At 40.3% G+C, this 288,358-nt stretch overlaps 3 protein-coding genes and 1 pseudogene across 12 annotated transcripts; 2 read left to right on the top strand and 2 right to left on the bottom strand.

Annotated features, from left to right (window-relative positions):
* The first annotated feature begins 2,535 nt into the window (after nucleotides 1-2,535).
* LOC138430963 (cytochrome c pseudogene) lies at nucleotides 2,536-2,951 on the top strand (annotated as a pseudogene).
* Nucleotides 2,952-30,788: 27,837 nt separating this feature from the next.
* On the bottom strand, nucleotides 30,789-98,951 carry EHHADH (enoyl-CoA hydratase and 3-hydroxyacyl CoA dehydrogenase). Its single transcript, XM_069558648.1, has 7 exons — nucleotides 98,687-98,951; nucleotides 93,285-93,388; nucleotides 74,237-74,409; nucleotides 67,230-67,341; nucleotides 58,318-58,422; nucleotides 42,963-43,304; nucleotides 30,789-33,755 (listed from the first exon to the last, which is right to left on the bottom strand). Exons 1-7 carry the CDS (start codon nucleotides 98,758-98,760, stop codon nucleotides 32,494-32,496), a joined length of 2,172 nt encoding a protein of 723 aa, XP_069414749.1. The 5' UTR covers nucleotides 98,761-98,951; the 3' UTR covers nucleotides 30,789-32,493.
* Nucleotides 98,952-113,572: 14,621 nt separating this feature from the next.
* MAP3K13 (mitogen-activated protein kinase kinase kinase 13) lies at nucleotides 113,573-273,780 on the top strand. 7 transcript variants are annotated; one of them, XM_069558519.1, is made up of 16 exons: nucleotides 147,190-147,309; nucleotides 150,439-150,499; nucleotides 222,228-222,787; nucleotides 234,704-234,887; nucleotides 239,797-239,988; nucleotides 242,745-242,903; nucleotides 244,670-244,828; nucleotides 245,400-245,508; nucleotides 254,974-255,083; nucleotides 256,402-256,518; nucleotides 257,287-257,424; nucleotides 260,633-261,419; nucleotides 264,116-264,186; nucleotides 266,306-266,603; nucleotides 268,008-268,105; nucleotides 273,675-273,780. In XM_069558519.1, exons 3-16 carry the CDS (start codon nucleotides 222,313-222,315, stop codon nucleotides 273,679-273,681), a joined length of 2,904 nt encoding a protein of 967 aa, XP_069414620.1. In that variant the 5' UTR covers nucleotides 147,190-147,309; nucleotides 150,439-150,499; nucleotides 222,228-222,312; the 3' UTR covers nucleotides 273,682-273,780. The 7 variants fall into 7 exon arrangements, with proteins under 7 accessions (XP_069414628.1, XP_069414657.1, XP_069414620.1 ...); XM_069558527.1 differs by lacking the exons at nucleotides 147,190-147,309; nucleotides 150,439-150,499; nucleotides 273,675-273,780 and adding exons at nucleotides 113,573-113,663; nucleotides 116,159-116,287 and having other exon boundaries at nucleotides 268,008-269,331; XM_069558556.1 differs by lacking the exons at nucleotides 147,190-147,309; nucleotides 150,439-150,499; nucleotides 273,675-273,780 and adding exons at nucleotides 113,586-113,659; nucleotides 116,159-116,287 and having other exon boundaries at nucleotides 268,008-269,331.
* A 476-nt stretch (nucleotides 273,781-274,256) lies between these two features.
* TMEM41A (transmembrane protein 41A) lies at nucleotides 274,257-283,385 on the bottom strand. Of its 4 annotated transcripts, none has more exons than XM_069558673.1 (6): nucleotides 283,156-283,339; nucleotides 282,748-282,908; nucleotides 280,574-280,814; nucleotides 278,453-278,614; nucleotides 277,755-277,893; nucleotides 274,257-276,100 (listed from the first exon to the last, which is right to left on the bottom strand). In XM_069558673.1, the coding sequence occupies exons 2-6, from the start codon at nucleotides 282,762-282,764 to the stop codon at nucleotides 275,880-275,882; spliced, it is 780 nt and encodes a 259-aa protein (XP_069414774.1). In that variant the 5' UTR covers nucleotides 282,765-282,908; nucleotides 283,156-283,339; the 3' UTR covers nucleotides 274,257-275,879. The 4 variants fall into 4 exon arrangements, with proteins under 4 accessions (XP_069414774.1, XP_069414775.1, XP_069414773.1 ...); XM_069558674.1 differs by having other exon boundaries at nucleotides 280,661-280,814; XM_069558672.1 differs by lacking the exon at nucleotides 282,748-282,908 and having other exon boundaries at nucleotides 280,661-280,814; nucleotides 283,156-283,385.
* Between the last annotated feature and the right edge of the window lie 4,973 nt (nucleotides 283,386-288,358).

Raw genomic sequence — 288,358 nt, 5'->3', positions numbered from 1 at the left:
TCAAGTTTGATGGGTTTCTTTAAATTCCTAAGACTCTTTTTCCTTCTTGGTAAAATGGGACTCATAATACCTAACTTGAGTGTACTTTTGAGGAGGACTGACTTAAATAATGTATGTAGAGCATTTAGCATAGAACCAGAACATAGTAAAGAGTGTTAGCATGAGTCAGAGCACTAAATATAAACTAGAACAAACAAACTGGTTAAAGGATCTAGAAAAACAAACAAAAAAACCTTTATCTAAGTGGTGGAGAAGAAACAAATTTCTGTCCATAGAAGCATAAAGGACCTTATCAGAGAAAAGATGGGTATACAAAATTTTTTTAAAAAAACTTTCAAACAAAATATATTATTGAGAATAAACGTATATGATTGAGCTCCTAAGTGACATAGCTTTGGGAAGAGTCTTGCCAGGCCAGAAAGGGGAGGGGCTGAATTCCAAGATGGCCTGAAGTCTCACTCTGTGTTTATCTAAAAGCCCTTCCAGGATGTACCCAGGGCCTCTCCATCAGTTCAAAGGAACTTAAACCCTGCAAATGCGGTCCCCCTCCCTGTTCTGTCACCCTCTGTGGCTGGTTTGTCCAGAGCCCTGTGGTCCCTCCTCCTCCAGCCTGGGGTCCAGAGGAGCTTCCTGTGGTCACACTGGCACTGAGTTATTCCCCTGTCTTCACAGGAGCTGCTCACCTGGCTCAGCTCCAGCCAGTCCAGCCAGCCTGCCCCTGGCCAGGTTGATAAGAAGTCTGGGGGTCCCCAAGGAGAGAGGGGTCTGGGGCTGTTGAGGAGGTTAGGGGTCTGGAATTCTCAAGGAGGAGGAAAGGACAAACATCTTTTTTGTTTTTTTTCCTACTTTCCTTAGTCTTCATCACATAAAACTAAGACTATGGGAAGGAGAGAACTGATGATTACACAACAGCTCAGTTTAAACTCTGTGCTAAGGATTGTATAACAACAATGTATCCTGCTTGAGGACAGTTTCTCCTTCCTGAAAACCTTACTGACAGAAAACTAGTCAATCTAATCACACTAGGACCACAGCCTTCTCTAACTCAATGAAACCAAGCCATGCCCGCGGGGCCACCCAAGACGGGCGGGTCATGGTGGAGAGCTCTGACAGAATGTGGTCCACTGGAGAAGGGAATGGCAAGCCACTTCAGTATTCTTGCCTTGAGAACACCATGAACAGTACGAAAAGGCAAAATGATAGGCTACTGAAAGAGGAACTCCCCAGGTCAGTAGGTGCCCAACACGCTACTGGAGATCAGTGGAGAAATAACTCCAGAAAGAATGAAGGGATGGAGCCAAAGCAAAAACAATACCTAGCTGTGGATGTGACTGGCGATTGAAGCAAGGTCCGATGCTGTAAAGAGCAATATTGCATAGGAACCTGGAATGTCAGGTCCATGAGTCAAGGCAAATTGGAAGTGGTCAAACAAGAGATGGCAAGAGTGAATGTCGACATTCTAGGAATCAGCGAGCTAAAATGGACCGGAATGGGTGAATTTTACTCAGATGACCATTATATCTACTACTGCGGGCAGGAATCCCTCAGAAGAAATAGAGTAGCCATCATGGACAACAAAAAAGTCCAAAATGCAGTACTTGGATGCAATCTCAAAAATGGCAGAATGATCTCTGTTCGTCTCCAAGGCAAACCATTCAATATCACAGTAATCCAAGTCTATGCCCCAACCAGTAACGCTGAAGAAGCTGAAGTTGAACGGTTTTATGAAGACCTACAAAACCTTTTAGAACTAACACCCAAAAAAGATGTCCTTTTCATTATAGGGGACTGGAATGCAAAAGTAGGAAGTCAAGAAACACCTGGAGTAACAGGCAAATTTGGCCTTGAAATGCGGAATGAAGCAGGGCAAAGACTAATAGAGTTTTGCCAGGAAAATGCACTGGTCATAGCAAAGAACCTCTTCCAACAACACACGAGAAGACTCTACACATGGACATCACCAGATGGTCAACACCAATATCAGATTGCTTATATTCTATGCAGCCAAAGATGGAGAAGCTCCATACAGTCAACAAAAACAAGACCAGGAGCTGACTGTGGCTCAGATCATGAACTCCTTATTACCAAATTCAGACTTAAATTGAAGAAAGTAGGGAAAACAGCTAGACCATTCAGGTATGACCTAAATCAAATCCCTTATGATTATACAGTAGAAGTGAGAAATAGATTTAAGGGCCTAGATCTGATAGATAGAGTGCCTGATAAACTATGGGAATGAGGTTCGTGACATTGTACAGGAGACAGGGATCAAGACCATCCCAATGGAAAAGAAATGCAAAAAAGCAAAAGGGCTGTCTGGGGAGGCCTTACAAATAGCTGTGAAAAGAAGAGAGGCGAAAAGCAAAGGAGAAAAGGAAAGATATAAGCATCTGAATGCAGAGTTCCAGAGATTAGCAAGAAGAGATAAGAAAGCCTTCTTCAGCAAGCAATGCAAAGAAATAGAGGAAAAAGAAAGCGGGACGTTCGGCTTGTGAGCGGGAACTTGGTCACGCACAGAAAAAGAACGATTTTAAAATGGGTGATGTTGAGAAGGGCAAGAAGATTTTTGTTCAGAAGTGTGCCCAGTGCCATACTGTGGGAAAGGGAGGGAAGCACAAGACTGGGCCAAACCTCCATGGTCTGTTTGGGGGAAAGACAGGTCAGGCTGCTGGATTCTCTTACACAGATGCCAACAAAAACAAAGGTATCACCTGGGGAGAGGAGACGCTGATGGAGTACTTGGAGAATCCCAAGAAGTACATCCCTGGAACCAAGATGATCTTTCCTGGCATTAAGAAGAAGGGAGAGAGGGAGGACTTGATAGCTTATCTCAAAAAAGCTACCAATGAGTAATAGTTGGCCACTGCCTTATTTATTATGAAACAGAAGTGTCTCATGACTTTTTATGTGTACCATATTTAAATTGATCTCATACACTAGAATTCAGATCATGAATGGCTGATGGAATTCTGTTGGACAGTCCTGATTTAAATAAGATTGGTCTGTGGCTAAACAAATATGGTCAGCTTTTTTAATTTTGATAGTAATTCTGGTTCAGCAAGTACTATCACTTTTCCCATTCTAAAGAGATGATTGAACTTGAATAAGGAATATGAAACTTTTTAGGGAGATGGTGCATTCCTTCTCAAAACCTATAAGAGATTGGTTTTATATTTAGATTTCTATAACTGGTTATATTAATATATTTAAATACTGAAAAGGTCCCTTCACTGTCTCATAGAACAGAGGAGGATTCACACGTGTTTCAAGTTGTGTTCATTAGCCTGTTAAGGCAAGGATTGAAAATACACTGACAAAGTCCACTTTATCTGTTTCGTTTTATAAACTATGGCAATTTAATTAAAATTCTCTATCTAAAATTTAGCCTTCTACTTAATGAAGGGCATTTTAGTGTGGTTTATGTATAGCATCAAATAAAGAGTATTTAGCACCTCAGATTTTGTAGATGATCTTTAAGATCAGATGCTTTTTAAATTCCCTGTGACAAGATATGTTAACAAACTTTGCTTGTTAATTCTTCACAAAGTCAGACTAAGTTATAATTCAGGGTTGTCCTAAACAGGAATTCAGAAACACAACTGTAGAACTACTTGTATATGGTGATTGGCAATCGTGCTTTTGCCAACTCAGCAGGATTAGAGGGGCTATATCATTAGCTCAAATTTGTAAACTGTCTGATATAAGGCTTAAGAATTAAAAAACAAAGTCACAGAAAAAAAAAAAAGAAAGAAATAGAGGAAAAGAACAGAATGGGAAAAACTAGAGATCTCTTCAAGAAAATTAGAGATACCAAGGGAACATGTCATGCAAAGATGGGCTCGGTAAAGGACAGAAATAGTATGGACCTAACAGAAGCAGAAGATATTAAGAAGAGGTGGAAGAATACACAGAAGAACTGTACAAAAAAGATCTTCACGACCCAGATAATCATGATGGTGTGATCACTCATCTAGAGCCAGACATCCTGGAATGTGAAGTCAAGTGGGCCTTAGAAAGCATCACTACGAACAAAGCTAGTAGAGGTGATGGAATTCCAGTTGAGCTGTTTCAAATCCTGAAAGATGATGCTGTGAAAGTGCTGCACTCAACATGCCAGCAAATTTGGAAAACTCAGCAGTGGCCACAGGACTGGAAAAGGTCAGTTTTCATTCCAACCCCAAAGAAAAGCAATGCCAAAGAATGCTCAAACTACCGCACAATTGCACTCATCTCACATGCTAGTAAAATAATGCTCAAAATTCTCCAAGCCAGGCTTCAGCAATACGTGAACTGTGAACTTCCAGATGTTCAAGCTGGTTTTTGAAAAGGCAGAGGAACCAGAGATCAAATTGCCAACATCCACTGGATCATGGAAAAAGCAAGAGAGTTCCAGAAAAACATGTATTTCTGCTTGATTGACTATGCCAAAGTCTTTGACTGTGTGGATCATGATAAACTGTCAAAAATTCTGAAAGAGATGGGAATACCAGACTACCTAACCTGCCTCTTGAGAAATCTGTATGCAGGTCAGGAAGCAACAGTTAGAACTGGATATGGAACAACAGACTGGTTCCAAATAGGAAAAGAAGTACGTCAAGGCTGTATATTGTCACCCTGCTTATTTAACTCCTATGCAGAGTACATCATGAGAAATGCTGGACTGGAAGAAACACAAGCTGGAATCAAGATTGCCAGGAGAAATATCAATAACCTCAGATATGCAGATGACACCACCCTTATGGCAGAAAGTGAAGAGGAACTAAAAAGCCTCTTGATGAAAGTGAAAGAGGAGAGTGAAAAAGTTGGCTTAAAGCTCAACAGTCAGAAAACGAAGAATTCATGGCATCCAGTCCCATCATTTCATGGGAAGTAGACGGGGAAACAGTGGAAACAGTTAGACTTTATTTTTCTGGGCTCCAAAATCACTGCAGATGGTGACTGCAGCCATGAAATTAAAAGACGCTAAAAATAAATAAATAAATAAATAAAAGACGCTTACTCCTTGGAAGGAAAGTTATGACCAACCTAGATAGTATATTCAAAAGCAGAGACATTACTTTGCCGACTAAGGTCCGTCTAGTCAAGGCTATGGTTTTTCCAGTAGTCATGTATGGATGTGAGAGTTGAACTGTGAAGAAGGCTGAGCACCGAAGAATTGATGCTTTTGAACTGTGGTGTTGGAGAAGACTCTTCAGAGTCCTTTGGACTGCAAGGAGATCCAACCAGTCCATTCTGAAGGAGATCAGCCCTGGGATTTCTTTGGAAGAAATGATGCTAAAGCTGAAACTCCAGTATTTTGGCCACCTCATGCAAAGAGTTGACTCATTGGAAAAGACTCTGATGCTGGGAGGGATTGGGGGCAGGAGGCAGGAGGAGAAGGGGACGACAGAGGATGAGATGGCTGGATGCATCACCGACTCGATGGACGTGAGTCTGAGTGAACTCCGGGAGTTGGTGATGGACAGGGAGGCCTGGCATGCTTCAGTTCATGGCATTGCATTCGGACACAACTGAGCGACTGAACTGAACTGAACTGAACCCTGTTATCTTAAAACGTAAATTATGGGAGTGGGTCTAGTAGGATCTTTACAACCTTGAGACATTCTTTTGATTTATAACTGTAATAACTAATTAAAAAAATATGTAACTCCCTTGCTAATCCTAGCCAGCGGGGGCATTCTCTTTCCCACTTCGATGTCTATGTCAGAAGCTTTCTCTTGTCCCTTTTCATACTTTAATGAAACTCTGCTACACAAAAGCTCTTGAGTAATCAATCCTGGTCCCCAGTCCTGAAGCTAAACTTTGGAGATCACAAATCTGACATCGGTCACCGTAAGCTATCACTGCCCAATGGTCCCATGTTCTCTTGACCCTCTCAACCCACCTGCTTGAGTCTCATTGTCTCACTTTTCTCTCCCACTGCTGCTGCTGCTGCTGCTAAGTTGCTTCAGTCGTGTCCGACTCTGTGCGACCCCATAAACGGCAGCCCATGAGGCTCCCCCGTCCCTGGGATCCTCCAGGCAAGAACACTGGAGTGGGTTGCCATTTCCTTCTCCAATGCATGTCACTCCCATCACCCACCCCAACCAATACAACTTCTGTATCAGTCAGGGCTCTCCAGAGAAACAGAACCGATATTCAAAAGGGATTTTTAAATAAGGAATTAACTCACATGATTATGAAGACTGAGAAGTCCAGACCCAGAAGAACCCATGACATAGTTCCAGTGCAAGTTCACGCCTGAAAGACCCATTCCCCACTCCAAGACAGTAAGGTAGAGAGAGAGGGTTCTCATTCTATTCAGGCCTTCATGGATTTGATGAGGCCCACTCACACTGGAGAAGCAATCTGTTTTACTTGGTCTACCAGTTCAGTGTTAATCCCATCCAGAAACCCACTGACAGACACATCCAGAAATAATAAATCTGGGCACCCCATGGCCCAGTTAAGTTCATACATGATATTAACCATCACACCTTCTAAATGTGGTTCATACCTCTAAATCTTTATTCAAGGATTGTTCCCTTTGTCTGGACCACTTTTTTCCCCCCTTTTCTTCATCTGGATAATTACTTTATCCACTTATGACTCAGGTAACTCCTCCAGGAAGTCCTCCTTGACACATCCTAGCTGCACTGAAAGTCTCTCTTCCAAGCATCATAGCAGCCTGTGTGCTTCTCCCTGAGTAGGCTACAAATTCCTTGTGGCCCACAGGCAAAGCTCTTAGGTACATTGGTTCCTAATGCAGTTCCTGGCCCACAGTTGCCCTAAGAAAGGTCTATGCCACCTGCTGCTGTTTATGCAGCTGCCGTCCTGGTAAAGTGGCTCGTACTAATTTAGACAATGGCTTTCCTGACCACACGCTGGAATCTCTTAGGGAACTTGTAAAAATACCAGGTTCTGGGCCCAACCCAAGGCCAAATGAATGGGAATCTCTAGGGTGGGTCCAAGTTTCAGGATGTTTTCAAAGCACCCCAGATTGATTTGCCTGTGCAACCAGGATTGAGAACCATCTACTCAGGATACCATTCAGACCCCAACTAAGAGATGATCTTAATTCTGGTCTGACTAGGCAGATGGGGAAGGGAATCCCTGCTGATATGGTTGCCATACAGAGCTTAGGGGATTCAGGAAGCATCTCTGCTCCTTCTCAGTGTGTCTCCACCATACACACACACACACACACACACACACACACACACACACACACACACACACCCCACTCCTGCTCCTCACCACACCCACACCCCAATGAGGCTAAATGCTTGTTGCTCTCACTTTTGCATCTTCTTGGACGGTAGCTGTTGAAGCCTCTTCTCTGGGGACTCAGCAGTTCCCATGCACTTACATTGTTTGCCTTTACTCCTAGTTCAGAGGGACAGGGCACTTCACCGGCCATTACAGCGCCTTGACCCTCAGGTGATCCTTTTAGAGTCAAAGGGTTGCCAGAAACTAATGGGAGGACCCACATGGACCTGAAATATATACAATTTTAGAGCCCCTCTTTAAGAAAAAGAATACAAAATTACAAATCACAAAATTGCCAGGGCTCCTAAAGTTTTGGAAAGAACTAAATTTAAACTTCAGTAGAAGAAGGCAATGGCACCCCACTCCAGTACTCTTGCCTGGAGAATCCCATGGACGCAGGAGCCTGGTGGGCTGCAGTCCATGGGGTCACCAAGAGTCAGACACAACTGAGTGACTGAGCGACTTCCCTTTCACTTTTCACTTTCATGCATTGGAGAAGGAAATGGCAACCCACTCCAGTGTTCTTGCCTGGAGAATCTCAGGGACGGGGAAGCCTGGTGGGCTGCCGTCTATGTGGTTGCACAGAGTCGGACACGACTGAAGCGACTTAGCAGCAGTAGCAGCAGCAGCTTCAGAGGAGATCTACTTCTGAGAACCGTGGGGGGGGGGGGGGAGGGGTGTTAGTTGCTCAGTCGTGTCCGATTCTATGCGACTCCTGGAACTGTAGCTTGCCAGGTTCCTCTGTCCTTGGAATTCTCCAGGCAAGAATACTGGACTGGGTTGCCATTCCCTTCTCCAGGGATCTTCCCAACCCAGGGATCAAGCCCGGTCTCCCGCACTGCAGGCAGATTCTTTACCATCTGAGCCACCAGGGAAGCCCTCTGAGAACCATTACTACCATGTACTGTGTCAGTACATACTAGAGACTTTCCTATGGAGCTCTCCTTACAACAAACAAGCAAGAATGTGTTATCCTTATTTTACAAATCAGGAAGCTCTGGTTCAAAAAGGTTTGTTACTCATCTTGGGACACATACTTGGCTCTGAAATTCACTCCAGTCCTGGCTGGTTCCAGAACATAGACTGTTTCCACTACCTATGCAGATCTCAACATCTACAAAAACTGGGCACCCCCAGGGGCCAGGGATTATTATATAAAGCAGGGAAATCCATACCACACCAAGGAACGTATATAAACTGAAAAATGAATGTGACTAGCATATATATGGATGGTTTTCTACATGATGTAGATACTGTTGTCAACTTAAAAAAATGCACAACCTAAAATGTTGAGAATTATGTTTTATTCAGTAGACTTGCCGAGGACTTAAGGGCTTCCCCGGTGGCTCAGCTATAAAGAATCTGCCTGCAAGGCAGGAGATGCAGGAGACGCAGGAGATGCAGTTTAGATCCCTGGGTTAGGAAGATCCCCTGGAGGAGGGCATGGCAACCCACTCTAGTACTCTTGCCAGTAGAATCCCATGGACAGAGGAGCCTGGTGGGCTACAGTTCATGGAGTCACAAGGAGTCAGACATGACTGAAGTGACTGAGCATGCTGAAGGCTTAAGCCTGGAAGATAGCCTCTTAGAGTTATCTTAAGTTCCTGGTTTAAGTCCTCAGCAAGTCCACTGAATAAAACAGAATACTTAACTCTTAGGTTGGTGCATTTTTTGAGATATGGAGGGTAACATGCTTTGTCCACAGTGTTGCAGTGGATAAAATGAAGTCATTTAAAAGCACAAGTGTTACTTGATAGCTTTAATCATTGAGTCCTTTCTCAGTCAACATATACAAAAGGTATAACTTTTATATGAGCACTTGCAAAACTGTTTTAATGTTAAAAGGGGCCCTGTGCTGGAAAGGATGGGAGCCCAGTGGGTTACTGGTGCAATGGTACATCTGTTCCCCAAGCCTGTGGTGGCCCACCGGGCTCCAAATTCTCAGAATATTCTCTAAGGTGAGGGATTATAAAACAATCCATCTGGGTAAAAAAAGAAATAATATAGTAGAAATTTGATTTATATTTATTTTTACCCTCATCTTTTAAAATGTCACTGTATGTCTATGTTTCATAAACTACATATAATCAGAGTAGTATATGTGTGTGTTTATAACTAAGTATATATCTCATGGAATACTAGTTAAGAGCATAGACCGCCTGGTCAGATGGCCTAAGTTAAAATCTTAGGTTTGCCACTGTGTGCTCTTAGGCAAGGATTCTTTTTGTGCATCAGTTCCCTCATCTGTAAAATGAGCTAATAATACCTACCACACAGAGTTGTTGTGAAAACAAAATACTTGAAGAATATTTAGAAAAGTGCCCTGCAATAGTAAGGGCTGCAAGTTTTTTCCACGATAAAGACAAAGGTAATTATAATGCCTGGGCTTCCCTGGTGACTCGGTGGTAAAGAACCCGCCTGTCAGTTCAGGATATGTGGGTTGAATCCCTGGAGAGGGCAATGGCATCCCATTCCAGTGTTCTTGCCTGGAAAAGCCCATGGACAGAGGACCTGGGGGGCTACAGTCCATGCGGGTCCCAGAAGAGTCAGACACAACTTAGCAACCAAAGAGAAAAATTATCATGCCTATATTAAGTCATACTAAGAGTGCATTCTCTCACTCATTCTCTAGCTCTCTTCTTATTCTTTAAACCAGAGAAGATGTAATCTTAAAAGTTTGACAATTACTGTCCTATTTTGCTAACTCTTCTGGAGGCAGAGAAACAAATGACTCTGAGCATCAGACCAAGATTCCTCCCAAACTGCCACCTCCAGCTGAAGCCAGCCTCTGGCCTTGGGATCTGCCAAATTGCCTAACTCTTCAAGAGTTAAAATGGCAGGAATAGTGTGTGTTAGTCACTCAGTCGTGTCCAACTCTTTGTAGCCCTGTGGACTATAGCCCTCCAGGCTTCTCTGTCCATGGAATTTCCCAGGCAAGAACACTGGAGTGGGTTGACATTTCCTTCTCCAGGGGATCTTCCTGACCCTGGGATTGAACCCAGCTCTCCCGCAATGTAGGCAGACTCTTTACCATCTGAGCCACCAGGGAAGCCCAGAGTTAAAAGAGTTAAAAGCTCAAAAGTTAAAAGAGGGTCCTAATAGGCTGGGATCATTTCTCTTGTGTTGTCCTGTGACCGAGCCCTGTCCGGGAGTGGGAGACAGACTACCGCACAGAGGTTTCCTTCTGATAACTGGGGGATGGGAGACCAAGAAACAAGGCTCCACTTAGAGCGGCCTCCCACTCTCTCCAAGGAAGAAGAAAGACGTCTGTGTGCTGGGCTGCTCCCCTGCCAGCAGCCAAGCAGAACAGCTGCTGATCCCTGGCCCTGAGCTCCCACTTCCCCATCTCTGGGCTGGGGCCACTGGCAGAAGGAACAGCAGCTGCAGAGAAAAGAAAGAAGTGCATTGAGTTGTGCTCCTGCAGGCTGCTCTCCTTTCCTCTTTGGCTCTTTCCAGTGACAGTCTCATCGTCTGTATCCCCTTGTAGCCCCAGTGCCCTCAAGTCCAGAGGTCAGCCTCTGTCTCACCTGTCTCCCTGGATGCTGTCATCCCACATTCCAAAAGGGAAGACCCAGAAGACTCTTGCAAAGTTCCAACCCCACCCCCTCCAGGCTCCTCTCCTTTCCCCTCCCATCTGCCTCTTGTGTGCTCAAATAGATTTATATTACTTATGCAAATAAATGTAGATGATTAAACAAATGATTATGTAAATGATGTCTTTCCTTTTCTCGTCCCAATTCTGGTAACACTAGGATAAAGTAACAATAATGATTCAATCCTGCCACTTGCAATTACTTGGATAAAACTTGAGGGCATTATGCTAAGTGAACTAAGTAGGCACAGAAAGACAAATATTATATGATCTCACTTATATATGAAATCTAAAAAAATTGAACTCATTGAAACAGTAGATTGGTGGTCACCAGGGGCTGGCAAATAGATGGCGAAAAAGTGGAAACAGTATCAGATTTCATATTCTTAGGCTCCAAATGTGGACAGTGACTGAAGTCATGAAATTAAAAGATGCTTGTTCCTTGGAAGAAAAGCTATGACAAACCTAAACAGTGTATTAAAAAGCAGAGACATCACTTTGCTAACAAAGGCCCATCTAATCTAAACTATGGTTTTAGATCCATCTAATCTAAGCTACGAAGAAGGCAATGGCACCCCACTCCAGTACTCTTGCCTGGAAAATCCCACGGATGGAGGAGCCTGGTAGGCTGCAGTCCATGGGGTCACTAAGAGTCGGGCATGACTGAGCGACTTTACTTTCACTTTTCACTTTCATGCATTGGAGAAGGAAATGGCAACCCATTCCAGTGTTCTTGCCTGGAGAATCCCAGGGACGGGGAAGCCTGGTGGGCTGCTATCTCTGGGGTCACACAGAGTCGGACACGACTGAAGTGACTTAGCAGCAGCAGCAGCAATCTAAGCTATGGTGTTTCCAGTAGTCATGTATGGATGTGAGAGTTGGACTGTAAAGAAAGCTGAGCACCAAAGAACCCATGCTTTCAAACTGTGTTGTTGGAGGAGACTCTTAAGAGTCCCTTGGACAGCAAGGAGATCAAACCAGTCAATCCTAAAGGAAATCAGTCTTGAATATTCATTGAAAGGATTGATGCTGAAGCTGAAGGTCTAATACTTTGGCCATCTGATACAAAGAACCAACTTATTGGAAAAGACCTTGATGCTGGGAAAGACTGAGGTCTAGAGGTGAAGGGGATGACAGAGAATGAGATAGTTGGATGCATCACTGACTCAATGGACATGAGTCTGAACAAATTCCAGGAGATAATGAAGGACAGGGAAGCCTGGTGTGCTGCAGTCCACGGGGCTGCAAAGACTCAGACATGACTTAGCGACTGAACAACAATAACAGGGGCTGGGGAGAAGGAGGGCGATAAGTAAAGGTGGTCAAAGGGTATAAACTTAAAGTTATAAGATGAATACATTCTGGGCATCTAATGTACAGCATGGCAGCTAAAGTTAACAGTACTATTTTGTATTGCTGGGAGAGTATCTCTTGCTGCTGCTACTGCTAAGTCGCTTCAGTTGTGTCCGATTCTGTATGACCCCATAGACTGTAGCCCACCAGCCTCCCCCATCCCTGGGATTCTCCAGGCAAGAACACTGGAGTGAGTTGCCGTTTCCTTCTCCAATGCATGAAAGTGAAAAGTGAAAGTGAAGTTGTTCAGTCGTGTCCGACTCTTCATGACCTCATGGACTGCAGCCTACCAGGTTCCTCTGTCCATGGGATTTTCCAGGCAAGAGTACTGGAGTGGGTTGCCACTGCCTTCTCCGGAGTATCTATTAAATGGTCTCAATACACACACACACACACAATAACTATGTGAGGTGATAAACACTAACTAATCTTACAGTAGTCATCTCCCAATATATGTCTATATCAAGTCATAATGTATACCTTAAAGTTATACAATGTTGTATGCAGTTATATCTCAATAAATCTGCGAAGACAATAATAATTAAAAGATAGAAAATAGAATCAATTTGTAAAAGGAAAAGAAGCGGAAATTTAATCTAGAAAGAACAAACACAATGGCTATTTCACAATGAGATTCAATTTCCATAAAGGATAAAATAAAACAGGACTATGATCTCAAATATCCATTAAAATTTCAAATCTGTAGCAAATTATAGAATCTGACTCCCTGTATCCATTGGGCTTTCCCATTGAAATTAGCAGCTCTTAGCAAATGGTCAAAAGGGCTAATTGCTATATTTTACCAAAAGCTCATACTATTACACTGGTCCTAGGTGGCGCAAGTGGTATAGAACCTGCCTGCCAATGCAGGTGGAAAAGGCAGTGGCACCCCACCCCATTACTCTTGCCTGGAAAATCCCATGGACGGAGGAGCCTGGTAGGCTGTAGTCCATGGGGTCGCTAGGAGTCGCACATGACTGAGTGACTTCCCTTTCGCTTTTCACTTTCATGCATTGGAGAGGGAAATGGAAACCCACTCCAGTGTTCTTGCCTGGAGAATCCCAGGGACAGCAGAGCCTGGTGGGCTGCTGTCTCTGGGGTCACACAGGGTCGGACACGACTGAAGTGACTTAGCAACAGCAGCAGCCGCAGCCAGTGCAGGAGAGTAAAGAGATGAGGGTTCGATCCCCGAATCAGGAAGATCTAGAAGAGGACATGGCAACCCACTCCCATACTCTTGCCTGAAGAATCCCAAGGACAGAGGAGCTTGGCAAGCTACAGTCCATGGAGTCACAAAGAGCTGGACACAACTAAAGTGACTTAGCATGCATGCATAGCTTATATTATACACTGAAAAAAACACTGAATTTTTGTCTAATAGACAAAATATCTTCACAGAAAGAACCATAAGTACAACTGTTCAATTAACGAGTTTTAAAACTCAAAGAATGAATAAAGCTGTCTTTTCATGAACCATGTAATAATAAGCAACTGGGGTTTTTAACTGAAATACACACTTTTGTAAATTGAGCATGATCTACAAGAAAATTATATACATCTTACCTAACAAGTTTTTAAGTTTGAGAAAGTTTATTGGAAGCCAACTACATGACGATCAATGGAAATTTAATAATTTCAAATGCCGTTACAGCTGAAATTCTCTCTCCAATTTTCACCTACTCAGATTGTCTGTTATTTATAATACTGACCCACATCACATCCACACATAAACTCTAGAAGCCCACAGAACATTTTGTTGAAAGTTTTAAAAACAAATGTTATTACAGAACCACCATTAAACATATGAATGATATTCTGTTGCCTGGTTAAAAGTGTATCTCCAAATTGGAATTTTTAAGAAAACTTCTTAGCAGCACCATCTAGTGGGGAGTGCAGCAAAAAACTCAATATAACAAGTTCATGGAATGTTTTATTTAAAGTTTACTTCAAAAATGTTATTCCATTTTCTGACATAGAGTCTAAATTATGAGATATTTCTGAGAACCAGTTGAATAACTGAAAATACAGAAGTATAGAAAACCTTAGATTTTCTGCAATAATTCAAATTTCAAATTTTCATACATTCTATTAACAAATATTCTTGAATTTTATATTTCTTTTATGTAATGTTATTATCTTAAAGAGAATTTTTAAATTGTACACAAAATATTTTTTAGTTATTTGTAAGTATTTTTAATGCAAATCATAAATTGAGAAAAATTTTATTAGATCATGTGTTCTATAGTTTCAGGTGAGTAGACAAGGCAGAAGTTAGGTTACCTACAGAAATTTAGTTTTTATATCACCTTATGTTAAGCGGTGCTAATGTAGTTTTAAATAGACATAGGTGAGCAATCATTCTACAACTATCCTTTAGTATTTTTAAAATAGCCTGGGCTAATCTCCAGTATGCAGAACATGAGTTATGATAGTTTAGAATGGCTAACCTCAGACAAGGGTTACGTTAAGATTTTTACTTCTTCAGTAAATATAGTTGACCCTTGAACAACATACATTTCAACTGTACAATTCCACTTACATGCAGATTTTCATGATAAATATGTTGACAAATTTTTTTGAGATTTGCAACAATTTGAAATAATTCACAAATGAAGCCACATAACCTAGAAATATTGAACAATTTAAGAAAAAGGTGTATCAGGACTGTATAAAATATATGTAGATACTAGCCTATCCTAACATAGGCAGAAAGTGAGTGATATTTGATATAAAATTAATATGTGTTTTTTTGTCTTTTTTTTTAATGTTACATAACTTTGCTTTCAAAGAATTACATTACTATATAGGATGCCTCTCTGGTAACTGGGTAAACTGTATCACCCTGTGATCACAAGTTAGGGTGTTCTTTCGATGCAACAATGTTTCCAGTACTGTGTTATGAAGATGACTGTAATATACTGTGCCATAAAAATTTTGTGATAATTAATTCATTAGCTTATAGGCTGGCCACTCTGAAGTAATCATACTGTTGCTGCTTTGCTATTGATGTATGAAACTTTACACCTGCAAATAAATACAAATTTCTTTTTGGCATTCTCTTTTCATTTTTGATGTCTAGTATTAGTAATAAAAATAACATTTACCATGTTCTGTATCACATAAGACAATATTGATGTAGGTATAACATCTTGTAAACAGACAACATAAACTAACGGTATTAATAAATACAGTACAGCCTGTAAATGTATTTTCTCCCCCTTATAATTTTCTTTTTTGACTGAGTGGGATCTTTGCTGTGGTGCACAGACTTCTCTAGTTGTATTGTGAGGGTTTAGTTGCCTGATGGCATAGGGGATCTCTGTTCTCAGACCAGGGATCGAACCCACATCCCCTACGTTGGAAAGCAGATTCTTAACCATTGAACCACCATGATTTTCTTAATAACATTGTCTTTTCTCTAGCTCACTTTACTATAAGAAGTTCAGTTCAGTTCAGTCACTCAGTCGTGTCCGACTATTTGCGACCCCATGGACTGCAGCACGCCAGGCTTCCCTGTCTATCACCAACTCTCAGAGCTTACTCAAACTCATGTCCATCGAGTCGGTGATGCTATCTTCTTACTATAAGAAAGCAGAATATAATACATATAACATACTAAATACGTGTTAATTGACTGTTTATGTAACAGGTAGGGCCTCCTGGTAACTGTAGGCAATTAATTGCTAAATTTTGGAGGAGGCAAAAGTTATACATGGATTTTAGCTTCACACACAGTCAGCACCTTTAACCCCTACATTGTTCAAGGATCATCTAGTATATTGAGCATATCTTATGTACCAGGCACTGGTCTAGGTTTCAACTAGAGCAACAAACAGTTCAGTTCAGTCGCTCAGTCGTGTCCAACTCTTTGCGACCCCATGAACCACAGCACGCCAGGCCTTCCTGTCTATCACCAACTCCCAGAGTCTACCCAAACCCATGTCCATTGAGTCGGTGATGCCATCCAACCGTCTCATCCTCTGTCGTCCCTTCTCCTCCTGCCCTCAATCTTTCCCAGCATCAGGGTCTTTTTAAATGAGTCAGCTCGTTGCATGAGGTGGCCAAACTATTGGAGTTTCAGCTTCAACATCAGTCCTTCCAATGAACGAACACCCAGGACTGATCTGACTGGTTGGATCTCCTTGCAGTCCAAGGGACTCTCAATAGTCTTCTCCAACACCACAATTCAAAAGCATCAATTCTTCGGCACTCAGCTTTCTTTATAGTCCAACTTTCATATCCATACATGACCACTGGAAAAACCACAGCCTTAACTGGACGGACCTTTGTTGACAAAGTAATGTCTCTGCTTTTTAATATGCTGTCTAGTTTGGTCATAACTTTCCTTCCAAGAAGTAAGCGTCTTTTAATTTCATGACTGCAATCACCATCTGCAGTGATTTTGGAGCCCCCCAAAATAAAGTCTGACACTATTTCCACTGTTTCCCCATCTGTTTGCCATGAAGTGATGGGACCAGATGCCATGATCTTCGTTTTCTGAATGTTGAGCTTTAAACCAACTGTTTCACTCTCCTCTTTCACTTTCATCAAGAGGCTCTTTAGTTCTTCTTCACTTTCTGCCATAATGGTGGTGTCATCTGTACATCTGAGGTTATTGATATTTCTCCCGACAATCTTGATTCCAGCTTGTGCTTTCTCCATCCCAGCATTTCTCATGATATACTCTGCATATAAGTTAAACAAGCAGGGTGACAATATACAGCCTTGCCATACTCCTTTTCCTATTTGAAACCAGTCTGTTGTTCCAGGTCCAGTTTGCTTCCTGACCTGCATACAGGTTTCTCAAGAGGCAGGTCAGGCAGTCTGGTATTCCCACCTCCTTCAGAATTTTTCACTGTTTGATTATATTCTTTGCAGCCAAAGAAGGAGAAGCTCTATACAGTCAGCAAAAACAAGACCGGGAGCTGACTGTGGCTCAAATCATGAACTCCTTATTGCCAAATTCACACTTAAATTGAAGAAAGTGGGGAAAACCACTAGACCATTCAGGTATGACCTAAGTCAAATTCCTTAGGACTATACAGTGGAAGTGAGAAATAGATTTAAGGGACTAGATTGATAGACAGAATAACAAACAAAACCCCCAGAATACATACTTTCAAGAAACTTCCATCAGGGGAAGGATTATAGAAAAAAAGTAAATAAACAAATATATAATATGTCAGACAGTAATTATGCTATGGAAAAAATGCAAGATCAAGGAGATAGGGAGTAACAAGGAAGGGAATGATTGGTATTGTATGTGAGGTTGTCCATCTGACACCTTCTAACAAGGTGACCTTGAAACAGAGGCTAAAAAAGGGAGAAAGCAAGCTATGCAGATATCTGAGGGCCATGAGTTTCAGGTAGACAGAACAGGATGTGCAAAGGGTCTGGGGTGGGAGCTTGCTTGCTATATGCAGAGAACACCAAGGAGGTTGGCTGGGGCAGGATGATCCAAAACAGAAATAGGGGCTGAAGTCAAAGATGTAGCAGGACTTTATCATGCGGGCTCTTGTGGCATTGTAAAGAATCTTATTCTTATACTACATGATGTGGGAAACCATAGAGGATTTTGAATAGGAGGGTTGCTCTAGATGTTGTGTTGATAAGGCCACAGTAATAGGAGGGAAGTAGGGAGTCCCATTAGGATGCGAAGATAACTTGGACCCTGGTGACAGCAGAGGAGGTAGTAAGTAACAAGCTTCTGGATTCATTTGCAGGTAGAATCACCAAGATTTGCTGATGGGTTATATGCGGAAAGTGAGATAAAGAGAAGAGTCAAGTATAACACTAAGGTCTGTGTCCTGAGCAATTGGCAGGATAGAATGAGGTAAGCTGCAGGAAAAGCCTATATTTCGTTGGGGGGTTGGGGGAGGGGCATGCTGGCAGATATCAAGAGCTTGATGTTGAACATAAAAAGTGTTAGATATCCATTAGACATCTAAATGGAAATGTCAAATTGACAGTCAACCAAGGGAGAAGTCCAGGCTAAAGGTATGAATTTAGGAGTTTTCAATGTGTAGATGATATTTAAAGCCTGAAGCTAAATGAGATCACCAAGAGAGTAGGTATACATCAACCAAAGAAGAGATTTAAAGACTGCGCCATGGGGCTTTCCAATATTTGTTGGTGAGAAAGATAGAGAACCAGCAGGGGAATCTAAGAAGGAAACTAGTGAGGTGGAGGAAATCAAGAGAGGTGGTGTCCTGGGATCAGATGAAGCAAGCTTTTTAAGGAAGAGGGAATGATTGATGAATCAATAGGATAAAAATCAGGAACTCACCATTGGACTCAACACTAAAAGAGCCATTGGCGACCCTGACAAAGGCATTGTTGGTCGGGTGCTGGGAGTATAAGTCTGATTGAAATAGGTTCAAGAAAAAATGAGAGAGAAGCAACAGGAAACAATGAGAATGATCAGTCTAGATGTTTGGCATGAAGAAAAGAAGAGAAAAGCTAGTAGTGGGACAGGGAGATAGGATCAAGACTTTTTAAGAGAGCAGAAATTATTTTCAAACAAGATTTTTTTTTTTAAGATTGAAGACATTACTGCTTACTTGTATGCTAGTTGGAAAGAAGCCATAGAAAGAGGGGGGTTGATGAAGCAGAAGGAAGAGGAGAGGCTCACTGGAGTGGTGCATTTGAGTAGGTGCAAGGGGATGGTATCAGAGTGTAGTGGAGGAGCTGAGCATTGATACACACAGGTGGTTGGTTCACAGAAATAGGAGGGACAGCAGGATATAGGCGCACAGATGCAGGGAGGTGGGTGGGCAAGCTGTGTTGGTGGGTACTTGTGGTTGTTCTCCTCTGATTGCTTCTATTTTTTTTTTCTGTGCAAGGACATCAACAGAGAAGGGGGAGAGAAGGAGGTGATGAAATTCAGAACAAAAGAGGGTGTGAAATAGCCATCTAGAAGAGTGGGGAAGTGAATGGCCTGGGGAAGTGTCTTTTAACAGGATATCCTCCTTGAGGTTGGGGCTTTAATTTTTTAGTGACAACCTCCTTTGCAGAATTCCAGTAGTAATATCCAAACTTTATTATTTGGTGCATAACACATTAGATCCTATTATCATTTATCTGTTTTCTGAGAATCCTGCCTCTCTTTTTTTTTTCTAATTATACCTCACATGTTTCCAAAAGAGGGCTGAGACAATTTATATACAACAGGAAATTATTTAAAACTGCATAACCAAGGGCTTCAGGAGAAAAAAAGAAAAATACGTGTGGTCCATGTGTGAAATACGTGTGAATATGTGGGGTGGTCTAATTCTCAAGTGTGATGTTATCAAGTCCACAAGGTTATACACTAAACCCATATCCTCCAATCTGGCCTCTACCAACAAGAAAGGTAATATTTGGTCCTCATAATTACTTTTTGTTTTATTTCTCAATTATTCAGAAACTGGCTGGTGAAGGCAGTCATTGGAGGCTGCCTTGAATACTCCAAGAATTTAGGCCCAAGATGATGAAGGAATATTCAGAGCACATTTTTAGATTAGAAGAGATTTTGCTGATGGAAACTGTGGGTCCTGGGAGACTCAGGGAAGGATTTAGATAGTTGAAGAAGACGAGGCACCAAAGGAGGAGATATACAGAGCTCTGTTGGGATGGGAGTCCTGGTGATGAGGGATGGCCAGGAGTTCAGGGCTTCCTGACCACAGCAGGGACCAGCTGTTGTGGGGAGGGTGACCTGGAAGGTCTATACGGCAGAAGCTGTGTATTGGAAGCTGTGGTGCCTGGCCCAGGTCCTCCTTTTCAGCAGCAAGGCAGTACTCCCTAGGCTGCTGGGAGAAGCCAAGGGCTTGCGTTCCTCCAAGGATACTCATCCTGGCTGAAGGTATATGCCTTGTCCAAGGTCATGCATCCCTCCCTGGGGACAACTCACACCCCAAAAGTTGGAAGTGCAAAGGCCCAACCCCTTTGCCTCCATTCAGGACATCTCTGAAGGGCTTTCTGAGCCTCAGAGCTTCCCGAAGATCTGCTGAGGCTGCTGCCACATTTGCTTCATGGTTCAACTCCTCCTTCTGCTCAGTTTTGCTTTCTTCACTCCCTCAACAGGGCTCTCACTAGGAACCTTCTTACAGGGAAGTCTCTATTTCAAAGTCTCTTTCCTGGGAAACGTGTTCGACACCAATCACTAACAGAAGTGGTCTCAGGAAGCAAAATCTAAAATGGGATTCTAGAGCTGGATTACAAACCAGCCAACCAGCAACGGAAATGCCATCTGGTAGTAAATGGAGTATTGAAAACTAGCATGCTGTAACTGTGCAAATGTTAAAAGCTTGATCAGTGGACAAGTTGGGACAAAATATCCATAGAAGGTAACGGGGGTGCTATTTCAGACATTTGAGAGGTTACAGGAAGTTATAATTACATGGATTCAGATGGCTGTTGCTGAGGGCTCTTCCTGTACTGGAGAAATACAATAAAAGGTGTGAAGGTGATTAACTACCAATCTAAGACAAATTGTGAATGTCAGTGGACTTCCCTGGCAACATATAAGAGAGATATCTGCTGAAGTCACAGGATACAAAAGGCAGATGGTCAGGCCCAGGGCTTAATTATGAGGCAAATAGAGTTTCAGAGAAGGGTGACTTTTCATGGCAATTCTGCTTTGTCAAAGTTAAGGCCTTGATTGAGAAGAAGTGGGACCCTGTGAATGGCAAGGGGGACATCTGGGTCAGTGAATTGAAAATATCGAATTTTGAGTTCCCCTGAACACTTTGGGCCTGCAGAAGGGGCCCACTTCTCCTTCCTAAAGACCTGTGCTCCCCGCTTACTCAAAAACAATTCAGAGCCTTCTATTACGCAAGACGCAAACCTGCTCAGGAAATAACTCCCCTCCCAGGGATCAGAACAATAACATGAGTGAAGTTACAAAATAACCCATCCAGGGAGAAGCTAAGACCAACACAAGAAAGGGTTCGTATCCTCAAGGAGGTATAGGATCTAGCCAAGAGGCGTTGGCAGAAGCTGGAGAGCGTGTAGGAGTGACCCATGACGGAGCTGGATCAAGATGGGCAGAACATAAATTTTGGTAGAGTGAGTTTACTGATGTGGAAACCCTTTCCATGACATACAGAGACACAAATAGGCTCTGTGTCCAGGCAGGTTCTAGGATACACATTACTAACACATTGCTAGGCTGGCTCTCGGAGTCTTGGAGAAAGTGATCGCACACGGGTGGTGAAGCAGACATGCCAAAATGCCATGGCAGGTGGCAGAAGAAGGAACGAGAAAGACTCCAAGAAGTGGCCTGAGGTAAGAGTACATGGGCAATGGCAAGGTCTTGGAAGGTTTGTCAGGGCCCAGAAGGAAAAAATACTGGAAGATCAGAGACAGCAAAAACTGGGGAATCAAGGGATGCACAGATAGGAGTGGGCACAAAGGATGAAGAGCTGTGCATCACATGTTAGGGCCCTCCAGAAAATAGCTGCCACAGAAGATGAATCAAACAACCAAGGAGACAGAGTGATCGGGCTGGCTGACATCAACCAGTGTTGCCAGCCAAAATCTTGGCCTTCTCTGCCCGCTGAAGCCAAATGAAAAATACAGACAGAGTTTGGAGAAAATAGAAAGGCAGCTTTTATTCTCAGTCAGCGGAGAGGGGAACACAGTAGGCTCAAGCCTCAAGAACTGTGCCCCACCTCCATGAGGAGTCTAGGGGCTTATATAAGGCAATTGCTCACAGTCAGGAGTCAGTGATTAGGAACAAAGGTGATAGGATCTTGATTTCTTTCTCTTGCATTGTCTTCCTCAAAGGCAGTCATAAACTGTTGTCTGCTGCTGCTGCTAAGTCGCTTCTGTCATGTCCAACTCTGTGCAACCCCAGAGACATCACCCCACCAGGCTCCCTCGTCCCTGGGATTCTCCAGGCAAGAACACTGGAGCGGGTTGCCATTTCCTTCTCCAATGCATGAAGGTGAAAAGTGAAAGTGAAGTTGCTCAGTCGTGTCCATGGGGTTCCTAGCAACCCCATGGACCGCAGCCTACCGGGCTCCTCCATCCATGGGATTCTCCAGGTAAGAGTACTGGAGTTGGGTGCCATTGCCTTCTCTGAAACTGGTGTCAGTAACCCAATAACTGAGTCTGGCAGTTAGGTGGCTCTGCAGCTTTCTTTCCGATATGTAACTTTAAGGGGAAGGGTGTTGTTAGGGTAAGCACCAGATAGGAGATGTATTTAGCATAGAGTCAAAGGGAAAAATGTGGATTGTAATATAGTGGAGTGGTTTGCTATGCCCTCCTCCAGGGGATCTTCCTGACCCAGGGACTGAACCTAGGTCTCCTACATCTCTTGCATTGGCAGGCAGGTTCTTTACCACTCGCACCACCAGGGAAGCCCACTGCAGGGCTTCCTTTTCCAAGAACTTAGAGAGGGTCTGAACCGGTGACATAAGAGCCCATATAGCAAAAGAAACACAGATGTGTAGAGCGGACTTTTGACTCAGAGGGAGAGGGAGAGGGTGGGATGATTTGCAAGAATGGCGTTGAAACATGTATACTCTCATGTAAGAAACGAATTGCCAGTCTATGTCCGATGCAGGATACAGCATGCTTGGGGCTGGTGCACGGGGATGACCCAAAGAAGGGGAAGGAGGTGGGAGGGGCGTTCATGTTTGGGAATGCATGTACACCCATGGTGGATTCATGTCAATGTATGGCAAAACCAATACAGTATTGTAAAGTAAAATAAAGTAAAAATAAAAATTAAAAAAAAATTATTGCATCAGACCAAAGGACACACATTAAAACAAAGGTGGTACAGGGGTAGGGAGGCATATAACCATGGAGTCATTACTCTGATCACATGCTATACCACGCAGAAGCTACTAGCCTTCCTAATAGAATAATGGAATATCTGTTAGAAGAGATTACGGAGTTTCCAGCTTGGAGATTATATTTTCAAGCAGTTCACACCCTAAATCAAGAACTATGATTTCTTTCAAATAATCTTTTTAAGGGTGCTTTCTTTGAAGAATCTTTCGTGAGGGTTAATTTAATTAGATTAAATAATTTAGTTTAAATATTCTCTTATCCCAGCTCACATAATTTGCAATATTTCTCAATACACTGAAAGCAAACGTAAGAGGAAAGAGGTCATTGTCAACCTCTCTACATTTTGGGACATGCCTGCTTCCCTCGTGATACTCCGCTCCTGACATGTGGCTGTCTGAGACACAACCTGGTGAGGACAAGTGTCCATGTGCACATAGAATATTAATGAAAATTAATCTCTTATTTTTACAGAGATAAGGAGCAAGAGTAGTTCTAAGTATTTTCTATCCGCACCGCTATGAATCATCTCTCACACTGCTTTGGATAGGGGCACCCCAATTTAGAGCCCTCTGATCTAGTGAGCAGAAGGTCTGAGCGCTCCAGATCCAGGACCTCTCCTCTGGTCAGTGCTGAGAAATAGTGCTTTTTTTTTTTTTTTCCAGTCACAGTTTCAATTTCAGCACTTGTGATTGGTTTCTTCATATTTTCTATGTCTTCCTGGTTCAGTCTGGGGAGATCATATCAGTGCCTTTCTAAAAATTTGTCCATTTCATCCAGGTTTTCCATTTTCTTGGCATACAATTGCTCATAGTAGTCTCTTATGATCCTTTGTGTATTTCTGTAGAGCTTCTCCTTTTTGATTTCTAATTTTATTGATTTGAGTCCTTTCCCTTTTTTTTCTTGATGAGTCTGGCTAAAGATTTATCAATTTTGTTCATCTTTTCAAAGAACCAGCTTTTAGTTTCATTGATATTTTGCTATTATTTTCTTTCTTTCTATTTCATTTATTTCTGCTCTGATCTTTATTATTTTCTTCTACAAAGAAAAGAAATAATAGGTTTTTCTTGTTCTTTCTCTAGCTGATATTGCTTCTTGAATTACTCTTCTTTCCATCTTTCCTTCTGATAACACATACTTTGTGTTTTTTATCTCTATTTAGGTAGGAGTCAATTTGTGGCTCAAGTAGGCCTGTGAGACTGTTATCTACTAAATGTTGATGTTAATCCTTTCTACTATCCTTAAGGACCTTTATCCTCATGGTCTAGATTTAAATTATGTTCAGGTCCTTGGTCTATGTGAACTACAACAAATATGTGTGAAATATAACATGCAAGTTTATGAGCAACTCAACATCAAGTTGAAAAACACATCACACTGGCAAAAAAATTTTTTTATCTTAAAATAAGAAATCTTGTTTAATGAGTCTAGATTCCCAAAGCTACCTGTGTGTCAGAATAACCTATAGCACTGAGAAAACAAAAAAAGAATAAAGCAAAACTCACTCATTCTTGGACCCCACCTGCACTGGGACTTTTCAGGAGGCACTAGTGGTAAAAGAACTCTCCTGCCAATGCAGGAGACACAAGACATATGGGTTCGACCCCTGGGTTGGGAAGATCCCTGGAGAAGGAAATGGCAACCCACTCCAGTATTCATGCCTGGGAAATCCCATGGACAGAGGAGCCTGGCAGGCTACAGTCTATGGGGTTGCACTGAGTCGGACATGACTGAAACAGCTTAGCACAAACAACACAAAAGGGTCAGCTGTGAGGAATTAAAGAGCTACAATAGCAGTGACTTACCTGTGAGTTGATTTTTCTCTCACACAAATGACTGCTGGAGGGCAGAGCAGCAATTCTGCTTCATGAGGTCCTAGGGGACCAAGTTCTTTGTAGTCCTCCTTTCTGCAATCCCTAGGGACTTTCGTCCTTGTGATCCAGTATAATGGGCTGAACTCCAGCCTTCTCATCTGTGTTCTAGGCAGCAAGATGGAGGAAGGGAGAGAAACAAACAAACAACCCACATCCCCCCCAAAATAGGAAAAGGATGCCTATCATCTGATCCTTAAGGTAGGTTCCCTGCCGGGGTCCAGCCCCGGTGGATCCAGGGAATTCAAAGGTGGGGACGGCGTCGGCATCTTTGGAAAAATACATATTTAATTACAGATATAGAGAGAGATGAAACGGATAGTGTAGTAGGAGACAGCGTAGTGGAGAAAAGGAGGCTGAATCCAGATGGGAATTCAGCCAGAGAAACAGGAGCAAGAAAGAAGTGGCATGGAGGAATCAGTCTTTCCGGAAACTGATCCGATTTCTTTATTTTGGGGTTTGCTTATATACCTTTTGTTACATATAGGGATGAATACAGAGTCACGTGGGGGTCAGCAGTCCTGACCTTTATCAAAATCAGGTGCTTCACATAAAAAGGTCTTAGGGATTTTATGATCCTTTCTTTCTGATAACCGAAAACTTTTTTTTTCCAAGGGTGTTTTTTCTTAAACCAGGCACCACCCTCCAAATAAAGTTACATTCCTATAGGGTGAGGGTGTAGTGAGTTACAATCAAGAAAGGAATTTATTTAACCCAAGGTTAACATGATTAATCTTAAAGGTTAATATTTATTTCTCCTATATGCTTAAAGGTTAATGCTTATTTCTCCTATATGTTAGTTATATTCGTTATAAGGGTAGGGAACATGGAGATTTAGCAGCAAACATCAGCCCAACAAATGAAAATTCTTTCACCAATGCTCCCCTTAACATCTATTTAGTCTTAAGATATGATAAAGTTACATTCTTACATAGCAAGGACACAGTGATTTATAACAAAGTACAGTGATCTATTACAAAAGAGAAAATTCATTAACTCAAAAAGTCTAGTATTGCTAACATCAAAAACTACTATATTTCCTTTTCTATATTCCAAATACATTGATTAATATATTCCCAGGTGCCTAAGGATATGGAGGCCTGGCGGCAATCATTGACTCAACAAGAAGAAAAAGCCCTATGCTAATTAAGACTCCCAAAACTCTCTGTGCTATTTATGGTTGAGAGGTAGTAAACAATCATGTGGCAGGAGTATGGATAATCGTGTCACACAAGCTAGTCTGTCAGCAGAGAGGTTTGACCTGAGACATCCTTGTCCCACCCAGAGCAGGGAATTAGCAGCAATTATTGACACAACAAATGAAAAACCCTTCACCAATATAATTCCTAACCAACCCACTATACTAATAATTTCCAACTCCCCAAAAGAATTTGCCTTTAGTAAGTCTAAAACATCTCATGCCTCTCAGATTGGGAGGCTGTAAACAATCACATGTGGCCGGACGAACCTATACAGGTGGGCTAGATAACCTTCAGAGGAGTCCGTAAGCTGAAACACTCTTGTCACGCCCAAGAATTTTTATTGCCTTGGAGCTGCACGTTTACTCCTTCTGCAAGAGAAACGGTTATGGGGGAGAGCCCCCCGTAAAGTCAGAGGTGCAGGTGAGAGCATAAAACAGACTCTGGTTTGGGGGTTAGATGCTCGGGAGCAGGGGGTTTCCTGAGGCTTGATCACGCCTTTGTGTATGCCAAGCCTCTTTCCTCATGACCTTTGCCATGGGCGGAGTTCCTCACGCTGGCCCCCGGCAGTTCCCGAAAGCTACTATTGACACTGCCATTTACACCCCATCGTCTAAATCTTAGTCACATATTCACAACTGGATTCAAGAGAAGCTGACAATAATATTATTTATTGTGAGCACACAAATGCTTAGCTAGAAACTAGAGTGTGTAAAGTTTATTGCTACAGAAGAAGCATTGGGTGACAGCCAACAGTCCCTGCCAAAACTCACAAATCAAGGACTTTTAGGCCTTGGCAGTCTTCAGGAATCCAAGTGCACTTATGAATTGGTTGGAGAAACTTTTGCAGTACCCCATCCCAAGGCTCTTACGTTAAATCCAGGATTAGTGATTGCTTCTGTGCTCTCTTAGAGGAGGTAGAAGATATGCACAAGGTCGATCACATCAGCTCTGTGCATGTCATTTTATCAGATGCTTTCAGGCACTCACTCCCAGGCTAGTTTAAGTTTTGTGGAAGAGAACAAATATTACAACAGAAATACCCTCATTTTTTGGACAAGAATTAAAAGCCCTGTCATCTCTCTCACATTTCTCATTCTAAGGGTGCCAGGAAAAAAAGGAAAAAAAAAACACACACACAACAAGAGGAGCAGATAACATGTACAGTTAACCCTGGAGCAAGGTTGGGGTTGGGGCGTTGACCCTTGACCCAGTCTAGAATTTCAGCCACAATTTATAGTGTGTGCATGCTAGGTCTCTTCAGTCATGTCCAGCTCTTTGCAACTCTACGGACGGTAGCTTGCCAGGCTCCTCTGTCCATGGGATTTTCCAGGCAAGAATACTAAGAGTGGGTTGCCATGCTCTTCTCCAGGGGATCTTCCCGACCCAGGGATCAAACCCACATCTCATGTCTCCAGTATCGGCAGGCGGGTTCTTTACCACTAGTGACAAGTGGGCCCTCCATATACTCGATTCCTCAGCTATGGCGCCTCTGTGTCAGCAGATTCAATCAGCCACAGACGGTGTAGTACTGAAATGTTTACCACTGGAAAAAAAAATCCAGGTTTAACTGGACCTGCACAGTTCAAACTCGTGTTGTTCAAAGGTCATCTTTTCCTTAGTTTGGTCCATTGGAGACTATCTAAGTGGAGACAATCTAAATAGAGACTTTCCCTCTACTTTCGTCTCCTAACTTTTAGAAAGATACTTAAAGCAATAAACAGAAGAAACTGGTTTTGGCTTGAAACCTCTACACAGTGTGCCCTGGAAATAATACTGGGTGTTGTATAGCTTTGTAAGGTATGTTCTCATTAGATATCTACTTTATACATAGTATCAATAGTGTATGTGATTAAAGTTGTTTTTAAACATAGTCCAGAGAACTTGATTTGGATTAATCTCATCAATGGCTACCAAGAAAGTTCAGCTAATCTAATGAGTCTGCAATATTTCTGACTTTCTAAGTGTCTATTTTAAACACAAGTGTAAGACTCTAGAAATTTCAGGTTCCCAAGTGGCAGAGGAACCAGAGGTCAAATTGCCAACAATCGTTGGATCATGGAGAAAGCTGCGGGGGGCGGGGCGGGGGGGGGGTGGGAATTGCAGAAAAACATCTATTTCTGCTTCATTGACAACGCTAAAGCCTTTGCAAGGAGATCCAACCAGTCCATCCTACAGGATATCAGTCCTGGGTGTTTATTGGAAGGACTGATGTTGAAGCTGGAACTCCGATAGTTTAGCCACCTCATGCGACGAGCTGACTGAGCTGACTCATTTGAAAAGACCCTGATGGCGGGAAAGATTGAGGGCAGGAGGAGAAGGGGATGACAGAGGATGAGATGATTGGGTGGCATCACCCACTCAATGGACATGGGTTTGGGTGGGCTCCAGGAGTTGGTGATGGATAGGGAGGCCTGGCGTGCTGTGGTTCATGGGGTTGCAAAGAGTCAGACACGACTGAGCGACTGAACTGAACTGAACTGAAAGCCTTTAACTGTGTATGACAACTGCGTGGAAAATTCTTAAAGAGCTGGGAGTACCAGACGACCTTACCTGCCTCCTGAGGAGCTTTTATGCCGATCAGAAGCAAGTTAGAACAAGACATGGAACAACTGACTGGTTCAAAATTGAGAAAGGAGTACATCAAGGCTATATATTGTCACCCTGCAGAGTACATCATGCAAAATCAGTGCATCGTGTGAAATGCCAGACTGGATGAAGCACAAGCTGGAACCAAGATTGCCAGGAGAAATATCAATTACCTCAAACATGCAGATGATACCACCCTTACGGCAAAAAGCAAAGAGGAACTAAAGAGCCTCTTGATGAGAGTGAAAGAGGAGTGTGAAAAACCTGGCTTACAACTCAACATTCAAAATACTAAGATCATGGCATCTGGTCCCATTACTTCATGGCCAATAGATGGGGAAACAGTGGAAACAGTGACTGGCTTTATTTTTCGTGGGCTCTAAAATCACTACGGACTGTGACTGCAGCCATGAAATTAAAAGACACTTGCTCTTGGAAGAAAAACTATGACAATCTTAGACAGCATATTAACAAGCAGAGACATCACTTTGCCAGCAAAGGTCCATATAGTCAAAACTATGGTTTTTCCAGTAGTCATGTACAGATGTGAGAGCTGGACCATAAAGAAGGCTCAGCAGAAAGAATTGATGCTTTTGAACTGTGGCACTAGAGAAGACTCTTGAGAGTCCCTTGGATTGCAAGGAGATCAAACCAGTCAATCCTAAAAGAATCAACCCTGAATATTCATTGGAAGGACTGTTGCTGAAGCTCCAATACTTCGGCCACCTGATGCAAAGAGCCAACTCATTGGAAAAGACCCTGATGCTGGGAAAGATTGAGGGCAGGAGGAGAAGAGGGTGGCAGAGGATTAGATGGTTGGAAGGCATCACCAACTCAATGGACATGAATCTGAGCAAACTCCAGGGGACGGTGGAGGACAGAGAAGCCTGGTGTATTACAGGCTGTAGGGTCACAAAGAGTGGCAGAGACTGAACAACAGTGCTGTGGAGTATGATTTGTAGGCACATTTCTGTAACATCATTAATTAAGGGAGTTAGGACCTCTCACTCTCTTTCTTGCAAGCACACCTATTTCTGCTGGAAACGAATAAGCAGATAGAAATTATAGCTGCACAATGGCTTTTCTGATTTAAGGAATATCATTAGTCTTATCTTCAAAGCTGGAGTATTATGGCAAAGCTTCAAGGGTACTTGTAATATGTAGTTCTTGTCAGAGTCAATTACTATTAGAACACATTTTTAAAATGTCATTCAGAAGGTGATTTTTTTGAAAGATAGTTTACAAATTTTTTAATAACAACAAAATAAGCCTTTAAGCAAGTGCATTTTCAATAATTGGATAGTATATCCTGGAAAGGTTTCTTCATATTAACCACTGCTGTGTGTAGAACCCAATAGTTTGAATCAATTTTGCCTCCTTTGATACAAAATAAGGATAAATAAACTCATATTTTTCTTCCCATGATACATATAAAATGTTGGCCCTTAACATTTATTGAGTCACAGACACTTCAGAGAATATGATATAAGATAAGATATGGTACCTTTTCTAAGAAATACAGTCGGATACATACACACAAATATTAGCATAAAGTTTCAGGGATTATGGACTCATAAAAATCTATTTATAGACACTCTAGTGTCAAAACCCTGATCTAGAGGAGAATGTAGGAGGAAAAGAAGTTTTAAGAACTCAAAAAAAAAAAGAAAAAAGAGCTCAAAATTGAAATCTATGCAAGGTCTAAAGAAGAAAAAGTTATGTGTTTATTAATTTGAAACTAAGTTACTTTGCAGAGTTACTATTTTCAGGAATTTTTTCTATTTTTCTCTTTAATTATATAAACAACAATATATATCTCAAAAATTATTCTAAATTGAACTACAAATCAAAGCACATTAAAAGTTTTTTTTAATTTGTTTTTGGTTTACTTTTTACAATGAAAACTTGTACTATATTCATTCAAGATTTCTCTGTTAGAACTTTTGGTAATTTTGCTTGGGTTCCTTGGCAAAAACATTGTAAAAACCAATTCATTCACATCACCCTGAAGGACAATAACCTAAGCCTATTTGTTTCCTTATATGACAAAGGATTGCTGGATTAATGCCCCTCCAGATTCTTGATCTGCCAAGTGCTGTGCAAGATGTTCACGGGTGCACAGAGTATCTGTTGAATGAAGGGTCCACAAGACTTCCTAAGTAAGTAAACAAGTTGCTTACTTGTTTATTAACTTGATTAAGATATAATTCACATACCATACAGTTCATACATTTAGGGTATACAACTCAATGGTTTTAAGTAGATTTACAGAGTTATACAACCATCAAAACAACAATTTCAGAACATTTTCATTAACCCAGAAAGAAACTCTGTACCCATCAGCAGCCACACCCTGCTCCCTACCCTCAATCATTCAGCCTTTGGCAAACTGTAATCTGCTTTCTATCTCAATAGATTTGCCTATGTTTTCACTTAGCATAATATTTTCAAGACTCATCATATTGTAGTATTAGCACTTCTCTTCTTTTTATGACTAAATAATATCCTACTGTATGGCCAGTTTACATTTTATTTAGGCATTCATCAGTTGATGGACACTTGGATTGTTTCCAATTTGGGGCTGTTACGAATAGTTCTGCTCTAAACATTTGTGTACAAGTTATTGGGTTGACTAGCCCCTCAACTTTTAACCAAACAAGGCAAAAAGTAAAAAGAGAAGAATTCTTATAACAAAATTACACAAAATTTGTTTTTCAATAATTTTAGACTTGTCAGGATTCAACCATTTCATACTCAACATCACAAAGGCTTCCTATGACCAGGAAACTGGTATTATTAGTTTATCACAGAATTAGAGGAGGTTAGATCCCTGAGATTCCCACCTTACACTAAGTTAACAAGTTAACAATTGTAATTTGTTGTTGTTGTTCATCACTCAGTTATGTCCTGTTCTGCAACCTCAAGGACTGCAGCACTCCAAGCTTCCCTGTCCTTCACAATCTCCCAGAGTTCACTTTCCATTACTGCTGCTTGAATAGAAGGGTAAATAAAGACATCTAGTGGTCTTGAGGAAATTGTCATCAGACATTACTGAGCCTCTTACAAGCAGCAAGGACAACTGTACACACGGGCCTTGGACAGAAATGATAATATTGAGTGTGACTTTTTAAGCTCCTTTGACTCCCCATTCTGGTCTGAAGTATGTGGTTTCCTCACTAACTCCCAACTGTGTTTTGCTTAAGTTTCAACACCCTTCTGCCATTGAAACTTTGCCCCTGGCCTCCCCCTGGGCAGCTTTCCAAGTTCACACGTACAGACCCCTACTGCGGACCCTACCCTGCCAACTGTCTCCACTCTACCTCTGAGACTCTGAACTGAAGCCTTTATCACAGGCTTCCTTGCTGGATAAATGCCCCTCCAGGTTTTAGGTCTGTTAAGTGTTGTGTAAGATGCTTAGTGGTGAACAATGAGGATCTATTGATGGAGGGTCCATAATATTTCCTATCACTGCCACGTGTGTGAGGATGAAAGATTCAACATGAATTTATGCATTTATCAATTAATAATTGATGACATATTTCTCAAATGATCAAGGAACTGGGAACCTCAACTTATTCCTGAGCCTCTCTCCTTAGTTATTACAATGTTAACACAAGTTGATTCAGTGCAATTGAAATCATTTATCTGATACAGACAGATCGCTGGCATAAGAAGCACATTCCTGAAGATTTGACCCATTAGAATCATCAGACAGAAGATCCAAAGAGGGGTTTTAGCCAACTGATTATTCCTTTCATTTTGTATTTCAGAGCAATCTTACTTTGGATCTCTTTGGATTAGTTTCTATGAAATTCAGTGAGCGTTGCCTGATGCCAGCAGGTAAGGCAAAACCTGAAAGGCTGAATCACAGTTTACTTCTGGGGGGTCCTGCCAAGCTTTGCCACTGTTCCAGAGGAAGGTTTCCCTGGGAAGCCAGTTTTTTAAGATAGTCGCAAGGCTCCAGTTGGGGAATATCAGGATTCTGCCTGTGGTATTTCTGCAACTTCTCTAGTACCATGGGCAACCCAACTGTGGAAGCGTAGAACATGGGCCCACCCTTGTGCCTTGGCCATCCATACCCGTGTAAATAGATAACATCAATGTGCTCTGGGGTAGCTGCCATCCCTTCTTCCAAGATGCGAAATGCCTCATTGATGAGTGAATATAGGCAGCGCTCAAGGATCTCATCCCGGTTAATGATACGTGGTTTGATGTGATATGTTTCCCTGTACTGTGCCAGAAATTGGGAAAGCCAGGGATCAGGTTTGTGAATCCTTCCCAGAGGCTTATCATAAAGGTACCAACCCTTACCTGTCTTCTGACCAAACCGTCCTGACTCACACAGCATATCAGGAATTGGGCAATATCTCCGGCCACCTCGCTTCCGGGCAGAACTTCCTGGAGGCAATGTAGGTCCAGTAAGACCTTGCCCTTTGCGGGATTTCCAACCTATATCCAACCCAGCAAGATCAGACACTCTAAAAGGCCCCATTTTAAAACCAAACTCTTCCAGCACCTCATCTATCTCCTCTGGTTTACTGCCTTCTTCTAATAAGAAGTATGTCTGATCATAATAAGACCTCAGCATTCGATTCCCAACAAATCCAAAACAATTGCCTACAACTACTCCAATCTTCTTAATCTTTTTTGATAAATTCATAACCGTGGCAACGGTGGTGGGGGAAGAGAATCGGCTGGGAATAACCTCTAACAACTTCATGACATGAGCTGGTGAGAAGAAGTGGGTGCCAATGACCAAGTGAGGACGGTTACTGGAAGAAGCAATCTCATCAATGTCCAGGGCTGAAGTGTTGGTGCATAAAAATGCTTCTGGCTTGCATATAGCTGATAGTTCAGCAAAGACACGCTTCTTCAGGTTCATTTCCTCATATACTGCTTCAATGACTAAATCTACACCACTGAGCTCTTTCATAGATGTAGTTAACCTGGGTTTTGGTCCTGACCAAGGGTGGCCACTCTGCTGCATTTTGGATGCTTCCTTTTCCAAGATGGAGGTTATTATCTTGCTTGCAGTCTCTAGCTGCTTCTTGTCTGATTCTACGGCAATCACAGGGATCTGGGCCTTTGCAAAAGAAATGACAATGCCTCGGCCCATTGTTCCTAAGCCTGTAGATAAGAGTGAAAGAGAAGAAGAAAGAGTCAATGGTATTGGAAAATGGGAAATTATTCAGTGAATGGAAGGTTTCTGTGGAAACGTGGCATTCAAAGACAGCAACTCAAGGACTACAGGTAGATTGAATACTAGTTAATGTTAGGAACTGTATTAGGTGCTCCAGGGGGTATAACAATAAAAAGGATCCACACACACACACTATTCGAAATAGTAAACAAGTTCAGCAAGACTGTAGGGTGCAAGATCAATATATAAAAATCAATTGTATTTCTATAATAAACAATATGAAATTGAGAAAACAATTCCACTTTTAATAGCATTAAAAAGAACAAAATACTTCGGAATAAATTTGAGGAAGAACTTTAAGACTTGTGCATGAGAAACCAAAGAACATTACTGAAAGAAATGAAAGGAAACCTAAGTAAATTGAAAGATACCCCATGTTCGTGGATCAGGAGACAATATTGTTAAGATGGCAATACTACCCAAGTAAATCTGCAGATTCAGTGCAATAACTATCAAAAGTCCAACTGGTATTGTGCAGAAATTAACAAGCTGAATCTAAAAGTCATATAGAAGTATAAGAAATGAAGAATAGCCAAAACAGTATAGAAAAAAAAAAAGAACAAAGTTTTAAGAGTCATTCCTCCCAATTTCAAAACTTTTGACAAATCTACAGTATTCAAGACAGTGTGATAGTGGCATAAAGGACAGACATATAGATCAGTGAGATAGAACTGAGAGTCTGGAAATAAATTCATACATGTATGGAAAATCAATTTTTAACAAAGGTGCCAATATAATCCAAAGGGGAAAGAATAGACTTTTTCAACAAGCGGTGCTGGGACAACTGGATATTCACATGTAAAAGAATGATGTTGAACTTCTACTTCACACCATACATAAAAATTAACTTAAAATGATCAAACACCAAAGTAAGAGCTAAAACTATAAAACTCTTATGAGGAAATCTTCATGAGCTCGGATTAAGCAATGATTTCTTAGAAATGACATCAATAACACAAGCAATAAAAGAAAAAAAAACATAAATTGGACATCATTAAAATTAAAAACTTCTGTGTTTCAAAGGACACAAAAAAGAAAGTGAAAAAAACCCACAGGATGGGAAAGAATATTTTCAAATCAGATACCTGAATTTAAAATTAGGCAGAGGATATAATAAACATTTCTCCAAGGAAGATATACAAATGGCCAATAAGCATATAAAGAGATGCCTAACATCACCAGTTATTTTGGAAATATACATCAAAATCCCAGTGAACTACCACTTCATACCCACAAGGATAGCCATAATTAAAAAGACAGATAGTAACAAGTTCTGGTGAGAATATGGAGAAATTGATTCATTGATTCACTGATGGCAGATTGTAAAGTGGTGCTGTTGCTGTAGAAGACAAGGTGGAGGTTCCTCAAAATGTCTAACATGGAGTTGCCATATGAGTAGGCAAGTAGGTGATTATATACATAATTCAAGAGAAATGGAGACATACGTCCACACAAAACTTATAGACAAATGTTCATAGTAGCATTATTCAAAATAGCCAGAAAAAAGAAAGAAGCCAGGGACTCCCCTGGTGGTCCAGTGGCTAAGACTCCATGCTCCCAGTGCAGGGGCCTGGGTTTAAACCCTTCTCAGGTCCCATATGCTGCAATTAAGAGTTCATATCCTCACATACCTCAACAAAGTTAGAAGATCCTGTGTGCTGCAACTAAGACCAGGCGCAGCCAAATAAGTAAAATTAAATTAAAAAGAAGAAGCAAGCCAAATGTCCATCAACATGAGTAAACAAAAGGTAGCATCTCTTTCTGGGGCTACTCAGTCGGTTTCAGTGGTAAAGAATTCACCTGCAAAGGCAGGAGACACAGGTTGGACCCCTAGGTCAGGAAGATGCCCCAGGGAAGGGCATAACAACCCACTGCAGTATTCTTGCCTGGAGAATCCAACGGACAGAGGACCCTGGCGGGCTACAGTCCATAGGGTCCAAAAAAATCGGATATGACTGAGCATGCATGGACAATATATCTCTCCTTTGGAAAAATCACTCAGCTGTACAGTAAATGATACATCCTAGAGTGTGGATGGGCCTTAAAAAACATTATGCTAAGTTAAAGTTGGACACAAAAAGTTACATGTTATATGATTCCATTTGTATGAAATGTTCAAAATAGGGAAATCAATAGAGACAGAAAATTGATGAGTAGTTGCCAGGAGCTGGGAGGAAGGGCAATGAGGAATGACTGCTAATGGGTACAGGGTTTCTTTTTAGGGTGATGAAAAGGTTCTAAAATTGTTTGCGGCATACTTCCCTGGCAATCCAGTGGTTAAGACTGCACACTTCCGATGCAGGGGACATGGGTTCAATCCCTGGTCGGGGAAATAAGATCCCACAGGCCACGGGGCACAGCCAAAAAACTAAAAAAAAAATTTTTTTTAAGTCTAAAAAAGTAAAATAAAATTGTGGCAATGGTTGGACAACTTTACAAATATCTAAAAACAACTTAAGTGTGCTCCTTTTTTGGTGACGTTGTTACTATGTATTTTAAAAATGTTTTATGATAAGATACACATAACATAAAATTTAACATCATAACCATTTTTATGTGTACAGTTCAGCGGTATTAAGCACATTCACAAAGCTGTGTAACCAACACCATCTTGCACCATCTATCTCTAGAACTCTTCTCATCCTGTAGAACTGAAACTGTGCTCATTAAACCAGAACTCCCCATTTCTCTCCCTGGCAATCATCATTCTACACTCTATAATTGTGAGTACTCTAGATACCTCATATAAGTGGAATCAAATAGTATTTGTCCTTTTGTGACTAGCTCATTTCACTTAGCAGAAGAGCCTCAGGTTTATTCACGTAGTATGTGTTAGAATTCCCCACCTTTTAAGGCTGAATATTATCCCTTTGTATCCTTTGTATATGTACATATATATATATATATATATATATATATATATATATGTAGCACATTTTGTTTATCCATTCATCTGTCAATGGACATTTGGGTTGCCATTATGCCACTATTGAGAATAATTCTGCTATGTACATGAGTGGACAAATATCTGTTTGAGTTCTTGCCTTCAGTTCTTTTGGATATGCCCAGAAGTGGAATTGTTGGATTGTATGATAATTCTATTTTTAATTTTTGAAGAAACTGTTTTTCATAGCAGCTGTACCATTTTATGTTGAATTTTACTCTTTAAATGGGTCAATTTTATCACATAGGAGTTTCATCTCAAGAAAACTGTAATTAAAAATCTGTGTAGTACCAACCCTCAAGGCTTCCCTGATGGCTCAGATGTTAAAGAATCTGCCTGCAATGCAGGAGACCAGGGTTCAATCCCTGGGTTGAGAGGATCCTTTGGAGAAGGATATGGTCACCCATTCCAGTATTCTTGCCTAGAGAATTCCATGGACAGAGGAGCCTGGTGGCCTGCAGTCCATGGGGTCACAAAGAGATGGACACAACTGAGTGACTAACACTAACACAACCCTCAAGGATCTTATAATCTAGCGATGGGAAGAAGAAAAGTTCACAAGTATTCACCATGTAAGGTAAGGTATGTGATGAGAGAAGTTCTTTGGTGCTTTAAAGGAAAGATATTATTTTTGGTTAGGTGAGTCAAGAAAAGCTTCAAGATATGGAAGAAATATTTAAAGAAAGGTCATACTGAACCAGTATGAAATGATGAACCACCTGGCTGGGGAAGAGAAAAGGAAAGTGAGAAATATTTTAAAGAAAGGCAAGAAGAATGGAAAATATAGAAAAATTATTTGATGGCAAATATGCTGCCGTTTCTTCCCCATACCGTTTCATTTTCTTCTTGGGCACATAGGAGGCTGTACTTTCTAGACCTCCTATATCCCAGTAGGGCCTGTAACTAATTCTGGTTGAGGAAATGGGGGAAGGGTGATGTGGGATCACTACTGGCCCCTAAAATCTCCTATAAGATCCTTCATTACCACCTGGGTACAGAGGATGCAGAGATCAACTCTGAGGACTTGGAGGAGACCCTAGAGCAGGTATTGGCCTGCAGGTCACATCCAGCCCATGGCCTGCTTCTAACTGCCTGTGAGCTAAGAATGGTTTTATGCTTTAAATAGTTGAAAATTAAAGAGTAAGAATATTTTGTGACACCTGAAAATGATATCAAGTTCAAATTTCAGTGTCCATAAATAAAGTGTTACTGGAATCAATCACACCGATTTGTTTTTATATGGTCTGTGGCTATACTCGTTCTCAACAGCAGAGTTGAATAGTCGCAATAGAGAACATAAGGCCCCCAAAGCCAAAAACATTTACTGTCTAGCACTTTACAGAAAGTTTGCTGACCCTTGTCCAGGAGAATGGTAGAGCCACTAGTTGGAAAGAACCTGATTTTAGAATTATCTTGAGAGTGAGGAGGAAATACATCTTTATTGTGTTAAGCTGTTGAGACTGTTATCTGTTACAGCAGCAGCTTATCTGTTACCTGACCAACCTGCTGTGGATGAAACAGTTCAGGGAAAGCTATGTACATATTACTCTTCTGCACTTCACATTGACTAGCTTTAGGTCTTTTTTAAAAAATTGAAGTATAGTTGATTTACAATATAACATAGTGATTCAGATTTTTATAGATTATATTCCATTTAAAGTTATCATAAAATATTGGTCATATTATCTGTGCTATATAGTATATCCTTGTAACTTATTTATTACATATATAATAATTTATACCTCTTAATCCCTTGTGAGGATTGGTTTTGAATATATTATATTATCAATCATTAGAAATTATTGATTTAGTTCCTCTGGAATATATTTAATTTTTAAATCATATTAAATTATTTAATACATATATTGAATTATTTAAAACAGTTTTGCAAATTTACTAAACATCTGTGTTTCACTCAGTAACAAGAAGGCTGGATAGCTCTCACTGCTGTAGCAGCTTGTATCCTAAACTTTAGCCTGCATAAATGGGAGGTAGAGTTGATGGTTCAAAACCCTGGCCCTCTGGCTTTCAGTCCCAAGCTTCATATAAAATTCCTACCAATCCTGGTGGGCTGCCGTCTATGGGGTTGCACAGAGTTGGACACGACTGCAGCTTAGCAGCAGCAGCAGCAGAGAGTACAATCTCACAGGAACAATAAGGACTCATGAGAAGTTTACGTGAAAGAGCTTCGTACAGTACAGCGTGATACAGATGATGGCACTGAACACAGCAGAGAAGGAAAGCCACCTGTGAGGGCGGAGCACAGCTCCTCGCATTCCCCTCACAGAGCAGGGCTGCTGAAGGACCTTTGCAGCCCCAAATAGCTCATAGTCCTAACCACAGAGTGGGCCAGACTAATGCTTTCTAGAAGTGTCTTAGCTATAATTTTACTCACTTCCTTGTAAGCGTGAAAACTTCCATGTTAAATTACCTTATACTATTAATAGTAAAGCTTAAAAAAAAAACTTAAAGCTTATTGAGTGTTCATAAGGAACATATTAGAAATGCGTTAAAGCATTTTGCATGTATTAACTCTTAATCCTCACCACAACCCTATGCGTTAAGTCCTATCATTTAACCCACTTTACAAATGAGCAACCTGAAGATGTAAGTAACTTTCCTGAGGTCTGATACCTAGCAAGTAGGTGTGCTGGGGTCTCAACCCAGGTCATGTGAAGAGCCTGCATCCTTAACGTACAGAATATATGGCATGGACACAGGAGCCTGGTGGGCTGCAGTCCATGGGGACGCGAAGAGTCGGACACGACTGAGCAACTTCCCTTTCACTTTTCACTTTCATGCATTGGAGAAGGAAATGGCAACCCACTCCAGGGTTCTTGCCTGGAGAATCCCAGGGACGGGGGAGCCTGGTGGGCTGCCGTCTATGGAGTCACACAGAGTTGGACACGACTGAAGCAACTTAGCAGCAGCTTAGCAGCAAGTAGAAATAGAAGGATGGGAAGGATTTTTAAGAGCAGTCGGTTGAGTTATAGTCCTACCCCACGCCTTCAGCATGTGACTTGGAGTCACTGTACTCAGAGTCCTAGTTTCCAAATTCTTCAGGTTGGGAATGTGACTGCTTGAAGCTCTGATCTCATGAGTTTTGGTGAAGATCAAATCAGACAAAGCATGTAGCAGCTCTCTGCAGAAGTTGCTACTTCTACAAAGTAGAAGGCTATAAGGTGCTAGCCTTATCACTCCTATAAGAGAATCTGGAAACAGAACTTGGACCTTTTTTTCAATATATTTTTGTTTACTTATTTGTGGCTATGCTGGGTTTTCATTGCTTTGTGTGGGCTTTTCTCTAGTTGCAGTGAGTGAGAGCTGTTTTCTAGCTGTGGTGCACGGGCTTCTCACTGTGGTGGCTTCTCTTGCTGTGGAGCACAGGCTTTAGAGCATTGCTCAATAGTTGCAGTTCCTAGAATCTAGAGCACAGGCTCCGTAGTTGTGGTGCAGGGGCTTAGCTTCTCTCATGGGATTGTCCCAGACCAGGAAGCGAACCTACATTCCCTGCATTGGCAAGTGGATTCTTTACCACTGAACCACCAGGGAAGCCTGAACTTGGGCCCTTGAAATGCAGCTTTTAACCTAACGCAGAATTATCCTTGCTGCTCTTCTGATTAATAAACAATGTCTTGTTGCAGGGGCGGGGGGGGGGGAGGGGGAAGAAGTATCAGCTATTATTTTAGACCTTCATTTCTATAAACTGATATTTTTTCATTTAATCACTAAAAATATACACGAAACCTGTAACTGTTTCCTTCAAAGAGTTCTTCACTAACTTCTCACAACCTTGTGGTCTCAAAGTTCTCAAGAAAGTAGGGCTGAAAGACCAAGCTTTTCACTGTTGGTAATTATGTTTTCATAGGTCAATACTGTATGCATATTGAATTTAGTTTCCTAAATTTTCCTCACTAAACACACACAGACAGGGACCAGGAGTCCTGTTCCTGGACCAAGTCACTGCCTTTAACTACCCTGGAATTAAACATCGTCAAGAATCCCTTCTACTCAAAGCAAATAAAGGATGAGGGATGCTTTGACTGCTGGCTCTTCAGTGTCTAGTCCACAGCAGTCGTCTCCCCTTCCGACAGACCTGAGAGCTCAGGCGAGGTGAAAGAAAGTGGACTTGCAGGGGTGCCGACCCACTCTGAGAGCACAGGCTCACTGAGGCGCAAACCTGGGCTCATCAGGGCTGGGGTTTTCCTGGGGGCCCAATGAAAGGACGACGAGTCACGGCTTCTGAGGATGTAGGCAAGGGAGTAGCTGAAGTGATGATTGGAAATGAAAACTGAATAGAGAAGGAAGTAAAGATTAAAAGAGCTTATCACATAACAGATGCAGTTGGAATAACTGAGAAAGGGATGTGGAGAAACACAAGGTTGTAGTGAAAAAGTTCACATTTCAGTGGTGGAGAAATATTCAGGGTGAAGCCCGAAGTGTGGGTCACGGAAGTGAAGTGAGGAGAATGTCACTGGATCTGAGGAGGCGAAGGAACCCAGAAGCAACAGGGCTGGATGGATTCTCAACACAGGGGACGAGGACAACAAGGAAAGGACAGCAGGATTGGGGCCAAAGCGGATAACCGTGAACCAGGCACTGAAATGAGGGCCAAGGCAGGGGAGCGCGGACAGTGATAAGGAGGGATAGAGCAGGCAGGGAGACGGCAGAAAAACAGAGGAAGAGTGTCCAGAAAGGGGTCACGGTCTGAGAGGGGAAGTGGGAAGTGGCAGTGCAGTCCAGGGAGTGTGGGGAGAAGCAACAGCCTTCTTGAGAGGGCTTCAGGAGAAGCAAGTGCCAGGGGTAAGTCAGGTTTCAGGCAGGAGACAGAGGGACAGCCACTGTGAACCAGATGAGGCTGTGGGCGCATTCCAGAGGACATGGGGCACAGAGGGAGGCTGCATCACCAAGACCAAGGAGGGCAGAGCAGGAAGCGGAAAAACATGATGAAGGGGGAAATGACCAGCTCTCACTTTATTTTCATCCACATTGTCTTCTACATACTTTAAAAGCTTTTGCAAATATTTTTCAGAACAATGTGGTGTATACTTTAAAAAAAACCCTGAACTTTTAAACATTCCATGCCAGACACAAACCTGAAGTCTTTTTAAAAAGCTCACGATAAGTAAACAGGGAAATTCTCAAATGATGGTTGACAAACACGATACTGATAAAGAGTTTTTACTATTATTCTGCATTAATTTTTCTTGGCTTGAAGGAATACAGGAAAGAAGAAACAGGTACATACATAACTAGAAACAAATATCAGTGCTGCTGAAGGAATATAAAAAGGTACAATCAGTTCTTTGCCATACTATTTATCCAGCTCCTTAAAAAATCACAAGTGAACAGAGTCAGTGCTACAAGGAGCACAGCATGTTTGTGTTGAAGACGTACTAGTTTATTTCCAAATTTCATTGAGACAGCTTCAGACTAAGAAAATGTAGAGAAGGCTCTTTCATTCACACTGCACTGGTGCTAGAGAGCTTGGTGAAGATTAAGAAAGTTGGTGCTTTTAGTAAACTTTGGACCTCCTCTCCCAGAAGACTGTATACAGGCTAATACATACCATACTCCACTTACTGTTTCAGGGGATTTGGAATCCACCCAAGACCATTCTTGGGCCAAGACTAAGACTAAGTGAAGTTTAGGATAGTGGCCCAAATAAGCCATTCGGAGAGCTAGCTTCTGAGGAAAGAAGGCATTTTGTTTGAGAAATTTTCAAGGGGAAAATGTAAGGAAGCCCATGTTTCAGGTAAAGATGAATTTGGGGATAGTGGCTTTGAATCAGGAGAAGTGAATGGATGCAAGGACCAGAAAGACACAACCTTCATTCCCAATCCCTAGCTATAGGAGTGACAGGCCACACCTTGAAATGTGGTACACATCATAATCTTGCTGGGAAACCCAGGGATGAGGGACATGTAAGAGGCAGAAATGAGTTTAAAAATGCCGAGAGTCTGGAATCACACAGATGTAGCATTAGAGGACTTGGGTTTAATTAGTTCACTGTTGAGAAGGCCTAGTGTTTCTAAGCCTCACATGCAAAGATAGTTCATGGGCTGGGGTGAACATTAAGTTAACTAAAAAAGTGATATGTTCAGCAAAGAGCCTGGCATGTAGTGGCCCAAAGCAAATGGTAGTACTTGACAAATGCAGATTTGGGGAGTGACATTGCTCATGTTCTTACCGAGAACGCCAACAGAGGAGATGGGTCGTCCCGACGTTGTTTTCCAGGAAGCCCCAGAGGGAGTGGACCACTTATTTGCCATCCTCTCAGCAAAGAAAGCATATTGCAGGGCCTTGGCCTGCCCTGAGGTATTAAGGTACAGGCCCAGCTCCTTTTCCTTCTTGCTGCCCATGTCATATGGATATTGGACAGCAGCCTGGACTGCTCGGACACAGGCCTCCGGAGACAGCCACCCAGGGTACCGCTTCCGCACCTGCAGAAAGGCTTCACTGAAAATGGCGTCCATGTTGGGCAAGCTCGGGACTGGCATGTTGCAGATTCTACGGGATTCTGGAGATAGATCTAAAAGAAATAAGAAAGAAAATTTGGAACTGTTAACTTATATCAAAGGCTCGTGCGTATATAATAATAAATACTATTTAAGATAGTTTTCCATTAAATGATTAATTAATGTGTTTGTTTTTAAAAATCTTTTTAATTGGAGGAAAATTGCTTTACAATGTTGTGTTGGTTTCTACCATACAATATCTAGAACCAGTCATTACACATACATATATATAAATATATATACATATATACATATATATATATACATATATATATATACATATATATATATATATATCCCTCTTAGGCCTCCCTCCCCTCCCCTCTAAACTTCCCTCCTGGCCCCTATGCCCCTCAGCCATCACCAAGTGCCAGGCTGGGCTCCCTATGTCATATGGCAGCTTCCTGCTAGCTATCTCACACATGATAGTGTATATACGTCAACGCTACTTTCTCAATTCATCCCACCCACTCCTTGCCCTGTTGTGTCCACAGGTCCATTCTCTATGTCTGTGTCTCTATGCCCTTCTTGAAAACAGGTTCATCAGTACCATTTTTCTAGATTGCAGATATATGCATTAACATGGTATTTGCTTTTCTCTCTGTCTTACTTCACTCCTTATACTAGGCTCTAGGTTCATCCACCTCACTGCAACTGACTCAGTGGTCAAGATATTTAATGTAACACTAATAACAAAATCTCTGACATCTTTGCAACTTAGCCCCATAAGATAGAATTTAATAGATTCAAAGCAATTTCAAGTTACCTAATAGAGGCATAAAAGTTACATCTTCCTTTTACTTCAAGGCCACGATAATAGATAGATTAGTTATATTAATCTGCCAGTGAGCTTAAGAAAAATAGTTCTGAGTTAATAATATTTTAGGTTCAAAATAATTTTAATTCTATTCTTACCAGTAACAAAAACTTTAAAGTACCTAGAAAAGGAGACAGTATAATATTGCCACAAAGATAGACATACAAATCAATGGAAAAAACTGAGTTAAGAAATAAACCCTTACAATCATCACCAATTGATTTCCAACACGGGTGCCAAAACAATTTAATGAGGGAAAGGAGAGTTTTTTTTAAACGAACAAAGCTGAGGACAACCAAATATTCACATGAAATAAGTAAACAGGTCCTTACCTAGCACCACATATAAAAATTAACTCAAATATGGGCCATAAATCTAAATTGAAGAGTTAAAACTGTAAGACTTTCTTAAAAAAATAAGAAAAATCTTTATGACATTTGGTTAGGCAAAGTATTCTTAGCACAATCCACAAAAGAAAAAAATTCATTAAGTTGGACTTCATCAAAATTAAAGACTTTTGTACTTCAAAGAACATCATTAAGAAAATGAAATGATAAACCATAGACTAGGAGAAAATACTTGCATGGTAGGCAAAATAACATGCTCCCCAAACATCTACTTCCTAATCCCCAGAACCTGAGAATGTATTATCTTACATGGCAAAGAAACTCTACAGATATAATTAAGGTTAAAGACTTTGAGATGTGATGTTTACCCTGTATTATCCAGGTAGGCCCAATCTAATTTCATGAACCCTTAAAAGAGGAGAGCCTCTCCCAGCTGTAGTGAGAGAGGAAGAGTCAGAGAGATGCCACACAGAAAGTTCTTTTGATGACAATGTGGCTTTGAAGATGGAGGAAGGGGACCAAGAGCCACTCCTCTAGGCTAGGAATGGCCATCAGTTTACAACCAGCAAAAACATGGAGACCTTGGTCCCACAACACAAGTACTGAATTCTGCCCACAACTCAAGTGAGCAATAAACAGATTCTCCCCAAGAACTTTCAGAAAGAAGTGCAACTGTTGACAGTTGGGTTCAGTCCAGTGAGACCCCTACCAGACTTCAGACCTGTAGATAGATAAAATAATACATTTGCATTGTTTAAAGTGCTGAGCTTGTTGAGCTTGTTATATCAAGCAACAGACAATGAATACAACTTGCATATCAAATACTAATGAAGTATCTATATCCAGAGTATATAAAGATCTATAAGGCAAAGAACTCAGTTTTAAAAATGGGTGAAAACTTGAGTGGATATTTCACCAAAGAGCATATGTGTATATGTGTTAGTCACTCAGTCATGTCCAACCCTTTGTAGCCCATGGACTGTTGTCCACCAGCCTCCTCTGTCCATGGGATTTTCCAGGCAAGAATACTGGAGTGGGGTTGCCACTCCCTTCTCCAAGGGATCTTCCCAACCCAGGGACGGAACCCGGGTTCCCTGCACTGCAGGCAGATTCTTAATCATCTGAGCCACAATTGTTCGGTTATCCTGTGAATTAGCCAGTCTTCAGTTTATGGGCTCCCCTGCTGGTTCAGACAGTAAAAAATATGCCTGCAATGCAGGAGACCCAGGTATGATTCCTGGGTCAGGAAGATCCCTGGCAAAGGGAAAGCCTATCCACTCCAGTACTCTTACCTGGAGAATTCCATGGACAGAGGAGGCTGGCAGTATATAGTCCATGGAGTCGCAAAGAGTAGGACAGGACTGAGTGACCAATACTCTTACTTTTTTTCAAGCTCAGCAGAGAAAGAAGACCTTTCCAGGGCCTACAGCTGATTTAATTTCCTAGTGGCCCATAAGAGAGATGAGAACAGATAGTGGGGAGAGGGAAGTGGGGGGAGAGGATCGAGTGGATGAGGAAAGAGGTCAGAGCTGTCAGTTTTGTGGCACCTGACAACAGGTGGCTAGTACAGTCTTTGTGGGGACAGGGCTTAGATGGGTATCTTAGAGCTGGATCTGTCCTTGTAATGCTGCCACCAGCCCCACCATCACAGGCGCCGATTCTCAACATCATAGTGCACATCAGAGTTATTTTAGGACTTTTAAAGATGACCATGCTCCACTGTGAACTCAGTTAAGATTCTTTAAGGGTGGGGCCTGGACATGAGTATTTTTTAAAAATTTAATAGGTGATTTTGGGACTTCCCTGGTGGTCCAATGGCTAAGACTCCATGCTTAGAGGGGGCCCAGGTTTGATCCCTGGTCAAGGAACTAGATCCCACATGCTACAACTAAAGATCCCACATGCCACGACAAAGACCTGGTACAGTAAAAAAAAAAAAAAAAAAAAAATTCAATAGTTGCTTTTGAGGTATAGCCTTTTGGAGGTCCAAGAGCAAAGCATTTATCAGCCACCATATCAGAAGTCATCTGCAGCTCCTGGCTACTTTGACCTGGCAGAGATTGAAGAGAGAAGAGAAAGAAAAAAAAGGAAGAAGAAAATGCTTAATGGTGTGCAGTAATTTTAGCCAATTGGCACACTTCTAGTATCCCAGGGATACTCAGAACCTCTGAGACCGCAGACAGGCATTTGGGGATCCCCCACAGCACTTGTCCAGACCAAACTAAGCATATCTATCAGAGAGTGTTGGATCAGGGCATAACCGTTAGGAGGTTTTTCCCTGCTCAATTTCCTATCCTTTTTGTTCTGTGGCTGTAATTGAAGGATGCTATTATTTTACAACTTCATTTTATTCCCACAAAATTATTCAGAATTTCCCCTTTAGGTCTACAGGTATGGTGTTTTCAAAGTGCATTTCTTATATATATGCTAGTTCTAAAGTGTGAGGAAAGTGTGAGCAGGTCAGAACCAGCACTAGCTCCCCAGGAAAATGGGAAAGAGAGGAGCTAATTAATGATTCAAGTATGCTTATAATTGAATTCTTTCCCTGACCCATTCATATTTTTTTCTTAATTCTTTGAAGTTTTCTAAGGCAGAAGTTTTCATTTAGAAAATAAGTGAATCATATGCCTCAAGGAGGAAAAAGAGATGATTATTTTCCCTTTTTCCTTTCTAGTAAGCTGACAAGAAGAGATTTTCTCTCTCTAGGATAAAGAGACACAATGTACAGTGTGCAGTTTACAAAAATGGTTTCCGAAGACATACAGGACTCTCTCCAGCTTGGATAAATAGACTCTCTCTCATAGAAGCTCTGCAAAGAACAGACAGAACAACTGCACTTTTTCTGGGCTTGAGGGGGTCCCCAAAGAACTGCTGCTGCTGCTAAGTCGCTTCAGTCACGTCTGACTCTGTGCGACTCCGTAGACGGCAGCCCACCAGGCTCCGCTGTCCCTGGGATTCTCCAGGCAAGAACACTGGAGTGGGTTGCCTTTTCCTTCTCCAACACATGAAAGTGAAAAGTGAAAATGAAGTTTCTCAGTCGTGTCCGACTCCTAGCGACCCCATGGACTGCAGCCTACCAGGCTCCTCTGTCCATGGGATTTGTCAGGCAAGAGTACTGGAGTGGGGTGCCATCGCCTTCTCTGCCCCAAAGAACTGGGGTACATAAAAAAGAAGCCCGATTTAGATATGTGCTTAGGCTTCCTAGGTAAGGCAGTGTCACTGTGCTTTTGTGAAACATGTTTATGCAAATGTTCACAGAAAGTAAAAATAAATTACAAACAGCAAAAGATAAAATAGAAGAGAAAGACAGATGAAACCACGAAGATTTTTTTTAAGTCACAAAATCCAAATGAACAAACAGATCAAGGTCTTTGAGCAGAATAAGAATCGCTAAAAATGCCTATCACAGCCCAGGGCAGTGATAGTAATAGGACCAGGGTTTGCTGGAGGGACAAAACCAGATCAAGGTCTTTGAGCAGAATAAGAATCACTAAAAATGCCTATCACAAAAAAAAAAAAAATGCCTATCACAGCCCAGAGCAGTGACAGGAATAGGACCAGGGTTTGCTGGAGGGACAAAACCAGAGCACTGGGTTCCTGAGCTGAGGCTCCCACTTGGATGTCCCCTGTGCTCATCTTCAGCTAACAGCACACACTTTCAGCTTCATGCCAGAATCACACTCGTGGGAACAAGGGGTTCTTACTCCATTTGGGAACAAGCAGGCTGCTGGCCAAATGCAAATAAACCACATTTGACAGGACCCTCCCCTCCCGAGTTCAGCCAAAGCAATCTGGTTTGGCCAAGCAACTGAATTGCTCTGCTAAATCCATTGCACTGCAGTCATCAGGGAGGCTTCGTGTAACAAGAGTATTAAGATACATGAAGCTAATTAACTTCCACAGTCAACTCTCTAGGATGTGTGTTAAATTTATAGAGAAACTTGAAGCTACTGCCCAAATCATATTTTTAGATATATATGTTAACCTCTTACAAACTGGCTCCAAAACTGCAATTTTTTCTAAACTGATTCCAATTGCAACACTGACCACTGGAAATTTCCTTCCTTCTCAACTTGCCTATTGCATGTGGAAACTAAGTAAGTATTCTGTCTGTCTCTCTCTGCCGGGGGCCAGCGTGAGGAACTCCGCCCATGGCAAAGGTCATGAGGAAGGAGGCTTGGCATACGCAAAGGCGTGATCAAGCCTCAGGAAACCCCCTGCTCCCGAGCATCTAACCCCAAAACCAGAGTCTGTTTTATGCTCTCACCTGCACCTCTGACTTTACGGGGGGCTCTCCCCCATAACCGTTTCTCTCGCAGAAGGAGTAAACGTGCAGCTCCAAGGCAATAAAAATTCTTGGGCGTGACAAGAGTGTTTCAGCTTACGGACTCCTCTGAAGGTTATCTAGCCCACCTGTATAGGTTCGTCCGGCCACATGTGATTGTTTACAGCCTCCCAACCTGAGAGGCACGAGATGTTTTAGACTTACTAAAGGCAAAATCTTTTGGGGAGTTGGAAATTATTAGTATAGTGTGTTGGTTAGGAATTATATTGGTGAAGGGTTCTTCATTTGTTGTGTCAATAATTGCTGCTAATTCCCTGCTCTGGGTGAGACAAGGATGTTTCAGGTCAAACCTCTCTGCTGACAGACTAGCTTGTGTGACAGGATTATCCATACTGCTGCCACTAGGCACATGATTGTTTACTACCTCTCAACTGTAAACAGCACAGAGAGTTTTGGAGTATTTTGAGAGTCTTAATTAGCATAGGACTTTTTCTTCTTGTTGAGTCAATGATTGCCACCAGGCCTCTATATCCTTAGGCACCTGGGAATATATTAATCAATGTATTTGGAATATAGCAAAAGAAATATAGTAGTTTTTGATGTTAGCAATACTAGACTTTTTGAGTTAATGGATTTTCTCTTTTGTAATAGATCACTGTACTTTGTTATAAATCATTGTGTCCTTGCTACGTAAACTTTATGTATCTTTATCATATCTTAAGACTAAATAGATATTAAGGGGAGCATTGGTGAAAGGATTTTCATTTGTTGGGCTGATGTTTGCTGCTAAATCTCCATGTTCCCTACCCTTATAATGAATATAACTAGCATATAGGAAGAAATAAGTATTAACCTTTAAGCATATAGGAGAAATAAGTATTAACCTTTAAGACTAATCATGTTAACCTTGGGTTAAATAAATTCCTTTCTTGATTGTAACTCACTACACCCTCACCCTATAGGAATGTAACTTTATTTGGAGGGTGGTGCCTGGTTTAAGAAAAAACACCCTTGGAAGAAATAAGTTTTTTGGTTATCAGAAAGAAAGGATCATAAAATGTCAGCAGGTCTCACTCATGGCCAGAAGATGATGTAATATTCCTAAGACCTTTTTTTAATACATTTATGTGAAGCACCTGATTTTGACAAAGGTCAGGACTGCTGACTCCCACATGACTCTGTATTCATCCCTATGTGTAACAAAAGGTATATAAGCAAACCCCAAAATAAAGAAATCGGATCAGTTTCTGGAAAGACTGATTCCCCCATGTAGCTTCTTTCTTGCTCCCGTTTTTCTGGCTGAATTCCCATCTGGAGCATGGATGCTATTCCACGTAATCCAAGTTATTCAGCCTCTTTTTCTCCACTGATCTTCCTACTACACTATCCATTTCTAATCTCTCTCTATCTGTGATTAAATATGTATTTTTCCAAAGATGCTGACTCCGTCCCCACCTTCGAATCACCCTGGATCCACCGGGGCTGGACCCCGGCATCTCTCTTTTTTTTTTAGACTCATACTTTATTACTATAGCTTTAAAAAACTTTTTTTAATTGGAGGATAATTGCTTTACAATATTGTGTTGGTTTCTGCCATACATCAACATGAATCATATATAAATAAATGTTCTTAATCCTTTCTTTTTGTTCTTTCTGTAGGTCAACATTTCAGCAGTGCAAGTTGAGGGTAATGATGGGGGTGAGAATAGGTTGAATTAATGAAATATTTTTACAAATGGAGAAAGAACTCAAAAATTTTACATGTACTTTTAAAAATTGAGATTTAGTTCACATACAATGAAAGTCACCGTTTCAAAGTTTATAATTCAGGAGTTTCTAGTATAATCACAAGGTATGTTTTTCAACTATGCCTTTCAGACTGCTTTGCTAATATTTTTAAGTTAAAGAACATCACGAACCTCAAAACATCATGCTAAGTGAGAGAAACCAGACACAAAAGATCACATGCTATATGAAATTCTAAAAAACAAGACTATAGTAACAGAAAACAGGCCAGTGGTCATATGTGGCCAAGGGCAGGGCAAGGAATCTACTTAAAAGAGGCAGGAGCATACTTTTTAGAGTGACTGGACCATATCTTGATTGTAGCAGGGCAGCACAACTGTACATTACTACAAAAATTCATCGAATTGCTATGTTTAAACTGGGTGACTTTTACTATGTGTAAATTACACCTCAAGCTGGAAAAATCAAAACCAAAGCAAACATCATTTATGAAATTTTGGGGGGGAAACAAGTTATTTTCATTTTTGTGTATTTTCTTTACATTTTTGTCAGCATTCATAACACACTATGTAGCTCTAAGTATAAAATCGGGAAGATCCCCTGGAGGTGGGCATGGCAACCCACTCCAGTATTCTTGCCTGGAGAATCCCCATGGACAGAGGAGCCTGGTGGGCTACAGTCCATGAGGTCGCCAACAGTTGGACATGGCTGAGCGACAGCACAGCACATGTGTAATTTTGTATTTAGACACTTTTAGATCACAATTTCACATTTCTACCAAGTTTTGATTATTATAATTTAAGATACACAATTGTCCAAAGACCATAACCATTCCCCTACTGTTAACAGGTAAATTACCAAATTTTAAAGCAAATGATTTCTCCTCAATATTTGGATGCCACCAAGTGGACAAACTGTGTAATAATATTACTGAGATTGAGTAGGCCATTTTATACATTTAAAAAATAATACTTCAATGCTAAAATTTTTATTTAAAATTAATTTAAAATTTTTTATTAATTGTAAGATATAAATGATTATGATTTTATTCATTTTAAAATAAATGATTTTATTAATTATAAGATTACTGTATAAATGTACCAGACCATGATCCCCATCTATCTCTTGAAGTAACTTAACTCTCAAATCTGAATTTACAGAAGTCAAAGAAAAGAACTTCCTGTTGAAATCATGTCTTTAACAAACGAAAACCACAGGTGAGAAATGATAGACATGGTTCTATCTTAAACCTCAAACCAAAAACCATTTAGGGACCCTCCCCAAATGCAAACAGCCTTTCCTGTAGGCCAACTGACTTCTAACAAAACAATAAGTGCTCTCAGGAGGCACAACAAAACCAGATGAAACTGTGGTGAAGATTATCTGGAAAGAAGAGAAAGACAGCAGGAAACTCATTCCCCTTAGGGCAAAGCCTCGCTAACTCTCTTTAGAGTCACCCGTATTTTCTCCTCACAGTCCCTGGCCTCTCCAGTTTAAGCTTTCACTATTGAAATGAAACAGTAAGTGGTTAGAGCCACAAAAAGAAGGATTATTTCAGGGAAGTGTTTGGTCCCTGCCAGCGTGGACAAAAGAATGACTTTTTCAGAGAGGCCTTTGAATGACACTGAGCCATTACCTACCACCAACTGGGGAGATGAACACTCTGCTCTGCCTGTAGCCCAACATTCCTTCCAATTATTTTTTCTGACTCTCTTTAACCCTCTCCATCTTGCTGCCAACCTCCATAAATTGAAAAGGAACATTTTTTTAAAGAAAGAAAAAAAATCCATCTAGGAATGTCATAAGTCCATGACGTGAGAAACCAGTGAGAGGGAGAAAACCAGGCTCACTGAGTCAGAACCATGGCTTTATTGTGGCAGATTATACAGCCTGCCTTCTAATTGCTGAAGTGTTTGTTTGCATGGCTTTTCTTATTCTTTTTTTTTTTCTTTTTTAAATGTTTTGGCCATACCACAAGGCATGTGGGATCTTGGTTCCCCGACTCTCTCCGATGAGAACCTGCATTGCAAACAGTCTCAACCACTGGACCACCAAGGGAAGTCCTGCTTGGTTCTTCTTAAATTTCAATTGTACTTATTAATAGAACATATACTCATTCAATAAAAATTCAAAAGGTACAGAAGAATAAAAAGAGACATCTCCTCTGACTGCTTCTGCTGGCTAGCTAGCCCCATTCTCAGAGGCAACCATCAATCTTTTCTTGTGAATCCTTACAGAAGTATCCTATACATAAACAAACAGTTACAAACACACCTTCTCCCTATATAGACATTCAGTCCCCCCTTTTCTGTTATACAAATGTTGAACTACTGTATACATGATTCTTTTACTTTATTTTAATTGGAGGCTAATTACCTTACAATATTATAGTGGTTTTTGCCATACATTGACATGAATCAGCAATGGGTGTACATGTGTTCTCCATCCTGAACCCCCTCCCACCACCCTCTCCATCCCACCCCTCAGGGTCATCCCAGTGCACCAGCCCTGAGCACCCTGACTCATACATCGAACCTGGACTGGTGATCTGCTTCACATATGATAATATACAGGTTTCAATGCTATTCTCTCAAATCATCCCACCCTCGCCTTCTCCCACAGAGTCCAAAAGTCTGTTCTTTACATCTGTGTCTCTTTTGCTGTCTCACATACAGGGTCATCGTTACCATCTTTCTAAATTTCATGTATATGCATTAATATACTGTATTGGTGTTTTTCTTTCTGACTTACTTCGCTCTGTATAATAGACTCCAGTTTCATCCACCTCATTAGAACTGATTCAAATGCATTCTTTTTAATGGCTGAGTAATATTCCATTGTGTATATATACCACTGCTTTCTTATCCATTCATCTGCCGATGGACATCTAGGTTGCTCCCATGTCCTGGCTATTGTAAACAGTGCTACAGTGAACATTCAGGTACACGTGTCTCTTTCAATTCTGGTTTCCTCGGTGTGTATACGCAGCAGTGGGATTGCTGTGTCATATGGCAGTTCTATTTCCAGTTTTTTAAGGAATCTCCACACTGTTCTCCATAGTGGCTATACTAGTTTGCATTCCCACCAACAGTGTAAGAGGGTTCCTTTTCCTCCACACCCTCTCCAGCATTTATTGCTTGTAGACTTTTTGATAGCAGCCATTCTGACTGGGTGAGATGGTACCTCATTGTGGTTTTGATTTGCATTTCTCTGATAATGAGTAATGTTGAGTATCTTTTCATGTGTTTGTTAGCCATCTGTATATCTTCTTTGGAGAAATGTCTGTTTAGTTCTTTGGCCCAGTTTTTCATTGGGTCGCTTATTTTTCTGTAATTGAGCTGCAGGAGTTGCTTGTATATTTTTGAGATTAATTCTTTGTCAGTTGCCTCATTTGCTATTATTTTCTCCCATTCTGAAGGCTGTCTTTTCACCTTGCTTAGAGTTTCCTTTGTTCTGTAAAAGCTTTTAATTAGGTCCCATTTGTTTATTTTTGCTTTTATTTCCATTACTCTGGGAGGTGGGTCATAAAGGATCCTGCTATGATTACATCAGAGTGTTTTGCCTATGTTTTCCTCTAGGAGTTTTATAGTTTCTGGTCTTACATTTAGATCTTTAATCCATTTTTAGTTTATTTTTGTGTATGGTGTTAGAGAGCATTCTAGTTTCATTCTTTTACAAGTGGTTGACAGTTTTCCCAGCACCACTTAATAAAGAGAGTATCTTTTCTCCATAGTATATTCTTGCCTCCTTTGTCAAAGATAAGATGTCCATAGGTGCATGGTTTTTCTATTTCATTCCACTGATCTATGTTTCTGTCTTTGTGCCAGTATACATGATTCTTTTTTCATCTAACAATACAATATATACTGTGGCAATCAAACCATGTCAATACATAGAGCTTCTCATTCAGTTTATTTTTTATTTTTGTATACATAAGTTTAAGTTTAATCGCTCAGTCATGTCCAACTCTTTGAAACCCCATGGACTATAGCCGACCAGGCACCTCCATCCACGGGATTTTCCAGGTAAGAGTACTGGAGTGGATTGCATTTCCTTCTCCAGAGGATCTTCCCAACCCAGGGACTGAACCCAAGTTTCCCACATTGTAGGCAGAGGCTTTACCATCTGAGCCACCAGGGAAGTATATACATATCAGTTCAGTTCAGTTCAGTTGCTCAGTCTGACTCTTTGCAACCCCATAGACTGCAGCACACCAGGCCTCCTTGTCCATCATCAACTCCTGGAGTTCACTCAAACTCATGTCCATTGAGTCAGTGATGCCATCCAACCATCTCATCCTCTGTTGTCCCCTTTTCCTCCTGCCCCCAATCCCTCCCAGCATCAGAGTCTTTTCCAGTGAGTCAGTTCTTTGCATTAGGTGGCCAAAGTATTGGAGTTTCAGCTTCAACATCAGTCCTTCCAATGAACACCCAGGACTGATTTCATTTAGGATGGACTGGCTGGATCTCCTTGCAGTCCAAGGGACTCTCAAGAGTCTTCTCCAACACCACAGTTCAAAAGCATCAGTTCTTAGGTGCTCAACTGTCTTTATAGTCCAACTCTCACATCCATACATGACTACTGGAACAACCATAGCCTTGACTAGATGGATCTTTGTTGGCAAAGTAATGTCTCTGCTTTTTAACATGCTGTCTAGGTTGGTCATCGGAGAAGGCAATTGCAACCCACTCCAGTACTCTGGCCAGGAAAATCCCATGGACGGAGGAGCTTGGTAGGCTGCAGTGCATGGGGTCACTAAGAGTCGGGATACGACTGAGCAACTTCACTTTCTTTTTTCACTTTCATGCATTGGAGAGAAGGCAATGGCAACCCACTCTAGTGCTCTTGCCTGGAGAATCCCAGGGACGGGAGCCTGGTGGGCTGCCATCTATGGGGTCACACAGAGTTGGACACAACTGAAGGGACTTAGCAGCAGCTAGGTTGGTCATAATTTTTCTTTCAAGGAGTAAACGTCTTTTAATTTCATGGCTGCAATCACAATCTGCTGTGATTTAGAGCCCCCCAAAATAAAGTCTGCCACTGTTTCCAATGTTTCTCCATCTATTTGCCACAAAGTGATGGGACCAGATGCCATGACCTTAGTTTTCTGAATGTTGAGCTTTAAACCAACTTTTTCTACTCTCCTCTTTCACTTTCAAGAGGAGCCTCAACTAAGAGGCTCTATAGTTCCTCTTCACTTTCTGCCATAAGGGTCATGTCAATGGCAACCCATTCCAGTACTCTTGCCTGGAAAATCCCATGGACGGAGGAGCCTGGTAGGCTGCAGTCTGTGGGGTCCCTAAGAATCGGACACGACTGAAGCGACTTAGCAGCAGAATCTGCATATCTGAGATACTGATATTTCTCCCAACAATCTTGATTCCAGCTTGTGCTTCATCCAGCCCAGCGTTTCTCATGATGTACTCTGCATGAAGTTAAATAATCAGGGTGACAATATACGGCCTTGACATACTCCTTTCCCAATTCGGAACCAGTCTGTTGTTCTATGTCCAGTTCTAACTGTTGCTTCCTGACCTGCATATAGGTTTCTTAAGAGGCAGGTCAGGTAGTCTGGTATTCCCATCTCTTGGAGAATTTTTCATAGTTTATTTGATTCACACAGTCAAAGGCTTTGGCATAGTCAATAAAGCAGAAATAGATGTTTTTCTGGCACTCTCTTGCTTTTTTCATGATCCAGCAGATGTTGGCAATTTGATCTCTGGTTCCTCTGCCTTTTCTAAAACCAGCTTGAACATCTGGAAGTTCATGGTTCCCGTATTGGTGAAGCCTGATTTGGAGAATTTTGAGCATTACTTTACTAGCATGTGAGATGAGTGCAATTGTGTGTGGTAGTTTGAGCATTCTTTGGCATTGCCTTTCTTTGGGATTGGAATGAAAACTGACCTTTTCCAGTCCTGTGGCCACTGCTGAGTTTTCCAAATTTGCTGGCATATTGAGTGCAGCACTTTCACAGCATCATCTTTCAGGATTTGAAATAGCTCAACTGGAATTCCGTCACCTCCACTAGCTTTGTTTGTAGTGATGCTTCCTAAGGCCCACTTGACTTCACATTCTAGGATGTCTGGCTCTAGGTTGTGATCACACCATCGTGATTATCTGGGTCGTGAAGATCTTTTTTGAACAGTTCTTCTGTGTATTCTTGCCACCTCTTCTTAATATCTTCTGCTCTGTTAGGTCCATACCATTTCTGTCCTTTGTTGAGCCCATCTTTGCATGAAATGTTCCCTTGGTATCTCTAATTTTCTGAAGATATCTCTAGTCTTTCCCACTCTATTTTCCTCTATTTCTTTGCACCAATCACTGAGGAAGGCTTTCTTATCTCTCCTTGCTATTCTTTGGAACTCTGCATTCAAATGGGTATATCTTTCCTTTTCTCCTTTTTTTTTTTTGGCTTCTCTTCTTTTTACAGCTATTTGTAAGGCCTCCACAAACAGCCATTTTGCTTTTTTGCATTTCTTTTTCTTGGGGATGATCTTGCTTCCTGTCTCCTGTACAATGTCATGAATCTCTGTCCATAGTTCATCAGGCACTCTATCAGATGTAGTCCCTTATATCTATTTCTCACTTCCACTGTATAATCATCAGGGATTTGATTTAGATCATACATGAATGGTTTAGTTCATGTATGGAAAGTAGTTTTCCCTACTTTCTTCAATTTAAGTCTGAATTTGGCAATAAGGAGTTCATGATCTTGAGCCACAGTCAGCTCCCAGTCTTGTTTTTGCTGACTGGATAGAGCTTCTCCATCTTCGGCTGCAAAAAATATAATCAATCTGATTTTGGTGTTGACCATCTGGTGATGTCCATATGTAGAGTCTTCCCTTGTGTTGTTGGAAGAGGTTGTTTGCTATGACCAATGTATTCTCTTGGCAGAACTCTATTAGCCTTTGTCTGGCTTCATTTTGTACCCCAAGACCAAATTTGCCTGTTACTCCAGGTGTTTCTTGACTTCCTACTTTTGCATTCCAGTCCCCTATAATGAAAAGGACATCTTTTTGGGGTGTTAGTTCTAGAAGGTCTTGTAGGTCTTCATAGAACCATTCAACTTCAGCTTCTTCAGCATGACTGGTCGGGGCATAGACTTGGATTACTGTGATATTGAATGGTTTGCCTTGGAAACAAACAGAGATATTCTGTCGTTTTTGAGACTGCATCCAAGTACTACATTTCTGACTCTTTTGTTGACTATGTTGGCTACTCCATTTCTTCTAAGGGATTCTTGCCCACAGTAGTAGATATAATGGTCATCTGAGTTAAATTCACCCATTCCGGTCCATTTTAGCTCGCTGATTCCTAGAATGTTGACGTTCACTCTTGCCATCTCTTGTTTGACCACTTCCAATTTGCCTTGATTCATGGACCTGACATTCCAGGTTCCTATGCAATATTGCTCTTTACAGCATCGGACCTTGCTTCCATCACCAGTCACATCCACACCTGGGAGTTGTTTTTGCTTTGGCTCCATCTCTTCATTCTTTCTGGAGTTATTTCTCCACTATATATATATACATATATGTATCTATCTATCTATCTATCTATCTATATTATTATTATTATTATTTTTTTTTGGTATACAGGCTTAGTTGCCCTGCAGCAAGGCATATGGGATCTTCCTGGACCAGGGATCGAACCCATATCTCATGCATTGACAGGCAGATTCTTTACCACTGAATCACCAGGGAAGCCCTCTCATTCATTTTAAATCTATATCATATTCTGTTTGGACATGCCATAAAATATTTAAGGAGTACCATATTAAGATGGACATTTAACTTATTTCCAAACTTGTGCTAGTTTTATTATCTTCTTACCTGAAATTCTCTGGGCAAACTTGATGGATTCTTCAATTGGGTCTGAGTTCACAATTTTATCTATAATACCCAGCTTAAGTGCTTCATTTGCTGAAATATGTCTTCCTAAAAGAAAACAAAATAAAACAGAACAATATGAGATTAAAGCAAAAGCACCATTCTCTCTAGTAGGAAGTTCACTTGTCCTAGATATAAACATCTATTACAAAATAAATAAGCACTACACTGATTGTTATAGTGGAAAATTACTGCAGAGATAATCAGAAAACTTGGATTCAAGTTCCAACTCTGCCTATACTATTTGTGTGAGCTATACTAGAACCATAATTTCTTTGTTGGTAATTGACAATAATTATGCTTACCTGAGTTATTATGAGTACTAAGTGAAAATAAAACATTTTCCTTATATTCTCTAAATCTCTATAGAAGCACTTTATAAATTATAAATCTCTATATAATTATAAGAGGATTGAATCTTTATAATAATACAGTTAAAAAAATAATAAAGGTAGTAAGAAAAGAGCAGTTGTAGTACCACCTGTTCTTATACTAACATATACCAAGCATTGCCACTGATTATGAAGAGTCCTCAAACATAAATATAGTTGGATTGACAGTGGGAAAGCATTATTAAGTTGATATTATATAAGATATAATCAAAATGTCACAGGAAAATAGGATGGACCTTTGTGTTTTTTGGCTACCCAGCATCTCAACTTCTTCCTTAGTCTGTGAAATTGCTAATGTGTGAGCTTTGGAACCAAAAAGGAAGGTAAAAAGGAAGTAGAGATGATCAGACCATTGTTTCTTCAGACCTGGCACCAGGATGTGGCCCATAATCCCAAACGGGACAAATGGAGGGTTTAATCGATGGTTTTCAGCTGAAGTAGACAACAGCTCAAATCTCATTTTGCAGGTGGTGACACTGAGTGTCTGGTGGTGGTGATGGTGGTGCCAGGAGCACCTACTGTCCAGAGGTGGCACTGGCAGCCTCTGGTGTAATAATAGATTGGAAGCTCTAGGGGCTTATAGAAGTTTCATGAGGGTTAGCATCACTCTCAAGTTCTTCAACAGGCATAAATGTGTAATTTGATCTGCATACTCTGAAGTAGGAGGTTAAGGAAAATAAGCATTCCTCAGCACAAGGGCAGAAGGAGAGACAGTGGCACACAGCTCGCTTGCCAGCATCATCTGGGCTTCTAAATTGTTTGTGCCTGCTAACTTGCTCCAGTCGTATCCAACTCTTTGCGACCCCGTGGACTGTAGGCTGTAGGCCAGGTTCTTCTGTCCATGGGATTCTCCAGGCAAGAATACTGGACTGGGTTGCCATGTTCTTCTCCAGAGGATCTTCCCAACCCAGGAATCTAACCTGCATCTCTTGTGTCTCCTGCATTGGCAGGTGGGTTCCTTACCACTAGCGCCACCTTGGGCTTCTGAAGAGCAACCACCAAATCAGTCTTGCAGGCACAACTCCTCCACAGTCTTCGCTGCTCTTCCAGAGTGTTGGCGGATGCCATCTCCAAAGCAAAACCTTCACTCCTGGTTCTTAGTAGTGCTTCAGGGAGCAACCAATGGGTTTTCTTGATCAGATAGACAATTCAACGATTTTTGGCAGGGGTCACTCTGTAACAGCAATATTTGGGCAGTCTGCTGGAAATGCCTCTGAAGGCAGGCCTCCAGATCTCCTCCTGGGGTGAGGAGGACAGGGAGGAGTGGGTAAGTGGCTTCAAGGGTGAAGTCTCTCAGGTATAAAACCACTTAAGTGAGGGATGAGTGAATCAGACTCCCCACATTAAGGGGCCCAAAGGGACACAGAATGGAATATGAAAATGCGGCTACTAAAAGGATCTTTGGGGCAGCTGAACAGTGGAGACAAGAGATACCCACAGGATGGACTGAAAATTCCTTCAGCTATAATGATTTCTTCTGACCTGGATTTCACAAAAGTTGGGAGTACTGCTACTGTTTGTATGGAGTCAATGAGATTTCAGGTACTTTTATTCTGTTTCAAGGATCTGAAGAGACAGCTCTGTATATCCAACCCAAATGCTCATGCTGAGATTTGAACTTGTTCTTTCTTATGCTGCTCTGAGTGTAGACAATAACCACTGTTCGATCTAATGAGAGCCAAGCCTTGATCTACTACAAAGAGACTGGAGCAACTTGACGTTGAGACTTCTCCAAGCCAGGTAATCTCATTTTTTTTCCCAATTTCCTTTGTGGCTTCTTTTCGAACCTTCAGAAAAAAAATTCTACACAGAACCCTTGCCAGATGCCATTTTAAATTCCCCCTAAAATTATAGAGACTACTTAAAAACATAGGATGATTCTAATGTTAGTATTCTTCTCATTTATTGTGACCTTTTCTGTGCAAATCAAAATCCATCATGTTCTTACTGCTTTTACCTCTTCTCTTCATCATGTTAAAAATAGTGATATTTCTATAAGCAGCAGTGTTTTGAAAAAAGTGAATCCTAGATCACTTTTTTGCTTTTTGTCAAAGAAGCCAGGTTCCTTCCTGATTTCCTTCAAGATATCCTTGCCTTTCAGGCTTAATACTGAAAGCAGGAACACACAATTCCTCAGTATTCCTCCAAATGCTTTAATTTCTATCAATATAAACCTTAGAATTCACAGACTCATTTCACACTGTTATGAATTCCCACCATATTTTATGCTTCTCTGCTTCCTTTCTATTTTGCCCTTTGCAGAATGAACCCTCTCGTGTGCTTTGAATTTCTGTAGTATGTTGGGTTGACTGTAAGCATTCTCTTGTGAATTCTGCATTAGGGACTTAGAACAGTTCACATTCTTAAAATTGCAGTTACCCTACCATTGTAAATTAAAGCAATTTCTAATCTATTTTACTGAAGACAAGAAATTAGTTCTCCTAACTCCCCTTTCAAGCTCTACAGAATTTATAACACCTCCTTATTTAAAGGCAAAAAAAAAGCCATTTTAGACTTTAGTCTAAATTTCTTAGTAACTGTATCAATTACTGTATAAATTATACATTAGATTGCCAGGAGAAATATCAATAACCTCAGATATGCAGATGACACCACCCTTATGGCAGAAAGTGAAGAAAAACTAAAAAGCCTCTTGATGAAAGTGAAAGAGGAGAGTGAAGCTCAACGTTCAGAAAACTAAGATCACGGCATCTGGTCCCATCACTTCATGGGAAATAGATGGGGAAACAGTGGAGACAGTGTCAGACTTTATTTTTTGGGCTCCAAAATCACTGCAGATGGTGACTGCAGCCATGAAATTAAAAGACGCTTACTCCTTGGAAGGAAAGTTATGACCAACCTAGATAGCATATTCAAAAGCAGAGACATTACTTTGACAACAAAGGTCCATCTAGTCAAGGCTATGGTTTTTCCAGTAGTCATGTATGGATGTGAGAGCTGGACTGTGAAGAAAGCTGAGCGCCGAAGAATTGATGCTTTTGAACTGTGGTGTTGGAGAAGACTCTTGAGAGTCCCTTGGACTGCAAGGAGATCCAACCAGTCCATTCTGAAGGAGATCAGCCCTGGGTGTTCTTTGGAAGGAATGATGCTAAAGCTGAAACTCCAGTACTTTGGCCACCTCATGAGAAGAGTTGACTCATTAGAAAAGACTCTGATACTGGGAGGGATTGGGGGCAGGAGGAGAAGGGAATGATAGAGGATGAGATGGCTGGATGGCATCACTGACTCGATGGATATGAGTTTGAGTGAACTCCGGGTGTTGGTGATGGACAGGGAGGCCTGGTGTGCTGCAATTCATGGGGTTGCAAAGAGTCGGACATGACTGAGAGATTGAACTGAACTGAACTGAATGATATATTAGTAATAATATAGACTCACGTTATTTTCTAATTTGGACTGTGTGCACAGTTCTGTATTGTGGTTTCTGTGTCAAAGCACAAGTGTTCTGATTGGCAGTTCTCAAAATTTTTAGTCTTGAGACCCCTTTGTACTACTAAAAATTATGGAATACTCTAAAGAGCCTTTGTATATGTGGGTTATTTCTATCAACATTTACTATATTAGAAATTATAACTGAGAACTTTAGAAATGTGCCCTTTATTAAATCACTTTAAAATAATCATGATAGACCTATTACATATAAACATAAATAATTTTATGTACATAATCCTATTTTAAGAATTTAGTAAGAAGAGTGTCATTGTTTTACATTTTTAAAAATTTCTTTAATTTCTGGCTTAATAGAAGATAGCTGGTTTTCATTTCTGCTTCTTCATTCAATCCGTTTTGATACCACATGGCATAAAATAACCTCTTATTATTACAAAAACAGTGCTGACTTCAAGGACTGCCTCCCCTCCAGTCCCCTGTACCCCACACAATGGTCTTAGGTACACCTAGGAGTCTGTGGGTCACACTTTAACAACTCCTGATTTGGACCACATTTAAAGACCATGTAGCATCTTATATATGAATCCATACAATTAGAATTTATTTGTGGCTGGTGTGATTTTAGCTACTTTGAGGGTAACCTTTTGTTGTATTTTGTTTTTATCCTTTGGAAGCTTGCAGGATTCTATTTCCTGAAAGTTTAAAACCTTTATCAAAACACAAGGCATTGACATTTCATCAGATTTTTCAGGAAAATGGTGTGTCTGTTAAAATACAATCTCTGATTCTTTTATGTATCTGAAGAGTTTCTTCCCTTTTTCCCTTTGATTATTGCTTCTCCCATTTTTGCTTGTGCTCTGGAAGTGTTTATTATTCGTCGCAGAGACCTCTATTAGAGACCTTCCATGTCTGCTGCCTTCATTTACATTTCATGTATCTTTTAAAAAAATTCTTCTGAATTCTATAAGTGGGTCTCTATCCTCCATGTTGCTGATTCAGTAGTCTGTTCTATTGCATCCTTTTTTCAATGCTTCAAAAATTATTTTGGCTAACATATTGATTTTAAACAGGTTTTTTATTTAATAAATAATATATTTTCTTTTCTAATTCAGAATATTGTGAGTTTGCTAACCTTTTTCTTTAATCTGTTTCAACAGACTCACATTTATGTTTCATTTTTCTAATGTCATAGAATATTTTCATAGATTTTAGGTTGAGTGTTAAAGGTTTTGTCTGTTAGTTTGTCTTAGTCATGAAATAATGTTTGCTCATATGTATTACTGGTGACTGGGAGCCATGGGCACTAAAACTTGCCCTTAACATCCTGTTTGAATACAGAGAAAACCCACCTGGACCTAACTAAATCTGAAAGGCTGGCAGGATATAGATGTCACTTGCAATTTCTTCCCCAGTACCCTGGGTGCGCTTCAGTGACCAAGGGAGATGGGACCTAGAAAACAACAGCAGAAGGAAGGGCAAGGCACTTGGAGTTCTCCACATCTGAATGGATGGAAAACATCAGGGAGGAACTGCAATGTGCCCAAGCACATCTTTTGTGGTTACTGCTAAAGATTCAGTTGTTTTCAGATGGCATTTTAGGGAAATTGTGGAGAAGCGGCAGTTGTTGTAATCGATCCACTTTTCCAGAATTACCTCCTTCATGGTTTTCAGAAGAAAAGGTTAGCTATTTACTCATTAATTTAATCTAAATTTATTTACATATTAATTTCCTACAGGGCAGTGCCTACAAAGCTGGTGTTTTTCCCCATTAACATCAGTAGGGAATCTTCAACTTCCAGTAACAACTTTTTTTTAGCATCCTTTCTCAGGAAAAAGTGTTTTCCAGAAGCAAGACATCAGGAATCTAAAATAGGTCAGCAAACTGTGCTCCTTCCAGAGGCTCGGAGAGAGAATCCATTTCCTTGGCTTTTCTAGTCTCTGAAGGCTGCCCACATTTATTCTTCTCTTCCTCCATCTTCAAAGCCAATTTGTACCATCTTCTTTCCTCTCTGACCTCTCTCCTTCCACTTCTGAGGGCCCTTGAGATAAGCTGGGCCCACCTAGAAAATCCAGAATAATCTCACATCTTAAGATTCTTAATTTAATCATATTTGCAAGGTCCCTTTTGAATGTAAGGTAATATATTCACAAGTTCTAGGGATTAGGATGTGGACATCTTGGAGAGGGGCATTGTTATGCCTACCACAGTTACTATTTATAAAATATCTCCTAGGTGACAGGTACTCTAGCAGAAGCATGTCATGTAATTTCATTATTCCTTAGAACAACTATGTGGTTGTTTTACTGATGAAAAAACAAAGACCAAGATGAGTTCAGACAATCTTGCTTCTAAATTCCAGGCCAGTCTATCCAACTGTCTTACTTGACATCTCCACTTGGATGTCAAACTTCACACGTCCAAAACTAAGCTCTTGCATTTCTTCCCTACAACCTGTTCTACAAGCAGAAATCCCCATCTTGGTAATGGCACCATCCTTCCAGCTGCTCAAGCCATTTAAATCATTCTTCTCTCCCCTTTCTCTCACCTCTACATTTGATATGTCACAAAATCCTGGTTGGCTCAAAATATATCCAGAATTTGACCGTGTCTCATCATTTACATTGTTACCACTCAGGTCTACATTTCCATCATGACTCCCTTGGATTATTAAAGCACCCTTCTAACCAGTCTTCCTATTTCTGCCCTAACCTCCCATCAGTATAGTTTCAGTAGCCAGAGTGATCTTGTAAAACACATAAGTGACAGCATGTTACTCTTTTGCTCAAAACACTCCAACGCTTTTCTACCTCATTCGGCAGAAAAGTCAAAGTTCTCTCTATAATTTTCAAGGCCCTATAGGATGTGACTTCACCCGCAACTACTCTTTCCCTTACTCACCTCACTCTAGCTTCATTGACCTTCTTGCTGTTCTTTGAAATTTCCAAGTAAGCCTTACCTCAAGGGCTTGGTATTTGCTATTTTCTCCATGTGAAATATCTTCCACTAGATATTGGTGAAACAAGCTTCCTCCATCCTTCAGGTCTTCACTCACGTTCATTTTGTAGGAAAGCCTTTCCTAGCTATCCTACCTATAAAATTTTACCCACCCCCAGCCTATCATTTCACATTTCCCTTTTCTGCTTTATGTTTTCTCCTCAGCGCTTGTCTCCATCTAATCGACCAGATATACTACTTACATAATAGGTAGCCGTGGCATTTAGTAAGAGTACACAGCATGGTAGCTGGTCACCAAAGTGATCTGCCGTGTGTTTGACCTCTGGGTATTTAAGCTCCCCTCACAAGCTGAATAGGAAAGACTCGGATAATCAATAAGATAATTCAGAAAAGATGGCATGGAACTCCAAAGCTAGGTCATAGAAGACACTGCAGTCTTTGCCTTGCTCCCTCTTGGACCAGTTACTCTAGAGGAAGCCAGCTTCCATGTTGTGAGGGGATACAGGAAACTCTAGGGAGAGGCCTCCATGGAAAGAAAATGAAGCCTTCTGCCACAGTCAACAGGAACCAGCCATCCATGTGACTCAGCCATCCCAGGAATAGATCTTCCAGCCCCATTCAACTTTTCAGATGACTGTGGCCCCAGTCAGTGTCTCGGCTACAATCTCAAGAGAACCCTTGAGCAAGAACTCAGCTAAGCTGTTCCAAAATAACTGACCCACAGAAACAAGGGGAGAAAAAACACTGCCAATCAAACCATGACTCCAGGGAATGTAAGCAGCATCTTGAGCTCAAAGATGCAGATACCACTGTGCATTTTTGAACAGATGAAATATAATAATGATAATTATTCTTATTGTTGCTATTTTCTATATGTAATCTCTATAAGGGCAGGAGTTTTGGTAAGTCTGATTTGCTGCTATAGGTCCACTGCCTGCAACAGAGCCCAGCACATGAGAAAAAAATTAAACAGCTATTGCATGAGTAAATAAAACTGAATTTGTACAAAGCATACATGTTCATATGTAGCACAGCTGGGATTCAAGCTCAGGTCTTTAATTCTAAAGCGTGTGCTCTTTTTATTGCCTGTTCCTTGGGATACAGTCTGTTATCAAGATGTTCATCTTATTTTTACTCAATCCTCCTCTTTTACTAGCAAGTCAGATGTAGGAATAATAATGTATAGCTAACATGTATTACCATGTCTAGGACTGTTCTAAGCACACTGTATTCATTAATGCATCTGATCTTCATCATATCACCACATGGTAGGCACTGCTGTTACATACATTTATGAGGAAACTAAGGCACAGAGAGGTAAAGTGATTGACCCCAGGTCTCACATTATTTCTGTTTGGAATAAACACTGATGCATGCACTATCTTCCAACCTTACTTCAACTGGAAATATCTTTTATGTCTTTTAATATGTGGTAAATGCAGGGTCTCTTAGGGCTTCTTTGGTGGCTCAGCTGGTAAAGAATCTGCCTGCAATGCAGGAGACCCTGGTTCAATTCCTGGGTTGGGAAGATCCATTGGAGAAGGGATAGGTTACCCACCCCAAGATTCCTGGACTTCCCTGTGGTTCAGCTGGTAAAAAATCCACTTGCAATGTGGGAGAAATGTTTTCTAGTGTTGCATTGTTCACATTCTCTACTGAAAGATTACAACTTCTATTTGAGGCTAATATCTTCACACCTGGGAAATGAAAAATTCAGTCATTTCCAAACTAAAACTTGAAATCTTTCCTTGGAAATTCTAGTTTTAATTCTTGTTGTATATTATGATTTCTGAGTAAGATCTGAATATAATGCACCCTATGCAAAAGCAGTGTCTATGAGTAGACTCTTAAATGTGATTAGGGCTTTGTATATACTCTCATCTAAAAGGTACACATATTCGCTCCTCATGGTAACTTTTGAGAAGCTCTCAGGAAAGATATTATTTCCATTTTACAGATAAGAAAACTGACATCAAAGAAGTTAAAGTATCCTCTTAACATTACATGGGTAGAAGACTATCAAGCCAGAATGTTTCTAAATCCTTGTCTATTTCCTCACATTGATCCAGGCTGCCATTGGCAGAGTTAGTACTCACCTGAGATAATCAAGTCAAGTGCAGCAGGCACTCCAACAAGTCTGGGGAGAAGCTGGGTTCCTCTTGCACCAGGAAGGATTCCTAGTGTGACTTCTGGGAAGCCAACCTGAGCCTATCAAAGATTGAAGGCATAAAGGTCGTTAGAATGAGATGCTACATTCAGAGTCAAGCCAAGCATTCCCTTGGGTTTCTCACACCCTCAAAAACATTGTTGCACAGAATTCAGTGAAGGTTTCTACAGAGGAAATCAATGTATACCCGCTCTTTTAATTAACAGCATAAACAGAACTGTGCCATCACTAAGTCTTCATGTTGAAACACATCCCTAGCTCCTCATACATTTTTTTCTCTGACTCTATTATGACCTGTCTCAGCCAACCCAAATAATAATCTCCAGAAACAGCTCTATGGAGCCCTGAAAGAGCCAAGCAGCCAAGAAATTACAAAGACAATCCAAAAATTGGGAGAGAATATTTTCTAATCATATGTCTGGAATATATAAAGAACTTTTAAAACTCAATAATAAAAACATAAATGATCCAATTAACATGAGCAAAGCATCTGAACAGACATTTCTCCAATAAGATACAAATGGCTAACAAGCACATGAAAAGATGTGCAATATCATTAGCCATCAGGGAAATACAAATCAAAACTACAAGATACCACTTCATAACCACTAGGATGGCTGGCATTAAAAAAAAGACAGACAGTAACAAGTTTTAGAGAGGATGTGGAGAACATAAAACTCTCATACATTGCTTGCGGAAATGTAAAATGCCACAGTCACTTTGGAAAACAATTTGGCAGTTTCTCAAAGATTAACCATAGAGTTTCCATATAGCTATATAAGATCATGGTATATAATCCCATCACTTCAAGGCTAATAGATAGGGGAAAAGTGGAAACAGTGGTAGATATTATTCTCTTGGGCTCCAAAATAACTGCAGATGGTGACTTCAGCCATGAAATTAAAAAACACTTGCTCCTTGGAAGAAAAGCTATGACAAACCTAGACTGTGTATTAAAAAGCAGAGACATCACTTTGCCTACAAAGATTCAACTAGTCAGAGATGTGGTTTTTTCAGTAGTCATGTACAGATGTGAGAGTTGGACCATAAAGAAAGATGAGCTCTGAAGAACTAATGCTTTCAAACTGTGGTGCTGGAGAAGACTCTTGAGAGTCTCTTGGACAGCAAGGAGATCAAACCAGTCAATCCTAAAGGAAATCAACCCTAAATATTCATTAAAAGGACTGATGCTGAAGTTGAGGCTTCAATACTTTGGCCAACTGATATGAAGAGCCAATTTATTGCAAAAGACCCCGATACTGGGAAAGATTGAGGGCAGGAGAAGAAGTGGGTGACAGAGGATGAGAAGGCTGGATGACATCACTGATTCAATGGACATGAGTTTGAGCAAACTCTGGGAGATAGTGAAGGACAGAGAAGCCTGGTGTGCTGCAATCCACAGGGTCACAAAGAGTCAGATACGACTTAGCAACTGAACAACAACAACCCAGATATTCCACTCCTATATACATAACCGAAAGAAATGAAAACATGCCCACAAAAAACACTTGTGCGAAAATTTTCATAGCATTATTGTTTATAAATCCAAGAAAGGAGAAACTATCCAAATGCCCATCAAGTAATGAATGGCTAAAGAAAATATGGTATATCCATAAAAAGAAATATTCAGTCATTGGAAGGAATGAAATACTAATGACATGCTACAATGAAAAAAATAATGCTGAATGGAAAGAAACAGACACAATATACTATATGGTTCCATTTTCATGAAATGTTTAGAATAGGCAAATCCATATAGACAGAAAATAGATTAGTGGTTGCTAGGACTGGGGGAGAGGGAAATGGTGGGTTACTCCTAAACGGTGTGAAGTTTCTTTGGGGGGCAATGAAATATTCTAAAGTCAGTTGTAGTAAACACTGCATAACTCTGTGAATATACTAATATACTATTGTACTGTACATTTTAATTGAGTGAATTATATGGTATATGAATTATATCTAAGTGAAGCTATTATAGAAAAGAAGGTAGGAAGGAAGGAAAGAAGAAAGGTAGGAAGAAAGAAAGTCAGGCAGCAATCTCAATTCAGATGAGAGGGTGAGCTTGAGAGCTTAATCACACGACTTTCCTAGTCTTAAAAGAGGCCAAAGCTCTGTTAGTCATTTCCCAGGTATAAGGATGGGAGGAGGAGGGTACTTAAATACAGACCACCATTTATCCAAGTTGTGATGCCAACAGCTCCAATATACCTGGAATGTTTGAGTCTCTCTCACATGAGGCTTTCCTAGCTGTTAATCACCATTTTCCCCACCACTGGTCATCCCCCTTCCCTGACTTATTATTGCTTGTAACTTAGATCTGCATTCAGTGTTCAGAAGGTCATGATATAAGGAACACAGAAAAAGGAACACAAGATATGTGTCTTTATTTATGCATGTGTGCATGCTAAGTTACTTCAGTCATATCTCTTTTTGACCCCATGGACTATAGCCTGCCAGGCTCCTCTGTCCATGAGATTCTCTAGGCACGAATACTGGAGTGGGTTGCCATCCCCTTCTCCAAGGGATCTTCCTGACCCAGGGATCAAACCTGAGTCTTAAAGCTCCTGCATTGCAGGCAGATTCTTTTACCTCTGAGCCACCAGGGAAGCTCATCTTTATTTATAAGTTTCATTAAAAAAAATTAAAACAAAGGGAAAAGGTTAAATAAATTATGATGAATCTATTAATACAAGACAGGAATCATATAACCATTTAAAATATTTTTAAGAAATATTTCCAATAAGATTAACAGTAAATTTCTCATCAGAAACTATGGAGGCCAGAAGGTAGTGGGGTGACATGTCTGAAGTACTGAAAGAAAAATACTGTCAACTAATAATTCTACTTCCAACAAAATTAGTCTTTAAAAATGAAAGCAAATTAAGACATTTTTCAGATAAATAAAAACTGAATTTGTTGCTAGCAGATCTACCATACAAGAAATCCTTCAGCATAAAATGAAAAGACACTAGATGGTAACTTAAATCCACATGAAAGAATAAAGAATACTGTTAAAGGGTAATTATATGGGTAAATATAAAAGACAGTATTAATGTAATTAATTTTTTGCTTGTAATTCCTCTTTTTTCTTATCTGATCCAAAAGACCATTACATTAAGCAATAATAATATATTTATGCATATGGGCATGCAATGTATAATGATATAATTTGTGACAATAACAATATAAAGCAAGTGTGCAACAGAATTGTAAGGGAGCAAGTTTTTTGCATACTATTGAACCTAAGTTAGTATGAATCTGAACTGCTGCTGCTGCTGCTAAGTCGCTTCAGTCGTGTCTGACTCTGTGCAACCCCATAGACAGCAGCCCACCAGGCTCCCCCATCCCTGGGATTCTCCAGGCAAGAACACTGGAGTGGGTTGCCATTTCCTTCTCCAATGCGTGATAGTGAAGTCACTCAGTGGTGTCCAACTCTCAGCGACCCCATGGACTGCAGCCTACCAGGCTCCTCCGGAGGTCCATGGGACTTTCCAGGCAAGAGTACTGGAGTGGGGTGCCATTGCCTTCTCCGATGAATCTGAACTAGTTTATTGCAAATTAAGATGTTAATTATAATCCCTAGGGCAATCACCACTAAGAAAATAACTAAAAAATATACAGTAAAAGAAACGATAAGAGAATTTATCCATTTATCCATTACCAGAACTTATCCATTTAATACAAAGAAAGTATTAATGGAGAAATTGAAGAATTAAAAGAAATACAAGATGTAGAAAACAAACAGGAAAGTGGCCAAAGTCCTTCCTCATCCATAATTATGTTAAATGTAAATAAATGGTAGACATTGGTAGAATGGATAAAAAATATATAATAATAATTTAAATATGGTATTAGTAGAAAATAGAATACAATAAAATTCCATTTTTTTTAAAGAAAGGTTGCAAAGAAAAATAAATATAAGAAAAAATGTTACACAGGAAAAGGATCAGAATGAAAAAAGATAAAATGTTAGTAGCAGTTATTTCTGAACTGTGAGTTTATGGTGACTTTAATATAAAGATGACTTTATTGTATTTTATAGTCTATTACAATGATGAATATTACCTTTATTATCAGAAAATATATCACTTATAAAAATATTACTATTGTAAGGCAGGCATCACAAACTTCAATCTATATGTCTAATAACCTAAATTAAATCTATTTTCAGAAATAAATGGATTTATTAGTTGTGTGCTATTTTCAATAGGAACTTGTCTTCTTCAGTTCAGTTCAGTTCAGTTCAGTCGCTCAGTCGTGTCCAACTCTTTGCGATCCCATGAATCGCAGCACACCAGGCCTCCCTGTCCATCAACAACTCCCAGAGTTCACTCAAACTCACGTCCACTGAGTCAGTGATGCCATCCAGCCATCTCATCCTGGGTCGTCCCCTTCTCCTCCTGCCTCCAATCCCTCCCAGCATCAAAGTCTTTTCCAATGAGTCAACTCTTCGCATGAGGTGGCCAAAGTATTGGAGTTTCAGCTTTAGCATCATTCCTTCCAAAGAAATCCCAGGGCTGATCTCCTTCAGAATGGATTGGTTGGATCTCCTTGCAGTCCAAGGGACTCTCAAGAGTCTTCTCCAACACCACAGTTCACAAGCATCAATTCTTCGGCTCTCAGCCTTCTTCACAGTCCAACTCTCACATCCATACATGACTACTGGAAAAACCATAGCCTTGACTAGACGGACCCTTGTTGTCAAAGTAATGTCTCTGCTTTTGAATATGCTATCTAGGATGGTCATAACTTTCCTTCCAAGGAATATGAGTCTTTTAATTTCATGGCTGCATTCACCATCTGCAGTGATTTTGGAGCCCCCCAAAATAAAGTCTGACACTGTTTCCACTGTTTCCCCATCTATTTCCCATGAAGTGATGGGACCGGATGCCATAATCTTCATTTTCTGAATGTTGAGCTTTAGGCCAACTTTTTCACTCTCCTCTTTCACTTTCATCAAGAGGCTCTTTAGTTCCTCTTCACTTTCTGCCATAAGGGTGGTATCATCTGCATATCTGAGGTTATTGGTATTTCTCCGGGCAATCTTGATTCCAGCTTGTGTTTCTTCCACCCCAACATTTCTCATGATGTACTCTGCATAGATGTTAAATAAGCAGGGTGACAATATACAGCCTTGACATACTCCTTTTCCTATTTGGAACCAGTCTGTTGTTCCATGTCCAGTTCTAACTGTTGCTTCCTCACCTGCATACAAATTTCTCAAGAGGCAGGTTAGGTGGTCTGGTATTCCCATCTCTGTTAGAATTTTCCACAGTTGATTGTGATCCACACAGTCAAAGGCTTTGGCATAGTCAATAAAGCAGAAATAGATGTTTTTCTGGAACTCTCTTGCTTTTTCCATGATCCAGCAGATGTTGGCAATTTGATCTCTGGTTCCTCTGCCTTTTCAAAAACCAGCTTGAACATCAGGGAGTTCACAGTTCACGTATTGCTGAAGACTGGCTTGGAGAATTTTGAGCATTACTTTACTAGCATGTGAGATGAGTGCAATTGTGCAGTAGTTTGAACATTCTTTGGCATTGCCCTTCTTTGGAACTGGAATATAAACTGACCTTTTCCAGTCCTGTGGCCACTGCTGAGTTTTCCAAATTTTCTGACATATTGAGTGCAGCACTTTCACAGCATCATCTTTCAGGATTTGAAATAGCTCAACTGGAATTCCATCACCTCCACTAGCTTTGTTCATAGTGATGCTTTCCAAGGCCCACTTGACTTCACTTTCCAGGATGTCTGGCTCTAGATTAGTGATCACACCATCGTGATTGTCTGGGTCGTGAAGATCTTTTTTGTACAGTTCTTCCATGTATTCTTGCCACCTCTTCTTAATATCTTCTGCTTCTGTTAGGTCCATACTATTTCTGTCCTTTATCGAGCCCATCTTTGCATGATATGTTCCCTTGGTATCTCTAATTTTCTTGAAGAGATCTCTAGTCTTTCCCATTCTGTTCTTTTCCTCTATTTATTTGCATTGATCACTGAAGAAGGCTTTCTTATCTCTTGTTGCTATTCTTTGGAACTCTGCATTCAGATGCTTATATCTTTCCTTTTCTCCTTTGCTTTTCACCTCTCTTCTTTTCACAGCTATTTGTAAGGCCTCTCCAGACAGCCATTTTGCTTTTTTGCATTTCTTTTCCATGGGGATGGTCTTGATCCCTGTCTCCTGTACAATGTCATGAACCTCATTCCATAATTCATCAGGCACTCTATCTATCAGATCTAGGCCCTTAAATCTATTTCTCACTTCCACTGTATAATCATAAGGGATTTGATTTAGGTCATCCCTGAATGGTCTAGCGGTTTTCCCTACTTTCTTCAATTTAAGTCTGAATTTGGTAATAAGGAGTTCAGGATCTGAGCCACAGTAAGCTCCTGGTCTTGTTTTTGTTGACTATATAGAGCTTCTCCATCTTCGGCAAAGAATATAATCAGTCTGATTTCGGTGTTGACCATCTGGTGATATCCTGAAGTACTAATAATTATGAGACCACAAAACTGAAATGTTTGAGATAGGAAATGAAAATTTAAATAGACATGCATACTCAGAAGTTACGCCCAAATATTTACGTCATACTGTACAAGCATGGCTTAGTGAAATTTGATGTGGGCAATAGCACTGTACAGGAGTTCCCCTTTATCTAGTGGTTCACAGGGAGGGCCAAGGGTTAGTGAAGGGTCAGTTACAGGCTCAGGATAGCAGCTATTTATCAACTAGATTCGACATAATTCAACATTTCAACAACCAGTACCACTATACTGGTATATAACAGCTGAACACCAGTGCTAGAAATATCTGAGAGTTATCAACCAGTAAGCTAACCATCTACAGTGATCACCTCTGATGCTTATGACAACATTTAATGCTTGCTTTAAAGAAAAGCTCCCTACATAAATTCCTATATGGATCCCCTCTCTTACCTCTGCATGGGCAATTCTATAGTGACAGCCCAGGGCCAGCTCCAGTCCCCCTCCTAAAGCCACCTTTTGGATAGCTGCCACCACAGGCTTCTTGTTTCTCTGTATTTCATCTACTATGTCTCCCAGTTGTATGTCAAAGCTCTTATGAACTTTGAATTCTCCAATATCAGCACCTAAGAACACAGAGAAAAGGAAAAAAGAAAGTTGAGGAAGGCTTTGCTATTTAACAATAGACTATCAGATAGCACTTAAGGAATCTCAGATCTCTTTGGATTCCTGAAACACTTTATTCTTCGGCTGCAGACGCAGTAAAGCAACAAGTAGCCTGAAAAATGTAGAGTGATATGAAAGTCATTAAATATTTACCAGAAGTCCTGTAATCTAAAATCTGTTTTTCCATATGATAGTAATAACTCTACCTTCAGAAAAATTTGAAAGTTCAGAGAAAGGAAGCAAAGATTCTGAGATTGAGTTAGCCCCTCCTCATTTTCGGCATGATATTGCTCACCAACTCTTTTCACAGCCATTTAGACCTGTATCTTTTTTAAGGGTGTCAGTTATTACAATATAAAACCTCGTAAAATGCACAGATTTGTGAGTTATATGTTGATCGACCAGCTTAGAATTATGTTTTTCTGATAGACTCTTTTGCAATCAATGAAAGTAACATTTACTGGTTTTCTTAGTTACGAAAATAATACTCATTATAAAGCGACTTCCCCTATGATTCAACAAGTAAAAATTCTGCCTGCAGTGCAGGAGACACAGGAGATGCAGGTTGGATCCCTGGATCAGGAAGATCCCTTGGAGAAAGTAATGGCAACCCACTCCGGTATTCTTGCCTGGGAAATCCCATGGACAGAAGGAGCCTAGCTGGCTACAGTCTATGGAGTTGCAAAGAATCGGACCACAACTGAGCAACTGTCAGGGAATATTTAACAGGAGGATTCCTACGTGCTGTTTCTCATAAGTCCTTTGTTCCTTATCAAAATGGAACGGCACGCTGCTCCCAGGAACTGAGGTCATTATGTGAGACAGGCTTGAATCTCCTTTAGTAAACATTCTCTTTACGACAAAACTGCTTAGACTCCATCCCCTTTCTTGAGATATGGGTTGTCTCCTGACCTTGTGACCATTATTAATCCCTTGTTCCCTTGGTAACGGTTGCTGTACGTTTGGTTTTCTGATCTTTATCATTGTCGAAAAAAACTTCTTGTACAACAGCCTATATACGCTCACAGAAAGATCATTAAAGCACCTTTGCTCCATCAGAGCTTGGGTCCCCGTGTCTTTCTTTCTCTCTCTCTCTCTGGCTAATTCTCTGGAGCGTAGAAATCTGTTGTGCTCACTCTCCTGCCTGGGCTTCTAAGACTCTCTCAAGAAGGCGCCCTGTGCCTTCACCTCCTCGAGAGGGCGCCTAGTGCCTTCGTGAGCAATGCAAGCCCCGTGTCAAGGGCTTTATTGGTTCTCTGCGTAAAAAAGGGAATATCAGCCTCTTTCTCTTTTTCACTTTCTTATCGTCGACTCCAGACCACCAGGTTCCGGTCCATTAAAGGACCCCAACAAGTGGTGTCCAGAACAAGGACTCTGGTATACGTGGCATTTCAGATGGAGTGACTCCAGGCTTATTGAGGTCAGGCGCTATTGAGGTCGGTAAGTACTAGACATGGGTCAAAAGGCTGGAAAGCCCCATCATTTCTCTACTTTACTTCACCATTTGTTTAAAGTTCAGGGACTTCTGGTTTCACACCAATGAATAGAGGCTTGCCTTCAAACAGTAGTCGAACATAATCCCTGGTTCCCTGATGAAGGCAGTTTTGATTTAGAAATTTGGCAATGGGTCAAAGAAAATGTTGAATGAGCCACCAAGCAGGGAAAAAAATATTCCAATTGATTTCTGGTTCCTATGGGCTCTCATTAAAGCTGTAATTCTGCCATTTCAAGGTAAATTTTACCCCTCATGATATTCGACAACAGACAGAACACTTATTGCTTGAATATGAATTAGATGATGAAACTTTACAAAAGGCCCAATTAGAACAACACAGAATATTTCAAAATTTTCCTACTAGTCCTGCCCCAGCTACTCCAAATGCTCATCCTCTGCCAGCAGGCATGAATCCAGAAGTCTCTACTTTGTTAGAACCTAATGATGCTAATAATGACTCTTCTAAGATGGCTTTTGACACCCAAACTGGCAATGCTCTTCTGGACAATAATGATAAATCCTTGGCACAGACTCATATTTGCAGAAAATCAGCACTTACTCTCTCTTCTCTGCAAAGAGGCTCTCTAAATTAATGGCTTTGCAATCACAAATTTCTGATGCCAATGGTTTCTCTGTCTTTCTAATTTTAAGAAATCCTGATGCTCAAGGGCACATAATACCTCAATATGACAATATTAATCTTTTTTACATGCAACAAATGAAAAAGGCTATAACTATGTATGGCCCACATTTGCCTTTTACTAAAGAACTTCCAAATGTTGTAGCATCTTCTATTGGAAACTTTATTCTCTATGATTGGCGAATTTTAATAAAAGCTCTCCTTAAACCAGGAGAATATCTTCAATGGACAATGTGATTTCATGATATAGCCAGAGATCATGCTAACAAGAATACTCGAGCTGGCACTCCCCAAAACCAAATTATTTTTGAAATGCTAACTGGCACCAGACAATTTGATACCATAGAAGCTCAAACACAATGCCCTCCGTTATTGCATGAACAATTAAAAACAGTAGCCCTTAAAGCTTGGGATCGAATTACTCCTCAAGGAGAGCCTACAGGTAGCTACACTAAAATATTACAAGGACCAGTGAAAATTTTGCTGATTTTTAGCTAGATTAGAAACTGCTATTTCCTGTACTGTAATCGGAGAAAAAACTAAGAAACAGCCAGAGAAATTACTTGCTTATGAGAATGCAAATCAAAAATATCAAAGAGCTATTGCTCCAATTCATGAGACTGGGACTATTATTGATTATTTGGAGGATTGTCCCAATCTAGGATCAGAAACTCAAAAGATGCAAATGCTAGCTGAGACAATGGCTGCTATCTTTAGAAAGAGAAATGAACGATGCTTTGCATGTGGAGATAAAAACTATTTAAAAGGGACTGCCCTAAGAAGACTAATAAAAAAAACCCTCCAAGAATCTGCCCTTGCTGCCACAGAGGAATGCATAGGGCTAAGGATAATAAATCTAAATTTGACATTGAAGGAAAACCTATTCCAGGAAACTCCAAACAGAGGACCTCCCAGGTCCCGTACAACAAAAACCAGGGGCAAATTCTATCTTTTCCCTCAAACCCTCAACATCCGGCAGTACTGCCATCAATATACCAGCCCTAAATGATTTTTTCCTTTACCCTCAAGCAGGTCCTTCTAGAGTACCTACCGGTCTTTTTGGACCTCTGCCCTCACAAACCTTCGGTCTTTTACTTGGCCAATCTAGTTTGACTTCTAAAGGAATTACTGTTCATCCTGGAATAATTGATTCAGTTATAAAGGAGAGATTCAAATTATGATGTCATCTCAGGTTCTATGGTAAACTCAGATATACCTTCTACATTTTTCCTAAGGGCCACTGCTCATTTAACAAACAAAGCAATTATTAAAATAACTTGGAAGAATGATGAGCCTATTTGGACAGAGAAATGGCCCCTTATGAAACACAAATTACAGGCTACTGAAGAACTTAGAGACACACAATTAGAATTAAAACATATTAAGGAATCTTATTTAACTTATATGTAGAGTACATCATGAGGAAGGCTGGGCTGGAAGAAGTACAAGCTGGAATCAAGATTGCCGGGAGAAATATCAATAACCTCAGTATGCAGATGACACCACTCTTACGGCAGAAAGTGAAGAGGAACCAAAAAGCCTCCTGATGAAAGTGAAAGAGGAGAGTGAAAAAGTTGGCTTAAAGCTCAACATTCAGAAAACGAAGATCATGGCATCTGGTCCCATCACTTCATGGAAAATAGATGGGGAAACAGTGGAGACAGTGTCAGACTTTATTTTTCTGGGCTCCAAAACCACTGCAGATGGTGATTGCAGCCATGAAATTAAAAGAGGCTTACTCCTTGGAAGGAAAGTTATGACCAACCTAGATAGCATATTCAAAAGCAGAGACATTACTCTGCCAACAAAGATCTGTTTAGTCAAGGCTATGGTTTTTCCTGTGGTCATGTATGGATGTGAGAGTTGGACTGTGAAGAAAGCTGAGTGCCGAAGAATTGATGCTTGTGAACTGTGGTGTTGGAGAAGACTCTTGAGAATCCCTTGGACTGCAAGGAGATCCAACCAGTCCATTCTAAGGGAGAGTCCTGGGTGTTCTTTGGAAGGACTGATGCTGAAGCTGAAACTCCAATACTTTGGCCACCTCATGCAAAGAATTGACTCATTGGAAAAGACTCTGATGCTGGAAGGGGTTGGGGGCAGGAGGAGAAGGGGACGACAGAGGATGAGATGGCTGGATGGCATCACTGACTCAATGGACGTGAGTTTGAGTGAACTCTGGGAGTTGGTGATGGACAGGGAGGCCTGGCATGCTGTAATTCATGGGGTTGCAAAGAGTCAGACATGACTGAGTTCAGCTGACTGAACTGACTGACTGAGGAATCTTACTCTCCTTAGAACGCTCTTATTTTTGTTGTAAAAAAGAAGTCTAACAAATGGCGTCTCTTAACAGACCTTAGAAAAGTTAATGCATCTATGAAACCTATGGGTGCATTACAACCAGGGATCCCATTACCTATTACTGTTCCTCAAAGTTGGCACATTATTATTATTGATTTACAAGATTGCTTTTTATATATACCTTTACACCCTTTAGACTGGGAGAGATTCACTTTCTCTCTCCCTTATCCTAATCATATCAGGCCTCATAAAAGATTTCAATGGACTATGTTACCTCAAGATATGCTTAACAGTCCCACTATTTGTCAAAATTTTGTAGCTAAGGCTTTACACCCAATGTAACAGCAATTCCCTCATGCATATATTATTAATCATATACTGTAACTACAAAAAGGAGAAATGATATTTTTGACACTGAATGGCCATGATATTCTTTAGACTCCAGAGAAAACTGATTAAAATAAAATCTTTTTTGAAATTGCAAAACTGGTTCTTCTTACACATGCAGTTAGGGAAAGGTTAACTTGTTAAAATACTTTTTTTGGAGCTCCAATTCTGCCTGGGAAACAAAAACAGGCCTAAGAAAAAACCTAAAGTTAACTCTTATCATGTCCTTGGGATACACAGCCCACTCTATCTAGGACTCCAGCCATAAACAAGTTGGTGGAACTAAAAAAAAAAAATTTTTTTTAAATTTCAAGCAAAAAACTATGCCTATCTATCTAAAATTATATATGTCTCAATATATGTCTTTGTTTTTGGATAATATGAGGTTAATAAGGCCTATTTAAATTCAACTTCACATGAACTGAAAAATATTCAATATTAAATATAATGTTTAAATATAAATATAATTTAAATATATAATTTAAATGTAATTTTCGCTAATTTAATTAAGACATGTCTTAAATCATCAACATTATGTAATGCTTTTATTATGCCTAATCATGGCATCTGGTCCCATCACTTCATGGGAAATAGATGGGGAAACAGTGGAAACAGTGTCAGACTTTATTTTTCTGGACTCCAAAATCACTGCAGATGGTGAATGCAGCCACGAAATTAAAAGATGCTTACTCCTTGGAAGGAAAGTTATGACTAACCTAGATAGCATATTCAAAAGCAGAGACATTACTTTGCCAACAAAGGTCCGTCTAGTCAAGGCTATGGTTTTTCCAGTGGTCACGTATGGATGTGAGATTTGGACAGTGAAGAAAGCTGAGCACTGAAGAATTAATGCTTCTGAACTGTGGTGTTGAAGAAGACTCTTGAGAGTCCCTTGGACTGCAAGGAGATCCAACAAGTCCATTCTGAAAGAGATCAGCCCTGGGATTTCTTTGGAAGGACTGATGCTGAAGCTGAAACTCCAGTACTTTGGCCACCTCATGTGAAGAGCTGACTCATTGGAAAAGACCCTGATGCTGGGAGGGATTGGGGGCAGGAGGAGAAGGGGACAACCGAGGATGAGATGGCTGGATGGCATCACGGACTCGATGGACGTGAGTCTGAGTGAACTCCGGGAGTTGGTGATGGACAGGGAGGCCTGGCGTGCTGCGATTCATGGGGTTGCAAAGAGTTGGACACGACTGAGCGACTGAACTGAACTGATAATATGATATAATGAATATTTTCACCAATCTATAAAATGCTAATATACAAGACACTTCACAGTTGCTAAAGAAAAGTAAGATATATGCTTTTAATAAAAAGATATAACAAATGGCAAATAAAATGATGAATACAAAAATATAAAAAAGGTTTATGACAAATGAAAGAAAATTTTATGGCAAACGGATGTAACTCGTTGCCCTGAACTTCCTTCCTCTTCCTTCTTACATGTCTCCATCGATGCAAATTCTTCCATAGGGGCCACACCTCTTTGAGGCGAAACTACACGACATGTTATAACCCACCTGACAGCTTCCTTTACAATAATGAGAACACCTAATTCTATAAAAACAGACAATGGCCCTGCCTATATTTATAAACAATTCAAACAATTTTTACATTCATTCTCTATTAAGCAGATTACAAACATTCCTTATAATCCACAAATACAAGACATAAACAAACACATTACACAGGAAAACTACAAATAAAATATTAAATAAGGGGAAATGCACAAAAACACTTTTATCTTCCTTATCCAGAGCAAACTTTACTAGATTCTAATGCAATATATTCTTTAAGCCTATAACTATTGTTAATATAGCTTTATTTCTGTTTCCAGTCTGTAAGATTCTTAAAACAAAATAACATTAACTTCAGTGCCTATTTCACAATACAAAACAAAAACAACATAAAAAAGGCACCATTTGCCAAATAAGTTATTTGTTTCTAAGAGTATCAAAAGTGCAAAATCTTCACCTTCTTTTCAGGTCTGTCTTGAAAGTATAATCATCTTCCTTAACACACTGAACAGAGAGATTCAGCAGCTGCCAGGCTGCGTTTTTTTTCCGGGGACAAAGTCAGGTATTTGGATGTGAGCAGCATTTCATTTATCAAGTTGTTCTGCATCAGCTTTTCAATAATTTCACTTAGGAAAAAATGTTTGAGTGTTTGCTCCCAATCCTTTGCCCCAAATAACACAAACCACTTAAAACATAGTCAGATCCTATTTCTTTTTATATCAGGAAAAATGTATGTACTGAATGAGGAGGAAATCAACCCATTAATTCAAAACCACAGCCAAATACCAGTCCCCAAACAGATCTCTAGATGATTTTTTTTTTTTTTTGGACTGAAATATTTCCTAGGAATGTTTTCATCATTATCGATTTCCTTTCTTTCTATAACTATTGTTAATAAAGCTTTATTTGTTTTAAATTTTTTAAACTTACCACAAAGAGATATTTTGACCAAAGCAGAAAAACATTTCGAGACATTGAAGAACACCTCCCTTCCTTTGCCCATTTGGTATCAAGACAGGTTAACTAATCAATGGAAATCTAAGAAACTAATCTTACAGGGAAAAGGGTATGCTTCTATTTCTCCAGATGGATTCAACAAACTCATTTAGCTTCCTCTTTGGAAGATTCAGCCTAAAGGGGCCCCCAACATTCAAACTAGAGACGAAACAACAAAAACCCCAGGAGGAAGAAATACCAGTACAAGCCATAGCAGCTTTAAAAATTTCCAAAAACAACACACTTGATGTCATCAACCTTATGATCTCCCTACTGGGGGACAGATAAAAATCCTTACTAATCGAGCTGAAAATCTGATTTCTCAACAGGGAATGCCTCAGAATCCTTAAGATATGTTTTTTCTTTTTTCGTCATGCTTGCTTTGCTTGCTTTTGCTTCCCTTGCTCAGGCTGACTTGATTGATCACACTTATTGGGCTTATATGCCTAACCCCCCTTTTTATTGTAGGTTATAAAATGGACAGAGATAAGACCAATTGTATCCACTAATGACTCAACACATATGGGCCCTCCTTGGAACTTGGAGGGGCCCCCTCATCCTGAGAAAGAAAGAAAGAAAACTAATTAACATTTCTCTAGGGTATAAAATCCTTCCTTTATGCATGGGCCCAACAAAATTGTATATTAATGTTAGTCGACAAACATGGGCTTTTGTCCTGCCTCCAAAAGAGGACTTTCAGACGCTGCTTGGATTATTTACTGCCCTTTCTTTGTTCGTGAACCATGTTTAGGCTACTGAAACTTTAGGGAAAGAGTTAAGGAAAGAACAAAGAACACTATGCAAAGGGTTTACTAATAAGAACTTTAAATATATTTCTGTTCATTGGGACAAATGTCAGGCCAAGTCAGGAAAATTAATGTTTATGGCTAATCATACAATTGTCGACTGGGGACCCCATGGTATGTGGTTATCTAACTGCTCAGATGACATTAACAGCACAGTGTGTGATTATGTTACTCAAGTAGCATAGAAGGTTACTACTACTACAATGGAGCATTACCATGACAAAGGACTTCTTGGGTGGCTTGATGGTGGAATGGCCCCCCTCGTCCTTGAATCGTCCTTGATAAACAGATTGGGCCTAAACAATGGGACATCTGAAAACTTGGTGTGAACACCAAAGAACTTAGGACTTGGACTGGACATTTCACAGGGACCAATCGTAGTCATAGAAACTATTTCTTTCGTTATAATCAATCATATTTCATACAAGCTTGCATCCCACTTCCTTTTGTTATAGCTATAGGAAATTTACAATTCAATAAGACTCTACATTCTGTAACTTGCATAAATTGTAAATTATATACTTAACTCCTCTATTTCCTTGAGAAATGACTCCCTTTTGATTCTTCGATCTCAACATAATCTGTGGTTACCAATAAATCTCCAGCGGCCCTGGGAAGAAGGTCCCATGGCGGGACTTGCTTCCCAGTTACTTAATAAATTGCTCTGGTGATCTAAACAATTCATTTTGGGATTAATAGCTGTTTGCACCAGTGCTGCCATCACTGGCATTACTTTACAAACCTCAACTCAAACACATAATTTTATCCAAAATTGGACTAAAGATGCTCATACTATGTGGGCCACTCAGGCTCAGATAGATGAGGATATTCAAGATGAAATACAGGAACTAAAAACAGCTATCAGATGGATTGGAGATCAATTAACAGATGTACAAAAACAGGTGATGCTAAAATGTGATTGGAATTCTACTAAATTTTGTGTTACTTCCGTTCATTTCAATAATAGTGCCTACAACTGGGAGCAAATCAAATTTCATTAACAAAACATACATCATAATGCCTCTCTGAATGTACAATTATTACAAAAAGAAATTTTTGAAGCCTTTCCTAAAAGTCTGTTCTCTTCCACTAATTTGAAAACTTTAGCTGAACAACTAGCTGATCAATTATCTGGGCTAGACCCACGCAGATGGTTTTAAAACATTACTCACAGCATCGGGTCTGGAACTGTAATTTTGGTGATTGTCTTGACAATTATATTTGTCATCTACCATTGCCTTCATGCAAAGATTGTTAAAACTAAACAAACTCTACTGGTCAGAATTCTTTTTACAAATTTTAAATAAATAAGGGGGAATTGTTAGGGAGTGTTTAACAGGAGGATTCCTACGTGCTGTTTCTCATAAGTCCTTTGTTCCTTATCAAAATGGAACAGCACGCTGCTCCCAGGAACTGAGGTCATTATGTGAGACAGGCTTGAATCTCCTTTAGTAAACATTCTCTTTACGACAAAACTGCTTAGTCTCCATGCTCTTTCTTGAGATATGGGTTGTCTCCTGACCTTGTGACCATTATTAATCCCTTGTTCCCTTGGTAACGGTTGTTGTACGTTTGGTTTTCTGATTTTTATCATTGTCGAAAGAAATGTCTTGTACAACAGCCTGTACAACAGAAAGATCATTAACGCACCTTTGCTCCATCAGAGCTTGGGTCCCCATGTCTGTCCTTCTTTCTCTCTCTCTCTCACTGTCTCTCCCTGGCTAGTTCTCTGGAGCATAGAAACCCGTTGTGCTCACTCTCCTGCCCAGGCTTCTAAGACCCTCTTGAGAAGGTGCCCTGTGCCTTCACCCCCTCGAGAGGATGCCTGGTGTCTTTGTGAGCGATGCAAGTCCTGTGTCAAGGGCTTTATTGGTTTTCTGCATAAACTAGGGAATATCAGCCTCTTTCTCTCTTTCACTTTCTTATCGTCGACTCTGGACCACCAGGTTCCAGTCCATTAAAGGATCCCAACAAGCAACTAAACATATCCACTATAGAAATTTTGAAAAATACACAAGATTATAAAGGACATAAATATTACCCCAAATATCACTACACAGAGATAACAATGTAATATTTTGGTGAAGTCTGTTTTTTCCAGATGCATATATGTAAATTACTTTGTGATCTTAAGTAGCCTCACAGAATGAGTTGGGAGATGAGTTGGACTGAATAGTGTCTACCTGGAACCCATGGATATGATCTTATTTGGAAATAGAGTCTTTGCAGATATAATCAGGTAAAGAAGAGGTCATACCAGATTAGGATGGGTCTGTGTAAGATCAGGAAAATATTGAAACAGAGGAGAAAGCCAAAGGAAGACAGAGGCAGAGATAGGAGCGATGAAGCAATAAGCCAAGGAATACTAAGGATTGCTAGCCACCAGGGACCTAGAGGAGGCAAGGAAGGAGGCTTCCCTAGAGCCTTTGGAGAAAGAATGGCCTTGCAGGGCTTCCCTGTTGGCTAAGTGGTAAAGAATCTGCCTTCCAGTGCAGGAGACATGGGTTCTCCCAAATGACACAGAGCAACTAAGCCTGGGTGCCACAACTATTGAGCCTGTGCTCCAGAGCCCCAGAGCTAGAACTACTGAAGCCCATGTGCCCTAGAGCCCGTTCTCTACAAGAGAAGCCACCACAATAAGCCTGCGTACTGCACCTAGAAAGTAGCCTCCTCTAACCACAGCTAGAGAAAAGCCCGGGCAGCAGTGAAGACCTAGCACAGCCAAAAATAGATAATTAAGGCTGTATATTGTCACCCTGCTTATTTAACTTCTACACAGAGTACATCAAGTGAAATGCCTGGCTGGATTAAGCACAAGCTAGAATCCAGATTGGCAGGAGAAATACTAATAACCTCAGATACACAGATGATACCACACTAATGGCAGAAAGCAAAGAGGAACTAAACAGCCTCTTGATGAAGGTGAAAGAAAAAGAGTGAAAAGCTGGCTTAAAACTCAACATTCAGAAAACTAAGATCATGGCATCTGGTCCCATCACTTCATGGCAAATAGATGGGGGAAAAATAGAAACAGTGACAGACTTTATTTTCTTGGGCTCCAAAATCACTGCAGACAGTGACTGCAGCCATGAAATGGCTTGCTCCTTGGAACTGAAGATGCTTGTGCCTTGGGAGAAAAGTTATGACAAACCTAGACAGTGTATTAAAAAGCAGAAACATCACTTTGCTGACAAAGGTCTACATAGTCAAAGCCATGGTTTTTCCAGTAGTCGTGCACAGAGGTGAGAGTAGGACCATAAGGAAGGCTGAGCACCAAAGAATTGATGTTTTCAGACTGTGGTGCTGGAGAAGACTCTTGAGAGCCCCTTGGACAGCAAGGAGATCAAACCAGTCAATCGTAAAGGAAATCAATGCTGACTATTCATTGGAAGGACTGATGCTGAAACTGACGCTCCAGTACTATACTTTGGTCAACTGATGCAAAGAGCTGACTCACTGGAAAAGACTTTGATGCTGGGAAAGATTGAGTATAGGAGGAGAAGGGGATGACAGAGGATGAGATGATTGCATGGCATCACCTACACAATGGACATGAATTTGAGCAAACTCTGGGAGATGGTGAAGGACAGGGAAGCTTGGCATGCTGCAGTCCACGGTGTTGCGAAGAGTCAGACATGACTTAGCCACTCAACAACAACAACAAAAGAATGGCCTTGCAAATATCTTGATTTTGAACTTTAAGCCTTGGAATGCCGAGAGAATAAATTTCTGTCATTGTAAGTCACTAGTTTGTGCTCATTTGTTACAGAAGCCCCAGGAAACTAATTTAGAAAGTGTTCCCTCTTATTTTTATCCTCTGTTTGTGTAAAATTAGAATAATATTTCTCTTGACTTTTCAATTAGAGATTACCAATGAAGTCATTTGGGACTTGACTTTACCGTGTGAAATTTTGGACTACTGATTCAATTTCTTTAATGGTTTTCTATTTCTCCTTGAGTCAATTTTGTAAGCTCTATTTTCCACTTGTTCATATTATCTTCTTTAATGGCTAGAGCATCTGTAGTGCTATCCCTTTTGTCATTCTTTATACGTAGTGTTTGTACCTTCTCTCTTTTTCTCAAGTCTCTCTGAAGCTTTATCAATTTTATTGTTATTACTAATCAAAGAACCTTTGACATTATTGTTCTCATGATTCACATTTGTTTTCTATTTTAGTAATTTCCCCTCCATCATTTCCCTCCTTCTACTTCATTGGATCTGTTTTATTGCTTGTTTTATCAGTCCCTTGATAGAGACACTTAACACAATATGTTTCAGCCTTTTTTTTTTCTGACTTATACCTTTAAGGCTATAAATTTTCTGCTAAACTATGCTTTGGCTTATGCCTCAAGTTTTATGTTTTTATTATTATTCATGTCAAAATGTATTCTAAATTGCATCATGATTTCTGCTTTGACTAAAAGGTTATTAAGAAATGAATTTATTTTCCAAACACATGAGAATCTTTAGTTATATTTTTGCTATTGATTTCTAGCTTGATCATATTGTTGTCAGAGAACACAGCCTAAATGAAATTTACTGAGATAAGCTTTCATGGTCCAGTACTTGATCAATTTTTGTAAATGTGGCAGATTGGAGCATATATATTTTCCAGTTGTTGGGTACATTGTTCTACCTAAGTCCATTAAGTCAAGCCTGATAATCCCAATGCTTTTCTAGGACAGTTATTTTTTCTGCTTCTGAACTTTCCTACATTCTCTCCTACCTCCTTTTTTTTTTTTACAAGAAATATCAGTTCTGATTTTTCATAATTCTGATCTTTTATTCCATGCCTCAAAGTCACCATCTTGGACTACCAACCTTAAGTTTTCAGACAGCTGAATCAGCTATTTAATAGCTAGTAAAAGTAAGAGTTGGACTGTGAAGAAGGCTGAGCGCAGAAGAATTGATTCTTTTGAAATGTGGTGTTGGAGAAGACTCTTGAGAGTCCCTTGGACTGCAAGGAGATCCAACCAGTCCATTCTGAAGGAGATCAACCCTGGGATTTCTTTGGAAGGAATGATGCTAAAGTTGAAACTCCAGTACTTTGGCCACCTCATGCGAAGAGTTGACTCATTGGAAAAGACTGATTCTGGGAGGGATTGGGGGCAGGAGAAGAAGGGGATGACACAGGATGAGATGGCTGGATGGCATCACTGACTCAATGGATGCGAGTCTGAGTGAACTCCGGGAGCTGGTGATGGACAGGGAGGCCTAGCGTGCTGCAATTCATGGAGTCGCAAAGAGCCGGACACAACTGAGCGACTGAACTGAGCTCAACTGAACTGAAAAGTCTGGCACATTTTTAAATCTATCTTAGGTTCAGCCTTGTCATCAGTAGATGAAAATTGTAGGATTTACTGAGGATTAATATCACCGGCTCAATGGACATGAATTTGAGTAAACTCCAGGAGATAGTGAAGGACAGGTAAGCCTGGTGTGCTGCAATTCATGAGGTCACAAAGAATAGAACACAACTGAGCAACTGAACAACAACTGAGGATTAAAATTTTAAGTATGTAAAAATATTACTATTTCCATTGTTAATAAATAAGTCACACAGTACTAGTACATAGCAGGTAAACTAAATGGTAATTATTAAACTTTAAATATTTCTTGTCACTATTTCAACATCTATTTCTTCTTACACTACTACTGATATACATTAAGCTCCTCTGGTTAAAAAAAGAAGAAGAAGAAGCAAAAAAATTCCTCTGGTTACAGTAAGAATAAATGGGCCTTTATATCCATGCAACTTTTGCCAACAGTGTAATATATTCATTTGGGAAAGAAGAAAATGTGCCACAAATATGAATAAATCATCACTTCAGATACTTTGGCCATATTTTGTCACTATGTTTGCATCTTCACCGGATAACTTTTTTTTCTTTTTCTTTTTTTATTGAAGGATAATTGCTTCACAGAATTTTGTTTTCTCTCAAACCCCAACATGAATCAGACAAAGGTATACATATTCCCTCCATCTTCAACCTCCCTCCAATCATCATTCCCATCCTAACCCTCTAGGTTGATACAGAGCCACTGTTAGAGTTTTCTGAGACATACAGCAAATTCCTGTTGGCTATTTATTTTACATATGGCAAAGTAAGTTTCCATGTTACTCTCTCCATACACCTCACCCTCTCCTCCTCTCTCCCCACGTCCAAAAGTGTATTCTCTGTCTGTTTCTCCATTGTTGGCCTGCAAATAAATTCTTCAGCATCATGTTTCTAGATTCTGTACATGTGCATACAGTTCAGTTCAGTCGCTCAGTTGTGTCCAACTCTTTGTGACCCCATGAATCGCAGCACTCCAGGCCTCCCTGTCCATCACCAACTCCCAGAGTTCGCTCAAACTCATGTGCATCGAGTTGGCGATGCCATTCAGCCATCTCTTCCTCTGTCGTCCCCTTCTCCTCCTGCCCCCAATCCCTCCCAGCATCAGAGTCTTTTCCAATGAGTCAACTCTTCACATGAGGTGGCCAAAGTACTGAAGTTTCAGCTTTAGCATCATTCCTTCCAAAGAAATCCCAGGGCTGATCTTCAGAATGGACTGGTTGGATCTCCTTGCAGTCCAAGGGACTCTCAAGAGTCTTCTCCAACACCACAGTTCAAAAGCATCAATTCTTCAGCGCTCAGCTTTCTTCACAGTCTAAATCTCACATCCATACATGACCACTGGAAAAATCATAGCCTTGACTAGATGGACCTTTGTTGGCAAAGTAATGTCTCTGCTTTTGAATATGCTATTTAGGTTGGTCATAACTTTCCTTCCAAGGAGTAAGCATCTTTTAATTTCATGGCTGCAGTCACCATCTGCAGTGATTTTGGAGCCCAAAAAAATAAAGTCTGACACTGTTTCCACTGTTTCCCCATCTATTTCCCATGAAGTGATGGGACCAGATGCCATCATCTTAGTTTTCTGAATGTTGAGCTTTAAGCCAACTTTTTCACTCTCCTCTTTCACTTTCATCAAGAGGCTTTTTGGTTCCTCTTCACTTTCTGCCATAAGGGTGGTGTCATCTGCATATCTGAGGTTATTGATATTTCTCCCAGCAATCTTGATTCCAGCTTGTGCTTCTTCCAGCCCAGCGTTTCTCATGATGTACTCTGCATAGACGTTAAATGAGCAGGGTGACAATATACAGCCTTGATGTACTCCTTTTCCTATTTGGAACCAGTCTGTTGTTCCATGTCCAGTTCTAACTGTTGCTTCCTGACCTGCATACAGATTTCTCAAGAGGCAGGTCAGGTGGTCTGGTATTCCCATCTCGTTCAGAATTTTCCACAGTTTATTGTGATGCACACAGTGAAAGGCTTTGGCATAGTCAATAAAGCAGAAATAGATGTTTTTCTGGAACTCTTGCTTTTTCCATGATCCAGCGGTTGTTGGCAATTTGATCTCTGGTTCCTCTGCCTTTTCAAAAACCAGCTTGAACATCTGGAAGTTCACAGTTCACGTATTGCTGAAGCCTGGCTTGGAGAATTTTGAGCATTACTTTACTAGCATATGAGATGAGTGCAATCGTGCAGTAGTTTGAGCATTCTTTGGCATTGCCTTTCTTTGGGATTGGAATGAAAACTGACCTTTTCCAATCCTGTGGCCACTGCTGAGTTTTCCAAATTTGCTGGCATATTGAGTGCAGCACTTTCACAGCATCATCTTTCAGGATTTGAAATAGCTCAACTGGAATTCCATCACCTCCACTAGCTTTGTTCGTAGTGATGCTTTCTAAGGCCCACTTGGCTTCACATTCCAAGATGTCTGGCTCTAGATTAGTGATCACATCATCATGATTATCTGAGTCATGAAGATCTTTTTTGTACAGTTCTTCCTTGTATTCTTGCCACCTCTTCTTAATATCTTCTGCTTCTGTTAGGTCCATACCATTTTTGTCCTTTTTCAAGTCCATCTTTGCATGACATGCTCCCTTGGTATCTCTAATTTTCTTGAAGAGATCTCTAGTCCTTCCCATTCTGTTCTTTTCCTCTATTTCTTTGCACTGATCACTGAAGAAGGCTTTCTTATCTCTTCTTGCTATTCTTTGGAACTCTGCATTCAGATGCTTATATCTTTCCTTTTCTCCTTTGCTTTTCACCTCTTTTCTTTTCACAGGAGATTTGTGCTGAGATTTTGTTTCTTTGTTTCTTTTTCCTTTGATGAGCGAGGCTGAGTGAGGTGGTAATCCTGTACTTTTGTTTTGTTTGTTGTTTAGATGCGTCCTGCACAGGGTGCTACTGGTGGTTGGGTGATGCCAGGTCTTGTATTCAAGTGGTTTCCTTTTTGTGAGTTCTCACTATTTGATACTCCCTATTCACTGCAAATGGTGATTGTAGCCATGAAATTAAAAGACACTTACTTCTTGGAAGGAAAGTTATGACCAACCTAGATAGCATATTAAAAATCAGGGACATTACTTTGCCAACAAACGTCCACCTAGTCAAGGCTATGGTTTTTCCAGTGGTCATGTATGGATGTGAGAGTTGGACTGTGAAGAAAGCTGAGTGCCGAAGAATTGATGCTTTTGAAATGTGGTGTTGGGGAAGACTCTTGAGAGTCCCTTGGACTGCAAGGAGATCCAGCCAGTCCTTCCTAAAGCAGATCAGTCCTGGGTCTTCTTTGGAAGGAATGATGCTAAAGCTGAAACTTCAATACTTTGGCTACCTCATGCAAAGAGTTGACTCATTGGAAAAGACTCTGATGCTGGGAGGGATTGGGGGCAGGAGGAGTAGGGGACGACAGAGGAAGAGATGGCTGGATGGCATGACTGACCCGATGGACATGAGTTTGAGTGAACTCTGGGAGTTGGTGATGGACAGGGGTGCCTGGTGTGCTGCAATTCATGGGGTCACAAAGAGTCAGACATGAATGAGAGACTGAACTGAACTGAACTGAGGATTAGTTCTCTGGTAGTCTAGGGTCTTGGAGTCAGTGCTCCCACTCCAAAGGCTCAGGGCTTGATCTCTGTTGAAAATCAGTGGTAATTTCTACATAAAGTGTAGGATAAGTGAACTGTATTTCAGTTGAATGCTGATAGTAAAATTTTAAAAATCATCATTTATGGCAAACTTTTTGGTTTGATCCTTGTATTCACCAAGACGCTGCGAAGCACACAAAATTAAATTACAGGAGGCCGATGGCCTATTCTAAAAACTTCATCGTCATTTCTCTGTCCTCCATCCCACCCCTTCACAGGATAATTAAGAGTGCATGATCACTGAGATGGGTGACAGAAAAAAAATGAACTCCATTTCAAGACTGTGTGAAATAAAAGATAACATTTATAGAACATCTTCTTCATCCAGGTACTGCTCTGCTGCTGCTGCTGCTGCTAAGTCGCTTCAGTCGTGTCCAACTCTGTGCAACCCCATAGACGGCAGCCCACCAGGCTCCCCTGTCCCTCAGATTCTCCAGGCAAGAACACTGGAGTGGGTTGCCATTTTCTTCTCCAATGCATGAAAGTGAAAAGTGAAAGTGAAGTAGCTCAGTTGTGTCCGACTCTAGCGACCCCATGGACTACAGCCTACCAGGCTCCTCCATCCATGGGATTTTCCAGGCAAGAGTACTGGAGTGGGGTGCCCTTGCCTTCTCCTGGTACTGCTCTAGGGGCTTTCAGATGTGTTACCTCTTTTAACCTCACCAAACTCTGTTAAGGTATACATATTATGGTATCCATTTTATAAACAGAAAAATTGGATTTCAGGAGATTTAAGGAAATTCCCCAACCTCACATAGGGTAGAGACATATGCAGAACAGGTTTGTACCAGTAGGTGTATACTGAAGTGATAAGTGAAAGTGAAAGTCGCTCAGTTGTGTTCGATTTTTTGTGACCCCACGGACTGCATGTATAGTCCATGGAATTCTCCAGGCCAGAATACTGGAGTAGGTAGCCTTTCCCTTCTCCAGGGGATCTTCCCACTCTAGGGATTGAACCCAGGTCTCCTGCATTGCAGGCGGATTCTTCACCAGCTGAGCCACAAAGGAAGCCCAAGAATATTGGAGTGGGTAGCCTATCCCTTCTCCAGCGGATCATTCTGACTGAGGAATCGAATCGGGGTCTCCTGCATTGCAGACAGATTCTTAACAACTGAGCTATGAGGGTAGCCCTAGGTGTATCAGTTCAGTTCAGTTCAGTTGCTCAGTCGTGCCTGACTCTTTGCGATCCCATGATCCACAGCACGCCAGGTCACCCTGTCCATCACCAACTCCCGGAGTCCACCCAAACCCCTGTCCATTGAGTCGGTGATGCCATTCAGCCATCTCATCCTCTGTCATCCCCTTCTCCTCCTGCCCTCAATCTTTCCCAGCATCAAGGTCTTTTCCAATGAGTCAGCTCTTCGCATCAGGTGGCCAAAGTATTGGAGTTTCAGCTTCAACATCAGTCTCTCCAATGAACACCCAGGACTGATCTCCTTTAGGATGGACTGGTTGGTGTATATTAGCAGGTCTAATAGCTATCAATCCTGGAACTAAATGTCCTCCAAAGGACCAGTCCAATATAAAAGAGATTAAAGTCAGCATCTTCTCTGGATCTCTCCTGTGACTCTTTGTCTCCTTCTCCATAATGTTTCTTCTTCCTCCCCTATTCATCACCTATACTATAGGTTGCCCATGGGTACAGGTAATGCAGCACTGATCTCAGTCTGTGTGAGATGTCAGAGAGAGTGGGAAAGGGTTGGACACATTACCTGCACAGAAGATGCCATCTGCTCCACAAATCACAATGGCTTTAACTGTATCATCTGTTATAGCTTTCTGCAGACTCTCTTTTATTCCACGGGCAACTTTTATACTAAAAGGGGAAAAAAAATTACATGTAGCATTAGTCACAATCAAATTTCTACCGTCTCAGAGTTTATTTTTTCTTTTCTAACAATGAAAAATTAAACATATACACGTTGTAGAAAAATCCTAGATACTTACTGTTAAATTTTCACTAATTTAAGAAATAATATATGTCTACTGTGAAGTAAGCCCTGAGGTGATTAAACACATGAACTTCAGAAAATAAAAGTGTTTTCCTGCATTTTGCTGTAACTTTGACCACTTAGAATCAACACTATCAATTTTAAAATATCACTCACATCTTCTCTGTATAGTGAAAGGAGTTTAAGACATCCTAGGGACAACAGTGTACACAACACAACAGCATACTGAGATGAGTGCTATAATAAAGGTACAGAGAAAATGATGTGGAAATTCTGAAAGAAAGTGCTTTTGATTTGTCATATTGGCCTAATAAAAGAAAACTGAAATAGTCTAAAAATAACAGTCTAAGTCATGTGGCAGGGGATGCAAGTTACCCGCAAACTAATACTTAACACTTTAAACTAATACTAATACTTTGACTGTTCCCTAAGGTTGCAGATACTAAGTCCATTTCCATTCCATTGGCCAGAACTTAATGCTTTGAGCTGAACTTACTGCTGTGAAATATAGTCTTTATTTTGGGCAGCCATGTATCCAGCTAAAAACCGATTAATCCACTATTATGTTGAGTTTTCTGTAACTAGCAGCCAAGCCTAACTAATTTGAAAGGTAATGGCAAGGTCTGGGAAAGGAAGGGCATTTGGTAAATTTTTGTCAAGTTTCAGTAGATGAGGGAGTCATCCCCAGAGGAGATGGTTAAAACCAAGACTGAATGAGTTTGCCAAAGGGGAAAGAAAAAAAAAAAAAGAGCTGAGAGTAGATCTTGTAAATATTTAAGAGGTGGGAGAGGCTCAGCTGAGTGATTCAGTACCAAGGAGTCCAACGAGACCAAGAGAGGAGAATTTCCAAGAAGCAGAGGATCAGTAAGTGCCAAGGGATGGCAAAGCAGGAGCTCTAGGAAGAGTAGTGAAGAACTGCTTAAAGAAAAAATTATAAAACCAGAGTCCGGTGAATTTTGCCTTAGAATTCTAAGTAATATGGGGGAATTTTATACAGAGCGAAAAAAAACTTAAAAAACAACTAAAGCCAGATTGTTCAAACCAGCAACTAACATTGCTAATTGATTACATCCCAATACAAAAGGTTTTCGGTATTAAAAAATAAATTAATTAATTTAAAAACCTCAGGGAATAAAGGAGATACTTGCTCTTGTATATGGTAATTCCCTTTCACCTAGTTACTTTTCACCATTTAACCCAGATGAAATCAAACAAAACCTCTTGCCTTCAGTTGATTTCATTAGAAACCAAATCTGCTAAAGAAAAACGGAATTTGAACCATCCAGAATACTGAGAAGTCCAAAAGTCACATACTGCTTTCTGGGTAAACAATGGCTGCAAAATTAGCCAAAATGAGCCCAATCTGTGCCACTGAGGAGACAAGTCTGGCTTTTCCCATTTCAATCAACCCCTACTCTTTCATTTCTTATCTTCTTGTTAATTTTGCATCATTTGTTGTTGTTGTTTAGTTGCTAAATTGTATCCGACTCATCTGCCACCCCATGGACTGTAGCCCACCAGGTTCCTCTGTCCATGGAATTTTCCAGGCAAGACTACCAGAGTAGATTGCCATTTTCTTCTCCAGGGGATCTTCCCAACCCAGGGACTGAACCCACGTCTCCTGCATTGGCAGGCAGATTCTGCTACTGAGTCACTCTAGATCCCCTGGAATAGGCAACGGCAACCCACTCCAATATTCTTGCCTGGAAAATCCCATGGACAGAAGAGCCTGGTAGGCTACAGTGCATGGGGTCACAGAATCGGACACAACTAAGCACACACACTCACACACACACACACAAACAGCATTTGCTAAGTGTCAGATCTCTAACACATTTAAACCTCACAATGACTTAATGAGATAGGTATTAAAATTTCTCCTGAAAGGGGGAAAGGGGACAGTTTAAATACAAGACACATTTTAAGTGGTTATGGGAAAATATTCCTAGTTGTAGGTAGCAAACTGTGAAACTATTTACCCCACAAGTTTGAGATGGGCACAACTTTCCATTATGAGGAGAGATACTTGGGAGCCACCTAGGAAGCTTCCGCCTGCCAATGCAGGGGCTATAGTCCATGGGGCCGCAAATAGTTAGACACAATTGGATGACTGAGCATACATACAGACACACAATTTTGCAAAAATAAAACAAGAAAAAGAAGAATTAAAATGGCTATTATACATACAGCTTTACTAGATTCTAGCTGAGTGAAAAGGGACCACACCTTCGTAGCAATTTCAAAGTCACAGGGGTTAAGAAATTATTTTCTCCCCTTAATATTCTCAGGTATGGAGAAATGGAGTCTAAAGGTAACATTTCATGAGTGATGACCAAAGAACTTAACCTTCTGTCACTTTAGAAGTCTTTTTTGTGACCATTTTTTAAAACCAGAAGTCATCAAAGTCGTGGCTTGTGACCAGCATTTTTCAAAGAAACAGAATGAAAATAGAATACATCAAATAAAAAGAAAAGTTTTGTTTCACTAAACTTTGCTTTCAGTTACATATTTGTATGTGTGTTTGTGTGTGCGTGTCCTAGGTTGCTACGTAAAACATGGATTACTGTGTAGAATATAATTAAAAATTATATAAAAGCCATTGTTTTGGGAGACAAATCTAGTAATTAGGCATCTCCTACATTTATAAAGAGGGTTGGCATTTATCCAAATAGAAATCTCGCTTAGCTAAAGGAACAAAGAAAGATTTGAACTGTTTGGGCCAAAATATATTCAAATAATCTCTCACTTATCTAAGAAGAAATAATTACCCAAATAAAATTAGAAATAGGAAGGGGGAAAGGAAGGGGAGATGAAAAGCGTAAAGCAAAAAGAGAAAAAAAAGGGGGGGACCTGTTAAACTGGATGAGCGTGCTAGGACACATACCTTCACCTAAGTACAAGTTTAAGAGGAAAGCGCAAAAAAGTGTTTATCGCCAAGTGGAGAAAATCCTGATGCAGCTGCAATGTATCCTGAGCAGCAGGGCCTGTTGGTAGGGGCTTGTAACAGGCCTTTTGCCTAATAAAAATAATGATAGCTGGTGGTGCAGTGGTAAAGAATTCGCCTGCCAATGAAAGAGATGCAAAAGACGCGGCTGAGTTGGAAAGATCCCCTGCAGTAGGAAATGGCAACCCACTCCAGTATTCTTGCCTGGAAAATCCCATGGACAGAAGAGCCTGGTAGTCTGCAGTGCATGGGGTCAAAAAGTCAGACACAACTAAGCGTGCACACACACACAACATCTAAGTGTCAGTTTCTAATCGGCAACACATTTAAACCTCACAACTTAATGAGGTAGGTACTAAAATTTCTTCTGCAACGGGGAAAGGGAACAGGTTAAATACCAGACACATTTTAAGTAGTTATGGGAAAATATTCCTAGTTATAGGTACTAAACTGTAGAACCATTTTCCCCAAAGTTAGAGATGGGCACAGTTATCCATTATGAGAGATTAAGGCAGAGTCCTAATACTTAGTAATTTTAATTGAAATACAAAGTTCAAAATTGATATGTAATTGTAGTACTCTTGTTTTTCTTCATCAAAACCGAAATAACAATATTTTGCTTTATTCCGAGTGGCAAGTAAGTGGACTTATTCTTTGTGTGATTTTATTTCTGAAAATTTTTATATTATTAAATGCAAAATTTTATATTAAAATAAAAGTTATAATATTAATGCTAATGATAAAACCAAATCTGATGACAGGACAAAAATTCAGTTAAAATTAGCATGTCTTCTCATTTCAGTCTCTTTTTGCTCCAGCAGCATGCAGTAAGGATTCTGACCAAAAGTCGTTCTCTTTATGCTTTATATGTTCTCTGTAAATGATCATTTCCCTACTCCCTGTGGACGAGTGGTTTTTCCCCCAGGTTGATCACTATACTTTTTTCAGAGATGTAAAAGAACCAGGTGGTGCTAGTGGTGAAAACCTCCCTGCCAATGCAAGAGGCATAACAGTTCAATCCCTGGGTGGTAAAGATCCCCTGGAGGAGGGCATGACAACTCACTCCAGTATTCTTGCCTGGAGGATCCCATGGACAGAGGAGCCTAGGGGCACACAGTCCATAGGGGCACACAGATTCATACACGGCTAAAGTGACTTAGCACAAACCTATATATCATTAATTTTCAAAATAGCAGCATTAATCTCACTTTTTAAAGTAATGCTTTTACTAGTTTAACAAGAAAAGTACTCCACGATAAAAGAACATAAACGGCACAGCAGTTTTTCAGGAAATGCTATTTAATAGGCTAATTCTGACATGAGCTTATTCTAACATGGATCTTCACCAAAGCACTAAGACCTTGAAGTTTAGAACAAACCAAGAGATACATCTTTGTGTTTCTGGGCCAGGACATAATTCTCTTTTACTCAATATATTGGCATTAATGGGGATCTTTATTTTTAACAGTGTGAAGCCACCTTATTTTTGGACTCCCAAAGCTTTTAGTCACACATTGTAAGGGTGGCCTGGACTCCAGGTTGGGAAGGGAGGGATCAAGGTCCAGGCAGCACAGCACTAAGACCTCTGGACTAGAAAGTACATCTGAGAAGTCAAAGTTGCAAGTAAGCAGAAGAGTGCAGCACGAAGTTGGCACGGACAGAGGCACTAAGACCTCTGGACTAGAAAGTACATCTGAGAAGTCAAAGTTGCAAGTAAACAGGAGTTCAGCACGAAGTTGGCACGGACAGACCGGTTCGGGCGCAGCTCCCCAATTTCTAGCTGTCTTCCTCTCAGCCTCGGTTTCTTTATCAGCGAAACGGAGATGAGAGGTCTCTGCAAACAGGTACCGAGCCTACCAGTGTAAAGTGAAAGTGAAGTCGCTCAGTCGTGTCCGACTCTTTGCTACCCCATGGACTGTAGCCTATCAGGCTCCTCCGTCCATGGGATTTTCCAGGCAAGAGTGCTGGAGTGGATTGCCATTTCCTTCTCCAGGGGATCTTCCCGACCCAGGAATCGAACCCGAGTCTCCCGCATTGCAGGCAGACGCTTTATCGTCTGGGAAACCACAACGTAAAAGGTTCTGGCATTTGCCCTGATTCTATCCGTGTCAGTGTCTTTCTCTGTTTAAACCAGCAGGGGGAAGTCAAAGCCTCCACTTGAGGCAGGCAGGTACGCCCCTGCTCGCCCTCCCCAGACTGATCGCCGAGAGCCCGTTACCTGATCGCATTGACTGGCGGGTTTCGTAGACGGATCAGTGCCAGGCTGTTCTGCAGCCGCGTGAACTCAGCCATGTTTGCTCAGTTGCCCCAAAGTCGCCTCACCCCTCAGCTGAGAGGCAAGATCACTTTCGCTGGGCGCGTCCTGGGGAGAGGAGGGGCGTCTGCTGGGCCAATGTGAACCCGGCACCGCCTCCGGCCCCGGCACCGCTTCCCGCCCCGGGACGCTCCCGGGCTCTGATGCCCATCCTCCATCTCAGTCCTCCTCCTTCCCTGACAGCAGCCCCGTGCTCAGCACACCCTTGCCGTCTCTTCCTCTTTGCTGGCCCCTGTCCTGCTCCCATCACAAAGTAGGTCAGGCAGGAAGTTGGAAGATGCGTGAAATTGCCAGTAAGTCCAGATTTGCAAACCCCTGGCCCAGAGGGGCTGGCTTCCCTGGACAAGTTCTAGATGCACTAAGTTGGTGCAGCTTCATCACAGTCTTCATTATCCTTCTTAACAAAGACAGATATGTGGGATCCTGACAATTATATGATATGACACATACCTGGAACATATAAAACACTTCATGCATTTCATCTAAATGAGTAAGGTACTAATATCAACCAAACATGTACAGAACTGTCATGCAGCAACCTTGTGGAACATACCACTTTCTTGTCTGTTCAATCCTTCCAGTTTTTTTTTTTTTCCTTCTTCTGGCATTCCTAAGGATTATTTCTAAGATTAATACTTCAACTATGAATCAAGCAACTATTATGTCCTAGGCAGCAGGCCAAAGACTAAAGATAAATGAGGCTGGGTTCAGACTAGGACAAAGTTTTTGAAGATGCAGTTGGCCTCAGGTGGTCTCCACAGCCCATCAACTGGCCAGAAGGCAGTCTGGAAGTTTCAGAGGAAAAACAAAACAATGGAGTGGTTTTATTCACTGACGTTTCACAAATTTTAGCGACGAGACTGGATGGCATCACTGTCTCGATGGACGTGAATCTGAGTGAACTCCGGGTGATGGACAGGGAGGCCTGGCATGCTGTGATTCATGGGGTCACAAAGAGTCAGACACGACTGAACGACTGAACTGAACTGAACTGAAGGATTATTTTCACAGACATTCTTTTCAGTTCAGTTGCTCAGTCATGTCCGACTCCTTGCAGCCCCATGGACTGCAGCACGCCAGGACTCCCTGTTCATCACCAACTCCTTGAGCTTGCTCAAATTCATGTCCATTGAGTCAGTGATGCCATCCAACCATCTCATTCTCTGTTGTCCCCTTCTCTTCCTGCCTTCAATCTTTCCCAGCATCAGGGTCTTTTCCAAGGAGTCAGTTCTTCACATCAGGTGGTCAAAGTATTGGAGTTTCAGCTTCAGCATCAGTCTTTCCAATGAATGTTCAGGACTGATTTCATTTAGGATTGACTGGTGTGATCTCCTTGCAGTCTAAGAGACTCTCAAGAGTCTTCTCCAACACCACAGTTCAAAAACATCAATTCTTCGGCACTCAGCCTTCTTTATAGTCCAACTCTCACCTCCATACATGACTACTGGAAAAACCATAGCTTTGACCAGATGGACCTTTGCTGTCTAGGTTGGTCACAGCTTTTCTTTCAAGGAGCAAGCATCTTTTAATTTCATGGCTGCAGTCACCATCTGCAGTGATTTTGGAGCCCAAGAAAATAAAGCCTGTCACTGTTTCCATTGCTTCCCCTCTATTTGCCATGAAGTAATGCTTTTGAACTGCGGTGTTGGAGAAGACTCTTGAGAGTCCCTTGGACTGCAAGGAGATCCAACCAATCCATTCTGAAGGAGATCAGCCCTGGGATTTCTTTGGAAGGAATGATGCTAAAGCTGAAACTCCAGTACTTTGGCCACCTCATGTGAAGATTTGACTCATTGGAAAAGACTCTGATGCTGGGAGGGATTGGAGGCAGGAGGAGAAGGGGACAACAGAGGATGAGATGGCTGGATGGCATCGCCGACTTGATGCACATGAGTCTGAGTGAACTCTGGGAGTTGGTGATGGACAGGGAGGCCTGGTGTGCTGCAATTCATGGGGTCGCAAATAGACATGACTGAGCAACTGAACTAAACTGAACCGAATGGGACCAGATGCCATGATCTTTGTTTTTTGAATGTTGAGTTTTAAGCCAGCTTTTTCACTCTCCTCTTTCACTTTCATCAAGAGGCTCTTCAGTTCCTCTTCACTTTCTGCCATAAGGGTGGTGTCATCTGCATATCTGAGGTTATTGATATTTCTCCTGGCAATCTTGATTCCAGCTTGTGCTTCATCCAGCCTGGCATTTCGCATGATGTACTCTGCATATAAGTTAAATAAGCACGGTGACAATATATAGCCTTGACATACTCCTTTCCCAATTGGGAACCGGTCTGTTGTTCCATGTCCAGTTCTAACTATTGCTTCTTGAACTGCATACAGATTTCTCAAGAGGCAGGTCAGGTGGTCTGGTATTCCCATCTCTTGAAGAATTTTCCACAGTTTGTTGTGATCTACACAGTCAAAGGCTTTGGCATAGTCAAGAAAGCAGAAGTAGATGCGATATTCTTTTACCTATTGAAAATAAGGGCTTCCCTGGTGGCTCTGACAGTAAAGAATCCCCCTGCAATGGGGGAGACATGGGTTTGATCCCTGGGTTGGGAAGATCCCATGGAGGAGGGCATAGAAACCCACTCCAGTATTCTTGCCTGGAAAATCCCCACGGACAGAGGAGCCTGGTGGGCTACAGTCCAAGGGGTCACAGAGTTGGACACAACTGAGTGACCAAGCACAACACATTGAAAATAAAACCAGGTTCCTACTCTTAGGAAAGTACCCATGGCCTTGAGGCCCTGGAAACAAGTAGCAGTCAGAACCATATAATCCATCAAGGACAGCCCCTCACTTTGATAGCCAGCCAATCATGAATATCCCTGGGCACAAGCTAACATTCAATATCAACCAGCTTCTTATTAGTGGTATCAATCTCTACTGCCTCTAAAATTCTCTCAACTTCACCTTGCCCAAAATCTCAATGTAAGATTAACAGTTGGTTCTGCTTGGAGAGACCTTGTATAACCAGCACAGCATTCCCTGACTGTAGGAAGCAAGAGATTCAGTATTGTTTTCCAAGGGGACAATTTTGCCGTCCATCCTAACAACTTTCAACGTCTCCACAAAGGCCATGTAGGCAAGGCTTAACAGTTCTGAAACTGCTCCTGGAACAAGTGGAGATAAGCACAGCGTGGAGCCATTCTGAGGCATTTTCTCTTCTATATCTTGGAGTCAGTTACAGGTCATTTCTCATGTATTTCCCTGTGTGCATGCTAAGTCACTTCAGTGGTGCCTGACTCTTTGCAACCTTATGGACTCACCAGGCTTCTCTGTCCAAGGGATTCTCCAGGCAAGAATACTGGAGTGGGTTGCTGTGACCTTCTCCGGGGGATCTTCCCAATCCAGAGGTTGAACTTGCATCTCTTATGCCTCCTGCATTAGCAGGTGGGTTCTTTACCACTAGCGCCCCTTGGGTAGCCCTATCTATTGCCCTAGTTTTAGTTAAACACAGAACTTTCTGCCTTGTACTTTCTTTCCCTTAGATACATACAGCTGCAAACATCTGTGTAAATCCATAAAATTGCCTGGCAGTAGTTTAAAGTTGGCTCCTCAGTAGGGCAGTGCTAGGGCGAGCAATAAAGGGCCCCAGTAGGGAAAATTGAAGAGGGCACTCACTCCCTGGTTCATGTAACTGCTGCCCCTGTCCTGCTCCTGAACAACAGAGCGATCCCCACACTTTCTGTAATCTGTCATCCAGCCCCTCCTGTTTAGTGTAATACTGTGGGACTAGGGCCCCAGGCAGCTGACACCAGGCTCATCTTCCTTTTGCTCTCTATGTAGATGATAAACTGTCTAAATCTATTTGTATTCCTTATGGGCCCAATCTATGGCAATGTGGCAAGCCAATTTAACAATATGCCACCATGATACTGTTTACAGTCCACTTGACCCCCTTGACTATCTCTTGATCATAGGCTGAACTGTTACATTCTCAAGTTGTCTTATTTGTCTCAACAAGTGCCACTTAACAAGATGCCATTCCTCTTGACTAATGCATTTCCAGATCATTTGCATGTTACTAATTTTGCTTGTTAAATATGTCATTTTCATTATTGTCATGGTGTTGCAATTCACAAATAGATCAGTTGGTCAGAAATATATTCAATAGTCATCATTAAAAAATCTACAAATAACAAATACTGGAGAGAATGTGGAGAAAGGGAACCCTCCTGCACTTTTGGAGGGAATGTAAGATGGTGCAGCCACTATGGAGAACAGTATGGAGGTTCCCAAAAAAATGAAAAAGAGAATTGCCATATGATCCATCAATCCCACTCCTGGGCATATACCTGGAGAAAACTATGATTAAAAAAGGTAGATACACTCCTATGTTCATAGCAGCACTATTTACAATAGTTAAGACATGGAAACAACCTAAATGTCCATAAAGAAGACGTGTTACACATATACAATGGACCATTACTTAGCCATTTTTAAAAAATGAAATATAACCATTTGCAGCTACATGGATGGACCGAGAGATTATTATATAAATGAAGTCAGTCAGCAAGATAAAGACAAATACCATACGATATCACTTTTATGTGGAATCTAAAATATGACATAAATGAATTTATCTATGAAACAGAAACAGACTCAGAGAACAGACTTGTGGTTGTGGGGGTGGGGGGTTGGATTGGGAGTTTGGGACTAACTATATATAATTAATATATATAGAATGGATAAATAGACATTCCTACCATATAGCACAGGGAACTATATTTAATACCCTGTAATAAACCATAATAGAAAGAATTTTTTAAAAGAAGTATATTGAATCTTGTAATAACCTATAAGCAGGGGCTTCCCTGGTGGCTCAGTGGTAAAGAATTCGCCTGCAATGCAGGAGACTGAAATCTTGTATGCTAGACTTCATCATTATGTGAAACAAGAACTTCCAGATATCCAAGCTGGGTTTCGAAAAGGAAGAGGAACTAGAGATCAAATTGCTAACATTTGCTGGATTATAGAAAAAGCAAGAGAATTTCAGGAAAACATCTATCTCTGTTCCATCGACTACAATGAAGCCTTTGACTGTGGATCATGACAAACTGTGAAAAGCTCTTAGATGGGAATACCAGACCTTCTTACCTGTCTCCTGAGAAACCTGTAGGCAGGTCAATAAGAAGCAGTTAGAACAATGTATGGAACAACTGATAGGTTCAAGATCGAGAAAGGAGCGTTACAGGGCTCTGTTCTGTCACCCTGTTTGTTTAACCTATATGCTGAGCACATCATGAGAAATACCAGGCTGGATGAGTTACAAGCCAGAATCAAGATAGGCAGGAGAAGCATCAACAACCTCAGATAAGTGGACGATACCAGTCTAATGGCAGAAAGTAAAGAGGAACTAAAGAGCCTCTTGATGATGGTGAAAGAAGAGAGTGAAAGAGCCAGCCTAAAACTAAATATTAAAAAACTAAGATCATGGCATCCAGGCCCATTATTGCATGGCAAGTAGAAGGGGAAAAGGTGGAAGCAGTGGCAGATTTCCTCTTCTTGGCTCCAAAATCACTGTGGACAGTGACTGCGGCCATGAAATCAGATGATTGCTTCTTGGCAGGAAAGCAATGACAAACCTAGACAGTGTGTTGAAAAGCAGAGACTTTACTCTGCCAACAAATGTCTGTATAGTCAAGGATATAGTCTTCCCAGTAGTTATGTATGGTTGTGAGAGCTAGACCGTAAAGTAGGCAGAATGCCAAAGAACTGATGCCTTGGAACTGTGGTGCTGGAGAAGACTCCCAAAGTCCCTTGGACAGCAAGGAGATCAAACCAGTCAATCTTAAGGGAGATGAACCCTGAATATTCACTGGAAGGACTGACAGTGAAGCTGAAGCTCTAGTATTTTGGTCATCTGATGTGAACAAACAACTCATTAGAAAAGTCCCTGATGCTGGGAAAGATTAGGGCAGAAGGAGAAGAGGGCATCAGAGGATGAAATGGCTGGATGGCATCACCAATGCAATGAACATGAAGCTGGAAAAACTCCAGGAGATGGTGAGGGACAGGCATGCTGCAGTCCACGGGGTGGCAGAGTCAGACATGACTGGGTAACTGAACAACAACAACAATAACCTATAATGGAAAAGAATCTGGAGAAAATATGTATATATATAAATATGATGAATCACTTGCTATATACCTAAAACACAATACTGTAAATCAACTGTATGTAGCCTGCTAGCCTCCTCTGTCCATGGGATTTTCCAGGCAAGAATACTGGCATGGGTATTACTGGCAAGGAAATACTGCCATTTCCTTCTCCAGGGGATCTTCCTGACCCAGGGATCAAGCCCGAGTCTCCTGCATTACAGGCAAATTCTTTCCTGTCTGAGTCACCAGGGAAACCCTAAAAGAAAAATAAGAATGTAAATATAAAACTTTAAAACTTTTGTGTACTAGAGCATCCACATATATACCCATGGCAGAAACAGAGCTAGTTATCTAAACTTGACTTTCCCTGCATTGGTTATCTTTTAGCTCTGGAATCCAGGTATGGTGTTGTGAAACTTCATTTAATAATAACTGAAGCCATCAGAGCAGACTGCTTTGGTGAACCAATCAGGTTTTCTAAAATAAATTGCAAAATATTAGGGCTTCCTGGTGGCTCAGATGGTAAAGAATCTGCCTGCGATGTGGGAGACCTGGGTTCAATTCCTGGGATGGGGACATCCCCTGGAGAAGGGAATGGCAACCCACTCCAGTATTCTTGCCTAGAGAATTCCATGGACAGAGGCTACAGTCCATGGGATCGTGAAGAGTCAGACACGACTGAGCAACTAACACTTTCAATGTGAACCAATCAGGTTTTCTGAAACTAACTGAAAAATTGCTTTCCAGCTGGAGTGATAAAATCTCTTACATGCTATCTTCAATGTCACTTCCCCTCTCAATGTGGGATACAAGTAGACACAAAGCTCCAGGGGAGGATAAATCCACAGAAGCCTGACTTCTCAAATGATTTTGTGGAGGAGTTTCCCCACTGACTGGAACCAACATGGACTGTTACTGGCCAAAGAAAGGAATTTAGAATTGTTTGTTAAAGAATTTTAACCTATACTAAGTAATATAGTGAAGAAATGGGCCATGAATACTCACTTCACAGGGAAGTCGGCTGACGTTTGAGGAGAAAAGCTGCTCATAAAAGTGTCTGAAATAAGAAATGGGATAAAAATAGTTTATTCACTACACCATTATTATCAGTAATGATAATTTTTGAACCTTGGAGATACACCACCCCTGCTCCATTTACATATTCAATGTTTTATTGATGAAGGTAAACCATCAGCATTTCTAAAGAAGATCCAACTATGGCAAAAATGACTCAGTCAGATGTTAATCAGAGAAAGCAATGGCATCCCACTCCAGCACTCTTGCCTGGAAAATCCCATGGACGGAGGAGCCTGGTGGGCCGCAGTCCATGAGGTCACGAAGAGTCAGACACGACTGAATGACTTCACTTTCACTTTTCACTTTCATGCATTGGAGAAGGAAATGGCAACCCACTCCAGTGTTCTTGCCTGGAGAATCCCAGGGACGGGGGAGCCTGGTGGCCTGCCGTCTATGGGGTCACACGGAGTCGGACATGACTGAAGCGACTTAGCAGCAGCAGCAGTAGCAGCAGCAAGTGTTAAGCATTTTTACCAGTTGAAATGTCAGAGATCAATGATGTATTACTGAGCATAAGGATCACACTCATGTGCTGAAACAAAATCTGAGTTGAATGCAACCAAAAATCTAAACTGAGAATCCATTCAGGGCTATCTCTCATGTTCCGACCTCTTAGTTTTCCAGTGGGCTCTGCTTATCACTTTAGGTTTGCACATGGTTTTTCATTGAATGTCATCTTTCAACTTCTGAACTGAAAATCATGCATGAAATGTCCTTTCTCAATGGTAAAGAACCTTCTTGTGTGACATTCCTGGCATTCTCTGGCATCCAGTTTCAGTTCATATTGAAAGTACAGTTAGGCTATAGTTCACCTTTATATTTTCTCAGATCTTTCTCCTGATTTCCCACCATATCATTTTATTGAAGAGACTATTTTATCTGCTAATAATAATCTTTTCCAGATTTTTCTGACAAACTGGCAGCATTTAGAAAGAGGCTACATATATATAAATTTGAGAGATGCTTTAGCTTATCTAGTCTAATATTCTCTCAAACATAGCCCTAACAACATTCCTAGCACAAGATTTCCTGCCCCTCTTTGAATGTTCCCAATGATGAGAAGCTCCATACTCTGCATGGTAGACATTTTTGCTTGCTAAAATTTTGCCCTATTCCTCAGGACTTCCCATTCCCTGATTCTGCTTTTGTTCTCAGGAGTAATAACTCCCTTGTTCTACTTTTGTTATACATTAAGCCTCCCTTTAATGGAAGAGTCTTTCATCAAATATTTAAATATGCTAACAAGTCTGTGCAAGCCTTCACTTTTTATGCTCTTCCTCAGGCACCACATTTTCTCACATGAGAAGCTATCTCTAGTTCCTCACTACATGAGTTGTTCTGGACACCCTTCGTGTTTGTCAGTGGCATCGATTCTCTGCATTCTGCACCTATCATTAATCAGGTAATATTCACGTTCCCTTAACTCAGGTTTGTTCTTTTTTTCTTACCCATAAAGACTTTTTTCCTTTTAAATTTCAAGTGATGTGCTTTTGCCTCTTAAAAGATAATTACTTCTTTGAGTAATTGAGATAGAACTCATACACAATTCACGCTTTGAAAATGTACAATTCAATCATTTTTAGTATATTCACAAAATTGTACATCACGATTCTCAAATCCAGAACATTCCAGCACCTCGAAAAGAAACCCTGTATCTATTAAGCAGTCACTTGCCATTCCTTTTTCTCCTTATCTCCGGCAAACACATATCTACTTTAATAGACACTAATCTGTCGCTATGGGTTTATATATTCTGGACATTTCATATAAATGGACTCACAGAATGTATGGCCTTTTGTATACTGTTTCCTTCACTTAGCATAATGTTTTTAAGATTCATCCATGTTGTAGCCTATATCAGTACTTCATTCCTTTTTATGACTGAATATCCACATTTTGTTTATCTCTTCATCAGCTGGTGGATATTTGAGTTATTTCTTTTTGGCTATTATGAATAATGGTGCACATTTTATGTGCATGTAGTGTTTTTGTTTTTGTTTTTGTTTGGTCATCCTATATGGTGGGGGTCTTAGTTTCTTGATCAGAGATTGAACTCAGGCTCCCTGCATTGGAAGTGCAGTCTTAACCACTGGACCGCCAGGGAAATTCCTATACATGTTTTTATGTAAACTATGTTTTTGATTTTCTGGGATATCTACTTCAAGAAGTAGAATTGCTTGATCATACGGTAATTCTATTACTTCCCAGGTAGCACTAGTGGTAAAGAATCCGCCTGCCAGTGCAGGAGACACAAGAGATGGAGGTTCAATCCCTGGGTCAGGAAGATCCCTTGGAGGAGGGAATGGCAACCCACTCCAGTATTCTTGCCTGGGAAATCCCATGGACAGAGGAGCCTGGCGGGGTACAGTCCATGGAGCTGCAGAGAGTTGGACACAACTGAGCAACTAAGCACACACATATGGTAATTCTGTTTTAAGTTTTTGAGAAACTGCCAAACTATTTGGGACCATTTGGCAATGGCACCCCATTCCAGTACTCTTGCCTGGAAAATCCCATGGACTGAGGAGCCTGGTAGGTTACAATCCATGGGGTCGCGAAGAGTCAGACACGACTGAGAGACTTCACTTTCACTTTTCACTTTCATGCATTGGAGAAGGAAATCGAAACCCACTCCAGCGTTCTTGCCTGGAGAATCCCAGGGATGGGGGAGCCTAGTGGGCTGCCGTCTATGGGGTCCCACAGAGTCGGACTTAGCAGCAGCAGCAGCATACAATAATCACAGCAATGTCTGAGGTTTCCAACTTCTTCAAATCCTTGGCAACACTTGTCCACTTCTTAAGTTATTAGGCTGTGCTGTGCTTAGTTGTTCAATCGTGTCCGACTCTTTGTGACCCCATGGACTGTAGCCCACCAAGCTCCTCTGTTAAGGGGGATTCTACAGGCAAAAATACTGGAGTGGATTGCCATGCCCTCCTCCAGGGGATCTGCCCAACCCAGAGATCAAACCCAGGTCTCCCACATTGTGGGTGGATTCTTTACCATCTGAGCCACCGGGGAAGCTCAAGAATACAGGAGTGGGTGGCCTATCCCTCCTCCCAGGGATCTTCCCAACCCAGGAACCAAACTGGGGTCTCCTGCATTGCAGGCAGATTCTTTACCAGCTGAGCTACCAGGGAAGTTATTAGGCTTAGTGTTAGTGTTAGTCGCTTAGTCGTGCCCAACTCTTTGCAACCCCATGGACTGCAGCCCACCAGGCTCCTCTGTCCATGAGATTTTCCAGTCAAGGATACTGGGGTGGGTTGCCATTTCCTTCTCCAGGGGGTCTTCCCAACCCAGGGATCAAACCCGGGTCTCCTGCACTGCAGGCAGATTCTTTACCGACTGAGGTACAAGGAAAGCCCCATTATTAGGCTAGTTGTTTGTAAATATGACTTTGTCACTAAGTGTAGTCTTCTCCCTTTTTGAGTGAAAACAAATTTAGAATCTGACTGGCTGATGAAAAGCACTCAGTAAAAATAGTCATGTTATTAGACATCATTAGTATTATGTTCTCTGAGATTAGTCAAATCGAATTGTGTTTTTATTCTAGGATTATATTTCCATCTGCTTTGAATAGCAAACAGGATTCAAATTAATACATCATGCACTATTAAGATGAAAATGAAGTAGGTTGGCACAACTCATAACTCCATTAATATAAACATCAAAAGTTCTAGCAACTAGTATTTATTTCCAGGTTTTTCCGTCAAAGTGCCTTGATTTTAAGCCTGGAAATTGTGCTGATGTGGTTACAGCACAAAGAAATTCCAAAGAAAAAAAAGAGGCCAGTAGACTAGGAATGGGCAAATGTTTTGATTTTTGAATAGGCAAAAAGACGGTAAAAGATGTTGTTGACTGGTGAGTTTAAAAATCAATACCTAATGAAATTTCAGAATAATTCATTAAGGAGATGGTTTGCAAAAAGGAATTTGTGATCATCAAAGATATATTGTGTTCATTAAGAACAAGATACACCAAATTAATTCCATTTCAGTCTTTGAGTGGATTAATACATTGGAAGATAAGAGAAATGTTGTACTGAGACTCCTATGGTAATTTAACATGGTTAGACAATGAAGTCCTTGTGGATATGATGTGGGTTACTTGAAACTATGTTTTATGAACAAATATTTGACCAATTATGTATTTGTTGAGGATTTCCCTGGTGGTTCAGTGGTAAAGAATCCACTTGCCAAAGCAGGAAATACAAGTTTGATCTCTGCAACCCACTCTAGTATTCTTGCCTGGGAAATCCCAAGGACAGAGGAGCCTGGAGGGCTATAGTGCATGGGGTCACAAAAGAGTCAGACACAACTTAGGAGAAGGCAATGGCAACCCACTCTAGTACTCTTGCCTGGAAAATGCCATGGACGGAGGAGCCTGGTAGGCTGCAGTCCATGGAGTCACTAACAGTCGGATACAACTGAGCGTCTTCACTTTCACTTTTTACTTTCATGCATTGGAGAAGGAAATGGCAACCCACTCCAGTATTCTTGCCTGGAGAATCCCAGGGATGGGGGAGCCTTGTGGGCTGCCATCTATGGGGTCGCACAGAGTCGGACATGACTGAAGTGACTTAGCAGCAGCAGCAACTAAACAACATATATGTGTGTGTGTATATATATATACACATATATATGGTTCAAATGATTGATTTAAAATTTGATTGAAATATATTTTATATGTGTTTCAAGTTATAGTATGTTGGTAGCCAAAAGAAAAAAGCACATTGTTTGAATGAAGGCATTAGATGAATCTATGGTAACATTAATATGGAATTATTTTTTCATTAAAAAGTATACCTCTCTCATGACAGAAGGTTCTTCAAAAACAGGGGGTTATTTTATTCATTTTTGTGTCCCTAATTCCTGAGCTGGTGTCTCTCCTGAATGAATGAATAGAATTAGGATGCTTAGACTTTAGAACTGACTACCATTGTCTAATTTTCTGATTTTCAGTAAATTAATTTCAATAGTCCATAGATTCATTAAAAGTATCATTGATCTTTTTTACTGCTAGAGTTGGAAGAAACCTTAAATTTCATCTATCCCAACTATACTATTCTATGGGTCTATGGGGTTACCTGTTTGTTTGTAACACAGACTTATAACCAACATTTCAACAATAATAACTATGGTAACTTTGTCATAGTCTTAAAACAGAATTTGAATATTTAAGACATTTCTTCCTATAGAGAAGTCTAAATAAAGTTGTGCCATGTTATTAGCAGTGTACCAAGTGTATTTATGTTTACTCTAGGTAACTGCTTGAATCCATTATTTATTCCTGTTTGACCGGTTAAAACTGAAGGTAGAGCTCATAGGAGCTGATACTTAACTCCTGGTTTCTGGGTAAGTTTAAGAAGTTTGCCAGGGAAAGGGGGCTATGGCATCTGAAATGAACCCAGCAGTGGCCAGACCAGAACATTCAAATGATCATCAGTATCCTGTGGGAACTGCTGGGTTCAACTGTTCCTCTCTCTTGGACTGGGGGAATTTTCCTAATTTTTTCCACTGAGAGTGAAGGTCTTATACGTGAATCTGCTTTTACCTTATTAACACCTGAGGCATATTTTGGAAATGGAGGAAGGTAGCCAGTGTTTTTAGACTCCACTTCTGATCCTAGCCCTACCACTAATTGTGTGACTTATGGTCAGTTACTTCTCTGGATCCAATTTTCCTTATTTGTAACATCAAGAGGTTGACTAAATAATTATCTCCAAAATTCTTCTCAGTTCTCAGTTCAGTTCAGTCACTCAGTCGTGTCCGACTCTTTGCAACCCCATGAATTGCAGCACACCAGGCCTCCCTGTCCATCACCAATTCCCGGAGTTCACTCAAACTCATGTCTATTGAGTCAGTGATGCCATCCAGCCATCTCATCCTCTGTCATCCCCTTCTCCTCCTGCCCCCAATCCCTCCCAGCATCAGAGTCTTTTCCAATGAGTCAACTCTTCGCATGGCCAAAGTATTGGAGTTTCAGCTTTAGCATCATTCCTTCCAAAGAACACCCAGGACTGATCTCCTTTAGAATGGACTGGTTGGATCTCCTTGCAGTCCAAGGGACTCTCAAGAGTCTTCTCCAACACCACAGTTCACAAGCATCAATTCTTCAGCACTCAGCTTTCTTCACAGTCCAACTCTCACATCCATACATTACCACAGGAAAAACCACAGCCTTGACTAGACGGACGTTTGTTGGCAAAGTAATGTCTCTGCTTTTGAATATTCTATCTAGGTTGGTCACAACTTTCCTTCCAAGGAGTAAGCGTCTTTTAATTTCATGGCTGCAGTCACCATCTGCCGTGATTTTGGAGCCCCCCAAAAATAAAGTCAGCCACTGTTTCCACTGTCTCCCCATCTATTTCCCATGAAGCTATGGGACCAGATGCCATGATCTTCGTTTTCTGAATGTTGAGCTTTAAGCCAACTTTTTCACTCTCCTCTTTCAGTTTCAAAAAGAGGCTTTTTAGTTCCTCTTCACTTTCTGCCATAAGAGTGGTGTTATCTGCATATCTGAGGTTATTGATATTTCTCCCGGCAATCTTGATTCCAACTTGTGCTTCTTCAGCGTTTCTCATGATGTACTCTGCATAGAAGTTAAATAAGCAGGGTGACAATATACAGCCTTGACGTACTCCTTTTCCTATTTGGAACCAGTCTGTTGTTCCATGCCCAGTTCTAACTGTTGCTTCCTGACCTGCATATAACATTCTGTAAATTTTTTGTTCTAATGATAAACCCTTGGCTCAGCTGGTCCCATCTTTTTTTCCTGGGTTGACTTTCTTTCTACCATAATAACCTTTAAATATCTCCACCTTTTTGAGGGCAAGGTTTGGGTTTTATTCATCTCCCCCAAGATGGGTAGCACAGTACCCAAGCAGGTGATTTCAAGTAGCGTTGAAATTGATTCTTATACAAAATTCCCTCTTTGCCTGGAGAAGCTCACAGTTCAGTTGGGAAAGTACCAAGCATCAATAATCAACCACTTAACTAAAAGCTGAGGATAACAGGAAAACCGGCTCCAACCTCCTTACCACTTATATATTCCAACCAGAGTTATGTAACTGGTAATAGTTAACACTCTGAATGTTTTCACTGTGTCAGCGCTTTCCATGTATTACCTCAAACAATACACACACGCCAACCTTATATTCTAGGTACTAGTATCATGTGTTTCAATCTTGAGGAAAATGGCACAGAGAAGTTAAGTTATCTGCCTAGGTAATATGGTTACAAGTGAGAGAGAGCATCACTTGAGCAAAACTGAGAAAACATTGTGACTGTCCGAGGGACTTGACGAGTCTGGAGAACAGTGATGAGTTCAAGGTAGAGAAGTGGCAGGCGCAAGCCATCGTAGAAGGCTACAGAAGCCGGCAAAAAAGTTTGAAAAACAAACAAACAAAAAATCGCACTTCTCCAGGCTGGACTATATAGCCGGAGTTTAGGAAACCAGGCGGAAAAACACCTGGTAAACAACATCTGGAGAATGCCTGAATCTCGAGAGAACAGGGGAACAGGCCGGAAGTAGCGTCAACTAACTGCGTTGGGGTCTTAGCGGGACTGCGGGGCCGGGAGGCATTCGGGCCGGACGCGACACCCGGAAGTTACGCTCTGGAGGCGGTACCTGGTTGTGGAGGGCGTCGCGATGGGCGGGGCGGGGCGTCCGTGGTCGTCCTGGAACCGTGGATTCCAGGCAGGTAAGTTGCGTGCCGAACCCGGACCGGACAAGGGTGGAAGTTGGGCTTGGGGGCTCAGTTTGCTCAAAACTCCAAACTCGGTCAGGGAAACGTGGCTCTCCCTTGATACCGGGGCTGGAGGAAAGGTTCCTTGGCATACGGCTCCCTGGAGAGATAGGGATACGAAGAACTTTATAGGAACGGGGTCGTGAGGAGGAAATGAGCAAACGAGGTCATGGAGGAAATACAGATAGGTTGAGTCTTCTAGGAATCGGTCATGACTTGGGTGGGGGGTTCGGGGGTTGGTCACAGGCTCATGACTGTTGGCGCTCGGAGGTGAAGACACAGAACCTGGACACTGAGATGAGCTGATCTAGAGTTCATTTCCCTCCTACCTGGTCCCCCATCCTATCCTGCTAGTAGGGAACAGCGACATCGTCTTTTCATTTCTTAATCTAGGACAGTGCCTTGTCACTATTAGGCATCATTAGATGCTGTCAAATGAATGAATTAATGAACGCACGAACCCAATTCTGGCTCACCTAGGGGAGCTTCTAAACTTCAATGTTCCTACTTCTGAATGTGGAAGTGATGCCAGCTTAGTTTGCTAACTAGTGGCTTTGAGAATGTCAGTGCAGTAGAGGTTCGGGACGTTGTTGTGGTGGTTGTTTTGTGGTTATTGAAACATAGAAATGTGTCTTAATATTTTTCCCTGGGGTGGGTGGAGAGGAAAGGCTATCAGTTTGACCTTTTTCAGGTTCCTTCACTTTTCTGGGAATAACCTCCAGGTGAATGATACCGGCCAGGAGTTGGCCATCAAATAAATTGCAGTTGTAGCAATGAGCTTCTAATTAGTGTTGCGTTCCTGCGTGCTAAGTCGCTTCAGTCGTGCGTGACTCTGCGACCCTAGGGACTAGCCCGCCAGGCTCCTCTGTCCTGGGATTCTCCAGGCAAGAACATTGGAATGGGTGGCCAGGCCCTGCCCAGGGGATCTTCATCCAAGTATCAAACCCAAAACTCCTGCGGATCCTGCATTGCAGGCGGATTCTTTACCACTGAGCCACCGGGGAAGCCCAATTAGTGTTTTAAGTGCTTCTTTTCTGTAATATGAACTTATTTTTCTTTTTCATAATGTCTTCTTTCTTAAATTGGGGTGCTTTTTACATTTGAGATGTAAATGAGAAGTATTTCATAACAAAGATTAAAATAGTTATATACAAAAGTCCAGGCAGAGATTTCATCTGGTGGGCGCACAAAAGTTTTGTGCATTGTGCCTCGGACTCCAACGCCGTGGACTGCAGCCCACTAGGCTCCTCTGTCCCTGGAGTTTTCTGGGCAAGATTACTGGAGTGGGTTGCCGTTTTCTACTACAGGAGATCTTCCTGTCGCAGGGATAGAACTGTTACCCTGTGTCTCCTGTTTGTCCTGCATTGGCAAGCGGATTCTTTACCACTGAGCCACCTGGGAAGTCCACATAAAGGGTCAACTCCTTCCAAATAGTTGTAGGAGGCTTCCAAAAGAATGAATCTCTGTAGGTTAAATTGTTTCCATAGTGAGGTATTTGTTTAGGTGTCTTGAATGGAATAAAGAGTGGGCATGTGCTAAGTCCCTTCAGTGGTGTCCCACCCTTTGCAACCCTATGTACTATACAGCCCACCAGGCCTCTGTCCATGGGATTCTCCAGGCAAGAATACTGGAGTGGGTTGCCATTTCTTCCTCCTGGGGATCTTCCTGACCCAGGGATCCAACCAGCATCTCTTCTGTCTCCTGCATTGGCAGGCTTACTGCTAGCACCACCTGGGAAGCTCAAAGAGTGGGCATAGACCTAAATAACCTGATTCTTTTTGGTTGTCAAATGGGAAAAAAGTGCAGATGACACATCAGGCTTGTAGTAAGATCTGGGCATGAACCCCTATCTAGATGCATTGATTGATTTAGATCTAGGGAGGTGATTGTTTGTAGGGGTTTCATACTGTCAAATGAGATAGTAGCTCCTAAATGGTTCTAGAATGTTGTTATTAGTTTGGGTGTAATGGAGTAGGAAAACCTGAATTTATGGCTTTTTGTTTATTTTACAAGGAAGAAACTAGTAAGCGTTTTTAGGTTTAACAATCTAAGATGTTATTAAAAATAGGTTGGAAAAAACCAGAAGTAGAGATTTGAATACCCTATTGAATTCATACAATTTTTAAAGTTTGCCTGCCTTTAAACCTTGTTTTCCCAATTTCTGGAAATTGCTGGCATCCAAATGATTTTCGCCTTTGTGTGCTCTTACTGTGGTATGTCTTTTAGGATACATGTAAATTTGGTGCAAACTAATGTTTTGAGATCCTCTAGATTGATCTTAATGTCATAAAGTCTAATTTTGCTGTCTCATTGTGCATTCAATGTCATGTCCGTTAATTCCGCACATCTAAATAACTATATTTGTAATACTTATTGTAACTGTTATTCATAATAAATTGGTATCCAAGTGGTGACTTAGATATGTGCACTGACGTTCTTGAGCTTTTCAGTTTTGCAGAACTCTTTGATATCTGTGGATGCTAATATGGACTTCGTTTAGAAAAATCCATGGACCAGTAAAGGACAAAAACATGAATCAGTTTGTATTTTGGCATTCAAATCCTAGCACTTTGGGAAAGGTAAGTTGTTAACTGTTTTATGTTAGGTGAAAAGTATTGATACAATAGCCCTGGATTGGTCTAGAAAATTATAGGATTGTGATTGAAAAATATAGGCTGAATCTCTCTGAATTATATTTTAATCTGCATCTTCCAAAGCAGTTTGAGTTTTGTTCATTTTATATGAGGGAATGTTACTATTTCTCTGTAAAACTGATCAGAAATTAGAGAGATTGACAAGATATGTTATTCTTGGAACATTATTGCTCTGTTTTCTTTCTGTTGACTCTCGTTTCAACATTTTAGAACCTGTAAGTATGGGGTCGCAAACAGTCACTAAATCATCACACATCCAAATTTGGCTCTGTAATAGTATGTGTCCCAAATCTAGCCAATTTTATTTTATGCTTTAGGTTAAAGCAAGAAAAGAAGCCTCTAAGTATCTTTAAAAAAAAATCCTGTCTTACATATGCTTTTTTCCTTTTTCTCCATTAAAAAAAAAATATTAGATGATTCATTCATTTTCCAGGCTTTTAATCTTTCTGTCCCAGGGGCGAAGTTTCTCTTTTTAAAATTTCTATTTTTCCTAGTTGAAGAGTTTTTTAAAACTTTTAACTTCTAACTTTGCAATAATATTAGGCACCTTTTAATCACTAATTATTAAACTTGTAATTTGTCCTGGTCTCTGTAGACAAACTGGCTTCTTGTTTGAAATGCGTTCATTTCTAAAAGTAGGTTTTACTTCTAGGAATCCATCTTTCAGATATATTTGCACTTGCACATCAAAATTTGTTTATGAACATATTCATCACCATATTATTTGAAATTAAGAAAACAACAACTAGAAATAACCTAAACATCCTTCAGCAGAGTCTGGTTAAATGAACGCTTTCATAGAATGTAGTATTTGCTGCTCTTAGAATGAGTTAGATCCATAGGTGGGGATAAGGAAAAATCTCTAAGGTACATTGTTAACTGACATAAACAATATAGAACTGTATGTATAGTCTATTTTCATTTGTGTTTTTGAAAGCATATGTTTCTATACATACCTGTAAAATTTCTTCAGATCCATGTAAGGAACTATTACTTACAGTACTTAAAGAACAGGTACTCCCAGGGAATGAGACTAGAAGTCTAGAGAAGGAAGGAGTCTCATGTTTTTTCTGTATTCTCTTTCTGGTGGATTGTTTGTTTGTTTGTTTGTTTTTTACTATGAACTTCTATTTTTAATGCTAAGAAACAAACAGTAAGGCTTTAGGTTAATTATGTGGAGTCATTACTATTCCTTATGTCTATTGTCCTTATGATTATTTGCACTGTTCAGGAGGAATGAGGTTGCACAAGTGAGTTGTTTATTTCAGAGCTGCATGAAAGGTTTGGTGATGTTTTAATATGTTTGTAATCTTGACATTAGACTATTATTCATAATAAGAAGTTGTTAATAAATTAGGTGCTTAGCGTTGCCGAGCTCAATGCTCATACACACTTCATCGCATGTGCCTCCCTATGTGATGCGGGTGTTGTTCCCTTTGTTTACAAGCTATGTTTGTGTTGGATTGGCATGGTTCTTCTGAACCTCTCTTTATTGCTGATTGGATGGACTTGTTTGAATTGAATTACTATTTAGCAACTCTACTCTTTAAACAGACCTTACTGTTATTATTTTACTTTGTTCTTGAAGTCTGGAACTGGCTTAAGGCATTTCAAAGAATGGCTTGTTCTGTTATAAAATCAGGAAGCCAGAAGATCACTTAGATATAGTTGGATAATTTCATTCTACATTGAGAATATTCCTTCGAATTGCCTGTTTCTCTGCCTTAGACTCAGCAAAAATTTCTGATGACTTACTTCTCTAGCCATCTTTGTCTCTCTATACTTTCATTGGGTAAAATTTGAAATAAGAGTAGTGCATCAGTACAGTGAGTTATACAAGAAATTTGAAGATGTAATAGTACCATTTTGTTAGTGGAGGGATTTTGTTTGAAACTTGCTGGAGAATAGGCTATGTAAGATACATACCTGTGTGACACTACTGTCATATAAAATATATCATTGTGTGTCTTGTTAGAAGCAAAATGAAGGCCACTACTCTAGGGGCTGAGTCATGATTAATAGAATAGAACAGATTATGGTATGCCAGGTGTTTTATATCGATACCACACTGGCTGACTATTTTGCATATAAATCATTTCTATTAAATAATGCTTTGCTTCTTGAGATCTGTGGGACTAATCAGTACTGGCCAGAGTTGGAGGAGGGGGAATCACTGGGCAGAATGCCTAAAGTAGGAGTCCTTATTCTTGCTAAGAGAATGGATAGCAATGAATTGAATCCAAGGGTAGACTCTGTTTTCCTGAGTTAAGATGAATGTGGTAAAGGTGACTTATAGAAAGAAAAGAGATGAAAGTAAATTATATGTAGAGAACGTAGAATTGGGCAAATACATGTGTGTGTGTGTACAGGTATGTATATAATACATTATATATTTAAAATGTGTATACATATTATTTCACACACATATATATTTTCCATATGTTTTGTGTGAAAACTACAAATTCTGAATAGGAAGGTATCCAGTTAATACAAGAGAAAAAAAAAATCAGAATTTTAAGGCCTCAGAGCTGGTCTGTTAGGGGTTAATTCATAATTGTGAGAACAGCTTGAAGAATTTTGGCAGTGTTAAAAGATCATTCACAGGGCCCAAGTGATGTTAAGGTAGACAAAAGCCTGAGGATGAGAAAGTTAAAACTTAGTAACATGTAAGATTATGGTTAAGGGTATCTTTTAAGATTCTGTTTTATGCCATTATTTTGAGTGGGGGGAAAAAGAAGAACTGAAAAGTATATTGCTGTTCAATTTGAACTCAGCTAGATTCATAAGCTTTTCCTAGTGTGCCAATTGTATGTGACCAAAATGGATTAATTGGACCGATTACCTACAAAGTAATTAGTTTTTGTATATTAATTATTAGATAAGCCTGGAAGGAGGAGAGAATTGTTTTTAATCAATCTTAGGATTATATAAAAGGACGACTGTGATGATCCAAGTTGAGAGCACTGAGACTACTTTGCTTAGAAAAAAGACGACTTGGGAACAGTTGGAGAAATGCCATAGGAAGTGCACTTGTTCTCTGTTATTTGAAGCCAAAATTAGTTCTAAATGAGAGAAGGTGTAGATAGAACTAGTCAACGGTGGAGCAGATTGTGTCCAGAGGCAGTGAACGCCGAGTCGTTAGGGTCTCTTAAGCAAATTCTGAATGCTGGCAGTGTTGTAGAGGGTACTTCTCATTGTTTGGAAGATTGTACCAAATTATTAATAAGGTATATTTTAAATCTGAAAAAAATTATACTGCAGTTAAGTGTTTTATTATGGTATGTGTATATGTTCCTTGTATTTAAATTCTGAGAGCTAACTTACCTGCTGCTTATTCATCTACTAACTTCAGTTAACTTATAACCAGGAAATAAAATTACGTGAGCTTCCGAATTATAAGACACAAAATCTATATGCTTTTCTCAGGTCTTTACTCAGTTCATTTACATTTAGACATAGTTTAACATGCTTAATTAACTGGATCTAACTCCAGTGTATTAGAAGCAACAGATTCTGAGTGGGCCAAAAAGAAAGTTACTCGGTTGTGTCCAGCACTTTGCGACCCTATGGACTATACAGTCCAAGGAATTCTCTAGGCCAGAATACTGGAATGGGTAGCCTTTCCCTTCTCCAGGGGATCTTCCCAACCCAGGGATTGAACCCAGGTCTCCTGCATTGCAGGAAGATTCTTTACCAGCTGAGCCACAAGGGAAGCCCATCAAATAGAGGCAGGCACATTGACAAGTGTGGACAGCAACAGTCAGAAAACTGACCAATTAATTTGAAATTTGTAGCAACCCAGGCTTTTTGGTGAGATGAGAACTCTTCTGTGTTCGTGGATATTCCAAATGATAACCCTGACTGAACTTAAATAATTTGTGTTCAGTATTTTCTATTTAAGAATACCTAAATTTTAGAAAGATTTCTTTAGTTCGTTTTGTAAGACAGATATTTGGCATCTGGAGAGGGTACGTGCATTGTACAGTGTAAAGAGTTAGGACTCTAGAGCAGTAAACATAGATTTGAATCTGGGCTCTAGTATCTACTTGCCGTTCTATTAATTAAGTTTATTATTCAGTCTAAGCCTCAATCTCTTCTCCTATAAAATGAGAAATTACTGAAAAGTAAGTGTATGTAAAAGATTTGCTTATATTAGGTGTTAAGTCAATAATAGCTATTATTATTTCATTATTACCATAAAGCCTACTCTACCTTGAATTTCTTTCTCTTCAAAGAGAGTAAGAATAAACTTACCTGATAATTTTATTGTAAGTTTATATATATATTAATGCTAATAAAGATGATGACATGCTTAAAAAACCTTTTTAAAAATTGTGTAAATAATCCATGTCCACTTTACAAAAAATAGGGTATAGAAAAAAAGGATATGTATATCCCTCCCAAAAGGAGTACAGTCATCTATAATCCTCTCCCACTGTTAATATCTATGTGACGTGCTTTGTTGTTATTATCTTTGGCTGCCTGGGTCCTCGTTGCTGCACGGGCTTCTCTAGCTGTTGGTAGGCTGGGGCTGCTTCGTAGTGGGGCATGTGGGCTTCTCATTGCGGTGGCTTCTCATTGCAGAGCATGGGCTCAGTAGTTGCAGTGCTCCGACTCGAGAGCACATTCTTAGTGGTCGTGGCGCAGAGGTTTAGTTGCTCTGTGGCATGTGGCGTCTTCCTGGACCAGGGATCAAACCCACGTCTTCTACACTGGCAGGCAGATTCTTGGTTCAGTTCCTGGGTCAGGAAGATCCCCTGGAGAAGGGAATGGCTATCCATTCCAGTATTCTTGCCTGGAGATTTCCATGGACAGAGGAGTCTGGTGGGCTACAGTCCATGGAGTCACAAAGAGTCAGACACGAGTGAGTGACTAACATACGCAGACACACACACACACACAAAGCCGCCAGGGAAGCTGCGTGCTTTAAAGTGCTTTGACATCCCTATCGGATGTCACTTCTGAGCAGTGACGTCTGAAACTGATTCTACCTTACTACTGTTGGAAAACGTAAATTAGTCTCTACCCTTGCTATTCTGTGGAAAAGGAAATGGCAACCCACTCCAGTACTCTTGCCTGGAAAATCCCATGGACGGAGGAGCCTGGTAGGCTGCCATCTATGGGGTCGTACAGGGTTGGTCACAACCGAAGCGACTTAGCAGCAGCAGTAGCTTGCTATTCTCAATATGCAGTGAAAGATTGTGACATGACATAATGTTGATTTAAAGAAAGCCCTAGTTCTGGGAAGCTTTGTGTAATGAAAACAGTTTTGTTAGAGTAGTGGGTGTAGGTTGGTGCTGTGGGGCTGGATGGCCTGAGTTTGAATTCTGACTCAACCCTTTACTAGCTCCGTAAGCTACCTGAAATTTCTTAACTTCTCTGGACCTCAGTTTCTTCACATGTAAATTGGGGATAATAGTAATATCTAATTTATGAGATCGTTTTGAGGATTGAATGAATTACTCTACTTAAAGGCTTAGAGTAGTCCTGGCACAAAGTATAGACTCAGTAGATATAAATTGCTCTTATTAATTTTTAAAAGCTTAATTCTTTCTTGGGAAAAAAAAAGGATGTTTACTGGAGCAGATTAAAGAAACAAGTTAGAATGACCACAAGAGTAGTCAGTGAGATATACTGTGTGTTTTTCTTTTGAACTTGCAAAGTGATCTGAATTTTAACATTCAAAGGCTCTGTTAATTTTTCGACCCGTTTAAATCTTGTCAAGCCATGATATTCCCAATTTAGCTTCTTTCTCTACCCCACAAAATCAATTTCATTTTATGTTGTCTCATCCAGCAAATATTCTGGCCATGCTTTCAAAAGCCCAGGAAATTCTCTTTAAATCAGTTTATCTGACTATAGCTCATGGTGGTTCTGTAAGAACTTTAATTTAAGTTGCAATTTGATGTGAAGAATGTTAATCAAAGTGATAAACCCATGAACATATTTATTCTTTCAGTACACTATATCTCTTTAAAATCTCTTTCCTTTTCTTCTTAATTCCTTTTTGTTTTCTTCTTTTGCTCTTTCAGCATAGTATCTAGCAATCTGATTAATTACTGGTCAAAGAATTGCAGTTTTTCAAAACTCTCAAGAACTTTCACTAGACTTGCTAGTAGTATCTTTTTGTGTTTTGTTTTAAAGTATCAAGTACAAGTTTTTCAAGACCCTGGGGCCTACCATTGAACATTATGTGTTCAAGATTTGAGTTTGAATTACTTCATCAAGACTTAGATCCTCTTCAAAAGCCTCAAGGCTCACCTGCATTAAAGCTCTCCTTTGAACCCTCTCACAAAAATAAAAGCTTAAATTACTAAAGTCCATTAGTACCTTACCTTTTATATCCTTTTCTCTGATTTCTCTTCAATTTCCTTGGCCTTTAGGGTCTTTCATGTTGTTTATGTTCCTTTAGACTACAGCCAAGGAACCTGTACTTTCCAAAAGAATGTGCATCCCGGGCCATAAGTTTTCACTGATAGAGAAGTGTAAACTTAGCATGAGAAGCTTAGAATCAGGTCTTTTGTTGTATCCTATAAAAACCTGAGTCGACACTAAGAAGATGAGGATGAAGTGGTAAAAATATGTGAGGTCAGATTATGCTGTCAGAACCTACGTGTTTTAGAGAAAAGAACCCTCAACCTAAAAGTTAATGATTCTTAGTTTCTCAACTGGGCTTCCTGGTGAGGTAGTAAATAATTTGACTGCCACTGCAGGAGACACAAGAGACGTGGGTTCAGTCTCTGGGTTAGGAAGATTCCACGAAGAAGGAAATGACAGCCCACTCCAGTATTCTTGCCTAGGAAATCCCATGGACAGAGGAGCCTGGTGGGCTATAGTTCATAGGATTGCAAAAAGAGCTGGACACAATTTAGCAGTTAAACAATAGCAGATATCTATGTGGTTTAATCCCTCATCTTTAGATCCTTCAAGTCATATGTTACCTTCTCATTAAGGCTCTAACAACTGATTTAAAATAGTAACCTCACCACCACCCCCAAGGCACCCCTATTCCCCTCTCTGCTTTACTTTCCTCCCTGGTACTTGTCTCTGCCTGATGTCCTATTCACTAGTGTTCTCCCCAGCACCAGAACAGTGCCAGATGCACAGTAGGTGTTTAGAAGATATTTATTAAGTGAATGAATTTAACTGGTGTTCACAGAGGTATGTGTTTGGGACAGTGAGTCCTATAAACCGAATTATGGGGACCTAGTATTTTTTAATGACTTTTAAAAGGATGAATTAATTAAATTTATTTATAGCTTGCTTTGTTCTTAATATTTGAAGCAGCTTCTAAAAAGGCATATAGTACAGTGGGATGAAGACATATAAAAAGAACAAAACAAAGTGAGTGAATTAATAATAGTAACATTAAGCTGGGGTAAAGTTAATGTAAGAAGGTCCTCCATAGTGACTAAAGGCAGATTGTAAATTTGACTCGGTAAAGAATTGCTCAGAAATTATCACTGGACTTGAATGAACTCTGTTCTGTGGTACAGGTCACAGACATTTGAGTCTTACATAGGAACCCAGAAAACCTATTTGGTTTAACTGTAAGAACTTGTGAGATTACTCTTATAAAAATACTTGCTTTCTATATTAGGAAATTTCCTATTGGTATAAAATGTACACAGTCTATCCATAATAAAGCCTCTGCTGTTCTGAGTGCTGACCATCATAGCTATCAGCCTCTGCTTCTGTTGTGTTATTTACAAGGTTGATTCAAAAAGTTTGCTGTCAAAGATACCAATCAGGACATCAGTAACTCTGACTTCTCCCACTTGTAGAGTAGTATGAGATTCCAGTGGTTGGGACTTCCTTTTACGATACATAATTGGAAGCTTAGAAATAGGTTTTTCATTGTGCGATATACACATATATCAAGATACTCGTATATCAAATTATTGTATTGCATACCTTAGACTAATGTAAAGTTGTATGTAAATTATATCTCCATAAAACTAGGGGGGAAAGTTTTTATACAATCAACCACTGAATTGGGATGGAGAATTGGGAGTTAAATAGGCAAATTAGACTTCAAGAAACCTTTCACTGATAGAGCAGCCAAAATCAGAGCTATTTTGTGTACATGTGAAATTAAATGGGATGTTGTGCAGTAATATATATCTTTCTGTTCATGAGATGTATACTTTCCAAATTCTTTGTTGTCTTTTTTTTGTCATTTAAAATAAATAAATGAAAACTAAACAAAACTGAGAATTCTGGAAATGCCTGCAGGCCAGAGATAAAGGGAGGGCTGCAAGAGGGGTAGACAATAAACTCTGCAGTGTTTAATTAAACAGAGATGGCATTTTGAGACAAAAGAGGACAATATTTAGCTAAGTGGTGTTCCAGTGGCAAAATATGCTTTTATTTGACTTTTTCTTATTTTTTTACCTTTCTCCTTTCTATCTTTGACCTGGAGATAAGCAGTACTTTTGGAAGGCAACTTCTGTCCTGTCCCATTTTTCAGATAGAAGGGAAGTAAATGAATATTAGACTTTTAGGGAAATAATGAAAACATGGCTTTAAAAAAAGAATTTATGTTCCACATATTCCACAGTCAGAATATGGGGAGACAAAAGAAGACTACAGAAACATTCAGCTCAGTTCAGTCTCTCAGTCGTGTCCGACTCTTTGCGACCCCATGAACTGCAGCACGCCAGGCCTCCCTGTCCATCACCAACTCCTGGAGTTCACCCAAACCCATGCCTGTTGAGTCGGTGATGCCATCCAACCATCTCATCCTCTGTCGTCCCCTTCTCCTCCTGCCCTCAATCTTTCCCAGCATCAGGGTCTTTTCCAATGAGTCAGCTCTTTGCATCAGGTGGCCAAAGTATTGGAGTTTCAGCTTCAGCATCAGTCCTTCCAATGAATATTCAGGACTGATTTCCTTTAGGATGGACTGGTTGGATCTCCTTGCAGTCCAAGGGACTCTCAAGAGTCTTCACCACAGAAACATTGAAGTGAACAATTTGCATAAAGGAAAGGTAATTTCAACAAAAGCTTTATTTTATAACATGTTGCTAATTAAATGATCATATTGGGTTACATTTAATCTCTTAAGTATACATTATTCTAACAGTGCATAAGTATACTTTATGCTAATTTAAAATGTACTCATTTTGCTTTACATATTTTATTTGATGGAACTTTCTGTTCATTTTTTAAGGAAATCAAATGTCTCTTCATTTTGGCATTTGATGAGTAACAGTAAAAACTTGAGAACAGACAGAACTATCAGTGTAAAAATAAAGCAAAGGTCATCATATTTTCTGGCATAAGTGGTATAGGAGCAGAAAGATCTTGTTTTCAGTAAAAGTGTCGAAGTGGCAGAAAGAAAATACCCCAACAACTTTGCTGACACAAATTTTGCTACAGTGAGGACAAAAAAAATTGTCCCAGGTTTTAACTCAATATTTCCTGAACTGTGTTACTCAGAAAGGCTGATACAGCTAAAAGAGACTTTGTAAACCAAAACGGTTCTATAATGACTTAAGTTTGGAAAATGTCACATTCTTTTTTGGAAATTTAGAATGCAAATTAGCATTTTCCAAACCTATATGTGGCTAGCAAAGAGTCCAGCACCACTGAGCAACTTTCACATATGTGTGGCTGGAACTCTTTTTAATAACCCTTGGAACAAGGTTTCATTCATAGAATGAAATGCTATTCTAGATTGAAATGCTAAAATTGAAATTCATAGAAATGCTGTTCTAGATTGAAAAATAAATTTAAGATATATATTCATACATATACACATGTATGTTAATATATTCTATTATAGCATAATATTTTATATCCTCTGAAGTTAATAAATCCAGATTGTCAATGACATTTTTATCCAGTATCTTTAATGAATATAGAGGTTAGAATATCAAGATTATTTCAAAATTTGCACACATGTACTAAATTGAATGGTCACTAAATAATAGTACAGCATTCACATAGATAATCACTCGTCTTTTCCTGCAGACGCTCTCTTTACTTGTCTTGCAGTTCATCACACCCTTCAGACTTTCCTCCTCCTTCTCTGACTGTCCCTTGTAGTCCACTCTGTTTCTCTTCAGTTTTTTGACTTCTAAACACTGGAGTGCCCTAGAGATCAATCCTAGGACCTTATCTCTTTTCTACCTAGACCCATTTCTCTTCAGTTCAGTTCAGTCGCTCAGTCGTGTCTGACTCTTTGCAACCCCATGAATCGCAGCACGCCAGGCCTCCCTGTTCATCACCATCTCCCGGAGCTCACTCAGACTCACATCCATCGAGTCCGTGATGCCATCCAGCCATCTCATCCTCGGTCGTCCCCTTCTCCTCCTGCCGCCAATCCCTCCCAGCATCAGAGTTTTTTCCAGTGAGTCAACTCTTCTCATGAGGTGGCCAAAGTACTGGAGTTTCAGCTTTAGCATCATTCTTTCCAAAGAAATCCCAGGGTTGATCTCCTTCAGAATGGACTGGTTAGATCTCCTTGCAGTCCAAGGGACTCTCAAGAGCTTTAAGCCAACTTTTTCGCTCTCTTTCACTTTCATCAAGAGGCTTTTTAGCTCCTCTTCACTTTCTGCCATAAGGGTGGTGTCATCTGCATATCTGAGGTTATTGATATTTCTCCCAGCAATCTTGATTCCAGCTTGTGTTTCTTCCAGTCCAGCGTTTCTCATGATGTACTCTGCATAGGAGTTAAATAAGCAGGGTGACAATATACAGCCTTGACGTATTCCTTTTCCTATTTGGAACCAGTCTGTTGTTCCATGTCCAGTTCTAACTGTTGCTTCCTGACCTACATACAGATTTCTCAAGAGGCAGGTCAGGTGGTGTGGTATTCCCATCTCTTTCAGAATTTTCCACAGTTTCTTGTGATCCACACAGTCAAAGGCTTTGGCATAGTCAATCAAGCAGAAATAGATGTTTTTCTGGAACTCTCTTGCTTTTTCCATGATCCAGCAGATGTTGGCAATTTGATCTCTGATTCCTCTGCCTTTTCTAAAACCAGCTTGAATGTCAGGGAGTTCATGGTTCACGTATTGCTGAAGCCTGGCTTGGAGAATTTTGAGCATTACTTTACTAGCATGGGAGATGAGTGCAATTGTGCAGTAGTTTGAGCATTCTTGGCATTGCCTTTCTTTGGGATTGGAATGAAAACTGACCTTTTCCAGTCCTGTGGCCACTGCTGAGTTTTCCAAATTTGCTGGCATATTGAGTGCAGCACTTTCACAGCATCATCTTTCAGGATTTGAAACAGCTCAACTGGAATTCCATCACCTCCACTAGCTTTGTTCGTAGTGATGCTTCCTAAGACCCACTTGACTTCACATTCCAGGATGTCTGGTTCTAGATTGGTGATCACATCATCATGACTATCTGGGTCGTGAAGATCTTTTTTGTACAGTTCTTCCGTGTCTTCTTGCCACCTCTTCTTAATATCTTCTGCTTCTGTTAGGTCCATACCGTTTCTGTCCTTTATCGAGCCCATCTTTGCATGAAATGTTCCCTTGGTATCTCTAATTTTCTTGAAGAGATCTCTAGTCTTTCCCAATCTGTTGTTTTCCTCTATTTCTTTGCATTGATCACTGAAGAAGGCATCTACTCTCAAAGTTTTAGTACCTTAAATACCAAAACATTTTTAATCTCCAGCTTAGACCTCTCCTCTGAGCTCCAGATGTATAAACATCTACAAGCTTAACATGTCCATGTATGTGTCTAACATTCATCTAAAATTTAGCATGTTCAAAACTGAACACCTGATCATCCCTCTCATCAAACTTCTTTTTCATTTTTTTAATCTTGGTAATAGACAATTCTATCATTATTTTTTCTCAGCCTTGGAGTTATCCTTGATGCCCGCCTTCTCTCATGCCAACCATCTGATCCTTGAGAAAGTCCTGTGGGCTCTGTCCTAAACATACAGGCAGAGTCCAGTCACTTCTACCTCCTAACTTAACCTTCTTTCTTCTACCCTTGCCCCTTTCTATCAACACAGCAGCCAAAGTGATCTTGTTAAACAGAAGTAACATCAAGTCGCTCTGCTCAAAACTCCAGTAGCTTCCTGTCTGACTAATAAAAACCCTTTGATGTGATCTGCTTCTACTCTTCACCAGGTCACCTGTTTCAGCCTTCTCTCTGTTTTAAGGATTTTGCTGGTGCTATGCCCTGTGCTTGGAATGATCTAGAAACTGTGTGGTACTTTCCCTCACCTCCTTCAGGATCTGACTTGGAGGTCACACTAGCTACACTCCCAACTCTTCCTTCCAGCTACCACACACATACTTCTTAATCCCTTTTCTTGCTTGCTTTTTGTCCTTCTCACTGTATAATATTCCATGTATTTTCCTTATTTATCTCATCTACTTTCTCTCAGTTCTATTATATAAGCTGCATGTGAGCAGAGTGATTTGCTTTGTCTTTTATTTTCTGCTGTAACCCTAGTGCCTAGAACAGGATTTAACTCATAGTGAGTAGTGAATAAATATTCATTGAGTGAATGAATGAATCATGTATGAAACTGCTCAAGTGGTTGAATATAGTATTGCTTAATTGTCTTAATGTGGCTAAATATAAAATAATTAAAGGTTTTTTGTTTATTAAAATCAAAGTATTTTTGACATAATGGGAAAAATCCCATTAAGCTGAGACTTTCAAAATGTCAGTATACGTTTATACTCATTCGACTACTACTTATCAAACCCTGGATATTTTCAGGTATTCTGTCAGTATGCAATTAAGAAATAGTGCTTTCAATAGGTTTGTTATTGTTCAGTTGCTCAGTCATGTCCGACTCTTTGAGACCCCATGGACTGCAGCATGTCAGTTTTCCTTGTCCTTCACCATCTTCCGGACCTTGCTCAAACTCACGTCCATTGAGTCGGTGATGCCGTCCAGCCATCTCATTCTGTCGTCCCCTTCTCCTCCTGCCTTCAATCTTTCCCAGCGTCAGGGTCTTTTCCAATGAGTCAGTTCTTCGCATCAGGTGATCAAAGCATTGGAGCCTCAGCTTCAGCATCAGTCCTCCCAATGAATATTCAGGATTGATTTCCTTTAGGATTGACTGGTTTGATCTCTTTGCAATCCAAAGGATTCTCAAGAGTCTTCTTCAACACCACAGTTCAGAAGCATCAATTCTTCGGCACTCAGCCTTCTTTATGGTCCCTCTCTCACATCCATTCATGACTACTGGAAAAACCATAGCTTTGACTATATGGGCCTTTGTCGGCAAAGTAATGTCTCTGCTTTTTAATATGCTGTCTAGGTTGGTCATAGCTTTTCTTCCAAGGAGCAAGCGTCTTTTAATTTCATGGCTGCAGTCACCATCTGCAGTGATTTTGGAGCCCCAAAAAATAAAGTCTGTCACTGTTTTCATTGTTTCCCCTTCTATTTGCCATCAATAGGTTAGAACTAAGTAAGTTACTCTTGAATGGGTAACGTAAATATAGTCAATAAGTAGTAGTATTTTCTTCCTAAACCTGCCATAGCATGTAAAAATAGATGTATATAAAATGGTAGCTAATTTACTTGGAGAAAATAAGAGTGCACGTACAAATAAAAAGTCACCAAAGAAAGCTCAAGAAGAAAAGATTGACTTCCAAAATTTTATGTACTATAATGTAGTTGCCCTTGAAACCGTGTGGTATTAGTACAGATAGGTCAAAATATAAGGTGCAAGACTGAAAACCAAAATTAGACACATCATCATTAAGAGGATTATTTTGAAAAACAAAAACCTAACCTGTGAATCAGAAATTAGCATGGATCCAATTCAGAAGAAAAAGCACTAGTATATGTACTGCACATGCATATATAGAATGAAGACAAAGATGGAAACAAATACCAAGATAAAGATTTGTGAAATCAAGTTGTTTAGAGATTGTTTAATAAGCATGGAATATTAAAGTGATAACATTTTCTTAGTATACATAATTTATGCCAAAATTAAAAGTATTAATAAACAGAGCAAATAAACCAAAGTGCTTTCTGGACATGGTTTTAGATATTTTAAAAAACCATTTGCAATTACATATGGAAATTAAAAATCTTTTAAATCTAAAGTTCATATTAAACTATGGGAGGAGAACTTTTGCTTCTGTTTAAGATGTAGAAAGTTGCAAAGAGAACATTTCTCTCACTCCTAACATTAGAAAAACCTGATAATCCATAAAGACATTAACTTTTCTTGAGTCCATGAGAGAGCTGGGTTCACAAGGCAGTCAGGTAAACCGAAATTCCAAAGACAAGCCCTTCTGAGAAGAGATGGGGCACAGAACTGTTTTTACGTTTGGCAGAGCATGAGAGGAAACAGTGACCAGCATAAAAGGGTGATTGCTAAAGAAAAAGTTAAAATTTTAACGAATTCTTGATGTTTGAATATGGGGCTAGAATAACAGTCTAGAATAACTGGGAGCCCCAGACACCAGGGAGTCTGCACTCACTCAAGCTGTTTTCTATAGATCCCTTGTGTTAATTTCCTAGGGCTGCCAAAACACAGTGCCACAAACTAGAATGAGCTAAAACACCAGCAATTCTATCATAGTTCTGGATGCAAGAAGTCCAAAATCGAGGAGTTGGCTGTGCTGTCTGTCTCTCTGAAGAATGTAGGAAAGAATCTACTCCATGCCTTTCCTCTCTCTTTTTAAAAATTGATATTGGATAGTTTTTATTATTTTTAATATTTGTTTTATGTTGGAGTATAGTTTATCTCCTTGCATTTCTCCTAACTCGTGGCATTTGCTGACAGTTCTCAGTATTGCTTGCTCTGTGACCGCATGGCTGTAATCTCTGCCTTCATCTTCACATGACTGCCTTCTTTATGTGTGTGTGTCTGTGTGTCTGTGGCACCTTCCCAACATCTTAACCATTCAAGTGTTCAGTAGTGTGACCTTTATGCACACTGTGCAGCATATAAGTTTTGGCATATTGTGTTCTCATTTCATTCGTCTCAAGATATTTCCTAATTTCCCATGTGTTTTCTTCCTTGATGCGTTGGCAGCTCATAATGTGTATAATTTCCACATGTTTATGTGGAAGTTGTTTGGTTCAGCTCCTGAAGTTGTTTGGTTCTTTTTTTTATGCTTTGTCTTTGCTGATAGTCTTGTTTTGTTCATGCGTCATTTCCCTGATTTTCTTTAGTTGTCTGTGTTCTTAAGAGTGTAGCACATTGAGCATCTTTAAGACGATTGTTTTAATTCTTTGTCAGGTAATTCATGAGCCTCCATTTCTTTAGGGTCTGTTTCTGGAGATTTATTTTGTTTCTTTGGTTGAGCCATGTTTCCTCCTTTCTTTCTATGCCTTGTTTTCTGCTGGAATTTGCACATTTAAAAAAAACTGCTACCTCTCCCAGTTCTAGGGACTGGCTTCATAAGAGGAAGACCGTCACCAGTCAGCTCTACTGAAAATTCTGGGAGCCTCTTAAAGCTTCTGTGAAAATGCATCTTCTCTGAGCTTGTATGAATTGTATTGTATTGTAAGATCTTACGGAAAAACCCGAATGAACTTTGACCAAACAAGTATGTACCTTCCCAATTAGTTTCTTTTTCAGGAGTTTGTAATCTTTTGCTCCCTCTGGTGTTGATCTATAGTATTGCTGATTTTCTGGTGCTAGAACCCGTCTCTGAGCTCTCTTCTGTTCTCAGTGGGACTTGACTTCCTAGGAGCTGAGTCAGAGATGTTTCGAGTTAACCAATTTTGTGTCTCAAAATTATTTCCCTAAAGAATTCAAAAGAGTGGAGTTTTGATCTGAATAGTACCTTAGGACTTTCCTCCTACTTTAGAATGACTTTTCTGGAGAATGTTCCTAGTAGTACTCGTTGTTGCTTCCATTCTTTGAGAATGTTAGTCTTGCAATCCCATACATCTGCTGTCATTCCCTGAGTCATCTTTGCTCATTTTCTTGCCAGCCCAGGAAGGTCTTCAAGACTTCACATTCTCTTTAGTTATTGTCTGACTCTCCTTTCCTTCTCATTCAGCTGTTTTGAAAGAATTTCTGTGCCTTTTCAGTTGAAATTAAGAGAAAGGATAGGGGGAGGGAGAGATTCAGACACATTTTTTAAAAATATGGTGGTTCTTTGTATTTGCTAAAATAATTTATTAAAATATTAATTGCATCACTGTTTTAAAAGAAAATAATCTGAAGTTCTATTAAGAAGAAAATGATGAATGAATTTCAGTTCACTCATTGTAATAAATTTCATCAGTGCATTGTAGAGCTACTTTTATCAACATGGATCAATCTAAAAAAAAAAGTTGCGTAAAAATAAGTTTTGGAAGGATCTTACAAATTTTCATAAAGATGAAAAATAGTACAGTTGACCCCTTGAATAACACGAGGACTAAGGACACTGACCCCTACACAGACAAAAATCCACATATAACTTTTGACACCCCCAAAATTTACTAATAGCTTATTGTTGACAGGAAGCCTCACCTATAACATAAACAGTCAATTTATATGTATTTTGTATGTTATGTGTATTATATGTTGTATTCTTTTTTTTTAATTGGAGGCTAATTACTTTACAGTATTATAGTGGCTTTCACCATACATCGATACGAATCAGCCATGGGTTATTCTTATAGTAAAGTAAGCTAGAGAAAAGAAAATATTATTAAGGAAATCATAAGGAAGAGGAAATATAGGTACAGTTGTTTAGCCGCTAAGTCATATGCAACTCTATGCAACCCCATGAACTGTAGCCCACCAGTCTCTTTCTGTACATGGGATTTCCTAGGCAAGGAGACTAGAGTGGGTTGCATTTCCTTCTCTAATAGGTACAGTGCTGTGTGCTTAGTGGCTCAATCATGTCTGACTCTTCGCAACCAGATGAACTGTAGCCCACCAGGCTCTTTCTGTCCTTGGGACTTCCCAGGCAAGAATACTGACGTGGGTTGCATTTCCTTCTCTAATAGGTGCAGTCCTGTGTACCTAGTGGCTCAGTCATGTCTGACTCTCTGCGACCCCATGGACTGTGGCCCACCAGGCTCCTCTGTCTGTAGGGATTCTCCAGGCAAGAATACTGGAGTGGATTGCCATGCCCTCCTCAAGAGGATCTTCCCAACCTAGGTCTCAAACCTGGGTCTCCCGCACTGCAGGTGGATTCTTTTCCATCTGAGCCACCAGGGAAGCCCAATAGGTACAGTACTGTACCTTATTTATCAATACCATATGTTTACATCTGTTTATAAGATGAGCCATCTGTCTGTCAGTACCTACATCAATATTGTGTTATGTGATACAAAACATGGTGATGTTATCCATGTTACTAACACTGGACATAAAAAATGAAAAAATAATGAGATAATGTGAAAAAGAAATTCATATTTATACAGATATAACAATTTGTACATTGATAATGAAGAAGTAGCAGTATGACTGCTTTATGGAACCCGAATGTATCAGTATGATTGCTTCATGTTAGTTCAGCCTATACACTAATGAATGAATCATTATAAAATTTTCATGGCATAGATATTACTATATTATTCATAATGCAATATTAGAAACACTTTTTAAAAAGAAAACCTTATCTATGATAATAAGCTATTTCTCCATTTAGAGAGACAGGCATAGTATATGGTAATGTAATTCTATGAAAGCAAAGTTATAAAACAGAAAATGAACACATTATTTTTATATTAAATATCACTCACCTTATGCCCATATTAGGATAGACTAGTATCCATGTGTACTTTTATGCATTCATGACATAACTTTTTCTTAAGTTTTTCAATATTTCTAAGCTATCTGGTTCATCTGTGAGTTTTTCAAATTGCGACAAATTTCCAATAATTTTTCCAGTATATTTATTGAAAAAAATCCACGTGTGAGTGGACCCACACAGTTCAAACCTGTGTTGTTCAAGGTCCCACTGTACTTTTGGCGGGGATGATGAACACTATATTCAGAATAGTGATTTAAGTATTAGAGAGAAGTATGTGAATTTGCGAGGGTACCGGGAGTGTTTGAAAATTTGTCTATTTTGGAAATTATCTGACAGAATTATGGAAAGATGAGAGAGTGGTGGGAAAGAGGTGAGTTTTAAAGTTAACTTGTGGATTAAAATTGGAAAGCTTTTTGGACTCTTAGGCAGCTCTGGAGGCTGGTTGGCTGCTTTCTCTACTTGTCTCCCATGGCCTCTGGATTCTAACCGAGAAATGATCTTACTGAGTCTGTTGGTCGCAGTGTGATAGGGAATGCTGCCACAGTAATACCCCTGTTTCAAACATGGGTCCCTGGGTTAGGACAGCAGGATATGCTCACACAAAATAGTGTTTCCCAGAAAGGGGCAGCGGAGTGCAGCACTTCCTAAGAGATGAAGACACAGGCTTTCACCCACTGCAGTTTGCCCTTTCTCGGCTTCCTGTGCATCTCTGTCACTGTGTAATCACATAGCACAGTAATTGATACATATCTGCCTGTCTTACTAGATTGTTAGTTCTTCAAGCACTCATTCTTAAGTACACAGTAGGTGCCTAATGAATGTTTGTGGAATGAATGCAAATGAGCATACCCTTCCAAGAGATATAATACGATTAGTAAAAATATGTAGGTATACCTTGGTATATGAAAGTGTAAAGTGAAAGTCACTCAGTCATGTCTGACTCTTTGTGACCCCATGGGCTTTACAGTCCATGGAATTCTACAGGCCAGAATACTGGAGTGGGTAGCCTTTTCCTTCTCCAGGGGATCTTCCCAACCCAGGGGTTGAACCCAAGTCTCCTGCATTGCAGGTGGATTCTTTACCAGCTGAGCCAAAGGGAAGCCCAAGAATACTGGAGTGGGTAGCCTATCCCTACCCCAGTGGATCTTCCTGACCCAGGAATCAAACTGGGGTCTCCTGCATTGCAGGCAGATTCTTTACCAACTGAGCTATTAGGGAAGCCCTGGTATACGAAATATGTAGCCAAATGGGATCTTTTTTCATAGCTGATATATATGTTACACATTAGAATAACAATTCTTAAACATTAGAATCATCCTGGAGGACTAATTTAACAAAAAACAGATTGTGTGTGTGTATGCATGCACGCATGCACGTGTTTTAACAAAAACACAGACTGCTAGGCCCTAACCTAGAGTGTCTAATTCAGTAGGTCTGGGTGGGGCCTGAGAATTTACATTTCTAACAAGTACTCAGGTGGTACTGATGCTGCTGGTCCAGAGACCATAGTTGAGAATCATCGCATTAGAAAAATCCTGGGAAAAGAATATGGAGATGCACAATGAGAACAGCAAAGTCACATGTCTCTTTCCTCTAAGTATCACTCCTTTTGGAAATGCCTCCTAAAGAAAATGAAAAAAAAAAAAAAAGAGAGAGCGAAAGCAAATTATTCTAACAAACAAATTTTGCTATTTTGCTGTATTGCAAGTGGACTATTAACCGCCGTTGCTTCCAGGTCCTACTTTATACAGTGGGGATAACAGCATATTTTTAAATTGAAAATATCTTGCAAGGTTATTGTGAAGATTAAGTTTTCAGAACAATGTCTGGCTTAGTACATATTAGCTATTCTTATATTTTTGGTTAATAAGTTGCAAAACTAACCATAGAGAAGAAAAGAGAAAGAGAGAGGTCTGAGCAGAAGATATCAATGTAAGAGTCAATAGGATATAAGAAGTCAGTAAGGGAAAATGTTAGTCATTCAGTTGTGTCTAACTCTTTACAACCCCATGGACTGTAGCCCACCATGTTCCTCTGTTCGTGGAAAGAGGAAGAATACTGGAGCGGGTTGCCATTCCCTTCTTCAGGGGGTCTTCCTGACTCAGGGATTGAACCTGGGTCTCCCACATTGCAGGCAGATTCTTTACCATCTGAGCCACCAGGAAAGCCCTACTAAGAGAAAACCCTGAACAAAAAAGGCACAAGATATTTTTCCTTTACACGTGAAAATGAAATTGTACTTTAGAAGCCAAAAGACCTCTTGACTTTGCATTTGAGAGTTTACTGTTTGGGAACTCTATTCATTATGCTGTAATGGCCTATATGGGAAAAGAATTTTAAGAGTAGATACATACTAATAATGTCAAATGTGGTTTTTTTTCTTCTTTTTACTAACTAGATGAGAATTGTGAGGTAGAGACAGAAGAGAGAAGTGCTTGGAAGAAAGCAATTTGATTATCTAATTTTTCCTTCCTCCCTGCCTCCAGCCTGTACACTTTTATTCCAGCTTCATTTCAAAAATCAGGTTGCAGTTGTACATGAAATTATTATCCCATTTACTGTGCCTTCCTAAACTGGAGGCCATAGGGACTGGGAACATAGTGAGCTGTAATTATTGTGATGTCATGCTAATGATTTAAAATTTTTCTTTAAAAAATATTTTATATTCTTTAGATAGTACTGAAGCCATTCCAGCCACTATTATAAAATAGTGCTGAGATATTCTAGGAAAAATATTAAGGAGCAGCCCTCCCTTTGCTGAACTTGCCCTGATACTCTTTCCCCATTCACTCTTGTGTACCAATTCATCTCTACTTCTGAAATACGAATATATTCTGTCGAAACTGAGATTATGAAATGTTTGATTTTTTTTTTTTTTTCTGTGCTGTAAACAGCATTTGAGAGCAAGGTAGATGACTGGGCTCAAATTCCAGAGCGTACTTATCGTACTTTCACCTTCTGAAAATTAGGGAGAAAAGTGCCAAGGGTGAAACTAGGGGTGTGGCCTAGATTGGGGAGATACTTTGTTTCCATTCCACATAATTCCCACTGTTGCTTATACTCTGTATTGATTTTCTGTGGTTCAGGGTTGGTTTCAGGACTGCCTCACACTTGAAAGGACAGGTTTTGCCATAAGCCTTTTCGCAGTAAATCTGAAATAACTTCCTCTCGGTGAAAATATGTATTTTAGAAAATCTGAAGTAAAGCAGAAACAATAAGTGCTTTATTATTATGCAGGTAGTTATGCTAATGTAACAGGAATTAAATGTGTGGACTAAGATTCTCACTTCAGCATTATCTACTGACATACTTAAAAAGTGGGCTTTGATAGCTTGGAGCTATACAAGATGAATTTTTGAATTGGGTGATTATGTGAAGTTTTTCTGTGTATAATTGACCCTATAAATACATACTGTCAAATACAATTAAATTTAATCTTTTCTTAAATGGTCCAAGGGGAAAAAGCATTTCATTTTGTGTAAAGTTTATTGATTCATCAGCAATAAAAATCTGAGTTCAAGGTACAGAGACAGACACCACTTGGCATGCCATTATAATGTGTCATGTGAAAGTAGTTTCTGTTTGCAATTTCCAGATAGATACTCCAGAACTGACAGGGGAATTCCAGCAAGGTCACTCACCTATTCAAATTTTGAAGAAGGAAAAATAGCAAAGGAAAAAGAAAAGGCTTCGTGTAAACATTAACCTATTTGCTTTTAAGTAGCTCTCTCTTTTCTTTTTTAAATATTGAAAGGAGAGCTCAAACTGGGTTTCCTTTATATTCCAAATCAAAAATAATAAATTTAATTAACTTGGAAGTTAAGTTTATATCTCTGTGGTCTATTATAGCTCTTCTGCATTGGCAAAATATCCAGTGCTTAGGAAAATAGTTTCCCAATGTCCAGCTCTTAAAACACAAAAAGAGAGAGTAGAGGCAGGAATTCTTAAACTGTTTTCATTGCGTTTTCTTTGATAGTTACATCAGATGAAACAGATCTAGTTCTTGTTCTTGAGGCTTAATAACCTGCCCTTAAGTGACACTGAGAAACAGGCATTTGACTAAGTAAACATGGCTGGATGTACATGATGAATTAAAGTATTGTCAGTCCCTAAATGTCTTTTGTGTGGCCTAAATACACAATGAAATGTGGACTGTTCAGAAAATAGCAAGAAGAGTTATTCATCCATAGGCTGGCAGTTTATTCAGTCCTGATTCTTTAAATCTGTGTTTTATTTAATGTTAACATTTGCATAATGATAGCATATTGAATTTAGTCTTAACTTCTTGTTATGGTATAGCTTACAGATTTTTCCTGTTGCAAACAGTGTGTGCGTTTGTAGGGAAAGGTTCAGTGTCTGACCTGTGGTGGTCTGTCTAGTTTGATGCTTTCTGTCCCTCCTGTTCCATGCACCTCATACTGTTGCAGAGATCACAAGTGATTTGCTATCTACTGGGGGACAAAGTAGGGCTTTTATAGAAGATGTTTCTTAAACACTGAGTAGATATAAAATATTTATAAAAGATCTGTAATGCTTATGGAATAACTATATGCAAAACATATGTATCCCTACCGCCCAGTTTTACAAAAGCAATATGACCATTATTCTCTAATATCTCCTATGCACTCCTCTGTGATCCCAAGCTTTTCATCCTCCCTCAGAGGTAACCAATGTTCTGATTTTTTTTGGGGGGGGTGCCGCAATCTGCAACTTGTGGAATCTCAGTTCCCCAACCAGGGGCAGAAACTGTACCCCTGCAACAGAAGCACAGTGTCCTTCCAGAGAATTTTGTGTTAATAATTTTCTTGCCTTTTTTCAATGGTTTTATCATGTATCTGTGTATCCTTAAACTGTTTATATATTAGTTTTATTTGTTCTTGAGTTTTAAAACAGTAGACTTATATTGTATGTGTTTTTCTGGAACTTAACTCTTTTGGGGATCAGTGTTACAGTCTTAGATCTATCCGTGTCAATGTGTATAGTTGTTGTTCATTAGTTTTCACTGGGGCATAACTTTGCATCATATGAGTATTCCAGAATTTATTAGCAGAGGAGTTGATTGATGAACATATGAGATAGTCCCATTTTTAGTTATTATGCACATTGCTCCTATATGTATACATATTCCTGAATATACATCTGCCACATACATGTAAGAACTTCTCAGTGTTTCCCAACCCTTTTCATGCCATAGCACACATGGAAAATTATAGATAATATTTGTACAAAGCTTTCCATTACAGGAATGAAGCTGTGTCTCTGGCCTGGGGGCTTCTTCTTGGCTGAAGGATTGAGGAGATCCATATCTGGGCCCTCCTGTGAGATCCACCCCTGGGCACCCTCTATTTGTTGCCCACCAGGGTGCCATGGAGCAGCAGTTAGGAAGCTGGGTTGAGGTGTGTACCTGGGACTTAAATTGCTGGTTGTAGGAACATGCTGCTTCATCTTTTCTAGATCATAACAAATTGCTTGGTGACACTAGTAATTCCCTTTAACTGATATCCAAAGTGCTTGTATCAATTCTTGTTCCTTTAATATATATTTAGGACAGAAAGGGAATCACTGAGAATTCTACCACTCTCATGATAATTAAGGTGAAGTAGGAAAACAGATGATGTGATCACTCACCTAGAGCCAGACATCTTGGAAAGTGAAGTCAAGTGGGCCTTAGAAAGCATCACTACGAACAAAGCTAGTGGAGCTGACGGAATTCCAGTTGAGCTGTTTCAAATCCTGAAAGATGATGCTGTGAAAGTGCTGCACTCAATATGCCAGCAAATTTGGAAAACTCAGCAGTAGCCGCAGGACTGGAAAAGGTCAGTTTTCATTCCAATCCCAAAGAAAGGCAATGCCAAAGAATGCTCAAACTACCGCACAATGGTACTCATCTCACATGCTAGTAAAGTAATGCTCAAAATTCTCCAAGCCAGGCTTCAGCAATACGTGAGCTGTGAACTCCCTGACATTCAAGCTGGTTTTCGAAAAGGCAGAGGAACCAGAGATCAAATTGCCAAAATCCGCTGGATCATGGAAAAAGCAAGAGAGTTCCAGAAAAACATCTATTTCTGCTTGATTGACTATGCCAAAGCCTTTGACTGTGTGGATCACAAGAAACTGTGGAAAATTCTGAAAGAGATGGGAATACCACACCACCTGACCTGCCTCTTGAGAAATCTGTATGCAGGTCAGGAAGCAACAGTTAGAACTGGACATGGAACAACAGACTGGTTCCAAATAGGAAAAGGAGTACATCAAGGCTGTATATTGTCACCCTGCTTATTTAATTTATATGCAGAGTACATCATGAGAAACGCTGGACTGGAAGAAACACAAGCTAGAATCAAGATTGCCGGGAGAAATATCAATAACCTCAGATAGGCAGATGATACTACCCTTATGGCAGAAAGTGAAGAGGAGCTAAAAAGCCTCTTGATGAAAGTGAAAGAGGAGAGTGAAATAGTTGGCTTAAAGCTCAACATTCAGAAAACGAAGATCACGGCATCCGGTCTCATCACTTCATGGGAAATGGATGGGGAAATAGTGGAAACAGTGTCAGTCTTTATTTTTTTGGGCTCCAAAATCACTGCAGATGGTGATTGCAGCCATGAAATTAAAAGACGCTTACTCCTTGGAAGAAAAGTTATGACCAACCTAGATAGTATATTCCAAAGCAGAGACATTACTTTGCCGACTAAGGTCCGTCTAGTCAAGGCTATGGTTTTTCCTGTGGTCATGTATGGATGTGAGAGTTGGACTGTGAAGAAGGCTGAGCGCCGAAGAATTGATGCTTTTGAATTGTGGTGTTGGAGAAGACTCTTGAGAGTCCCTTGGACTACAAGGAGATCCAACCAGTCCATTTTGAAGGAGATCAATCCTGGGATTTCTTTGGAGGGAATGATGCTAAAGCTGAAACTCCAGTACTTTGGCCACCTCATGTGAAGAGTTGACTCGCTGGAAAAGACTCTGATGCTGGGAGGGATTGGGGGCGAGAGAAGGGGACGACAGAGGATGAGATGGTTGGATGGCATCACCGACTCGATGGACGTGAGTCTGAGTGAACTCCGGGAGTTGGTGATGGACAGGGAGGCCTGGCGTGCTGCGATTCATGGGGTCTCAAAGAGTCGGACACGACTGAGCGACTGAACTGAACTGACTGAGGAAAACAAAATAATGTATTATTCCCTAGGATATCAATTCAGATTTGCTTCCTCAAAAACATGAGACTGTCAGCATTTCTTTAAGAAGTGACAGCAGAGAGTTACAGGAAGTAGATGATGTTCAGAAGTGACAACATGGCTCTGCAATTTGTAATTGACTGTGAAAGCTAACAGTCCAGGCTGAATGAAATACGTGTGAAAGCTGTAATTTTGTCTTTCAGGTTCAGTGCTGCATTACCTTTTTGTTTCTTAGCCTCAAGAGGTACTTTCAGACAAGGTATACATGGTGAAGTAGTGAAAGCTATTTGCTATGTTGGTAACTTTTATTGGGTTGGCCAAAAAGTTTGCTCAGGTTTTTCAGTACCGTCTTACAAAAACCCAAACGAACTTTTTGGCTAACCCTATAGTTTAGAGATTCAAACGTTTAGAAAAGAAGCTGGTGTAACTATTCTTAAAATTGATTTTCTTTTGAATAGTAAAAAATCCCTAAGTATCAGAATTACAGTAGGGTAGTAAATGATGTTGATATTAATTTCTTCCTTCAGATGACATTAGACTAGATAGTTGATTTTTTTTTTAATTACTAATCCTACATAGTTTGCCATGACATTTTCAAGAAGCATCTGTATATCACCTACACTGTTACTGCTCTAATGGTTTTCTCACACAAAAGATTTAAAAGAAATCTTTACTTGGTGGAAGCATTGCCTTGTGGTTTGTGGACCAAGGCTGTTTAAAATTAGATGGAAAATACCAGAGCAAAGCTTTCAAATATATCCTTAAAGCATTTGCCTGCAATGCAGGAGACCTGGGTTTGATCCCTGGGTCTGGAAGATCCTCTGGAGAAGGAAATGGCAACCTATTCCATTACTCTTGCCTGGAAAATCCCATGGATGGAGGAGCCTGGTAGGCTACAGTCCATGGGGTCGCAAAGAGTCGGACACGACTTAGCAACTTCACTTCACTTCAATGCCAAAGCAGTATGTTAATTTACTTAGCAGGAAATTACATATGAAAACTACACTTGCATTTTACCAATAGACCATGCACTACACATCCGCCAAGATTTCAGCTGTTTTGTTATAAATTAGAATTTGAAGCATAGTCACCAATTCTTGCGTTAACATCTGTGTTTACAGTATATGTCTGTATGTGTATGCTTATACATACACATTTATGCATGTGTATATGCACGCATACCACACATACATACATATTTACCCTATGTATATATATAAATTGTATATATGTCTGTATATATTTACACGCACATATATATATGGTATTGGTTGGTACTTAGTATATATTCATCATTCTCAAATAACATTGATAAAGCATCTAAGTATAGTTGACAGTGTGACTTCCTTCTCAGTATGTAGCCAAGCTCACTTATAGACATAAAAGATAAATAAGATATGGAAATATAAAATAATGGTAAATATGATAAATCCAATATTTTGTTCATTATTTTTCTTCTTTGAATGTGAAATTTTATTGTAATTTGCCATGTGGGGCCATAGTTCACTGAGTTATTTTTAAAATTATAGTTATCTTGAGTTTTAGTAGCAAGACTGCATTTCAGGATAGCTGACCATTATATTGGTGCTTCTCAAATTTCTGCCCAAGTACCCCTTTATGGAAGTGGAGAATGAATTTGTAGCCCTAAAAGTAAGAAGGTGACCCCCATGCTTGAAATTTTAGGACCTGTTTGAATTTTAGAAACATATGCAAATTTTGCATTCTTCTCTCTTGTTTGTAAATTTTCCTCCTAATGAAGCTGATTCTACAAAACAATCTATGCCATAGCTTCATATACCCAGTTTGAGAAGCATGATAATAAATGGAATCCCATTTCTTGAAGGCCTTTGACTCAGAATTGCTCTCTTCTAAGAAAACTTCGATTTTTGTGATCTGGGCTCCATTTAGGCTTCACCGAAAGTGAAAGGGTCTCCTGAGTGACCTCCTTTGCCATCAGTTCTCTCTCTTTAACCCATCGTGATGTGTTCTTTTGTATATCCTCACTTCTTGTACAGTACATTTGATGGAATACCTCTTTGATCTTTTATCTTGGTTTCCCAGAAATTACCTCACCATGCTTGTTCTCAAAAGCCTCTGCCCATTCCTTCCCTGTCTTCTTTGCTACGATGCTCTTCCCCCTAACTGTGGTTCTGTTCTGCAGCTCACCTTTGGCCTCTCCTTCCTTCCTCTGTATCATCTTTCTCAGCTATCCCAGTCTGTCCTCTCCCCTGAACTCTCATTCTCTAATATTCAGAGGCCTTTTGGACGATCGAACTAAAAGATTTAGGGTCACTCTCACATCCCCAGTGCCTTGCACAGTGCCTGGCGTAGTAAGTACCAACAAATATTTGCTGAATGAATTAATTAAATGTATCTCATTCCCCTTCAAACCAGCTTCCTTTTCCAATTTTCATCTTTTGTCCCTAGTTTCATTATTCTTATCTCTCTCCACTACTGCAAATATTTTATTTTTTTCTTCTGAAATATGTTATATCTATGTTAGTTCTTTTCATTGTGTTTTCATGACTTACCCTCAGGCAGGCCTTCATCACCTCATGCCAGGATTACTCCCACAGTTTCTCATTTGGCCTCTTTGATTCTAATCTGTCCTCTCTCCAAGCCATTTCCACCATAGCTGCCCTATTAACTTGTTAAATGTTTCTTGTGTTAATAAACTTTTTATTTAGGGAGTAGTTTTAGATTTACAGAAAAGTTTGCAAAAATAGTACCTTCACCTAGTTTCTCAGATGGTAACATCTTATGTAACCATGGCTCATTTGTCAAAATTAAGAAGTTAACAGTGGTACGTGACTATTAACTAAAATCCAGACTTCATTTGTTTTTTGCCAGATTTTTTACCACTCTACTTTTTCTTTTCCAGGATGCCATATTGCCACTTAGCATATCTATATTTTTAAGTAGGTAACATCAGCTTGGGAAAAAATTCAGAAAGGACAAAAGGATGCATAAGTCTCCTTCTCACCTTTGAACCATAGCTACCAGTCCCTTCCCTAGAGAGAACCCACTGTTTCTGGATGCTTGGATGTTCTTCCAGAGAGATTTTCAGTGTATTCTGTCTCTCTCTCTGTCAAACATACACACGCAGATAGTTGCATTCTACATATAGTGCTCTGTACTTTACCTTTTTAAACTTAATACAGCTTGATCATTCTTTATCAGCAACATAAATATGCCTTGTTTTCTTATTACACTGGGTATCTGCGCTATAATTTACCAGTTCCCTTCTCATTGACATCTTTAACTTTTGCAAACAATGCTGCAGTGAATATTTATGGACATGTTATCATTTTATATATGTATTTTTTAGTTATTGCTGGGTCAGAGGGGATATGTATTCATAATTTGATTGCCAATTTGCTTTTCAGTGGTTTTACCGATTTATCCTCCATTATTTACCCATAACTTCACCAACACTGTGCCTTATGTGACTTTGAACTTTGCCAATTTGATAGGTTAAAATGATGTCTTTGTATTTTGAACTGTATTTCTCTTATAATGAATGAGATAGAGTCTTTTTATATATTTAAGAGCCATTTATATTTCTTCTTTTGTGAACTGTTCATATAACTTTGCCCATTTTTCAATTTGGTTATTAATGTACTCATAATTTTATTTTCCTTCTTTAAAATATTTCAATTTTACCTATTTTCTAATATACTAAGTTTAAATCCTAGTTCCCTTTTCAAGACTTTACATCATATGTCTCAGCCCTAGTTTTGCACTACTTTCCAACAATCACTACTGCTCTGGGTTTTATACTCTTACAAGGGCACACAGTACTCACCCCAGCCTTCTTTCATAGTGGCCCCCATCTCCTCCCTCCACTATGTCTCTGCTTTTGAGACAGAGATTGTTTTCACTTCCTACAATTGGGAAAACTTCCTTTTAATTTCAAGTAGACTTCTGGAAAGAATAATTAATTGATAGTTTGTAAACTCTTAGAAAATGATAATCACTGAGACAGCGCTGAAAAACAAAATGGAACAACTGCTGACATAGTACTAACCACGTCTCCATTTCCAGACACGTTCTAGTGGACTGGCACGCTGCAGACACACCTTTATTATTAAGGCATTGATTTCATCCTTCTGATATACTTGAGAAGTTAAAAACACTATAGGCTACATGACAGTAAGTGTTTTTGTAGCTGATCCGACTTGTGTACAAAGAGTATTGATTTATGGACCGAGGTCAAATTGAAGATCTCTGATAACAGGACTCTGTTCTCTGTTTCAGAATTCTGTTCTTGATCTTGATTACTCAGTGTTTATTTATTGATAACTTGGTAAATACATGGAGATGAAGTCAGTGCAGTTAGGGTTAAAAAGATATTTCTGATGACAGAGTACAGAGGCATGATTCAAAATTACCTTAATATTAGAAGGATGGGCTAAGAGGGGAAGGACGGGGTGAACGGATACTTATGGAGTTTGGGATGGACATGAACACACTGCTATATTTAAAATGGATAACCAACAAAGACTTACCGTATAGCACATGGAACTCTGCTCAGTGTTATATGGCAGCCTGGTTGGAAGGGGAGTTTGAGGAAGAGTGGATACATGTATATGTATGGCTGAGTCCCTTCACTGTTCACCTAAAGCTATCACAACATTGTTAATTGGCTATAACTCAATACAAAACAAAAAGTTATAAAGAAAAAAAAGCAAGCTACCAAGTTTGTCAGATTTTTAAAAACCAAATTTTAAGTTTTTTTTTTTCTTCATCAGACTTCATTTGGCATATTCTATCAGTTTTGGGTTTATGTTTTCAAAAAGACATTTTGAAATTAAAGTACCTATATTTCTACTGCTGCCATAAAAAGTGGTCACAAGCTTAGTGGCTTAAAACAACACAAATGTATTATCTAACAGTTCTGTAAGTCAGAAATCCAGTGTGGGTCTCATGAGGCTAAAACCAAAGTTTTTTCAGGGCCGTGTCCCTTTCCAGAGGCTCTAGAGAATGTTTCCTCTGGCCTTTTCCAGCTTCTATCAGCCCCCTTTCTCCATCTTCAAAGCCAGCAAGAGCAAGTCAAGCCCTCACATTGCCCCTCTCTTACCAAAGCTGGGAAAAATTGGACATATCCAGATAATCTCCCTCTCTCAAAGTTCTTAACCTTAACGGCATCTACAGAGTCCCTTGGCTATTAAGGTAACAGATTCCAGTGATCAGGGAATGAACATCTGTGGAGGAGGTCATTATTCTGCCTACCACAGTGCTTATTGCAGAAAATCACCAAGATAGTGAAGGGGCCAAATTAGGTACAAGAATCAGACTAAGAAAAATTGAAGATGATTCCAAATATATTGCTTAGGAGAGAATAAGATAATGTTTATAAAGTGATTAGTGTAGTTAAATACATAGTAAATGGCTTTTGCTCCAAAGGCTAATGCTACAAATTATGGAAATATAGTAGCTCAGAGGAAAAGAAGCTTAGGGATGTGGAAAAGGATGACGCAGCATAATATTTTATCTTGTGAAGATCTTAATTTGGTGGGGGTCGGGGGGAGGATCTTAAGTTCTCACTTTACATTAGGTCAGCAAGTGGTTTCAATGTCAGAAAGCACTACGTTTAATAAGAACCCTGCGTTGTTTCCCAGCTAGTGAAAGAGCTGGGGCGAATGGAGGTAATGGGGAACTATAATGGAAAAGCAACTTTCTGGCCTCTTTCTGCCGTGATTATACAATGTATGCACTCTGAGGAGACGGGAGAACTTTTATGAAGCAAGATTTTTGAATCCCAGAGGATTATTGTGTTGGTTGGTTGGTTTGGTTTTTCTAGGAACACAGGGAAATTCCCTCTGAAACCAAAACCCAGCCATCAGAGATTAGGAGACTCCTCAGGCTTTCTCTGTAATCTTCCATAAATTTGCGTCTTTAAGCATGTCCAGGTAAACCTCTGAGAAGTCGCTGATAGGTGGTTATCAAGCAGAAGTTTAATGAACAAACCCTCCCACCTTGTTGGGCGGTAGCTTCCAAGGCCGTGGTAAATGTGTATCAGTGAACCTGACCCAGAACCAGCCAGGAAGGGAACCAAGTTTAGTCTGTGAGGAAGCAGGCAGCTGCTGGTAGTTTCATGCTGTCTGATCCGACTTCAGGTTGCTGCAGTGTAAGTATTTTTTTAAAAATATTTTTATATTTGAATGTGAAAGCATTGTGGAAACAATTTCTAAGATTAAATTAAGGTACTAAATCTTGTATACTAGACCTACTTGCAAGAAAGTTTCAGCATTTCACAATAGTTTTATTTCATTTTATTTTTTTTAAGAAAAGGGAAGTCCGAAAGTCTTTCAGCAAGTGTTCTGCTAACGCAGGTCCTCCTGCTTGCATGAGATGACTTTTAATATCATGTCTTTGATTGAGCAAAGGTGCTTACGGTCAGGAAGTAAAAGTAATGGAATATATATCTGGTGCTCAAAGATTGATTATTTCCAAGTAGTGCTGCAGTTTCTCCCTGATGTTCTTAATGGTTGCTGTCTCTTTAGTTTAGGCTCTTATTACAAGATTATGTTAGCAAATATTTAGTAGTCTCTCAGGTAATTAAACTGGAGCTTTTGATGTTCAAAGAAATCAAATGAATGAGAACTAAGTAGAACTAACATGATTTAATCAGATACTGGGATCCTAAATTTGAGAGCAACAGAGTGTATTTTCAAAGAGGAGGAACTTTGTGAAATGGATGGAAATGGCAAGCAGCCTTAGAAATTTCTTCCAACTTTGGAGAAATATGTTTTTAAGACTTTGGCATATGTACTAATTTTCCAGACTAAATTCCCCATACTGTCCTATGTAAAATAAATTTCATATATGAAGTGAAAATTGTTGCAATTCAGCTGTTGTAGTTCTGCTTTGGTACTAGGATTCCAGGAACTACTCATTGTTATACAAACATTGACTCTACTGAGTGCAGCTATGAGAGTGTTAAGGTTGCATTTGGTGCTAGAGAGGTTGTTATTTTCTGTTTCTCTTTTGCCATGATATATCTGAGAGAAAAAAAAAATCTTGGTACTGGAAAATGGTATAACTTTGAACAGAGAAACAAATTTTGATGTGGTTAATATATAAAAGTTATAAAGGCTGGCAGTGGGCCAGTAGCCTTTCAGATCATTCAGGAAGTACTGATTGTTTATATGGAAGTACTCTGGGTTTCCCCTTTGCTCTAGCTTCACATCAGACCTCAGGGACGTTCAGTTTCTTTTTCTAGTCTGCCTCTTATTCCTACTGGACTTGAGTGAGAGCCCACATGGCACTACTGGGCCCCAGCTGACCCTTGGTGGGATAGAAGCCCAAGTCACACTGTCCTAAGCAGGTTCTAGGACTGTAATAAAGTGAAACCTTGGTTCATCCTGTAGACGGCTGAACTGCAATGATTCTAGGTTCCTGAGCTGACTAAAACTTTGCCAACTCAATAGCTGTTGCTGGGCCAGGTTACTTATTTAGTTATCAGTTCATGGGGGGGGGGGGGGTTGGGTGTCCTGGAAGAGAAGCCAGTATGGCAGGTGACACTATTACCAGGGAAGCAGCTATTTACTAACCGTATTTGAAGTATTTTGGTCCTTTAACCACCTGGAGGAACACACAGGTGTGCCCGGGCTTAATCTTAACCAGATACTGTCAGGTTTTTTTTTTTTTTTAAAACCAACTTCCAGTAGCTGTCTCTAACACCCAGACCATTGCACATACCCCATGAAGCCTGTATGATCTGCTTTCTGACCACCTGTTAAACATCATTGCCTACTTCATTCACTTCACAAAGTTTGCTCCAGCTACATAAATGTCTTGGTGTTTCTAGAACACATCAAGCGTGTTCCTGCCCCAGGGTGTGTGCTGCCCTGCCAGGACAACTTTCCCCTGCAGTATTTCTGCCTTCCTTCCATTCAGGTCTCTACTCAGATACCCCCTCCTCAGAGGCACCACCACCTCACTTCCGCTACATTGCTTCTTTTTCCTTCATCCTGATTTACTTTTCTTAAATAGCTACTTGGCGTAATTTAATCAGTAAAATATATAGTCTTTCCCACTGGAATAGAAATTCTATGAGGGGCAAGAACTACATCTTGTTCAGTGCTATATTGCCAGTGCCCCAAATAGTGCCCACTGGACATACAGTATGTTCTTGGTAAACATTTGTTTCATGAATAATTTAATGTCAGTTGGTACCACTGAAATTTACTTCTAACCATAGGAACTCCACTCCGGTATTCTTGCCAGAGAATCCCAGGGACAGAGGAGCCTGGAGGGCTACAGTCCATGGAGTCGCAAAGTCAGCAACTAAGCGCACGCACACACACACACACACATACACACACACAGGAATTTTCAATGAATTTTTTGAATAGGTGATATATTCACATGGTTCCAAGACCAAAATATATTAAAAAGTTATTTTGAAAAAAAAAAAAGTTATTTTGAAATCTTCCCACCCCAGTCCTCTATCCATTCAGGACCTCCAAATCACTATTATAATTTTTATTACTATTACTATATTTTATTATTATCCTTTTCCTATATCTAGAGTTTCTTTATATATCAAGGAATTATAAAATTATAAATAGATTCCTACTTTCCTCCTTTTTACATACACTATTATATATACTGTTAATTTTATCACTTATATGTTGAACCTCTTTCCATAACAGTACATGATAAGCGTTCTCATTTTAAAATAGCTGTATAGTATTCCACTGTAGAGATGTCTGCTGGGTCAGTGGTAAAGAACCCACCTGCCAATGCAGAAGACGTGGGTTCCTCCCCGGGTCGGGAAGATCCCCTGGAAAAGGAAATGGCAGCCCACACGAATATTCTTGTACTCCCCCAGCAACAAACATATAAGAGAGTACTATCAGACTTTCAGATTTTTGCCAATCTGATAACTTAAAAACTGGTTTCAGCATATTTTGTTAAGAATTCATAATAAAATTTGTGTTAAAGTTTTAAAAACACTTTAAAAATTTTAAATTGTGATTTAAAAAAATGTAACATTTATCATCGTAACCATTTTTAAGTGTACAAATCATTAGTTTTAAGTACTTTAACACTGTTATGAAACAAATCTCTGGAGCTTTTTCATCTTGTAAAACCAAAACTCTTTACCTACTAAATGGCAACTCTCCATTTTCCTCTCCCCCATTTCCTAACAACCACCATTCTACTTTCTGTTTCTGTGACTCTGACTAGCACAGATACTTCATATAAGTGGAATTATACAGTTTTTTGTCTTTCTCAATTTAATTTTTAGTTGGAGGGTAATTGCAATGTTGTGATGATTTCTGCCATAGATCAACATGAATCAGCCAAAGGTATGCATATGTCTCCTCCCTCCTGAACCTTGCTCCCAACCCCCTCCCCATCTCACCCCTCTAGGTTGTCACAGAGCACCAGCTTTGGGTTCCCTGCCTCATACAGCAAATTCCCACTGTGTCTTTTACAGATAGTAACACTTTTTGTTTTTTTGTGAGGCTTGTTTCACTTAGCATAAAGTGTTCAAAGTTCATCCATGTTGTAGCAAATGACAAGATTTCCTTCCTTTTTAAGGCTGAATAATGTTCAAATGTTCCATTGTGTTGTAGATATCACATTTTGTTTATCCATCTATAGATAAACCCAAAAGTGGGATTGCCGGATCACATGGCAATTCTATTTTCATTTTTTGATAAACCACTATACTGTTTTCATAGTGGCTATACCATTTTAGTGTTATTTTAATTTTCATTTCTCTCATTTTGAGTAGGGTTGAGTATCTTTTCATGTTCAAAAGAAACTGCCTTGTGTGTGTGTGTGTGTGTGTGTGAACTGTTTCTATATTTGTCCTTAGTAGGATTTTTTCTATTATTAATTTGACAATATTTTTTGCTTTTGTGCCTCTGAGTTTTCTGAATTTAGAAGCTATCCATAAGTAGGTAGAAGTAGTCATAAATGCAGGTTTGGAGTAAGAGTGCCTAGGTTTGAACTCTAGATCTGTTGATGTGTGTTTGTGTGTGTGTGTTATTCTCTCTTTGCAACCCATGGACCATAGCCTCCCAGGTTCCTCTGTCCATGGAATTCTCCAGGTAAGCACACTGGAGTGGGTTGCCATTCCCTTCTTCAAGATCAGTTGATAGGTGTGCAATATTGACTGGGCAAATTACTGAACATTTCTGGGCCTTGGTTTTCTTATCTGTAAAATAGGAATAAAATTGAGTTGCTATGAAGATTAAATGAGATGATGTATATTATGTGCTTAGTATAGATAGGGCCACTGTGATAAGGCAAGGAAAAGAAATAAAAGGCCAAATTTCAGAAAGGAGGCAAAACTGTCATGATTCACACACGGAAAGATTAAATACATAGAAAGTCTTATAGAAGCTATAAAAAATGACTTCAACTAATTAAAGAATTTAACTAGGCCACAGGTTATAATCAATATAAAAATTGTATTTGAAATAATTAGAACAGCTAAAACAATGAAAACATCACCATTAAATTACCAAATACATAGAAATAAATATTTAAAAGAACACAAGACATCTATACTGAGAACTACAAAACATTGCTGAGAAAAACTAAAGATCAAAATTAAAAGTCCAATATATATATACAGTTAACCCTTGAACAATGCAGGCATTAGCGGTGCTGATGACCCTTGTGCAGTTGAACATCTACATGTAACGTATAGTCAACCCTCCACATACACAATTCATCCCTCTGAGTTCCAAATCTGCAGATCCAGCCAACCTCAGATCATGTTGTACTATTGCATTTACTACTGAAAAAAAAAGCTCAAATGTAAATGGATCCACTCAGTTCAAACCTGTGTTGTTCAAGGGTAAACCATACCATGATCATGGATTATAGAACTCAGAACTGTTGAGATGCCAGTCCTCCTGAAATTGATCCATAGAGTCAATGAAATCTCTATCAGAATTCTAGCAGGCATTGTCAAGCCGATTCTAAAATATATTTGGAAATGCAATGGATATAGAAGAGCTAAAACAATCTTGAAAAAAAAACAAGGTGGGAGATTTATAATATGTGATTCAAGACTTAAAAGTTACAGTTAATCAAGTATTACCCTAAGAATAGATGAATAATATCAATGGAACAGAATAGGCAATCCAGAAATAGGTCATGTGTATATGATCAATTGATTTTTTATCAAGGTGGCAAGTAAATTAAATGGGAAAAGGATAGTCTTTCTAAACATGTTGCTGGTTGAAGTGGATTTGATTCACATCTTCACAGCCTCCACATCTTTCTCACTTTATACACAAAAATTAGATAGATATGGACCATAGACCTAAATACAAAACTCAGAACCAAAAGCTAGGAAAAACAAAGAAAAGTATATTTGCAGCCTTGGAGTATGCAGAGATTTCTTTAGCGGGACACTAAAAGCATTAATCATAAAAGTACATTGAATAAAGTTAAAAGAGTTTATGTTCTTACTGCAAGACTTCTCAGGACTTTTATTAACATTTCTAGTAAGAAGGTCATCCAGCATTTCTCAGCGTGTTTGACCACAGAAACCTTTTTTCATCTAGAGCATTGAACTAAAACACAGCAGTGAGTATGGCATAGGATATACTTGAAGAAGTATTGCTTTGGTCCTCTCCTCAAGACATACTATTTTTGAGAGTTGTAATAAGTTAATGATCATTTTCTCCCTCTTTGATGTGAATTACTGTAATTTCATCCATTTCAACTTAGTAAAGAAAACCCTTCTGCCAAAAGAGCTGTGATCACTTCTCATCCCATAACAACTGGTCAGCCAGCCAACTGTTACAGTTATTACAACTGGTAGGATTTGGGGCTAGTATCACATTAGACTGAAATTCACTATAGTAAGAGGAATAAAGAGTGACTGAGAGTACTAAGCATTTTGCATTCTGCCTGCTGCTGATCCCGTATGCTTGTTTGGCCTGCTCTGCCCTGCTAACTCATTGCCTGGCAAACTCCAAGTTGTTAAGCCCGTGCTTCTCTCACAGGCTTAGAAGTTGGTAAACTCCTATAGTAATCCCAGTTCCCAGCTTGAACGCTTTTTCTCTCCTGTCTATGGAATTCCTAGTCTCTGACTCCTAGTTCACTGTCCTACTCACATTCCTCTTCCTGTTGTTTCTGAACTGATTTTATGGAATGTGGATTATCACCTAAGAAGCAGGAGAAGAACCAAAAAAGAAAGTAGAAGGAAATCAAACTCAAGTTTTAATTAAACCATAATTTACCTGAAGGCTCTATTCAGGGAAACAGATCTTAGGAAGAAGCCAAAATAATGTTGTGATGTCAGTAGAAATATATATATGAAAGTTTAAAGAAGTAGCCCTATAATGTCTTTGAATTATATTTTTAAAATTGACTAGTATATATTAACTTATCCTGAATGCAGAAAACTCATAGCCAGATATGGAAATGTTATCTATGACATCAGAATAGAGCTTACTAGAAGGACTGCCTGGAAAATCCCATGGATGGAGGAGCCTGGAGGGCTGCAGTCCGTGGGGTCGCTGAGGGTCGGACACGACTGAGCGACTTCACTTTCCCTTTTCACTTTTGTGCATTGGAGAAGGAAATGGCAACCCACTCCAGTGTTCTTGCCTGGAGAGTCCCAGGGACTGGGGAGCCTTGTGGGCTGCTGTCTATGGGGTCGCACAGAGTCGGAGCGGTCTATGGGGTTGCACAGAGTCGGACATGACTGTAGCAACTTAGCAGCAGCAGCAGCAGGACTGTATATGACTAGACGTTGGAGTGTTGGTTGTTTAGTCATTTCCGACTCTTTGAGACCCCATGGACTGCATGCAGCCCACCAGGCTCCTCTGTCCATGGGATTTCCCAGGCAAGAATACTGAAATGAGTTGCCATTTCCTTCTCCAGGGAATCTTCCCAACCCAGGGATCAAACATGGGCCTCCTGCTTTGCAGGTGGATTCTTTACCATCTGAGCCACTATGGAAGCTGTGACTAGATGTTAAGAAGCTTTAATTTTAGATATGACATTAAATTGTTTTTTGGTAGTAAATAAATATATTCTTGTAAAGAAAGAAATTATTGCCCTGACCCTCATTTTGCAGAAAAAAAATATATACACATAAAATATATATTTGTGTATATACATTCATGTATATGTACACACACATGTATACACACATACCAGGCTCTGTCACAGATACTTTTCTTGCATGCTGTCTCATTTAATCAGCTCTGTTCATGTCTCAACTTCCTCATCTGGAAGTGAGGTGATAATATCTCACTCTACCTTCCTCACAGAATAACAAATATAATCATAGCGAGATAATAAAATATACTACTTTAAGCATTACTCAAGAATTTAAGGACTAATCTTGAATGCCATGTTGTGAGATGTTTACCAGTGTTTCCATAGTAAAGTGGTGTGATGGATCCTGGTAAAATTCATTTCAAGATACATTTGCAATACAAACTTGGCAGCAACAATTTGCACAGCTTGTTCCACAGACATCAAAGAAATGATGGAACACCTGCAAAGTATAGAACAACCTTTTTTATGCTACTCAATAAATACAACACAAAGTAAACACACCCTTTGCAGTACTTTATGACACACCTCATCAAAAAACTGGCAAGGGAGAGATATACTTGGGCAAATGCTTGGACATAGGATAACATCATAGATGACAGAAGAATTTTACATTGGAAATTGAAAACCAGTTTTTAGTCTGTGTAATAACAGTATAAACAAAAAGGTGAGCCTTACCTCAGAAAGCACCTAGGGATCAGGGGGAGTTAAATGGAATGATGCTTATATAACTCTACTGCTTATTAACCTGGACCTGGGAGCTGAAAGAAACTCGATCTCTTTCTAGCAGCCTGATCCTTTATTATAATCAGAATGGAAGTTTTAAAAGCTACTGAACCCCACCTGTAGACTGTCTTTCCATTGAGCTGAAAACCTTTCATAATTTAATAAGATAATGGAGGTAGGGGCCACAGTGCCTGCCAAGTGTCTAGGAAACTATAAGTTTTCCTCTTTGAAGTTCCCTAAAATGTCTAGGGGATCATAAACCAGGAAACGAAACCATCAGAAGTTTCGTTTAGTAACCATAAAGTTACTAATTGAAAAACTGAAAAAGGCTACCTTATAATCACTTATCTGGAAAATGATTAGACAATAAGGTCCATAGGAACAAACAGGAAAAACAAAGTGGTTTATATGGCTGCTTTGGGAAACTGTGAAGGAAAAAATAATTTTGCCAGAACTTTTTCCAGTTGAAAGTTTCAAGAATAAAGTTTTCACATAATGCTTTAAAGAAATCACATGAGATACATGTTAACAGCAATAAGTGCAAATGGGAGATGCCCAGCCTATAGGTGGATATTAATAGTTCTGTTCATGGAATAAAGAACAAAGAACATGATATACATACAGAAAACCTTACATACTGGTAGAGAAGTTACCTTCACTCAACAGAAAGACCTTTATGCCCATCTAATGAATTCTTACATGTTTAGATTTATGTTTTATTTCTAGAATTTCCTTCTTACTGTGTTTTTGTACTTTCCATCTCTGTGATAAAATTTCTTTTTTTAAGATTCCATATATAAGTGATAACATACAGTAATTGTCTTTCTCCAGTTTCATGAAGCATAATGCTCTCTAGGTCCATTTGTATTGTTGCAGAATTTCCTTCTTTCTTATGACTAATATTCCATTGTATGTATATATATATATATATATATATATGCCAAATCTTTATCCATTCGTCTGTTGAAGAAGGCAGATTACATCCATATCTTGGTTAATAATGCTACTGTGAATATTGGGGTATATGTATCTTTTCAAATTAGTGTTTTTGTTTTTTTCATATACCTACCTAGTAGTGGAAATGCTGGATCTTTTGACAGTCCTATTTTTAGTTTTTTGAGGAGCCTCCATACTGTTTTCCAGAGTGGCTACACCAATTCACAATCCTACCAACAGTGTACAGAGATTCTCTTTTCTGTGTATCCTCACCAACATTTGTTATTTGTGGTTGTTTTGATGATTCTGACAGGTGTAAAGTGAACAGGAATTTTTAAAAAGTATTTTATTGATATATAAAAGTACTTCTTTTATTGATGTCTCTGATTTAATTTGTATGTGGTCAGTGAACATACTCTTTTAAGATTTCGGTCTGGAAATAATACTATTGAAAAACACTTTAAGTTTCAGAATAAGGTCTTTGTTGGTGTAGCTATCTTTTCACTTACGTTTTCTGCAGTTGCTAAGTGCAGTGTTCCATGAGTTTGGGCAAGATGGTTAGGGCAAGATGGTTGATAGGACTGTTTAAATCTATCTGCTGATGGGTTTCTTTTGTCTACTTCTATATCTGTTACTGAGAAAGGAGTGTGAAAATCTCTGATTGTGGATTTACTTATTTCGTTAGTTCTGTCATTCCATGCTTTGAAGCTCAGATGTTGAGTATGTCCACATTTAGGATTATTATGTCTTCTTGATGAAGTGGCCCTCTTAATATTATTAACTCTCCCTCTTTATCTCTGCTAATGCTCCTTGTCTTGAAGTCTACTTTATCTGATAATAGTCACATCAGCTTTTTATGCTTAGTATTTGAATGGTATATCATTCCCTCCTTTTACTTTCAAATTGTCTGTTGTTTAATGTTTGAGCTGTATTTCTTAGAAATAAGATACAATTGAATCTTCCTTTTTGTAAATCCAGCCTTGGTCTCTACTTTCTCATTCATCTGCATTTAGCGTAGTTTCTGATATGGTTGCACTTTGTGTTTAGTTTTCTGTTTATCCCATTAGGCTTTTTGTTTCCTCATATTCTTCCATTGATTGATTAATTGATTTTATTTTTTATTTATTTTTAATATAAATCTATTTTAATTTTAATAAAGTTTTTTTGTTTTCTCATATTCTTCCATTGATTGATTTTAGTTTAATCAAATGTTTTCTAGTATTCTATTTCATCTTATGACTGTTTTGCTGTATCTTTTTAATATTTTTTAGCACTCCCTCTAGCTGTTTTGAACCCGGGCCTCCTGGTGGCTCAGACAGTAAAGCGTCTGCCTGCAGTGTGGGAGACCTGGGTTCGATCCCTGGGTTGGGAAGATCCCCTGGAGAAGGAAATGGCAACCCACTCCAGTAATCTTGCCTGGAAAATTCCATGGACTGAGGAGCCTGGTAGGCTACAGTCCATGGGGTTGCAAAGAGTCGGACACGACTGAGCGGCTTCACTTTCACTTTCTTTCTAGCTATTTTAATATGTATCCTTAAATGATCACATTCTACATATTAACATTGTATCATTTCTTATAAAATGTAAAATCTGTGGATATAAAACAAGGATTTCTAAAGGGATATTTTAGAAATCTTAGAGGACAAGTAGAAAGGAGGAAGAGGTGAAAGGGCCCTCTAGGGAGAGTGATAGCAAGATCACGTAGCCTAGTGAGAGAACAAGCCATTCACTCTGACAGGAGCCTAGAGCTCAGAGCGGCAGGAACTGAGGGCAGAGAACTCAGTAGGGGACACTCTTGTGTGTTGTGGTGGGTTGAATAGTGTTCCCCTGGAATTCATATTCACCTGGAACCTCAGACTATGACCTTATTTGGAAATAGACTGTAGTTATAATTATTGGCATTAATACGAGGTCATTCTGGATAAGAGGTCATTGGTCTAAATCCAGTGAGTAGTGTCCTTATAAGAAGAGGAGGGGACACACAGAGATACACAGAGAAGAGGGCGTGTGATGACAGAAGTAGAGACTGCAGTGAAACAGCTACCAGCCAAGGAGCACCGGGGGTTGCTAGGAGCCCCCGAAAGTTAGCAAGAGGCAGGGGTCTTCCTTAGAGCCTTCAGAGGGACCACGGCCCTGCTGACACCTTGATTTTGAACGTCTAGTCTCAGGAACTATGCAGGAGTAAATTTCTGTTGCTTTATGCCTCCCAGTTTGTATAATTTGTTACAGCAGACCTAAGAAACAAATGCAATATTTAACCCATATTCTGCTTACTGCGCATTAAGCCCATTGTTTTGGTTTTAAGATATGTTCAGAAATTCTTTTATTCTTCGCCTTAAGAGTTAGAGCCTAATTCCTCTCCCCCTGAGTGTAGGTTGGATCCTGATGACTTGCTTCTCATGAATGAATAAAGGGAGAATGAGGGCATGCAGATCTGGAGACCAAGTCAGAGGTTAGCAAACTATAGATGTGGGCTGGCCACCTATTTTTATGAATCAAGTTGTATTGGAACAAGTATCCCCATTTGTTTACATTGTATGTACCTGTCTTTGCACTGAAACTGAGGTAAGCAGTTACAAACCCTATGGCATGTACACTTAAAATAGTTATTATTTAGCCCTTTCAGAAAGTTTGTTAATCCCTGAGCTAGGTCATAAAAAGCACTGCAGCTTTTTGCTTGCTCTTGATAACTTGCTTTGGGGGAACTCTCAAATTCCTGTTATTAAGGAACTGAGGCCTCTTACAAACGTCTATAAACAGTCTTGGAAGTACAGTTGACCCTCGAACAATGTGGGAGAGAGGGTGGCTCAAAAATTCACCTGTAACTTAACTTACAGGCAGCCCTCTGTAGTTACAGCTACAGTTTCACACCTAGAGATCAACTAACCTCAGATTGCATATTACTGTAATATTTTTTAAAGCCACATGTAGTTTTTAAAAAGCCACACAGCAGTGAACCCACACAGTTCAAACCCATGCTGTTCAAGGGTCAATTTAAGTTCCTCAAGCCCCAGGCAAGCTTTCAGATGACTGCATCCCAGTCAACAATTTAACCGAAACTTCCTGAGAAACCCTGAGCCGGAACCACCCACCTAAGCTGCTCCCAGATTCCTGACCTTCAGAAACTAAGTGCGATAATAAAGGCTTGTTGTTTTAAGCTGCTCGGTTTGGGGCAATGTGTTATGCTGAAATACATAACCAATTCACTCATCCTCCCCTTCTGCAGTTTTCCGTGCTGCCTATGAGCTGCTCTGCGTGACTTACCTATGCCTCTGGCTTTGCTGTTTTAGAAACACTGGGAAATAAGACCTTTATATAAAGAAACTCCCAGATGACATGGATAAGATTTAGGAAACAAAAGATATTGGAAAACAAGGACTCTATTTTATATTTTTCATAATTCTCCTTACTAACTAATACAGCACTATGAGTGATTCATTTCAGTTCAGTCACTCAGTCACGTCCAACTCTTTGTGACCCCATGGACCACAGCATGCCAGGCTTCCCTGTCCGTCACCAACTCCCGGAGCTTGCTTAAACTCACGTCCATCGAGTCGGTAATGTCATCCAACCATCCCACCCTATGTCGTTCCCTTCTCCTTCCTTCAATCTTTCCCAGCATCAGGGTCTTTTCCAATGAGTCAGTTCTTTGTATCAGGTGACCAAAGATTTGGAGTTTCAGCTTCAGCATCAGTCCTTCCAGTAAATACTCAGGACTGATTTCCTTTAGGATGGACTGGTTTGATCTCCTTGCAGTCCAAGGGACTCTCAAGAGTCTTCTCCAACACCACAGTTCAAAAGCATCAATTCTTAAGCGCTCAGCTTTCTTTATAGTCCAACTCTCACATCCATACGTGACTACTGGAAAAACCATAGCTTTGACTAGATAGACCTTTGTCGGCCAAGTAATGTCTCTGCTTTTTAATATACTGTCTAGGTTGGTCATAATTTTTCTTCCCATGAGCAGACATCTTTTAATTTCATAGCTACAATCACCATCTGCAGTGATTTTGAAGCCCCCCAAAATAAAGTCTCTCACTGTTTACACTGTTTCCCCATCTATTTGCCATGAAGTGATGGGACCAGATGCCATGATCTTCATTTTCTGAATGTTGAGTTTTAAGCCAGCTTTTCACTCTCCTCTTTCACTTTCATCAAGAGGCTTTTCAGTCCCTCTTCACTTTCTTCCATAAGGGTGGTGTCATCTGAGTATCTGAGGTTATTGATATTTCTCCTAGCAATCTTGATTCCAGCTTGTGCTTCATCCAGCCCAGCATTTCGCTTGATGTACTATGCATATAAATTAAATAAGCAGGGTGACAATATACAGCCTTGACATACACTCCTTTCCCAATTTGGAACCAATCTGTTATTCCATGTGTGATTGATTACTGCTGCTGAACTTGACTGTGACTAACAAAGGGTTAGGCTTGTAAAGCATGTTTATTTGAGTTATTAGGCAGAATGTTTTCTCTATCATGTTACTATTATTTATATGAAAAGGGGTATTTGAGTATGCCATCATAATCTTTATTGGTTGCACTTCAAGAGCTTTAGTTGCTTTTCTTAAATATTAACCAAGTTGTCTCTAGTCAGGATGGTGTTGAGTTCTGTGGGTATATTAGTTTTCTACTGATGCATCACAATATTATTTTAGTGGCTTAAAACAACGCCCATTTATTATCTCAATTTCAGTGGGTCAGGACTCTGAATGTAGCCTAGTTAGGCCTCCCACTTAGGGTCTCTTACAAGGCTGTAATCAAGGTGTTGGCCAGGGTTGGATTTTCATATGAAACTTGCCTGGGGGACTCGTGTGGCTGTTGACAGCATTCAATGTCTTGGGGTTGTAGAAATAAAAGCCTCAGCTTTTTGTTTTGTTTTGTTTTGTTTTTTTGAGTTGTTATTGCCTGTTGTCTAGAGGTGTCCCTCAGCTAACGGAGAGCACCCACACTTCCTTGCCATGTGGGGTTACCCAATACGGCCATCTGCTTCCTCTTAGCTAACGAAGGGAGAAACTCCGGCAAGACGTGCAGTATGGTTTTCTATAATATCATCACATCATTATGTGCATGTGATCAGTACATTCCAGCACCTTTATGGTGTTCTCTTGGTTAGAAGCAAGTCTCACTCTGAGCCAAGGAACAGCATTAGCAGACGCCTAGTTTCTGCCAGCTCTTGGCATATAGTGTTCTTTCAAGAAGTTTGGTGGTAGAGGACAGGAAAGTGAGTAGATAAGTCAGAGGGAAATTCTGAAAAGAAGTGACATGAACATGTTTCTAGGCAAAGGAGAAAGCGCAGCCAAACAGAAGAGACTGAGCTGATACATTAATCTGTGCCAAGAGTCTGTTAGATAGCAGGTGCTCAGCTATATCAGTTGTCTCATACCTCTCCTTACACAATGTCTCATTATGTTTTTTTCTTTAAATATATATTATACTACTCTGTTGTGTGTCATACAGGACAGTAGATACCGGTACTAACCGAACTAAATATATCCCTGACCCCTTTGCCTTTGTGCCATCCAGCTTGGAAGCATCATTAGCCATTTCAGTAATCACTTCCTGCCAGGCTTACCTCCTCCACCTTGTCAACTTTGGCCCTTCTTCCTTTGACTGTGCCAAGCCAGAGTACTCCCCAAATTGTGTTTTCTGCTGCTGTGTTGATGTTTTGCCTCCTCAGTTGGGTCCACACTGCTGATTGGTGGCCTTGAATTCATATCTGTTTGAGTTTCCCGAACCTCTTCTATAACTTATTATCCTGACTCTGTTGTCCTTCTCAGTTGACAGGGCTTCCTGTGATAGGGTCTCTCACCTTCCTTTCTACTCATCTCATAATCTTTTATTGCCACCTTCACTTGCCTATTTTTTTGCACGACAAAATATGTAGATACCACAGGTATCCCTACCTACCTTGTGGTCAAAGTTTCGGTCGTAAACCCTCCCACCTCCTCAAAGCGTATTCCCAGCCATGAGCATCCCTCACTGTAATGAAAAGACATACCACCCTCTATAGCAGAATATATTACAGAATCATTGCCAAGCCATCTGTGCCTTCATGTTTGATATCTCCCTTAAAATTAGAGGGGGAAAAAAAAAAAAAAAAAAAATTAGAGGGGGGAAAAAGAAGTTTTTTAAAGTTCAAGTAACTTGAATGTTAAAATAATAGTGTATTTATTAAATCAGCAGGTCTTAAAACTTAATTTTGTTCCCAAAGTAATATACTTGTACTTCATAGAAAGTTTAGAAATTTAGATTAAAAGAGAAGAAAATAAGATTACCACTATCCCTGCATCCAAATAACTATGGTTAACATTATATTTATTCTTCTAGTCATATATATGTGTTAGATTACATGGTATCAATTATCATGTTACCTTCCTTATCCATATTTTGTTATGAATATTTTAATCTATATATCAATACTTTAATATATAACTTGTAAAGCTTTAAAATATTTTTAATTTTACTCATTTAATAAAACTTCCCTTTACAGGTATTTTATTTTCTCAATGACCTTTTTGCAAATTCTTGATTATTTGTTTAGGATAATTCCTTGAAGTTTAATTTTAGATCAAAGAATATTTACATTTAAGCCCACTGACACCTGCTATCAAGTAACTATACTTCAAAAAGGTTATAAGAAGTATTTAATCATCAGCAGTGTGTAAGAGTATGTTTCCCATACCTTTTCCAAGGCAGTGTATAAAACAGTCTTAGCCACTTTGCAAAGAGAAACTGGTATTTCATTTTGATTTAATTTTCATTTTTTGATACTGAAGTCACACTTTTCCCTTACTATCCATTGTATATATTTTTTGTAAATTGTCTGTTCATGGACTTTTTCTTCTTCCCTTCACGTTATTTGTATGTTTATCTACTTTATTATTTTTTGAACTTATGGTTGTTCAAATTAGTAACAGTGTATTTTGTGTTTTCTGGTAGCTATGAATGGTAGCTTTTCTTTAATACAAAGGACAAACTGATTTTTCTTTTTTAGTTAATTTATTTGGCAGCCTTGTGACTTAGTTGGGACACATGGGATCTTCACTGCGGCCTGAGGACTCTCTAGTTGTGGTGCGCAGGCCCAGTTGCTCCGTGATTTGTGGGTTCTTATTTCCCTGACCAGGAATTGACCCCACATCCTTGCTTTGCAAGGTGAATTCTTAGCCACTGGACCACCAGGGAAATCCCTGATTTCTCCATGTAAGATAGACTAGAGAAAAATGACATGCATATATATGGCATACATATACACATAGGTATATATACAGATCTGTGTATTGTGTATGTCTTTCAAGCATAGCTTAACAAAGCCACTTAATATGGTTCTGTATAATTGTTGACTTTCTTTATGCAGTATTACCTTATTGATCATCATTCAAGGTTTTGGAATAATTAGTTGTTTAATAAAGCATAATGACATTGATCTCAGTCTACTTGTCTGACTTGTAAATTTTTCCTCAGTAATATTATTGTATTGGATTTTCTCTCCTAAGTTTTTCAAACATTCTTCAAATTTGCAGTAGGTGGCAGCAACAGAAAGTATTCTTTCATTTGGTTGTTCAAAATGTAATCAGGTATTCATCAGTTCAGTTCAGTTCAGTCGCTCAGTCGTGTCCGACTCTTTGCGACCCCATGAATCGCAGCACGCCAGGCCTCCTTGTCCATCACCAACTCCCGGAGTTCACTCAGACTCATGTCCATCGAGTCGGTGATGCCATCCAGCCATCTCATCCTGGGTCGTCCCCTTCTCCTCCTGCCCCCAATCTCTCCTAGCATCAGAGTCTTTTCCAATGAGTCAACTCTTCGCATGAGGTGGCCAAAGTACTGGAGTTTCAGCTTTAGCATCATTCCTTCCAAAGAAATCCCAGGGTTGATCTCCTTCAGAATGGACTGGTTGGATCTCCTTGCAGTCCAAGGGACTCTCAAGAGTCTTCTCCAACACCACAGTTCAAAAGCCTCAATTCTTCGGTGCTCAGCCTTCTTCACAGTCCAACTCTCAGATCCATACATGACCACTGGAAAAATCATAGCCTTGACTAGGTGGACCTTAGTCGGCAAAGTAATATCTCTGCTTTTGAATATGCTATCTAGGTTGGTCATAACTTTTCTAGGGGACAATATACATGAACTCACCCTAAATATGAAGAGCTTTATGATAGAGGCTACTCCAGAAATGTAAATTTAGTGTGAAATTGGTGAGTATTTCATAGCCCATTTTGGAAGTAAGCTCCAACAAATACTCATTTTGGGAAATTGCATTTTATTTTTCAGTGTTGCAGGGTTTACTTATAGCATGTTTTATTATTTGGGAGAATCTTATTCCCCACCACCTCCTCTTTTTATATTTACAGTGAAAGCCACTCAAGACAGCAGCCTCTTTTCTAGAGGAGTGGCCTTTTCAACGATGACCCTTTAATACAGAGCCTTGAGTAATTTAACAGACTAAAAATACATGCTAAGAATACGTGGCCTTTTTAGGCCACTGCTTCCATTTTGAGTAGTCTTAGAGCTTCATTGTGCTGATTTTAAAATTCAAGGTCCATACATGTCTCAAGAGTATTTGTAATAATTTTCTTTAGATCGTAACAGTTCCCCCCAAGTTGGTTTAGCATCACCTATAGTCCATTTGGGTTTCCCAGGTGGCGCTAGTGGTAAAGAACCCTCCTGCCAATGCAGGAGACGTAGAGATGTGGGTTCAATCCCTGGGTCAGGAAGATCCCCTGAGGAGGGGATGGCAACGCACTCCAGTATTCTTGCCTGGAGAATTCCATGGACAGAGGAGCCTGGCGAGGCTGCAGAGTCAAGGGTCGCATAGAGTTGAACATGACTTAAGTGACTTAGCACACGCATAGCCCATTCATAAGAGGGGCAAGCAACACCACTACAGAGGATCTGGGGACACACCGGCTTTAGTTTCCAAACTACAATGACAGGTGAATATTCTGTCCCCTAGGACAAGAGGGGTGGCTGTAAGATAAACCTGGTGGCTGTGAGTTGAGGGGGGAAAAGGTCCACTTGCTGCTCTGGTCATTAACGCTTCCTCCTTAGCAAGAGTATAGCTTAGAAAAGGTTTCTGGTGAAGAACAGCTGTTGTTAGCTAGCCAACACAGGAAAGAGCTCTAGGCTTTAGAGGTGATTTTTAAAAAGACTAAAGCATTAAAATTTTGCAGGCTAAGGAAAAAGAAGAATTTCATGAGAATTCAAAATATATTTCAAGCCCTTTGCATGTTTAATTAGGGTCCAACAGAGTTCTTAAGAATTGATTCAGAAATTCTTGAATCATATTTTCTGTATTTCCAAAGCTCTTGTTATCAGGAGAGAAACTGATCTTGTTTGTCCAGGTTTTAGTAGTATCGTAGAGGTAAGCTAGTATTTTCTCTTCTATTAGATTGCAGATACCTTTGAGACAATAAATAAATAAATAAATGTGATTTTTAAAAATTTTGTTGGGTTTTTTAGAACTAAGAACAGTATCCTATTCTAGGAATACCAAATGAACTGTAACTGATTGTCCAAGAAAAAGAGGTAGCGTTAGTGGTCACTCTTCTCCCACCAAAAAATTACAGAGAACATTCAGGAAATCTAAGATCAACTCCTGACTCAATGCCACAAATTCCAAGACTATGGACAAATCTTTGAACCTCAGTTTTTTCGTATGTAACAAAGAAGAGGACAGAGTAGATTTGAGTTGTAAGGTTTCTCTCAGATCCTTGATTCTCTGAGTCAGTATTCTTCTTAAGATGTCTAGAGCAATAATTGCTAATTTATCTCATTCAGGAAATAACCGCAGTCCACCTGGTAACAATATTAGTAGGAATACACACTAAGTAGCAGTAACAGAGAGTCTCACAATTTTTGGTGGTTCCAAAAGACGGGATGTTATTTCTGTCTTCATTAGCAGTCCTGAAGTAGGCAGGTACCCCAGGACAGATGGATGGTTCTGATTCATCAAAGAATCAAACCCCAAGGCTACTTCTGCTTCCTTGCTCTGCCATTGCCTGGGGTACCATCATCTGCATGGTAGAAGCTGACTCAGCATGGGACTTAAGAAAGTCCAGCACAAGCAAGTAAGACCTGCAAGTTAAAACCAGACTTGCACTCAAACCCCACTGGCTAGAACTCAGTCATGTGCTCACATCTACAATCAGGAGAACAGAGAAGTCTTTAGCAGCGTGGCTTGTATCCATCTACAGTTTTAGATGGATTGGGCATAAGGGTTCTATAACTAACAAGAAGGAGAGGAGATGATATTTTAGGAGACAGTCTCCAGCACTGTGCCTTCTGTTACAGTTTTAAACCATTCTGATAATCATATTTTACTGTTTATTGTTTTTCTATCTTTTCTAATGAAATAGACTGAGATCAGGATCTGTGATTTATCCCTATATGTGTATGTCACAGCACATGTAAGATATTTTGAACATAGATGACATTCAATAAAAATATGTATATTTTATTTGTATATTGATTTTTCAGAGCTTTTAAGTAAGCACTAGGTCCAATAATCTTCCCTTCCATTATGCCGCTCCATCTACTTATTGCTTGTGTAGTGAATGTTACATGTAAAACTTCAATTCTCAACCTAGTTCAGGAGACTATATCAGGACTCAAAAAGTAGTAAAATTTTTAAATATATGTTATAGATTGATTGATTGGGGGCAGGTTGCTGCTAGTAGCAATTACTGTCTTTTTCAGCTAGTGTGATTATGTGTAATGGAAAACCGAGAGCTTTACAGAGTGGCTTCAACATTTGGTTTTAAGTGTATTCCTTGGACATCACATATGATTATATTTATGAAATATTTTAAAAAACATATCTTTCTCTCAAATATTTTGAGGTTCTGTAATCTCTGTTCTCTTCATTGGTGTTCTTAGTTGCTCAGTGATGTCCAACTCTTTGCCACCCCATGGACTGTAGCCCACCAGGCTCCTCTGTCCCTGGGGATTCTCCAGGCAAGAATATTGAAGTGGGTTGTCATGCCCTCCTCCAGGGGATCTTCCGAACCCAGGGATTGAACCCAGGTCTCCCACCTTGCAGGCAGATTCTTTACCACCAGGGAAGCCCGTTCATTTGATGTTAATAATAGAGAGCTGACTGCAGTGCTGAGTGTGGGTTTACACAGAGTGAGCTTGTATATGGAACAGCTGTATAAAACTGATTTTAAAAGCAAGCCACACTTTTACTGACTCTGTGTTAACATCTTCTCCACTCTGACTTCCTTTTTTTTTTTTTTCTGCTGTACTTGTATACTATAATCCAGTATGGGAAGGGAAAGTGCTGGTGTGTGCCTTACTGATTTTACATTTGGTAAGAACTGCCTTGGAAGAATTGTCCTAGTCTCTTATATTTGGTTTTCCCAAATCTTTCCCCTTCAGGTTTACCTCCTTTTATAACTGACTGTAACCACCCAACCCAAAATGATCATTCTGTCAGTAAGTGAGGAAGGTTTGCTTCAAGCCCTGGGCAAACTGCAGCATAAGGACAGGGTTTGTTTGTATAAGACAAGCCTTTATTCCCTTTGCAAACACGCCAACTTGCCAAAGACAAGCAAATGGCAAATACTGGCTATAGTCTGCACCAGGAAGAGTGGCTCTGAGCTTTTACTCGGCCTCACCCACATTTCAGAGCTTTCAGTGAGCCTCAACACCAGGCTGTTCTTGGAACGTTTTTCTCCAAAGGACAGGACACGTTTTTTTGTTTTGTTTTGTTTTTTCAGCTAAGGGCTTGATCTTACCTTTCTATGTCAACAGAGGGCAGCAGAGAGCACCACGCCATAGCCTAACTGCTGCCTCTGCTGCTAAGTTGCTTCAGTCTTATCCAACTCTATGCGACCCCATAGATGGCAGCCCACCAGGCTCCTCTGTCCCTGGGATTCTCCAGGCAAGAATACTCGAGTGGGTTGCCATTTCCTTCTCCAATGCATGCATGCATGCTAAGTCACTTCAGTCATGTCTGATTCTGTGCGACCCCATGGAGAGCAGCCCACCAGGCTCCTCTGTCCACAGGATTTTCCAGGCGAGAATACCGTAGTGGGTTGCCATTTCCTTCTCCAATAGCCTAACTAGTAGTTCTCAAATTGGGTGAGGCCCAGTCTCGTAGAGCCTATAGAGACAATCAATCCCACGGACTTTTTTTAGCTGTGGCAAAGACTGGGTCTGTTACAGGCATTGGGGGTGGGGGGGGGTGGCTCGAGGAAGGGTTGCTAAACATTTTTCCTTATGTAGGAAAGTCCCACGCATGGAAGAATATTCCCACCCACAAAAGTCAGTTAACTTCCTTCTCGTATTGTTCTCCAGCCTCAAGTAACGCATTGCTGCCTAACTTAGCACTTTCACCATTTGTATTGTTATTCATCTTACCAAAGCAACCTACTACTACAAACTGGCCTTTTCATCTTTGCATTGTCACTTTTTAAATTCACTTTAAATTTTAATCATTGAATGACCACAGACAGGTCTTTAATAGGAGAGGGGAAAGAGGTAATGGATAGAATTTAAAAAGTGTAAGTCACTAGGTTGCAGAGTTTAGACAAAGATGGATTAGATGAGCCAATCTTCTTGAACATTAATTTTCTCACATATAAAGTGAGACTAAAAGCTACTTTATTTTAAGATACTTTGTAAATTTTAAAGTGAAGGAGAAGATTGTTTACAAAGAATGTCTAGGGTCAGATTTGTACCTAATTATTATTTTTAGAAATTAGATATCCAAACCTCTCTACTCACATGATACTTAGGAGCTCATATCCCAATTAAACAACAGTTGCAGCCAACATCCTGGGGATGACATGGTTGATTCTCACTGGGTCATGGGTCCAGTGGACTTGGGTCATGTGCCTGTCCTTTTACTCATATTATAGCCAAGTAGGTGAACTGCCCTGCCTTGTGTCACGTGCTCACTCCTGGAGTCCTAGCTTCAGGTGGGGTTGGCCTTGCCTGAACCTCTTGGACTGAGAGTTGGGGAGAGACAGTTTCCTCAAATGGAGAGGATGTAGGGGCAGACTTTAAAAGGGGGCGGTTGTTCACTATTTCTATGTTTTGATCTTCAGTTATGCTACATGCTTTGTAAAGCTAAAGTGGAAATGCCAACTTCCACTAAAGAAGCAGGGAAATGAAAACAGGATTAGAAGTATAAAAGTTAAATGGTTGTTTCTTTACATGGCCTCTCAGAAAGAGTACAAACTCTATATGGATGGGTAAAATATAAAGTTATTTTTTGTTTGGTTGGTTTTTACCCTTTCAATATGTAAAGTGCCTTTATAAACTCAAAATATTATTTTTAGTTCCACAAAGGTTTGGTTTATGGTAACTTGCCAGATTTTGTGTTTTATGGAGTGGTGTATTTCAGGGATGTTAAATGTTTTATTTATTGAGAAGTCCATTTGCTTTTGATTTGCTTTAGTGCATTTTCATTATTGATCAGAGAATTATATCCCTTGTTTGTAATCATCCTTTTGACACAGATAATACATTAAAACTTCATTAAGCTGTTAAACTTTATTCTAAATAGCATAAAAATCTCTAAACAATTCCTTTTTCCCAGTTGTCTAGATGTTTTATTATCCTTTGATAAAAATGCTGGACTTCAAATCCGCTTAACTCACAATATTCTTCAAAATTTGCTGTAATTATATGAACCTTTAGGATTTTTTTCTATCATAAAAATGATTGTGGAATTTACCATCATGAGACTTTCATCTTTTTAAAAGTTAATAGGTGTATTACTATGTTTCTATTTATAGTCTACTTTTTCTAAAAGGATGTGCTTATGACATATATATACATAACAAGGTTAACAAAGGGAAAATCAAACCTAAAACAAGGAAGATAAAGCAAAAATGATAACCACAAAAAGCTAAAATAAATTATACAGAGATATAGATTGATTGATTTGAGCATAAAGTTGGCTCTGGACTTCCTTGCAGGGACAAAAAAAAAAAAAAAGGCAATTCAGTGGATTACATTGTTGCCATCTAAAAGGGAAGGCTAATAATTCTTCAAGAACAAAAAACAGTTTCCCTGATGCTGAGTTCTAAAAACAAACTCCTGTTGTGAATTTATTACGTGTGAGACATCATGCAAGATAGTGGACCGTGTAAAAGCAATATGGCTGTTTCTTATAATAAAAGGAAAACCATTGCATACAATGTAACTTAATGATATGCCTCTGCTAGGGAGTACTGTGCTAATGATATTTGGGTAGCATGTAGCTTTCTGATGAACTCTCTCTCTCCTTTGCTGCAAGGACAGGTTTTAGTAATATTTACAAGAATATTTTTCCTTAGATGGTTCTTAAAAATCACTTTCTCAGATAAACATTTCCTGAGAGCTGGACAGCAGCAACAACAAAGTTCGAGTAATAGTCTGCTGAGGTCTTTGAATGTTGAAAAAAAAATAAAATAAACTTCATAAAATGTTTTATTAATAAAAAGAATGAGAAGGTAGAAGATGTGATCTGGAACTCTCTGGATTAGAAGGACTTGCTCAGAGTCCTAGTCTCAATCTACTGTAGTTTAAGTGGAAAAAAAAAAAATTTATTTGAGGAACCATGTACTTTGAAAACAGGGTAAGTTAGGGTTAATGTTCAGATATGGAAGTGAATTCTAATTAGCATTCTCACCTATTAGAAAGATTGGTTTTTTACATCAGTTCATACAAACTGCATCTTTATGTAGAAAAATTTTAACTTTTTTTTATTTTTACAAAGAGAATTTTTGGTCACCTCTCTTAACTTCCTCAGGGTTTTCCCTCACTCACCTTCAGAACCTAAGAGAGTATTCCTCAACTTCCCAAAGGGAAATAATTAGGATGAGCTTTTCTTTGGAAGATGTGTCACTAATGCATATTTCTAAATTTCCTGAAAAGACCTGTTCTAGCTTGCTGTTGTCCAGTCGCCCAGTCGTGTCCGACCCTATGGACTGCAGTGCGCCAGGCCTCCCTGTCCTTCACCATCTCCCAAAGCTTGCCTAAGTTCATGTCCATTGAGCAAAATAAAAAATCTTTATTTTGTTTATATTAACAACAGTAAAACAAAAACAGTTACCAGAATCATTTTCTGAGTATCTTCTATATGCAGTATTGTGCTGAAGTCCACACGTTTTATTTTATTTAACTTTCACATAATAGGCATATAGCCTATTATTATCCCTACTTTATTTTTCCTCTTCCAGTTTTATTGAGATTTAATTGACATACAACACTGTATGAATTTTAGACATACAGCATAATGATTTGACTTACATCATGAAATGATTACCACAATAATGAAAGTGAAGTTGCTCAGTCGTGTCCGACTCTTTGCAACCCGTGGACTGTAGCCCACCAAGCTCCTGCATCCATGGGTTTCTCCAAGCAAGAATACTGGAGTGGGTTGCCATTTCCTTCTCCACGATTGCCACAATAAGTTTAGTTAAAGTCTATCATCTTATATACATATAAAAGAAAAAAAAAATTTTTCCTTGTGATGAGATCTCTTAGGATTTTGTCTCTTAACAATTTTCATGTATAACATACAGCAGTGTTGATTATATTAATCACATTGTACATTAATTACATCCTTAGTACCTATTTATCATATAACTGGAGGTTTGTACCTTTTGGCTACCTTTGTCCCCAAAGATGTTATTTATTAATGACTATTTTCCCCACACTGTACATCTTACTCTAAAAATGAGAAACCAATAGCTTGGTTTACCTAAACTTACATAACTAATGATAATAACCAACAGAGTCAGAATTTGAACCCAGATCTCTTTACTAACTTCTAGCTACACTGGTGCCTGTAAAAGAAATCTGAGTTATCATGCATTAGTACTGAGGTCATCATACTCTTTCTTTTTCTTGGTATTTATGACAAAAATTGCCCCTAGGTCATAGTACTTTGAACTTCTCTTAGATTCTGATTTAGTCATTTTCCTTTAAAAAAAAACATAACCAGCTTTAGAATAGCTCTTTTTTTTTTCTTGGCCATGCCTCAAAGCTTGTGGAATCTTAGTTCCCAGACCAGGGATAGAACCAAGGTCCTCGGCAGTGAAAGCATGGAGTCCTAACCATTGTGCCACCAGGGAATTCCCATAGAATAGATCACATTTTATGCCAGAATAATTGTGCCTTAACTTGTGTTCTTAAATTTTTACCTGATAGTGAGTTTGGAATATCTTCTTGGGAAAGGAGACCAGATTATCTTTTAGTCATTAATGAAATTTGAAAAGGTCCATTTGGTTCTTAAAAGAGTTTACTCACTTTGATAACTGGCTTTATAGTGCTCCATACTCATCGTGCCTACATGCTGAAATAAAAAATTACTTGTGAGTATGGGACTTGGCTTAATATTCCTAGAGTTTCAATGTCCCATTCAGTAGCCACTAGCCACTTGTGACTTATTTTTCAATTTATATTAATTAAAATTGAATAAAACTTAAAATTCAGTTCCTCAATCATCGTGGCCACATTCCACATGCTAATATATGAGACAGTGCAAATTATAGAACATTTCTGTCATCACAGAATGTTCTCAAGAAGCATTGCTTTCGGATATACATTTTTCTTGGCCCTTTTTCTTCTGTGCTCAAAACAACATTGTTCTCCTTGAAGAATAATTAGTGCAGTTTCTGAGATTTGGGGATACAACTTATCTTCCCAACAGATTTCCTGTCATGCTTGACGTAGAGAAATTTTTGTTGACAAGGTTATTTCTGTGCTCTAGGGAGGCATGCTAATCCAGACTAAGTTCCTCTTACTAAAAGGGCAAGTCGGTAGAGCTAGCTAATTTTTATTTGCCAGATTACATATTAAACCAACATGTTAGATGACTGTTATTAGAACCATTATGCATTCTGTTTTGTTGAATTGCTTCAGAGACGTACCCTGGTCTTTGATTGAGTAATGATGTTTCTGTGAAACTTAACAGCCAGTGTGTTAGCTTCTGTAACAGATTTAACATCTCATTGACATATTTTTTCATAAAGGGGTTACCTCTTTCTGTTAGTCTGTATTATTTGGAAGTTTGTTTTGTTTTTTTCAATATATAAATCCAATTCTTCTGGTATAGCCTGGTTGGCTTTGATTGCTGTTGAAGGAAACAGAGATGCATATTCTTTATCTTCTTTTCATTTGTGGATTCTAAAATAATCTTAGTACATGGACATAATTGATTGGTATAGATCAGTGTGGGGCACTCAGGCCTACTAGGAAGGTACCAATATTACGTTGGTCTTGAGCACATCCATGTCACATGGATAAATTTCTTTGGTCTGTCTTTTCCATTGTGATATTCCACAAGAAGCTTCTTTAAAGAAATTTGTTGAATATATTGTTTGCTAATGAGATGCTGTTGCTTGAGTATATAGAACAGTATGTCTTTCCTGTGTGTAAAATAACCCTGAGAAGTTGGGTTTTTTTCCTCCCCAAATGAAGTAAGCAGTGAGCAGTACTTATTAGTGTCAGGTTTGAACCCTTTATAATCACATAGAAACAAGCAACCACTCTCCTGTCAGCTGTACAAATAATCTGATTGAGAGAGCAGATATCTGTTCAGAATGTTCATGGTCACTGGACACCTATAACCAAGGCCTTATATTAACCACTATTGTTCTAGTTTCAAGGATTTGAGATCATTTCCCAAGTTCAAAAAAGCTATGATCAGTATTAGTAAAGTATTGGTAATTATGAAATGAAATGATGCTATTCAAGGGCAATAAATTATATTAATCTCCACTTCTGTGTAACTTTGAAAAAAATTTAAAACAAAGAGTAAAAAATCAGCTCTTCTCAATACTCTGTAATGACCTATATGGGAAAAGAATCTAAAAAAGAGTGGATATATGTATATTATAACTGATTCACTTTGCTATGTAGCAGAATATAACATAACATTGTAAATCAACTATACTCCAATAAAAATTTTAAAAATTTCACTGACGATATTAAGCCCCCAAAAAAGAGTAAAAAAAAAAAATCAGGTTTTTTTTTCTTGTACTAAGTTGTATGAGTTCCTTGCACTTTTTAGAAATTAACCCTTTATCAGATAATATATCTGGTTTACAGATATTTTTTTCCCACTCTGTAGATTGCCTTGTCATTCTGTTGATTGAAGCTTTTTAGTTTGATACAGTCCCACTTGTCTATTTTTGCTTTTGTTGCCTGTGCTTTTGGTGTCATTTCAAGAAATTATTGCCAAGACTGATGTCAAGAATGGATAAAAGACTTGAACAGACAGCTCTCCAAAGAAGACATACAAGTGGCCAGTGGGTACTAATATGGGAAAAAGTGTCCATCATCACTAATTATCAGGGAAATGCAAATCAAACCACAATGAGATATTACCTCACACCACTTAGGATGGCTTATTATTTTTAAAAAAGATAACAAGTGTTGTAGCGAAATTGTAACCCTTACACACTCTTGATGGGAATGTAAAACAGTGCAGCAGTTACAAAAAACAGTATGGAGATTTCTCATAAAATTAAAAATGAAACTTCCATAGGATCCAGCAATCTCACTTTTGGGTATATATTCAAAAGAAATGAAATCAGGATCTCAAAGAGATATCTACACTCCCATATTTATTGCAGCACTCTTTGTAATAGCCAACATATGAAAACAGTCCACATGTCCATCAACAGATGAATGGATAAAGAAAATGTATATGCCTACAATGGAATATTATTCAGCTTTTAAAAGGGAAATGCCACCATTTGCAACAACATTGATGAAGCTGGAGGACATAACACTAAATGAAATAAGCAAGTCACAGAAAAAGACAAATGTTGCTTGATTATATTTATATGAGTTATCCAAAATAGTCAAACTCATGAAAGCAGAGAATACAATAGTGGTTTCCAGAGCCTGAGAGGAGAGGGAAATGGGTAGTTGTTATTCAACAGATATAAAGTTTTAGTTATACTAGATGAATAGGTTTTAAAGATCTGTAGTACAACATGCCTGTAGTTAACAATATGGTATTTTATTGTGCAGTTCAAAATTTGCTGAGAGTAGATCTCATGTTAAGTATTTTTGCCACAAAAACCTACAGCAGCTATAACAAAAAACCCAAAGGAACACGTGAAACTTGTCAGATGTGTCTACTTCCTTGACTGTGATTATGGTATCATGGGTATTTGCATAGTTCCAAACTTATCAGTTGTACACATTAATTATGTGTAGTTCTTTGTATAGCAATTGCACCTCAATAAAGCTGTTAAAATTTTTTAAATAAGTAAAAAAATGTCATGAGCTCTTTGGGTGAATTTAATTACAGCTGTTTTTGTTATTAGTAATAAGACATTTTACTAAAACCAAAATCTGCTCAAAGAACATTATAAGCTCTTTGGATCTGTGTCTTAATTGAATGTCAGAAGTTTAATAAACCAATGAGGAAATGTCCTACCTTATTTAAAAGGTAGCAGTAGATTACGCTTTCACACTCACTTTTGATTCATCACAAATGTCCGTAAGGTGATACTGTTCTGTGAAACAATTACATTTGTTATATTTTCTTACCTATTTCCTTAATCACTAGGGTATTATTCTCATTATTATTTCTCTACTGTTTTGCTTTTACAAGTCTTGGTGTACATCTACTGGGCATCAGTTTTAGAAACTCTCTGACTTTGATTTGTTTTTATCGCATCAGTTGAGGCACAGTATTGAACAGCAAGAAAAAGGTTAAAGAAAATAACTGAGGAATAAAAGATTGTGGTATCTTCTATATGAGTTTTTGATAGCACCGATGCCACCAAAATTCTATTTTGATTCCCTCATTCAATAGCAATAATAATGTTTTCATGACTATCACAGCTTGAAACACGCACACAGGCACACACAGATACACACACACACACCACTACCACCCCCTACCCCGCTCCTCACGCTGCCAGTCTGTCCTAAGGCAGTGGCAGACGCCTGATTGGTGGGCTCTGTTTATTCTGTGAGCAGATTCCTTCTGAAAGAAGGCAGGCCATGACTGCCTGAAGCCTATTGGCCAGGACTGCTCTGGACCCTCCCTTTCTTTTTCACAGCACACACCATAGCGAAGTCTGTGCGGAATCCTAAACCAGCCCAATTTACATCCATTCATGAATCTGTGACGTCAGCAAGCCTTCAGGCTTCTCTGCGGTGGGCTGGAAGATTGTGTGGGTGGAATCCCCCTCCTCCTTATTTTTCTAATTCTGCAAGGCTTTTTAAATGAACCTTCCATCTTTTTTAAAGCAAGAAACTGGACCGGCATGTGTAGGAATTCTTCATTGTTGTGAGTATCGCACTCTTGTCTTTCTGTTTCATCAGCATTTATTTCACAAGGACAGATGGAGAATGTGTTTTTGATTTGAGGTGATTAGAAAGCTGATATTATTGAGGGAGACACAGTGAGAGAGACAGACAGAGACTGAGGCAAAGGGAAACCTGAAACCCCGTTACAGCTAGGAGTCTGAAACTGACAGCTGGTTTTCTTTTGCTCGTCTGCATGCTGCTAGACGTGGACATTTTTCATTTACGGTTCTGCACGTTACCTCTCGATGTGGGCTTGGCTTTCCTTAAAGAGAGCTCCATCTCTCTGAGAGATGGTGTGAATTGTATTAGAGAAGCACAGAACTGGGACCAGAAAGGTGCTGGGGAGAGCCGGGCCAGCTAGACCGAGCAGGTTCTAGCTGCTGAGCACTCGTCTTCCTTTCCGCTGTCCTTTCTGCTTCTCACCCTTCACCTTGCCTTTGTTTCACAACTGTACAACAGTCAACATCTTGGGATTATAGTTTGAGGAAGATGAATACCAGTTCAACCTTCTACCTAACCCCCCCTCCAACAAGCTTTTATTATGGGAGCTATAGTGGTATGTTTATACTTGTTTGCAGCTCTTTATGTCACTCTGCACGTTTTATTTACGTTTTCAAAAACCTAAAACCTTCACCAGAGGCAGAAAGGGAATTATCTTTAAATTCTGACTTGTTTAATATTCCCTAGTGAAAACTAAGAAGCGGTTTCTTAATGTAACCTGTAATTATATGCATGGAAATGCACATGAGCATTTTTCTAAGATAAACTTCCAGCTGAAATCTGTTTATTCCACTGTGTCTGGGAAACGTGGAAAACTTCTGATATGTTCCAGGTGTTAAGTTGGTTCAATAGTTTGCTTGGAGTTTCAACAAAAAGTGTCTGAATTTGTTTTCCAAGGCTTTGGTTGATTCTGGTGAAAGCTGTGGTAGTCAAGAAAAGGGATGTGCCACTGTGACACGTTCTGCCCCTGGGGCAGCTCCTCAACATGCATAATCTAATGGCCTTTTCCAACTGCCTCACTTAGAGCAGTTTATAGTCTAGTCAGAAGCATGTACCTGGTTGTTCTTTCGAATGAGAGAGAACACAAGATGTCTTTTTTTTTTTTTTATCATTCAGCCTTGTCTTGTTTACCTTGTGTAATCAATACTTACTTTTGAAGTTTTCATATTATAATCTGCTCATGGAACAAGGCTTCTAAATTATAGCTCTAACAATATCTTTTGAATTATTCTTGTTAATGAATCTTCCAACTGTGAACTTATTTCAAAATTACCCGAGGATTTAGAATTTTCTTTTATTTCTCATCTTTGGTATTGTCCTCACTCAATTTGTTTTTCCTGAGTACATTTGAACTCACTAGAATTATAGAAGGGAAAACTTCTGCCTGCTTTTAAACAAGATATTTGTCTTATGCTAAGAAAACTATGGTGTCATGCTTTGCTATTTTTTATCTGCAGGTTGAATAAATAACAAAATTCCCAACACTTGTAAACACCTTGACTTATTTCAGCATTTTTTGAGTATGTACCTTCAGATACGTTGTTGAAAGTAGCAATTTCAAAGTTATTTTAAATTATTAAAGACTTTTAAGTCGCTACTAGAGCAAAAGACTCCTTAGGATTTTTTAAAAGATGTGTTTACAGGGACACGTTCACTGCTGGTCCATTGGTTAAGGCTCCAGGCTTCCATTATAGGGGGCACAGGTTTAATCCCTGGTGGGGGAACTAAGATCCTACATGCTATGTGGTGTGGCTAAAAGCAATAATAGAAAGAAAAAAGAAAATGTGTTAATCAGACTCATCTTAGGAAATGTTCATCAGATTTCGATATACATTTTGCCAAAGAGAGCTTTATTTCCATGAAAGAAATCCAGTCTGCCCTTTGGTTTTATTCAAATAAAGCTATCCCTTTAAGGCACAGAGTGGATATAGAGTCTCCCTTTCTCTCCACTCCTAGTGGCTGTATTCTAAATGATATTTATTTTCATGTATAGTGTACTTGTAGGGGAAAAAACAATAATTCTTAATTGTTTAATATCAAACAATAAAATCCTGTGTATCAGTGACTGTCAATAGATGGCTTTCTGTTTAAAAATTGAAGCTACTCCAGAAGTAGGAATTAATTTATTTAGTAAACAAAGTCAGTCAAACCAGAGCCATGTCCTGGGGAGCTGTCAAAAGAAAGGTTCCTAAGCGGCCACATTCACTGTTTTGTGGTGGAACAACCATACTTTGAATGGCAGAACCGGTCAGTTTGGTTTGCACTGGTTACCTATCTTCTCTCTATATGCTACAACTGAATTAATTGCTTGGTGAATTTAAATGAATCATGATAGTCAAGATGACCAATTCTGCCAGGTGGCAGCCTGACTCTTACAATTTCGATTAAAATAAAAAACATTCACCAAGAACACTCTTTTACTTTAAAAAAAAGAAAAGGCATTTACATGATATCATACTCCTGCTCTGTGTCAGTTATTATTTCTTAAGGATGTGGGGGAAAGAAAGAATTAGAAGATGCCATCTTTACCCCTAAGGAATCTAGAAGGTAAGATGCCATATATTTTGAGTGTTGTGTTTCAAAAATTGGTTTCTGTAAACAGACATTAAGATTAGAATTACCTGGGGGAACTTTCTGTCTTTCCAATCTAATGGTTTTTAGTATGTTCTCAGAGTTGTTCAACCATTACCATAGTCAATTTTAGAACATTTTCATCATGCAAAAAGAAACTCTCTACCCATTATCAGTCACTCCTCATTTCCCTTCAACTCTCAGCCCTAGGCAACCACGAATCTACCTTCTCTACACATATACTTGCCTATGCTGGTCATTTTCTTATAAATGAAATTATACAGTATATGGTCTTCTGTGACATCAGTTGACCTTTGAACAATGTGTGAAGGGAGTTAATCTGAGTATAATTCGTACTCATTCCTCTGGATCCACAATTCTGCATCCTTGGTTTCAACCAACCATGGACTGTATAGTAGTGTGGTATCACAGCTAAAAAAACTACAAGTGGAGCTGTGCAGTTCAAACCCATGTGGTTTAGGGGTCATCTGTAGCTTTGTGCTCTCAAAGTTTATCCATGTTGTAGCATATATCAGTGCTTCATTCCTTTTTATCGCTGAATATGATTTCATACCACATGTTACTTACCCATTTATCAGTTGATGGACACTTGTGTTCTTTACACTTCTTGGCTGCTATGGCTGCCAGATGTACAAATGCTGTGTACATTTGTGTGCAACTTTTGTGTAAACATGCTTTCATTTCTTTTGGGTATATACCAAGGAGTAGAATTGCTAGGTCATATGATAACTGTATGTTTACTATTTCCACACTTTTTCCACAAACCATTTTCCAAAACAGCTACACCATTTTGCATTTCCACTAGCAATGTATGAGGATTGCAACATTCATCAGCAAATATTATTATCCATCTTTCTGATGAGAGCAATCTTAGGGAGTTTGAAGTGGTAGCTCACGGTGATTTTGGTTTACATTTCCCTGATGGGTAATGATGTTCAGCATCTTTTCTTTTGCTTATTGGTCCTCTGTATTTCTTTTTTGGAGAAATATCTATTCAGATCCCTTGCTCATTTTAAAAATTAGGTTATTTATCTTTTTATTATCGAGTTTAAGGGTCCTTTATGTATCTTGGATATAAGTCCTTTATCAGGTATGTGGTTTGTGACTTTTTTTTTTTGTTCTGTGGTTAGTCGTTTAATTTTCTTCATGATATTATTTATAGTACCAAATGTTTTACTTTCTATTTTTGTCATTGTTGCTTGCGCTTTTGGTGTCATACCTAAGAAGGCTTTGCCTGACTCAAGGTTATGAAGATTTACTCTATGTTTTCTTCTAAAAGTTTTAAAATTTTACTTATTACATTTAGGTCTATGATCCATTTTGAGTTAATTTTTGTGAATGGTATAAGGAATGGTTTGACTTGATTCTTTTGAATGAGGTTATCTACTTCCAACATTTGTTGAAAAGACTATTCTTTTCCCCCACTGAATTGTCTTGGCACACTACCAGGGAACTTAAAAAAATACTTCTGCCATGTTCCTGCCTCCAGAAATTCATATTTAATTGATCTGTGGTGGGGGCCAAATATCTGCATTTTTAAAAAGCTCCACAGATAATTCTAATGTGCAGCCAGGGGAGAAAACTATTTGTATAGATAGGGCATTAGCCTCACAGAAGAGGGACACTGTTTCTGAAACAGGAGACAGGATGAGTGAAGACATAGAATTCTGATATGGAGCGAAGAGAAGAGAGAAAAATTAAGATTCATACTGGAAGTGTGGGATTTCTTGCTAAGTACGTGTTAGTCATTTTCAAAGAATGAGGACCTCATCGGAGGTTAGTGAAATATGTTAAATTAAAGGAAGAGAAGGAGCTTATTAAGCAACCTCTACATGCCTGTAAGTCTGTTGAGAGCTTTCACATACAGTATTTCATTTCAAGTATAATCCTCACAATATAAAGTGAGTATTATTACTACTCCCATTTTATAGAAGAGAAAACAGGTTCAGAAAGATTGTCGATCTAGCCAAAGACACCACGTAGTGCACATTGGACCCATTTTTAAACCCAACTCTAATTCTTGGGGGCTTCCCTCTCTGTGGTGTTGGAGAAGACTCTCGAGAGTCCCTTGGACTGCAAGGAAATCAAACCTGTCAATCCTAAAGAAAATCAGTCCTGAATATTCATTGGAAGGACTGATGTTGAATTTCCAATACTGTGGCTACCTGATGCAGAGAATTGACTCATTGGAAAAGACTGATGCTGGGAAAGATTGAAGGCAGGAGGAGACGGGGATGACAGAGGATGAGATAGTTGGATGGCATCACCAACTTGATGAACATGAGTTTGAGCAAGCTCTAGGAGTTGGTGATGGACAGGGAAGCCTGGCGTGCTATAGTTCATGGGGTCGCAAAGAGTCTGACACAACTGAGCAACTGAACAGAACTGGTAGCTCAGATGGTAAAGAATCTGCCTGCAATGTGGGTTACCCAGGTTCGACCCCTGGGTTGAAAAGATCTCCTGGAGAAGGGTATGGCAACCCACTCCAGTATTCTTGCCTGGAGAATCCCATGGAGAGAGAAACCTGGTGGGCTATAGTCCATAGGGTCACAAAGAGTCAGACACAACTGAAGCAACTTCGCACACACTAATTCTTAATCCCATTCTCTGTCTCTGTATACCATGAATTTTGAGCATTGAGTTCTACCATCAATCAAGATTGGTCCAGTCCAGCATGAATCTAAATCTCTAGCAATGGTCTGGACTGGACAGACAGTAAGATAGCTGGACAATGGGGGTAAAGTGTTGGTGCAGTAGGTGCAGTGGAAGATAAGAGGGTTAGTTGAATGAAAATTATCGTGTGTTAACTTATCATGGAGCCCAGCCTGACTGCACTCTTCTTGGGTATAGCTGACAGGAAAAATCCTAAGAGGACAGAGGGCCACAGGAGAATGATTGAAGAGATTGATGAGGAGACCAGGGTGGAAATGAGAATGTATCAAATATACTTGGCAGATGTAGAAGTGTTGGCATTTATTTAATCAACAAATATTTATTGAGCTTTTACTGTATATTCAAGGTACTGGGGACCCAGAAAGAGAAACAATGAGACAAAAATTCTTGCTCTCTTGGGGAGCTTATTTTATTGGGGAGGACAAAAAGTGAGTAAGTAAGTTATGTTTAGACTATAATAAATGTTAAGGAGAAAAATAAAGGTAGGAGGGGAATAGAGGGCAGGGATGAGGTGAAATCAAAAAGGAACCATGTCATCATTTGGTTTCTGTGCAGATGTTTCCTCAAGGGGACTAAGGAACCACTGAGGGTGCAGTGGCAGACCATGCCAGGCACTTTGGGTTTATAAAGAAAGCAACTTCTAAGTACTAAAACTCAGAGTGAGTAGTTAGCATCAACATTTTGTTCAGCACCTTATATATATCCTGTACCTGGTACAGAGCAAACACTTCAGAAACATTTGTTTATTGGATGAGTACAATTTTTTTGGATTAGCAGTTTTTCCACTGGTTGGAGGGCAGGGCAGAAATGATGGGAATTTTTTCAAACTTTGCCTGCTGCCCTTTTAGGATAGATCCTTCTAAGTATGCATGTATACATATGGATGGGGGTAGGGGTATCCTTCCATAAATGTCCCAACTCAGAATCATTGCATACTGAGGAATAGTTAACAAGGAGGATGTATTTTAGTGTTCAGATGAATTGGGCCAAGACCATCAGTGTAAGGAATACTGGAGACTCTTATATTTCTTATGCTTTTTACACTTTAGCAGAAGATTCACATGCACCACTTTGAAAACAGGGCAAATTGAACCCTTGGTGTATAGTGAAGCTTTTTTAAAATAATAGTTTTCAAAAATGAGGTTCTATTATGCATTTACCTGCCTTCTTTATTTAAAAGATTACTTATATTAAAATGGATAAAATCAACATGTCTTCTGTTTACCTGCTGTAAGACACAGTGATGCAACTGTTTGTTGTTTAGTTGCTCAGTTGTGTCCAACTCTTTGCAACCGCATAAGCTGTAGCCCTCCAGGCCCCTCTGTTCATGGGATTCTCCAGGCAAGAATACTGGAGTGGGTTTAAGAATTGGACTTGAGACTATAAGAGCCTGTGTAGCAGTCTAAGATCATCCTTGGCAAGATTCCAATTATCTCAGCTTTTTAAAATTTTCCCTCAACTTTGGTCTTAATATATGAGATGGAGAAATTGTTCTTAGTGATCCCAAATGTCCTTTCTAACTCTACCATTGTTAGGATTCTTAAAATTTGTTTATAACCTACATCAAGTAGGCAAGTGACAATTTTTAAGACAATCTTGTTAAAATCTACCTTATTCCAATTTTTCATAATACTTTTATGGAAGTTTAACTCCCATGGGCTGCTGCTACAGTGGAGGAGAACAAAGTGTCAGAAGTGTTTGAGGTAAAGATATCTGGGTGAAATCACTTTCAGGTTTGCCTGGAGATTTCCTCATACAGAGAAAGTGAGTGCTAATGAGCTCTGACTATGCCATCTTAAGATAGGCTCATTTTACATGTTATTTGTCTTTGCTATCATTCTTTATGGTTAAGAGAGAGTTTCCATTTGACTAGTGATTTGATGGTCTGGGCTAATAGGGCATATGGCAACAGATAATCTAATAACCTCAGTTTGGCTGTGTTTTGTAGCCTTTTCCTTAATTTAACTTTATTAGTGCTCTGAAGAAGCAAACTCAGTTTGGTTCTTTCTGTCCATCTCTCTCTACTGCCTATGATTCTCTAATTCACTGACTATGATTCTCTAATTCACTGACTATGATTCTCTAATTCAGGCTGAAGTGTTGATGATGAGACTCGGTGAATAAGAAAATGAAGACCCGCTAAATCCATAAATGGTATAACCAGGCTTTGAAAAAATAAGATTTTGTTATTTTGTATGAGAGTTGCTAGCCTTTGAAAATTATTTTCACATTCTCCAGATAACATTTTTGTTGCTGGGTTAGTGTTCTGAGTTTGCAGATTTTATTGAAGAAAAAATAAATATTTTAAATTATAAAACAGAAAACCCCCTTTTAATTTTTGTGCTCATTTCCTCCAGTCTAAAATTTTTCTTATATCCTTTCTATCTGTGTAATAGTCAAGCAGAGAGGTCTAATGTCTAGTCTTAACATCTGTAATAATTTCATGTAGAGGTTCCATTTAGTAACAACACATATGTGTAGCAGTGTGGCTAAAAACATCTTACAAAAAGCAATTAGTATTGCACATAAACCCTAAGAGAATGTGTAGTAACTGCAATTTTGATTATTTAAAAATTTAAGGGAAGACAATATAGGACTTTCCACTGACAGATAGTAATTGTCTTCTGTGTGTTAATTTATATTGTGAATTCCTGGGCAGGGGTAATAGCTGAATTCGGTAGTACTAGAAGGATGGTTTTGTGAAATTCTGGATTACAAAAAAAAAAAAAGGTCAAAGAAGTAAAAAAAAAAATGAGTTGATTAAAAGTGAATGGCTGGAGACTTCCCTGGTGGCTCAGTTATAAATCTGCCTGCCAATGCAGGAGACACAGGTTCAATCTATGCTCCAGAAAGATCCCTTATGCTGTGAAACAACCAAGCCTGTGGGCCACAACTACTGAGGCTGTGCTCTAGAGCCCGGGAACAGCGACTATTAAGCCCACGTGCTGCAACTACTGAAGGCCTAGGTGTCCTAGAAACCCTGCTGCACAACAAGAGAAGCCGCTGCAGTGGTGAGCCCGCACACATCACAAGAGAAGCCGCTGCAGTGGCGAGCCCGCACACATGACAACAAGAGAAGCCGCTGCAGTGGCGAGCCCGCACATCACAAGAGAAGCCGCTGCAGTGGCGAGCCCGCACACATCACAACAAGAGAAGCCGCTGCAGTGGCGAGCCCGCACACATCACAAGAGAAGCCGCTGCGGTGGCGAGTACACACACATCACAAGAGAAGCCGCTGCGGTGGCGAGTGCACACACACCACAAGAGAAGCCGCTGCGGTGGCGAGCCCGCACACACCACAAGAGAAGCCGCTGCAGTGGCGAGCCCGCACACATGACAACAAGAGAAGCCGCTGCAGTGGCGAGCCCGCACACACCACAACAAGAGAAGCCGCTGCAGTGGCGAGCCCGCACACATCACAAGAGAAGCCGCTGCAGTGGCGAGCCCGCACACATCACAAGAGAAGCTGCTGCAGTGGCGAGCCCGCACACATCACAAGAGAAGCCGCTGCAGTGGCGAGCCCGCACACATCACAAGAGAAGCCGCTGCAGTGGCGAGCCCGCACACATCACAAGAGTAGCCGCTGCAGTGGCGAGCCCGCACACATCACAACAAGAGAAGCCGCTGCAGTGGAGAGCCCGCACACATCACAACAAAGAGTCGCCCCAGCTTGTCACATCCGGAGAACAGCCCCCGCAGCAGCCCAGCGTGGCCAAAGATAGATAGATGAATTTTAAGTGAATTGCTGGGACTTCCCTGGTGGTCCGGTGGCCAAGACTCCAGGTCGCAGTGCAGGCATCCCGGGTTTGACTCCTGCTCAGGGAACCCGACGGCACATGCCACAGCTAGATTCCACAGTGAACACCTAAGAACCCGAGGGCCGCAGTGAAGACCCAGTGAGTGGCTTAGGAAAGAGCTGAAGACAGAGGTTGGAGAAGGTGATGGAGAGCCCAGGGAGACTGGCTGAGCTGTGGCTCACCCGCCTAGGTGCATGGCAGCCAAGCCAGCAGTTTCCACCATAAACCAAAAGAAATGGGCCTGAGAACCAGACTGAACAAACTCTTGAAGTCCTAAAGAGGGCTGTCACAGTTGCTATCACTAAAGAGGACTCAATTTGCCAAATAAGCCCTCTGAGGCTTCTTATTACCCCGAGGCACTGTGCCTGAGTTTCTAGTAGCTGTCCCTCCTGGGTTTAATGGGACACATTAGGCTATCTGCAGGCTTAGACAGCTGTGGATAATTGAGATTAGTGAGATCAAGCCCACCAAAACACAAAACCATGATTGCTTTTTCCAGAGAAAATCATCTTTTGATTTAAGTGAGATTAAGTTTTTTACTAATTAGTTACCAACTATTTACTCTCACCTAACAAATTGAAATACAGATGCATGCGAAGAAGCAGATGCAACATACCTTTGGATATTTCCAGGAAATACTAGACCTAAATTGCGGACTCATTTTAAATTTTTGTTGAGCATAAAAGCTCCTGGGAAATATCCACCTGATATTGCAGCTGCTAGGGCTCAAGAGGCAGGCTGAAAAGAAATTTTACTACTTTGCCCGATTCTCCCTCCTCCCTCCTCATCCTCCCCCTCCTATTTCTGGCCATTTTTGAACAGAACCCCTTCCATCTGTTTGTCAAATCAAAAATAACTGAAGATTTGCTTTATATTGCTTGTGTTAATGATCAAAGCTAGGCCCTAATCTAATCCTTATGTGTTCTCCTGGAGACCAGAGACCTGGAGACCAGATTAGATTTCTTGGAGAAAGAAAATCAATCACATAATCCTTTATATTTTCTTAATCCTTTATATAATCTTTTCTCCAATCAGGGCCTCTGCCATAATACATTGAAACAGCACCCACTCCCCATCACCTGCTCCGCTTTGATCAAAAGTTTATCTTCACTGATAAGGATTTCTTTAAACTGAATCTTACATCTTTGATATTGGCTTTTGTTAGTGTCAGCTATTTTTGCCACAGGTTGTCTTTTTCCTTCTAACTATTTAAAAGGCCTTGGAATGGCTTTAAAAACAAAGAGCAGCTAGCCACTCATGTTCTAATACCCTGGACCAAGGCTGGAAAGTAAAAAGGAATGACCAAGAGAACCTCGCTATTAAGGCAGGGCAAAGGCCACCAGGTTAAGGAGAAGGAAGGCGGTCCTAGGAAGTACCTGTCCAGGAGGCTGTACTGTCTTATAGCCTCGCCAAGCTCAGGAGCAATATGAAACAGTAATTGTATTGTGATTGAACTGAAATGTATATGGCTTGTACCCCAAAATGTATACTGGAAAATAGTTTCGTGTTTGAATTGAGTGGGCTGAACTTGAAGATTCAGGGTGAGGAAACTGTAGTCTCAAGTATTCTTCTAAAAGAAATCTCCAGTTTATTCCTGAGTCATTATAACCAAAGAGTTGCCTAAGACTAAAACACTAAAAGCTTTGGGGCTTGTTTTGGGATCTATCCTTTCATTGCTGTACATATTTATTTTTCACCACAGGAAACTGGAAGTTAAATTATTTTCCTTTGATACTTTTTACCAAGCAAATTCTCTTATTTGAGATGTAATTAATAAAATATAGTTTAGAAAAAACTATTCAATAAGAATTTTTTCCCCCGGTACTTAAATTGTAGTTTCTTTTCTAGGGAGGTACCTAAATAATAAGATAAAAAACCTCTGCTTCTGTTTCTCAGTTGATCCATCCACATCAGCCTCTGGCCACCAACCATGACTAGGTCTAACCATCCCAGCTGGCTTACCTGCCTCCACAAAACCTGGTTCTATACAGTGTAGAAGTATTGATGAGCTATACATTGATTATATTTTCCCTCTCTTCTACAAAATTAAGATGCATTAGCAATTTAAAAACATTAATCTTGCAAAAGATCTACATATGAGCTAGCTAATGCAGTGGTTCTCAGAGTATGGTCCTAGAACCAGGAGCGTCAGCATCACCTGGGAACATGTCAGAAATGCACAGTTTCAGGCCACTCCCCAGGTGTTCTGAATCTGAAATGCAGGGGGTGGGGTCAGGCATCTCTGTTTTAACAAGCTGACTAGGTGATGCCACTGCATAGTAAAGTTTGAGAATCCTTGATTTATAGGATAACGTCTCAGAATTTTAATATGGATAGGAATCACTTGAGGACTTTGTTAAAAATCAGATTCTGATTCACTTAGTTGGGTGATCTTTTTTCAGCATGTCTAATTAGCTCCCATCCGCCTGCAATGTAGGAGACCTGGGTTTGATTCCTGAGTTTGGAAGATCCCCTGGAGAAGGAAATGGCAATCCACTCCAGCAATCTTGCCTGGGAAGTGCCACAGACAGAGGAGCCTGGCGGGCTATGGGGGTCGCAAGAGTCGGACACAACTTAGCGACTCAACCACCACCAATGCTGATGCTGCTGGCCCTGGGACAATACTTTGTGTTGAAGAATTGGTAGGGGGCTACTGCAAGAACTGGACTTCCCAGATGGCTCAGTAGGTAAACAATCCACCTGCAGTGCAGGGGACACAGGTGACACGGGTTCGATCCCTGGGTCAGGAAGATCCCCAGGAGGAGGGCATGGCAACCACTCCAGTATTCTTGCCTGAAGAATACGCTGGACAGAGGGGCCTGGCGGGCTACAGTCCATGGGGTTGCAAAGAGTTGGACACAACTGAGCACCCCCACACACTTTTTGTTGGTGATTTCACTATTTAAAAGAGCCCCAAAGCATAGTGTTGAAGTGCTGCCTGGAGTTCCTATGAAGGCTATCACGTGCTGAAAAAGTCAGCTACGTTTAGATGAGAATTATTGTGCTGTTGGCTGTGACTTCAGTGTTAATGAATCAACAGTGTATATTAAGTAGAGTGTCTTTAAACAGAGATACACATAAAACAAGTTTGTGTATCAATCAATTGAGGAAAATGTTGTGTCCAGGGGCACACAGAATCCTAACCCTGCGTTTCTCCTAGAAATATTGGTTCAGTATTCACTAATTCATTGTTTGTGATGACTTTATAAAAACATAGCTATCTCAAATAATAAGAATAACTACTTAGTAATCAATTGATAGAATTTATGCTGCCTTTTTTAAATGATGGTGATGGAATCTGTTCAATCAATGTGAAAAATATATCTAATGTAGTAGTAAGAGAAAAACAGGAGACAAAGTCTCAGGTACAGCACAGTTCAAGTTATGTTTAAAATTTTGCAAGTGAAAAATTGAAGGAAGTACACCAAAATTTTTTGAGTTAGGGTGAAAGAGTGATTTCTGTTTATTTCTTAATTTTTTGTAATATTGTTATGTTAAGTTTATAATGTTACACTTTAAAATCTGTATCTTACTAGTTTTTTCAGAGACATAAGGTATTAATATTGAGAGGCACCACCTATTCACCTCCTTGAGAGCCAGAGTCAAATACATTCTGGCTGTGGGGTTGACCTTCTTAGGAAAGATGTTATTAAGTTTGGTATAAGAGAGTATGCTATCTTTATTAAGCCAAATAAAACTGCTCTAAATCACAATGTGAATATCCAAGAGAAATCCAGAATTACAAACCCCTTGCAAAGGTTAACTAGCTATTTGATAGATACTACTGGAACCATGCTTTGTAAATAATTTGTCTTGCCTAACCACAGCTTTTCTAATTTCTCTGCATTTTTCCACCCTTTTGACATAAGTGAAAAGCTTGGCTTCTAAAGTCAGAGTTGAGTCCTGGCAGTTCCATTTATTAGCTACCTATGCCTATAAGTTATTTAATGTCTCTAAGTTTCCCCCATGTAGCAGTAAGGGTAATTCTAGAACTTAATGAGTGTTAAATGAAAAGCTGAGCATAGCACATAAGGTACACTAAGCCCTGAATAATGGCATTTGCTATATGTTAGTTTTATTCCCTTCACTGATGGTCTGCCATATTAGAAAAAAAAAAAAAAAAGACTGAGTGTCAATACCTGGGGAAAGTTTTTTTAAAAGAAAAAGAAAAAAATGAAAAATTATATTCCTATCCATTCACAGTCCATTTAAAGAAACTGACATGTACCCTGTAATAGAGCAGTGGTTCTCAAACTTTTGGTCTCAGGACCAAAAGAATTATTGAGATTTCCAAAGAGTTTTTGTTTATATGAGTAGTATCTTCTAATTTTACCATAATAGAAATTAAAACAGGAAAAAATGTAATACTAATTTATTTTTAAAAACAAGTACACATTCATGAAACTTTTTGTGAAAAGTAACTAGTTTCCATACCTCCAACATTTTTTGTGAGGAAAATGGCATTACGAGAAGAGACTTCTGTAAGTCTTTTGATGTCTGACTTAGTAGATGGCAGTTGGATTCTCAACTGGCTCCTGCTTTCCGTCTGTCATAGTATCAAGTGGCGTATGGTGGCCACTGGGAGATTCCACTGTAAGGATTAGTGGACTTGTGAGAGTGTGTGAGCAAAAAAGGAAAGCATAATGTCTCTTTATTACGAAAATAGTTCTGACTTCATAGACCCTCTAAGGTCTCGGGGATCCTCAGAGGCCCCAGAGCACACTGTGAGCACCAGTGCACACAGGGTGTGTGACCAGGGCGGACATCACTATGGTGCTCCCCTTGTTCCAGACACTGTGCTTTCCATGGTTAAACCTCACGACAGCTCTTATTACAGCCCTTAATTTCCAGATGAAACTGAAGCACAAAGATGTTAAATTCCTCAAAGTGGAGCCAGTATTCAGTTGTAGATAGTCTGGCTTCAGTGTCCAAAGTCTTTTCTATGCCACCATGCTGCTTCCCTAATTGGGAATTGAGTAAGATTTCGTAGAGAAGACATTTTTCCTAAAGGATATAGAAGACTGGGGGTTCTTATAGTCAATCTTAAGAGAATGCTTCATTAGTAATAAATACAGAGTAGGATTTTATTTTTGAGAGGGTTTTTAGCCTTCAGCTTTAACTAATAAGTTTCTTCTAAATCACTTTACACTTAGCCCTTTTTCCTCTCTCACAACTGCATCACCAGTGCTCTCCTGCCCACCCTAGTCTATTCAGGGTTCTGAGAGGCTGCCAGTTACTAAAGACAGGATTTTTTCCCCCATTCTTTATTTTTTGTTGAGATAAATTTACAGTTTTAACCATTTTAAAACGTGCAATTCAGTGACATTAAGTATATTCATGTTGTTATGCCACCATCATTACCATCTGTCTCCAGAAGTTTTTCATGTTCCCAAACTGAACTGCTGTACTCATTAAAGAATAACACGCCACACTCCTTTCTCCCCAGTCCCTGGCAACCACCATTCTACTCTCTGTCTTCTGTGAGTTTGACTACTCTGCTGCTGCTAAGTCACTTCAGTCGTGTCCAACTCTGTGCAACCCCATAGACGGCAGCCCCCCAGGCTCCCCCGTGCCTGGATTCTCCAGGCAAGAACACTGGAGTGGGTTGCCATTTCCTTCTCTAGTTACCTCATATAAATGAAATCATGCGATATTTGTCTTCTTGTGACTGGCTTCTTTTACTTAACATAATGTCTGCAAAGTTTATCCATATTGTAGCATATGTTCAAATTTCTTTCTTTTTAAGGTGGAATAATAAACGTAGAATTTTAAGAATAAATGAAATGCAGGACCTAAAGAAATATCAGCTAAAGAAAAAACAGAATGTAAAATACTACAGGACTTAAGTCCATAAAGTTATATTATACTGCTTCGATGCCTTATTACAAAGTTACTGTTTTCAACATTTATTCTATAGAATTCAGTAGGAGAGTTTAAAAAAAAGAAGAATGGCTGGACAATAGCCAGGACCCCTCCAGTATACTGTAGCCATTTCTCATGATTCTGGTCTTTTCTCTTTCTCGTGCTTTTTTCTATCCCCATTCCCTTTTTTTTCTGTCATAGAGGATGTAAAACCCTCTTTCAGCTCCTCTAGGAATGGCCATTTTATGGAACTGTTCACAATTTTAAAAGCTGATGGGTTAAACGTTTTACTCAGACTTTATAAAATAAAAGCCTAAATATTAATAAGCTGAAGTACATTCTGTTCAAGCATAACAAATTGTTTTTTCATCGGGGGTTCAGGGCTGGCAGGGAGTCATGGTCCTTGAGAAGGCTTTTATAGAAAAGTTTGTTATTATCCTGGGACCATATAGAGAACTCAGCTTTCAGAATATGTTCTTGAATGAGTACTATATGCTGGTTGCTGTGCCATGCCCTGGGAATATAGTGGTGAACAACCAAGTCATGGCACCTGCCCCCTCAGAATTTACAGACTAGTAGAGGAGATAGATAAAAAGCAATTATAATACAGTGGCATGTGCTGTTAGGGGGAGGGTAAAGAGGTCAAGGGATACCAGCTGTTTGTGGAGGACATAAGTAGAGAATTGACACAGACTTGAGGGATCCAGGGAGGAAGTGATAACAGGAACCCTAAAAAACAAGCAAGAGTTGAGTGGAGGCATGGAGAATGTAATGGCACCCCACTCCAGTATTCTTGCCTGGAGAATCCCACGGACAGAGAAGCCTGGTAGACTACAGTCCATGGGGTCGCTAAGAGTCGGACCTGACTGAGCGACTTCACTTTCACCTTTCACTTTCATGCATTGGAGAAGGAAATGGCAATCCACTCCAGTATTCTTGCCTGGAGAATCCCAGGGACAGAGGAGCCTGGTGGGCTGCCGTCTATGGGGTCGCACAGAGTCAGACACGATAAAGCGACTTAGCAGCAGCAGCAGAGTAGAGGCAGGTGTACAGAATGTGTTGCATGCAAAGCAGACTGCAAGTGCTAGATTCCAGAGGAGAGAGAGAAGGCAGTGAACTCTGAGAACTGAATTGAGTCTGGCTGGTCAGTTGTAAGGCTTGACCAAACACGAGGGTAAAAAAGCAAATCATTTCAGGAGGGTTGAAGTTTATCCTAGGAGCCAGAGACTTTACAAAGTTGAGTAATAAGTTCACAATTACATGCTAGAAAAAGCTCTGTGACTATGGAGAGAATGGAATAGGATGGAGAGACTAGAGACAAGGGTAAATTATAGAAGATTGTTATAATAATCTAGGCAAAAATGATAACGACCTGTACTGGAAAGAGTTATTGCAATGGAGAAAGGTGCACAAAATCAGAGATATTCAGAATATTAAAGTCCTTTTTTAAAGGATTTAATTTAATTTCATACATTATGAAATGAATATATGTCAAAGATATTATTTAACTCATTAGTTAATGAGGGAACTAGTAGGACATTATGAAGAAAATTCAAAGACCACACTTACTGTAGGCAATTAGGAGTGGTGAAGTGCTGAAGTGCTGAAATGGCTGTGCAGTTAGGGGCAAAACTAGTCAATATGCACAGGACATTAATAATCAATTGCATTCCACCAGATACAATTCACTTGCATTTCTATGGAGAACAGTCAGCTACATTACTAGGCATGTGCGCTACAGTTTTTAGTGTTGCAAATATCTAAAAAAACAAGGAAAATCTCACATAAACTGGGGATGGTGCCCTAGGCAAGGATACCCAGGTGTCTTTTTGCCCATTTCCAAGTCTTTGACAACTTCTCCTGACAAGAAAATATTCCCAAGATTTTGATGATTAGTTGAACATACTGAGGATGAGCAGGGAGGAAAACAGAGGAATGAGTCAACTATAATCATTCATTGAATGCTGAAGATGGAACAGGAAGCTGCAGTGCAAAAGTTTCGGAAAGAGAGGATGGTGGGAGATGGGGTCAGGGAAGAGGATGCAAAGAAAAATACAGGATTGAGACTAAGCCAGAGAGTTTTCTCTTGGGCAGTAACAGAGGAGAACAGGAATGTGATGAGAGGCGGGGCTGGCTGACTACAAAGTTTGAAGAATTATTCCAAGGTCTCCTGTGATCTACGAGTGTCAGTGTTGGAACCCTTCATTTATCCCGCATCCCTCTGGGCACTTGTCCCTGTGAACCTGCTTACTTTGAGTAGAAACCTGAAAGAACGATGAAGATTAAAAATGTTAGTGGTGATTTTGATTTAGTGAAAATAAACTCTGAAGACAGAGAACCATGTCTCGTGTATCTTCCTATCTCTGGGCTGCCTAGCCTGTGCTTAGTCACCCAGTGATGCCTGACTCTTTGCAACCCCATGGACTGTAGCCCGCCAGGCTCCTCTCTGTCCATGGGGGATTCTCCAGGCAAGAATACTGGAGTGGGTTGCCATGCCCTCCTCCAGGGAATCTTCGAATCCAGGTCTCCCACATTGTAGGATTCTTTACTGTCTGAGCCACCAGGGAAGTCCACCTAGCATAACAGCCAGCAAATATTTTTCATGAATATATAGAATGAAAGATTAATAAATTGGATTGTGGCCTAAAGAGCTCAAGGGTTTACCTCAGTTCATGTAACTGCTTAGGTAAGGATTTTAGGATTCAAGCCCAGTTCTTCTGACTCTAAAATTCATGCCACTAGGGTGAGTGATTTAAATTATAACTTCTCATGGAATTTTCAGCCTACCAATTATTAGGAAAGATGAAAAGGTATTTTTTTTATTTTTTAATTTCTCATGTTTCCAGAAATAAAGCATAACTAAATTTTAGATATACTTTTTCTGAGGAGAAGTAACTTTCTGGAAAGACTGAATCTGAAATCAGATGGACCTAACAGGCCATCTACTAACTATGTAACCTTGGGCAAGTTACTAAACCTTTCTGACCCTCATTTTTCTCATCTGTAAAATGATGATAATATTGACTTCTAAGAAGGCCTGAAGATTAAATGATACAAAGTGAATAAAAAGTATGATAGGTACCCTTGACAGGTTCTGGCATTTTTTTCTTCTAAAGCTTTTGCAGTTTTAGTCTATACTCAAATCTGCCTTTATTTGAACAAGGGGCTAATTCTTGATCAAATTAAATTTAGTTTTTTCAGTATAATTTCTTTACAAAGATCTTTGTGTCATTTTAAATTTAGATGTATTTATTTTTTAATTGGAGGGTCATGGCTGTACAACATTGTGTTGGTTTTTGCCATACATCGACATAAATCAGTCACAGGTAGGCGTATGCGCCCTCCCTCTTGAACCTCCCTCCCACCTTCCACCCCATCTCCCCCGTCTAGGTTGTCACAGAGCACCTGATTTAAGCTCCCTGCATCATACAGCAAATTTGCACTGGCTATCTAATTTTATGTATAGTAATGTGTGTGTTTCAATGCTAGTCTCGCAATTCATCCCACCCTCTCCTTCCCCTGCTGTTCCCTACGTCTACATCTCCTTTGCTGCCTCAGTACCATCTTAGAAAGATCTTAATTTCTTGATAATGCTTGTCACCTGTTTCAGATTCTTTGCTTTTTCTCTTTTTCATCTCAGTATACTGATCTTTCTCTTTCTTCCCAGTTTACTAAACTTGACCACTACGTGTTTCCAGAATCATGTTGCTAGATTCCAACTTAAATTGGATCTGGTTTGTTACAGGTTTTTTTGTTTGTTTGTTTGTTTGTTTTTTGTGGAGTAGGGGCAGGCCCCTTTATTATTTCTCGGATATAGCAAGTGTTTCTAACTCAACATGTATTTCTGATTCAGCTTTTTAAAGTATCATTATAATTCAGGATTACTATTGTTGGTTTCCTTTTCAAAAGACATTTCCTGAAATTCTATAACAATACTGTTTTCTTCTGCCATTTCCTGAGTATAGGCAAATATACTGAAATCACAAATAGACCGACAGGTCCTGGCAGACCTCTTATGACAGAAGCATTAAAGAGTGTTGAAAATGATATAATAAGGATTTGATCAGTTTCTCATTTTTGAGGAAAAGGAATGTTACTAAACTCTGGTAAGCTTCACTTCTCCTCAGAGGGGTTAATAATACCTGCTCTGCCCACCTCCCAGGGCCATTATGAGGCTCAAAGGAGATTTAAATAGATGGAATACCTTGGAAACTCACCTCAACATATAAGTGTAAGATAACTTAGTGGTGGTTGTTATTATTTGCCGCTCTCTTATTATTCATCCCTAAGAACGTGGGTCAGGGATTTTCCTGGCGATCCAGTGGTTAAGAATCCGCCTTGCGATGCAAGGGACATGGGTTCAATCCCTAGTCAGAGAACTAAGATCCCACATGCTGAGGAGCAGCTAAGCCCACGTGCCATAACTAGAGACCCCACATGACCCAACGAAGATTCCACCCGCTGCAACTAAGACCCAAGGCAGTCAAATTAATCAATTAACTTTTTTAAACGTTAAAAAACAGACAAACAAACAGAAGGTGGACCAGTGGAGCACACCAGTGTATGAAGTGTCTGTCTGCCCCCAAACAAAGGAGAGCCCTTTCTGATCCTCCTCCCTTCCTCCCTTAGTTTTTCTGACTGGCAGTGAGAAGCTTTTACGTGACGAAACCCTGTATGCTCACTTTGGAGTGACTGAAGGCATTTAGACCTTTTCATTGCTAGATGTTGTGTTTGCAGAGTTGTTTACACCACCTAGCAACCTGGCCCAAGACAAACAGTACCTGTTAGCTGCACGGTGACTTGCTATCCCTGTCATTGCTCTGTTAATATAACAGCAAACATTTACTGTACCCAGAAGATGGTGTTCCCCTCCCCCTCCTTTCCTGTTGAATTAATTTCATTCTCTGGTTGTCTTATGGCCTCTAGAACTAATTTGTAAAATGACAGACTCTTCTAATTGAAAGACATAAGAGGTCATTTGGTTCAATCCTGTACCAAAGCAGGAATATTATAATTTCTCTGATACATTCAGCATTTCCAGTGATGGGAAGAGTGAATCAGTTTTGAGATAAAGCTTTTCCATTGTTGGATTGTTCTGAGTCCTTGTATTCACAGAATACTTTTTCAGTTGCTCAAAGGGACCTTAGAGACCATTCTAGTCCAATTTCTTCAGTTTGCAGATAAGGAAATTGAGGCCTAGAGAAGCTAGGTGACTTGCCCATGGCCAGACAACTAATTTAAGACACAGCTGGGACTCCTGACTCCTGGTAACTTCTTTCCAAATCATTAAACTGCAAAATTACTGAAGTCATAAGTGCTGAATAGCATTAAATGCTATTATGCAGTGTATAAATGCTTTAGACACAGCATATTTTAGCATAGCAAATGTTTATATTCTACTATAGGTAAACTTATTTTGATTTTGGTGGAGAAAATCTAAATCTTGTCTTAAAGCTTCATGAGAAATTCCCTGCTTTAAATAGGACTTTTTTTTTTTTTTTTTTTCCCTTTCCTTTTTAGAGGAGGGAAAACGAAGTCATCAGTCTGGTTCTTATATCTAAGAAGTCATGTGACCAAAAAGATACAAAAACGCATTTTTCTGCCTGACATGAGGGCTGTGGAGTGGACTGGAGCCAGGGGCTTTTTTATATTCCTGTCAGGCTTTGGTCCCAGGCCTGTCAGTGGCAATGTGGATGAGATGGGAGTAGAGCCTGCCCATATGCCAGGGGACTTTGAAAGATTGCCTGGCCTCTCCCTGCCTTCTGGAAGGACTGCACTTAAAGGGAATCTACAGTCTTTTGTTCTGTGAAAATGTATGCCTTATGTGGGAAAAGGGGGTGGTAATGAAGAGGAGGACTGAACACCGATAGGCTATGATGGGAGAAGCTGATAGATTCCGAGAGGGTCTTGAAGTACAAGGTGGACAGACTGGAAGACAAGGAGCGTTGGAAATGGTGTGATGTAAAGCCTTGACCACCAATGCTATCTATTCCAAAAAATAACCAGCAGCCTTAGAAACAGGGCCTGGCAGCAGCCTTGGGCCTGTGATCCCATGGGCTATTCTTAATATCTTTCCAGGTATGGATTCAAAAATATTTCTTGAAGGCTTTTCAGATACATCAGTGAGAAGACATCTTTCCAGTTTTCAAACTTTTGGTCTCATATCCTTATAGATAGATGACCAGACTCTTGTTCCTCAAAAGCAGATTAATTTATTATCTTGCAGTGCTTTATACCTCTATTTTAGGCGTGTATCATGGCCTGCTTTCATATGTGTTTATGGCTATCTCCCCTATCTGACTTGAGTTCTGAAAAGAAGAGACCATCTTACCATGAAATATGTAAGGCAAGCCAAAAGATAAAGAGGATGCCCTCTTTAGACCTTTATATCCACATGTGGCTCCTAAGAAGCACAGTACAGCAACCGGCATGCACCTGGCACTCAGGAAAGTTTTGTAGAATTGCAGTAGTAACTTCCTTATATTGTGCAGTCATCATTTCTGTTTCTTCCAGATTATGTGGAATCAGAATCATTTTCTCTGGGCGCCTATGTTTTCCAGGTCAAGGCAAAATATACTGTGTGATATTCATGAAAATAGTAGCTTCTCTAAAAAGCCCTGAAACAGTGTTTCCCACATTAGGCAGCCCTAATTTTTGATGATGATTAAAATTCAGAAGTCGTGTTCTATTCAAATGACTTAGAGTTTAAATAAATGAATGAAACAATAAATGTATAAATAGCTAATGAGGAAATGGATTTAGCCGTAAATAAAACAAGTAGCTTGTTATCTGTGTTCGCTGTAACATCCTTTAGCCACCACTGATCTTTTGAGGAGGTCGCAAAAGTGGCTCACGGAAGACAGAAGGTTTTGAAGAAAGGAACATGCTTAGGTTGAGGGACAGACGGAAGGAGATTGTTCATGTGTATATGGGTGTGTGGTGTGGGGGAAGGTAAGGAGCTAGGCGGTAGATTCAAGAGGCACGTGAAAGAGACAAACAACAATGATGAACTAACCCTGGAGAAAGAGCTAATACTCGTCAAAGGGCTAAGGGTGAAGTTGAGCCCATGAACTTTATAACTCTCCTGAGCTGACTCTAATAATTATATGAAACTTTCCTATCATATTTGTCTCTCCAACAATATTTGTAGCCCTTTGTCCCAGTTTCAGTTTAGCCACTTCCTTCTTTCTTTTCCAACTGCCTTGCCCAGCAGAGTCTGTAAAATATAAACCCTAGCTCGTTCCCTCCTCACTGCAGGTCCCTGACTGGCACTTTTCTACCTGATCAGTGACAGAATCTAGTCTGCCCCACTGGAAAACCCTTTCCCCATCACATCCAGCAGTCACTATATCCTATCAATTCTGCCTTCTAAATATCTCTCAGATGCTTTCCATCCTCTCTACAGCAGGTTTACCCCATCCTCCGTCCTTCCCTCTTCACCCTTAAACGGAATCATCTTTCATATCTAATCATGTCACTTCCCTTCACTTCTCCTACTTCTTTGCCCATAGGGGGAACACAAATTCTCTAATCTATTTTTTCCAGCCCTACCTTCTACATCTCTCATCACTTCCCACCAACCTGGCTGACATTTCTCCCTCTCCCTAAATAATAGCCTGATTTCTTTCATGCCTCCATATCTGTACGCACGCCTGTTCCTCTGACTCACACACCTCTTCCTTATTCTTCCTGGACAGCAGTTTTCCCTTCTTTGTATTTCAAAAATTTGTATCCATCTCCTTCAGAGAACTTCTCATATTATATATTAATCATCTATTCCTATGTTTCTCCTCTGTTAAACTGTTCAGTTCCTCCAGAGCAGGAATCTAGTGTGTAGTTCATCATTTTAGTAAAAAAAAAAAAATTTTCTTCCATTTACTTATTTTTTTATTTTTATTTTTGGCTGTACTGGGTCTTTGCTGCTGCCTAGGCTTTTTCTCTAGTTGAAGGGTTCGGGGGGACCTACTCTCTAGTTGCCAGGCATGGGCTTCTCATTGCAGTGGCTTCTCTTATTGTGGAGCATGGGGCTCTAGGCACGTTGGCTTAGCAGTTGTGGCGCTCGATTTCAGTTGCTAGTGGGATCTTCCCAGACCAGGGATAGAACCTTTGTTTCCTACACTGGCAGGCAGATTCTTTACCACTGAACCACCAGGGAAGCCCCCAGTTCATCTTGCGTTGTCCTTACTGCTTAACACAGACCCAGCACCCGGAGTGATTAAAGCATTTGTTGACTCAGTGAAGGAGCTGAGTAGAAAATATCTAAGTGACCTCTTCCTTACAGATATGGGAGTTTGGGGGGTTAGTTTTGTGATTTTGGCGGCAAATCTAATGAGTGCCTTTCTCAGATCCGTGTGGTAAGAACTGATGTGAGAATATCTATAAAAGTCCTTGAATATCTTAGCAGATGTGACAGGTCTAAGCTTTAGGTGTTCAAGCACCTTACCAAAAAACCCAGTGGCTTTAGCACTTGTAACTTGAATTCAGTAAGGATGAGCTCAGGAGCCCTTTAAGGCTTAATGTAAGGCCTCAGAAAGTATCCTAACTGTACATTTTTCTTTCGACTTGTAATTTTCTGATTATTTTGATAAACGACTGTCTACACTGTTTTCCTTCTTGTTAGGATCATTCCTGTCTTCCGTCTTCTTTTCACCTGCTTATATCATCTTTGAAATGACTGGGAGGAAATCGTCCAAAGCAGCTAAGCCCTTAGTTTGCAGTGCAAGGCAGAAGAGACTCCTCAGCCACCAGGGCGCCAGGCTTGGGGGCCGTGCGAGTCTATACAGGCACATGCTTGCACAGTCCTGTAGCTGCTTCTTGCTGGGTTAGTATCTCAGTTTTCATTCTGGTAAATAGTGTCACCTCTTTCTTTTGGAGACATATTTGTAAGTTCATTAAAAATAGATGAAGCAGCTCTGAACATCTCGTTTGTTCTCTCTCTCACTTGAAGACATTTTCCCCCTGAGCGTCTTGAATCCTAAATTCCCCCTCTAATTGCCAGTGTTTAAAGTGTGAGAAATTTCTGTATAATTTTCTTATTTCAGAAATTTGGTTTGAGGGTGGGGGTGTTTAAGGGTTGCCTTTGAAAATCTGACTGTGCTGTATCCTTCTGCCGTAGCCCTTGTCTGGGCTGGAAGCCGCCCTGTCCTTCAGCCCCTCGTCTGGATGGCCATGCTGATAGATAGCTTCTCCTAGGGGAGCTTCACAGATCAGCCCTCTGTCCATTACCGTGCAGCAGGCTTATAATTTATAGCCCCAGATGGTGACTCGCAACCCCACCACTCCCCACTTACTTCAGTAAAGCAGACAAGGTATTAACTATTAAATTGCTTCCCTCTTTATTTAAAATAATTGATACTATTTGCTAAGGGTTCTATGTAAAAAAGTTATTAAAAATATTGCAAAAAGTACAAGTTCATCAGAATGGGAAGAACATTGTGCATTATAATAAAAAATAAATCACCACATGGTCAGGTTTATTTTTCTTGGCCCACCTCCATGTGGAAATGAGGTTTTGAGGCACAATTCTGACCAGATTCCTGAATTTTCTCCTCCTTGGTGGATTCTTAAAGCTTATGGGTTTACGCCTCACGTGAAAACTCAGAATGTTCTCATTCCAGGTTCTTGCCAAAAAATAGAACCTGGAGTTCTTAGCTGTTCAGTGTTTTGAAAAGTTTATGATCAGTAGTGATCAGGGGAAGATTTCCTGAAGGAGTTGGAGTCAATCCTCTTCTCCATTAAATCAGAATTTCAGCTGTTTCCTTGGAATCTCTTACTGTAAGTATTGCTTTTCTAGAATTCTTAGGAATCTTACCTTGAATGGAGAGGTGCTCTAAAAATTGCCCAAGAAATGCAGTAGTTACTTTGAAGATGTTGAGACTGTTCATTGTTTTGTACAAATCTGTGGAAGGAAAACTTCCACAGGTCTTAGTAGTGTAATAACTGCTTATCCTAAACAATTGGTGTGTTTTTCTTTTATAAATATCGTGTCTCTCCTTACTTTGATCCACAGAAAGCTCTGGTCCAAATTTGTGAACCGTCTTTACAGTTGTTAAATTATTTTTGCCTACTATTTTTCACCTTGGTGGGGTTTTCTTTTTGACATTGTATTACTGTTTTTCCTTCACCTGTTTACCTATTGTACTGCGTGCATTTTTGTCAATAGCCTATTTTAACAAAATATTTTGACAATAGCCTATTTTGTCAAATAGTCCTTTTTAGAACAAAATCCATGTGTCTGTTTCCTAATATGTATTTAAGTCTATTTAAGAAGTCAAGCTTACTGTATTATCTCAAATGATCTTGTAATATATTATCACTTTTTATAATATCACCATAATATTGTAACTTTTGAATTTTAAGATGTAGCTGTATATATTTTTGAACTCTTACACTCTTTCACAGCTCCACAGTGTGTGAACCATGGACAGCATTTATTAGACAGGTTGTAGAGGCCAGATGATGCCTGGAAGTCTTACTGTGTAATTTAATCCTGGGTGCTGTGTTGTTTGGCTTCACTAGACTCCGAATGTGCATATGTAATTATGTGCGCATGTGTAAAAAGCCCAGCCCTGATAAGAAAGAGAGGGAGGAACATCATTAGCAGAGATTAGATTTGTCTCTCCAGCTGGGCAATGTGCCTCTGAATTCCAAGGGCTTTCCCCAGTGTAAATTATTAGACTGACTCAGCTGCTGTTCAATTCCCCTCTGGCTGAACTGCTTTTGCTAATGCTGTTAAGCTGTGGCTCAGGAGGCAGAATGTCCTGAGGTACTAAATAGATGTTCTGCATGTAAAAAGAAAGACCTTCCTTCTCATATGTACCAGATGAAGGTATATGGTCTCCTCAAATCAAAGATAAAAAGGCAAAAAGGGAGAAAAAGATAAACCATGTCCCAAACTTCAGCTCCATATACAGAGCTTTTGAAATTGTTAGTAGACTAAAATAATTCCAATTGAGCTAAAGCAAATAGGAATAATCTAATCCAAAGAGTTTATTTCAAATCAGTTCAGAGTATCTGACTTTACGTCTGCTGCAGTTGTAAAATTGGTGAAGTCTAAACAAATTAACCCCACTCAGACAGTACTGAACCAAATTCAGGTTCAGAGCCACAGGAGGGTCTTGTCTGAAACTCTATGAAAACCACGCACAAAACACAGGCTCAGCATAATATACATGTCAACCTGTTGAGAAGAATTCACAGCTACAGTAAATGATCTGTTTCAATTTTTCCTATTGACAGCTAAGTCTATGTGTTTGTACGAATGCAATTTAAAAAAAAATGCTGTCTTCTCTGATTTTATTGACTAAGATAACTGATTTATTGATTATAGATAAACCTAATGGTCAATTTATCCATTGAATGTCAGGGACAATAAGCAAAATGCACAGATAATATGGGAGCTGTAATTAAGTGATTGTTTTAAATCCTTGTGTTTTAAGTCATTAACAATGTTTTCTTTCCAGCCCTATTGACAAGTAGCAAAATTGTCTGACCTGGGTGATTTTTGCCCCTTCCTCCCTTTGTTTTTTCTTTGGGGGAGGTGTTAATACGCTGACGAATAGGAGTAAAATTTAAAAAAACAAGGAAATCAGATAGCAACAGGATCATCCACTGATTAATTTTCAGGACTTAAAGTGCCCAGCACCATACACACGCAGTCAACCACATCATCAGTACTGGCAGCAGCAGTGGCAGCTACACTTAATACTCTGCGTAAATAGTAGCCTAAGCAATACATCAATTCATTGCTAGATGTGGTTGAGAAGTTACTACCTCACCTCCTTTATGGTAGAAGACTTTATGAAGAAGGTAAATTTTCAGCATAAAAGATTATGAAGAGAAAGCCTGAGTTTTCAGTGAGCAGAACAGCATTATAAAACCAGGCGAAGAAGTTAGCACATCTATGAGAAGAGCTCTCTTGTAGTCACCATTGCTAGGGAAGGTGGAGAGGAAAGCAGATTGGTGGGGATGGGATAAATTCTGGGGGGTAAATTGGTGCTGAAAGTTCACACTTGAATATGAGAGCTGTTATACACATATCAGGCTGTGGAAACTAATTGGATTATCATATTGGATTATCATTAAAAGTTAGAATTGGCAGTCAGGCCAGCTTCATGGGGTACTTGGCCTGGTCCTTGCTTTTGGTTTTATGCTCTACTGTCTCTATCTTGAAATTCTTACTAGTTCTTGAACAGAGGTCTTCCGTTTTCATTTTGCACTAGCTCTGAAAATTTTGTAGCTGGTTTTACTATAAATAGCAATATATGAAATCATCATAAGCCCTTAGACGATGTTCTCAGTACATTTCAGTACGTTGATTTCCTGTGGTATGCCCCTTTTTGCTAAAAGGCCAGGATGTTTATTTCTTTCTATCTACTGTCAGATTTCTGGAAGTGGCTCTGAAAAATGTGTTTGTGCCAGTGAATGACTTAAGGAAAACTCTGCCCCAAAGAATGTTCTTTTGCTAATAAGATATATCAGTTCAGTCACTCAGTCGTGTCCGACTCTTTGTGACCCCATGAATCACAGCACGCCAGGCCTCCCTGTCTATCACCAACTCCCGGAATTCACCCAAACTCATGTCCATCAAGTCAGTGATGCCATCCAGCCATCTCATCCTCTGTTGACCCCTTCTCCTCCTGCTGCCAATCCCTCCCAGCATCAGGGTCTTTTCCAATGAGTCAGTTCTTCACATGAGGTGACCAAAGTATTGGAGTTTCAGCTTTAGCATCAGTCCTTCCAAAGAACACCCAGGACTGATCTCCTTTAGAATGGACTGGTTGGATCTCCTTGCAGTCCAAGGGACTCTCAAGAGTCTTCTCCAACACCACAGTTCAAAAGCATCAATTCTTCGGTGCTCAGCTTTCTTCACAGTCCGACTCTCACATCCATACATGACCACTGGAAAAACCATAGCCTTTAGCCTTGACTAGACGGACCTTTGTTGGCAAAGTAATGTCTCTGCTTTTGAATATACTATCTAGGTTGGTCATAACTTTCCTTCCAAGGAGTAAGCATCTTTTCATTTCATGCCTGCAGTCACCATCTGCAGTGATTTTGGAGCCCAAAAAATAAAGTCTGACACTCTTTCCACTGTTTCCCCATCTATTTCCCATGAAATGATGGGACCAGATGCCATGATCTTCGTTTTCTGAATGTTGAGCTTTAAGCCAACTTTTTCACTCTCCTCTTTCACTTTCATCAAGAGGCTTTTTGGTTCCTCTTCACTTTCTGCCATAAGGGTGGTGTCATCTGCATATCTGAGGTTATTGATATTTCTCCCGGCAGTCTTGATTCCAGCTTGTGCTTCTTCCAGCCCCACATTTCTCATGATGTACTCTGCATATACGTTAAATAAGTAGGGTGACAATATACAGCCTTGCCGTACTCCTTTTCCTATTTGGAACCAGTCTGTTGTTCCATGTCCAGTTGTAACTGTTGCTTCCTGACCTGCATATAGGTTTCTCAAGAGACAGGTCAGGTGGTCTGGTATTCCCATCTTTTTCAGAATTTTCCACAGTTTATTGTGATCCACACAGTCAAAGGCTTTGGCATAGTCAATCAAGCAGAAATAGATGTTTTTCTGGAACTCTCTTGCTTTTTCCATGATCCAGCGGATGTTGGCAATTTGATCTCTGGTTCCTCTGCCTTTTCTAAAACCAGCTTGAACATCTGGAAGTTCACGGTTCACGTATTGCTGAAGCCCAGCTTGGAGAATTTTGAGCATTACTTTACTAGTGTGTGAGATGAGTGCAGTTGTGCGGTAGTTTGAGCATTCTTTGGCATTGGAATGAAAACTGACCTTTTCTAGTCCTGTGGCCACTGCTGAGTTTTCCAAATTTGCTGACATATTGAGTGCAGCACTTTCACAGCATCAACTTCCAGGATTTGAAACAGCTCAACTGGAATTCCATCACCTCCACTAGCTTTGTTCATAGTAATACCTTCTAAGGCCCACTTGACTTCTACACATTATTTAATGTGATAGCATAATTTCAAAAGCTATATATTTTTCTCATTTTAATTCTCATGGTTTTTGCATAGGAAGTTTTCTTACCATTGACAAGTAATTAGTAATTTTTTAAGAAGCCAAAATATTCTGATGAGAGAAAGGAGACTTGTTAGTCCAGCATTCAAAACCTTTCATGGTTTGACACCACTCTATAGTTATAGCTATATTAAAAGCAAAGACATGACTTTGCTGACAAAGTTCCTTATAATCAAAGCTATGGTTTTTCCAGTAGTTATGTACCCATGTGAGAGTTGGACCATGAAGAAAGCTGAGTACCGAAGAATTGATGCTTTCAAACTGTGTTGCTGGAGAAGACTCTTGAGAGTCCCCTGGACTACAAGCAGATCAAACCTGTCAATCCTAAAGGAAATCAACCCTGAGTTTTCATTGGAAGGACTACTGCTAAAGCTCTAGTACTTCGGCCACCTGATGTGAAGAGCTGACTCATTGGAAAAGACCCTGATGCTGGAAAAGATTAAAGGCAAGGGAGAAGGAGATGGCAGAGCATAAGATGGTTAAATAGCATCACCCAGTCAGTGGACATAAATTTGAGCCAACTTCAGGAGACAGTGGAGGACAGAGGAGCCTGGCGTGTTACAGTCTGTGGGGTGGTGAAGAATCAGACACGACTTAGAGACTGAACAACAACATTGTTATAGCTGTGCTGATTACTGCCCTCCATGTACCTTTTGCTCCAATTACTCCAAACTGCTTACTATTCCTGGAAAATGTCATTTATATTCTTACCTTCCATTATTCTCTTTATGAAATTCTCTTTGATAAGGCTGTATGCCTTCTTCCAAGTGGCGCTTCTGCCTCCCTCATCCCCCGCCCTTTTCCCACTGGTATGACTCTTGCTCTTCTTTCAAGATTGCACTTTGTTGGATGAGTGTCTCTCCTCTGATATTCTCCATCAGAGTCAGCTGTTGCACCCACTGTTGTGTCATAGCTCACACTGCTCTTAAACCCTTTCTGAATTCTGCCTCACTTTCTAGTTACTTGTTTACTTGCCTGTCTGACACATTAGGTTGTATACTCCGTGAAGGCAGGACTTTCTAAATTGTCTCTATTCCATCATCCATGGCATGGTAACACAGTGTCTGGAACACGCTCAGTGTATGTTTCCTGAGTGAGTGTCTTAATCTTTACCAGCTGCTGTAACAAAATGCTGCAGACTGGGTGCCTTTTAACAACAGAAATTTATTTCTCACAATTCGGGAGTCTGGGAATCTGAGATCAGGTGACAGCATGGTTGGATGAAGGCCCTCTTCTGAGTGGCAGACTTCTCATTTTATTCTCACATGGTGGAAGGGGCTAAGGAGCTCTCTGGAGCCTCTATTTTAAGGGCACTGATCTCATTCATGAGGACTCCAACTTTATGAACTGAGCACCTCCCAGAGGCTCCACTTACTAATAGCATCACCTTTGGGGGTTAGGATTTCAGCATATGAATTTGAGGGGGGACATATTTAGACCATAGCAATGACTTAATTGGAAGGATAACTCTAGTTCCTTTACAATATTATCTCATATGTTTAAAGCACTTGGTGGTAATTCCCTAAAGTGAAATAATCCATTGACCTTGATAAGAATAGTTTCTACTTTGAGAATCATTTGTGAGAAGAAAGAAATAATAAAAACAGGGCTGTCATTGGGAATTTAGCCCCTTACAACTGTATGATGTAGCTACCGTAGGTGGAAAAGTTAAAAGAGACTAGAGGGCCCCACAGTAGTCAGGAAAAATTACCTAAAACATTTTGAAGTCAGAAAAACAGGAAGCCTAGGGTACCACTTGACTCTCAATTTAGCCATCCCTAGCCTGCAATTTAGTTTTCAATTTTTCTTTTTGTAGCGCCTTCCCTTAATTAAATTATACTGCCATGTTGAGAAAAGACTTTAAATAAAGCCAGTAAAGTGGCAGGCCTATTTAGGAGTATGCTAAATACATTTTTTGAAGCCCAGATAAAGCAGTGATCATATTTATTTTAATTGAAACATGTACAAAATAATAAAGACAATCTGTTTGAGCTGATGTAGGGTGATTTTTCAGGATATATTCTTTTTGAATTTATTTTGTATTGCTGTACAGTTGATTCACAACACTGTGTTAGTTTCGGGTATACATCAAAGTGATTCAGTTTTATATTTTTTTTCAGAAACTTTTCCATTATAGGCTATTATAAGGTATTGAGTATAGTTCCCTGTGCTATATAGTAAATCCTTATTATTTATCTATTTTATATATATTGGTATATATCTGTTAATCCTGTAGTCCTAATTTATCCTTCCTCTCCCCAAATACATTTTTATTCTACTCTTTGACTCTCAGACCAAATCCTAGCAATTGTGAAATTTGAGTCTTTTCTCTTGATTCTGCCTAGGTTCTAAGTAAGGAGAGAGAAAAAAAGAGAATAAATCAGAATCAGAACCTGAATCTACTGGGGTTAAAAAATAATCAGACACTTTGAGTTTCCCTATGACCACAGCCAATCATGCCTTTAGTTTTGTACCATGGGATGAAACGTGTAGGCTAACAGAATGTATCATTAATCCAAAATCTGGATTGTCCAAGGCGTTGTAAATGGGTTAATTTCCAAGGTACTGATATAATTGGTGGACCATCCTCACTCTACTATCATTTCAGTGGTTATGAGAAGAAGGCTGTTTTGTTCACTAGGCAAAAGAACTGATTTCTCTTAGGTATTTATTTTCATATTTTAAATTTTGGTGCTCAGTTTATTTCAGTCTAGTGAGGTTGAATTCATGCCCCATTGCAAAATCCATTCTTGCTAAAGAAACTGCTTGTTTTTTTTGGACGCTGTGGAAGAATTCTTCAAATGAAAGTCAAACTATAGAGTGGAGTGGGATCTTCCCTGAGGAGATGTGGGGTGTATTCCCACAAAATTTTGATCCAGTAAAATAATGTTTAAAAATTAATATTGATCGCATGCCTAGAAAGGAAAGAAAATCAAAAAAGGACAATAGAAACCCTAAAGATTTAATGGGAAGGGCACTTTGATTTGCCTCAGTAAGTGAGGGAAAGGATACATGAGTTTATTATGTGTCTGTGAACCCTTAGGATATAACTAACGTCTCCTTCCTCAACCGTTTTCTGCCACCTGACCCTAGATCTTTACCTCTGCCTTCAATCAGCACTGATTCTGGGGCTTTGGAAAAACTCTAGGAATGGCTTTTAGATTCCAAAGACATGTAACTTTGACTGTGTTAAACTCTTAACTTATTTAATTCTATGGACTGATGCTTATTAACTTTCATTTGGGAACACCCAGAGGTATCTCTATCTTAAAGATTGTTAAAGGATTCTGAATATAAAATTAATCCTAATATATGCATAAATGGAAAGCTGTAACTCTAAAGCCATGTGATTGCATCTTAACAAAGCTTGCCACCTCTTACACAACTAGCTGGGCTTTGTCTTTGTCCGAGGCCTTCTAGCAAAAATGTCAGGAAAAGTGTCAGTGTCCTTAGAACACTGATAGTCGCCAAGGAGCCTGTTGGAAGGTTATTGATGTGTTCTGGTGATTCTGCCGTTATTCAGGACAGCTTGGATCTTTGCCTTTAGGAATGCTTTTTGCAGATCTCAGTACTGGAATTAAGGGGAAGAAAAGCCCAACTATGTCCCCTCTCCCCCATCCCTTCCCTGTTAGCCATTTTTCTGTTTTCTTTATGGTTATGTCTTTTCTATAAATGGATTTCATATAAATGGACTCATATACAACTTTTAGGAACACATGATTGAAAATGCACACTTGTAATGAGTTATTGAATTATCATTTCTTAAGGGAAGCAACTAAATATGTCTTTAAATTCCATCCTGTGATATTAATCTTTGTATTGAGGTACTACATACTGACTGTTTACTTTCACAAGTAGTTATCATTCTGCATTTATTTTTCTTTCCATTAGAACTGTGTATTTAATATTTATTGATATCCTTCCTTGTCATCCCCATCTTGGACAGATGGGACTTACCAAGGATCCTTTAGTAGTTTGCAAATTTCAGCTATATATTGGGGGTAGAAGTGGAAACTATACCAATGAATAATTAAATGATGGATTTGGATTACTCTCTAGCACGTTAAATTCACATTCCGAAACAGTGATGTGAGACAGGTGAAAAATGATTGTTCTTTGCCAATTTCAAATTTATATTCCTGTTAAAGCTCAAAATGTCCTATTACATATTTTCTAGAGTATCATCTTGATTGAATCATTACTTTAAAGAATTAAAACTCCGCACTTTTTTTTTTACCAGTTCATTTACTAGGTCATCAGAAATTTGCTTTTAGAAATTTTATTTTCAATTGATATAACTGAAATCAGTGTCATTCACTCTTGGTAAATGCAATATCACAAATAATTTTAATTTTGAAAATCATTAGAAAAATTCAATTCTTGCTAGGACTATTGAGAATCTGGTGGGCTGCAACAACACTGAGATACACTTATGAAAAATTATTTATTATATCTAAAAGCTGATGAGTCTGTGGTACAACTTTTTCTAAGAAGATTTAGCTTTTCATACAAATTGCTTTTGTATCACTCTGAGTTTAATTAAAATGTAAATTGATGCAATGTCATTTTCATGTTTCCTCTGACATCTCTGTAACATATCGATCACACAGGAAACTTTAAGTGGCTTCATGATTTGTGTATAATTCAATATGTCTGTCTATATGTTTTATCGCTATCTTCGACTACCATAAAACCTTAAAATTATCTTTCTTATTAGGTACTTTATATAAAACTTCATATGCAAATAATGTTCTTCTTTGTCAATGTGAAATCTGAATTTAATTCCATTTCTAATCTTGTGGATATCTTCTTTGGATTGTTGTAAGAGCTCTCAAAATTTCAGTGCTTTAAAATTTCACCTAAAATTCTTCAAAGAATTCTAATAAATCCCTGTTAGGCTTTAAAAAAAATAAAGCTCAGGACTGACTGTTTCTGTGAGCAAAAACAGTTATAAGGAGAAATTAAATTTCATATCTCAGTTGGTAAAGAATCCGCCTGCAATGCTGGAGACCCTGGTTCAATTCCTGAGTCAGGAAGATCCCCTGGAGAAGGGACAGGCTACCCACTCCAGTATTCTTGGGCTTCCCTTGTGGCTCAGCTGGTAAAGAATCCACCTGCAATGCGGGAGACCTGGGTTTGATCCCTTGGTTGGGAGGCTACCCACTCCAGTATTCTGGCCTGGAGAATTCCATGGACTGTATAGTCCATGGGGTCACAAAGAGTTGAGCACAACTGATTGATTTTCGTTTTCAAGTGACTAAAGGAGTATGATCTTTCACTAGTACAGTTTTGATTACTTTGGTATTAAAATTGAACATTGGATCCAGAGTCTGGAGTTCCTTGCTCCCTCTGGAATCTTTATCCTGGTTATCTGTACAGTCTTCTCTGAGAAGTGGTGAGAGTTGTTGGTGATTCAGTGGAAACTTCTGATCCTGTGCAGCCTGCCCTCCATTAGCCCTCCCTATAGTTTTCTGCCTTCACCTACAGTAGTCCTGTGATTAGGAACTTTAAGGAATGGTGATTATGAGAATAATAGCAATAATCATAATTTCAATTTTAAAATTCTTCACAAATGACTGTTTAAACTATTTAAGTATTTGAAAATTAATCATTTGGCTCTTCTGAAGATTCTAGACAAATGACTATGGTCCTTTGGAAAGTTGTTTTGAGGGAGGTGGGGGGGGGGTCATGTTTGGGAACGCATGTAAGAATTAAAGATATTAAAATTAAAAAAATTAAAAAAAAGAAAAAAAAATAAATACTCTCTTTAATTTGATCCTGACGAACCATGATTAGAATGAGTTGTACTTAAATCATTTCATTCACAGGCATTACTAAAATTTGGTAGCACACGTGTTTTTTTAAAGGAGATAATAGAATTCTCTGCATTTAGCAAATTCCCATGTACAAAAGGAAACCGTCATCTTTATTAATTCTCACAACAAACAAATCTGTTAATGTGAATGAATCATATGGAGAACTGCTGTCCAACTGAACATTCTGTGGTGATGGAAATGTTCTGTTTTGTACTATCCAATATGGTTGTAAATAGTCACATGTGGCTACCAACCACTTGAAATGGATTAATGTACCTGAGGAGTGGAATTTTTTATTTCATTTAATTTTAATTAATTGTTCATTAAATAGCCTCAAATGCCTAGAAGCTACTGTTTGGATGGTGCAAGTGTAGAAGTTTAGCAAATTAAAACAGAATGGAGGAAATTCTATAGTGAGTGGACATATTTTAGAATTTTCCACTTGTCTTTACTTGTTGCTAGAAATTTTTACCTTCTATCATAAATGTAGAACTTAACCTCGAGGTAAGATGTGAGTCTAATCCATATTTTTTAAGGCCTTTCTTAATTAAATATAAGCCCATTATAATATTGACGGTGGAGTGTTGAGACTAAACAAGCATGGGTTTGGACTCAGCTCAGACTTAGGCTCAGGCTCTGGAATTGGAATAGAACTGGGTTCAACTACTGTCTTTACCACTTAGCAGCTGTTGGTGAGTTCTTTAAGCCCTCTGTGTCCCAATTCCTTTGTCAGCTATAGGAGTGATAATAGTACCTTTCACAAGGGTTGATGTAAGGATTAGAGAAGTTAATATAGGAAAAGTGTTTTGAGCAGTGTTTGACAGTAATCTCAGTGTCGTGGTCCGGGCATGAGTTGGAAAAGAATTTCCGGACACGAGACAGAATGAGAGGGAAATAAAGTTTATTAGAGTGGAAGATGCTGTTAGAACAGTGGGCCAGCTCAAGGGAAAACCGATGTTAAACACGGTCCTTAGTCCACTTTCATACCCAGGGTACAAGGAGTGGGATAGGGGTCTTGCAGGTCATTTGCTGATTGCGTGAGGCAGGTGTGCTGGGTGGGGGAAGAGGAAGGCAAATACCTTCTCTCTGTGTGGGATAGGAGGAGAAACAAGTCATACTGCTCAGGAGGACCTGAAATCCGTTAATAGTTACAACATGGGAGAGGGAAGGACGATAAGGGTCTGGTTTTTCTGTTCCTGCATTCCAAGACCCCCCTTGGTTTTATCTGCTCTTTGGTCCTTGGGTCACCACACTCAGTAAATATTAGCTGTTGTTATTAACGCATTGTTTATCAAGTTACTCAGTGTGTGTGTTTGTGTGTGTGTATGTGTGCATGTGAAGTTCTCTCCTCCAAAAAGTAAACTGCATCATCTTATATCAGGTCCTATGCTAGGTGTAAGGCTAGATAGGGAGCAAATGAAGAGGGACAAGGTACAGAGGTAAATAATACTTGGATTCTACCCCCACCAAATTTACAAACTAATTAGGATGAATTATTTCTCTTTAAAAATAGAAAGCAGTCATCACCCACTGACTGCTACCTCCAATTCTAACAATCTATAATTCTACCATCCCTAAGTAAGACTTTAAAAAGCAATACAAAGATGGCAAAAGGACCTTTGACAACTTCTTGCCTGCCAGTTACAATCAAGACTTGCCCAGAAACCATTTGTAGGATCTACAGCCTTACTGGAAATTCCATATACATCATTGGAAGTCTTACTGAAGCTCTTTAATAACTCTGTTATACTAAGCTGGCAATGAATAATTTCATTTTCATGTTATGTAGTATAAGCATAGGAACCACCAGAGAAATCTCTATTAAATATGTTTTTATTCTCAGCATCAAATTAATAACTTGTGCTACTTGTACTTTCTCCTAGTTAGGTGATTATTAATCTTTCAATATCTATAATTATTAAAATTACATCCAAAAGATTTTCTTTTTGCAAACTAGACAAAGCATGGAGAATTTTGAGAGTGGGTCAAAGTGGTCTTCAGACCTGGAGTCTATAAATAGTGATGTCAAATCATACAGGCTGGGCCACTGCTTATTTCTGGGCTAAGCTGTTCTATTTATATCCTTGGAAATGAATGATTCTTTGCATGAGAAAATAGCCATCCTTTGAGATAACTAAGATTCTCATTTTCTATGATTATGCCTAGAATGACCAAGGACAAAACTGTTGTAAAAGATAATGTGCTCATTTGATCGTTAACCATGTGGTCCATATAGTCAAAGCTATGGTTTTTCCAGTAGTCATATACTGATGTGAGAGTTGGACCATAAAGAAGGCTGAATGCCAAAGAATTGATGCTTTTAAACTGTGGTGCTAGAGAAGACTCTTGAGAGTCCCTTGGACAGCAAGGAGATCAAATCAGTCAATCCTGAAGGAAATCAACCCTGAATATTTGCTGGAAGGACTGATGCTAAAGCTGAAGCGCCAGTACTTTGGCCACCTGATGCAAAGACTCGTTTGAAAAGACCCTGACGCTGGGAAAGATTGAAGGCAAAAGGAGAAGAGGACGACAGAGGATGAGATGGCTGGATGGCATCACTGATTCAATGGATATGAGTTTGAGTAAGCTCCCGGAGATAGTGAAGGACAGGGAAGCCTAGTGTGCTGTGGTTCATGGGGTTGCAAAGAGTCAGACACAACTTAGTGACTGAAAAAACAATATTATTATTAATAATGATATATTCCCTTATTTTAGAATAATGTTTATTAATTTAACATAAAGCAAGTATTATTTCATTTAGCCCTCATTACTGCCCTGTGAGGTTGGTACTCTTATTATCCAAGTTTTTGACTGTAGAACCTGAGACACACAAAGGTAAGGAACCTCCCCATGGACAGAGTCAGGATTCAAACCAGGCAGATTAAATCTAGAGCATACATTTTTATTATAATATTGATTATCACTTAAAGATTATTTTTTATGATTTTTCTACATTTGTGGGAAGCTGCTATTGTACAAAGTTCTATAGGCCTAGAGCTATAAAAAACTTTTTTAGATTTTGCCCTAAGAATGGGGCCTTCATGAAGAAAGTAAAGGCAAGCTGCCTGAAGACAGTACATTTCCAGAAAGATGGGTGAAACAAGAGTAGAATTAGGCATTCCCTAAGAGAGAGAATGTCTTCATATGTACACAATATGACATAGAAGCATGTCAATCACTAGGGAAGAAAATTCTATAATCTCCCTTGGGAACACAGTTCTGTCATGATTCTCCTATGTTGTAATTGCTGTTCTGTTTAAAACATAAGCAGCCTTTCTCTAGAGATATTTTCTTGAATCTATCTCTGAATTTAATATAGTAATGTTAAAATAATGGGAGTTGTGTACTTTTTTCCCCAAATATTAGAACTACATAGTATTAATATTCTCCCAATTATTATAGCTACATAGAACCTTCTCATTTTCCTTCAACCTAATTAAAACCTGGAGTGTAAAAAATAGCTGCTGTAATTAAAGACAAAGGAAACTAAATATGAAAAAAATGCATATGTTTGGGATTTTCCTCTTCTGTTTTCCTGCTTACTTTTGCCCTTTTAACCCACGTTTGTTTTTGGGTTCTTCGTGCTTTCATTTATAATTTCAAATGAATGTGCCTCAATTTCTATGTAAATTGAGCTATCCTTTCCTTATCTCCCCTTTTGTCATTTTTTCACTTAAGAAAGCTTTCTTGTCTTCCTGTTGTCCTTCTTTTCACATGCCTTGATCTCACATATGTATTGAGCATATTGACATATATCTTTTCTTTCTAGTTTTTCTAGTTACAGGTTTGAATCACTAAGAAGTCTTGAGGATTCACTGTGTGCTGGATAAATATATTATATATGCATTATCTCATATAGCCATCTAATACATTCTGTGATATGAATTCTGTTGTTATCACCACTTAAAACGAAATTTGAGGCTTAAAGAGAGAGTGAGGTCAAGCTAATGATTAATATTTGATTCTAGGTCTATCTTCCTCCAGTGCTTTCCCTCTTAACCCTTCACAGTATTGTTCTCTATATGATAAAGTACATTAAGAGTTCTGAATTGGTTGGTTGGGAGAATATTACTATGAGAATATTAATGCAATGAGGAAACAAAAGTTGATGACTGCTAGTTTGTTTTTACCTTTTCTACTAGTAAAAATCATATCAAGCTGGAAAAAGCAGAATAATCTAGGTAAGAGAACTGAAACTTAAGACAGATAAAGAGACAAAGGCATATTTAATTAAATCTTGATGATTTCCAAGTTCTAAGGTCAGATGGCTTACACACTAATGCACTAAAACTCTTGCATTTTAGAAAAAAAAAAAAACTCTTGCATTTAGGATCACAAAGACAACCTTCCATAAGGAATTATCATTAGAAATTGTGAGCAAGATATTCAAGGACAAGTAGAATATGGAGGGACTTCTCTGGCGGCTTTCATTGCAGAGGGCATGGGTTCAAGCCCTCGTCACGGAACTAGGAACCCAGAAGTTGTGTGCGTGGCTCGGCCAATAAATAAGCAGAAAACATTTTTAAAAAGCAAAGATTTGGACTGAAAATTCTGAATAAGCAATTAATTCTTGCTAAGACTAGAAATTTAGGAAAACAGAAAAAATTTAAAAAACAGCAGTGAAAACCACTGTTAATCTTTTAAACCTGCTTTCCTACTTTCTTGAAATGCTTATATAATTATTTTTATATTCGTTAGTATTAAATATTTAAGGGCATATGTATCTATATCTTATTTTTAAGATAAGTGGATTTATTTTGTTATTAATTTTCTTCTTCATACGGAAAGTCAGATTTAAGTCAGAAAATGTTGATTCTATTCTGGAATAGTAACACTTAGTATATATTATTTATCATAGATTTATGGAGGTTGTAGAGAAATCTTTCCTTTGGTCAAGAAATTTGTATAGCCTTTGATTTTAGGTGTATTTTAGGTGTATTTGCTGGTTTTTAAATTAAGATTATAGTTGGTAACTATGTAAAAAGCATCTTTTAAAAAACTTATGATTCATTTATTTATTTATTCATTTTTGCCAGTACTGAGTCTTCGTTGCTGCTTGGGTTCTTCTCTAGTTGTGACGAGCCAGGGCTACTCTCCAGCTGTGGCGCGCAGACTTTTTGCTGTGGCAGCTTCTCTTGTTGCAGAGCACGAGTTGGAGGGCTTCAGCAGTTGCTCCCAGGCTCTAGAGCACAGGCTCAGGAGTTGTGGCACACGGGCTTAGTTGCTCTGTGGCCTGTGGGATCTTCCTGGACCAGGGATCGAACCTCTGTCACCTGCACTGGCAGGCGGATTATTACTGAACCATCAGGGAAGCCCTATAATAAAGCATGTTTATTCATTTTAAAACTTACATTATAAGCTTATTTTAACTTGAATCCTGGTTGTGTTTATAGGTGAAGGTGAAAGTGAAAGTTGCTCAGTTGTGTCTGACTCTTTGCGACCCTATGGACTAGGCAGTCCCTGGAATTCTCCAGGCCAGAATACTGGAGTGGGTAGCCTTTCCCTTCTCCAGAGGATCTTCCTAACCCAGGGAATCGAACTCAGGTCTCCTGCATTGCAGGTGGATTCTTTACCAGCTGAGCCACAAGGGAAGCCCAAGAAGACTGGAGTGGGTAGCCTATCCCTTCTCCAGTGGATCTTTCAACCCAGAAATTGAACCAAGGTCTCCTGCATTGCAGGCAGATTCTTTACCACTGAGCTATCAGGGAAGGCCATATTCATTAAGTAATCTGTCAACATGGAGGTTGCCTTTTTGTAATTTTTATTTTTTGCTGGCTCCGGCATTGTTTAATATTATTAAACATTCATGATTTTAACCAAAAATATAGGTATATGATACACACTGAATCAATATTTTTGAATGCATGATTATTGGATAAAATGTTATAAAGAAGATGGGACAAGGTAGGTCAGTGGATTTGGTCAATGTGAGGTTATTATTGTCCTTTCAAATAGGGGTTTCAGTAGACGGCTCACAGTTAAGAGAGTAAGTTAGGGGTGAAGCCACAATTGTAGGTCACTCTTCTGATCTGATTTTTAGATAATCATATACTTAAAATTTTGCAGTTCCATTAGAAAAAGCAATCTAATTTTTTTTAAGTTCAAATCACGATCTCCATGATAAATATCTGTCCCAGAAAGATTTTTTTTAATTATTACTATGAGCAAGTAACTTAATCCCAATCTTTTAAATGGGAATGATTGCCTTAATAGCATAAACTTCACTTATGCTCTAAATACAGCTATGTGAAGTAACAATTTTTGAAAAGTAACCAGAAAGTTGGGATAGCAGTATTGTGTTCATTTTAAGGTAAAACAATGCCAACTGAAGAGAAGACAGCTTGGGAAGAGCTCAATCAAAAAATCTTAGCAATCATGCCTACTTTCAAATTTTATTCGATTTTAGTCAATTCATTGAATTCAGTTGAATTTTATTCATTTGTGGGAGAAATTTTCCAAAATCTTTGATTTGCTCATATTTATGCTATAAAGCTCAAAATCGGATCTATTATAAAATTATCCTCTTTAGCAACATGGAGACAATTGTATCATATAATAAAAACACAAGAACTCAAGGACCATTTGGCCACCTAACCTCTTCCTTTCCTCTTTTTCTTGGTGCCAAATTCATCTTGGCATGAAGTCAAGGTAATTTCCAGAAACTGGCAGTGCCCTGGCAAATGCACAGCTGCCCCTTTCACCAACCCTTGCCTACTAATTTTTACACAAACCACTTCCTCCTTTTGAGGCTGAGAAGCCTGCAGGGCAAGGAAGTGTGCCTGAAGTACAGAGGGAGGCGCTGCCTTGTACTCCTGCAGATTCAGGAGCCCTTGTATAAGGGCAGAGGCAGCACCACCTCCCCCTACAGCCTTGTCCATAGATCTTTGTACTGATAAGGGCACAGGCTGACCTTGCCCTCTTGCACCTCTGCTCTTCCTTATCTTTTTCCATTTGACTCTCAGTGTTTAAAATTCTTGCCTCGTTTTGCGTCTATCCCCTTCTAATAAATTCTAGCTTCGATTTCTCATGAACTAAAAGATCCAGTCAGTTCCCAAGAGAGTATGCGAGCCCAGACTGGACAGAGAGAGGAACTGAGAGGACAAAGAGAGAGGAAGAGATGGTGGAGCGGCGTCTGCTCCCCTAGGTCCCACTTACCAGCTCCTTCACTGTGCAGTGGCAGTGTGTGGGTGTGCATACAAACACAGGTAAAATTTAGATAGTGTATCCTCCTACACTCTTACATGTAGAGTCAGCTCTGATCGCATTTGAATATAGTCATGGTGATGATTTCTTTCCTTTTGTTCTGTGCTCCTCTGTTTCTCTGCCTTTGTTGGTTGCGATTGGACTCGATTTCTTGGTGAGCAGAGGAAAGCCTCTCTGACTGCACATCTTTATACACATCTTGAGGTTTCCATCACCTCTGCCTGCTCCCAGAGCAGCTGGATCACCAAAAGCTGTGAAGGGTGCCCTTCACTGCTGTGTCGACACATGCAGGGTCACCTCTCTAGATGGATGTGTGTGCTTTTTCGGATGAAGCTTTAGTGCATCTAGAATAACATTGCGTTATCATCTGTTTTGTCATCAGTGATCATGCTATCATGACTACTTGCTTCTATTTGTCTGAATAAATTACCAGACTAGGGGAAGACCAGAGGATAAGGAAAGAGGACTCATTCTAGCTCTGCCACTAATTAGTTGTATTGAGCAAGTCAGCAGTCTCTCTGGGATTTTATTTCGTATGTGAGACAGGTAGGTTGGACTATATTCCTTGAAGGTCATGTTATTCTTGATCTCCTAAATATCAATGGTAAAATTCTCTTCTTTAGACTCATTCCTAGTGCCTATGTGAGCAGGTCCACTTCACGTGCACTACTAACTTCTTAGAAATCAGCAGAGATGGGAGTTCTCTGGTGGTCTAGTGGTTGGGATTTGACACTTCCAGTGCTGCGGCCCAGGTTCAGTCCTGGTTAGAGAATTGAGATCCCACAAGGTGCAAGGTGTGGCAAAAAAAAAAAAAAAAAAGAAGAAGAAGAAGAAGAAATGAGAAGAGGTTACAATTCAAAACAAACTCATGTCTTTCTAACTTTTTGTATATGAGCTAATTTCAGTGTGATGTCATCAAGGAGAAGAAACTCAGAATAGAAGTGGACAAAATGGAAATTTACCAGGAGTTAATATAAAATCCTGCAGTTGAGTTCAATTCAGAACACTTTGCACAAATAGGTGTTTGGCTGAAATTCACATATACATTTGGGTATTTGCATTATCAACTGATGTGAGCCAACAGCATAATGTATGCCCTGTGCTGTAAAGGATAACCACGAATCCCAATGGCAAAGACGGATTGGAAGCAACTGCTCAGACAGTGGCCAGGTCAGATAGCATGAAGTCAGAGATCCTGAAAGATATTAAGCAGAGCAAGATCAGAGAGGCCAAAGGCAAAGGACAGCTGAAGGTCATGGCAGAAGATCAGCAAGAAAGCAAAATGAAGGCATCAGTAATGTCAAAGCCTAGAGATGAACACAAAAGGAAGGAAATGGGGAGGATGGGGCTGGGGGTCAACTCAGCAAACAGCTGTTTCTATAATGAAGGGCTCCAGCTTTTCTTTTTCTTTCTTTCTTTTCCCCAACCTTATATTCCCAGCTAGCTTCCCAGCCCTTAAATTTCTCCACATCCTGGAATTTGTCTCACTTAACCCAAGGCAATGGGACCCCACTCTGGTACTCTTGCCTGGAAAATCCCATGGATGGAGGAGCCTGGTGGGCTGCAGTCCATGGGGTCGCACAGAGTCGGACAAGACTGAGCGACTTCACTTTCACTTTTCACTTTCATGCATTGGAAAAGGAAATGGCAACCCACTCCAGTGTTCTTGCCTGGAGAATCCCAGGGACGGGGGAGCCTGGTGGGCTGCCATCTATGGGGTCGGACACGACTGAAGCGACTTAGCAGCAGTAGCAGCAGCAACCTAACTTTGTCCTGTTAAAGTTCTCTCTCTGATTTCTTTAAAGGAAAGAATTATCTGTATTGTTTCATGAGCTTTCAGAGCCTGTATGTGAAGGAGTTACTTTTATTTCACACCGCTGTCCAACATCAGCTGGCTTTTTCATTATTTCTGGCTGACCAGATCTCCCACACATGCCCTGGTCACTTTTTCTCTGCCCATGCTCACACTCTTATTCTTTCTTAACTTCCTTTCCTGTCAGTGTCAAACACATCTTCCTTACCTTCCCATGTCCCCATTCTTATTCCCTGCAGACCAGAATGTGGCATGAATGTCACGGAGGTGAGAGTAGGCAGGAGGTTAATTCCCTCAATGTAATTATTAACTCCTTAAGTAGCATTAGTCGCTTAGCTGTGTCCAACTCTTTGTGATTCCATGAGCTGTATACAGCCCACCAGGCTCCTCTATCCGTGGAATTCTCCAGGCAAGATTCCCTTCTCCAGGGGATCTTCCTGACACAGGGATCAAACCCAGGTCTTGCATTGCAAGCAGATTCTTTACCACCTGAGCCACCAGGAAAGCCATCTTACCAAGTGGTGCTAGTGGTAAAGAACCTGCCTGCCAGTGCAGGGGGCTTAAGAGATGTGGGTTTGATCCCTGGGTCAGAAGATCCCTTAGAGGAGGGCATGGCAACCCACTCCAGTGTTCTTGCCTGGAGACTCCCATGGACAGAGGAGCCTTGGAGTCTACAGTCCATGGGGTCGCAGAGAGTCAGATATGACTGAAGCAACTTAGCACACATGCATGACTCAGTAGGATTTAAGTTAACTGTGTTGGGGCTTCCCTAGTGGCTCAGATGGTCAGATATTTGCCTGCAATGCAGGAGACCCAGATTCAATCCTTGGGTTGGGAAGGGAATGGCAACCCACTTCAGTATTCTTGCCTAGAGAATTCCATGGACAGAAGAGCCTGGTGGGCTACAGTCCATGGGCTCTTCTGTAGCCCGCCAGGCTCTTCTGTCCGTGAGGTCACGAAGAGTCAGACATGACTGAGCGACTAATGCTTTGAACTTTTGAACTTAAGTAGTGTATGAGCTTTGAAAGAAAGAAACTATGTCTTACAGAGCCCACATGGTACAGTAGAGAGTTTGGGATTAGGTCCTGGCTCTGTGACCTTTAGCATACACCTCTCTCTAGGCCTCAGTGTTCTTCTGGGAAAGACAGGAATAACGATTCCGTGCTCTGGCTTTCTTACACAGGCAATCAAGTGTTTAGGTCAAGGTCACAGGAAATAGCATTTTTTAACCTGTAAAGTAACAGAATGAAGGGTTATAACAGGTGCCTTGTTATAAAGAATTCAAGGAAATTTGAGAATCTGAATTCTTAGTTAGATTGTAATTCTTGCTCCACCACTTTCTCAGTATGTAGCCTTAGAAGTTCCTTACTTCTCTAAAATGAAGATGACACTACCACAAAGATAATGTTGCATTTAGTAACTGCAGGCAGGTTGTTAAGCTATTGTTACGAGCCTTAAACCTGACTTGGTGGGAGTATTTATACCAGGGAAATTAGCAAATACTACTTACTGGATTACTGGTTTTTTATTCTGGAGAGTAGATGGGTCAGACAACAAACATTTACTTCTGACAGTTTTTGGGGGGCTGAGACAACCGAGATTGAGGCGCTTGCACATTCAGTAGTCTGGTGAGGGCCTGCTTCCTGCTTCACAGACAGCCGTCTTCTCACTATGTTCTCACGTGGCAGCAGAAGCAAAGGAGTTCTCTAGGGTCTTTTTCATAAGGCAGTAACCCCATTCATGAAGGCTCCACTGTCAAGACCTAATCACCTCCCAAAGGCCCCCCTGCCAAGTAACATCACAAATGATTTTCACCATGTAAGTGGAGTGAGGGGAACACAGACATTCACTCTATAGAAGTGTATTGATACAGAATGCTTAGAATATCTTGAAAAACACAACTTAAATCCCTCCCAAATCTAACCACCTAGAATTAACAGCTATTAATTCTTTGGATGTGTCCTTCTAGTCTTCTTATACATGTGTTTGTGTATCTTTTTAAATAATAAAAATTTTAAATGGCTTATGTTGTATATATTGTTCTAACCTATTTTTTGTATTAATATGTCATGAACATTTTCTCATGTTAGTAAGTACTCTTCTACAACATGATTTTTAACTGCTGCACAGTATTCCATTACGTGGATCAACACCACTGTTTAACCCATCCCCATTGCTTCAGCATTTTTATTGTTATAATCGGAAGTGTAGTAGTGTAACTGACTAAAGACAGGGTGATCTCACGTCCTCTTCCTGTTTTCCCCAGGTTCTGAAGCCCCCTCTTACGTCAGAACTCTTCTGTAACGATCCTCTGAGTGTCACCTCAGGACCTCAGGCACACTCATGGCACGATGGCCAACCCTCAGGAGCACCTGAGCTGCTCCTCTTCTCCACATTTACCTTTGAGTGAAAACAAAACCTTCAATGGACTACAGGATGACCTCGCACCTATGGGGAGCCACGCTTCCCTCAAGCTTCTTAAGGACCAGCAGGAAAAGGGCATGGTGCAAACTGAGCTAGCTGAGGGCACGAACAGCCCCATCACCACAACAGTGTTGACAAGCATAAGTGAGGATTCCAGGGACCAGTTTGAGAACAGCGTTCTACAGCTAAGGGAACAAGATGAATCGGAGATGGCCATGTCTCATGGGAACAGCAGCACTGTGGGTGGAGAGGGCACAAGTGGAACTGAAGACATCAAGATTCAGTTCAGCAGGTCAGGCAGCGGCAGTGGTGGGTTTCTTGAAGGACTATTTGGATGCTTAAGGCCTGTATGGAATATCATTGGGAAGGCATATTCCACTGATTACAAATTGCAGCAGCAAGGTAAGCAAGATACTTCCTGTGTAAACATACCACCAGCATTAACTGGGTAACCTTTGATAAACTAAAGACCTAGAGGCAGAAGAATACACTAGGTCAGTCTCCTATAGACCTTCTGAATGGAGCAGAGTGACATAGCGTTGGTCTTTTTTGGTTGAAGCCCATCCTTTGTGGTTATCCAGTGATGTCCGGAGTAGAGTGTATAGAAGACAATCCAGGACATTGTGAGGAAGAAAATGTTAGAGCTCTTGTTCCTTTTAACTCAGCGTTTTAAATTTCTGTTCTCATGCATGTTTTCACATGTATATTTAGTATTTTAATAAAGTTGTATGGATACATAATTTGTAAATAAATCACATAGTAGGCACATATTCCAAATTTTTTATTAACAGTTTTTTACAGTCAAAAAGTTTGATGGTCACTGGACTAATTCAAAACCAGACAGAAGTGGCATGGTACTGCCTCCAAAGATTACAAGACTGCCTTAGTTAATAGCAAAAAGGAATATTTTAAATTTTATAGTCAAGCTCAGAAAACTTATGTTTTGAGAAAAGAACAAAATATCTAACCATCCTTGAGAAACATTATTATTTCTAGATCCTGCAGCTTTTTAAAAAGTAAAATTTTAACTCCCATCGTTGTATAACATGTATATTCATATATTCCAATTCAAGCCTTACTCTTTTTGAAGTAAAGAGAACACATGGCCCTAGTGTTCTTTATAACTTTATTTATATTCTTGAAACAGTTTTTCCTGAGAATAAAAGTAAGATATATAGAGAAAATTTTGAACCTGCAAGTAAGTTCCCCCAAAAAAGTAAAAATAATCTATGATTCCCCAATCTGAAAATAACCAATGTTAGTGTTTTGGTACATATATTATGTTAGCCTATATATCTGTGCATATGTATGCTTTAAAAAAGTCATACTGTTCTGTAACTCCTTTCTATTTCATATTGTGAACCCTTCCCATACCATGAAATATACTTTTCAGCATCATTTTTAATAGCTGCATAATATTAAATTGTGTGAAGATGTACAATTTAGTACTTGTAATTAAGTAATCCTCTGTTTTTTCCTCTCTGGACGAGAACTCAGGGTTAACTCTTTTAACAACATTCAAATATAACATAAACATTGTTAATTATATTTATCAAGTTGAACATTACATACCCTTGAACTTTTTTTTTTTTTTAATTTACCCTTGATCTTATAACTGGAAGTTTGAACCTTTTGACTGCCTTCATCCAGTTCCTCCTCTCCCACTCTCCACCTTTGGTAACCACAAAACTGATCTCTCTTTCTGTGAGTTTGTTTCTTTTTGAAGTATAACTGACCTACAGCACTGTATTAGTTCCTGGTACACGTCATGGTGATTTGACAGATGGCAGCCCACTTCAGTATTCTTGCCTGGAAAATTCCACGTACAGAGGCATCTGGCAAGCTATAGTCCATGGGGTCTCGAAGAGTCAGACGTAACTGAGCGCACGTGCACTGTGTGTTTCAGAATGATCACCATGACAAGTCAGGCTACTGTCGGCCACCACACAGAGATGTTGTGTAGTTATTGGCTGTGTTCCCCACACTGTACATTTCACACCTGTGACTCATTTATTTTGCCCTAAAAGTTTGTACCTCTTAATCTCCCTCACCTATCGCTCCCCTCCCCTTCTTCCTTCCCTGTGACAACCACCTGTTTGTTCTCTGTATCCATGACTCTGTTTCTATTTTGCTGTGTTTGTTCATTTCTTTCGCTTTTTAGATTACGCATTTAAGTGAAATCATATAGTATTTGTCTTTCTCCATCTGACTTATCTCACTTGGCATAGGGCCCCGTAGGTCTGTCCAGGTTGTCACAAATGGCAAGATTTCATTCTTCTTTATGGCTGAGTAATACTTGCTTACTCCTTGGAAGGAGAGTTATGACCAACCTAGATAGCATATTGAAAAGCAGAGACATTACTTTGCCAACAAACGTCCGTCTAGTCAAGGCTATGGTTTTTCCTGTGGTCATGTATGGATGTGAGAGTTGGACTGTGAAGAAAGCTGAGCACCGAAGAATTGATGCTTTTGAACTGTGGTGTTGGAGAAGACTCTTGAGAGTCCCTTGGACTGCAAGGAGATCCAACCAGTCCATTCTAAAGGAGGTCAGTCCTGGGTGTTCTTTGGAAGGACTGATGCTAAAGCTGAAACTCCAGTACTTTGGCCACCTCATGCGAAGAGTTGACTCATTGGAAAAGACTGATGCTGGGAGGGATTGGGGCAGGAGGAAAAGGGGACAACAGAGGATAAGATGGCTGGATGGCATCACCGACTCAATGGACATGAGTCTGAGTGAACTCTGGGAGATGGTGATGGACAGGGAGGCCTGGCATGCTGTGATTCTTGGGGTCGCAAAGAGTTGGACACGACTGAGCGACTGAACTGAACTAAATATTCTGTTATGTGTGTGTGTATGTTTACATATATATATATATATATATATATATATATATACCACATCTTTTTTTATCTGTTCATCTACTCATGACACTTTGATTGCTTCCAAATCTTGGATATGGTAAATAATGTTGCAATTAATGTAAGGGTGCATGTATCTTTTCTAAAGAGTGGGGTATTTGAGGGATTTGTTTTTTAATTTTTAATGCAATTTTTAAAGGATGCTTTCCATTTACAGTTATTACAGAATATTGGTCATATTCACCATATTGTAAATTACGTCCTTGAGCCTATCTTATACCCAGAAGTTTGTACCTCCTATTCTTGCATCCCTATAGTGCCCCTCCCACTCTCTCCACTGGTAGCCCCTGGTTTGTTCACTATATCTGTGAGTCTGCTTCTTTTTAGTTATATTCATTTGTTTTTTTGTATTTTTTGAAGTCCAAAATATATATGATACCATATAGTATTTGTCTTACCCTATCTGACATATTTCACTTTAGCATAACATCCTCCATGTCCATCCATGTTGCTGCATATGGCATAATTTTGTTCTTTTTATGGCTGAGTAGTATTCCACTGTGTCATATATGTATGTGTGTGTGTGTGTGTGTATGTATATATATGTCAAGTTGTATGGACTATTTGTATATGATGGATGTTAATATTTGCAAATATTTTCTCCCATTCAGTAGGTTGTCTTTTTGTTTTGTCAATGGTTTGGCTTTGCTCTGTGAAAGCTTTTAAGTTTAATTAGGTCCCACTTATTTATTTTTGCTTTTATTTCCTTTACTTTAGGCTCCAAAGAAAAACATATTGCTGCAGTTTATGCCAAAGAGTGTTCTGTGTGGGACTGCATTCCTCTAGGAATTTTATAGTCTCTGGTCTTACATTTAGGTCTCTAAGGAGTGTTTTTGTTTTCTTTAGATAAATATCCACGAGTGGAGTTGTTGGGTCATATGGTAATTCTATATATAGTTCTATTTTTAGTTTTTTGAGGTATCTCCATACTGTTTTCCATAATGGCTGCACCAGTTTGCATTCCCATCGACAGTACACAAAGGCTCCCTTTTCTCTACTCCTGGCCAACCCTTGATGATTAGTGATGTTGAGTATCTTTTCATGTGCCTGTTGGCCGTTTATATGTCTTCTTTGGATAAATATCTATTCAGCTATCTATTTATCCTCTGCCTATTTTTTAATCAGGTTTTCTTTTTTATGTTGTTTTGAGTTCTTTGTACATTTTGGATATTAACCCCTTATCAGAATAGTGTTTACAAATATGATCTCCCATTCAGTAGGCTGCCATTTCATTTTATTGTTTCCCTTCACTGTGTAAAAGCTTTTTAGTCTGATATAGTCCCATTTGCTTATTTTTGCTTTTGTTGCTCTTGCCTGAGAAGACGTAGTCAAAAAAATATTACTAAGATTGATGTGAAAGAACGTACTACCAGTGTTTTCTTCCATAAATTTTATCGTTTCATAGATCTTACATTTAGGTCTTTCATCCATGTAGCTGTCTAATTTTCCAAATACCATTTATTGAAGAAGCTATCTTCTCCCCATTGTATATTCTTGTCTCCTTTCTTGTAGACTAATTGCCCATACAAGTATGGTTTCATTTCTGGGCTCTCTGTGCTGTTCCATTGATATCTGTGCCAGTATTATACTGCTTTGATTACTATAGCTTTGTCTTACAGTCAGAAATCAGAGAGCAGGGTACCTCCAGCTTTGTTCTTCTTTCTCAAGATAGTTTTGGATATTGGGTATATTTTGTGTTTCCATACAAATTTTAAGATTATTTGTTCTAGTTCTATGAAGAATCCATATATATTTTGACACGAATTGCACTGAATCTCTAGACTTCCATGGGAAGTATGGTCATTTTAACATTATTAATTCTTCCAATTCATGAGCATGATATATCTTTCCATCTATGTGTGTTGTCTTCAATTACTTTCATCAATGTCTTATCGTTTTCAGAGTACATGTCTTTTACCTCCTCAGATGTATTCCTGATATTTTATTTGTTTTGATGTAATTGTAATTGCATCACATTGTTTTCTTTACTTCCTTTTCTGATTGTTGATTGTTAGTGTATAGAAGTGTAACATATTTCTGTATATTAATTTTGTATCCTGAAACTTTTCCAAATTTATTGGTAACTTCTACTGCAGTCTTCTCATTTGACAGTTTGTTTACTATTTTCAGTGGTTATAAGCCACGCTGCAGTGAATATAGCATTGAAACATATACATTACCATATGTAAAATTAGATAGCCAGTTGAAATTTACTGTATGATGCAGGGAGTTCAAATCTGGTGCTCTGTGACAACGTAAATGGAGATGGGAGGGAGATCCAGGAGGGAGGGGATATATGTATACTTGTGGCTGATTCATGCTGATATATGGCAGAAACCAACACAGTATTGTAAAGCAATTATCCTCCAATTAAAAATGAAAAAAAAAATGAAGTCTACAAAACAAACACTAGAGAGGGTGTGGAGAAAAGGGAACTCTCCTACACAGTTGGTGGGAATATAAATTGGTACAGCCACTGTGGAAAACAGTATGGAGATTCCTCAAGAAACTAAAAATAGAATTACCGTTCAGTTCAGTTCAGTCACTCAGTCATGTCCAACTCTTTGCAACCCCATGAATCGCAGCATGCCAGGCCTCCCTGTCCATCACCAACTCCTGGAGTTCACTCAGACTCATGTCCATCGAGTCGGTGATGCCATCCAGCCATCTCATCCTGGGTCGTCCCCTTCTCCTCCTGCCCCTAATCCCTCCCAGCATCAGAGTCTTTTCCAATGAGTCAACTCTTCGCATGAGGTGGCCAAAGTACTGGAGTTTCAGCTTTAGCATCATTCCTTCCAAAGAACACCCAGGGCTGATCTCCTTCAGAATGGACTGGTTGGATCTCCTTGCAGTCCAAGGGACTCTCAAGAGTCTTCTCCAACACCACAATTCAAAAGCATCAATTCTTCGGTGCTCAGACTTCTTCACAGTCCAACTCTCACATCCATACATGACCACAGGAAAAACCATAGCCTTGACTAGACGGACCTTAGTCGGCAAAGTAATGTCTCTGCTTTTGAATATGCTGTCTAGGTTGGTCATAACTTTTCTTCCAAGAAGTAAGCATCTTTTAATTTCATGGCTGCGATCACCATTTGCAGTGATTTTGGATCCCCAAAAAATAAAGTCTGACACTGTTTCCACTGTTTCCCCATCTATTTCCCATGAAATGATGGGACTGGATGCCATGATCTTCGTTTTCTGAATGTTGAGCTTTAAGCCAACTTTTTCACTCTCCTCTTTCACTTTCATCAAGAGGCTTTTTAGTTCCTCTTCACTTTCTGCCATAAGGGTATAACCCAGCAATTCTACTCCTGGGCAAAACTATAATTGGAAAACATACATGCACCCCTGTGTTCATAGCAGTGCTATTCACAATAGCCAAGACATGGAAACAACCTAAGTGCCCATCAACAGAATAATGGGTAAAGACGTGGCACATATATACTGCAGAATACTACTCACTCATTTAAAAAATGACATAATGCCAATGCAGTATTACTCAATCATAAGAAAGAACAAAACGCCATTTGCAGCAGCATGGATGCAAGTAGAGATTATCATGCTGAGTGAGGTAAGTTAGAAAGAGAAAGACAAATACCGTAAGATATCACCTTTGTGTGGAATCTAAAATATGGCATAAATGAACCTATCTACAAAACAGAAACAGACTCACAGACACAGAAAACAGACTAGTGGTTGCCAAGGAGGGGGCTGTAGGGAGGGATGAACTGGAAATTTGGGGTTAGTAGATGTAAACTATGACATATATCAATAGAATGGATAGCAACAAGGTTCTACTGTATAGCGCAGGAAACTGTATTCCATTTCCTGGGATAAACTATAATGGGAAAGAATATGAAAAAGATTGTGTATATATGTATAGGGTTAGGGTCCCATATATATATATATATATATATATATATATATATATATATATATATATAAAATCCCATATATATACACACACACATACGCATATAAATCTGAATCATTTTGCTATACAGCAGGAATTAACACAACATTATAAATCAACTCTACATTTTTAAAAAATTGACTCTGAAATGCTTTCTCTTAAGCTGATACCAGCCTCTTCATCTGTACCCCTTCTCCATAGGTATGTCGGGGTTTACCTGTAAATCCGTCAATTCCTGATATGCATTCCAGGATTTGTCAACCATAGCATTCTTTCTCAGTCCGTAGATGGTGTCTGTCTTTCTCTCTCTTTCATACATACTCCTCGCCTTGCACATTCTACCCTCTTGTTACCTCTATGATCTTAAGGTTACAAGGAAATTAAAAAGCTGTTCCTTGTCACATGGAGATTGGGGACTCCTATGTAAAACAGTATTATTGTTTTAAAAATTGGGAATTATGCAAATACATACAAGTATTAGTTGCTCAGTCGTATCCGACTCTGTGTGACCCCATGGACTGTAGCCCACCAGGCTCCTCTATCCATGGAATTATCCAGGCAAGAATACTGGAGTGTGTTGCCAAAACTGGGAATAAAGACAAACCCAAAGAGGAAAATAAAAGTCACTTGTCATCCCACAGCCCAGAGATAACCACCCTTAATTTATTATTTTTCAGAAGTTCCTTCTTCTCTGCTTAGACACAAAACCTACTAATATCTGCTTATATGATAAACTCATTTGGTTTTTAGGGTCATAACTTGTCCAGTCTAATAATTATTTTGGTGGAAATGTGAAGATCTCAGGATCCAAATGCAACATTGAGGTTCAGACTCATAAAGAAGGCTAACAGACACATCCTATGTCTGTTAAAGGAGCCTTAAAAATTTTTTTATTGTTATATAACCTTGTAGGGAGAAGGAAATGGCAACCCACTCCAGTGTCCTTGCCTGGAAAATCCCATAGATGGAGGAGCCGGGTAGGCTACAGTCCATGGGGTCGCAAAGAGTCCGACATGTCATGCATTGGAGAAGGAAATGGCAGCCCACTCTAGTGTTCTTGCCTGGAGAATCCCAGGGATGGAAGAGCCTGGTCGGCTGCCATCTGTGGGGTCACACAGACTCGGACAGGACTGAAGCAACTTAGCAGCAGCAGCAGCAGCATATAACCTTGTATTTAATTTTTCTTCTAATTGATTGTGTGACCTTCAGAAAGGCTTATTTCAGGAACAAATAAGAAACATGCTTGGTCAGTTTAAACTTATAAGGTTACAGCAGCTGCCCAGATCTTCAGCAAATGACAGGATATCCTACTGTGAGCGGGTGTTGCTGTGGGTTGTACAACAGATCACCAGCCTAAATGTATTTTTTTTCGTATCAGCTCCAGGATCAGGGAGCTAATCTTTAATCCTGGATTACAGTCAACCAAAGGCTAGTAGTACATATAACAGATGTGTCCCTGCATTTGGTATTATGAGGAAATTTCACTCGATTAAAAAAGTTTTAATGATATCTTCATCTCCCATTTAGTATATTGGTGGTTAAGTGCAAATAAGGTAGTATGTAGAATTGAAGTTTTTTAATGCCAAATTTTTCCCAGTCTCAGAACAAGTATTGTTATAGACTTGTCTAGATAAACAAAGGAGAACTTATATGTTAAAGTGAGTGGGCTTGTGGCTTTTTCTTAGCCCTAGGGATCATGATGGGTATTGGAATTAAGATTGTAGTCATAGTGATGAATCAGAATGAAGATAAAAGCTGGGGAAGAGTACCATTGGGACAGATATAAAAGCAGTGGAGAGTCTGGGACCAGCCCTGGAGGGAGCCCAGCCGGTTTCCAGCATAATGAGGTTAGTTATCTTGCTTCTCAGTGATGCAGACCCCCAGCTTGTACAGTCTTGTTGCTGACATTCTTTTTGCTGCCATTTTCCTGTTCCTTGGCTCCCTACTAGGTATTGATCAGGACATTGGAATGGGACAGAGAGAACAAAATGCCGTGAATCAGTTTACCTTCTGGGAATCAGCTCTAGTAGAAACAATTGACAGAAAGGTGGTTGAAGTATTACTTTACACTCTGTGTTCCTGAATTACCAGTACTGTCCCCTTTATTTTTCCATGGATAATTAAGATTTGGTTGAGCATAGATGAATTAACACAGGTATGAGCTACTGTTGGTCAAGAAAATTTTTATTATTTGTTATAAATTCAACCTTTGATATTTGAGTGCCAAATATTTTTATCATTTATATTTCTTTTATTTTATAATTGAAGTATAGTTAATTTACAATATTATATTAGTTTCAGGTGTACAACATAGTAATTCAGTATTTTTATATATTTATTTAAAGTTGTTATAAAATATTGGCTATATTCCTTGTGCTGTACAATATATCCTTGTAGCTTATTTGCTTTATACATAGTAGTTTGTGCCACTTAATCCCCTACCCATATCCTGCGCCTCCCTCTTATCATTTGTATTTTAATAATTCATTTTTTTATTTTATAAAAATACCAAATAATAGGATTATTTATAAAATATATAGTAAGTTACAATATAAACATTATAAAATGATGTAAAAAGAAAGGATTATTTAACAAATTTTTTTAAATCACTAAATAACAATATGAAAAAATTAGTTTGCATTACATCCTGCAACAAATTAAGCTTCAGATGCAAAGGTTAAGCTTAAAAAATCAACTATAGATCACTCTTAGAAGATAGATTAGACAGTGAAAGAAATCACAAAGCAAATTACAGGCAACTATAAAAGTATTTTGTTTAAAACATGAAATTAAAAGAAAAATGCTTTGTAAGAAGTCTCTTCATATGTATCAAATAGAAAGCTCCTTCAAGTTTATGAGAACTGCAAACCCAAGTAAATAAATGGACAAGGGGTAAATTTGATAATTCATGCAAAGAAGATGTATTAAATGTGGAAAAAACATTCTACATCACTTGCAATTGAAATAATACACACTTATAAAACACTGTTTTATACCTAATTAAATTAGCACCAAAAAATAATTGGCAATAGTCATTGCTGGCAAAGTTGTAGTAAAAGAGACTCATGCTTTACTAATGTCAGCAAAAACTAGCAAAATTCTTTTGGATAGCAATTTGGAATGTATACCAAGAACCAGGAAGTTATACTCTTTAAGGACTGAATTTGAGGAATAATATAAAGAGAGAAAGAAGTATCAAATTTAAATTAGCAAACAAAAAAATAGAGACACTTAAGTACTGTGAAAGGTAAGAGGATACAGTAAACAGCTATTAATCTTATAAATAAAAACTGTAAATGTATGGGGAATACATAATACATGAAAAAATTGTACATCACATACACTCTTACATAGCTATATGCATATAAACAAAGACAAAATGAGAACAGAATATGGGTTGGGATTTCAGATAAAATATATGCTTTTCTGTTTCTTTCTAGAATTTTCTAATGTTTTCTAGTACTTAACAGTAAATAAAGATTGAGTAAGTAGAGAAAAACAGCTAAAGATTGTCTAATTTTAGTAATTATGTATTAAAAATTAGAGTAACCTGAATTTTTGTAGAGTTATTTGGAAAAATATTGCCCAGTTATGCTCTTGCTCAAAATCCAGTGCTAGTACTTAGCCCCGAGAATGGTCAAAATGACACTGTGTTCAGTTCTTTACTGGACCACTAATGAGTAACTCTTTCAGTATACATGGGTCCCATGTGTACCACACGAATAAGCCTGTGAGGATGAAAACTCTTAGATGCCATAAAGATAACTTAAAGCAGTCAAGACTGTAACTTACTGTTTCCACCCAAATTTTACTTGGTATTGTTTGTTCCTTTGGTGATTTCATATTTGTGAGCTATTCGTGTTTTAGAGAGGTTTGTTTTTGCAGAGCATCTATTCAGTTTCAGTAGAGCAGAAACCTTTAATGCTGGTCATACCAGAAGCATGGGCCAAATGCCCATGCTATTAATCTCCCTCACTGTAATTTTTTCTGCACTATGTAGTATTTTATTTGGAAGGTCATGTTTTAACCATTGTAACAAGAAAACACATCTTATTAAGAATCTATGGAATTTCTTTTCTCTCGAAATAGAGAAAACTAGAAAAGAGAGAAATGTAGTTCCCTTCCACTCTCTGCTTTTGCTTCATCAACATAGTAGTGAGTTGATTTGCTTTCAAGACCAGAATATCTTCAAAGTTGATTCAACACTACTTGGTTCAGTGTTCTACAAACTGTAGCCTTTAAGTGACTGGTGATCTGGCAAGAATCTCTCATAACCTTTAACATTGTCATCATCTTCTCCTCACTTCACAGGGCTCCTAGCTCTTTGATGTTCATTTCTGTCCAGTGTAGCGATAATGCACTGGCAGAAAGGATAATCAGTGGATTATAGTCTTCTTTTCAAGTTTCATGAAATTAAAACACATATTGATTGAATTTTTGATCTATTTTAAATAGTATTTTATTCACTATAAAAGTAATATATGCTGAAAGTTACAGTATTGTAAATCAACTATACTTCAATAAAATAAAAGTAATATAGGCTTATAGTTTACATTTTTTAATACAGAAAAGGATAAATGATATAACATGAATCATCAATAATGCCACCACTTAGAAATGACCCCTGTTACATTTTTGGTGCAAACAGAAATTAAACTTTAAGAGAAACTGGCAAATACTGCATCTATATGTATAAGTTTATCAAAACTAATAAATGACCCTCTCTTTCAATTACTTCATGGGAGGGAAGGTGGTATAGCAGAAAAAACACTGTCCCTGGACTCAAGCCAGTTCCAAGGTCCTTGGCCCTGTTTTGCCACTTACCAATTTTGACTTTCAGTTGTTTAAGGCCTGGTTACCCTTTGCCTTAGTTTTCTCATATTTAAGTAACCATAATATGGCCAGACTTGTAGGATTGTTGTAAGAATTAAACATATGACAGACCTAAAACACTCTGCTAGTGTCTGGCATATAGTAAGTACTAAATAAAAGGTAAATACTAATTTACTTGTTATACATCGTTAGGTCCTCAGGAGAGTATCACTGAAAATGCATTCAACAAGGATTAATTGGGCACCTGCGCTAGAATTCAGAGAGGACTAAAGCCACATTTGTAATGGGTAATAAGGTAGGGATAATGACGTAGAGACAGAAGGGTGAACTGACTGAACAAGCAAGCTTCAAGGGAGGAGGTGGGGCTGCGGGAGTGGCAGGATATGTTTTGTCCGGAGGCAGTTATATTGGAGATTTCCCATCTGCAGGATTTCACTGGTTAAAATCTATACAAACTAATACATATGAATATCTCTATGATATCAAGACCCATAGAAAAGTTCCATCTTTTAGCAAGTTACCAGGTGAGAGACAAAAGTTGAGGTCATTCTGGGTGATGGTGAAATTGGTCCCTGCAGAGTGGCCTTGTAGGATGGCCCCTGAGCAGATTCCAGGATCTCCTTATGCTTGTTTCTCACTTGTGTGCCTAGATACTTGGGAAGTGCCATTTGAGGAGATCTCAGAGCTACAGTGGCTGGGTAGTGGAGCCCAGGGAGCTGTCTTCTTGGGCAAGTTCCGAGCGGAGGAGGTGGCCATCAAGAAAGTGAGAGAACAGAATGAGACGGATATCAAGCATTTGAGGAAGTTGAAGCACCCTAACATCATCGCTTTCAAGTAGGTCAAGGCTTTTTTTTTTTTTTAAGTAATAGATTTTCTTTCCCTCAGTACATACATGTAAGTTCCTGACTTAAAAGACATGTTAAGAATACTCTACAGACTTAGCAATGTGCTAGGTGCTTTGGGAGGATACCAAGGAACTATTATATTAGAATCATGTTTTTGAGAATTTGATAGTCTAATAGCTCTTTTTGCCAGAGCACACAGTGCTTGGAAGGGAGGGAGATACATGGGACAGAGAGGGAGAAGGTGAACTCCTGCCATGCAGTCAGATCTGCTGAATCAATGTAATTTATCCATAGCATAACAGAGGCCTCTTCAAGATAACCTGAACACCTTCAAGTTCAATTAAGAAAACAAAGCTAGCATCTGAAGTGATCAGCGGATAATTAGTTCCTTGTAAATAGAGGTGTATTTTCTTATTAGTTTCCATTAGTGTCTCCTCTAAAATATTAATTTGTAGTAACAGGCACCTTCAGAATATTTCTCCCTAAAAAAAAATAAAATTAAAAAAAAAAAAAAGAATATTTCTCCCTGCCTCAGCTTTTGCCAGGTTCCTTTTCAAGGAATGCCAAAACTGGCTTTCTAAATCTAATAATAGAATTCGTGATTATAGTAAGTCAAATGATACATTTATTTCACAAAGTGGTTGTTTTCAAAGAGAGTGTGAACATACCTTTCTAGTTTAGACCCTCATTTTCCTAGTGTTGGCTGGGATCCTCAGAGGCAAATTTGTGGAAGGTACCAGATTTGGTCGTGCCAAGAGAATATGTGCTTTATGGACTTCCCCTGTGGCTCAGCTGGTAAAGAATTCGCCTGCAATGCAGGAGACCTGGGTTCGATCCCTGGGTTGGGAGGATCCCCCGGAGAAGGGAAAGGCTACCCACTCCATATTCTGGCCTGAAGAATCCCATGGACTGTATAGCCCATGGGGTCGCAAAGAGTTGGACACGCCTGAGCAACTTTCACTTCACTTCAGTTCCCTTTCAAGAGGACATGTGTACGCTCTTCTGCCTGTACCTTTCCCTTGAGCTCCTTCTCTTACCAGCGTTGAAAATTCCTAGGCTTGAACAAATGAATGATGTGTGGCTTAAGAGGAAGAAAGGTGAAGAATGGGAAAGAAAACCTTTAGGAAGGATGAAAGATTAGAAATTGGAGCCTCTTGGTATATTTTTATATAATATATATTGAGTTTATATATAGGCAAATAATATGACCAATGAGGCTATAGCTAAAAAGTGGACTAACTTAAAATTCCCCTTCCCTAACCTGGGAGGGACTTCTTCCAGCCCCTCAAGAGGAATCCTTTCCTTAAGAAAACTCTCCTTGTAAAGTTAAACGTGTCATTCAACAATTTCTAATTGGAATCATATCCCCAAAGCAAGGAATAAAAATCTTGGGTACAGGTTTTGTAAAATGGATTTAGATGTGTGTTAAGGTTGAATTTTGATTCCCAAACAACACCCCTTATGGAAAGGGAAAGAAGTGTGAAAAGAAAAGAAGCTGTGTCAACTGGGATACTAAATGGAGTCTTTGGATTCATTTCCTTGTAGAAGAAACATCCCTGCAGAGGACATGGAGAGAACTTCAGTTGCTATAGTGATTCTATTATTGGTTGCCCTAGGAGGGCCAGGAGGATGTGAGAGTAAAACAAAGTACTATGGAGACCAATCATAATCCTTCCCAAGATGATAAGTTTCACAAGACAATGGGTGGAGAAACTCCCTTCTTTCCTTTATTTTACTTCACTGAGAGGATCATCATTATAGCATGGTATACTCTCATAAGTGGAAGGAAGAGCCTTTTACTTAACTAAATTTTAAGCTTAAATCACAGGGTTTGAGACATAGAATATTCTATGGATGAGCATGGCTTTTTGGCCTCCTGAAGTGAACTAGGCTGTGAGTCTCAGGACTGAGGGCTTTCTAGCAGGATGTCGTGGATAACTGAAAGTAGAAATGAGTCCTCAGAAGGCAAGTGTGAGAAGGTGGATTTTTTCCTCTTTTCTTTTGTTTCTTCCTTTTTACTCAGGGTCTTTTCCCCACCTTACCCTCTGACCCTCCCACCGGCATGTACAGTTTTCAGCATTGTGGATAAGGACTGCTTTATTGGTGTCCAACTCTTTAGGCTGAAGATGCTTGAAGGTCTTTACCTCTACATGGGAAACAATAGTGAGACTGTGTCCCTGGCCCATTACACCAAGCTCTTGAGGCATTGTTCAGTGTTGTGTTTGCAGCCGTCTGTGCCATTGTGTTGCCTGGCCAGTGAATCACTCAGGAGTGTCTGGAAGATATCGAAGCGTGATTAGATGTTAGTACGTCTCTCTGGATACTGATTTCTGTACTTTCAGCTTCTTTTGAAGTTAGCAGAAACCATGCACAGAAGGGAAGTGCAAGTAAATAATGTGATATTCTCTTTTTCTTCTAATTTTTTAAGCAATCTTTTAAGAAAAGCCAACCTGCCTGTTTCTAATGGAATTGGGTGCCAAAGGGAAGAAAAGGTGGCAATTAGAAGTGATTATAAAGCTGTTATTTATAGCTACTAAGAAGCCTTGTCATAGTACAGGGCTGATGGAATGATTGCTTCCCATTTGTCAGTCAAGAAAGATGAAAAGTATATAGAATATCACTGTTTGACGATGTTTGTCTGACAAGCTAAACATAATTGAATAGGATGCTGAGTAGTTTCAAACAAATATTTGCTTTGTTGTTCTTAAGCGCATTACATTATGTCTGCCCTTACTCATCATTTCTCTGTAGTAAAAACTCAATTGTCTATTTGTAGTTGCCGTATACTTGTGCTCCACTGAGGTTTCCTGAAAGTCAAGTAACAGAAACTTGAAAAAAATTTTTTCTTTAAAAATCAAGACGAGCATCTTCTTTGGTGGGCCAGTGGTTAAGAATCCGACTGCTAATGCAGGGAACACGGGTTCAATCTCTGGTCAGGGAAGATCCGACATGTCATGGGGCAGCTAAGCCTGTGCACCGCAACTTCTGAGCCTGCGCTCTCTGCAACAAGAGAAGCCACACTGCAAGGACGCCCCCGCTCACAGCAGCTAGAGAGAGCCCAAATGCAGCAACGAAGAGCCAGTGCAGCCAAAAATGATCATTCTTTTAATCAAGATAAGAATTCTGGGGGGCTTAGAAAATGATAGGAAAGTAATAGAAATAGCTTTGTGGCATTTGACAGGCACATCAAGGCAGGGAAAATGAAAACTAATTATACTTCTTCATAACCTGCCATTGTTTTAAGACTTTCACAAGCCACTGCTTCTAAATTCTTTTACCACTTATGGCAGCCTAAGAGATAGGACATGAATTGGTAGCTGGTTGAGGACTTTAGCTGGGAGTCTGGTAGGTAGAATAATGATATTCTTTTGGAGGAGGGCATACATATCATTAAGAGATAAGACACAGAGAATTGCTCATGGTAATTTTTTTTTATCGTATTTTCAGAACAAAACTGTGAAGTAAAGTTAATATGATTTTCCCACTTTTATAAGATAACAGTATTAATATAAGAATCCCCAGTATGCTTGTCTATACAGACTTTTACGAACTTTAAGAAAGGAGGCCGTGTAGTGTAGTGAGTGGAAAGCACATGACCTTTGAAGTTAGACAGACTGGATTGAAATCCGAGCTCTGTCATGTTTAGCTGTATGATCTAGTCAGTTTTCCTCTCTAAGCCTTAGCCTGTAGAAATGGAAAAGATAGTATCTATCATGCAGTGATTTGGGGCAGATTAAATAAGGCAGTTAACTAACACGTAAGCATGCCTGACACACGGAAGATGTTCTTTTGTGTTGTTATGCTGCCTCCTACCCCTCGCTTCTGCACCTGTTTGTGCAAAGGCTTTATCAGCAAAGAATGTTCAGGTGAAGTTAAGAAATTTTTGTCAAGAACTTGCTGTGAACTTCCAAGCCATGTGGTAGGAAGAAAAGAACTTGAAGACTTTTTCCTTCTAGGAGCTGATAATCTGTAGAGGGAGAGAAAAATAGTATATAAAAAATTAATTGTAGCATAGGAAATTAGAGAAAAGAAAGATTTTTTAGACTGGAATAATCAGGAAAGTCTTCATAGAAGATGTAGGAATTAATGAAAATAGAGGCTGCATAGGTATATAATAGAATGTGTGACATTATTTTTATTCTAAACAGAAATGCTTTTCAGATACTTATAATACAGAACATTGATTCTTTTGGTATTCAGTCTAATTATCGTAAATTTGAGTATTTTAAAATTCAACGAATTTAATGGTAAAAATAGAAATATTTTACTTGAATTCTCTCTATACATTATATATAAAACTTCCATTTAATTTTTAAGGGAAGACACTTAAGTTATTCTTAATCTAAAAGAAAAGTGTCCAGCCTACACAAGTCTCAGAGAAAGATGCTCTTTGTTTTGGAATGACAAAGTCCCACAGAAAAAGCACCGATACAGCATAGCGTATAGATACCTGAGGGCTTCCCAGGTGGCACAGCAGCAGAGAATCCACCTGCAGTGCAGGAGACACAAGTTCAGTCCCTGAATCAGGAATATCCCTTGGAGAAGGAAGTGGCAACACTCCAGTGTCCTTGCCTGGGAAATCCCATGGACAGAGGAGCCTGGCAGGCTTCAGCCCATGGGGTTGCAAAAGAGTTGGACACAACTTAGCGACTAAACAATAATAGATATCTGAAGTGAACAAAACAAACTAAAATTGTCTATATGCTAACAAAGAAACATGTAGACTACAGGGATTTAAGTGGTAATTTAAGAATCGGGATATATATGCATTTTATAAATAATTTGGATAGAAAACCTGTCTTTATTAAATTTATTAAATATTTTTAAAGTATGAATATGTATACATGTATGTTTATGTGATCTGTGTGTTCATGTATATGTCTGTGTTTTCTTGAAAGGGGTGTTTGTACTCAGGCCCCATGTTACTGTATCATCATGGAATACTGTGCCCATGGACAACTCTATGAGGTTTTGCGAGCTGGCAGGAAAATCACACCTCGATTGCTAGTAGACTGGTCCACGGGAATTGCAAGTGGAATGAATTATTTGCACCTTCATAAAATTATTCATCGTGATCTCAAATCACCTAAGTGAGTTCTGGAGCTAACTTTTCAGTCATTTTCTTTTATTGAAATATGGAATTTTATCAATCATAATGAAGCTTTTAGACTATTTTCAGTTCAATTTAATTAAGCAGAGTGGATATCTCTATTTGTGTATTTTGGAGAGTGTTATTAACCTCCTTACTTACCTATATGGCAGATATGTCCAGGCACCTGTGTGGTTTTCCCTTTTTGTTGCTTTGCAATTGTACAACTATGAAACAAATTACATTATTAACCAAAGAATTCACTTTCCATCATCTCAGATAATGAATGCCAGACTTTCCCACTGGAAGACTTGTTTTCCTAGTGTGTTTCCCCCAGAAAACCAATTTTCCAAAACTGAGTTTCAGAAATATATACAACAGAATAAAAATAGATTAAAAAATAAACCAGAGGCAAAGAGAAAGTAAAAACATTAACTAAAGCTTGTCCACAAAATGTATGCCATAAGTTTCTGTACAGTCACTACAAGTGGATTACGAATTTGGCTTTGAGCTTCCTAGAATCTAAGCAAAGAAGTAAACAAGTAAAGTTCCACAGTGTCCATTAAACAATATAAGTTGGTTATTTAAGAGAAGCAGAGCTGTTTCTAGTAATCTTTGTTTTCAGAATGATTCTTTGGTTCCCAATAACCCACTTTAAGAGGAATGCTTATTCAAGTTTCCCAAAGTGCATGAAGAAAGGAAAGAAACTGATTAAATAGTACATTTCAATGTGGCTCCTATTTTTATACATTATTTTCATTATTTTCCATCACATTTTGTTGAGAGAAGCAGAAAAGAATCTTTTCCTAAAACATTTTTGCATACTGCTTTCATGATTTACAACATTTAAAAATACTTGATCATATCTGCTTTAATTTTGGCAAAAGAATGTATGGAAGAGATGTAATAAGTATCATTATTCTTATTTTATGTAAGATAATCTAGAGCTCAGAGCCCAAAGTCATGGAGGTAGTGCTTGAACCCAGAACTTAGATCCTTCCTTGTCCTGATAAGATGAGGGATCCACAGTGAGTCCTGCCCCTCCTCCATGGGAGATACAAAATCTGTCCTTGATTATCAATTGTAAAGCAGCTCTAGTTTATCACTGTTAATGTCAACAATGTTTATTACAGTCCTTAGCTCACTTAAAAACCTCCTTGCTTTCCTTACACAAAAACGTTATTATAGTATTCATTCCTTCTGTTCACATTTTTAACACAATCTCTTGTTTCTGCCATCCACTGCATACATAGAAAGCACACAAGATACCTTGCCGAAGACCTGTTTGAATGGCCTCCTTCTTAATCAGCTTGTTTTCCTTAAGAATTACTCCCTCTTCAGTCTGTGTCTGACGCGGGATGCAGCATGCTTGGGGCTGGTGCATGGGGATGACCCAGAAAGATGTTATGGGGAGGGAGGTGGGAGGGGGGTTCATGTTTGGGAATGCATGTAAGAATTAAAGATTTTAAAATTTAAAAAATAAAAAACTAAAATTAAAAAAAAAATAAAATAAAAAAATAAAATTTAAAAAAAAAAAAAAGAATTACTCCCTCTTATATTAGGGGATTCTCTGGCTCTTCAGTGGTTAGGACTCAGCACTTTCACTGCTGTGGCCCAGGTTCAAGCTGTGTGGATTGCCCCCGACCCCAAAACAAAAGACTTACTGTTCAGATTATTTCTCTATATCATTAAGCCTCTGAACCCCTAACTCCTTAACACTCTAATGTTCTAAACAGGCTATTTCAAGTGAATTCAGGCAGTGTCTGAGGGTGCTAGCACTCTGGACTTGACTGGCACTGGATTATACTCTGAGGCTAGCAAAAGCAGTTTGCCCCAGGCCACATCTCAGATCACTATTACAACAAGTAAAATGTGTAACAAATTATATAACTAAGAAATTATAACAAGTAAAATATTCTACACATGACTTATGTAGAATCTGTGCTTAAATTTATTCCTGCTTTTCCTTAGCTACATTAACAGAATCCCAGCATACTTACTTGCCTTTTATATTAATGAATCCTGTGTGTCATGGTTCCATGCATGATTTTAGTTGGCCATTATTTAAACAGTGTTTTAAAAGAAGTGTTTTTCCCATTGGATTGTCTGAGACTGGCAAGGATGAGAATCAATGTTTATTGAGATGGGTGCTTTACATTGCTTATCTCATTTAATTCAAATGAAAATTTTATGAGATCATTAATTACAGACTCGTAATGCCTTATCCAAAACTCCTGAAGTCAGATGATTTCAAAAGGTAGCATAGGGCATTACATTACACCCCCAGCAAAGTCTGGGGCAACACCCTATAATCATACACATTCATAAATCGATGGCAAAGCCTTTGATAGTCACACAAAATGGGATAAGTAAATTGAGTTTGTTTTATACATATGAGAAAATATTTATAAACCATTTCCAGAGATGTTTGAATTGTGAATAAGATACTGTGACCTAAACTGTCTCTATCTTACAGATGAGAAAACTGGCTTAGAAGAATTAAGTAATTGGCAAAGGTCACACAGTTAGCAAGTGGCAGAGGAAGGATAAAACCAGGTGTAGCAAGCCCAGTATGCTGCGCTGCTCACAAGCGTAAATGATGCTGCTCCTGGTGGGTAGCTAAGGCCGCAGTAGTACTGGAACTGGAGAGCTGAGTTCTGCAACGTAGGAGGCAGCGAACAAAATCTTCAGTTGCCAGTTAGTCATGATTTTCATTAGTACTAACGCTCTGAATCCTTTCTTTATTTCTTTTTAAAGTGTTTTAGTGACTCACACAGATGCAGTAAAAATTTCAGATTTTGGTACATCTAAGGAACTCAGTGATAAGAGTACCAAGATGTCCTTCGCTGGCACAGTCGCCTGGATGGCACCAGAAGTGATACGGAATGAACCTGTCTCTGAAAAGGTCGATATATGGTGAGTGATGCCATCTGTCCCAACCAAAAAGCGTGTTCCCACTTTTACCCTATTAGCGCTTCCTCTTTCAACACCTCTCCTCACCCAAAATACTCTTTAGTATTACTCAGTTCTAGTTGATCTCAGTCTCATGTAACCCAAGGTACTACCCAGTGTGATGACACTTGGTAAGAAGGATTGGGAGAGGAGGAATTGGGGTGAGTATCCACTCAGTGAATCATCAGTTTTGGGGGTTCATCAAGAGAAAATGCTGAACTTTCTGGAAAACTAACCAATACAGTATTGTAAAGCAAAATAAAGTAAAAATAAAAATTTAAAAAAATTCAAATAAATAAATAAAAATAAAACCAGCTTAAACATCAATAAATAAATAAATAAAAGTTTACTTCAAATAGCCATTTAGTGTAAAAGTCTTTCTGAAATATATTACATAATTCTTTCCTTCTTGAATAAAACATGGTAAACGAAGTTTACTTATTCTCAGACCATCATCAGGTGTATTAGTGATGTACTTTGCTGCAATACAGTTACATGCTTTGAGGTATATGGGACTATTTGCCCTTTTATTAAACAGTCCTGATAGACTATGCTTTTTGCAGGGGGGGAACAGGAAGAGGTATTCATCTTTATTTTCTTTTCCTCTGAAGTTCCAAATCTCTGCTATTAACAGTATATTTTCCTATAGTTGCTTTTCTTCCATTCTTAAAATTGGCGACTAGTAACTTTTAGACTTAAAACCAAAGTAATAGCCTATATTAAAACTGGCTATAATTTTAAAGTAAATAAGATAAAGTAGAAATGTGAGATCATTTGTAATTTGGGTAATTATTACCAAAGTGTCCTCATTAGGGATTTCATCAATTTATGTTCCCAACAGAAATGTATAAGAGAGTTTTTTCAGGCTCACCAACAAAATGTGTTCCACTTTGGGATCTTCTGCCAACCATATAGGTAAAAACAAATGGTGTCCTAGGTGCAGTTTTAATTTGCATATCTCTTCTTATAATTAAGGTTGTACTTTTTTCATATACACACCCATTTGTAATTTCTTATTTACACATTAATCCTTTACTAAGTTTTCTGATATTTTATTCTTATCAACTTATAGGAGTATTTTATATATTAAGGAAATTATCCTTCTGTGTATATGAATTACAGATACTTTTCACTTTTGTTGTTTTGCTTATGTTAGAGGGTTTCTCCATGTCAAGATTTTCTTTTAAGCAGTTTATCAGTCTCTCCTGTTATGACTTCTGGATTTCTTAATTAGAAAAGCTTTCACTACTCTTAAGATTTTTTTTTTCCATATGTTCTTTGAGAATTTTTAGGATTTCATTTCTCACATTTAAATCTTTGATGCATTTGGAATTTATCTTAGTGTAAGATAAAGTATAATTTTTTCCCCAGTTGTCCCAATAGTATTTATTGAATAACCAATTTTTCCCTACTGGTTTAAGATGTAACTTCCGTCATATACTCAATTCATATATGTATTTGGTCTAGATGTATTTCTAGACTTCTATTCCTTTCCATTAGCCTAGCTGATTATTCATCACCACTGTTAATTTCTGAAGCTTTGTAGTATGTTTTAATATCTGATATTTGTTACCCTTCATTAATTTTCTTTTTCAGAGTTTTCCTGGCTGTTTCTATTTTTTCTATAGCAATATTAGAGTTTATGTGTTTGATTGAAAATTACTAAATGGCTAAAATACAAATCAGTCTTTCTGAAATATCTTCTGTGCTTGTTCCCGGGGCTACTATAGGTCTTTTGGAGTGGTGCTTTGGGAGCTGCTAACAGGGGAGATTCCGTACAAAGATGTAGACTCTTCAGCCATTATTTGGGGGGTTGGAAGCAATAGCCTACACCTTCCAGTTCCTTCCACTTGCCCTGATGGATTCAAAATCCTTATGAAGCAGACATGGTAAGAAATAAGTTTCTCCCAATATTCTCTTCTACCTTCTTCCTCAAAACCATATTTAAAACTTCTCTAAACAGCAGGGACGTCTCCAACGTGTATTTGGAATGAATAACCTTACTTTGTGTAAAGTCTAGGAGCCTTGGAATTTGAGAACTTTGGATTCACATACTAGTTCTGCCCTTTTCTATCTGTGTAATTTGAGGCATGTCATCCAAGTGGCAGTTTTCTCATTTGTGAAATGGGGGTAGTATGATTAATTAAAAATTATAAATAAAGAATTTGGTCTGATATCTTGAAGCAGTAGGCCTTAGTAAATGAAAGCTATCACCACTTTGCCAGTTCTCAAGGATCATTATTATCAAACAGATTCTAGAGATTTCTAGTTCATCGTTAGAGGCGTCTCATAATTGTATTTTCCTGTTGTTCTTCAGTACATCAAAACTACCTGAGATATAGCCACACATGGAGTCAGAAATGTTTTTGTTTTTGTTTTTCTGTAAAGTAGAATAAAATCTTTATCCTCCTGGATACAACTTCTGAAATGCACAAGCTTTTTTTTTTTTTTAACTTTTAGGCAGAGTAAACCTCGCAACCGACCTTCTTTTCGGCAGACACTCATGCATTTGGACATCGCGTCTGCAGATGTACTTGCCACCCCACAAGAAACTTACTTCAAGTCTCAGGTAAGTCTGGAAACTCTTCCAGGTCCTGCTAAACAGACAGGGAACTCTCAATGAAAAGGAGTCTCTCCTAGAAGAGGGCATTCTGATTCTTAGAACAGTTACGTAGCTTGACTCATTGTGAAACAGTAATGATGACTATTATAAACGTCACACATACAACTTTGGCGTTTTTTTAACACTTTGGAGTTTTGGAGGGTTTTTAAGCACTTAACATATATGAATTCTCTTATTTGAAAATACCTTGTAGTAAAATATCATCTTCATAGTGGGTTATGGTGAAATTGTTGGAGAAAAAAGAGGAAAAGAAGATATGAAAACTGTAGTGTACCTACATTTGAATTAAAACTATTGCTAACCTTCATGAAGGTATTGCTTTCCTTAAAGTTAGAAAAGCTGAAGTAAAGAGGAGGAAAGATGAAGCCCAGAGAGAGCCTGTGACAGAATTAGGCCCAAGAGAACCTTTTCTCTACCTTTTCACCTAGTAGCTCCAAATAAAATATAATTTAATGTATCTGTTAGCCTTTACTACAAAACATACAGCATGGTGTTTTAATATTCATAAATTCTACCACCTTTTTCTCCCAATGTAAAGTTTACCTCTCCATAAATAGTTAAAAATACCCTTCTAGTTCCTAGAATTTTTCAGTTATTTACAGGCTGATTTGCTTCAGTCTGAAATTCAGACCATCTCTAGCTAATGATAATAAAGTATTTGTGAACTAATGAGGGAGGTACTGGGAAAAGTAACAGATTTTGAGCATAAATCCCTGTCCTGTGGCCTTGGATAAGTCATTAAACTTCCGTAAACCTCAGCTAACTCATCTAAACAGTGAAGATGACCATGTTTTCCCTTCCTTGTGGAGTTTTGGTGAGGATCAGATAAGATAAACATGCAAGTGCACTGGAGGCTGTAGAGAGCTGTTTGATTGCAAGATGTTATTATTCATCTCCCGCAAAGCTATAAAGATTAAGCCTTCTTTGAGGTTGTATGTTCTGGGTACTTTTTCTGATGAACTCCTGAGATGGATAAGAATGGCAACTAGGGAGCTCCTATTAATTGTGTTTTGACAAATTATCCTCCCACAATGGGCAAGAACTAGTTTTTTAGCACATAGTTTTGCTTATTGATAGCCCTCTTGTACCTGAGGCCTTGCCTCCTGCCTGCTGCCAGAATTCTCTCCACAGCAGTCATCAACCAATAGTTGTTTAACTGCTGGTCGCCACCTTCCCCCCAAACTATCAGTCAAGGGTGCTGCCAAGAACCCAGCTGATGTCTTCCTGAGAGAACATGCTTCATCTGTTTCTCATCAATAGCACTTGTATAAAGAAGCAGCATATATAGAACAGATGAGCAAAGCAACCAATTTCAGTACAATATTAGATTCTGCCAAAGCTATTGCTTCATTCCTGGACAATAAACCATTTCTCCAAGTAGACAATTATTGCTCCTGGTGTTCAATTACGTTTGATAGAAGTCTTTAGAAAACATTTTAGCCTGGTCGTAGATCCCAGCTGCTAGGTGCATCTTGTGCCCTGCTTCTGAGCTCTTCTACAACCCTGTCTTTGCACCGTTTTGAGTGCCACCATTGTTGCTGTTGTTCAGTCACTAAGTCGTGTCCAACTCTTTGTGACCCCATGGACTGCAGCGCACCAGGCTTCCCTGTCCTTCACTATCTCCCAGAGTTTGCTCAAATTTATGTCCAGTGATGCTATCTAACCATTTCATCCTCTGCCACCCTCTTCTTTGCCTTCTTTCCCAGCAGGGTCTTTTCTAATAGGTTGACTCTTCACATCAGGTGGCCAGAGTATTGGAGCTGCAGCATCAATCCTTCCAATAAATATTCAGGCTTGACTTTCTTTAGGCTTGAGTGGTTTGACCTCCTTGCTACCCAAGGGACTCTCAAGAGTCTTCACAGCTCCACAGTTCGAAGGCATCAATTCTTCGGCGCTCCGCCTCCTTTATGATGCAACTCTCACATCCATACATGACTACTGGAAAAACCATAGCTTTGACTATATGGACCTTTGTTGGCAAAGTGATATCTCTGCTTTTTAATATGCTGCCTAGGTTTGTCATAGTTTTTCTTCCAAGGAGCAAGTGTAATTTCGTGACTACCCAGTGCCACTGTGACCACCCAGAAACTCCAGGGCTGGGAGTTGCAGAGACAGATAGCTCATTAGAGGGATAGACTGTTCTGCCTTAAGAGTAATTTAATCATGAGCAAGTAAGTCCTAGAAACAAGCTTGTGCTCACTGGGGGAGGTAGTAAGGAGGACTCATGCACTAATCAAGAATTAAGACCTTTCTGACTCAGAATCTAAGATTTCCTACTACTTATAGCCCCTCAACAGAGAAGGCAATGGCACCCCACTCCAGTACTCTTGCCTGGAAGATCCCATGGACAGAGGAGCCTGGTAGGCTGCAGTCCATGGGGTCGCCAAGAGTCAGACATGACTGAGCGACTTCACTTTCACTTTTCACTTTCATGCATTGGAGAAGGAAATGGCAACCCACTCCAGTGTTCTTGCCTGGAAAATCCCAGGGACGGGGGAGCCTGGTGGGAGGCCATCTATGGGGTTGCACAGAGTTGGACACGACTGAAGTGACTTAGCAGCAGCAGCAGCAGCATAGCCCCTCAACATCCTGCTTCTTCATTTCTCATAGCTAAGCTTCTTTTTTTCATTACTTTATAAAAATCATGGTAAAAGATATTATAAAATTTGCTATTTTAACAATTTTTAAACGTACAATTCAGTGGCAGAAATCACATTCCAGGGTTATAAAACTATCACCATTATCTATTTTCAAAATTTCTCATTACCTCATTAAGCACTAACTTCTCATTCTCTGCTCCCCACAGAAATCTCTGTTCTGCTTTCTCTCTCTATGAATTTGCCTACTCTAGATATTTCATTGAAGTAGGAGGATACAATAGTTGTCTTTCTTTGTCTGGTTTGTTTCATTTAGCATGTCTTCAAGGCTCATCTATGTTGTTCAATTCATTTCAGTTGCTCAGTCGTGTCCGACTCTTTGCGACCCCGTGAATCACAGCACGCCAGGCCTCCCTGTCTGTCACCAACTCCCGGAGTTCACCCAGACTCATGTGCATCGAGTCGGTGATGCCATCCAGCCATCTCATCCTCGGTCGTCCCCTTCTCCTCCTGCCCCCAATCCCTCCCAGCATCAGGGTCTTTTCCAATGAGTCAACTCTTCACATGAGGCAGCCAAAGTATTGGAGTTTCAGCCTCAGCATCAGTCCTTCCAATGAACACCCAGGACTGATCTCCTTTAGAATGGACTGGTTGGGTCTCCTTGCAGTCCAAGGGACTCTCAAGTGTCTTCTCCAGCACCACAGTTCAAAAGCATCAATTCTTTGGTGCTCAGCTTTCTTCATAGTCCAACTCTCACATCCATACATGACCACTGGAAAAACCATAGCCTTGACTAGATGGACCTTTGTTGGCAAAGTAATGTCTCTGCTTTTGAATATGCTGTCTAGGCTGGTCATAACTTTCCTTCCAAGGAGTAAGCGTCTTTTAATTTCATGGCTGCAGTCACCATCTGCAGTGATATTGGAGTCCAGAAAAATAAAGTCTGACACTGTTTCCACTGTTTCCCCATCTGTTTCCCATGAAGTGATGGGACCAGATGCCATGATCTTCGTTTTCTGAATGTTGAGCTTTAATGTTGTAGCGTGTCACAAATTCATTCCTTTTATGACTGAATAGTATTCTATTGTATGGATATCATCTGTCTTATTCATCCATTCATATGTTAATTCAGCTTCATTTTGACACCTCTGTTATGAGAGAGAGGAGGAGCAAGGTATGGGTGCAAGGGCTTCAGTGAACTGGTTAAATATCTGAGAAGACAAAAACGTGCTAAATGTTACAGCCTTCCCCAGGCCTTACCTGGGCTGTGAAGAGGATTCCATTCACTATAATAACCCTGATTTCACTGTATTTTTCCCTTACCTGCTTACTGGACTTACGTACCTTGTGAAACACTCCCTGCTCCCTCCTCCACTCTACATGTAATTTGGGGGAATCCCCAGTAAAGAGTAGGGATCTCAGATAGCCTCATATTAATGTCTGCCCGCCTTTCCTTGTGGCCTCCCTGGTGGCTCAGACTGTAAAGAGTCTGCCTGCTATGCAGGAGACCTGGGTTCAACCCCTGGGTCGGGGAGATTCTCTGGAGGAAGAAATGGAAACCCACTCCAGTATTCTTGCCTGGAGAATCCCATCGACAAAGGAGCCTGGTGGGCTACAGTCCATGGGATCACAAAGAGTCAGACACGACTGAGCGACTAACACACACGTACTTTCCACTGACTCTGGCTAGAACAGCAGTCTTCCACCTAGCATCTGCTGAGTGTTACTTTATTGGTTAGTACTGTTTTCTGCTGAGAGACTGTAGTCCCCAGCTGGCATCTATGGGATGCTGCCTTATCCTTAAGGAACTGCCGTCACCCACCAGGAGCTGCTATTTTTTTGCAGTAACTAAAAAGCTGTGGGCTTCTCCAGATTCCAGACTTGCACATTGTGCTTATGCAATGAACTGGTCCTTTCCCTGTTGAGTTACATTTTGTTACAGGTCACATAATAGTGCTAGCTATGGCCCAAGGTTTTGTTGGTATTTTAGTGAAACAGTAGGAAATGCCTCTCCACTCCTATTTTGAGGACTGTTATAGATCAGAGTCACACAGGACTCCTCCCCCCTCATGTTTTCTCTCAGAGACTCCTTAATCTCTGTGCAAACTGACTTCAGCCTGCCCACCTCCATTTCTTAGATATGGCCAGACATCTCTAAATTGCAGATTCAGTGCAAATTGGAACTCCTGTTACATAAAGATTCTAAGTATATGTGATGGAACTCCAAAATTAACATCTACCTGTAACACAGTACCTTTGAGGAAAACACATTATTGTATTAGTCAGTACTTGGTATTTTCCCACAAAGGGAATTTCTTTTGAGGAAATCTACTTTAACAAGTTTCAGTCTTGAGAGGGTTGTCTTTTCAGTTTCACATTCCATGAGCCAGATGTCAGGAGGTTTATTTCCTCTGCTGCTGCTGCTGCTAAGTTGCTCCAGTCGTGTCTGACTCTGTGCGACCCCATAGACTGCAGCCCACCAGGCTCCCCCGTCCCTGGGATTCTCCAGGCAAGAACACTGGAGTGGGTTGCCATTTCCTTCTCCAATGCATGAAAAGTGAAAGTGAAGTCGCTCAGTCGTGTCTGACTCTTAGCGACCCCATGGACTGCAGCCTACCAGGCTCCTCTGTCCATGGATTTTCCAGGCAAGAGTACTGGAGTGGGTTGCCATTGCCTTCTCCATTAGAATTTTTAAAATCTAATCTGCGATATCTGATCCCTCACCACTAGAGGGAGATATTCTTGGTCCCTGTTAAAGTGTCAGGATCCACTGACATGATCTTCACAAAAGAGGATGCTTTAAGACCCACCCTTGGCCCCCTCCCTTATCCATTTTAGGTCCAGCCACCCTTGATCATGTCAGTCTTTGGCATCTTAAAACTCAAATACTCTTGCTCTTTGTGACTTTAATCTGATGGCTGAGAGAACAGCATTACCTGGACTCAACCAAACCTGTGTTTACTGCTTGGATACCACCACGACTTAGCAACCAAACCACCACCATCACCATTGTCAAAGACTGCTGCCAAACAATGGGCAGACATTCTAGATCTTGGCTTTTTGATGACATTGCTTGGCAGATTTGATGCCAGAAAATCAACTGACAGAAATCGCTTCCCAATGGTCAGTCAATATGTGTGTATATATGTATATATATGAAGATCTAACATATTATAAACAGATAAGCAGAATGAACACTTTCTAAATCATTGTAATATAATTTCTTCTATAAAAATAAATGAGAAACAGCAAATCTGGGGAGAAAGCTTTTCTAATTTCACAATTACTTGAGTATAACTTCTTCCAGGGTCTAGAGAGATCATTTTTATGAATCTTAAAAGGATAGAAGAGCTGTGGAAGACAATGCAGTTAGAAACATTTCGTTACATATTTAGCTCTCACTGGAAATTATTTTAGATTATCTCATTAGCTTCTTAGGATAGTAGTGCATACATAATGAGGAAGGTTCTCCTTTAGCTGTTTCTCTAGAAATGGTCTATAGACTGTATTTCTGCAGAGATTTTCCTGCCTCCTAAAATTTAGATGAAATTAGTCTGAAACACCATGCCTTATGGAAAAGTCCAGTGTCCTTTTTAATACTTTGGTGAACTTCTGGGAGATTTATAATTACATGGACACTTTGGCTCTGCTTTTTAGACCCCCATCCCTGCCATCTTTTGGTGGTTCCTTTATCTTTGTCCTGTCGTTGACCCAAAGATGCAGTTCAGTACCTTTCTTTATTTTTTTTTTAAAAAGCAAAACCAAATAAATATACTCATCCAAAGTCAAGGTGAATGTCAGAGGCTTTACTAAAGATTTAGGAAATTGGAAGAGGCTTATGTTTTGAACAACTAAAATCACATATTAGATACCCATCCCTCTCCTAAATTTGTTTCCAGACTACTAAATTCTTTGACCATGCTCTTTCTCCCCCTCCCTCCTTCCCTCTTTTCTTTCTCACTCCCAAATTCCTAGATGCATGCGTGCATGCTCAGTCACTTAAGTCGTGTCCAATTCTTTGCAGCCCCATGGACTGTAGCCCTCCAGACTCCTCTGTCCGTGGGATTCTCCAGGCAAGAATACTGGAGTGAGTTGCCATGCCCTCCTCCAGGAGATTTTCCCAACCCAGGGATTGAACCCACATCTCTTAACATCGCCTACATTAGCAGGCGGGTTCTTTACCACTAGCGCCACCTGAGAAGCCCACAGATTCCTGTATAAGTCCCCATATTTTTATCCCCTTCTCCTGTTGTTCATGCCTCTTGGATCTTCTATACTAAATATTTTCTCAAGATATTTTTGTAAACAAAGCCCAGGAGGAATTCTGGTCCAATGTAAAAATGGTCATATTCTGACTGACACATGCTTGTACCATATGGTTATCAGAGCTGTTCTTTCTAGCCAGGCTCTCTCCACCAGAATCTTGACTTAAAACTGAGCTGCTTGATGACATGATCCTCTACATAGAAAACCCTAAATACTCCACCAGAAAATTACTAGAGCTAATCAATGAATATAGTAAAGTTGCAGGATATAAAATCAACACTCAGAAATCCCTTGCATTCCTATACACTAATAATGAGAAAGTAGAAAAAGAAATTAAGGAAACAATTCCATTCACCATTGCAACGAAAAGAATAAAATACTTAGGAATATATCTACCTAAAGAAACTAAAGACCTATATATAGAAAACTATAAAACACTGATGAAAGAAATCAAAGAGGACACTTATAGATGGAGAAATATACTATGTTCATGGATCGGAAGAATCAATATAGTGAAAATGAGTATACTACCCAAAGCAATTTACAAATTCAATGCAATCCCTATCAAGCTACCAGCCATATTTTTCACAGAACTAGAACAAATAATTTCAAGATTTGTATGGAAATACAAAAAACCTCAAATAGCCAAAGCAATCTTGAGAAAGAAGAATGGAGCTGGAGGAATCAACTTGCCTGACTTCAGGCTCTACTACAAAGCCACAGTCATCAAGACGGTATGGTACTGGCACAAAGACAGAAATATAGACCAATGGAACAAAATAGAAAGCCCAGAGATAAATCCACACACATATGGACACCTTATCTTTGACAAAGGAGGCAAGAATATGCAATGGAGTAAAGACAATCTCTTTAACAAGTGGTGCTGGGAAAACTGGTCAACCACTTGTAAAAGAATGAAACTAGATCACTTTCTAACACCGCACACAAAAATAAACTCAAAATGGATTAAAGATCTAAATGTAAGACCAGAAACTATAAAACTCCTAGAGGAGAACATAGGCAAAACACTCTCCGACATAAATCACAGCAGGATCCTCTATGATCCACCTCCCAGAATACTGGAAATAAAAGCAAAAATAAACAAATGGGATCTAATTAAAATTAAAAGCTTCTGCACAACAAAGGAAAATATAAGCAAGGTGAAAAGACAGCCTTCGGAATGGGAGAAAATAATAGCAAATGAAGCAACTGACAAATAACTAATCTCAAAAATATACAAGCAACTTATGCAGCTTAATTCCAGAAAAATAAATGACCCAATCAAAAAATGGGCCAAAGAACTAAATGGACACTTCTCCAAAGAAGACATACGGATGTCTAACAAACACATGAAAAGATGCTCAACATCACTCATTATCAGAGAAATGCAAATCAAAACCACAATGAGGTACCACTTCACACCAGTCAGAATGTCTGCGATCCAAAAATCTGCAAGCAATAAATGCTGGAGAGGGTGTGAAGAAAAGGGAACCCTCCTACACTGTTGGCGGGAATGCAAACTAGTACAGCCACTATGGAGAACAGTGTGGAGATTCCTTTAAAAATTGCAAATAGAACTGCTTTATGACCCAGCAATCGCACTGCTGGGCATACACACCGAAGAAACCACAATTGAAAGAGACACATGTACCCTAATGTTCATTGCAGCACTGTTTATAATAGCCAGGAAATGGAAACAACCTAGATGTCCATCAGCAGATGAATGGATAAGAAAGCTGTGGTACATATACGCAATGGAGTATTACTTAGCTGTTAAAAAGAATACATTTGAATCAGTTCTGATGAGATGGATGAAACTGGAGCCAATTATACAGAGTGAAGTAAGCCAGAAAGAAAAACACCAATACAGTATACTAACACATATATATGGAATTTAGAAAGATGGTAATGATAACCCTGTATGCAAGACAGCAAAAAAGACACAGATGTGTATAACGGACTTTTGGACTCAGAGGGAGAGGGAGAGGGAGAGGGTGGGATGATTTGGGAGAATGGCATTGAAACATGTATACTATCATGTAAGAAATGAATCACAAGTCTAGGTTTGATGCAGGATACAGCATGCTTGGGGCTGGTGCACGGTGATGACCCAGAGAGATGTTATGGGGAGGGAGGTAGGAGGGGGGTTCATGTTTGGGAACTCATGTACACCCGTGGTGGATTCATGTCAATGTATGGCAAAACCAATACAGTATTGTAAAATAAAGTAAAAATAGAAATTGAAAAAAATAAAAAATATTTAAAAACTGAGCTGCTTTATTCCAGAGATGATGGCTAGCATGCCAGCTGTAATGTTTCTTGGGGTCAAGACTACGAGTATTAGAGTAAACACAGAAAATGGGGTGAAGAGTTGGGTAGGGTGTGCAGATGCATTAATGTGAGATATTTTACTACTGAACATCTATTCTATAAGGCTCTTCAGTATAATCATATGGGGTGGGTGGGGGGAAGTCTTATACAGGGTCCTATGGTTATATCAAGGATTAAAATTCCTGGAGTTAACAAAACCTAATTTGTCCTCGCCTAGGCTGAATGGAGAGAAGAAGTGAAAAAGCACTTTGAGAAGATTAAGAGTGAAGGAACCTGTATCCACCGATTAGATGAAGAACTTATTCGAAGGCGCAGAGAAGAGCTCAGGTCAGCTGACCTCTCCTACTTCACTTCTTCTTATTCCCAGGTCTTCAGATATTTAATAGGAACCCTTTCTGTGAATCATTTCATCTTCTACACACCTGTCACCTCTGCTGGTTATTGTTTTTTTCTTTAAAAGTTGCCCTGGAAGTCAATCACTTGTATCACTTTCTTTCTGTCTGTACCTTTATCTTCCTTTATCGTATCTCTGCAACAAAGATCCCTGGAGCAATGCTATTTGTTTATTCAGTTGCTGCCCTAGGTAACATGAAAGATCAGAAATTTATAAGAGGTAGTCCCTGACCCAAAGATGCTTATTAAAGGATAGAACACAAATAACCACTAGATTCATTTCAGTTCAGTCGCTCAGTTGTGTCCGACTCTTTGCAACCCCATGAATCACAGCACACCAGGGCTCCCTGTCCATCACCAACTCCCAGAGTTCACTCAGACTCACATCCATCAAGTCGGTGATGCCATCCAGCCATCTTATCCTCTGTCATTCCCTTTTCCTCCTGCCCCCAATCCCTCCCAGCATCAGAGTCTTTTCCAATGAGTCAACTCTTCACATGAGGTGGATTGGACTTTCAGCTTCAGCATCAGTCCTTCCAGTGAACACCCAGGACTGATCTCCTTTAAGATGGACTGGTTGGATCTCCTTGCAGTCCAAGGGACTCTCAAGAGTCTTCTCCAACAACACAGTTCAGAAGCATCAATTCTTCGGCGCTCAGCTTTCTTCACAACCCAACTCTCACATCCATACATGACCACTGGAAAAACCATAGCCTTGACTAGACAGACCTTTGTTGGCAAAGTAATGTCTCTGCTTTTGAATATGCTCTCTAGGTTGGTCATAACTTTCCTTCCAAGGAGTAAGCGTCTTTTAATTTCATGGCTGCAGTCACCATCTGCAGTGATTTTTGAGCCCAAACAGGATCTATACCATGGATAAGTATAAATGAGGGATTATCGTGTTAGCTTTAACTGTGTATTTCCCTTAACATGTAGCATATTCTTATTAAGATATTGCCAAATAGTGTATGGACAAAGGCTATAAATTATACATAAATTGCACTCAGATTTTACCTCCTGGCTATTCTGTATGAGTGGATATGGCCCTTAACAATCAACAAAGTGGAAAACTTGGACTTCTCATCTCCCACTCCATGTTGTCTGAGTCACTACATCAGACAAGCGAGCCTTAAATTTAGAGGGCCCTTGGGCAAGTGCTTTTGAGAAATCGTCCTGTTCTTATTTCACTGGAGCTGACCCTGGCTCTCCCCCACATTCATCAGCTTCGCTGCTCCTGTGTTTTCTTTGATAGGCATGCTTTGGATATTCGTGAGCACTACGAGCGGAAACTTGAGCGGGCTAATAATTTGTACATGGAACTGAGTGCCATCATGCTGCAGCTAGAGATGCGGGAGAAGGAGCTCATCAAGTACGTACCCGGACACTGTCCTGATTGATTTGGGTGTATCAGTCGGCCAAGATGTAACAGTCGTCCAGGTTACTGCTACTCAAAACTGGTGGCTGTTTTATTCATCCACCCAACATTGCTTGGGGGATGTTCCAGGCACAGGTCCCTGCCCCGGTGGGGCGCACATTTGAGTGGACTCGCCACAGAGCTGGTTCTAGGGCACTTTGCAGTTTCAGCCTGCCTAGTGGCTCAGGGAAGGAGGGTCTTCATTTCAGGAGGAGCTTGGTGTGGATGAGTGGGAGCTTACCGCCTCCTAGGGAAGCAAAGCAACTGCTGCAAGCAGTTCAGTGTTTTCCTGAGAATGGCAAGAAACTCTGGGGTCCTGACTAATAGCTGCTCCTGAAAATAAGTAGGACTTCAACCTTTGCTTGGTATCTCACAAGGCGTGTCAGGGGAAGGGAAGGTTGGCCTCCAAGTCCCATCTGCAAGCTGAAGGAAAAAAAATGAAGTCAGGTTAGTTTGAATTTAGTTTTGTTTTTTCTTCCTTTTTAACCTGAAGAGCAGCCTTGTTATTCAGATAGCCTATATCTGTTAAGTGTGGCCAGACTCTGTGGGTAGAGTAAACCTGTGAAAACATTCTGTCCACCTTTTCAGTCTGCGGTGACAGGTGGTTTAGTCACCAAGTCATGTCCAACTCTTGTGACCCCATGGACTGTAGCCTGCCAGGCTTCTCTGTCCATAGGATCCTCCAGGCAAGACTGAGACGTGGCCTTTTCTTTCATTCTTCAGACGTGAGCAGGCCGTGGAGAAGAAGTATCCTGGAACCTACAAACGACATCCTGTCCGTCCAATAATCCACCCCAATGCCATGGAGAAGCTCATGAAGAGGAAAGGCCTGCCTCACAGACCTGGGATGCAGGCCAAGCGGTGAGCATCTATACTGACACTACTCAGATAAGTGGGGAAATATGCCCCTAAAATACATTATCAGATGATGGTGAGTGTGGCCACACGGTACTGCCTCTGGATACAGAGTAGGGAAGTGGGAGAGAGTGTGTCCTGCACTCCAGGAGTACAGTTATTACTGTCTAAGGCATCAATATTTATTATCTTAGCATAGAACAGTGAAGAGAAATGAAGTGGGGGCCAGACAGGCCTGGATTCAAATCCCATTAGAAGCTGTGTGATTTGGAATATGTTGGTTCATCTCTGTCAGTGCCATGGGTAAAATGGTGTACTTTCTTTTTCTTTTCCTGACCCCCTAGTGAACAGAATTGAGTTCTCTATAATATGCATTATGGGTCCATATATGTCCCACTTTTATTTACTCATTTAGTTAGTGCTTTTTAATAATATAATAAGTGCCTGTAAATCCACCACCAAAACAAAAGCAGGCCCTTTGATAATTACCTATATCTAATCATCTAGTTCCCCTCATCCCACTCCTGTGTGGAACTTCAGTGAGGTTTAAATAAAACGGGATGTGAAATCACCTAGGAAACCACAGTTGCTCAAAAAAAAAAAGTTAAAAAAAATTTTTAAGGATGCCCTTTCCCCTAATTACAACACATTTTCCTTGCTAGTTTAATGTTAGAATGCTCTTCTAGTCAGTTTTTTTAATCAAACTCTCTGCTAGAGGAATTCTTCCCAATGAATGGAGTGTTGACCCAATCCTAAATTAATGCAAAAGAAAGAAATGTGCCTTAATCTGGGCGTAAACCTATCAGTGAGATTGGGATAAATGCAGTAAGAATAAAGGTAGTGAGAAAATGCAAACCAAGCATGTATTTTAAGACTTTCAGAACAGTGACCATCCCAGCATAGCCTGACTAATATAAGTCTAAACCACTGAGGGATAACTGCATGGATTAATCCCAGCTTTGCTTTTACTTACCATGCTTCACCATCTTCTGGTCAAGCTCTAGAGAAATTGTTTTCAGTTGGCACCTGGCAAACCCCTCCAGGAATCCCACCACCTCCCTTCTTTTGGTATATGAACTAGGCACAGCCTTCACCTCTGGCTCCTCTCTGCAGTCTGCCAACAGCTAAAACACCAAGTACTTTGGGAGAATATAGTACTGTTTCATTTTTCACAGTATGAGCTCATGTTTACTTTTATTTCACCTGTGAGAAACATGTTTGAAAGTTTGACAGCACCAGTAGATGCTTAGTCGATGAGCTGATCTCGTCTGGAAAGGCAACTCAGAGTGGGTACTAGAGCTGCAGAGAGTTCTATTGATTGCCTTTTGAAGGATTTATGTTTCAGATTATTTGGACAGTCCAGTGATTATCAAGTCAGCTGGCCAGTGCCCTCTGAGGCGATCAGAGAGGAGAAACCATCCACTATCTTTCAGCCTCAGTTTGTGTTTAGTCAGGGACAGAAAAAGATGAACCATGATGGATCCACCAAGCCCATCACAATTGAGTATAGTCTAATAAGATAGTTTAAATGCCTTATAACATGGAGAAGCTTGTAATGGGGGAGAACTGTTCCTTGGTGTCCAAAGACTTAGCTTCAGGCTGTGAGTTCTGCCATTTCCTAGCTTTGTAATGGACACAAGCCAGCTAACCTCTCTGATCCATCAGTGCTCTCATCTGTAAAATGGGTATTGTAATAGTAGGAAGGTGTTTTGTCTATTGTGAAGTGCTTTGTAAACTTGGGTGTGCTGTTATCAGTGTTATTCTGTGATTTTGCACTGCCAAGTTGAGCAGCCTTCACCTATCTTAGGACACTTTCACCTAAGTTCTCTTTTAGACCCTGCCATAGCCAGTTACTGCGTAAATATTGATAGATGCCCTCACTGGGCCTTGGAGGGCTCTCTTTCCTCAGTAGAGAGCCCCAGGACCTCCCCAGATGCTGTCTGTGGCACAGGTTGGCCAGCTGACCACAGTGCTGTGAATCTGAGACAGGAAGATGCTGATAATCCCACAGTACCCTATCCACTTCATCATGTACCAGTGATACCTGGAACTTCTATACTAAGACAAGTCTTTAACTGAAATTCTCATGGAAAAGAAGAAAAAAACCATCTCCTGCTGCCTGATGCCTACTGATTTGCTATGAGGCCTGGATATTCAGAATGTGGTCCTCAGTTGAGATCATCTGAAAGCATGTTAGAAAGTCAGGCTCTGAGGTCTGCATCCCAGACCTGTGCAGTCATTTTAACAAGCTCCCAGGTGATCTGTACATACCTTCAGGCTGTACTCTGACTGTCCAACAAGCCAGACTGGCAGTTAAGAGAGACTGTTCATCTAGATTCTACCAGTAATGAGCTGTGAGACCAGAAGCCAATATGGTTGGGATTTTGGGTTCCTCATCACATAGGATGAAGGCAGGACTGCACCTGCAGTTTCCGTGCAAGGTCTGGAACCCCCTGGGGCCTGAATAGAAGTGTCTTTGAGACCACTGTGAGGGGAGAGAGGATGAGGAGCCAGCGCCTTGTTGGGGGTGGCAGGGGCTTCTGCTTTCCTACCTCTCTTCAGCTTTCCTACCTCTCTTCAGCTGTTCTGGGTGAAATACCATTATATTAATTTCAGGTGTATGGTATAATGATTCAACATATGTGTATATTGCAAAGTGATCACCACAATAAGTTCAGTTAACATCTGTCACCATACTTAGTTACAGATTTTTTTCTTGAGAACTTTTAAGATTTACTCTCCTGTGCATGCATGCATGCATGCTAAATTGCTTCAGTTGTATCCAATTCTTTATAACCCTGTGGACTGTAGCCCATCAGTAGATCCTCTGTCCATGGGATTCTTTAGGCAAGAATACTGCAGTGGGTTGCCATGCCTTCCTCCAGGGCATTTTCCCTACCCAGGAATCAAACCCGCATCTCGTGAATGGCAAGCAGGTTCTTTACCACTAGCACCACCTGGGAAGCCCCATTTACTCTCTTAGCAACTTTCAAATACACAATAGAGTATTGTTAACTCCAGTTACCACGCTGTTACATCCCATGACTTATTTGTATCATAATTGGAAGCTGGTACTTTATGATCCCCTTCACCCATATTGCCCACCTCCTAGTCCCGTCACCCCACCTCTGGCGACCACCAGACCTGGGATACATTTCCTCAAACTTGAATGAGTTTTCATATGTTTAAAACCAAACCTGTTCTTTCCTTGCAGGCCAGATCTGTTGAGATCTGAAGGCATCCCCAGTGTGGAAGTGGCTCCCACAGCATCCCCTTTATCTGGAAGTCCCAAACTGTCCTCCTCCAGCAGCAAGAGCCGATATCGAAGCAAACCACGCCACCGACGTGGGAACAGCCGAGGCAGCCACAGTGACTTTGCGGCCATCTTGAAAAACCAGCCCGCCCAAGAGGATTCACCCCATCCCACTTCCCTCTACCAAGCTGAACCCCAGTACCCATCTCCCCAGCACCATAATCCTCTGCAGCAGCAATACCAGCAACCCCCACCTGCCGTGTCGCAGAGTCACCATCCCAGACTCAATATGCACGGACAGGACATTGCCACCTGCGCCAACAACCTGAGGTACTTTGGTCCTGCAGCAGCCCTGCGGAGCCCACTCAGCAACCACTCTCAAAGACAGATGCCTGGCTCTAGCCCTGACCTCATCTCCACGGCCATGGCGGCAGATTGTTGGAGAAGTTCTGAGCCTGACAAGGGCCAGGCTGGCCCCTGGGGCTGTTGTCAGGCTGACCCCTATGACCCCTGCCTCCAGTGCAGGCCAGAACAGCATGGCTCCCTAGACGTCCCCTCGGCCAAGCCGGTGGGGAGGAGCCCCAACCTTTTCAAGCCACCAGCACACAATCCCCTCTTGGAAAATGCCCAGGGTTCTGAGAAAATGGAAGAAAATGAATTCAGCGGTTGTCGGTCTGTGTCATCCCTTGGCGCCTCTCATCACGTCACTCCCCCAGTGCTACCTCGCAAAACAAGGCCACTCCAGAAGGTAAGGTGTAAAGACAACAGCAGTGTGTCACTGCCTTTGAGGAATGTCGAACCTATCATATGCTGTGCGTTATAGAATATATAGAGAAAGTATGCATTTTGTAAAAGGATGAGATAACAAAAGCACAAATAGCAGTATTTTTGCTTTTAATACTTTCCACACTGCTTAGGTGATAGACTAAAGAATACAACTCCTGAATCAGGGCACTGATTCAAGCATATATAATTTATAAGTAGGAGATAGCTGTATATTAGGGCTATGTAATCAAAATAGGTTGGAATCCATATCCTAGCCTAGTCCTAAGGATGTTGCAAGAAGGAAGGACCCCATTATAAAACAGATTTTGGAAACATTCTGTCTCGGAGATTCCTAAGTACACGTTTAACAAATCCTTGGCTTTGAGAAATCGTGCAGTAACCTCCTTTAAGCCAGCTTTTCCCTCACCTATTTGACCATACTGCCTTTTAAAAATAACACTTATTAATCCCCCATGGAACTCACTTTCTTCCCAGTATATTTTAGAAAAACGTCACCTTCATTATTAACCATCAAGACCCAGCCAGTTCTCAGTCACCAAAACCTATTCCTCTCCTCCTCACCCACTGGCTGCCTGTGGTTTATTAGCTGGGAGTCTGACTAACTCTCCGACCTTATGTAAGAGCACAGGCTTGGTAGTCAGACAGACCTGAGTTCAAAGCCAGGCTCTTCTACTTAGTACCTTTCTGAGCATCAGTTTCTAATCTATAAAATGGGGCTAATAGTGGACCCTGCCTCACTGATTGATGTGAAGTTTAAATGAGTTAATCGTAAAGAATTTAGAATAGAACCTGGCATACATCAACATTCCAAAAATATGAGCTCATCTTGCTAATGAGTTAAAAATAACACTATATATGAAAAGTGTTTAGCACACAGAAAACACCCACTCAGTTCTAACCACCGTTTCACATCATCTTCACTCATCGGGAATTCCACTGAAGAAAGGAAAGTGTCTGAAACGCAAATGAGCGTGTTTTAGTCAACTAGACATTTCCTAGGAGAGACGCTGGAGCTGAGGGCCGCTGGCTCAGAGCTGTGCCTCCTCCTCCACATACAATGCCGCTGCTTACTGAGCACTCCTGGGGGTCCATCGTGTCTCAGCTAGTGCAGTGGATTTGGGCTGATTCATTCTCTGCAGCTCTGGCCCCTGTGGCTAGTAACATATGTTTTGGTCGCATCTTTATTGAGATATAATTCACTTACCATACAGTTCTCTTGTTTAAAGTGTACAGCTCAGTTCTTTCTGTTCAGAGTTGTGTAGCTATCAGCACAACTGATTTTAGAATCTTTTCATCACCCCCAGAAGAAACCCATCAGCCCACTCCCCAGTCCACTCCCAAGTAACATGTATCTTTGAACTATCCTGGTGCCATTTTGAGGCATCTGTGGGTCTGCAGGCCACGCAACACACCCCTCACACATTTGGCCTCCCTAGAACTACGCTCCCACAGGGCAGCTCAACATCTCTCTACTGGGATCCACTCCCAGGAGTGCTTTAGGGGCAAGTGCTTGTCTCCTCAGGCAGAATAGCTCCATCCCTGTCTTTGCTATTCAAAATGCATATCAGAAGACAAATGGGTAAAAGTGGTAGATTATTAGAACTGACTTTAAAAATAAATTATCCTTCCAACTTCCCTGACGGTCCAGTGGTTAAGACTTAGCCTTCCAACACAGGCGGTGCAGGTTTTATCCCTGGTCAGGGAGTTATGATCCCGCATACCTTGTGGCCAAAACACTGAAACATAAACAACAGAAGCAATTGTGTAACAAATTATACTCAATTTTTGATACAGTTATTTGGACCCACTTTACTCACCTCCCAAGGGATTGTTGTAATCCTGTGCATCATGGGGCTTTGGTTAATGATGGTTGATCTTAAGTGGGGCTGTTCTTGTGCCCTTGAAAGGAAATGGAATCTTCCCTCAAGGGGACTGTGTTCTCAGATGAGGTACTTACACACCCTTCCAGATGAACCGCAGAGCCCAAGCAGTGACGGGGCCTCAGATGTCCCAGCCAGAACTCTCTTACCCATACCTAAGTGCTGATTCAGTCGTGTGTTAAGCATCTACTTTGTATGCAGTGTTGTGTTAATGGTAGAGGAATACAACAAAACAAGATGGGCTCTGACCTTAAATGATGTGTGTCTTAGCAGTAGAGATGATGTAAGCATAATAGCTATAATACTAGAGAAAAAGTGATTGATGCATAAAGAGGGGAAGTAGTTGTTGGGCTTTGAAGAACTGAAAGATCACCTCTTGTTGAAGTCTCTGTGTCAGAGCCTAGAACCACTAGTGACAGTGGTTACAAGAGACCACCCCCAAATCTAAGACTTCGTCTCTGGTTTCCCCTCCTGATTACTCACCTGTGGACATTCTCATGGAGGCTTCACCTCCCTGAGGCCAAAGATGACCCAGCCTTACCCAGTTCTATGCGTCCTCCAGCATCTAGTGCAAGGCCTAGATGGACACCCAGGGATAGTTGCTATATGAATGAATGAAGAGGTATGCTTTTAAAAATTACACTCAGTAAGCTACCTCTCAGTGCCTCTGATGATAATTAAATCTTTTACAGGGTCTCTGTGCCTGTGTGTGTACACATGTGTGTGTGTGTGAATGTAAGAAAGAGAAATAAGACTCTTTTCTCCTTGTTCTTCTCAGAGTGGAGATGACTCCTCTGAAGAGGAAGAAGGGGAAGTAGATAGTGAAGTTGAATTTCCACGAAGACAGAGGTAAAACCAATAACCCTATGTGACTGCTTTCAGTGTGGGCAGGGAGAATCCTGAGTTCGCCATACCTTCAGTTCCATCACCGGCCACTTTCTAACAGCCCTTTAGAGGGAAGTTTGAACCCACTGTGTTCTTGCTTTCCTGCTGGCCATTTTGGTAGCTGGCTATGCACTGCAGATCCTAGTTTATCCAAATTCACTAGATAAGAACTGAAAGATGGGGAAAAGAAATACGACTCAAGGCTATAATTGAGAATATAGTGGGCAGTTTGTGACAAATGGCTGTGCTGTTTTATGGGTAATTTTATTGGTTCCTAGTGTACCTCCTTGTATTAGTCTGCTCAGGCTGCTATAACAAAATACCACAGACTAGGTGGCTTAAACAGAAGACATTTATTTCTCCCAGCTCTGGAGCTGGGAAGTCCAAGGTTCCTGGTGAAGACTCTCTTCCTGGCTTGCAGACAGCAGCCTTCCTGCTATGTCCTCACATGGTAGGGGAGAGAGAAAGAGCATAAGAGATCTCATCTTCTTAAAAGGCCACAGACCTATCAGACTAGGGCCCCACCCGTATGACCTCATTTAACCTTAATGAAGTGGCTGAGCACATACACACACCTCCTAAAGACCCCATCTCCAAATTTAGTCATATTGTAGATAAGGCTTCAACATATAAATTTGGAAAGGATACAGTTCAATCCATAGCGCTTCCCATGCCTTGGATTTTATACCTTACCAGGTTAAGTATAGTTAAATTGGTTGATCCTCCTTCAGCCCATCCTTAGAAACAGCTTCCTGACTAGCCAGCAATAAGAACTTTGCTTGTAGGACCAAAGAAGGACCACACACCCCTACCCCTAGAATTAACAGCTGCTGTCAGGTAGAAGTATGGAAGGGAGTTTTCCTCCCAGGAGGCCTTTTCTACTGATAGGCGTTCTGTTCCTGAAGAGGAAGACTGTAAGAATACCCCAGGAAGGTTTGTGTACCTGCCCAGAACCAGGAATTTCCTGAGACCAAGGGACTCCCCATATTTTGGTAGATTGTATTCTGGGCCCATATGCCATGCACAAAACTGAAGTCTGTTCTCACCCCTGAGTTAATCCTACCACACTGCCATTGCTACCTTGTTTCCTTGGACACTATGTTTTCTCCTCTGCAGTGAGACTGAGCCTGGATACCTGTCTTTTCACCCTCTGACCCCATTTTACAGGCGTCACAATTACTTCCAGCATTTGTTCCTATGGTCACCGTTAACTCAGCCTACCTGATGGCTTCCCACCTTTCTTTCTTGTTATGATACAAATTTTGTTTTAAACCTGATGGTTTTGCATTTTTAATTATAACATTCTTCCCCTTGTCTCCCTTCTGGGTTACCAGCCTTGGGAAGCTGTGTGAGTCCTACCTTAACTTCCCTTTCCCACCTGGGCTTCCTCCATCTGGACTCTTGATGCTATCACTCCAGCCCATCACCTGGCCTGGTCATCAGCCAACCTCAGATCACAGGCCATCGGCATCACTTTGTACTAAGAAATACAGGAAGGTCAGGCAATGAGAGAGGGAGAGGCAGTCTTCATTTTTATTGTTTGTTTTGTTATTTTAAGACAATGTAAGCTAACAGCATTCTTATTTACTAGGCTCCTTTGTAAACAATGGGAGAGAAATGAGGAAGTTTTATAAATCCCCTCCCTGCTCCCCAGAAGCTTTGTCTCATCAGGGCTAAACCCCGAGTTTACCTGGAATGAGCACCTACTGCTGGACAGTGCCCAGAGCTAGAGAGTCAACGTTGCTTCCAAGCTCATTTCTGTTAGGGGTTGATCCACAGGGTGGTAACAGTGCTCAGCCTTCTGAGGCCCCTGTACCCAGTGAGAAATGCAGTCACCGCCAAACACCAGCGGTAGCCATCAGCTTTGGAGTGTTGTGTGGAGCCACATAAGCACAGAAAACCAAATGAAAAGGGAAACGCAGATTTCTCTCTCTGTTGCTTTAAATAGTTTCTTCCTTTCTGGATTTGGCTCTCCCTCCGGGGCAAGCAGAAAACTAGATCACCTCCCACCAAGGCTGCGACCAACAGACAGGAAAAACAGCCATTCCCAGGACTAAGTTCCTCTGGTTCTTTGTGGTTCTAGGCCCCATCGCTGTATCAGCAGCTGCCAGTCATATTCCACCTTCAGCTCTGAGAATTTCTCTGTGTCTGATGGCGAGGAAGGAAATACCAGTGACCACTCAAACAGCCCTGATGAGTTAGCAGATAAACTCGAAGATCGCCTGGCAGAGAAGCTTGATGACCTGCTGTCCCAGACGCCAGAGATCCCCATTGAGATATCCTCACATTCGGATGGGCTCTCTGACAAGGAGTGTGCTGTGCGCCGCGTGAAAACACAGATGTCTCTGGGCAAGCTGTGTGCGGAGGAACGTGGCTATGAGGTGGGGTCTTCTCCTCTCTTCTCCTCTCATCACTGTCCCCTTTCCTGCAGATCTTTGTGTTAGAACATGCTCAAGTCCCTAGGGCCTTTACAATTATGGAGAAGGGCCTGGCAACCCACTCCAGTATTCTTGCCTGGAGAATCCCCTGGACAGAAGAGCCTGGTGGGCTACAGTCCATGGGGTCGCAAAGAGTCAGACACAACTGAGTGACTAACACACACACATATAGGATAAAATAACTTCCTCTATGAAGTAAGTAGAAGTATAGTAAGCCCCCTATATATGAACCTTTAAGTTGCCAACTTTCGTGTTTGCGTGTCCAGTCACTTCAGTTATTTCCTGCGTCTGGCGTATATTGTCATGTGTGTGCATCCTTCTCCTAGCGGTTGTGCTTCTGTGTAATTTTACTGCACAGCACTATATAGAGTACAGTAGTGCAGTATCGATATTTTAAGCCCAGGATGTCTGGAAGCAAGCATAGAAACGGCAGTGATGTAGCTGGTATTACTGTATTTTGCAGGGTACTGTACTATAAGATTTAAAATGTTTACTTGTGTGTTTTTTATGTATTATTTGTGTGAACAGTATTATAAACCTATTACAGTACAGTACTGTATAGCTGATTGTTTTAGTTGGGTCCTTAAGCTAACTTGGTTGGACTTAATGAACAAATTGGACTTACAAATGTGCTCTGAAAACAGAACTCATTCGTATGTAGGGGACAGAGATGATAGAGCTTCCCAAAATGGGGTAGTTCTCCCAAATGAAGCACGAACATAAAACTGCTCAGGAACCCTTCACCCCGAGATGCAACTCAAGCATCACTTCTGACCCTATCTCCCAACCTAGTTGAGGGTATCCGCCTCCCTCCCCCAGGTCCGCACCAGCCCCTGTGTGCTGTCAGAACACACGTACCACTTCAGTTAACATATAGTACTGCCTTCTCAGAGGATGGGTCACATCATGGTTGAAAGTGTAGACCCTGGAGTCTGACTGCCCAGATGCCAACCTTAGCCTCCCGACTCACTCACTGTGTGATGAGGGGCGAGCCATTTAACCTCTCTGTAGGTCAGCTCCCTTATCCCATATACAGGCATGATAACAGCCTCTATTTCACAGAGGATTAAATGGATTAATGGATGTTAAAGCACTCACAGCAGTGTCTGGAACGCAGTGAACAATATATGTGGGACTGTGGTACACTATTTTCACTGTCTTTTTCATCGTTGTCATCATCATCTTTCTAAGTCTTCTTTCTCCGTAAGCCCCACAAGGACAGGGTCTGGTCTCATGTATGTTAGCCAGTAACCCAGCACAGGACCTGTCACATGGGAGGTGTTCAAAATACATTTACTGAGTAATTGGAGAAAGGAATTAAGGTCTTATGTTGTCTTGACTTTGCAGAATCCTATGCAGTTTGAAGAATCGGACTGTGACTCTTCAGATGGGGAATGTTCTGATGCCACAGTCAGGACCAATAAACACTACAGCTCTGCTACCTGGTAATGAAAGAACACCCACCCTGAAGATCTCATGACTATACTGGCATTTCAAATTCACCCTACCCCCAGACTCTTCCCACTCTCCCCCTGCTTTTTTGTCTGGGAGGAGAGCTGCCCCATCTTTCTTACCCCTAGAAATGAGCTGCAATAACAGGAACATGAGACTTCACAAATCTCTGGAGAAAAATATCCAAATGAAATTAAGTCTCACTGAACATTTCAATCAAGAATGGCAGGGATCTATTTTATTGAATATTCTAGCTACTGTAACATTGATATTTATTTTTGTTTGACATTTTAACACTTTGTACTGTAAAGAGTGAACTATATATGATAGAGAAAAAGACAATAATTTCTTGCAGAAAGAAAAGAGCAAAAGGAGGAAAGGAAAAAAAGTGAAATTTAGGAGCAACATCCTTGGGAGTTTGTGGGACCAGGAGGTATTATTGCTACTTGAACAGGGGACCAGTTCTTTTGGCTGTAAGTGACTGAAGAAGAGCCAAAGCAAGACATACTGAGCATTTTAGAAAACAAAGAGCAGCAGAAGAAAAGCAATTCCAGGGAACTTGTAGAAGACCACACTAAATTCAACCAGCTTGTCCAGATGGGAGATGCAAAGACCTAGAAAAGTTTGGTGACCAGCTACTGGTATCCAAGGTCTTTGAGGGCATGTATTCAAAACTGTGTATGTAGAAGCTGATCTCATTTTTAAAGTTTAAGCAGCATTTGGTAGTGAGACTTGCAGGTAGTGTCCAACCTTGTCCTTGACGAATATTCCACTTTTTACTGCTGTCAGTGTCATGACCTTGGCAAGTGTGTTACCTTGACCAGTGTGTTGATCTTTCAGACTTGAGTGCCATTTTCCTGTATCCTACTTCCTTCCTACCTGTTGACTATGTCTTTTAGGGAAGAAAGGGGCAGGGGAGGGAGAGCCTGAGGAAGAGAGAAGGATAAGACAACAGTGCTGGGAAAGCAAATGTGCAGTTTGTGAAAGGACATGCACAGAAGGTCTCAGTTTAACTACGTGGAGAAGATGGGAATCACCCCTCCCTGGGACCAGGTTGTTTGTCTTCTAGAGTTTTATTGACTTAAATGGAACAGTCCTTGAAAGCAGCTAGGAGGTGTATGAGTCTGCCCAGTGTCCAGTCCCAGACCATACCTTATGTTTGTATTAACTCATTCTAACCCCAGAAGCTTTCGTGAGTGGCTGCCACTGTCAGAAAAAAGGCAAAACAGGCAATTTGCAAAAGGCAGCCCCTTCCCCCACCACAATAGCTTTTCTGTTAAATGCTACTTGTAAAATGTATTTGGCTCCATGCAAATTTGAATAACTGGATTTGGAAATTCACAGAAAGAACAACTGATGCTAAGCAGAGATTGGAAAGATTTTATGTTGTCCAAGGCCTGAGGTCCTTTCTGTCTCCAGAATCATGGGCTCTGAGAAACAAACCAAGGTATCTGCTTTAAGGAAATTTTAATCTAGAATTTGATATAAAAACAGATGTTGGCCTAGTTTCTGTCTCCAAGATTAGTCACTGCCAAACACCCTTTCTCGGCTCAAGACCTAGAGAGGATGGTTTAAACGCTTTGACACTGCATCAGATTGGACATCAGGCAAGACTTAACACACACAGGTATTAAACCATTTCCAGTACAGGTAAAAGCATCGCCCTCCTCCAAGTGACACTGATTGCATCAGCCAAAAAGCAAAAGCAGGAGGGAATTCAGAGCAGTTCCTTTTGCTTGTTTGATCCCTCCATTTGTTTACACTTTATGTTGAGACATTGATTTAAAATTTAGTGTCTATAATTTATAGCTCTTAGGTAGGATGAAGGAAAATGTTTAACTTATACAGAGAGCAGTATTGTTTCATTAAATTATTCCATTTTGTATGAATTCTGTAGCTGGACTACATGAAAGATCTTAAGTTATGGCATTATTATCATTGTTACTTTATTTTATAATAATTATTATCCTTCTCATTTTCTGTCGATCAGAAGGTGTGGTTTACGGTGTCGCACAGTGATTGTGTTGATTGCTAACCATGAGTTATTATGGATTTTTATGAAGGAATGAAAATGGAACTGCCATGTGGGAGCTCCCTGGTATTCGTCTTAGCTGTATTCCCTCATTTTCTGTGTACAACAACAATCATCTGAGGATGCGGGTACTGCCCTGAGGCCCAGTGATTAACGCTGTGATTTTGACTTGATCACAAAAGCTCCTAGGTGGGCAGATGACTGAGCGGTGGACAAAGTTCCAAAGCTGTACACTTTCTAAAGTTTCTTAAGAAATAAAATCATGCGATCCATTAGAAGCACAAGAGAATTATTTAATGCCCTGAGAGAAACAGGCCTACAGGGAACCTGCCTGGGGCCTGTGGGATAGTTTCGAGAACTGGCAACATGGTTTGTAATCTCCTTCCTGCTAAATCCCTTAAAACCAACCTTTTTTCCTCCTAGTTAGGAGAATAAAAAAAGGAAATAGATGGCATGACAAAAAAAAAAAAAAAAAATGCCTAGCTGAGGTGATGATTAGAGAAGTTCTAGCCTGAGGCCTAATCTCTCAGTCACAGAGCTGGAAAAGCACTGTTTAAAGCCCATATGTTTCATCCTCTGACTTCAGACCACACTGTACTGTGAATCTCTGGCTCATTACTTCTGAGAACAGAGAGGCTACAACTCTGTGTCCTCTTTCTGTCCAACATAAAACACTGACCCTTCAGCTTTTCCAGGCCTTTCCCACCTATAGTGGCCAAAGAGAAACATGAAGGTCAATGTGTCTTATCCCTTTCAGTGATGATCTTTCTGGAAAATCCACTACAATACCTCATCATTTTGATACCTTTTGAATTCCCATCTGGACTGCCTGTCATGATAATGCCATATATCTAACTGGATTGACTGTTAAGAGCGTGTTAGGGCCGCAGACAGTGTTGAATCTTCAGGTCATTCACTATATGGTCAAGAGCTGAATAAAGTTCCACATTGAACATTTTACTTATTTTCTTTAGTAGAAGTGACTAGAGGCTTCAGAGAAGAACAGTGTCTTTAGAGAAATGCCTTCTCTATCCCAGGCTACCCTTCATTGCCTGCTTTGAAGTAACCAGGACAATTCTCAATTGGTGTGTGTTTGAGAACAGCCCCACTGTCATCTGAAGAGTGTGGAATGAAGAGCTCAGGGAATTTAAGAGCCAATTCTTCAGTCTGACAACTGGGCGACAGCGCTTTAAGGAAACTCCCAGGACTATGATTTCAAGCTTGGTTGCAGATCAAAAGTTTAACCCCCCTGGGATGAATTCCACATTCGTTTAGCATCTGGTTTTGACTGACTGCAAGATAATGAGTTTTAATTTGTGTTGCAGATGAGCATTTGATTCGCATCTATTTCTAGATCCTGTCCTCTGAACAACAGTTCCTCTTAAAATTGCTTAGCAGAGGGACTGAGAAGCCTGCATCCCCTTTGAAGTTACAATAGACCTTACTACTGCTAAAGCCTGCATCTCCTTTGAAGTTAAAATAGACTTTACCACTGCTAAAGTTTAGACCTGTTTGCTAGATTGTGGGGAGCACCTTCCCAGGGAGGTGAAGAGCTAGCTGTGCTATAAGATGTTTTGGTATGACCTACTTGAAGTTCAGATATTTAAAAACTTTGGTATCAACAAATCTATCCTTCTAGAATTAAAGATATTTTTAGTTGTATTTAATTAGTACACTGGAGTTCCATTTCAGGGCCTCATTGTACTGAATTTGCCTCTTATCCAAGTAATAATAGACTTGATGGTTTGGGGTTTTCTTGGTACAACCTAATTTTAAATGCCCTCTCCCACTGTGGAGCACTGATGTTTTTTTCAATGTGAATGTATCCTTACTGACAAAAGATTTACCTTTTTCTTCCATGCCCTTATGTCTCACTCTCCACCCCCTTTTCTTAAAATGTTTCTACTTGAACTTCTTGCCACTGAATTCTACAAATTCCAAGGAATTCCTGCCCTGCTCTGCTCATAGTAGAGTTTGCTGTATTGTGTTTCATTTTTCTACCAAGCCAGAAATCAGAATACCACCACATACCACCATCTACTATCTTCACGCTCAGTATCCCAAACTGTGTTGTTAATCACCATATTCTTTCCTGCTGAGCCTGGACACAACCTCCGAACCTCTCACAATACAGCACTTGGAGCAATAATTACCACTTGATTGGAATGGTGTGCAAGGGGAGATCTATTTGCTGTCCCACCCTTAACCTCACAATTTCCTAAGGTGGTTCGAGATCTTGAGTTAGCCCACACGGGAGAATGATGGGATGTACCAGTATGCTGCTTATAGGTCCCACCCTATGGCCAAAGGGCAGCATGAAAGGCAGGAAAAAGGCTCCTCCATGCCTCCACCCATTGCCCCTTTGGTGTATGTTTGCAATTGAATTCCAAAATGCCTCTTCATTTACATCATTTCATTGTGTTAAATGAGCCTGTTCCTTACCACCTTCTATAAGCAGAGGGTTAATTAAGAAGTCCTAGTTGCTTGCTTTTTCCTTAGATTCTGTGAAACTGAGGTACCAAAACGATGTGGCATCCTTTTTAAGACTTTCGACTTGTACTGTCAGTATGAATTGAGTGCCTGTCTAGGCAGCAAGAATTTTCTTCATTGCTGATTTCATAGAAAAAACGCCCTAATATACTCACACCGCCAGTGTTACCAACATATACAGGCTAGCACAGAAGAAATCACATTAGTCTGCCTGTTTGCATGTTACAGCGAATACTGCAGCACCTGTTCAAATTGGAACGGACTAGACTGCCAAGTGGAGGACCTTTGTAGAAACTGGAACACTTCTCAGGAACAGGTGGCAGAAGAGGGGAGCTCACTGTTCTGAGAAATAGGGTTACCCAAAAGGAGTTGGGTGAAGGCTTCCCTGTCACGTGACCAGAGCACACTGGCAGAATTTCCCACAGAGCCAAGTCCCCTGGCAGGCAGCAAGGCCACTGTAAGGGAAGCGAGTACTAGTCGTCCAGTCGTGTCCGACTCCATGTGACCTCATAGACTGTCCGTGAAATTCTCCAGGCAAGGATACTGGAGTGGGTTTTCATTTCCTTCTCCAGGGGATCTTCCCGACCCAGGGATTGAACCCAGGTCTCCTGCATTGCAGGCAAATTCTTTACCATCTGAGCCATCAGAACAGGTACTGTGAGGAGACTTCCAGCCAAGTCCCAGGCCTGCTCTCCAGAGCCACTTCACAGCACTCAGGGGAATGCTGGCTCCTGGCCCTAGGCTGTCACCTGGTGACCAGGCAGATGGGGTCCTCCAGGGGTTGCAGGTCAGAGGGAACCCCCACCAAAAGGTGCAGGCTAATAGGAAGGAGTCCTTTACTGACCGTGTTACTAGGAGCTCGCTCCCTTCGGAGTGCCCACTTCTTAGATTCTGGAAGTGTGACAACCCACTTTGATTCTTGATTGCAATAAAATGTGAGTTCAGTTTGAAGCAGATTAACTTCCTTTTTGAAGTCTCAAAATGAACTCCCTCATCTGCGACCTCTGTGGCCTCTCTCAGTTCTCCTGCTCCTTGTGCAGGTTCTGATGCCGGCTCTCCCTCTTTGTATCGACCAACTGTACAGTGATGGGAACAAGAGCGACTATCAGAGCAACCAAATGCATGGAATTAAAAAGTGGACGTCAACTGTTTTCTGTCCTGTCTTTTCCTTAGGGACTGCTTGTGTCCTGGGAGCTACCTTCACAAGTTTTAGAATTTGTCAGGGAAAGGAAAACTTTACATGACTGGGTTTCCTGTAGCCCGGAAAAATAGGTGGTGAGAAAAGCTGGTTTCTGTGGCATTTTCATCAGACATATCCACAGAAAGAAGAGACGACCACCATGGTGTGATTGTCTCTTCATGATTATTCTGCCACATCTGAGACAGGCGCTCTGCTCCTTCCCCACAGCTTTCCTGCTGTCCACCTTGCAGCTACTTCTCTGGTATGAAAACCCGACTCTCAAATGTGCCCTAAGAGGCAAAAGGCAAAAATGAAAATCTTCCAATGCACGCAACTGGTGAGAAATCCAAGAGTAGAAAGCTAAGACACACTGGATTGTCTGATCTCAGGCAATCCCGAATCCCACTGGCAAAGTTAGCAACGTGCACACACACACAGCACACAGAATACATATGTCCATTTATTTGGGAAACTGCTTTGCCTGTAAAGTCACAACTGCTAAGGCACATTGTTGCGAAGTCAAGGGGGAGGAAGGAGAGAGACAAACCCAAGGATCCAGGTAAAGGGCAAAGGGTACAGGCTTTCAGCAGTGCGGAGAGCTTCCAGTGTCTCCCCTCGCTTCTACCACAGAGCTTCAAGTCCAGCTGGTGTCCTCCTCATGCTCTTTCTTGTTCTCAAGCTTCTTTTAAAAGAACACATGCTTAAAAATGAAGTACTTATGTTTTTATAGATTATACTGTGTCCAAAAAACACTGCTTGGGAATCCATTCTTTATAGTGAACAAGTATTCCCAAGAACTCGTGTAGAACAACTGATCTGCATTAAGCCTTGGCAAGAGTCTTGGCCAAGTCAAATCAAAAGCCAGCAGATGGTGCCCAAGGGCAAGAGTTCTGATAAGAAATGATGAGTTACTCCTGTGGGGCACAGGATCCCAGAGCTGTTCATTTTAGGTGCCAAGGTCCTTTTGTCCTTGGAACTGAATTGATCTGTGCCAATTACAACACTACAGCTATAGAAAGCAGACAGCTACAGATTCGTTAAAACACAACACAACAAAGTAATCCAAAGCCAAGTTTTCTCCTTGAATTTCCCTGAATTGAAAGATAAAACAGAATTATCCCTTAGTTATTCTCAGGAAATGAAAAAAAGCATTTGGAGGGTATGCAGGCTGGTACCTGCATACCAGCTGGTACGGTGTACCGAGTCCCTTCTCCTAACAAGACAGAGGAGGCATTCTCACACAGAAAGGACAGACTAGAAAAAAGGTACTGATGGTCATTTGGTTCAGGTGAGTCAAGGGCTCTGCACAGATAGGTAAGCACTTCTCCAGAACATATTCATAACATACAGAGTGAGCTGCACTGATATTTAATAGTCTGATTGCAATCAGCTAAATTGTCTGGACATGCAACCAAGAGGAGATGTGACGTGGTAACACCAGTGCGTCTGAACAAAGAGCATTTCAGCAATCACTGTGCTTTTGAGCTGTACATGGAAATTGTATGCAGTTTGTCAGCTTGTTTCCCTTCATTAACGCAAGAGGTAGGTCATCAGCAAAAAAAAAAAAATATATTGAAGAAACACTCTTCAGGAGACTAACAGGAAGTGTGGTATCAGTGATGTAGGTTCACGTCATTAATCTACATTTAGCATGTCCACAAGGGACGAAAAAGGATAAAGCCTGTCACGACAGACGATCCCTGCGCAGAAGAGGCACGCCAGACAAGGGCCGTCAGCATCCTCTCCCGAGACAGCTCAGGGCTTGACAAGAGGCCAGGATGACACACTACCCTGAGTTCCTTGTTATTTAATAAAATACAAACAGGATTTCCAGGGAGGCCATCCATTTTGCAGAGTGTCTTGCTAAATCTTGGTTGGTTTGAGAATCTGATACGATTCACCTTCCAGAGCACAGTGTCCTTCGTGACAGGACAGGGCACACAGAAGAACAGTGTCCAGATCACCTATTGAGAATAATTTAAAAACAACGAGGGGCTTCAGAGGACCACATCCATTACATACATAAGCAACAGAGTCCAGGGAGATGGCACCCAAGAGACCCAGATCACGTGACCTTCCTACTATTCAGAGAATGAGCGTTGCTTGATTCTTTCAAACGTAGGTCTTTCTGACTAACTTTTTTAATGAGGGTTCCAGGAACTAAGGCCACCAGGGCAATGGCCAGCAGTTTAAAGGCAGTTTCCCAGGAGAAAAGAGCATCCAGAGAGGTGAGGGTGGACAGGATGGAGCCCGTCTGCACACAGATGAAATTATATGGGATCAAACCTGGAGGAAGAAAAGGGACATCCTGTTACTCTGGGACAGGAAAACGAAGACCAGTAGTGCTTCAGAAAATTCACCAGTAATTCACAACAGTGACTCCAGTTTCATACGTGACTGTTGCACAATTCTGACTCCTAAACATATTTCCTCTTTCCCTTCTTCTCTTCCATTCCTTCCCCTCCTTTCCTCGCTTCCCACTACATTTGCCTCATTAAACAAAAGGACTTGAGATGGTCTGCTAAGATTTAAACTTTTTTTTTTAAACGGGAAAACAAGAATAAAACAAAATGAAGAATAAACAAAATTAAGGCAAAAATGCATAAAGTTCACTCCCTAGAAGCGTCCCCAGATTTGGTTCTGAGTACCCAACAGCCCAAGCAAAGAGAAACACCAGCATTATGAGTTGTGCAGTATGCCCAAGATAAAAACAAGTTTCTTAGAAGTAGTAGTACTATTTCATACTCTGTACTGTCTGTAAGACGTCATCGAATCCACTGGATCCCCAAAGTGACTGGTGGCCCAAGAGGCTGACTGTATCACAATCCCCCGTGAAGCTGTTAAAAACACACTCTCAGGCAGTGCCCCAGGGACTCTGGTCCTCTGGGTCTGGGGTAGAGCCCAGGAACCTGCATTCGAACAGCCTCTCCTGACTCCTACTCCCAAGACTCTGATTGGTTTGGGGCCCCCTGATGATCCACTCCTCTTCTCTAGCGGATGATGCCTCAAGATGAGACTCATCAAGGTCATATAATCTGTCAGAGGCAGAACTAGAACCCTGGTCTCTGGAGTCCTTCCAAGCCTCGTGCACCTGGTTAATTACAGGCTGCTAATAGAGATACAGAGGCACTCTCATCTAAACGCTGGTCTAACAATTAGCTGTGGTTGATTCTGCTTCGATTTAAGATCTCAGCTTCTCCCAGGAATTCCCTATTAATAGCAACTGCTCAACCACAGATCTGTCGTGTTTGACCCAGAGGCCTGAGTAGTCTTTCCCTTCATTTCTAAAGAAGCTTTAAGAGAGACGATCCTTGCCTTTGGCTTGGAGAGGGTGGGGTAGTTTACTTCCAGTGTGGAGAAAACAATAGTCACTGATTTCACAGGATATTAGCCATTTTTCCATTTAGATGAAAGTGGTCCAAAGCTGATACTTAAACACTGCTGTCATCCTAGCCTCGCATTTAGCCAAGTGGCTCATTGAGGGTAAGGAGCTTGCTGAAGGTCACACAATTGTCAAAAGGCAAGAAGGAACTAGCTCTTCCTAAGGCAGATCTTAATGGAAATAGGGGCCAAAATCAAACAGGAAGCCCTTGCTCTGACCTTCCCCTGCCTCCACCTTCTCTTCCACCCACAAACCTGAACTCTGCTTTCACTGAGCCCTTACTATGGGCCAGGTCATGTGTTACACAGATTTCTCTTCTAATCCCAGGGCCTAGCACAGTGCAAACACACAATAGGCATTAAATACAGGTACAGAATGAACAATCCCTAATTTTTCCAGAAGTATTTTTATGGGTTTTCATGTTCAAGCCCAAGTAGACCTGCTATCAGAACAATTACGTTAGACAAGGCTGGATGATGCTCTCCGTGAGCCTGGCTCACAGAGGCAGGCATGTGCCCATGATGACTGTGAGACTCAGACTTACACGCTGTGTCTTACCGATAAGAACAGAGAAGAAGAACTGCACGATGGGGATGTTCAGAATCGGGGCCGAGAGGTTCAAGAACCAGTTTGGCGTCATAGGGAAAAGTCTCAGAAACAGTAAGAAGAAAAACAGGCTGTTTCTGTTCTCCTCCACCTGAAGCCAAAGACAAGGCCATTAAGAAGCAGAAGAGTCTCCAGCTGGTGAAAAATCTGTTGGTGCCAGGCACTGTTCTAGATACTTCTCATATTCTATAAATTCCAGGACAGAGATTGTTTTCCTCATTTTTAAAAAGGAAGTGCCTGGGACTTCGCTGGTGGTCCAGTGGTTAAGAATCTCCTTTCCAGTGCAGGGGATGCAGGTCTGACCCCTGGCTGGGGAACTAAGATCTCACGTGCTGAGGAGCAACTAAGCCGGAGTTCCACAACTAGAGAGCCCAGGGACCACAACGGAGACCTAGTGCAGCCCCCACCTCCCCAGAAATGGAGGTGCCTGAGGCTCAGAAGTCAGGAACCTGCCCAAAGACACAGAGCCGGCAGTGATGGAGCTGGAGGCTGAGCTCAGGCCTTCATCTCTAGGAGACATCAATAGACCCTCTGGAGCCTCCTGCAGCAGGGCAGGGGGGCACTGTGGGAAACCCCTGTACCACACTCCCCTCAGGGCCATGCCACGACTTTCTAGGGACCCGGCACTCAGAGGTGCCCTCTAACCTTACCTTCTTCTGCAGCAGGAACACTTTGTCAGGAAAGTAGGAGACCACCAACTGTTTGCCAAAAACACTGGAGAGCAGGTAGCAGCCCGTGGCACCCACTGAGGTCAGCACGCAGCACAGCAGAAGCCCCAGCCAGGGCCCAAACAAAGCACCGGCTAAAACATTCTGCAGAGGAAACAAACGCTCTGCATGAGGACATCCGCCAGCTGCCAGCCATCTCGTCTTGAAGCCTGGGAGGCCTAGGTTCCCTCCTCCTTCAGTTATTTTCCTGGACAAAAAACCCTATTCCCATTGTAAAGAGATGAATGAAAGGCGATGAAAGAACTGGGAACTACAACCCTGGCTTCAGTCTTCTCACCCTTAAAACTGGGAAGAGGATTAAAACCTCAGAGGACAAGACAGAATTAAATGGGAAAATCTACGCCTAACACCCAGCCTTCCACATGGGCTGTGATAAGTCCTGCAGACCCTGAGGCTCTGGGGAGGCAGAAAGAAAGCTCTCAAGTTATTTTTTGCTATTCTAAATGGACACAAACCATGGATTTCCCCTTAGTTGACCACATGAGCTTTACAGAATGTCTTGTGTTTCTTAGCTTTCTGCAGGAATTACATCTCTGTGGTATGCTAACCCTGGAAGTTTTGTATTGACCAGGTTTCTAGCTGACACTCAAAAAAGCCTACAATGAACCAAAAGGGAAAAGTGAACCAATACTTCCTAAATGCAGTCTGGCTGGTAGACATCATCCTGCCAAACATGGAATCCAAGAGAGAAAATAAAAGGACCTGGAAGCGAGAAGGTGGGGATCTCCTCAGCACCTCCAATGTGTTAAGGACTTGACGACATGTCCAATTTAATCCCCAATATGACCCTGTGCAGTATGCCAGCCTCACCTCATTCTACCAGTGTGAGATTAAGTATGGTGCCCAAGGCCACATGAAGAAGAAATAGGAGGCACCCCCAGGGAGCAGCCAGCTCTTTGCCCTGCAGAGGGATCAGCTCAAGAGAGAAAGAGAGATGGGGGCAACCCCAGGAGACAGATGGCCTCTAACCTCCGGCACCACACATGTCCCCATCTCTCTTGGCGTGGCTATGTTTGCTTTTCTTCCAGTTGCTAACAAAGACACTGCTGAGGCAGATCCGGCCTGAGCTGAATGTTGGGGCAGGAGGGAGAAGCAGGACAGAAGGAAGCTTTCAAGGCTGCCTGCTCAGTGCCGAAGCCGCTGTGTGCCAGGCGCACCATCACTGTGTCAGCCCTTCTGCGGCCACTAGGTCATTTAATCCTCCCACGGCAACAATCCCAGGGGGTTATGTAGGAGAGTCTCTGTTCTACAGATGAGGAGGCAGGGCTGGAGAGGTTAAATGGTTGGCTCACTGTTACACAGCTGGGGTCTAAACCTATCCAAAGCCATAATCTACATATACATTTATACCAGCCAGCTTACAATGCTGCTGGGAGGACAGCAGAAATTCTCTCCTGTATCACCTGAGGTGGAAGCTGGTTAGAAGCATCCAAGAGCCCACGCGCAAGCCTGGATCTAACACTGCAGCTCCCGAGAGCCAGGGGGCTGCCTGGAAAACCAGAGTGACTCGTCCCCACCACTCCAAGTGAGTCGGAGGTTTCCCGACTCTCTCCAGCCTAAAAGCACCAGGAACAACCTGCATCTGTTCATCAGACGCTTACAAAGGCACTTCCCTGTGCCAGGCAAACACACAGGCTGTGAACAAGGAACAGGCCCAGCCCTCAAGGAACTCACAGACTAGTGGAGAAAACAGATTTTAAAAGAAAACCAACATGTAGAAGGGGAGAGGTCTCAAGGACGGTGTTCCACAGCTGTCAAATCCTTAGAAACAAAAGCAGCAGACTTGAGAGGAAAGGCAGGCTCTGGAGCTGGAGGGTGGCGGGTGGGGCGAGGGGTCAGACCCCAGCCCTACCCTCTCCTCGCCTTGTCATCAGGGACTTAACTTCTCACCATGCACTTCCTTGTCTGTAAAATGCAGATAATAGTGCCTGTTACTGGCTCCTGGGAGAATTAAATAATGTCGAGCGGGTAGAGCAACTAGGACAGTGCCTGACACAGGGAAAGCTGTCAACAAACAATAGCCACGGTGGCCTGTCCTCTGACCTGTAGGCTCTGCAGCCTAATGGCCCCTCTGCAAAGAAGAACGTGGCTTCCTGGGAGGCAGGCACAGGAGGAGGGCAGGATACTGACCAGGAAGCTGGACCCAGGGATGGCAAAGCTCTGTTTGTAGAGGTAGGCACTGCAGAAGAGCAGGAACACGTAGACCTGGTGTTCCTTTCGGTATTCTCGAAGGACCTCGGAGAGTTCCCGCAGCTCAGCCAGGTCCGAGGGAAACCATAGTGACCTGGAGATTTGGAAAAGCAGATGGAAACAGTCGAAAACAGCCTCATACCTAATAAAGTCACTTGCTGTGTCTTCTTTCCAAAACAGATTTTTAAATGTGCCCATCATCTGGTCTGCTGGGAACCAGCAGATGTGGGAGGCTAGGATGATGGATGACCTGATATTTGTAACACAGTGGAGGCAAGAAGAGCCTTGGTTTGGAAGCAAGGGACCTGGCGTAGCATCTGAACTCTGCTACTATCCAGTGGTATGATCTCAGGCTAGTCCTTGAGCCTTAGTTTCCTTATTGGAAAAATGGGAGGTTAATGGTGGATAATCACTAAGTTCCCTCTTAGCTCTCAGATTTTATGGACTAGTCTTTTTTTTAATTTTTAATTGGAGGCTAATTGCTTTACAATATTATGTTGGTTTCTGCCATACAACAACTTGAATCAGCCATAAGTATACATATGCCCCCCTCTTGAACTTCCCTCCCACTCCCCACCCTATCCCACCTGTCTAGGCTGTCACAGAGTACGGGGTTGAACTCCCTGTGTTCTACAACAACTTCCATTAGCATCCATTTTACATACAGTAATGTATATGCTTCAGTGCTACTCTCTCAATTTGTCCACCCTCTCCTTCCCTCGCTGTGTGCACAAATCTGTTATCTATGTCTGTGTCTCTATTCCTGCTCTGCATATAGGTTCATCTGTACCATTCTCTTAGATTCCATATATATGCATCAATACATGACAGTTGTTTTACTGTTCCTGACTTCCTTCATTCTGTACAACAGGCTCTCAGTTCACCCACCTCACTAGAACTGACTCAAATGTGTTCCTTTTTATGGCTGAGTAATACTCCATTGTATAAATGTACCACAGCTTCTTTATCTACAAACAATAAATGCTGGAGAGGATGTGGAGAAAAAGAAACCCTCTGGCACTGTTGGTGGGAATGTAAATTGATACAGCCACTATAGAGAACAGTACGGAGATTTCTTAAAAAACTAGAAATAAAACTACCATATGATCCAGCAATCTCACTACTATGCATATACCCTGAGGAAACCATAACTGAAAAAGACACATGTACCCCCAATGTTCACTGCAGCATTATCTACAATTGCTAGGACATGGAAGCAACCTAGAAGTCCACTGACAGATGAATGGATAAAGAACTGTTCCTAAGAGGCAAATGGACTAATTTCTAGGCAAGTATTAAACGCCCTGAATTGCCTTCCTTTCCAGGGGTAAACTCTCCCCCCTAAGCTTTAGGCCAAGGACAATTCAAACTTCACACTTAAGTTACTAGGTAAAACGATTGCTTTATCAATCACAAAGGAGCCAATTAAAGGTTCCCTGGGAAAGTGTATTTGTCCCACACCATAAACATAATCTTCTTGATAATATGTCAGGCTTGAAACCAACCCTTTCAACCAGCCTGCTTTTCACCCTGCTCTCTATATGGTCCTCAGTGTACTCTGATTCCTGTACAAGGGTTACCCTGTACAAAGGCTACCTTGCCTCTGCCATCTGAACAACTCTGGAATCCATCAATGATCAATTACACGCAAACCCTCCTGGTTCTCATTAGAATGTTTCTCTTACTCTGACACCCACAGCACAGCCTTCCCAGCTAGAGCAAAGCAACAGTCACTGAAAACAGCTGTCCTAATATTCAAACATAAGTAACATACATCCTCATTATCTTCACAAATAGTAGGCCGGTTTCACGACAAACCGGCCTGGTAGGTATTTGTACCACCTCCTGCAAAAGGAAAAGCTGAGACAACCAAGAAGATACAGTCGATAACTAATTAGTGAATAATTTAAAGTTGTCCATCAACGTTTTTCCTCAAGCCCGATATGCCTTCAAGTCCCAAGGGCAGATCTGACCAGAAGTGAACTGGGGAGGACGAAGGAGGGAGGCTGAGAGCAGTCTTTACGAACCGGCTGCGGGTCCACATCGGGGCGAAGGTGGGATGCAAATAGGGGTCAGGCCTGGGCCTGGGAAGGCGACGGGAACATCGCTCAAGAGGCGATCCAACTGGGGGGAGCAGAGATGCTCCAGCAGGATCAGCCCAAAGTTAGGCGCGCGTTTCCCTCCGCAACTAAAAAAAAAAAAAAACAAAACCAGAAGGCACCAGACCGCACTCCCGCGCGGCCGGCAGCGAGCAGATCCCAGCCAGGGCCAGGTCCCGGCTCCAGCTCACCCGGCCTGCCCAAGACTGAGCCCCAAATCCCGGCCTCCGACGCCGCCGATCCGGGAACCCGAATCTCAGGTTCCCAGACCTCATCCTCGGACCTGGCTCCCTTCCTCTGACCCGAACCTCGGACCCAGTCACCGCCGCCACGCACCTGTCTCCAGCCTCCTCGGCTGAGACCAGAGTCGACGCGCGAGGCAGTCGCGTGGACAGCAAGTACAGGGCGAAGGTGCTGCCGGCGAAGACCAGGAGGAGGCCGAGCAGGGAGTGCATCGCGGCCCCTGCGGAGCGTCCTGGAAGTAACGCCAGGAACCTCGCTGCCTGCCGGCTGCGCCAGCGGAGCGGGTTAGCAGACGGACAAGGGCGGTGTCTGCTCCGGGCCCCGCCCCCATCACCAGGCCCCACCCCCGGCCCGGACTCCATGAGCTCCTGGGTCTAGAATCCGGCAGAAACCTTCCTTTCCCGGGAGCAAGGAGGGAGGGTGGTTCAGGATGGGGAACACGTGTATACCTGTGGTGGATTCATGTTGATGTATGGCAAAACCAATACAATATTGTAATCAGCCTCCAATTGAAATAAATTTATATTAAAAAAAAAAGAAACCTTCCTTCCTTCTGCTCTTGCTTCTGTCCTCTTTCCGTCTGTATATATTTTTTATAGTTTACCTCTGTCTCTTTCTCCACTTATTTGCTGGGTCCCTGCCAGGCGTAAGGACGTCCAGGGTGAATCAGGAACCCTGACCACAGCAAGGTTGCAGTCTAGTGGTCAAGATAGACTTGTTGACCATCAGCTGAACCAGAGGCTCCAGTCCAGTGTGGTGGGATAGTCAAAGTGACCACGGAAATAAAGAGAATTTCCTTTTATTGAACTCCTACTATGTGCCTGGTATCCCTAATCCTCACAACAGTTCTGCAAGTTTGGTTTTTTGTCTTTATTGAACAGATGAAAAATCTGAGTCTCAGATTAAGTGACATCCCCCAAGAGAGCCACAATTAGAATCCAAGTCACCCTGGGTCCAAAACTAGTGGTTCTGTACTGCGTGGATTCATGGAAGAGGTGGGGTTTGAGTTTACCTTAAAGGATGAGCAACATTTCCACAACAGAGACACGAAAGAGAAGGTGAACTGGGGACCCCAGTAAGGGGCCAGCGTCTAGTGTCTGTGAAGCCTAAAGGGGTGAGAAATGAGACCGTGGCAACAAGCTGGAAAGCATGGAAGAGCAGCTAAGTAGTTGGATTTTTTTTTTTAAATATTGTACATGAGGAGACACCAACAGAGGTGTTTAAGCAAGAGAATGATTTAGTTCCCATTTTAGGATGTTTTCCCTGGCAGATGATTAGGCTGCATTCTGAGTTGGTAGCTGATGAGAAAGGATGCAGGCCTGAGCCAGGACCACAGTAGTGGGGAGGAAGATGGACAGACTGGGAAGAGTTGAGTTGGTAGGACATGACTAACTACATGGAGAATGACAGAGAGGACTCCAAAATGTCAAAAGCCTGGACAACAGAAACATCCTTGTCATATCATTCAAAGCTCCTCTTGGGCTACATATAGAGGACCTGTCAGAATTCAAAGTGTACAAGGTCCTAACAAGCCCACGTCCAGCAATTTAACCCATAGATGGGCCCTTAGGCAGACAAAGATGTTATGTTCAAGGGTATTCTGTCGGCTTTGTTTTGATATGAGGATATTGGGAACAAGCCAAATGCCCATCATTTGAGGACTATCGAGGTTAATTATGGTATATTCACAAATGGAACAAATACTAAGCAGCTTCCTGAAAAGGGGAAGCAGCTCTGTGTATCCAGATACAGTACAGTAGCCAGAGAGATGGGTAGACTAAAAATCAAACAAGTTGCAGTGTTAGACTATATTATGACTCACTTGTAGGAAGAAGAAAAAAGATACATTTTATATTTTCAAAATTCTGGGATTTGCAGGAAGGAAATGAAATGACTCAATGTCTGGGATTTGCATCAAAATAATGGGAAGAAGGGAGAAACAATGACTTTTTAACTCCATTTCTTTCAGAAGAAGGCTTTATTAGCATCTTTATCTTACCCAAGTTGTTGAAGACAATAAAGATTTTAAACTTCACCTTCTTGACCTGAATCTGAATATAATGGCTAGTAAGAATATAAACAAAACAGTATTGGCCATTGAGTTGATAATTACTGAAGCTGGGTGATGAGTGCAGGGAGGTGGATTTTACCATTTTCCCTATTTCTATGTATGTGCAAAGTTTTCCATTTTAACACTTGTGTGGGACTGTTCTCAGCCCTCCATTCTTTTCTCCCTTCAAATCTGCCATTCCAGCTGAACACACATGATGTTAGTTTGTGCCTGTGACAACTTTTCTGCCTGAAAACTCCTATTCTTTCATCAGTACACAGGGCAATGGTCACCTCTTCTGAGAAGCTTTCTCCAGCTCCTGCAGTCCAAAAGGCTGTTCCTTCTCTGTGCTTGGGGCCACCTGTGAAGTGTCTATTCCTGCGGGCATATACTGTGCTCCAGCGTCATCACCCATCTGCCCAGGAGACAGTGAACACTTCTGTAAATGAGACAAGGTCTCACCATCCTGTGTCTGTCCCAGCCCTTAACCCTGTGCCTGGCTTTTCATTGGCACTTAATAGAAAGTGAAGTCGCTCGGTCATATCTGACTCTTCGCGACCCCGTGGACTCTAGCCTGCCAGGCTCCACTGTCAATGGGATTTTCCAGGCAAGAATACTGGAATGGGTTGCCATTTCCTTCTCCAGGGAATCTTCTCTACCTGGGGATCGAACCCGGGTCTTCTGCACTGTAGGCATGCTCTTCACCGTCTAAGCCACCAGGAAAGCCCAAACTAAAAAAGGTCCTACCAAGATTTGAACTCAGATCGCTGGATTCAAAGTCCAGAGTGCTAAACATAACACACTTAATAATAGTTGGTTACATCAACGGACCAGGCCTAGGGAGGAAACGACTGGTTGTTTGGTTTGGAACATGTTGATTCTGAGAAGTCAAAGGAATATAGGAGGAGGGAAACTGAATGAATAATGACACTGAGCCTGGGCCGGGGATGTGCACAGCTGAGAAGAGGAAGAAAAGCTCCTGTTCTCAAGGGCTTCACTTTGCCTTTGGTTGGCGGAGAGTATGGAGAGTTACAGAGCATGATATTGCTACAGAGGAAACAATGTGGCCAAGCTTCCAGAAAAGCAAGTATCATCATCCCTTTTATGGATGATGGCTGAGCAGGTATTCAGATGGAGTCACTTTAAGGGCTAACGAAGTCCAGAGCTGTGAGTGTCGAGCAGGACTGCATCTCAAACATCGGTCCCTTCCAAGCCCATGCTCCTCGCTCCGCCTGGCACTGGCACCACCTCTCAACGCACAGGTGAAAATCCAGAGCTTGGGCTAAACATTCATACGTTCTGTCTAGAGGAGACAGTTGAAACGGGACAGGGGGAGGTCTCTTAGGGAGACCATAAGAGGGAAAGTAATAGCAGCTGACCCCACAGGAAACCTTTTACACACATGAATGTATTTATCATATCACGAGGCAGGGGCTCTTTAAAGCCCCCGCTTTAAAGTCCAGAGAAGGGAAACTTAGGTGAAGAGAATTCAGTAGTCGGGGGTCACATCCCAGCAGATAACAGAGCCTACCCGCTTACCCTATACTGCCTTTTGCAGAAAAGACTGAGATCAGAAGCCTGCTAAGGAAATAGTAGAAGCGGTGAAAGAGAACACGATAGCTCATTCAGGGATGTTAGAAGAGAGAGAGGGTGGTGGGTAAGGGTGTACTAAGGGCCCCAGAAAGACTGTTAGAAAGGAACCAGTGCTGTGTCAGAGTCCGTGGAAAAACCCAGCAGGGAGACCTGAAGGACTGTGGGACTCCGCCACCACCAGGTGGAAAGGGACTTTTGACAGCTCATTTGGAAGACACAAACCTAATTTCCTATAGGCTCACTGCCCAAGCCCCTGCTTGCTGCCCCTGACCTATCCCCCTTGCCTCCTTTCCTGATTTCTCCTGCTCAACCCGTCTGCTTTGGGGAAGAAACCCTGGACTGTGCTCCCCACTACCAGCCCACCTCCAAAATGATCATGGTCTCCCTTCTGGCCCCCAGCCCAGCACCTGCAGAGCCAGCTGCAGCCTGCACAGCCTCCACTGAGGCCACTCACTTACAGCACATGCCAGGCAGCCTGTAAAGCACAGCAGCAACCCACCACCAGGGACACATGTTGGACTGGGTAGCAGGTCAGGGTAATGGTTCAGGAGTGGGAAGGAAGAAAAGCCAAGAGGCTCCAGTGAGAATGAATTAGCCCGTCACTCCCTGTGGCTCTTTGTCTTAGGGCTCACCCTCCTCTTCTGGCTTAGCTCTGATCAGACCACATGGCTTTACATCCCCATACCTGCTCCAACAACCACCAACAAGAACAGGATGGACACCTGCCTCAAGAGGAAGACCCAAGGGCCAAGTCCTCTCCCTGGACTTTGGAATTGGACCACCTAGTGAGTGATCTCAATGATCCCAAGGACCCCAGTGACCCACAGCTGCCCTGTGGAGTGGGTGGAGCTGATGCAGAGAGACCCACGGCAGAGCACAGGGTTAATAAAGTCCCATGGACTCTTGTTGCTGAAGGCTCCAGGGTGGCCACCATCCCTGCTCTTCCAGATGTCTGATGGTTCAGCTCTCTCTTGGGTCCACACGTCCTCTCTCTAATAAAATCCAGGCTAATATGAGTGGATTTCTGCTGCTGGCATCCCAGGTCAGGAATGAGAACACAGGATAGGGGTCTGAGGGTGGGAGGTTTTGGAAATAAGTATGTTGATGTCTAAACCAGAATGGAGGTGGCTCCCTCAATACCTGAGGATAAATCCACTCCATTCTGCTCAACAGACATCGGTGGGCACCTGCTTTGTGCCTGGCATTGTGGTAGGTGCCAGGGCAGCAAAGACAATAAGCAGCAACTGCTCCTGTGGTGCTCACAGCCTTGGAAGAGATGCCAACATGGAAATACATTACAATATGGCTGAATACCAGCTGCACCAGTAGCACATACAACGCTGGTGGCAGACTGGGTGGTAGAAGAGAGCCGTGGAAGAGCAAGCCTGGCCCAGAGTCACCCAGAAATGCCTGAGGATCCTGGAAGGCTTTAGCTGAGGTGCAGAAACAGGGGGGTGGGCAAGGGCAAAATCTCCTTGGCTTCAGGATAGGTGAGCTTGCTGCAGGATGGTATCGGGACCACCTGAAAGTCGTGATGAGGAGCGAAAACAAGAACCAAGCTCTCTCTCCCAGGAAGCCTGCGAGGTGGGCAGTGGACCCACAGCGACAAAAGAGATAAGAGTAAGAAAGGTGCCCGGGAGAGAGGTCCAAGGC

The sequence above is a fragment of the Ovis canadensis genome, chromosome 1 (assembly GCF_042477335.2).
Source record: "Ovis canadensis isolate MfBH-ARS-UI-01 breed Bighorn chromosome 1, ARS-UI_OviCan_v2, whole genome shotgun sequence".
In the NCBI taxonomy this organism is placed as follows: domain Eukaryota; kingdom Metazoa; phylum Chordata; class Mammalia; order Artiodactyla; family Bovidae; genus Ovis; species Ovis canadensis.
This window is presented reverse-complemented; position numbering and strand designations above follow the sequence as displayed.

Excerpts from the sequence above, each read along its gene's own strand:
- MAP3K13 (XM_069558519.1), top strand. The coding sequence starts at position 222,313 with ATGGCCAACCCTCAGGAGCACCTGAGCTGCTCCTCTTCTCCACATTTA. Across the intron at positions 222,788-234,703 it reads TTACAAATTGCAGCAGCAAG|ATACTTGGGAAGTGCCATTT; the intron begins GTAAGCAAGATA and ends TTGTGTGCCTAG. Across the intron at positions 245,509-254,973 it reads AAACTTACTTCAAGTCTCAG|GCTGAATGGAGAGAAGAAGT; the intron begins GTAAGTCTGGAA and ends GTCCTCGCCTAG.
- TMEM41A (XM_069558671.1), bottom strand. The coding sequence starts at position 283,274 with ATGCACTCCCTGCTCGGCCTCCTCCTGGTCTTCGCCGGCAGCACCTTC. Across the intron at positions 280,815-283,155 it reads GCCGAGGAGGCTGGAGACAG|GTCACTATGGTTTCCCTCGG; the intron begins GTGCGTGGCGGC and ends CCAAATCTCCAG. Across the intron at positions 276,101-277,754 it reads CTTCTTCTCTGTTCTTATCG|GTTTGATCCCATATAATTTC; the intron begins GTAAGACACAGC and ends TTCTTCCTCCAG.
- EHHADH (XM_069558648.1), bottom strand. The coding sequence starts at position 98,760 with ATGGCTGAGTTCACGCGGCTGCAGAACAGCCTGGCACTGATCCGTCTA. Across the intron at positions 58,423-67,229 it reads ACTTGACTTGATTATCTCAG|GAAGACATATTTCAGCAAAT; the intron begins GTGAGTACTAAC and ends GTTTTCTTTTAG. Across the intron at positions 43,305-58,317 it reads GTTTGCCCAGAGAATTTCAG|ATCTATCTCCAGAATCCCGT; the intron begins GTAAGAAGATAA and ends TATTTCTTTTAG.